This window comes from Orbicella franksi, chromosome 9 (assembly GCF_964199315.1).
Source record: "Orbicella franksi chromosome 9, jaOrbFran1.1, whole genome shotgun sequence".
Lineage (NCBI taxonomy): Eukaryota > Metazoa > Cnidaria > Anthozoa > Scleractinia > Merulinidae > Orbicella > Orbicella franksi.
Window position 1 is genome coordinate 10,193,607 of NC_138153.1, and position 287,397 is coordinate 10,481,003.

General features: G+C 40.1%; 20 protein-coding genes, 1 long non-coding RNA gene and 1 pseudogene across 25 annotated transcripts in view; 9 read left to right on the plus strand and 13 right to left on the minus strand.

Moving 5' to 3' along the window:
• Positions 1-6,517, plus strand: part of LOC145496814 (pre-rRNA-processing protein TSR2 homolog) — a 7,268-nt gene extending 751 nt beyond the window's left edge. The window contains exons 1-5 of the mRNA XM_081476564.1: positions 1-242; positions 1,363-1,454; positions 2,067-2,267; positions 4,124-4,235; positions 5,919-6,517. The exon at positions 1-242 is cut by the window's left edge and continues 751 nt beyond it. Coding sequence (XP_081332690.1) covers positions 53-242; positions 1,363-1,454; positions 2,067-2,267; positions 4,124-4,235; positions 5,919-5,998 — 675 coding nt within the window. The 5' untranslated portion in view covers positions 1-52 and the 3' untranslated portion in view covers positions 5,999-6,517. The remainder of the gene's footprint in view (positions 243-1,362; positions 1,455-2,066; positions 2,268-4,123; positions 4,236-5,918) is intronic.
• Positions 1-55,088, minus strand: part of LOC145498382 (uncharacterized) — a 397,197-nt gene extending 342,109 nt beyond the window's left edge. The window contains exons 1-2 of one of the 2 annotated variants that reach the window (XM_081478309.1): positions 53,315-55,088; positions 52,580-53,108 (exon numbers count right to left, since the gene is read on the minus strand). In XM_081478309.1, coding sequence (XP_081334435.1) covers positions 53,710-54,774 — 1,065 coding nt within the window. In that variant the 5' untranslated portion in view covers positions 54,775-55,088 and the 3' untranslated portion in view covers positions 52,580-53,108; positions 53,315-53,709. Of the gene's footprint in view, positions 1-52,579 lie in introns of those variants that run through there. The other variant, XM_081478308.1, reaches the window with a different exon arrangement.
• On the minus strand, positions 32,504-34,831 carry LOC145497565 (kelch-like protein 11). Its single transcript, XM_081477383.1, has one exon. It carries the CDS (start codon positions 34,810-34,812, stop codon positions 33,088-33,090), a length of 1,725 nt encoding a protein of 574 aa, XP_081333509.1. The 5' UTR covers positions 34,813-34,831; the 3' UTR covers positions 32,504-33,087.
• On the minus strand, positions 40,217-42,687 carry LOC145497300 (kelch-like protein 24). The gene has a single exon (XM_081477123.1). The coding sequence runs from the start codon at positions 42,272-42,274 to the stop codon at positions 40,556-40,558; it is 1,719 nt and encodes a 572-aa protein (XP_081333249.1). The 5' UTR covers positions 42,275-42,687; the 3' UTR covers positions 40,217-40,555.
• Positions 45,595-46,305, minus strand: LOC145498455 (kelch-like protein 41). Its single transcript, XM_081478387.1, has one exon. The coding sequence runs from the start codon at positions 46,303-46,305 to the stop codon at positions 45,595-45,597; it is 711 nt and encodes a 236-aa protein (XP_081334513.1).
• LOC145497556 (adenosine receptor A3-like) lies at positions 49,128-50,644 on the minus strand. The gene has a single exon (XM_081477373.1). It carries the CDS (start codon positions 50,642-50,644, stop codon positions 49,682-49,684), a length of 963 nt encoding a protein of 320 aa, XP_081333499.1. The 3' UTR covers positions 49,128-49,681.
• A 10,583-nt stretch (positions 55,089-65,671) lies between the features above and the next one.
• LOC145497166 (kelch-like protein 11) lies at positions 65,672-70,221 on the minus strand. The gene has a single exon (XM_081476969.1). The coding sequence runs from the start codon at positions 68,386-68,388 to the stop codon at positions 66,637-66,639; it is 1,752 nt and encodes a 583-aa protein (XP_081333095.1). The 5' UTR covers positions 68,389-70,221; the 3' UTR covers positions 65,672-66,636.
• A 3,261-nt stretch (positions 70,222-73,482) lies between these two features.
• On the minus strand, positions 73,483-78,282 carry LOC145496726 (uncharacterized). Its single transcript, XR_014050589.1, has 3 exons — positions 77,036-78,282; positions 75,353-75,430; positions 73,483-73,940 (listed from the first exon to the last, which is right to left on the minus strand). It is a non-coding gene; the product is annotated as an uncharacterized LOC145496726 (long non-coding RNA).
• Positions 78,283-78,434: 152 nt separating this feature from the next.
• Positions 78,435-83,279, minus strand: LOC145496722 (kelch-like protein 28). Its single transcript, XM_081476458.1, has one exon. It carries the CDS (start codon positions 82,272-82,274, stop codon positions 80,196-80,198), a length of 2,079 nt encoding a protein of 692 aa, XP_081332584.1. The 5' UTR covers positions 82,275-83,279; the 3' UTR covers positions 78,435-80,195.
• A 1,437-nt stretch (positions 83,280-84,716) lies between these two features.
• On the minus strand, positions 84,717-91,350 carry LOC145496725 (G2/mitotic-specific cyclin-A-like). 2 transcript variants are annotated; one of them, XM_081476460.1, is made up of 8 exons: positions 90,944-91,350; positions 90,557-90,821; positions 90,227-90,381; positions 89,008-89,307; positions 88,233-88,373; positions 87,062-87,175; positions 85,852-85,985; positions 84,717-85,314 (listed from the first exon to the last, which is right to left on the minus strand). In XM_081476460.1, exons 1-8 carry the CDS (start codon positions 91,127-91,129, stop codon positions 85,263-85,265), a joined length of 1,347 nt encoding a protein of 448 aa, XP_081332586.1. In that variant the 5' UTR covers positions 91,130-91,350; the 3' UTR covers positions 84,717-85,262. The 2 variants fall into 2 exon arrangements, with proteins under 2 accessions (XP_081332586.1, XP_081332585.1); XM_081476459.1 differs by having other exon boundaries at positions 90,542-90,821.
• Positions 91,351-93,317: 1,967 nt separating this feature from the next.
• Positions 93,318-110,088, minus strand: LOC145496812 (PDZ domain-containing protein 8-like). The gene is made up of 19 exons (XM_081476562.1): positions 109,715-110,088; positions 109,059-109,299; positions 108,259-108,485; positions 107,040-107,393; positions 105,032-105,252; positions 104,104-104,375; positions 102,904-102,970; positions 101,854-102,076; positions 101,514-101,630; positions 100,471-100,580; positions 99,938-100,085; positions 99,063-99,094; positions 98,469-98,544; positions 97,847-97,941; positions 97,185-97,428; positions 96,065-96,172; positions 95,705-95,767; positions 95,488-95,601; positions 93,318-95,091 (listed from the first exon to the last, which is right to left on the minus strand). The coding sequence occupies exons 1-19, from the start codon at positions 109,859-109,861 to the stop codon at positions 94,984-94,986; spliced, it is 2,967 nt and encodes a 988-aa protein (XP_081332688.1). The 5' UTR covers positions 109,862-110,088; the 3' UTR covers positions 93,318-94,983.
• Positions 110,089-110,690: 602 nt separating this feature from the next.
• Positions 110,691-171,242, minus strand: LOC145498338 (cytoplasmic dynein 2 heavy chain 1-like). Its single transcript, XM_081478253.1, has 76 exons — positions 170,476-171,242; positions 168,974-169,368; positions 166,813-167,064; positions 166,437-166,510; positions 165,698-165,869; positions 165,377-165,552; positions 163,014-163,209; positions 162,374-162,631; positions 161,479-161,577; positions 160,158-160,297; positions 159,481-159,831; positions 158,564-158,807; positions 157,975-158,124; positions 157,273-157,475; positions 156,444-156,599; positions 155,738-155,849; positions 155,051-155,221; positions 154,348-154,506; positions 153,839-154,062; positions 153,033-153,165; positions 152,221-152,451; positions 151,364-151,489; positions 150,331-150,628; positions 148,914-149,152; positions 148,093-148,275; positions 146,236-146,459; positions 145,269-145,378; positions 144,821-145,029; positions 144,306-144,482; positions 143,432-143,727; positions 142,052-142,337; positions 141,256-141,354; positions 140,863-141,026; positions 140,241-140,487; positions 139,445-139,596; positions 138,849-138,993; positions 137,588-137,799; positions 136,919-137,163; positions 136,335-136,567; positions 135,459-135,822; positions 134,999-135,225; positions 134,149-134,286; positions 133,458-133,732; positions 133,061-133,184; positions 131,879-132,000; positions 131,476-131,562; positions 130,777-130,903; positions 129,847-130,098; positions 127,501-127,599; positions 126,925-127,048; positions 126,663-126,720; positions 126,255-126,360; positions 126,026-126,145; positions 124,853-124,987; positions 123,681-123,824; positions 123,093-123,182; positions 122,926-122,991; positions 122,318-122,371; positions 121,730-121,807; positions 121,137-121,268; positions 120,397-120,469; positions 119,829-119,938; positions 119,064-119,114; positions 118,323-118,448; positions 117,942-118,052; positions 116,481-116,636; positions 116,284-116,365; positions 115,721-115,863; positions 115,160-115,231; positions 114,670-114,774; positions 114,198-114,314; positions 113,077-113,289; positions 112,639-112,838; positions 112,216-112,300; positions 111,941-112,057; positions 110,691-111,637 (listed from the first exon to the last, which is right to left on the minus strand). Exons 1-76 carry the CDS (start codon positions 171,098-171,100, stop codon positions 111,479-111,481), a joined length of 13,008 nt encoding a protein of 4,335 aa, XP_081334379.1. The 5' UTR covers positions 171,101-171,242; the 3' UTR covers positions 110,691-111,478.
• A 557-nt stretch (positions 171,243-171,799) lies between these two features.
• Positions 171,800-180,585, plus strand: LOC145498386 (tartrate-resistant acid phosphatase type 5-like). Of its 2 annotated transcripts, none has more exons than XM_081478314.1 (5): positions 171,800-172,461; positions 173,660-173,881; positions 174,214-174,303; positions 175,144-175,358; positions 178,800-180,585. In XM_081478314.1, exons 1-5 carry the CDS (start codon positions 172,206-172,208, stop codon positions 179,058-179,060), a joined length of 1,044 nt encoding a protein of 347 aa, XP_081334440.1. In that variant the 5' UTR covers positions 171,800-172,205; the 3' UTR covers positions 179,061-180,585. The 2 variants fall into 2 exon arrangements, with proteins under 2 accessions (XP_081334440.1, XP_081334441.1); XM_081478315.1 differs by lacking the exon at positions 178,800-180,585 and adding an exon at positions 176,145-177,224 and having other exon boundaries at positions 172,112-172,461.
• A 1,506-nt stretch (positions 180,586-182,091) lies between these two features.
• On the plus strand, positions 182,092-190,672 carry LOC145497546 (tartrate-resistant acid phosphatase type 5-like). The gene is made up of 5 exons (XM_081477359.1): positions 182,092-182,898; positions 186,463-186,684; positions 186,758-186,844; positions 187,370-187,584; positions 188,656-190,672. Exons 1-5 carry the CDS (start codon positions 182,700-182,702, stop codon positions 188,911-188,913), a joined length of 981 nt encoding a protein of 326 aa, XP_081333485.1. The 5' UTR covers positions 182,092-182,699; the 3' UTR covers positions 188,914-190,672.
• Positions 190,673-191,148: 476 nt separating this feature from the next.
• Positions 191,149-198,325, plus strand: LOC145497420 (microfibril-associated glycoprotein 4-like). The gene is made up of 4 exons (XM_081477226.1): positions 191,149-191,475; positions 193,447-193,561; positions 193,657-194,068; positions 197,798-198,325. The coding sequence occupies exons 1-4, from the start codon at positions 191,149-191,151 to the stop codon at positions 198,006-198,008; spliced, it is 1,065 nt and encodes a 354-aa protein (XP_081333352.1). The 3' UTR covers positions 198,009-198,325.
• A 14,488-nt stretch (positions 198,326-212,813) lies between these two features.
• LOC145497570 (microfibril-associated glycoprotein 4-like) lies at positions 212,814-216,965 on the plus strand (annotated as a pseudogene). Its single transcript, XR_014050701.1, has 4 exons — positions 212,814-213,937; positions 215,378-215,451; positions 215,541-215,952; positions 216,692-216,965. The product of XR_014050701.1 is annotated as a microfibril-associated glycoprotein 4-like (transcript).
• A 2,367-nt stretch (positions 216,966-219,332) lies between these two features.
• Positions 219,333-224,612, plus strand: LOC145498384 (microfibril-associated glycoprotein 4-like). The gene is made up of 4 exons (XM_081478312.1): positions 219,333-220,196; positions 220,632-220,746; positions 221,434-221,845; positions 223,710-224,612. Exons 1-4 carry the CDS (start codon positions 219,876-219,878, stop codon positions 223,918-223,920), a joined length of 1,059 nt encoding a protein of 352 aa, XP_081334438.1. The 5' UTR covers positions 219,333-219,875; the 3' UTR covers positions 223,921-224,612.
• A 5,837-nt stretch (positions 224,613-230,449) lies between these two features.
• On the plus strand, positions 230,450-231,846 carry LOC145496760 (ficolin-2-like). Its single transcript, XM_081476499.1, has 2 exons — positions 230,450-230,853; positions 231,540-231,846. Exons 1-2 carry the CDS (start codon positions 230,525-230,527, stop codon positions 231,748-231,750), a joined length of 540 nt encoding a protein of 179 aa, XP_081332625.1. The 5' UTR covers positions 230,450-230,524; the 3' UTR covers positions 231,751-231,846.
• Positions 231,847-234,841: 2,995 nt separating this feature from the next.
• On the plus strand, positions 234,842-238,936 carry LOC145498456 (uncharacterized). The gene is made up of 2 exons (XM_081478388.1): positions 234,842-238,780; positions 238,888-238,936. Exons 1-2 carry the CDS (start codon positions 235,206-235,208, stop codon positions 238,934-238,936), a joined length of 3,624 nt encoding a protein of 1,207 aa, XP_081334514.1. The 5' UTR covers positions 234,842-235,205.
• Positions 238,934-240,934, plus strand: LOC145498362 (uncharacterized). Its single transcript, XM_081478287.1, has one exon. The coding sequence runs from the start codon at positions 239,040-239,042 to the stop codon at positions 240,606-240,608; it is 1,569 nt and encodes a 522-aa protein (XP_081334413.1). The 5' UTR covers positions 238,934-239,039; the 3' UTR covers positions 240,609-240,934.
• A 5,306-nt stretch (positions 240,935-246,240) lies between these two features.
• LOC145498352 (uncharacterized) lies at positions 246,241-261,410 on the minus strand. The gene is made up of 11 exons (XM_081478274.1): positions 261,309-261,410; positions 258,555-258,652; positions 257,927-258,014; positions 257,065-257,153; positions 254,608-254,684; positions 253,457-253,534; positions 252,823-252,869; positions 251,784-251,867; positions 251,233-251,328; positions 250,632-250,715; positions 246,241-250,424 (listed from the first exon to the last, which is right to left on the minus strand). The coding sequence occupies exons 1-11, from the start codon at positions 261,408-261,410 to the stop codon at positions 247,959-247,961; spliced, it is 3,309 nt and encodes a 1,102-aa protein (XP_081334400.1). The 3' UTR covers positions 246,241-247,958.
• A 20,224-nt stretch (positions 261,411-281,634) lies between these two features.
• Positions 281,635-283,636, minus strand: LOC145498125 (uncharacterized). Its single transcript, XM_081478006.1, has 4 exons — positions 283,287-283,636; positions 282,984-283,064; positions 282,451-282,546; positions 281,635-281,923 (listed from the first exon to the last, which is right to left on the minus strand). Exons 1-4 carry the CDS (start codon positions 283,426-283,428, stop codon positions 281,730-281,732), a joined length of 513 nt encoding a protein of 170 aa, XP_081334132.1. The 5' UTR covers positions 283,429-283,636; the 3' UTR covers positions 281,635-281,729.
• Positions 283,637-287,397: the final 3,761 nt, after the last annotated feature.

Genomic DNA, 287,397 nt, shown 5'->3' on the forward strand with positions numbered 1-287,397 from the left:
AAGACCCCAAAGACAAGGTGAGAATGCGCCCGCGGTAACTTCAACCAGCGGTATGTCAAAAACTATTACAAATTCCAAAATGGCGGACGCGAGTTCGGATATTTTGTTCGATTCTGTTCGGTTTGTTTTAAGCAATTGGACAGTCATACAACTAGCCGTAGAACATGGATTCGGAGGAAGGGACACTGCCGAAAAAGCAGAATGGATGGTGAATGTTATAAACCAAGTGCTAAGAGAAAATGGTCAGTATTCATATTTTTGAAGCTTCTCAAACCGTTCACGTGTTCTGTACCTTTTTACAGCAGTGCCGGTCGAACCGTGAAATGCCTTACCCATTTAAATACTTATCCATACTTTTCCATTATTTAAAATGATTGTTAACAAGATCATAATCAGAGTTGTTGTTTTAATGATCGTGATGGTTAGACTGTAAACGTTTAGTACACATTTTTTACTTTCGGGCTTACATTTTTATCATTTTATTTCACAAATACATGTATGTCGATCATACAAGTAGAAGCTTTATAGTTATACGTGATGTTGACATAGCCTAGCAGTATCATTCTTCCAATGACTTTTGGTGTCTCGGAAATTTGGTTGCCACTAGATTCACAAAAGAGTAATATAGTTGATTTGATCGGTAGTGTAGCAGCCCTCGTAAGCTGTTATTGTTTTATTACTGCTGCAGCTGTTATTGTTAGGGGCATTGTTTCTGTTGTTTGTTCTATTGTCCTCTCAAAGGCTTTCAAGCCATTCATGTGAGACCTTACGAGAGCTGCAACATGGCCTGATTTGATTGCATGTGAAATACCCAGTGCCTAGTTGGTCACAGGTCTTTGATTAACCTTATTAATTAATATGTATCAATAATTAGTATGGGTTATCGCATGAGAATGAGTAAAAGTAAGGATAAATATCATGTGTGTTTTGGGAAGTTGCAGAAGAGTGGCTTGGAAGTTTCTGCAACTTCCGAAAACATAGTCAAATGATATTTATTAAAGTTAATTTTACAAGGAGTAACATAGTATCAGCTGTAACCACCAAACTCATCCACCGTTTAATACAACTTCTGTTACTTCTTGGGCTCCTGGCCCTATTGACACTGCAATATTCAGCTGAGAAAAGTCCACCAAGCTTCAGTGTCTACATCTTTACAGCTGATACTTAGTTTTGAAAGATTGTCCACAAGATTGTCCAAAAGAGTAATTATTGGAACTTTTCACAGGCTTTCTGTAGAAGCGTTGTTACCTCTTCATGTGTTGCTAATCCCTGTGTCACTAACATTACATTTTAATTGGCACATATATTATATACATATAGTACATGTGCATGCTTGTGCCGATTTATGTTACTCTTTTTCAGAAACCATAGAAAATTATGAATTAGAAGATTATATTGAGGAAATTTTATTCAATGAATTCCACACTGTGGCTGAAGATGGAAGCTTACCAAAGGTTAGCTAAATTCATAGTTACTGTAATTTATTTTCTAAATCTGCATTTTGTCTGAAATGAAAGGTTATCAGTTTAAGATTCCTTTGAAGACTGGTAAACTGCAAATCTCATTAGTCAAATGTCATTTTTGAACTCTTGATTAATAGTTTAAAAGTTATCTGACCGGCAATTTAAGAATGTAGGGTAGGTTAAGTACACAATGTAGTTTTTCAGTTAGGAAAGAAGAATTTTTGTCAGCAAAATTTCTCAAAGAAAAACTTGACTATTGTTGACCATATTACACAAAATACAGAGTGCTTGTATGTGACATATTCCCATGGCCATTTTGTCATTCAAAACAGAAAAGTTGCAGTAATAGACCATATGTGTATTCATGGCATTGGACTAGAACTAGCTTGCAACTGAGGTTAATGCAGGGAGTGTTTTCAAATCCAAATCACATTTATCTCTTTTTGATGATATTCCCTTGCGTAAGCCTCCATTGCAAGGTAGTTCCAGTCTAATACCGAGAATACAAATATGGCCTATAATTTGTTGTTAACTAATGTTTTTTAATTAGCTGCATACATGTCCCTGTGTTAAAAGAAAGTTAATTACTTTTGTGCTCTTTAGGTTGTTCAGAAACTGTGTGCATTTCAAAGACTATGGAAGGAAGGAAACACAAAGCAGATCCAACAAGAAATTAGTTCAGCTCCAAGACAAAAACTTACACCGTGTGTCAAAAGCAAAGCAGTGACAAGTGACAGTGATAGTGATGATGATGATGACAATAATGAGGCAGGTGCACGAGCTCTATGTAATGGACATCAGGAGGTAATAGAAAGCATTGTTCCTTTTTAGGTCTCTGTGGGACAGTGGTTCATTACATTGTGCACGCACCAAGATTGCTGCTCTCAAGTGCAGGGGTTTCATTAATGTTTTCAGCAGGAGGACAACTAGTTTTCACAGGCAGACAAAACTATTTGTACCCTGGTCCCAGAGAGTTTTCTTGATTTTTCTTCCTTTTGCGAAGCGGCGACCACAAGTCACGAAGCGGCGAGAAAGAAAAACCTCTGGTTACCTTGGACTTGAATCTCACTTTCATGCAGATGCCAGCTGTCAAACATGTCAAATTGATAATTACTTATCAGCTGCTAATGGTTTCCACACGGATGGTGGAGAGTGGTATCACTTGACCTACTTGGCCGGGGTCAACACGCGTGTTTGCAAGAATTAATGTTTTTATCTGCAACGATCGCGAAGGCTCTGTCTTGTTAAACATTACTACGGAGCATGTTTCTCCACATACTCATTTTGTAAGAGGGACTCAGGACTTCCAAATAGCAAGGCATAAACTTCTTGTCTCCGCTGCTCAAACTGGCCACTGAAATGGCACGGTTTCGCAGTTCGCGGATACGAGAGTCCACAAAAGATTTAGAGGATACACAACCAGAATTGTGGCATGATGAGGGTATGAATAACCTGACAGGTACAGGTATTTGCAGACATCAGGGAACAACTGAAATATAATTGATTTTCCATGTCTGGTTGGCAGTATGGTAAACAATACATCTTTGCAATTTATGACTGCGAGCAAGGCTTTCTTTTGATTTTTTGTGAGACTTTCAATCTCTGGAAAACGCTCCTCGAGTACCGAAGTCAAAATTCTTCAAAGACACTGTCAGAAACATAATTCATATCAAACACAGGCGAATCTTGAACGTATATAAACTGAGAACTGAAGTATTTTGCAAACAAATTCCTTCCCTGGTAGAGAAGCAAAATTTACCTCAAGAAGTGCAGTGACAGATATCCCCACCGTCCCCTCGGTATTACCAATCAAACGAACCAGTCATATTGATTTGCGTGTTTGTAGAAATATCAACCAATCTGAGCCCTAGGGTCAGATCCTGACCCTGGCGTCTGCATGAAAGTGAGATTCAAGTCCAAAGTAACCAGAGATTTTTCTTTCTCGCCGCTTCGCAACTCGTGTTTTCACCGCTTCACAACTCTCTTGTAGCTCTCTCGTAGAAAAATCAAGAAAAACCTCTTGGACCAGGGTAGACTATTTGTCAAGAACTGAACTTCTTTATTAGAAAAACTTTCCCCTAGATGGTCAAACCAGCTGAGCAAAATCGCCCTCACAGCTGGTCACATTGTGCGGTGCCTTGCCCTTAATGAAACCCCTGTAAATGTCTGAATGCTCTGAAATCCTCTTCCTTCAAGCCTAAAAATAAAGCAGTTACTGAAGAGATACATGTAAGCTTTGTATACTTCCTATGGGCAGAGTATTGAATAGGTTTCATCCACTCAGTGTATACATGTAGTCCAGTAATTTGGTTTGCCGAAGTGCTACTCTTCAAATAACGTTCTCGCGCAAAAGGTTTTTTACATTTGACCATTTTGAATTTTATCATGGTGCATAAGCCTCCAGAGGACACTGTTGGTACATGAAGTTGGCTTGGTCTTGTTAAATGTCACAAATACCGGTAGTTAATTTTTTTTTTTTTTTTTAAACTAAAACTTATTATTCCTTCACTCATATCTTCTATATTAATATATTATTTGGCCTGGAACTTCATTAACCCCCAATTCTTACCTCTCACTATTACTAACATAAACACAAAAAATGGGAAGATGACAAGGACACAGGTATGGTGTAGATTAACACTTCTTTATTCGTGTTTTAGGACGACAGGACAAACAATTCTTCAGTAAGTCAACAACTCGACGATCTTCACATCTCCGACAAAAACACTCAACCTGAGCCAGACTGCTCACAGACAGAAACAAGAGGAAATGGTGAGTACTGCAAAAACAAAGCATCCTTTGTTCCTGTCAATCAGTGGCTCATCAATCACAGCACATAGGCTAACTGTGCTTTTCTGTCCCTGAGATACGGGTGGCAAGACGAAAAATAATGCGGTCTAACGTTGAACCTAACGGGACTAGGTCACGCTCTTTTTGAGGATTGTGTTACATACAGCCCTGCTTTGCAGTGAAAGTAGCGTTGCAACGCCCCAAATAATGACTGCAAACGAGACTTGTTGCTAACTATTACAAAGATGGAATGAAGCGTCTTATCATTGAATAAAAGTCATTGTGTAGTTTGGCTTTTTGTGGACGTCTATTTTATTTATTCATGGCTGACTAGTCGGACTAAACACATCTTTCATACAGTAATTATTTATTTATTTATTTATTTATTTATTTATTTATTTATTTATTTATTTATTTATTTATTTACTTTTAATGCAACTTAGCCTTTTATGGAAATTTAAAATCGATCATTCCAAGTTATTAGGAATAGCAAGTGCCTTGGTTTGCCTGTCCCTAGCTACGGCCCTGCTGTTTCCTGATTTATTAGTTTCATAACAACATGAGGAAAATCTAACAAAATCAGTGGCAAAACGCCGTTTGTCGTAAAACATAACTATTATTTTTTTGGTATTGCGTGTAGCTTGGTTTAAATTAATCAAATAGAAATCGTCTTTGTTCCAGTTTGCATGAAAACATTTCATGATTTGAAAAAATCAGTTTGCACCAAGTCAAATCACCAAATCACTAAGTTAGCAGCTAAGAAAACAGAAAGACAAAACAAAACAAAACAAAAACCTTAAAGTTACCTCTGTTAAGAACAGTGGCCAGGGAATGGATGTCGTCTAGGTCACCATGCTTCTCAGTTTGATTGAAAAAAAAAGTGTGAGCTCTCACCGATTTTTGTTTTTCTCTATGGCTAACGGAGTGGGAAAGATGTGCTGTTTTTTGCATGAAATTCTACTTTTGTACTCAGCGCTGTTTTTAACACTGATGCTAACCGCTTTGACGGTAGTGCAGCAGAGCTTGCAAGGAGTCTGAATTTCTTGTAAAAGTATGGACATCTGCAAACTAGTTTACCACACCTGGAGAAAGACTATGGAAAATAAGAATAGGGTTTTTCCAAACTGCATCAAAGCTCAAGCAAGTCGGTTTAATTGACGAAATCTTTCAGCCAAGTAGTCGGATTTCATGTAAATTTCACCTAAGCCAAAATATTCAATTGCAGAATCTCCAGAACTTTATCTACCCTAGCTCCTGACGTTACTGTTGTGTGGCCGCTTGCGTCGCAAATACTGTGCGTTCACATTTATTTAGTACTTCGTGGTTACATTTTAGCTAGGAATGTGCTTGGTTTATGTGGGTATCCGGTCGCTTCGCTCCATGGTTGGATCGCTCCAAGCTTGTCGAAGTCAGTTCGCTCCAATGCGCATAAAGATTATTCCTCGTTCTTTTATCCACTGCCAAGCCAAGCTCGGTTACCTGTGTGGAGCGATCTAACCATGGAGCGAAATGACTGTAAATCTTTTTGTGTCTGGGTAAAGAAAATTATGGTTCGGGAAACGTATAGCAAAAGTCTTGAATTCAACATCTAAAAGTTTGTTCGAATCCTGTACAATACATGTATGTATTTGTAATTCTCCTTATCTTTGTATTGCTCTTTTGTAGAACGTTCATCCATTCAGTCGCAAACGCAAGATCAAGACGAGGAAGGATGGGAAGTCGTGCGGAGATCGAAAAAACGTTAAATGATTGCCTCGAGCAAATGAACTTACATTTGAATTTTAGAAAAATGTAGAGTGTTTTTACGGCGGCCATATTAGTCCCAAACAAGAGAACTTTTTTTCAAAAGAAAAGAAGTCATTTCCCAAAGGAGGGAAATGTTATTGTTTCGGAACAATAACATGGCCGCCTTGACGTCATGTGAATACTCTCCAAACCTTGCTGTAAAAATAAATGCTGAATAATAACAAACACGGTGAACCTTGTTTGATTTCGCGCCCATTTTCCAGAGCCTAACAGGTCAAAAGTAGCTGTACCATGGCCAGGATTTTCTACTGCCTCTTTCAAAATATATTGCGCTGGTAGTTGAAATATAAACCAGGTTGGCACTAATAATTTCTATGTGCCACATTCGAGTTATAACTTTTTGTGTCCTCCTCTCGATATGGCTTCAGGCTAGCTTTAAAACGTTAGCGGACAACAACCATTTCATTTCATGTTGCGAATCTTTAACTTTTAAGAAATAGAAAACATTTTTCGTGTTCTATCAAGCTCGAGATTTCTATCACGCATAGAAATCGAGGGCGAATAATCTAATTGTTTAGTATAGATCTACTAGTTGTTCAAAACTACGATCTAAGTCCTCTTCACAGACACTTCGAAAACGCAAAGAAGTGGCCGTCATTTTGTTAACAAGCGCACACTGCTAGGCTGCTCCCTATAATATTATAGTAAGTAGCGTAGCCAATCAGAGAACGGCATTCGTGATAGAACGCGGGTAGATTTACAATTAAACTCGATGGAAACACTGAAAACAATAGTTTCTAATGAAAACACCACGAGGAAAAGAAAGTAAAATGAAACGTAAATTTCGTTTATCAAAATGTAAATTCTCTTTGCCCTCTTCTCTTTGCATTATCACGTCAACAAATCGTGCTGCACAGCTTTTTAGTGCGTTGTTTCACTGCTCTCTAACAGGGTGTTTCTAAAACAACGCAAAGGCAAGTGACCCAGATGCAGAAAAAGGCTCACGTCCACTACGGTGAACAATCGTGACATCGTAAGAACGCAAAAACCCGCTAAGCATAGCGACAAGGGAAAAACATTGGTTCTTTTTGTAAGTTGAGTCGTTTTGTTCGAGTGTTTGTTTGCTTTTTAAAGTTCACCTACGTAAACTATAATTGAAAGGATTAAGAAAAAACACAAACCTGCTGGCGAGCGTCAAAGCACTTTTATAGTTTGAACAAAAGAAGATGATTGGAAGTCTTTATGTTGACGACCATCAAACATGGCAGCGATGACGTCACATGAAAACCGAAAATTCATGACGTATCAGTGAACGCTTGAAACTAGCTTATCGTTAAATTGCCTCAAATAATAGATTTCCACAACAGCAAACTGAAGTAAAAACTTTTTTGTACAAATTATTACAAACCTAGTACAGTAACTTCTTTTTCTCGTGAGTAATGTATGGACTAAATGTACTCTTGTGGTTGTCAGGAAACCTACTTGGTCCTATATGACTTGCGTAAATAAACCGCACAAATGAACTGAACACTTGATCAAAAACACGGAACACAAAGTCAAGTTTCTGACTCTTTACAAAATGTTACCGCTTTCTACCAGTGCATGTATGTTGCTTAGCCGCCAAGCCTTTGTCATTTCGGTCTCTCGGGATTGGTTGTAATTACCATCTAAAGCACTCTCCTTGTCTTAACTCACTCAGGAGGAAAATGATAACAATGAATAGACAAAATTTATTTAAGCGACACACGAAACAGTAATAACCCAGTGGAATGATAAACTATCCCTTCGAAATCTAAAGTAGAGAACTTTTCGCCCTGCTATCTTTGGATGTGACAAACGCAGAGACCATGGGCACGAGTTTGTTGCGGTGCGGCTGTGTCATGAATAAATTTAACAAATTGACGTTAGTTTTTCATACGTCTGTCCTGTTATTGATCATGGATTTCATCATAACATTGTCAAAGTAGCTGTGGATCCACGAGTCGATAGCCGAGTGGATCTGCAGACTACTTTGACATTGTTATGACGAAATGCATTGTCAATAACTGGACAGACTCATGAATAACCAACCTCAATTTGTTTTTTTGAGATAACAAATTGTCAAATTGGCCCCTCTCGCTGGTTGACGCGTTCCATAAATTATAAATTCATGTGTCTGTCCGCTTTTTGACAATGAAAATTGGCCAGTGAGCGAGTGAGAATTTCTGCAGTTATCATAAGAAAGACCTTCGCAGATTCAAAGCCGTTGTCGTGCACGAGAATGCGTAAGAGAATGGTGCGTGACGTAGTTCTTCGTTCTAGTGATTTTATTGTCAAGTTTAACCCCGCACGCAATCCAAGAAGAGATCTTATAAATAACCACAAAAAGTGCATGCAGTATAAAAGCGCATTTGAAACAGAATACGGCGAGAGATAGTTCAAGCTAAATCGCAGAATATCGAAGGTGGGTGACGAATTGTTCTGAATAAGCTCAGCTGTTTGATGTCGTAAATGGATTGGGGGCATATATTAGCAGAGTGAACAAAATTGGGCAAATCAAAGATTAATCAGGTGTTTAATTCACTTTACAGGTGTTAATTAAAGAAAGCTTGCAAACATCACAAAGGATTTACCGTGTTGAGAAAGTTGAAATGGATAAATTCAAAGATGCTTTACAAGGTATAATGGATAAGGCAGAATCAAAGACCGAACTTCCAGCCCAAGACATTTTGGAAGAAGCAGCCGAGATGAGTGGTACAGTGACGTTTGGCCTGATATCTCTGCTAGCGAAAGCTATAAGAACTTTTAAATGTGCTGTCAAAGAAGAAGAAATAAAAATGCAGTTACAAGATCAACTTAGAGACAGATGGGGAGCGAACGCACCGGACCTTGACGTTTATATTTAATGGCGGTGTGTGCCCTCATCCAGATATTAAAAATATCAGCCTGCCGGGCAGGTGGATACTGGCGATTATATATTATATCAATGATCGATAATGAAGATAATTCTAAATAGGGCAATCTGAAACGAACAACAGAACAAGATAAATGAAGGATATGTATATTATCAGGGATATTTGAACATTTTGCAAGCAATTTAATCTCTGCCTACTTTCATTGCGTGTTAGCCTATTCAATCATCTTCGCTTGATTAGTGATGGGCGTTTGTCACTGACAGAATGACAAGGCCAGCAGCTTAACAGCTAATACCACTGACAAAAAGATGTTGTTAGAACCTCTTGTAATATTGTTGTACATCCGTAATGTAAGTTCCGTAACGACATTAGAATTTTGAACCCCTCGCTTCCTTCAAGATGGAAATCACGATGTCGACATTTAGGTCAGGCTGTAGCAACCTCGTTCCCAAGCTCTCTCTCCTCTGCCTCCCTTGGTCGTTGAGGCTGTAGATCGCATTGAAATCGTTTCTCGTCCACACAAGCTCGGGACGCTCGTTACAAAAATCCGCTGTCGAGGCGAGTACAGGCGATAAGTCGAATTGATTCTGCGCCTGTATGCAAATAGCTCAGCGGATTCTTTACACCCAAAAAACTCCCTTTGAACTTCTGCGAAGAAAAGAGACTGAAACTTACTTTCGTAATTGCTAATATAGACAACTTTGCTGGAGTATCAGATTAAAATTTTAAGAACAAGGTTAGATTTTCAGATGTTGTTTGAATACCTGATAACTGGAAATAAATCTGAATTATTGGATCACTGAAGTATTGGAAACCACTTACTCAAGCTATGCGAAATTCGTATGACTGAAATTTGAGATTCTGGTTGGGCTGGAAATCTTAGCTATCAGTTGAACTTTTGGCGATTTCTCAGTTATCAGATAAAAGAAAATCAATTTCACTGGCCGATCTTCACGTTCTCTGACCATCTATTAAACGAAGAGCAATTTAAACACGTCGTGTTACAACGAAAACCCAGGGGAGGGATTCCATCCAAACCGTTTGAATGCTCTAGGTTTCAATGTTATCAATATTAATTTCTTTTTGGTCACAGGTTAAAAAGCTAACATAAAATGCTTTCATATTGGTAAGAGTCAAATCCAAATCTTGAAAGGACGGTCCACTCGAGGAAGAGAGAGGACCCTTAGAACGAAGTTGACCCACCTTGTTCCAATAGCGTTTTCACAGGCAGCCACGTTGGTGTCCCAAATCAATGAAACGGCGGCCATGTTGGTGTACCAAACCAATCGTGTTTCTCATTTAAAGACTTTTTATTCTAAATTATTTGCTTGGTCGCTGGCTGGACACAAAGTGGAAACGCTCAATAAGTTGCAAGTCGGATAATACAACAGGATGGCCAAACGTGTGCAACAGGTTTGCACAACAATCCGGTTGCAAGAAGTTGTGTTCAGTTGTAGCGTGCACCCTCCTTCCTTCCTCTGCCTTTTCCTTTTCAGTTTGCTAGTTCCCCACAGTTAGGGAGCCTAGAATAGGCTTTCATGATATAACAACCACACAAGACAAAAAGGTAGATTTTAATTCTTTAACAGTCGTAAAAATATACCTATTTATTACGCGACTGACAAGACAGCGAAGAGAGCCAATAACTAAAATCAACCAATCGGAACGCTATGTTAATGATAAGGACGTGTAACAAGTCTGATATTATCCATGTTTGCAACGGAACTCGCTAGAAAAAGATCTGTCTTGCCTTTTTTATTGTCTGTATGAGGACCTCGTTGTTATCAATCCGTTCTGTCAAAACCTAATAAAACCAATAAGCTCCCAGTATAGCCGCGAGCTTTGTTGATATTAATCAATAATAGGGGACTCAAAATTTGAGTGCGAGTACGAGATCGAGTACGAGAACGACTTTTCAATTCTAGTTTGCAGGCTTCACATCATCAAATCACATGCCCATCTTATCCCATGAGCTACCCTCTCTGCCTAAAACCAGCATGAAGAACTAAGGCTCTGGAAACGTCACTGATTTGAAAATCGAAAATCGTACTCGTACTCAATCTCCTACTCGTAGTTCAATCTAAAGCTCCCGAATTTGTTACCTCCGTACCTCAATAAGTTAAAGTTACATAGATAGTTTTGCCTCCAGACCTTTTGAAAGTTTTTAAGTTTTCTTTCATATCAAAATGTGGTCTTCTGCGTATTATGAGATTTTTATTTTCTATTGAAATCATCCTGTACCAGATTTAAATTACTATTTTAATGGCTTTTTTTTTTATAAACGTCAATTCTTTTTTTAATTATCAATTATAATTTTCACTTAATATATCATAGTCTTTTTATGTAATACATTAGAGCCCCCTTTTTTACATTTATCATTTTACAATATATAATTCAGGGTGTTACGGCCGTGTTCATTTGCGTGTTTCACTAATTCTTGTATTTATATCATTATTGCTATTTCATGGCTACATTTAATTTTCGTCGCTTTGTTAGTAACACGTCTTCCCACGATTACCACCAGCCACCCTCGCCAACAACGTAATAACACCACTACGATCATCTCCAACACCCAAAAGACCCCGCCACCACCATCACCGCCACCACTACCTCCAGCAAAACCAACACAACCCACACCACACCAAAAAGACACTGCGGCCGCCGCCACCACTACCTCCATCGCAACCAACACCAGCCACCACCACACCAAACAAACACTGCAGCAGCCGCCACCACTGCCTCCACCACCAACAACGCCACCCACCACGACCACACCAAGAAGACACAGACATTGCGACTGCCGCCACCACTACCTCCACCAGAACCAACACCATCCACCACCACCACACCAAAAAGACACTGCGGCCGCCGCCACCACTACCTCCTCCAAAACCACCACACCAAAAAGACACTGCAGCCGCCGCCACCACTACCTCCACCACAACCAACACCACCCACCACCACACCAAACACACTGTAGCCGCCGCCACTCACTTCCACCACAACTACAATCAGCACTACCCATCTCCACCACCAACAACAACATAACCCGCTACCCAACGTCAACGCAACAACCCTACATTAACACCACCACTACTACCACATCACCCACATAACATACATTTTTCATCAGTGTTATGATTAGATTTTACGGCTTTATTTAATCGAATCCTGGATGTTTTCAAATGAGTAAATTCTTCAAGCTTTCTCAAAAACGATTTATGTTCACTTACTACGCGACTTGATCTTGTTAAAACTCTTGGAATGCTAGCTCATCCTTATTTACACGGTGCAAATTGAATTATTTTGTAGTTATTAACTACTTATTAGCCGAGATTGAGGTCATTACGGGAAAATCTCAAAGCGAGACCTTGCAAAGACTGAACGTTCGAGGTTAATAAGTTGTTTATTAGATGGCTTTTTGCTTTGGTTCTGCAGACCCATAATCAGCCCTTGGTCATTACGAAAGAATAATCCCCGAGAATTGGCCAATCAGAGAGCGCGTTATACCGGTTAAGTAATAGTGATATCGCAAATGTTTATATCGTTTGAGCGAATTCTCCGAAACCGTTTAAGTAAGATTTTTCTTGACAGTCAAGTGCGACAAAATCTAACGGCTAGTGACTACGATTAGATCCGCACAGAAGGGGCTAAGTGCGACTTAGCGAGTCCTAGCCAAGAGAAACCACTCTCGACAGTTCATTCTCAATAAATAGGCCAATTTCGATGTGAACAAATTAAATAAATTAATTATTCATCCCTCATTCTCGATGTGATTTCTTTTGTTTTATTCCCCTAACGGGCTGGGGGCCAAATTAGAAGTTTAGTATATATCGAAGTTGGCCCGTTACCTTATTGCACCTAGAGGGGCAGCGAATGGTCTAGGCCAGAACGAAACCCTGTCCTCACTCTTGACTAGGTGATCAACAGATCATTTCTCCCTTCCACAACTCAATAAATCGTCACAAGATGAGTAAAAATCTTGAATATACGATATTACCTTGATGAACCTAACAGTTTTCAGAGCATGCCTTAATCCATTCACCATCCCTTGTTCTACATGTAATATTCATACACTGAGCTTTCTTATTCCTGCCGTACTAGTGTCCCCAAAGTATATAAGTGTTTCTGTTAGAATTTTATAAATGTTTCTGTTAGAATGCTATCAGATCTACATTGACCCTGCTAAAGAGACCTTTGTGCAGATATAGAAAAACTGGTCGAAGAAGCTGATATAATTGCATTTGTCTGAAGGACGTAATGACTATGTAAACTCCATGGGTCCATGGCAGATCTGAGTTTCTGTGGCTGCTGCTCTCTAGAGCCATTACGTCAACTGTCTGACTAGACGCAGGTTAAGTAACTGCACGCAGCGAGCATCGATGCCTTGGCGGTCCGCTCCATCGGCTGAAAATAAAAGTAAGAGGCATCGAAATAATTCAGAGACACTTAAGAAATACAGTCAGCTACAAACTCCCCTGTCTTTACTGTCTGGTGTCGGTTTTGAGAAGGTTTACCTGGCAGCAGAGTGAGCAGGAACATTCAGCAGGGCTATCTGGATGCAGGAAAAACGACCGTCAGAGTCTGCAGGGTGTACCACTAGAAAGTTTGACCTGTCTCATCACCAATCTGTATTATGCCAGTCTGGGTGGGGGACATCTGAAATGATGCGCATTTTGAGACTGCACATTGACGGGTGTTCAGATGAAGGTGCAAACAGCGATCGGCTTATCCAGTTGCAAAGTCATGTGGACTTTGGATTAGAGCAGTAGCTGGAATAATGCTGATTACATACCAAGCTGAAAAATATAAAGTGTACTACCCAACTACTAAAGACAGGACGCATCTTGATGGGGCATGCGACATATATAGCTAAGACGCTGGATAGAAATATAACTGGCTACAATCCTGGCCAAAAGTCCTTGGGACACTTGACAAAATGCCAACTGGTGACGCATTATTTTCAAGTGGGAAGTCATTATTTAATTTGCATGATGAAAACAATTATATAGCAAGCGCGTAGAACAGGCAGCCTGTTTATAGCACACTCATAGATGAAGATTGCGAAAATAGCTTAAATCTGTTTTTTTTATTTGAAATGTATTCATTGCTTGGAGAACTTCAATATCGTTAGCTTGATTTCTGTGAATGATTATGCATATTATGAAGATGCAATCAGGTTATAGAACAACAGTTTCCCATGCAAATCTTAATCTGTCCGTAATGATATCAAAGAGCGTTCTGAAAACTTTATTCAAAAGCTGCAAAGAGCCCACAAAATCCCCAGCCTCCAGTTACAACTGAATGGGTCTAATTAAAACCCAACAAAAACTCTGTATCAGCGTTACAGTTCGCGCCTCTATTAAAACAAGTTGCTCCGTGAAGCTGCCTGGATTCGCTTAACTAGATCGGCTTGAACTGGCTACACTGGATCAGGTACCTCTCCAGACACGCTGTACTTGATTGGTTTGGACTGGCGAGACTAACGCGGACTGCACGAGCTGGACTGGATTAGCCTGGACTGGATCAGCTAGGCTGGATTTAGTTAAATTGGCTGGACTGATGAGTTCTCTCTTTCAAATTTGTCAAAAAGAAAAGCAATGCGAAATCGAAGGTGGAAAAATTAAGAAAGGTGACAAAGCAGTGTTGCCTCATTCTTGTACTTTTCTTTTAATGCTACTTTTAAATATTTGGTTGACCATCAAGACAAAATGTATTCCCGAGTTTACTTCTTTTCAAATCTTTCTGATGCCCATACGAGAGAGTGCGTTCGTAGTTGTGATTTGATCTTTCTATTTCCTCTAATCAGCCTGTTCTGTGCAGAATTTGGCAACATATTAGTAGAATATCCTTTAGTTCCTTTTTAATCTCTTTAGTCTTGTTACCTGTTTAGTTAAGGTGTGCTATAAACCTTTATCCAACCTGTATAGTAAGCAACGAAAACTCCCGATAGTATATTCACAAATCGAGCATCACTGGAGGAAGATCCATCCTTCATACCTCAGACCTGTGACCTGGCAATCGTTTTCTGCGTTCTGGATCTAGGCAGCATCAAAAGAAGGAAAAACCTGTATAGACTTGATTTCGAGACGTCTGAGTGAACTATCAATAATCAAGACATGTCTTTCACCCAAGTCACTCACTTTCACATACCTCGAGGTTTTAAGCTCAATATGTTGGTCAGTCTTCCAGGCCAGTTTTCTAGCACTGTTTCGTTACTTTGTTTTTAATTTTAGCAACATTATAACCTTACAGGCGGTTATAGGGATACTTCGAAGAAAAAAGACGATGAGCTAATTAAAACTGCCAAAGATTTGAAGCTTAAAAAGCATCGAAGCGAGCTCAGCTTGCTAACACTACAAGGTTCTACAAAGCAATACCCACCAACTTACCTTAAGCGTAACGAGAACATCATCCAAAAACATGGCGATGGACTGACTGCTGGATAGCTTCCAGATGGTCGCACTTCGTGTTTCTACCTATATTTCTAACGAAAATATAAAACACAACTGCAAGATAAGCGAGTGTAAATACGACAACGGTATGAACGTACCTCAGATTTTAACGTCGCGGGCCTGTTTTGTTTCACTCTGGAACAGTTTAACAGCTTTTATTATTGCACACTGTTTAAAGAAAACATTTTAACATAAGATGGTCTACAATGATTTACAAAACTGCTTGTTATGGTAACCGTAAACATCTTCTCATTGTCTTCACCTGTTCTTGAGCAAAAGCAACACAAACGAAGAACTAGTTTGTTGAACTCGTTTATACCGACGCCAACTTATTTAACACCGATCGACAAAACCGCGAGTGGAGAAAATCGTTCAAGTCATCCCCGGACGACTTCTCACTTCTTGTTTGGACGTTGTTAGATACTTTAAAAAGGTTGCCGCCACATTCTGAGAGTTCGAAAACAAGTCTTCGGATGCAATTCAACTTAAGTACTACTCCCCGAAAATGGACGCTCGGTATAAATTTCTCAACCGTTAACTATTTTACGAATTGAGAGAATCTTAAGGCACAGAGAAGGATCGAGTTAACATGATCTCATCATTTGGTATAGTGAAAATCCCTGAAAATAAAATAATTTAAAATTGCATTAGGTTAATTACAGTATTTAAAATCAAATGACACAAAATATGACAAAGCTTTTCCTGATAGCATTTTCTTATTCTCAAATGGAAAGCAACACAAATATTACATACAGTTTCTTAGAGAACATTTCTCGATGAACGCATTAGCAGAGACATTTTTGTTTTGGCAAGCGTCTAAAACGAATGACAAAAACCACACATACGTTTGGCCTAGTTCTCTATTCAGGCAAAAGAGACACAAATAATAAAAACAAAACACCTCGTTTGTTCTAAAATTAATTTTATTCTCATAGTCTGTGTTCCACAATTAACTTTACCAATCGCTTCAGCTGCTCCCGCTATTGAGCTTCGAATGAGTTCCCGAGAGCCAAGGACATGATTTAAACGAGGACGTCCCCGAAAATGGAGTGACGAAAGTTAACCTCGTGCCGTAATCCAAAAATCGTTTCGAAGAACAAGTAAGCTAAGACAGGGAAAAAAAATTGTGATGCAATAAGAGTCCAACCCTGTAAGAAAATGCGTTTGAGTAAGTTAGTTATTAACTCAGACAAATAAAACACGAACTGAGGCAGAACATACAGTTTGATCAAAATGAATTTTATTCTCATAGTCTGTGATTTACAACTCAGTGTATCAGTCGCTTCTGCTCCCGAAAATGAGCTTCGAAAGAGTTCCAGAGAGCCAAGGACGTGATTTAAACGAAAGCGTCTCCGTAAATGAACAAACGCAAAGTTTTCAGCCTCAGCGTAATCCTTCGAAGGACAAGTGAGCTAGTGTTAGTTATTTAACTCAGACAAAACAAACACAAATAAAGACAAAACACCCCGTTTATTCAAAAGCGAATTTTATTCTATGTAGTCTGTGTTCTACATATAAAATCAGTGTACCAGTCGCTTCTGTTTCCGAAATGAGCTTCGAAAGAATTCCAGAGAGCCAAGGACTTGATTTAAACGAAGACGTCCGCGAAAATGGACAGGCGAAATTTTGCAGCCTCAACGTAATCCAAGATTTTTTGAAGAACAAGATAGGTGAGACAATAAAAATAAATTCCTAATTAATGCAGTAAGAGTCCAATCCTGTAAAAAAATGCGTTAGAGTAAGTTGGTTATTTATTCAGACAAAAAAAAAAACGAATGAAGGCATCAACACGCTGTTTGTTCAAAAGTGAATTTTATTCTCATAGTCTGCGTTCTACAACTCAGTGTATCAGTTGCTTGTGCTCCCGAAAATGAGCTTCGAAAGAGTTCCTAGAGAGCCAAGGACATGATTTAAACGAAGACGTCCCCGAAAATGGACAGACGAAAGCTAACCTCGGCGTAATCCAAAATTTTTTGAAGGACAATTAAGTCAACTTGAACAGGGAAAAAATAAATTTGTAATTTAAGCAGTAAGAGTCCAACGCTGTAAAATATGCATTTGAGTGTAAGTTAGTTATGATTATCAGACAAAAGAAACACAAATAGAGACATCAACACACTGTTTGTTCAAAAGTGAATTTTATTCTCATAGTCTGTTCTACAACTCTGTGTACCAGTCGCTTCTGCTCCCGAAAATGAGCTTCGAAAGAGTTCCCGAGAGCCAAGGACATGATTTAAAATGTCCCCGAAAATGGACAGACGAAAGTTTTTAACCTCCGTGTAGTCCAAAATGGTTAGCGAATTAAGAACAAGTTAGCTAAGACAGGGGAAAAAATCAATTTGCAATTAATGTAGCAAGAATCCAATCCTGTAAAAAATGCGTTTGAGTAAGTCAGTTATTTATTCACACGAAAGAAACACAGATAAAGACAGAACAAAGTAGTTCTACGTACAACCCAGTATAGCAGTCGCTTCTGCTCCCGAAAATGAGCTCCTAAAGGGTTCAAGAGAGCCAAGGACATTATATAAACGAAGAGGTCCCCGAAATTTGACAGGCGACATTTTGCAACTTCTGCGTAATCCAAAATTTTTCGAGGAACAAGTTAACTAAGAGAGGAAAAAGATCAATTTGTAATGCAGCAAGAGCCCAACCCTGTAAAAAATGCGTTTGAATAAGTTAGTTATTTATTATCAGACAAAAGAAACACAAATAAGGACAAAAAAACAGTTCGTCAAAAACTGAATTTTATTCTGAAAGTATGTGTTCTACAGCTCAATGTAGCAGTCGCTTCTGCTCCGACTAATGAGCTTCTAAAGGGTTCTCGAGAGCAAAGAACATAATTTTAACGAAGACGTCCCCAAAAGTCAACTAGCGAAATTTTTCAACCTCAGCATAATACAAACTTTTTCGAAAAACTAGTGAAACAGGGAAAAAAGATGTGTAATTAATGCGGTAAGAGTCCAACACTGTAAAACTGCGTTGAGTAAGTCAATTATTTATTTAGACAAAAGAAACGCACAGAAATAACGACATAAAACACTTCCGGTTTGCTCAAGAAAGATTTTATTCTTCGAGTGTGTGACAATAGTCGTTCCAACAGTGCTGACTAGCCATGCATTAGTAAGATTTAAAACGGAAAAGTCCCCGAAAATGGACAAGAAAAAATAAGCAGTCTTTACATGTTGCCTTCCAACCCTCTACGAACAAGTCAGAGGGCCTAAACAAATTTGTGATGTGATGAGCGTGGAACCCTGTAAGTGAAATAAGTTAAATAAAAAGCGCAAGATAATGACAAACACTGCACTCTTTGGTCAAAGGTGATTTTTATTTCCAAATTTTCGTGTTGTGCTAGTCCGCCTTTGCTCCCGAAAATGACTTTGACCAAAAAATATTATGTGTAAACCTCCTGAGTGGACAGTTATATTATATAATACTGTAAACCAAAACTGTTTATAAATTGTGCTCAGAAAATATCTTTATATTAATGTTAGAATATTCTATACTTACAATTCTCAAATGTTACAATACTTCTAGGTACATCAGCTTACATTATGCCACAGGACCTAAAGTAATCCATGAGGGGACGCGCTCCTATTTTTTTTTTCTTAAGTGGCCAAAATAACCAAGAATGTTCCTGTGTCAAAACATGGCACTGCTTGTGGAACACCCAGGGTTAGCTGGGCACACATTTGGGGTTTGAATTGGCCTGCTGTCGAGAAAAATCCGATACCAGGCCCTTGTCGTAGGTTATCGGTTGAATTCGAAAGCCGAAAACCGATCGTCGACCGAAGTAATCCGAAAAGCCGATCCAAACAAAAAAGTTCACCTGGCCGACGCCGAAGCGAGGCTATGCTGTATAACATTGGACTACAACCCGTACTATTGTCCACGCTGTCTATTTCTCTTCGATTATAAAACAAAACTGATCACTAATGTAAGGCCAAAGAATCTCGAAGGAAACAACACTGTGGCCAAGAGGGCGAGTTACATTCCAATGTCCTGAGACAGCATTCATCCACGCGCGTTTTCCACGTTTGACTCGCGTGGCAAAAACAACAACAACAACAACCTTCATGTTATTATTTTATAGATAGGATTAAATATCACCAAGAGAACGTTTCGAATAAGCGAACAATTATTCACCGACCTCAGAATGATTAATTGTTGTAACATGTACCACGTCAGTGAAGGAGGGGGAAATTTTACTTTTTTTCTGAAATCATTCCAGATTATAGAACTGATTGGGTTTTGCATGCTTATCCATTGATAAATCATGCAATTTATACCAGCATTCGAAATGCAATCAGTTCACCTGTGTGGTACATACCAGTTTAACGGTTATCCTCTATGCTATCTACTCTATTCAAATCACATGTGACGAGAAGCCGAAGCAGTTTTGCTATTTTTTCTATATTCCATTGTGTCCAATGATGTCTTGGTGATCCATTTGTCTTGGCTTGTTGACGTTGCATCTACCTAGCTTATTTACTCTATAACTGTCTTGCTATCCCGCGATGAATTGGCCCTTCTTTATCCATTCCTAAGTATATCACTTAAGAGGTCTTAACAACTGTTTTGGATTTAGTTTATGTCGATCCAGTCTCCATGTAGTGTTCCAGTTGCTCGGCCGAATGTGAAGTCTACCAACGCCTACAATTTTTCGGTCTAACCTTCCTGCGCCTGCGAAGTGCAATGCAAGCGGATTCCTTGGAGAGGCCCGTCCCACGAGGCAACGCTAGCAAAGAGACACGTGCATATCTGGTTGTTAACACCGCATGTAAGCGAGATAAGCCTCTAAGGAAATTTTAACTAACTTCCAGTCTATGCTTGCTGTCTGCTTACTCTCGAGATAGAACAAGGCCTTCTCGTACGATGAACCTTGCTGGTCAACTTTTCAGCAGATCGGTTTTGGAGGCTACCTCAGCTAAATTTGTAAGCGATTTTAACTAGGATGTGTGCTTTGTCCCAGATACCCATAACACTAAAGCCTACACTAATAAGCTACCTGTAACTGGAAAACTTGCAGCTTAACTTTACAGGCGAAAACAAAACAGTCTTCGTTCCTGTGTTAAGCTGTCTGTCTCCAGTGTCCTAAATTTGTAATTATTTAAATTAAATCTACGTCTGGATGAACCTTGACTGGAATTTTACCCTGTTAATAACAGTTTTAATTCTGTCATTAAAAGGAAAATTTCCTGTCAATAACAGTTATAGAGCTGTCATTGAAAGGAGCTCAGTAAGAAAAGAAAACTCTTTTTTAACAATTAGAAAACACTGAGCGGGAGATCTGCGCAGAAGCGGAAATGTTGCCGAAACGAAGCCGAACTGTGCCGAAGAAAAGCCGAACATTACGTCTTGTTCCGAATAATGAACGAATGAAATATGCGAAGGCCAAATTATGAAACCCAAGAAAGGAAAAGGGAGGCCCTAATCCAAACCACCCAGTACTAACTAAACTGTCTAAGATTAATTCATTAAGCCGAACCAGCCGAATATAAGCGAATGTTAGCCGAATGTTGACCGAACGTCAGTCGAATTTTAGGTTCATCCAGAGCTCTGACTATCTACCCACCCTACCCTGCCCACAAAGAAATGCACTAACCACTACCAAAAAGGTGCACGTGATCTTGTGTCTTCCTTTGCCAAGATGATTGGTTGCTGATATTTTGAAGTCTGCACTGGAGCGGACTGCTAACTCGGAACATTGAACTGACTGCTTGACGAGGCTCGGTGAAACTAAACTGAGAAAAGAGCATAAGAAAAACCAAGAGTAAATTTTTTACTCGGAGCTGAAATTTCTACGTAGTTCTGTACTTACACGTACCCATTTTCTTCGTAGTATCCAAATACGCAAGCAGAAATATCGATGAATTGTATGCATAATTTAAAACAAAGATACATGAAAATCTTGCCAGTTCACACGATTTTATTTAATCGTTTTACCCATAGATTAGAAATACGCTCGTGATAACATTTTTCTGAAATAAAAAGTGGAAAAAAAGTCAAGTTTTGTTTAGGCGCATTTGATTTCAGACTGGTCATTCTTTCCTTTCACTCGAAGTTTACGCTTAACAATTTGTGTTTATCAAGAACTGTCGGGCCAAAATACTATATAAAAACCCAGATAAAATACCTTAACATGCATTACAATTACGGGAAAAAATAAAATAAACAAATTCAGAGGCAAACATACCTGCATGAGTTGTATGTGAAATGAGTATCATGCGTTGATACCGCGATACGTAACGTTCGCCGCCATGATTAATTCGAGAGGCTTGTTTCAAAATGTTGCGTTTTGTCGTGGCTTTGAATTAGTCCTTCAGTCTTTATCTCTGAATTCGAAAGAGCAAAGAAAACTTGCTTAATTCACTTCTCCAAGAACATATAAAGTTATGACTGAAATTGTTCGGTTCAAAGTTAACTTCTTCTCTCTTAGAATATGACAGTGTGGTCTTTTTGAATTGGAGCTTAAACGCTATATTACTTATTGTATCTTTCTCAAGTCATAGGACTCCTATTGGTTCTAGACAGAGCTAGAGCTTTAGAGGTCTTTACCCGTGGAGTACTCGTTAAGTTTCGGGTGTTTGAGGCTTCAAAACAATTGTCAACGTCTTCGTTCCTTCTCATGTGCAATTTGAATAATTAATTTAAGTTGGGCGTGGATTGTCTCGACCAGAAAAAGAAATATGATTGGTTCACGCTACCGAGGCCGCACGGATTTTCACTGTGGCAGTGTGTTGGTTATATGCTAATCAAGTGATTGCCTTCAAGATAAAAGCATAAACATTGTTCGCGGAAAATTGATTTCTATAAGCATGTAGACACAGTCAGCTTATAAGAAATACCGCAAAGGTCAGTCAGACAACGTGAGAGGCAGTGAATACGATATTTCGGCTGGCCAACACCAGCGTTCTTCAGGTTTATTTGTAAGAAAGTGCGTGAAAAAGCCTGTTCTCTATTTAGCAATTAGTATATGTAATAGGACTACATGCTGTCCAATTTGGAAATAATTGGATGAAAAAAATTCCGAGGACAGCCAAAATTATTAATTATATAGCTCGTGAGGTAATACAGCTTTGCAAAAGAAAACTACAGTAACTGTCTTTGAAGAAAAACAGACTGGGCCCTCGATCTTCCGAAACTTGGGAAAGCTTCGAAAATATCCGGTGATCTTCGGAGATCGCCGGAGATTGTCACAAGTCTTCGGAAATCCTGAAAAGTGTTCGGGTGATCTTCGGAAATCTTCGGGTGATCTTCGGAAATCTTCGGAAGTGTTCGGGTGATCTTCAAAAGTACTCAAGTGATCTTTGGAAATCTTTGGAGATGTTCGGGTGATATTCGGAAATCTTCGGAAGTGTTCGGGTGATCTTTGGAAGTCTTTGGAATTGTTCGGGTGATCTTCGGAAATCTTCGGGTGTGTTCGGGTGATCTTCGGAAATCTTCGGAAGGCTTCGTGTGGCCTTCGATAGTCTTCGGAAGGTTAATAGCCTAATTTCATTGGCCGAGACAAACTGTCCTATTTTTTCCCAAATTGGACAGTTTCTGCGTTTTTACTGAAATTAAAATTAAATCCCAAATTGGACAGTTTTCAGAAATTAAAGGATAACAGCTGTGCTGACAATACTGGATTAACTGACTGCTATATAATTAGATTATTAACTCTCGATTTCTATGAGTTATTGTAAAATAAACGAGATACTACGCGCGCTCCCATTGGTCGATAGGTGTGTATAGATGAGAGTATGTAAACACGATTGTGACGAATTAGATTCGCTTATACCCTTGACAAATATTTTATAAATGCAGTAGAGTATTTTATTTCGTGTTTACATAGCCTCATCTAACACTTAGTGGGGGGGGGGGGGGCTGGGAGAATTTTTAAAACTTATGCTAACCCTGGACTGCGTCTCGAATAACTGTCTCGAATTTTCCGAAGATGAGGCTATGTAAGCACGGAAAAGTGCTCTTTTGCTTAAGGACGTTCGCGCGAAAATTTTCCAGTCCATACATTTTTTTAATTTTTACTGCAGTTACTTATGTCAGAAATGCAAAAAAATATGGGGGTCACCGACTTAAATAAAACGTGTGGAAAACTACCCTGATTTTGAAAAATTGCCGCACGTACGTAATTCAGCATGGTCTACAGGGTGAGCGAACGGAGGCAAACGATCTTAGTCATATTTAGCAGAAGTGGGTCTGTTACGTAAATAATTCCAAATGTTGCCAAAGTTTTAACAAAACTTAACCCTTCGAGAGGCATTTGAAACCGCCACTCAGATAAACAAAGAGCTAAAAAGAACGGAATTCGATGGTGCATTTTGCAAAAAATTCAAACTTCTAATCGATAGATTTTCTTCATTTTTTCACTAAACGTATAAAATACAAAAGTTTGTCCTGAGAGCCTCGGAGCCATACTAGAACATTGATATATCGATTGTGGCCTATTTAGGGCTAAAACCACAAAATAGCCCGAAATTGCTTCACATACATGCTAGATTATATTGCAATGCAAATGAGAAAAGTTAAGAGCTATTTTTCTATGTGACGCGCCTGCAGGGAATCATGGTAGTTGTATTTATCAAAACTAATATCCAGTCCAAGATAATGAATACAACTACCATGATTCCCTGCAGGCGCGTCTCATAGAGTGAATTGTCCATTCTGACTACATTTATTTCCAAAAACGATTTCCAATTATTTCTCTGCACTTTAAGAAATGAATCGACTCCAGTAAAAATGAACAATTCGTTGTCACTTTTGCTAGAAAATACTTCCTTTGAGAAACATGAATGTTACGTTACGTACAAGGAATAACTACAAGTTTTAAAATGTTAACAAATAGTACTTGGTTAGTACAGTTTGCTATTTCCCATTGTAACCTCTATGTGGTTTTAATTTTCAACAGCTGTCGAGCTTTCCAAAGAAACAATGGTAAGGTATCTCTAAAGAATATAACATTACTTTTGCATATCCTGGGTTTTAATGTCTTTAATCGGTGGTGAGATCTCACGGGACGCTCATTCATTTCCTTTTTCTTTTTTTTTTTTTTCTTTCTCTCTTTCGTAGGCCCAAAATCGCTTTAATTCCATGTTCATTTTTTATATTACTATTCACTTCCTGTAGGTAACTTGTATCATTTTCCAAAATTAAAAATTACCGAAACATCTGAAGTTTTAGTTTCATCAGATGTAAGACCCTCTAAGAACTTGACGTTTTACAACGTTTTAGTTCGACGGGGTTCTTCGTTTTGTAATAGAAGACGTTTGAAGTTTCAAGTTTATGGGTTGCGTGACATTAAAATGGCAGCCCAAGATCGAGAGGGCTCTCGCTTAAAAGCGTTCTTTCACTAGAAAAAGTATTAATTTCGATGTGTCGGAGCTCTAGAGTGATAACTTTTCGTTTCAATAGCAAAAGCTCAATAAAAATGTTTGTGCTACTTTACGGCCGCCATGTTGGTGCCCACCCATGTAGATGGAAAATTGAAAATGCCCCATTTTGGCGTTATTTAATGCTTATTATAAGAACGCATTCCCAGTAATTGTAAAATGTTTGTGAACCCAGACTCATAAGAACACGCATTAAACTACAGTCAATACATTGTGTCGGACACAAATAAACATTTTAAGTTTGATTCAGGCAGAAAGCTAAATCCTTGATTAAAAATTTGAACCAAACTTCTTGACGTGGTTACCGACTGCAGAATAGAAAAGACCACAGTGTATTTGCTATTTTTCTTATTTATTCATTTTTCAGCAACAGAAATTAGATCAGTCTTTTCTCACGCAAAGCTTATGATTAGTTGATTACAATGACTTGAAAAAAAATTGGGGTGCCCTTACTCGTTGGTGAGCTAGAGCCATTTTTCAACTGACAGAACTCAATATCAAGGCAAATCCGTAATGTTTTCAATATGCGCGTGCACAAGCGCGCTAATGACGCCATAAATTATGCGCAGTAAGGATGCGCAATGCAAATTTATGCCGGTAATAATGTATTCTCGTCCCCAGTGCTACTCGTCTTAAAATGTCGTTGACGAGTAGCTCTGGACGCACCAAAAAATTCGATGCGCAGCAGAAATGAAAATTACAAAGCTCTACGCATTCCATTTTACTTCCGGCCCGGATGGCGGCACCTTCGCTCAGTTGACACAGACGCCCTTTACGAAAAAAAAAAAAGCAAAACAAATGTTGACCTTTCCCGATCGACCCGAAGGAGAAGAAGTACGTCGCCTGCAGCGATGCTATTCACGATCGTAATCATCATCCTTTGTTGTAACAGCCGAGAAGGTGGGAAGAGACTTTTAAAACTGAGAATCAACCAGCTAATGCAACAATTACTTTGTCGCTGACCATACCCCAAGAAATCATGAAATTAAGTTCGAATCGGCAGTGGGTTTCAAGAAACGTTTGTCTTCCTCTATGAAAAGCTCAAAAGGAAACTTAGAGCGAGGTGAAAAGACGAAGAAATATCACTCTTGCTAAGCAAATGTGACACTGGAAATCCGAAGGTGAGTGTGTTTTTCTCTCTCTGAAAGATCAAGCAGATCAGATTCTAGCAGTCCAAAATGTATTGATATTAAATTGCCAAAATGAGTCAAAGGTCCGTGGAAATGATGTGTAAAGGAAAATAACCATAGATAACCATAGCTGAAATTTGAGGCCCTTTCCTCTCTCCCCACTTTAGTTAGGAAGCAACTGCAACTAGTCAAACTTTATTCCGTCACAATAACATTAATCAGTGAATGACAATAATTTATCATCCATGTAAATAACTGTGAACAAATATAAGAGACAATTACTTATAAATGTATAACTGATAACGAATCATCAGGACCAGTGGGTTTCCAAATGTAATGTGGGAATTATCTCTACTAAAAACAAATCAAACATTAAAGGTGTACAGAGTTACATTAACATCCCCATAAGAAAAATATCATAATCTTTTTGTTAACCTTTGAAAGATAATTTACTTCCTGCCATTATTTACTATTCTTTGTTAATTTTCAGACCATAATAGTGCTACATAAATTCCTCGAAGGATGACCGTATATGGATAATTCAAATAGGAATGTTGCTCTTGCAGTTCAATAAATAATACTGAAAAAAAAGGAGATGGAGATAGAACCATCGTTAATAGTAAAGATATGTGGCTGATGTTCTGATCAACCACAAGACGTAGAAAGTATGCGTTTGAGATTTGTTGTTGTACATGGTTGTATAACAGGCTGAAGAGCCTTATTACCATGAAGTAACACGGATTGTAAAAGAGCATTGACATTGCATTGTTTCCCATTCATTTTGTTCATGCAGTTTCCTAAAAAAAAGTCTTCCTTAATTTACATTGAGGCACACCAATATGAATCACTCTCTTCACATCAGGAACCTCTACATGTATACCAATGCCAAATACTAATGTTATAGTTACATCATTTTAGCTGTATTATATTTTTGGTAACACCATGTACTCATATGGGAATACTGAAATAAATTGGTGTTGTTGTTGTTGTTGTTGTTGAAAGCACCCAAAAGATTAAGCTTTATATAAGCTGGTTGAAAGGGATAAACTGAACAGAAACAATTACATCAACAAAAGCAGTGGGGGGTGGGAGACAAAATGGTGTGAATAGCCCTATATCTAGTTTTGTAATGTCTGCAGGCTTTTCTCAAGCCTCAGTGTACAAATATCGTCATTAGATGTTCCAGATAAGCTAATTAAAATTGCTGCAGAGCCATTATGGAAGCCCCCAGCACAAATTAGTTCTGTAAATAATGCACAATAAAAGTTAATTGATTGATTGATTTAATTTGACAGTTTAATGATCTGTTGATTGTGTAAGACCCTTTTCTGTAAAAAAAAAAAATAGAACAGAATGGGGTTGCTTGAAAAAATGAGGACATGAAAGATCATATGAAAGTGAGCACCTTCATTACATTCCTTGCAAGGAAACATGAGCAAAACTCCAATACGACAAAACTTTCCTGAGTTCAACAGATTTTTATTCTGCTGCAGCTTACAAACCTATGTAAATGACCAGGAAGTAAATAGTTCTTACCATTAAAAAATTTTCCCTTCATCTATCAGCACGGCTTATATTTAAATCCTCTGGTCAGTGATGCAATTTCCGCAGCTGATTTTCACAAACGCTTCCGTGTGTTCATAAACAAATTTTACCGTGTCATCGATAGACGTAATACATGTCGTATCCTGATTACTTTGCTTGAAAACTTTCACAACTGCACCTCGCTCTTTAAACTTCTCCTTTTTATCGAATATGAAGAGAAGAAACAACAAGAACACAGCTATCGATCCCTGAATTTTTCTAGACGGTCCACCACAAAATGCACCGCGAAACCCGTTGGTAAAATATTACACAAGCTGGCAATCGCGTTTGAAGCGGCGATGGCATTTCAGGCCGCTTTCTAGTCTCTTTTTAATTCTAAATCACCTAACTTCAGCGCAGTGAAAGCACATGTCAGCGTTCCGATCTGTTTACATCTGAAGAATACACTCTATTCCTCTCTCCCCTCGCTCAGGATTAGTTTCTGAGCATGAGCAGATATGCAGGCCAAATTTACGCATGCGTTACCGGATGCCCGTGATTTACGGACATCCGGTAATGGCTGCTACCAGAGCCCTCCGTTTCTCCGACCACGTGACCAAAAGAAACGGAGGCTCTGGGGACGAGAATGGTAATAATGACATACCATTTAATGTTACACATGACGCCTCCAACTCAACTGTCACACGTAAGCGCTCTCGCCGCAAAGCCAAACCTGCCAACATTCAGCTAGATCATTCTTCTGTCATTAATCTTTCCAGTTGCTCTTTATCTACCGACGAGATATCTGTCCTTTCCCGTGGACTCACATTCTGCCCTACACCACGACATATCAACTGGTCGGAAGTTTCAGCCGACATTTACGTCTCGGCGTCGACAAAATCTGGTTCGGACCGGATCGGATCACGGATCGGATCACGGACCGGATCACGGACCGGATCACGGATCGGATCACGGACCGGATCACGGATCGGATCACGGATCGGATCACAGAAAAAAAAAACAAAGTTTTAAAGAAAAAAAAAAACCAAAAACAAAAATCAAACCGTTTATAAGATAATAATAAATAAAAAATAAAAGTGGAAAACTAAAATATGTTAAATGAAAATAAGAATCCCGAATTTGACGCAATGACATGTTAATTACAGAGAATGACAAGAGGTCATTTAAAAAGCCGCATAAGCGCCTAATTTACGACGAATTTAAATCGTAATGAACAGGCAGATGTAGTTATATTTGAACGTTAGTTGGCTCGAAGCTTGCGTGAACCTCCCATTCTCGTTTTTGAAATTGTTATCAGTGGCTAATTCTCGGCTACATTTTCGTGTCAGATGTGAGCGTTACAGTTGGCGTTACAGCAACCCTCCAAGTTCCTTAGTGGCCATGTGGCCACTGACTGTTCAGGTTTGGTCGCCAGTGAAAAATTTTAGTCGCCAAAATATATGCATAAATTAATAATTAATTAATAATAAATAATAATCTTATTATTATCTAACTGTCTTATTAATAACATTCGAGTCCTTGAACCACCAAGTAAATTGAAGTCCCGTTCAGTGAAAGAACTACCTAATGTTGATTCAAATAAGCTTTTATTGGAATGATTGATGATCAAATGAAATAGTTTCTGATCACAATGAAAAAGTACTATATTATTGCAACAGTGTTGCGAGTTGATCACAATAAGATAGCCCCACTCGCAGCTGAATGGCGGAAAGTTTTCCAATGTTTATCAAGGCGGCATCAAATTCTTGCTGAGACCATAAAGTGAACACTATTTTTACCCTATCGCTTATGATCTTTTTTAAATGTTCAACCTCGTTTTCTGCTTGAATAAGCAAACGATATAAAACTTCATCTGAAAATTAAAGACTGTATTGAGAAATGGACAGAAAAGTTCACGCTCAAATTGTTTGTCGTTTTGAATTTAATATGCGAACCGCGGAACGCGAATACTTAACGCGAAAATACGTTCACAAGTTTTAGGGCAATCACTAAGACGGATATTTTTTATTGATGAAATCTTAGACAATTTAAAAATAAACCCAGGTTCGTTCACACAAGTGAAATTTATTTACAACTGCGAGCCGCTTTTCATCACCTTTTTTTTTTATTTATAGAATCCCCCGTGCTTGTGTTATCAAGTTTGCTGTAAAGTCAAGTATTTTCGTGTCCACTGAAACAAAATACGTTTCTCAAATACATCTGGATGTTTCTGAAATATATTGTGGATCCTGTCACCGTCGAGCTTTCCAAGCTTTTGCAATTCCTCATCTTTTCGATGGCAAATGACCGGATTGCATGCGTTGTCTCACGCTTCCAGGTAAAATTGTTACGTGCCAAAGTTCAGTCGAGTGGAACGAATTTCGTAGCGTCCCAAGCTCAACTGAATGCAATTCCTTGATCTTGGTTTACCGTGTAACATTTCATTTTTTTCAGTTTCCATTTCTATTGGTTAAAATCCCACAGCAACTAGCTTTGCAAAGTGAATTCTTAATGCTCAGAACGTTTTTCTTTTTGCTCCGAATGATAGTCCGCTCAAGCTCCTGACGCATAGGTCACGTTAATTTTAGTCGCCGAGCTGGCAACTTGCGTTCTAATTTAGTCGCCAGCTCCAAAATTCTAGTCGCCATGGCGACTAAAATGGTCGCAACTTGGAGGGTCGTTACAGTTAATGAGAAAACTTACGTACGAAAGCTTAAGGACATGACTTGCTTTGAAGGAGCTACGTCACGATTTGCACATCTTGAAAAAACTAGCCTAGTTTTTCAAGTTCGTCATTTGCAATCCCCGTTAATCTTTGCCATCCTTAACGATCCTCATTCCGTTTTGATTTGTTCTTGCCTCTTAAGTGTTTTCTATCCTAGGACACGATCATTTTAAGGTTTTATTCTATTTAAAGGCAACTCTTTGCAACCCTAAAATTAACTCTAAAAATCGTGACGTAACTCTTAAAATGTTGTTTATTCTCGGGTTGCGTTATCGTTCACACTATCGATGTTATTCCTAGAATTTTTTGTAAAACAGCTATATTTCCTTGAAATACAAATGGTTTGTTTCGTTTTATTCCAGTGCGAAATATCGTATTCCAAACTCACATCTTGTAAAAGTATAGACTTGTCTCAAAAACGGAAATTGTTTGAAATCATCAGGTGTTTAATTTTTTAGTGTTTTTAGTTTTTGTGTTTCTATTCATACGTCCGTCCTATTTTTACCACACTGACTCGTTTTATGACAGTGTACCTTTGATGCAAGTGATTACACGAAATATCATTTATCTGAACTGCGGAGAAAGATATGAAGACATGATTGACCATCGCAATCAAAACCCAACAGCCTGAAAAAAATTCATCTGTGACCAGCTTCCAGTTGGCTTGATATTATAAAAGAATAAAGGAATATCACACCTGAATTAAATAAAACGTTCTGCTCACAGTAGTCACTCTAGTGCAATTTGCTCAACAAAATTTTGAATTTTTTTCCTTGATCCGATCCGTGATCCGATCCGTGATCCGATCCGCGATCCGATCCGTGATCCGATCCGTGATCCGGTCCGTGATCCGATCCGTGATCCGGTCCGGTCCGATCCAGATTTTGTCGACGCCGTTTACGTCTTTTCACGACGCATGCGAAAGCCGAATATTTTTTGACGAAAACAGAAATACCCCCACAGCTAACGAACACGACACTCCTTTCCATAACAAAAGTACTTAGAATCCTCCCCTCCCCTCCCATCCCCTCAAAGACAGAGAGCGAGCCCTAAACACCTTTTCAGACGCTGTTCAACTTGACATAACCACAGGGAAACCCATCACTATTCATGATAACCTTACTGCTACAGGACAACAGGCCATACGCCAACTTAAACAACGACAAGATATAATTCTAAATCGGCCGCTGACAAAAGTTCCGGTACTGTTGTTATATATGGACAAAACTTGGTACATCGACGAATGCAACAGACAACTTACTGACACCAAATTCTACCAACGCTCAAACGAAGACATAACTGCCGACATACAAAAACGTGTCACCTTTCACGTTAACAGAATGCATAAGGACAAACTCATAAACGACAAAACGACACAATACCTTATACAGCCTGACGTTAAACCAGGACAATTTTACAATCTACCTAAAATACATAAGCCGGGCAATCCAGGACGCCCTATTGTTTCATCTAATAGCCATCCCACTGAACGCATATCCCACTTCGTTGACTACCACCTTCTTTTGATGATTTTGAATGTTAATACATATGTAAATATTATTCTTGAACGTTCCTTACGCCCAAATGAAGGTCATATTGGCGTTAATGAGAGGTTATTGACCATAATGAAAGAAATTTGGACACAAATGAATGTTTATTTTCTGTAAATGAACAGCAAAAGGTGTAAATAATCATTTACTCTACAGGTGATTATTAAAAATTCTCTCAAAATTACATTGAGCCTTTTAGCTAGAACCCCACCCACCAGGAAATTCCAATCCCTTCTGTGGAGGGAGTATGATATTTTCTGGAACTGTACAATTTAACAAAAATGCATTAAGAGTTGTGTAAATCCTATAGAACTGATACAAATTGCTTGAGCTCTTTGAGCTGTCATATGATCATTTATCACAATTCATAACTGAGAAAATTGCAAATGCATGAGTGTTATAAAATTTTTGCACTGCAATGAAGACAAGAATTAACAATTTGCTTGTTCTCGGCCAGTCAGAATAAAGTACCTTTTTCCAGTCATACAGTAACGAAAGAGGACAAGTTCTGATTCTCTACACACCACTTAAGTTTGATTACTGATTTGAGTGAATAATTTTTGGGAGAGTCATGAGTGGCACAAAGACTCCCCCCCACCACCACTCAAAGAAACAAAAAAATTCAAATAATACAACAACTTAATAATATGATATATATATAATGTAATATACATGTGCAACTAACAAAATACTACGTGATCCTCTACACACCACTTAAGTTTGATTACTGATTTGAGTGAATAATTCTTGGGAGAGTCATGAGTGGCACAAAGACCCCCCCCCCCCCCCCCCCACCACCACCACTCAAAGAAACAAAAAAATTAAAATAATACAACAACTTAATAATATGATATACATATATAATGTAATATACATGTGCAACTAACAAAATACTACATGATCTTCATTCATGAGGTTTAAAACCCCACAGGGAAAAGGATAGACTATTAAAATCTTGATGGAGGATAAGAAATTACCAATGAATGAAAATTCCTGTCCAGCAAAAAAAAAAAGACAAAATCATACAAAATACATCATACAATAGAAATTTGTCAGCAAAGTGCCCCAAAGATCAGACTTTTGGTTACAGACATTTTGGTAGCCTGCATTACAGACGATACTTACATGTACCGCAGGGTTACTATTTATTACAGGTAAATTTCTGTCTGCGACACAGGCTAAAAAAATGGTAAAATGCTTAATTATTGTTACAAGAAAAAACTCTACATCATCTACTAAAGATTTATATATAAAAATTATTTTTAGAGATACAGCTTTTGATGACAATCTGCTACATATGTACAACAAGGCAACATCCCTAAGATTACATTTTCTTAATTAATCCTTGCCACATTATATTACAGCAAATCATTCTTTGGAAGTTTGGCCTTGAAGAACAGTAAAATAATATAACACATGCATGTCTATGAAAGTAATGAACATTTATCCAAAACCTCCCTTGGAATTCTTAAACAAGAAATTCTAAATTGTTCATCACTCTGGGGAAACGTGGTGCAAAATTTCCACTCACTGGCAACAATGTCATAAATCTGCAGAGAGTTATCTTCTCCAAAGTCACCACACACATAAATGTCTCCTTTGAAACTCACTGCACTTGCGTACACTCTTGGGGTAACTGCATTTGCAATGCTACTCCACATATTAGTTACTGGGTCATATATTTCACAGAAGATTGAATGTGAGTACTCGACTTCACTACTGAAGCCACCAAACAAAAATACTTTTTCACTGACAGCTGCACCACAAGCACCTACTCGGCGTTCTAGAGTTGGGGCAACCAGGCACCATGCCTTTTCCTTTGAATCAAATCTTTCAACAATGTTGACAAGTTCAACATCTGATCTGCCTCCAATAGCATACAAGTGATTTCCAGTAGCTACTGCACAAACACTTGACCTGGGACTACTTAGAGAGGACACCTCTTGCCACAGGTTGGTATCAGGATTGTATCTCTGCACTGTGTTCAAGCGCTTGTTTTCTTTCTGCTCCACTCCACCCATGACATATAGCGAGCCCTGAAAAGTTACAACAGTACAAAACTTAATTTTTTGCTTGAAAGATTCCAGAGGAGACCAAGTGTTTACTAATGGATCATATCGTTCTGCAGGACAGCCATCTCTGTTACCTCCAATAAAAAACAACTTCCCTTGACATACACTAATGGCGTGACTAAAAAAGTTCCTTGTGGATAGCAAACGTGACAACTTGTACCACTTGTCTTCTGAAGGTATGTAACATAGTGTACTGCTTCTTCCACAGGCAACAATAGCATTTTCATGAGTTTTCAGACAGTTTCTTGGTGCCTGAGCAAAATAACATTCTTCTCCTCCACCAAACACCATTTTCATAGCATCTTGGGCACAATTTGAGCAATCAACATTATTCTTTACCAGTGGATCATGTAGAGCAACGTTTAAAAGGTAGACACGAGGCAAATAAATACAACGAATGTGACGAAACAACTCGTAAAAGTTGTGTTTCTGACTTTCATTTCGTTCCATCCACTTCACTACAACTTCAAAAACTTCCTCCTCTCCTTCTACGATGATTTCATCACTTGAGATCCACTCCTCGACTTGTTTGCTGCTCAAGTTCAGGAAGTCCTCAGTTTCAGCCACAGCAACAAAGTTGGCCAGAATGAAATCCTTAGCACCTTTCAGAAGTTCTTCACACCGATACTTCAAGGCAAAATAATAAATCGAGACACAGTTACAAAGGGCCAGTGTTTTTAGAATACCTTTACCGCACAAGGCTTTCAAGTTTGGAATAACAAAATAATCGGCTGCTGCCGTCAAATCAAAATTGGCACTGTTTTCATTGATGTCAATATGTCCCGTGTACAGATACTCCAACACTTCTTCCATCACAGCTTTGCTCGTGTCTTCTAATCGGATCACTCCTTCTTTCTTTTCTTTCATGTCACTGTTAAGAGCGTTGTAAAAGAACGGACTTGCTGCACATAACACGACTCTGTGAGCTTTCAAACGAGCTTGATCGTCACCGAAGCCAACTTCTAGAATCACATCACAGAACTGGTCGTTCCTTCGCTGAATATCGAGGCGTTTCATCATTTCCACGCAAAAGTTGCGCTCGTCAATCTCTATGATTGGTTCAAGAATGTAATCCATAAGAAAGCTGATCAGTTACTAGCGGGTGACTGGAGATAACTGAAGAGAGAACACTTCAAAATTCGATTGAACTTTTGAGAGAAGAGAAGGAGCGGAGCAGAATTAGTTCGTGTGAGTCTCCCACCGCTGACCAGATCAGCTAAAATATTGCGTGGATTGCGTGATTATTGCGTGACGTGGCACGTAGAGCCGCTGATCTGAGGGAAAGCGATTGCTCGATCGGAAAGAGATAGCCATCTGGAATGAATGAGAAAGAGGGGAGATTGGTTGAGCGGGAGGGAAGCTGGTATCCCGTCTCTATATAGTAAGTATCTTAATTCAATGAATTTGGCATTCGTCTATTCAAAAACCCATGCAACTAACCTAACTCGGATTTAAAAACGACCCAAGGTTTTTATTTCTGGTAAAAAAAAAAAGCGTAATCAATAACGTAAACAACGTTAAAGCTTGTATTTCTCTTCTGCAAGCTGAAAACCGACAAAAAGTATATCAGATATATACCTATTATTTTCATAGACAAATAATTTTTGTACGTAACCTAATGGACGGAATAATCAATTTACACGAAATTTAATTGGGTCGAGGTAAGCAGAAGAACGACAGTTCAGGGTAATTGCTCAGTAAAAGCTCCATGAAATGCTCATTATTTGTTAACAATTTCTATGCTGGAAAGAAAATCAAAGTGGCTACGAGCCACTCAACTTGGAAAATGGATTTTCTGTTAATAGTGGCAATTTTGATGCCACTGCACTGAGTTTTCAATCCGCAGGTCATATGTCATTTATATACCGACCATTGTTAAGGGGGCTCCTTCTTAGCTACCAATTGGTCATGAATTTTTTCCTAGGGAAGGTCTCTTACCGTCATCTTTTGAAAACCAGACCTCCTAAGGATAAGCGTTTTGCACGGGTTTGTTCCATTGAAGAGTCCTGCAAAAGTTTCAAATCATGGCCATATTTGACCAGTCACATGACTAGAATAGAAAAAAACCCCAAAAACTTAAAAGGCATCTGAATCCGGAAATTTAAATCAGTGTCCACGTGCTTTATTCTACGTATCGTTTTATGAAATTCGCATTATCATAAAAGTTATGAGGTAATAAACACCCGTTTTAACAGAAACAGTAATTCCATGTGTACGATTATAAAGATGGCTATAAGTTATTTCTGATTCATAAGAAAAATCGAAACTTTTCCTCTTTTCTTCCAAGTTCCAGGGATTTAAAATTCTCACGCGCGGTTTGGCACTAGTTACAAATGCGAATTCATAATTTTCTTCAAATTTTCCAACGTCTTCGTTCCTTCTCATGTTCAATTTTTAAATTTGAAAATAGATAATTCAAGTTGGGCGTAAATTGTTTAGACCAGAATAGGGAAGAAGAAATATGAATGGTTCACTCTAACAAAGCCGCACAGATTTTCACTGTTATAATGCGTTGGTTACACGCTAATCAAATGATTGTCTTTAAGGTAAAAGCATAAACCTTATTTGCGGAAAAACATGATTTCTACAAATATATATAGACGGTCAGCTCGCTAGGACAAAAAAGCGTTGACCCTGCTCTTCAGTGCATAAGTAAAAAAATATTTATTACAAAACATCTTGTAAGAGTGCGTGAAAAAACCTGTTTTTTTTTTTTTTTTAGCAAATGAATTGCATTATTCGCTTAGGGGCATAGCCAGGATTTTTCAAAGAGGGGGGGGGGGGGTCACACTCTGTCAAAGTGAGGGTACTAACCAGATTGTCATGTCGTTTTCGCCACCTGTTGTAGGTTGTTTGCTTGAAAGAGGCTTACAAAAGGGGGGGGGGGTTCAAGGGTACCCCAGGACCTCCCTTAGCTACGCCCCTGCCGCTCTCGATTTCTATTTAGACAATGCAGTATTTCTGTCGAGGAACTATCGGCTGATAGTTGCCCATCGGAAATTTGATGTTCTTAAAAACAAATATTTGACTGAGAAGCGAAAGTGTTTAGTAACACCTTAACATGTAAAGACCTATCCGACTCAGCATGTTGATAGAATTTGTAGCAACGAGTGAGGAGAAAAGAAGATTTCTTCTAGCTAGTTTAAGTTCTGAACGCCAGTGTATTCAAGCTACGGGAAGACCGACGAACACATGTATAATTTGCAATTTAAATTTAAACTTTGTCATCATGTACGCACTGACTGCTGGTTTTATTGCGACTATTTGATTGAATGACTTACTCATTGCAACTAAGGCGGGATATTTTTTTTTTCCTGACTGGGATAGAAAGGGACGGGTAGAAGGTTCCGGTATAGTTTGATTTGCATCCCAAAAAGTGTATATATAATCCTCACACGTAGAAAATAAGCTCAAAATATTCACCGTGGTACGGGCGGGGAGTGGTAGGGGGGAGAAGGAATCTCCTTTGTAGTACAAGGGGTAGAGTTGGAATCTTCCGCTCATTTGGTAGATAGGTCAGCTAGTTGTGACCTTTAGACTAATGTTCCCTGCAGAGAGTCGAGTCAGCAGGAAGTCAAACGGGCGAGAGATACGCGAACAGGGTTCACAGGACCAAACGAGAGATCAGACGAAAGAATTAGCCAGAGCAAACTTTCTCGCAAACCCGACTTGGGTCGTCATGCTACGCCTCTCTTTTGCGCGCCGACCGAAGTAACGGCTGCGAAGGAAACTGCGTCTCCAAGGGAAGTTGGTGGAATTTTGGATTTCTTTTATGGGTTGTGAAATCTCATAATCTACCAACTCGGATATGTCATATCGCTCTTTTATCTCTTTCGTAGGCCCATAATCGTTTTATTTATTTATTTATTTCATGTTCATTTACATTACTATTCTCTTCATGCAAGTAACTTGTAAGGTGATAATTAAGCTCTCTCGGCCGGCGACCAATACGATTAGTTTGGTTTTACTGGCTTGCCTAATAGTCCAGTTTCGAGTTCGCCATGACCGCTGATTAAAAGCACTAAGAACGCATTTAGACAGGGATAGCCTCGATCTAAAAAAAAAAACTATTCACAAATACCGCTGGGAAGGTACCACAAATTTGAAAATTAAACAATACACAGAGCTGTAAATAGATCATATTCTCACTGGAATTTGTGAATATTTTCCTTTAGGTCGAGGTTAACCCTTTGCAAATGCGTTCTCAGTGCTTTTAATCAGCGGTCATGGCAAACTCGAAACTGGACTGTTCCTTTAGGGCTTTCTCCTAGGCCTTCACGGTCAATTGATTTCAGTGACGTATCCGAGACGAACGACCGCCTCGGACCACGTGACTCGAAAACGATTGAGCGTGGCGAAATATCGAGGCCTCGGAGCTAGGCAAGTTTTAGTCGGCATAATGATTTCCTGGAGTCAGTTATACGTGATTAGGCCCGGGGGACCACCAGATTAAAAGGACGGGAATGCTCGATGGAAATTTTGGTAAGAACCCCTAAGAGAGGTGACCAATCTCGTTGCCAGGGGTTTTCCCTTGGAGATTGGGAGGGCCCCCCCCCCCCCCTACCCCAATCTTCAAGGGAAAAGCGCTGGCAACGAGGTTGAGAGGTACCAAGATCCTGTTTTGTGGGCGTGGTTTAATTTTTTTTTCACTCCTTAGAGGTACCAATTCTAAAACAAAACATGATCTCCTGTCATATTTTTTCGGCTCAATATCCTAAAAGGTTCCGCAAAAACTCCCGATGTAGTCCTTTTGAGGCTGAACACCCCAAGAGGTAGTAAAGCCGCTTTTTTAACCCCTAAAAGGTACGACGAACACCTCCGTCCTTTTTATATGGGAGTCCCCCAAGTGATTAAGAGCAAGTCTAGGCTCACGAAACAGCATGAAAACTGGTAACGCAACTTGCTCGCAAATCTAGACGCCTCAAATTGGAGCAATTATACCGGATTATTACGATACTATTCCTGCATTTCTTAGCATGCTCGCATATCCGTGAAAAAAAGCGTGCTGAACCATATGAGTGCAGGCCCAGGGTTACGTCAAAGGCAATACATTTGACTTTGCGCCTATAGCTACAAAGCGGAAAGCGGCTTTCAATTATAAAGAAAGTACGGCTTCTTGTCCGATCAGCAAAGCAACTCAGTAATCGGATTCTCATTTTCATTCCTTTTTTTTTTTTCGTTCTTTATTTTTCCAGGCGATATCAGTGATTTTTTTCTTTTTTTGTTACCTTCTGAGAGAAAATAAATTGTCCAAAGTAGGGTCATAATACCACAAGGACAGCACCGTGTCTCGTCCGCTCAACAAAGTGAAGACTTGTTCGGCGGTGTTCATGCTTGGAAGGGTTACCAAATACGAATACACCGAGTCGTAATAACTTCTTTTTTTTTTCCTTTTTTTCTCTTTTTTCGTCCCTTTCCAAGGCGATATTATCCGCATTTTAAATCAAAAGCTACACTAGGTGACCGCTCTTTTACCTGTACTCCACCGAAACTTTGGAATGCGCTACCATTTGACATAAGAAGCGCCAGCACTGTTAGTATTTTTAAAACCAAGCTAAAAACGCACCTGTTCCGTCATGCATTTTTATCATAGTTGTTTTTATAATTGTAAGTTTACTTTTAATTGTAATTTGAGCTTTTTAGCCTTTTTATTCTGTTTTTAATCTTGTCATGCGCATGTGAACATTTTATGAAATTTGCGCTTTATAAATGTTATTATTATTATTATATTAGTGACTGCTGAACTCCCAGTCTTGTGTTATGTCTTTTTTTTCTATTTATTAACTATTTTGTTCAAATCATTTCGCCATGTGAGTTCCCCCCCCCCCGGGGGGGGGATTCCAAATGTCTAACAGGAAGTAAAGGAGTGGAGGAATGATGGAGTGGAATTGTCCCACCACTACAACTTCTTTCCAAGTTAAAAAGGATGATTTCGCGTGGGTAACTAGTGCCAGTCCCAAACCGCGCGTCAGAATTTTAAGTCCCTAAAACTTGAAAGATAATGAATCAGAAATAACTTAGCCTTCTTTATAATCGTACATATAAAATAGACCTCTTTAGCTTGGGCGGTTTGTTTTCCCATTGCAGACCACGTGATAATACTCTTGAGAATTCTTGCTTTCAAATTTTTAAATAGTAGCATGTATATGAATGAATAACTTTAAGATCGATTAAAGAAAATTTGTCTAGAGATTATCACATGATCTACAATGGGAAAACAAACCACCCAAGCTAAAGAGGTCTGTTACTATTGACACGTTAAAGAGGAAAGCTATTGTAGAAAGTCTGTTAATATGGGTTTTTGCAGGACTCTTCAATAAAACAAACTTGTACAAAAAGGTTATCCTTAGAGGGTTAGAAGGTCTGGTTTTCACTTTTTAAATTAGATTAAGAGTTTTTTAAATCCTTTTAGCTCCTTTTAGATAATGTTACAACACCTTATTATCCAATTCGGCTCTATTACAAGTCAAGTGGTCGCTTACAGGAGGTTAAAAACAAAAGAAAATTTAAAACTTTCACTCCAAAAGTGGTCGAGGTCACTTACGAGAGGTCGTCACTTACAAGAGGTTCCAAATATAGTGATTTGACTGGGAAACTTTTGGTATTTTGGAAAACTGGTCGCTGAGAAGAGGTGGTCGCAAACTGAGTATAAACATTCTTATTAGAGTTACAATCATTGATGACAATCTGATGTAACACAAGACAACATCCCTAAGGTTATTATTTTCAATTTCTTAATTAATCCTTGCCACATTATCTTACAACACATCATTCTTGGGAAGTTTGGGCACGAAGAAGAGTAAAATAATATGACGCACGTCTATGAAAGTATTTCGCATTTATCCAAAATCTCCCTTGGCATTCTTAAACAAGAAATTCTAAATACTTCACCACTCCGGGGAAACTTGGTGCAAAATTTCCACTCCCTTGTAACAACATCATAAATCTGCAGAGACACATCTTCTCCAAAGTCACCACTCACAAAAATGTTTCCTTTGAAACTCACTGCACTTGCATACCCTCCTGGAGTAACTGTATTTGCAATGCTACTCCACATGTCAGTTACTGGGTCATACATTTCACAGAAGCTTGAGCGTGCACAATCTTCACCCCTGAGGCCACCAAACACAAATACTTTGTCATTGACAACTGCACCACAAGCAGCCACTCGTTTTTCTAGAGTTGGGGCAACCAGGCACCATGCCTTTTCCTTTGGATCAAATTTTTCAACAATGTTTGCAAGTTCAACATCTGATCTGCCTCCAATAGCATACAAGTAACTTTCAGTGGCTACTGCACAAACACTTGACCTGGGACTACTTAGAGAGGACACCTCTTGCCACAAGTTTGTATCAGGATTGTATCTCTGCACTGTGCTCAAGCGATTGTTTGCTTCCTGCTCCACTCCACCAATGACATAGAGCAAGCCCTGAAAAGTTACAACAGTACAAAACTTGATTTTTTGCTTGAAAGATTCCAGAGGAGACCAAGCGTTTACTAATGGATCATAACGTTCCGCGGGACTGGTACATGTACCTCCGATAAAGAACAATTTCCCTTGACACACACTCATGGACTGACTAAAAAAGTACCTTGCCGACAGCATATGTGATAATTTGTACCACTTGTCTTCTGAAGGTATGTAACATAGTGTACTGTTTGCTCCACAGGCAACAATAGCATTTTCATGAGTTCTCAGGCAGTTTCTTGGTGACTGAGCAAAATAACATTCTTCTCCACCATCACACACCTCTTTCATAGCATCTTGGGCACAATTTGAGCAATCTGTGTTACTCTTTACCAGTGGATCATGTAGAGCAACGTTTGAAAGGTACACACGGGGCAAATAGATACAGCGAATATGACGAAACAACTCGTAAAAGTTTTGTTTCTGACTTTCATTTCGTTCCATCCACTTCACTACAACTTCAAAAACTTCCTCCTCTCCTTCTACGATGATTTCATCACTTGAGATCCACTCCTCGACTTGTTTGCTGCTCAAGTTCAGGAAGTCCTCAGTTTCAGCCACAGCAACAAAGTTGGCCAGAATGAAATCCTTAGCACCTTTCAGAAGTTCTTCACACCGATACTTCGAAGCAAAATAATAAATCGAGACACAGTTACAAAGGGCCAGTGTTTTTAGAATACCTTTACCACAAAAGGCTTTCAAGCTTGGCATAATAAAATAATCGGCTGCTGCCGTCAAATCAAAATTGACACTGTTTTCACTGATGTCAACATGTCCCGTGTACAGATACTCCAACACTTCTTCCATCACAGCTTTGCTCGTGTCTTCTAATCGGATCACTCCTTCTTTTTTTTCTTTCATGTCACTGTTAAGAGCGTTGTAAAAGAACGGACTCGCTGCACATAACACGATTCTGTGTGCTTTCAAACGAGCTTGATCGTCACCGGAGCCAACTTCTAGAATCACATCACAGAACTGGTCGTTCCTTCGCTGAATATCGAGGCGTTTCATCATTTCCACGCAAAAGTTACGCTCGTCAGTCTCGGTGATTGGTTCAAGAATGGAATCCATGAGCAGACTGATCAGTTTCTAGCGGCTGACTGGAGATAACTGAAGAGAAACCACTCAAATATTCGGTTTAATATTCGGGAGAACGGACGAGAAGGAAGAAATTAGTTCGAGTTACCGCTGACCAGTCCAGATAAACGATTGCGTGACGATTTGCGTGACGCAACACCTACTAAAACCGCTGTACTATTTAGGGGGCGAAGGGTGGACTTTGTCTTTGGTTGGGCGGGTGGGAAACTGGTATCCCATCCATAGATAGCAAGTAGAGTCTTAATTTAATGAATTTGACATGCGTTTAATAAAAACTCAATCAACATAATTCAGGATTAAAAGCGATCTAAGGTTTTATTTCTGGTTATCTAGCAAAGCGTAGTTAACAACGTAAACAATGCCGGTAAACAACACAAAAAATGCCCCTAGCCCTTAAAGCAAAAGGGGTACAAATTAACAAGAACGAATCAAAATAGAAGTTTTAAAGAGGTGTAGATCAACTGAAAGATAAAGTTTTGCTACTGTTTTAAAATGAAATTTGACTTAGACTCCTTCATCTAGTCCTTTATAATTATTGTTTATTAATTTGCAGCAATGATTATCAACACTGACCACTGTCGTTTTGCGGGGAAAATTTGTGTGGTTACTTGCAGATGAGTTTCTAGTTGGTATTTTACCTGATCCACGCTCTTAGCTGTATAGTTTGTGTGGAATCGACAAAACATAGCATCACTTAAAATAATGCTCTACGGCAACAGTTTTCAAGAATATGGCCAGGCCAGCAATGTAAGCTTGATTGCGGAGGATGCTCTCAGGCCGTTGTTACAGTATAATAGCCTTCTGCGCCAGTTAATACTTGCAATTAGAAATATTTATTACATGGCTGAACTAAGTATAGATCTGTTTTCCTTTATGTTTGGAGGCCAATTTCATTTAATTACATGTCCACAAAAGCGTCATGAGAAACGCAAATGAATTTTTATTATTCGCACGCGCGTTTACCAACAATGGATCGCGGAGACGCATCAATTTATTATTTTACCGCAATTACTGCTAATCTCGCAATCTGATTGGCTAATCTGCCGTTGTCGATAAGAGTCCAGACAACGCTGCTCGCGTCAATGTGTCGCGCAATGCCTTTTTCAGCTCGTGCTCTGAAAAAAGAAACATTTTCTCTGACGTTGATACTGTGGTAAAAAACAAATCGAATGTGGTTTAGCGTGGTCTATTCTCTTATCGACAACGATACGCGTCATCACAGTGGTCAAATTTTGTTGCGCCTCGTGAGTCCACAAACATTTTGACCACTGTGATGACGCGTATCGTTGTCGATATGAGTACAGACCGCGCTAAACCACATTCGATTTGTTAAGCAGATTAAAAAGAGCCATTGTAATACATACTTAATTGAGATATCTTCGGTCCGTATTGGAGAATATTGATCTCATTCTTTTCTTTTTCTCCTGTTTTTCTTTTCGTAAAATTATTGACCAACCGCAACCTTGGTCCATATACCTGCCAAAAAAAAGAATTCGACCAGTATTTCTCCAATACGGACCTTAACCTAGTTTTAAATGTGTAAGTAAATATTATCATTACCCAGCCATGTACATTATGGAAAGGAAAGTGACTTATTTTCTCCGGTGGTAGGGTTTTCCATTCTTTAAACAACAGGGCACCTTCCTCTAGTTTCTGGTCACATATAGTTTTGTAACATAACATTTTGTTCACTTAATAATATTGCATATGGTTATTACATTAGACCAGCTGAAGCAATCTGGGTCAAACCCGGGCCAGGGTCTTTTTGTTATGTTCCTGGGCGGTGTGTCATATTCTTACAGTACGTCGCTCTTCACTGGAGTATCAGTGGGTGCCGGCAGCAAATTATTTAGGATATACACCTATGCCCGATAGTTTTCAACAGGAGAGACGTATATAACATGGACGTATTGCACATAAGCAGGTGGAGGGGTGGTGGGGCAGTTGGTACTTTTTTTTAGGTACACGAAAGAAGACAAACAGAAAAGTTGCAACCACGCATGGTTTGGAGAATGCTAGTTTAGTTTTTTGATAAAGTCATAGTCATTGCTTTATTTGAGTCACGGTCACTATTCTGGAATCAAGTTATAATAATATTGGCACACAAGGCAGTCACTCTGGGTAGTTGTCTTATGCCTAAACTAGACTTGATTTCTGTGAACCTGAAACACATAAGATATACTCAAACTTTAGCTAAGCTACCTTCTAGTCTAGGTTTCTAGTGAATTTTTTAAACAGTGGCTCGAGAGCAAATATCACACATCTAAGAAAGTACCTTACACATATCCAAAACTTTCCTTGGCATTCTCAACCTTGAAATTGTAATTTGATTTTCAGATCTTTGGCATATATTGGTACAGGTTTTCCACTCACTTGTAACAGTGTCATAAACCTGCAATGGCACATTTTGTTGCGGATCATCCTGATCAAAGACATGACACACAAATATTTTTCCTCTGAAACTCACCACACTTACAGTGTTTTTTTCCTGGAAAAATTGTACACAATGTAATTGCAACGCCACTCCACACATCAGTGATTGGGTCATATATTTCACAGAAGTTTGAGTCTGAGTAATCTTTACCGCGCAGGCCCCCAAAGACATGGAGTTTTTGACTCACAGCAGCATCACCAGCACCCATTCGTTTTTCCAGAGTTGATGCAACGGTATGCCAAGCTTTTTCCTTTGGATCATATCTTTCAACAATGTCCAGACATCCACTATCTGAATTGCCTCCAATAGCGTACAAGTGCTTTCCATCATGTACACGTACTTGACCTGGGGTAGCTTAGGGAGGGCACCTCTTGCCACATGTTTGTATCAGGATTGTATCTCTTCACAGTGCCCAACCAGTTGCTGTGTTCATCCACTCCACCAATGACATAGAGAAATCCCCGGAATGTCACAACACTACTGGAGCGGAATATTTGCTGGATGGACTTCTGTACAGACCAAGAGTTTTGCGATGGATCATAGCATTCTACTGGACAGTCAGTTTTGTCTCCTCCAATGCGAAACAACTTCCCATGATGTGCACAGATAGTTTTACCGACATACCTCAATTTGGATGGTGCATCTGCCAGCTTGTACCACTTGATCTCTAAAGGTATGTAACACCAGGTGCTTGATGTCCCACTTGCAACAATTGCATCTTCGTGGGTTTTCAGGCAATTTCTTGGTGACTGAGCAAAATAGCATTCTTGTTGTCCACTGGACACCATTTTAATTGCATCTAAAGCTAAATTTGAATAATCTAGATCGCTTTTTACAATGGGATCAGGGAGAATGACTTTCACCAAATAGTCACTTGGAATGTAAATAAAGCGAATGTGACAAAACAGGTTGTAAAGTTTTTTTTGTGACTCTCATTTCGTTCGATCCAGTTTATGAGAATTTCGAAAACTTCTTCCTCTCCCGTCACAACGATTTCATCAGTTGAGATCCACTCCTCGACTTGTTTGCTGCTCAAATTCAGAAAGTCCTCGGTTTCAGCAACAGCTACAAAGTTTGACTGAATAAAATCCCTCGCTTTTTTCATCAGTTCTTCACACCGATACTTCATGGTCACATAATAAGCCGCAATACTGCTGGGCAAAGACAGCGCTTGTAGGAGAACACTAACGCACAAAGTTTTCAGACTTGGAATTAGAAAATAGTCCGCTACTGCCAACAAATCAAGCACATTGCCTTCATTGACGTCAACATGTCCCGTGTATAGGTACTCCAACACTTCTTCCATCACAGCTTTGCTCGTCTCTTCTAATCGGATCACTCCTTCTTTCTTATCTTTCATGTCACTGTTAAGAGCTTTGTAAAAGAACGGACTTGCTGTACATAACAAGACTCTGTGAGCTTTCAAACGAGCTTGATCGTCACCGGAGCCAGCTTCTGGAATCACATCACAGAACTGTTCGTTCTTTCGCTGAATATCGAGGCGTTTCATCATTTCCGTGCAAAAATTACGCTCGTCAATCTCTCTGATTGGTTCAAGAATGTAATCCATGGGTAAGCTGATCAGTTACTAGCGGCTCACTGGAGGTAACTGAAGAGAAAGCACTTCAAAATTTGATTGAGAAGAGAGAATCAGTTCGAGTGAATGTCCACCGCTGACCAGTTCAGCGTTCAGCTAAAAGATTGCGTGACGGCCCTGCGTGACTCGATACGTAAAGCCGCTGTACTAGCCTGGCTGGCAGGCGTTCAAAGGCTGGGGAAGGAGAGGGAAAAAGTAAGTGAAGAAGAGGGGCAGTTGCACTCCTAGTTTCCGTCTCTCCTTCTCCTTTAACGTCTGCCAAGTAGGCTTAGCCCGGACGAAGGGTGAAAGTGATGAATTTGTATGAATGGTCATGAATGGTAAAGAATGCCTGGCCCGTAACGATGGTAACTGGGGGAAAGGGATTGCTCGATCGGAAAGAGATTGCCATCTGGAGGGGAATGAGAGACAGGGGAGAAATAGGCCCGCGACCAAACGTGAGCTTGGTTGAGCGGGAAGCAGGTATCCGATCTAAATATAACAATGAATTTGACACCGTTATTCAAAAACTCGAAAAGAAAAACGCGAAGAGCGAGCGGAGGGGGAGGGAGTTGAGCGCACGCGGATAGCAAATAATTAAGAGAATAGGAAAAAAATAAATAAAAGGTTTTCCTTTCATGACGTACGAATTCAAACCAGCTGAATTTCATGCATCTGTTATACGAGGACAAAATTTTGTCTCCGCAACAGAACTTTTTCGCCAAAACGGACATGTCACACGAGGACAACTGTCGCTGCAACATGTGTGTGTACCGACCTTTAAACTCCACTCTATTCTGCAACAGAAGGGGTTATTATCATTCGTCACCCCTTCAACGTTGGGGGTGTGCATGGTTTCTAAGCAGAAGTTAACCAGCAACACAACAAGAAACTGGCGAAGTTACCTGCACCATGGACGTAGTTAAGAGTAGGTAGCTCGGAATGACAGGATCTCAGTTTTATTGTAATCCGACAGCTATTTTAATATAAGACGAATTGGTAATATTTATCTTTGCAGAGTTTTATTCAAAAGCACTTTTTCTTCTCTTATAATTTGCTTTTTTTAAAATTTACTCTTGTGCTGAGCGCTTGATATATTTCCTTGCCATAAGTGTTTTGCAGCAATGATCGAGTTGATGAACGGCACGTTTATTGGCGTCAAAGATTGCTTCAGAGGGGACTACTGTAACAGCTGCAGGGTCTGTGCCAATATCTCGGGAGGTCCTGGTCTTTCTTTCAAACGCTCCGAAGCAAGCTGCTGTACTCAAGATTCGTGTAATCAACACCTTCCCTCTGCTCGGCCGCCATCTCCCACAGTCCCAGCGACGTCCAGCATCTCAGTCAATGCTACACAGACCTCGACAACCACCAACTACTAAAGCTAAAGACATAGGTCCAACTGCTGCCGGCATTAACGTGAAGGCTGTGTATTATCTGCCCGTCTGTTTGCTTGTTGTAATTCAGTTAATGAGTTACGTTCTCAGATGTAGACATAATTCTCTTATAACCTGGAATAGAGTAAGCATGCAAAAAAGGCAGGGGCGTAGCCAGGATTTTTCCAGAGGTACACACAATTTTCCAAATCCCCCCACCCCCGACCCTCAAGTCCCAAATCTTTTTCAGGTGACTCGATTAAAGGCGAAAAGGGCTATGGGGACGACAATGCATTTAAATATGTTAAAAAATACGATGTCCTCTTTTAGGCCTAGACACGCTTGAATTAACATAACTATTAGCATATAATTTGCATATTTGCCCGTGCGCAGGTTTGTTCAATTCTCATCTACCTCGTGGTTCAAGTTGTTAGCTCATGTTATTTTTGATCTCGATTCACGTACAACTTATGTGCAAACTATAAGTCTCTTTACTAGTCTGAGAATACATTGAAAACATGGACTTAAACTTCCTCGTACTTTATTGAACGAGCCAATCCAGGGTCTTGCTTGGTCATACAAAAATTGTGTGTTAGATGTTATACGTCGGAGTAAAAATAACTGTATTTTACTCCGTGTAAAGCCCTGCAGAAAAAAAAAACATCTGTCCGAATATACTATGTCATAGCTAAAAAAGTGAACAACAAATCTAACGCGTGCACGTTCCTCGCTTTCAATTCCAGTGTCTTTATCATTGAAAAGCCAATAACACTGCCAATAAAACTGGTTTTTATTTGTAACAGCGAACAAAACTTTGCTACATACTCCCTTTCATTTGAATATATGTAATTAATTTATTTTAAATTACTTTTTATTTTACGTTTTAAGCATGACAGGACGGAAAACGCGTGCACTGTAAGTACCTCCCGTTGTCCCATACAAAACCTAGGCTTTGTATGGGCTTTTATCTGGAGTATCTGGTAGCGCTCCAGGTTACTTCATTATGTTTACCGCAAGGCGTCATAATCTTGCCGCTTTGTGACAGAAATGTTGTTTAACTAAAAGTAAACCGGAACAGCAACAGACCTATGCATGTCTCAATTGTCAGAAGAAGGAACCAATCAATGACACGTCATCGCTGGTCAAACTTTGCCAATGAACACGACGTAATCGGTTCAAGGGATGTACTATTACTTATTGTACCTATCGGTATGTGCCAACGAGTGCATTGAGTTAGTAAACAAGAGTCGATTGAATTTTGTAATATTTATTTGGGATACTTCTAGTATAACAAGTGTTAAAATCAATTTCTTTTAGTTAATGTTTCAAATTATTGCTGTAACTGAATACAACATTGTTTATTTTTCAACTCAGTGAGAGAACAAAACGATAAACACTTAATTTTTTTTGTACTTTTAAAAATCATACTTATTACACCTCCAGTATAACAGGTGTTAAAATCAATTTCTTTTCCCTCGTTGGGCGATTATTTTGGTAAATACTTAAGTAATTTGCCTACCATTCTGCTTTTTGAGGCGTATACATCCTGAATTTGTTGTGATTGAATCGTACAATACAATTGTTAAAGCTGAACAAGACCCGAGTTGTTTTCTGGAATGAATCCGAGTGTTGTTTATTTGATTCAGGGTAACACTCAGGATTTGTTCGCCATCCGTTCGAAGAATAAAATTGATAAATTGATCTCTCAGTTTGACACATTTTCACACTTCCCCAACACCAGCGGAGAAAAGGTTAGCCTACGTGTAGCCGTACCCATCGCCCGTTTTTCCTCGGGGGTGGGTACGGCTACACGTAGGCTAAGAAAAGGTCTACGTGAAATGATACTTACAGTTAAAGCCCCTTCCGTCCTCTCATGATCACAAAACAAAAAATTCATTGTATCAGGCAAAAATAAATAGTCTTGCATTAATCCGTTTAAAGACGTTCTTGTTTACTCGAGTTCGCAGTCTTTGTTCATATATACAGGACATGATTATCTACAGCATGGCTGACTCTACGATTACTGCGCACGATGAAGGATTTCTGAGCCAATTGATTATGTTCCGCAGTATATCCATGATAGCGTGTCGAATATGTTTCATCTTCCAGCAGTAAATTACGGGGTTTAGAGATGAATTAAGATACACGAGTGTGCAGGAGAAAAAATATAATCTCCTCAACACGTCACTTGGGCCGAAGATTTTAAGAGCGGCGAAACTGATAAAGTATGGCAGATAACAAAACAAAAACACGAGATATAGATAGAATACACCGACTGCTGTTTTAACGATGCTAGCAAAATTTCCCATTTCGTCTGTCTGGTCTGCTTGTTGTACTTGAAGAGTCTGCATCTGATTCTTGTGGCGTCGTACGGCTGAATAAATCCTGATGTAAACGACTGTTGTAAGAAGGAAACCAACAATTATTATAATGTATAGGAATAGAGCGCGAATAACAGGCGAAACCCACAACGATGCCAGAGAAACGAAGGCACCAAGAACCCATATGGAGATGGTCACAGCAAGAACACGCTTGTGAGTTACAAGTTCCTGGTATCTGAGATGAAGATGAATCGCCAAGAACCTGTCTACACTTACAGCTACAACACCAAAGAACGAAACCACTGTAAACAAAAGCGAAATGAAGAAAAAAACCTTGTGGGTTATACAGCTGGGAATGCTTTGCTGTAACCACTTTACCAGAAGTGAAGTATAAAATGGTTGAACAAATAAACCAACACCAAGATCAGAAATAGCAAGACTTAGGAGCAATGTTCTTAACGTCTTTGGCAAGGACGACGTTTTTCGTATGGCGTGAATTGTGACAATGTTCAACATGATGGCGGTAAAGGATAGAAAGCTGTTGAAGACACCATTAGCGATGTAAGTCGAATGAAGGTCTTCGACGTTGGAGACTTCAGGATAGTAAGGAACTAGTAATTCACACGACGATTTCGTCATGACAGTGCCTTAAGTTTCCTTTAAGGCAGCAAGTTTTTGTCATATAAAATTGTTTTACGAAGCTAGAATATATAAAGAAGGTCTACAATAAGACCATCTGCACGTCAATGATTGGCAATGTCAAGAGTTAATGAATGTTTGTTATTTCATTAAACAAGCAAGAGGTTATTAACTTATTCATTTGTTAATCGATGAATAAACCTGCAGGCATCTGTCATGCAGAACTTCCCCGAGATAGATCCTCCTTCTTGTTTTTATATGATATTTGCAAGTGTTTTTATTTCTTCATGCAGTCTAGAGCATTTTGTTATTTAGAGAGGAGGCAAAAACAACGAGAAATATAAGCTGCTGGCTGCCCGCGGAAAACTTCAATGTAGCCAACTGTCTGACTGCTTTCTTCTTGCGTTTGATTGGTCGAGAAGATAGCACTTCTGCTATGATTGGCCATGGAGCATGTTGCACGACTTTTATTGACCAATCATAAAGCTCCACAAGCGTAAGAGAGTACTCTCAGGTGGACTGGGGAGGGCAAGGACTATGGATCCAGAACGACCGAGGGAAAATTACTAGAGCAATATGAATTGAAACATGTTAAAAAAAAATACAATACCCGATTTGCTTCTTAGCTGATTTATTTTGAAGTAAAAGTACTTTAGTCAGAAAATTTTTTTCTGATTTTACCGTTAAGAACCCTCCTGTAACGTAATCACAAACATAAGCAGAATCGAAAAGAAGGAAACGAGCTAGAAATGGAATAAGACTGCAATATGATTACCGCCGATCAGAGGCCGATCAAGAAGTGTCAAGACTTCATAAGACTTGCTCTTGCATGTCATTCTCACATTACTATTAGAGACCTTTAGATTCACGTTTACTGCAAACGTCTACCTGCCGTTTGGACGATGATTAGGGAGTTTAAGAAACCACGACGGCGACACCGAGGACAACGTCGATTAAAAAATGACTTTATATTTTACCTACGACTCTCGCGATACTCTAAAGTCATTTACTTTGTTTATCACTGACAAAACTTTGACAAAACTGAATCTGGGACGCAGCGTTAAACTTGAAATAAAATTTTAAAAAATCAGCCGTCGTGGTTCACGTTCTGCAGATAACGCAGAATTTGATCATTTCACTTTGTTGTTTTGCCGAGGACGGTAAAGAAATGTACCTAGAATTATAACGCACGTGCACAGCCATTGTTCTCCTAATTAAATCTTTTGTTTAGTGACGTTCCCGTTGCCGTTGCCGTCGTGGTTTTCTTAAACTCCCTAATAGATTTATGGCTCCTGGAATGGAGTAAACTGGAACGAATATAAATCATCCTGTCAAAGCATTGGAAATTGTCAAAATTACGCCGAGAAAAATAGGAGTAAAATTAGTTGTTTTCTAGTGTGTGCAGCTTTCCAAAGAAATAGAGCATCATTAAACGACACATCAAAGTTAACAAGTTGTTTTCCTTTTTTTCGTGGCTGTGTTTTCTAAAAGAAATAGAAAACATGTTCTCCGTGTTTCTATCGAGTTATAGAAACACTCGTGAAAGTTTGGGAGAACTCGAAAATAAAATCTGCTAGTTTCCCTGATTACGTACTTTAGCGAAAAAATTATCTCATATTGATAAAATCCCTGCGTATCTGCAGGCATTTAAATGTGTATGTTCACGACCGCGCAAAGTGGGATCTGGGTCGGGCTACTAGTGACGTCACTTCGGGAACCGGGCTAAAACACTCACCAGACTTTTGACTGAGCTTCGAGGGCAGTCAAAACATTTTTGGGTTATTTGTGATTCATATTTTATCAAAACTGGACAATATTTTTGAGTGAAAGAACTGTATCATCTATAGTCCATGGGCCAAGACCTCCAAAAGTGTTTTTTTTTTTGTACCATGTGGAGGGACCAGTGCTATCACGTATTTTCTCAATGTGCAATAACTGAAGTCTATTTTAAGGTATGATAGCAAGCTTCTATCAGTAGCTTTCTTGCTCTAAACATGTGATAAAATGACGTCATCTAAACTGCCTAATGACCACGCATCAGGTTAACAGCTTCAGATTCTGAGCGATGTCCATTGTACAATTCTCTTCAAACAACATTTTATACATTTTAGGCCTAGCAGAATATGACATTGATTCAATTGCAAAAGAAGGAAATTTTTTTAAGGTTGTCTCGTTGCCATGGAGACGGAAATGGTCAATGAGTCCACAACTGAAATAAAAGTCACTGAAAATAAGGCTTTTCACTTCCTAATTTTAAAAAATAACAACTGCAATATACGTTGTCAAAAAGTTCAATCATGTGTAGATCACTCTAGCACTGGCTTGGATTAACTATTCAGCTAATGAGTTTTAAATAGCTCCCTTAACGAGTCTCCTTTGTCCTGATATCATCCATTCTGAAGCCATACCAGTACCAAACACATTGGAGACTTGTCCTTTTCGCGTCAGTCAAGCATCATTTTCACTTAAATGTAAACAAAGACTCATGTTTAATGTCAGACAAAAATAACAGCTAAGTTATTTTAAAGCATTTAGCGGTTGCCATGACAACCACAAACAGTTACTCGATACATTAAAAAGAGTACATCATTCGAAACTAAATCTTACGGATGTAAGAGTATGTATAAGGAAAGTTATTTCATATTTTTCCTATGGTTATGAGATTCTTACCTTTCGCTTTCTTCATCGTCATTGTCGTCAACGGATAAAACATCGTCGTCATCATCTGGCCTGTTTGTGCAATCTTGAAGCCGGCACATATCAGTACATTTCAGCCCATTGACAATGCAGGAGCACGATGGAAGTTTGCAGGACCTACTGCACTGGCAAGATAGCAGTTCTAGAACAGCTTGCGGAGCTGGTTGACCACACATCCAGTCTACGACCAGCTTGTCGTCCTCACTACACCAGCCAAATCCCACTGGTGATGGGATGGCTGGGCATCTTTGTAAACTTCGTCTCCAGACAGCAGCCTGGTAGTTTGCTCGTAGCGAGTGTTTGTGCAGCGTATCATTGCAGGGTGGCAGCTGGTTGGAATCAACGTCTCCTCTCTTCAAACAGAACAGTCAATATCGCAGCTCATTGATGTCGCTTGTCCCAGGGTTGCTGCAGTACATGGCACATGTAAATTTCTGAAGACTATGGTACAGGTGATCAGACATATTCCAGAACATACCCAAATGCTGGAACATCTCTTGAAATTCAGCATTTTGCTTTGCAATTCGATAACCTGCAACCTTTCCCCGTCCGGCAAAAGCACTAACAGTGTCGCACCCTGTGAATGCATGAAAGCCCGGCAGTGAACTGCATACACTTGCTCCAACCCTCTCAACTACTCTTGAGATATCGATGTACTTGACTCTGGTCTGTGAACCACTTTTAATGAATACTGAAGAAGGAATAAAGCTCTTGAAGGCCAAAAGAAGTACCAACACATCAGTGTCTTCTGATACTATGACGACCCAAGCAAACCTCGATTTAGCTGCATGGGCTGCATGTAAGAGGATGCGGGTGTCAGCCTCCTCTTGGGTTAATTCGAGCTCACTGATAGGTTGCATTATTCCAAACAATAATTGGTAACATGTTTCGCCACACGTGACAACCAGAGTCTTTCCAGATAGCTTCTCTGTGTACTTTTCTTTCTTCCACTCGCTGGTTACAAACACTATGAAAGCTTGTTTGTTCTTTGAGCTACACAGGAATCTTCTCCACTGTTTAACCTTGTGTTCGGCTTGAATATTGCGGTATTCGCTTCCTAAACCGTCACCCCTGTTCTCTCTTTCGGCGTTCTTTATGGATTCTTCTCTGTAATCATCGAAGACGACATCAGTCCTGTCACTTGTTCCACCTTCGTTTAGAACTCTGCAAAGGAGAGTTTCAGCAACTGCCGCAAATGTCTTCTTATCACCTTTCAAGTACTGGACAAGAGCCATCCCATCTATTACACATGCTGAGGGTTGGGGAATGGCATCTGCTGCTGCGACATTTTTATGCAGTTCTTTAGCCAAGGACGCTTTGTTCGTCTTACGCATCAAGCCATTTGCGGTAGCTAATGACCAAGGGAGTGGTCCGAGAGGATAGGATAACACTTCTCTCATCTGTAAGTCTGTGCTCTCTGCGATGACAATCATTTGAGCAAACAGTCTTCTGTCGGCCTTGATGATCACTTCTTGGTTCTTACCAGCTTTAACTGATACCTCCTTGTTCAAGTGAGTAAAAGTCTTCAGCTTAGCTTTCGTGATTGAATCATGGAACTTGACTTTGGGTGGATTAGACTGAAGTCGTTGCTCTCAGAATGCTTTGTAGGCTTCCTCTCCTTTATCTTTAGCTTGTAGCAAGTCGTGCTCTACATCAGGAGTGGCAACTTATCCTGTGGAAATACAGACGAGGTCTTGAAGGTCAGGGCTGAATGGGTTGAGCCAAGTGTTTTGAAGAATTGACACTATGGATTGAACATCAGCTTCATCTCTTTGTATTCTTATTGGTTGTAGATCTTTGTGTTGGGAACAAGAACTACTGATGTGCAATATATCTTTGAGTTGCCTCAGGAAGGTGCTCCGGTATTCAGCGACCAGGTAGAATTTGTAGGATTTCAGGTGCGAATTTTTAGTTTTGCTTGCCATTTATGTATGCAAATTACTACTATTTAAACGCTACGGTTTCCTAGCGCGCCAATCTTTTCAACGTTTTCTCTAGCTTCAAGTTAATATCGTTGCGGAATCTATTCTACCTAGCTTCACCGTCTTCGCTACAGTCAGGAAACATTTGTAAGTCTTTATATTCTGTCTTGTATTTCTCATATCGCTCGGCTCTTCTTCACATGTATTTTTATTTATTTTTCTAGTCGAACCTCGCTCGATCTATCTTTCAATTCTCAACGGGCTCCTCGAGTCTCTTCAACAGAGCGTGAGTTCGAAATCTCTAGACGTAGCGTCAACAAGAACTGTAAGCTACAGAATTTGCTTACTGCATTAGGCCTTAGACTGAAACCTTTAGTTCCTCCTGACGTTTGAGTGTCTTTGTTGACAGTCTCCTCGCACGTCTGATCAACAGGTATTCTTCCAGAAGGGTTGTCTTCGCCAATCTGAACAGAAAATCCTCCGGATCGCAAGTATTCCAGAGTGTCCGGATGCTCTGCTGGTAGATGTGACATTTCATGCAGATATGCTGAAAGGTACCTGGCGTAGTTAAGGTTACCATATGCGAAAAACCACGGGACAATTTCACTGATATATGAAAGGTGAAGATCCCAATCTCCCTCCCGAGATCCTCTTAACAGACCAAGTAATATTTCCACCAGGTCAACATAAGACATCCAGAACTTCGATAGCTTCCCATTATCATGTCGGAGATAGCTCGTATACAAGCAGAACAGTTGCGATACTTCTTCAAATGAGGGACTCTCCACTGTGTCTTTGAATTCTTGTTCACATGTGTTATCACAGAGCGCTTTCAGTCCTTTCAAAAACGCATCAACAGTAGGCTTCTTCTCTTTATGATGTTCCTCAATCCAAGAGTTAAATCCCATCCATGCTAGCCTGTTAAGAGCTTCATACATGAGCTTGTGAAATCGTTCGGCACGATTATATGTATGGCCTTCTAGAACACCAGCCACAGATCCTTCAGCAATTACTCCAGACTCGACTATTACGTCTCGTAAACCAGCATCTTGGAAACGCTTTCCGATCACTGACAAGAAAGTGCAAATGGTATGGAACACACCCATTCTCAACACAAGGTCATTAAACTGTGCCCTGTGTTTCCACTTTATCTCAGTAGCTTTAGCATACAGTGCCTGATCAAACACAACAACTATGCTTTGGAGGTTTAAAGTTTCCTTAATCTGTAGGGACTTGATGAGGACTTGGTACACAGCTGACATGTTCGTCGCTGGGGCATTGATTGTTGGAAGATAGCCCACGTTATCCTTGACAACTTCTTGGTTATTACGCACCAAAATATTGAAACCAGTCCAACCAGGAACAGATTGCTTCTGACTTGCATGAATGCGTACTAACACCCATAGCAATGTCACAATTTCACAAGACAACCATCAAAATGCTGATTGTTCAGTTATGTAGCTACTTGTTATAGCTTTTATTGAGTTTTAAACACATACCGGCTTACAAACGATGAGAATTAATGATTAAGGCAACACAGTGCTGGGCTGTCGAGTCCATGTAGATCTCGAAGGACTGTAAGGTTTTATATAATTTGAGGTTCAAAATATCACTATATCGTCATAAAAATGGTTATTGTTTGGTTATACAGCTAATATTTTGTACATATTGTTGATTTCTAATCAGATCTCTACTTAAAGATTATCGAAATCAGTGAATAAGTCAAACGTACTCACCTGCCGTGAAGGTCGCCATCTTGAATTTCCCCACAATGCATTGCAACATTTGAAGTAATCCATAACTTACTATATCATCGCTTTTAAACACGTAAATTGAAATTTAGGCCTCACGGAACGGTATCCTACCCCTTGGACCCCTGATGCCCAATTTTTTGTGACATGCGCAGAGTACTTTTTTTGGGGAAACTGCTGTTCGTAGGGATACGCGGGCTCAACTCGCTAATGTTTACATTCAAGCTCACTGAAGCAAATTATTTTAAAATTGCAACAAAATGTCGAGCAGATGGGACGAAAAAGAGTTCACGGCAGTCATTTTTCCCGGTTAAATCAACCGTCAGTAAAGAAGAAGAAAGAAATTACCGATGAAAACGTGAAAAAAATAGCTGCAAGCAGTGTCCGAGTAGAATTGAAAAACCTGTCGAGCGAGGAAAAAATCGACAAACTCGAGCGAGACTGCAAACGCCTACAGTGTGAAAGTGCCGGCCTGAAGAGGACAATACAAACTCTACGACGAAGTATAGGTAGGTGTCTGCTCAAGTAGTCATCAAGCCGTCTATAAATCTCCTAAAAAGTGTTTCTTAAAGCTTCTGAATTACCAGTAAAAGCCGCTTTCCCACAAATACATTAAAAATTCGTGGCGATGTCAATTAATGCGAGTTTCGATGTTGTCACTAAATTTTTTAAACTCAAACTTATTTAACGTAAAAATATATTACCACTACAAGGGGTCAAGGAATACTTAAAACGAAAATAGTTTTAAAAAGTTTGTAAAATGAAGCAAACTAAATGGTATGGTCACATAGGACACGGCTGTGTCAAAATACCAAACTTGAAGCGGCGATTTTAGCGATCGAGTTGGACACCGAGTTCCGAAGCAGACAAAAATTTAATAACATACTCTGGACTGGATATCACCGCTTCGCAAAAAAAGGGCTCCTTCATAGCTGGGTACGCAGTAAACAAGATTTGAATCGCAGCTAAATGCTCTTTTAAAAAAGTCTGCTTGCTCGAACCATTGCAAAATGTTCAAAATTAGATAGATATTTAGGTTATTTTTAATTTTCTGTGGCCGGCCGGCTTTCGTGTATTACGCCAGTACTTCAGGTACTTTCGTAGGTTCATGTTAACAGCCTTTTAACCAAAAGCGACCGACAAATTTTAGTCTAGTCGTAAATTTTGTGAGAATGCAATTTTTCCCCAAAGGGTTTGTCTGCCTTTCGTTTTGTAAATTAGCAAGTCAACATCTCGACTCGATATAAGCGGACCGCTGAGGAAACAGTAACTTTCAGAAATCCACACAAGTACACTGTATACTTTAGTTTTTCTATCCTTAAATTTATTATTTAAAAAAAACAAAATACAAGTAAAACTTGGAAGGGCCTATTTATCATAGTAAGGAACAGTTTTTAATTATGACATTTTCATATTTACAGTATTTTTGAGAAGAATTAACAATGACCTAAGGAAAGATGTCTTGAAGTTACAAAGTGAAGCAAAGAAGCGTGAAAGAACTTTGAAGTCTACTGAATTGAAAACGAAACAAGTCGGTAACAAACTACGAGGGACAAAATCTGCTTCCACAAAGCTGAAAAGACAATTAAAGGAAAATGATGAAAATGTAAAGAAACCTAGGTATTCCCTTGTGGACACATTTTCTCATGGCAAAAATGGAACAAATCGTAGAACAGTCATGTTTATGGCCTGCATGAGATATTTACAGCATGCATGTTTGCTTTCTAGCCAAAAGACACCCATTGCATTACATCTAATTTTCAGTATTTTATTCAACTGTAGTCCCCCAACAAATGTTGTTGTCTCGCCATCCACACTGGCAGACTGGAATATCCTATTAGGGGAGGCCGATAAACTGATATTATGCAAAAGATTTGCAAGTAGCCAATATGATTTCCATGTATGGAGTGATGACTCCAACAAAGGTGGCAAAGAGCGGCACATTGTAGGTGTCCACACCTGGTGCCCAGAGATCAATGAACCCAGGGCATATGTCGGGCATATGTCCTTGGTAACAGTTTGACAGCGAGTGGGTCAAGAAAACACCAGTCTGATGTAGAATATCATGTTGTTCATGATGAATATGGCATAACTAATGTTTCAGGTTTGGTTGGGGATAATGCCTCAACCCAGAAGGGGAAGGCTAATGGTTTAATAGCAAATAATTCAAGGGTTTTTGAAAAGGACATGTTCTTTGTTGGATGTTACCCCCACGTCCTGAACATTATGTTAAGAAGGATGTGCCAAGCTGGGTTTGGGGCCAAGGGTGACATGAATAACAACCATGTATTGCAACTACTTTATAAGGTATCTTGGCTTCATCATGAACGCCCAAGTCAGTACAAATCAATGTATGTATCACTACGAATCTTAAGTAAAGAGCCACCCCTTCCCCAGTCCTTTATTGACACGAGGTGGACATACTACTATGAGACACTTCAATGGCACTTGAAGTATGGTAAAGCCTGTCTACAACTTGGAGAGAGTGTCCTGGAAAGAATGCCAAAGTCAGACAGCCACTTCACAGTGTGGCAGAATGTTATCAAGTTGAGCTCCTGTCCAATGATTCAAGTGGAAATTAAGTTTCTGTACGAGTTTCTTGACAAGTTTCTTATTCCATCTCTCAGTGCATCGCAAGCAACAGATCAAGAACTTGGCTTCTCCAGTGGATACCTGGCACGATTATGGCCAGCAACTGTCCTTAAACATCATGAAACATTAAGTAAAATGTTGATGTCTCCATCAGCATATTTTCCTTTAACTGAGCAGCAGATGAAGATGTCACTGAAGGATCCTGAAGCCATCAACCACTTTCGTCAGGAAGTGCAGAGGCCAATGTTGCAAGAAGCACTTAAAGTTGTTAAAGACCATGGATCAGAGTGGTTGTCCTTCCCCAAGTTATTTGGAATTGGAGCTGATCCAAGATACCAAAGTTCTTTCTGGTATTCTGTTTTGAAGGCTCTTGAAATTCCTGTCATGCTGCCAACTGAAAGAGAAAAAGAAAGCAGGTCAGTGCAAAATTTCTATGTCCACGGACAAAATCTTCACACATTGGTTTGTAAGGACAGAACTGGTTTAGTTAAATGGGCAGAAATCTGGAACTTGAAGGAACCAAAACTACTGAATGATATCAAAAGAGTTGCAACATCACCACAGAGTAGTCTCATCAGTAAAGAAGCTAACCCCCACCTTTTTGAGTTCTATGCCAAACACATTTTCAGTATTCCTGTGAACAATGTAATTGCTGAAAGGCAGTTCAACCTTTCACAACTTTATCTTCAAAACAACATGTCAGAGCTGTCAAAACAAGCCTCGATAACATTTGTTGAGAACATACTTCACAATGGAAAAAACAACAACCGCACCACTGAAGCAGCAAGAGAAGTACATGAAGAGAGAATGAAGGCATATGCAAACATGCTGACCTCAGACCTTTTGCAAGAGGCAAGAAAGAAGTTAAATATGATCCGAAAATGTGAAAACCATGGGCCACTGACTGCAAAAGATGTATATCCCAAAGCTTGGGAAGCAAGGAAACTAAATAGCAACACATCAAGCATGATCCAGTCCCTCAAAGCTGAAGGCCGCAAACTTGAACTGCAGTGGAAAGCTTCCACCAAAGGCACATCACAATTGGAAAACCAGAGGTCATTCCGGCCAACTGTCATTACAGAATTCAGAACAGCTGGAAAGGTTCCATCTCTAATGCAACTTGCAGCTACTGAGGTATGGGGTTATGGGCAGGAACTTTCAACACATGACTTACCAAGAGAATGCCAGTTCTTCGTACAAAACCTGCCAAACATTGTACAGTCTTTGAACATTGATCTTCCATCCACTTTGGACATGTATACCACCCAGTTACCTATGCAAGAAGAATGAAAGTCAAATATGGGGTGGCTCTTTCTAAAAAGGTACTTTCACAAAAAGATTATTTTCAATTGTAACAATTTCATACTAAACAAATGCGCTTCAACTATGTTCTATCTGAAATTCAGATAAAGTACTTAGTTTGCGGGGAGTCTTACCCATTTGTAAAATACAAATTGTTGCAGTGTAAATAATAGTGATCATAAATATCAAAATACTTCTGAGTGATTATAATGTAATGCATGATTACTGTAGAGTTGTACAGTCAGCAGTTTACAGTGAATGTGAATATAAAAATACTTCTGAGTGATTATAATGCACGATTGCTGTAAAGTTGTACAGTCGGCAGTTTACAATGGATTTGAACATACATAATTGTTTTTCATTATCATTCATATGGGGCAGTTGTTTAAAACTAGCATGATAAGTAAGCCGCATAATTTTCACAGTAAAAATGTAAGTATTGGTAATTTTTAACGTAAAGTTTGCTTAAAATTACACAAGAGTGTAGCTTGTATAAGATAAAATAACATAAAGCAGTGTACTAATGTACATGAGGTACCATGTTGCATGAGAGAAAAAACAAGGTTGAAAGGAATCGAAAGTAGCCTAATATAGTGGAATGTAAAGCAGAGCAGTGTTTATTAAAACCTGATGTAACTGATAAAACGCACAACAGACTGAATAATTTTATTCCCTCCCAAAATATGAAAATGTTATCAACAGCGGGATGTCTAAACAAGACCACCTTTATTCAGATCATTAAAAATGAAAGTGCCTATCATGCTGGAAAAAAATCATTACTGGAATACCAAACAGTTGTTGTGGCTTACTAATCAATACTAGCAGGGGGTAACTATTTGCATTTACCTGAAAGAATGGAGCGTGAACTCACCTCTCGTAGCCTCGAATTTAACATCTCCCAAGCTGTCTCCGTGCGCTTAGTGCATTCAATATTTATTTCACTACAATATCTTGGGCGCGCGGGGAAAAAGTTGAAATAACTTCAAGAGCAATCAGTTTAGGCCTCCAGACCTTCATTATCCAGGAAACTAGAAGGCAAATCTCCAATTTCACCGTTTCGGTTTTTCGATATCACCGCCTCTGCCCGCTGAGGACGGCAAAAAAGTAAAAAAATACGTATTTCTGCCACTTACGCGACGAAAGAGAAAAAATTAAAACGGTAGAATTTTCAGCCGTGTCCCATTCTTCCTTCTTTGCACGTCTATGGGCCAAAAACTTCGCGTCGGAAGACGATATTCAGCCAAAAAGTTTACAATAATTTGACTGGAGCAAGTGTTTCCGAGAAACGGTTCAACTGCGCATGTCATAAATTTTTTCCTGCTGATGTACTGCATACCATTCCGTGAGGCCTAAAATTTGGTTCTTAAAAAATGATTTGTGTTCTTTCTTGTTGTATTTATATGTGTGAAGACTATTTTTGATCCAGCTTAATATTTTTAATATGACTTTTGAAAACAAGCCTCGTTTTCATGCAAAAGCGAATTTTGGTGATATTTCAGCCAATAAAATATACAAGAAAGCTACTCTTTAGGGGTTGCCATCATAACATCTTGTAATCACCCCCAACTTAGCTTCAAATTTGTCACACTCTCAGCTGGTCTCTCTGAGTGGAACATCTGAGAGCGTCTGGCCCATGGACTACTAGCATTAATTACAATTTGGAGCCTAGCTACGATTTGAACGGCTGCGATGTATATATATTTTTTTCCATTTCGAAGTGCGGGTCGCTAGTCGAGATCGCCGCGATGTATAATTACATTTAGGCCGGGATCGACAATTTGCCGGTCCATTTGAGTTATGAAGGTACAAATAATGACTGAAGAGTGAGCTTACAACTTTTAAAGAGTTATAAAGGTGTCAATGAACTCGAAGAGTTGGCAATTTGACTTTACGGAACGTGCAGATTTCGGAGAGTCAAAACATTTTTTGATTCAAACATTAATTTCCCCCGAAATACTTTCAACTTTCAACTTTATTGCTTGCATCACCTATTACAATATATACTATAAATCGCCTAATATTACTATTTTGTTGATACAAAACAAGTGATGAGGGAGTCTATAGAAAAGCAAAAAAAAAAAAAAAAAAGATTGAAATTATAGATCCCTAATTTGACATTTATCAACTAACTGATAATAATTATCAAACTTGAAACAACTCGAAATACAAGTTAAAACAAGTGTTAAAATGCGATTCAGTCGTAGTCCACTCCTGCCTACTCCCCCAGATCAATGACTGTAAATAGTTTTAACATAAGAGATAAGCAGAGATGTCGGCAAACAATATTCGAAGTTGAGGTAACTTTTCGCTTCGTTATTGTCCACCGACCGTAGTATATGCATAGTCAATTACTGTGTGCGAACACAAGCTACACAAATTTGCATATTTCGTACTAGTAAATCATGGAAAATCCTTCGACAAGATCTTGAAAAGAGGTTCAGTATAGCATCAGTTAAATGAATATATTTCTACTTCACTGATATTTTGTTTTCATTGAAATTTTAGGACTTTTAACCTCACAAAAATAGGACTGGTATGTGCATTAAAAGTACTTCTCGAAATTATCCTAATAACTCGTTTCTGAAGTGTAATCAAACGTTTGAGATTTGATTGATAACTCGAACCCCAGATACTCGCACAGTAGTGTAAATAGGAGTAAACTAATCAAGAAGTAGAAAACATGTACCGTGTTTCCATCGAGTTATAGCAATACAAGTGAACGTTTGGCAGAATTCGGAAAAGCTGTGGAAACACTCGCCTGCGGCTCGTGTTCCCACAGCTTTTGCGAGTTCTCCCAAACGTTCACGAGTGCTTCTATAACTCAATAGAAACACGGAGCACATGCATGTTTTCTATTTCTTTTAGAAAACACAGCGACGAAGAAAAGGAAAACAACTTGTTAACTTTGATTATCAAAATGTAAATTCTCTTTGCTCTCGCCATCATTACGTCAACAGCTCGCGCTGTGTTTCTATCAAGTTTTAGTAGAATTCTTCCAGCATACTAATGCAAATGCTACAATCTGATTGGCTGAACTACTCGTACACTATCAGCCATTATAGTGCAGTAGCTGTCGGTCGTCCACGAAATGCGACGTTTTTATCGTTTTTCCGAAGTTTTGGAAGAAAGTTTAGATGTAAATGGATAATTAAATTCCTGAGAAGACTAAAAAAAAAAGGACATAAACGGATTCTATCGAGGCGATAGCTGATTCGGCCTTCGGCCTCATCAACTATCACCGCATAGAAATCTCGAGCTCATAATCTAATTGTTAAATAGAAACCCGATTTTAAACCAATCAGGGCGCGTATTTTCTTGGGGCTGTTTTCTAAACTACAATAGAGTACATAAGGAGGTCTTATCAAGGCGAAAACTTGATTTATGGATAATGCCTACTGATTATAACTCCTTGAAACAAAACTTCGTTAACACGATCAATTTCAGTGTCATTGATAGAAAAATGTAAGTCAAACTTGTAAAAAGATACGGAAGAAACTACATGCTGGACAGTGAATACAACCTCGTTGCCAGGGTCTCTCTTGTTCCCGCCCTCTCTCACTCCGGGTAGGCGGGAAGATGAAAGATCCTGGGAACGAGGTTGGAATGAACATTAAAGTTCTAACTTTCGTTGCGCGTGTGTGTTACAAGAAAGTCTGCGTATTAAGTCAGAGCGATGTCCTTGCATTATTTTCGACTTCTTCCTGTTTCACCACGAGTTGAGATTCAAATTATTAGTTTTTAAGTGAAGTCACTTTACACCTCTTCATTTTTCAAGCGGGCCTCGTTTTGAAATAAAGGCTTAAAACTGCTGGGGTGAAAGCCGGCAGGCTTCCTCAGTACCACACAACACTAAAATTTCGGCCATCCAATTTTTATTCCACAACCCTCTCCGCCTTCCCCACCGCGCCCTCCCCACCCTTCTCTTCCCTCCAAAGAAAGCTTTCAATCAAGTTCTTAAATTTTGATGTTGTTTTCCATGAGAAAAAAACGTCTGTTAGCCTTATTAGGAAGAAGTCATGTGAGGCATTCAAACGGTTACGTAATTAAAGAAAACTAGCAGGTTAACATAATATCTTGAACTGAACATTTTTGTTTCAAGCATTTCATTTTGGTTTTCAGTGAAATTCTTCGAACAGAAACAAACAAATAAACAACCTAATGTTTAAGAGGTTATTTTGCTTGAACAAAGCAGGCGGCTATTTCCCAAGTAGTCACAAAAGTTCTCTGCCATCAAAACAACAACAACCTTTATTCCCCCTTGGTCTCACACAAATATTTTTACAAAGCTATATATCAATAGAGTTAGGGGCCTGGCTACCTGAAATATCTAGAGAGTTAAAAAGGGCAGGCAGCCTGGAGTCAGTACACAAACATACAACACAAAACAAATAGTGAGCACTAAATCCCACTATAAGGATTCCCCCAAAATAATTTAAATGTGGTCAATTTCGATTTGGAATGCACAAACACTTTGGTACAACGTTGGGCAATATTTGTTAAATTTCAACGACGAAAGTATACGACAAAACAAAGTATTCACTATAACAACTGGGCTCTCCCTAGGCCAAATTAATCAAGGAACCTGCTATTCCAAAAGTAAAAAATTATGCTAATAAATTTAATATTATAATAAATTTATTCAGAGGTCAACTGAAATAACAGGTCACTCAGTAAGTAAGCACCCTATAAAAATAGAAACATCTAAAACTATAAATCATGAATTTGTTTTCCCCCACCCCCTGCCCCCCCCCCCCCACCCCCTCTCCTTCTCCCACTTATTAGGACTAAAGATGACTATAAATCTAACTGTGGGTTTAATGAAGTGATTGCTGTTCTGTGGAAGGAAAAACTGCCGATTTCAAGGTATTCCTTTTCTGGACTGTCAAGAAAACTGTTAACTTAAAACCAAATGCAGAAATAGCCAAATAGCTTCAAAATATAACCCAATGTTTTTCCCAGATTAAAACCTTAAAAGATGTTGGATCTGACCTAAAAATGATGTAAAAGTATAAAAACTAAATATTCAGCAATGTTCTGTTTGCCTTTGTCATTATTAGGTCAGATCCAACATTTTTTAAGGTTTTCATTATGAACACTGACTGCCCAAATGGTATGTTTTTCCCAGAGTCAGCAAGTTTCAGCCACTGGTGGCCGAACACTCGATACTCTAAATGAGATAAAAACCAAGGACCAGAATATCCCCTGGTTCTGGCCTGATTGTGCACATACATTCAAGTTCAGTGATGGTTTCTGAATATGCGTAGTCCGAAGAGAGTTACTGCTGTGATTAACGATGGCTCACCCTTCTGATTTCCCCCAGAGGTTCGATTTCTAGGTGCTGACCAAAAGAATCATGACCTCTGGGAATAAGATGGCCTCAAAGTACAAATTTAATAATTGATCTTGTAATTAATTATGCTGCTCAAGTCTCCCAAGGTATCATTTCAATGATGGTTTAAATGAAAAAGGTTATTTTCCTGCAAGTAGCTGGTCTTCCAGCCCCCAATGTACACCTCAATGTGCAGCTCCAGAAAATATCCATACCCCCTCCTCAGAAGGTATTGGAATCTCCTAGGAGGTGGGGGTATCCATAAGACCAAAAAATTTAATGAAATGTATGAAGCTTAATCGGAATCTCCAAGGGGGGGGGGGGGTCCCTTCTGTGAGGGAGGTATGGACATTTTCTGGAACTACACAATGTGACAAGGTGAACATTTTGATGCATTTTCTACAAGCTATTGCCCCAATATAGCCAGCCAATTGGTACTCTTAAAGGAGACAAAAGACCAAGTTTGCCCAAGACAAAGGGGAGCTTACGGCAAGGTTTCCACTCATTCCCATCAACATCATACATCCACAAGGATGCCACCCCTTCAGGTGGGTCACCTTGGTCAAAACAACCAAGCACAAAGATCTGTCCCTTAACACTAACTGCTCTTGAAAACCCTCTTGGTGCAACGGCAGAGTTGATACTGATCCAATTATTGGCACTTGGATCATACATCTCCATAAAGTTCACTGACGGTGCTGCACTGGCTAAGCCCCCAAAGACAAACACTTTCTCTCGAACGATTGCACCACAGGCACCTGCCCTTTTCCAAATGGTTGAAGGAATTTTACTCCAGGAGTCTGTATCAGGATCATACTTTTCAGCAATGTCCAGGTATCCAGTTGAGCAGTTGCCACCGATCGCATACAGGGATTTGCTATCCGCAACAGCACAAACAGAGGACCTGGGGCTGCTAAGAGGGGATACTCTGTGCCACCGGTCTGTATCAGGACTGTATTTAAGCACAGAGTTCAGTCTCGTTTTAGTATTGGCCTCTCCACCAATCACATACAAATGCCCTTGGAAACAAACAACTCCAGCATAACTGATTGTTTTCAGATTAAAAGACTTAACTTGATTACCAGAATTCATGAAAGGATCATAACATTCTGCTGCAGGGCCTTTATCATTTCCGCCAACAACGTACAATTTCCCTTGACACGTGGTCATGGCTGCTGCCAAGGTATTTCGATCGTGCAAAGAATGCCGTATCGAATCAAACTTATACCACTTGTCTTCTGACGCAATGTAACACAACGATCGCTTTCCTTCAACTACAACAATAGTGTTGTCGTGAGTTTGGAGGCAGTCTCTTGACGGCTGGGCAAAATAGCACTCCTCTGTACCATTTGAAACCTCTTGCATGACATCAAAGACAAACTCTGAACACAATTTACTGCTTTTCACCAACGGATGCGGCAGAATGACGTCAAAAACGTAGTTGCGTGACACGTAAACGAGACGAACGTGACGAAACAACTGGAAAAAACTCTGATGCTTGCTGTTCTCGCTTTTCTCCATCCACTTCACAATCACCTGGAAAACTTGTTCCTCTTCTTCTACAACGATTTGATCACTTGAAACCCACTCTTCCACCTGTTTCAAGCTCAAATTCAGAAAATCATCGGACTCCGCGGCGTCCTCGAACTCATCGAACGTGAAGTCCTGCGCTATTTCCTCCAATTCAGGATCTAAATACCTCGCTGCGTAATAATATACCATAAAACAGCTTGAAGGAGATAAAGTCCTTAAAATGAAATCTCTTGACTGTTCTTTTAGACTTGGAACAATCAAATAATCAGCTATTTTAAACAAATCGAACACATTGTGGTCATTGATGTCAACATGTCCTGTGTACAGATACTCCAACACTTCTTCCATCTCAGCTTTGCTCGTCTCTTCTAATCGGATCACTCCTTCTTTCTTTTCTTTCATGTCACTGTTAAGAGCGTTGTTAAAGAAGGGACTTGCTGCACATAACACGATTCTGTGTGCTTCCAAACGAGCTTGATCGTCACCGGAGCCAACTTCTAGAATTACATCACAGAACTGTTCGTTCCTTCGCTGAATATCGAGGCGTTTCATCATTTCCACGCAAAACTGTTGCTTATCAGACCCTGTAATAGGTTCCGACAATAAATCCATAAACATGATGTACAATTTCAAAGTGAAAGAGTCCGTAGGTCAGGGCAAAAAATAGTAAGGAAAAATTGTATCTACTTTTCAGAGCCCGCGTTTCCACATGTCAGCGGTGGTGTTTGTCTGGCAAAACGTTCACCCAATACTTACCCCACCCCCACCCCCCGACCCTGCCCTGTCAACCCGGCTCTTCATACTGTAAGATGTGCCTTGTCTAGGTTTCCTGTTCCAGGGACAAACTAAAACGTTTTGGTTGGGTTTCGCTGCCCTGTTCTCCAAATCCTGACCCTGTTTGAGAATGTCTGGTTTTGTGTGCTGGTATATCGGTGATTTTCGGCAGGAGCTCATATCAGCTGGCTCATGTGCTCCTGGTTCTAAAGTCTTCATTAGCTTAGCTTTTACCAGGATGTCTTTTAGGGATTTTCCCTTGTGATATGAGATGAGAGATGTGGGGGGCGGGGGTTCTCGCGAAAGAATTCCTTTCAGCATTGTTCAGGTTGTGGTTGATTCTGTGTAAGGTGCCATTTCCCCATGAGTGTGTCCTTTAGGTTTGTCAACGCCGGTAAGGGCAGTATCTTCTTTCGTGTGGTTTGGTTTTTCTGTGCAGAGAAACATTTTTTTCCAAACGATATGTGTAATGTAGCTTTGTCAGAGTATTTTCTTTTCTATTTTGGCCATGAATATGAGTAGCAAAGGCTACAGCCATTTTCGTACCCACGGCTGTTCCATTGGTTTGGAGATAATCTTTTCCACTGAATTAGAACGAGTTTTCTTAAAATTTCTGTAAGATTCTCCGCATGCTTCTCATGCGCCTCCGTGGTAATGCTCTTCTCTCGTGGTATGTTCGTGCGTGTATAGACTAGTGATGTCCATCGAGACAAGAATGGTGCTTTTAGACAATTTAATCTTCTCGAACGCGTGTAAAAAGCTTGTTTTTAACTTGGTCTCAGTCTATTGACTGAATGAGGTGAGTAGGCTGAGGCCGTCACACCGTGACATAATAGGTCTACCGACAGGTGTCGGTTTTATGAATCTTCGGTAAGTGTGTAAAACACGGGAGTTCGTATCTTACATCCCATTTCCCACAATAATTTCCCCATCCCGTCTTGGTTATGAAAATAACCAACTTCCCGCCTCCCTCCGACCCCTTGCGATCCCGCATCCCGCCGTCAAATTTCCTTCCATACCGCATCCCGGCAACGAGAAAAGGCTCATCCCGCCTCCCGCATCCCGCATCCCGCCAACCCTATGTTAGACTCTCACTCTCCAGTATGTAGCTTCTTCTGCATCTTTATGAGTGCTAGCTTTATTTCCACCTGTATTGCATGCTTACTATATTCCAGGTTATAAGGGAATTCGTATGTATTATGGCTACATTTCACAGTGCTTGATATAAAAGCGAGGTGGCGTTCGCAAAACCCGAACTACCACCGCATGAAGCAATCCTATACAAAATAGTGCTGGCAAAGTAGTGCAAGATACTTGTTTTCTTTCTGAATTGAGAACTTAACTCATTATCTGAATTACAGCAAGCAAACAGATGGGCAGATAATACACAGCATTTACGTTAATGCCGGCAGCAGTTGGATCTGTGTCTTTAGCTTTAGTGGCTGGGGTCTGTGTAGCATTGACTGACACGCTGGACGTTGCTGAGACTCTGGGAGATGGCGGCCAAGACGCGGGAAGGTATTTGTTACACGAACTCTGAGAACAGCAGCTTGCTTCACAGCGTTTGAAAGAAATACCAGGCAGACCTCCCGTGACATTGGTACAGACACTGCTGCTGTTACAGTAGTCCCCTCTGAAGCAATCTTTGACCCCAATAAACGTGCCGTTCATCAACTCGATCGTCAGTCCGGGATCGTTATCAGATTTGATAACCTCGACCAAAACAAACCATTAACCAATCGCTGCGCAAATTTTCGTTCACGTGACATTATTTGGTAGCAACAGTGTATAATTCAATATGGCGGTCGACGGGGCGCTGCGATGAAAGGAGTTACTTTTTTCACAACATCACAATGCAATTTCATTTAATTGTAATTGTATGTTTGCTTCGCAATAGGTCACTGGATTATGGAATAGAAACAGAGATGTATGGAAGAAAACTGTCTTTGTCCAAAAGCTACAGCGAAAAGTTTCATTTTCAGATAGACACCGTATAATATTTGTTCCGAGTAAAAACACACGAAGGTAGACAACAGTTATTCTGTTCACAAAAGCGTTGTTTATTGATACTAATATGATAGCTTCTATTTTCACTCAGGCTTCATGTTCTTGGTAGTTGGCGAAGCTGGCTGTTCAACAGTCTGTATAAAATATAAACGAAACACTAACAGTAAATACATCTTGAGTTCACAAATTGACACTGAACAAGTTGCTTCTATATTCCAAGCGGAGAGCTGTAACTGAATTTCGTTCAATTTGCATGAGCGAAGCGTGGTTAGGACCGAAACATCTCCTACTATGATTCATTACTATGAAATGGAAATAACAGTATCGAAACAGTTCGCGACCCTCCCTCTGTCGACTCTCTGTCCAGATATACTGAAGATAGAATAGCTTACCTCGATGGCCATATCCCATCCCACGCCTAATTCCATTTCTGCGATTTCTAATTCAATCCCCTCTGCCGTATTGTACATTTCGTTTCCATCTTTGATGCACTGGAGTTCTCTTTGTCGTTGTGGGCTCGCCTGATATGGTTCTGGCACAACAACAAAAATATAGCAGGTATATTTACTTTAATTCGTGATACACCTCCGTTCAGTGGAATGGGTACATGCAACACTTTATGTCGTGAGATGTGACAGTAAACTTGGAAGTCTTGGCATTTCCGGAAAAAAATTGTTTTAGTTGTAGATCAGTAGTCTATTGTTGTGCATTCGGTGATATGGAAAAACGCTTTTAACGACCGATTCATATAAAAGAAACTATAATTCAAGTAATATGTTTTCGTACCATAGTTCACTCGCTAAATCCAACAATAAGCTTCATTATATAACGACTGGTGTGCCAGAAAACTGACCTAGTTTGGCCGACATTTCCGGAAAATATTTCAGGACCGCGAGTTGTTGAAATTGACTCTAAAATATAGGCAACTTACCCTTTAACGTGATTGTCGATTTTCCCGCAGTCCGAAAGGTGTTTTAGTTCCCTGTTTATGAAGTATTGCACCCGGCCTATCTGTCTTCCAGCAACTTCTCTCAAAGTGTAATTTTTCTTAGCGCTCTTGGATATCAGACTGGCACGTCTAGAAGTGTCTCGGGTATTTCTCTAATTTCCGGCAAAACACAACGAAGTGCGAACGAGTCTTTGTTTCCAATTTTCAGGAAGGACATGAAAAGGAGTTCCTTCTGGCCCCTTGATTTTGACCTCATGGTAACCCTTCAAAAGAAAATAAACAACTAATGTTAGATTCGCAAGTGGTTTCCCAACCACCTGGACTGCCGTACCATGAATCGAGCGACTCACTAAGAGCTATATTTTTTTCTGAAGGGGCTTAGATGATTTATGTAAGTTACTTTTACGTACCCCTTGATTTTGCCACCACTAATTCTTAAAGTTGAATGGTGCGTGTCTGTCAGGCCTAAAAGGAACGAAAATTTTATGCTGCAAAACTCGACAACAATAAACCTACCCTATGTAATGACCAAGCTATATCCACAAAATCGACATAAATTTGCTATTTTGATTCTATGGGTACCAGCATCCGCCATCTCAATACCTAGGAACATATCGATTACAGCTGTAAATATGGCCGCCGTTACGAACAACACATCGCAAATCAAAATACCCCCGTGCACTTTTTTCACAGATCGTGCACAACACTAAAAACACGTTAAATCCCAGGAATATGGCGTGAAGATTAACGACATATTTTTTGTGATTTTCGCAAAAATCTCCAGGTAACTTAAATCTAATGACAAAATGAAAACATACCTGGTTTGGATGCAAAATTGCAAGCGCTGTTTCACTTTACGAGTAGCATTTTACATCGTTTACGCTGGTCTTCAACCGCCATCTTCAAAACACGTGAGGCTCCTTCTTTTCTGGTAATTATCGAATAGAATTATGGGTAAATTACCCGAGTATAATCGAACAAATAACGAGCAAAGCGAAGTGAATACGAAAATTCCCGGTTTTTGAAATGGCCGCCATGTTGTGACGTCACATGGTTATCAAATCTGATAACGATCCCGGACTGATCGTTGCTGCAAAACAACTATGGCAAACAAAAATATCAAACCTCAACAAAAGGAGTTCTCAACATGAAAAAGCAAAGACGAGTATCTTGAAACCGCGGCAAATTTGGCAAATCAAAATTTTCGCTATCTTTGAGTTGGGTGGTATAGCGGAGCCCCACCTTAAGATCACCTGTTTAATATGGTCACCTCGTTATTACGGCCACTTTTTCTTGTCCCGGAGAAAAGCCCATACATTTTTTAACACGAAAACTCCGTTAACGCGGCCACCCCGTTTTACAGCCAATTCTGAAATCCCAACCTGCATAATCCTTTACAAGTTACCCCATCATACGACCACACGAACCAGTTGTGTTCATCTTTACATTGTTCATATTTCTTACACTGACTCAAGTTTTAATTTGTAAATTATATCCACATTCCGGATGCCTATTAAAGAACAGTTGTTTAGAAGTTGTTTGGACCAGTCGTGAGGTTTAACCCTACCCTGTCAGTACGACCGCCCCGTTGATACCACCAAATTTTCATGGCGCGTTGGTTGGTGACCGTATTAACAGGGTTCTACTGAGTAACAAAACTCTTAACGACTGGCGCCAATCGACCTTATCCCTATAGTGACCTATTTGCTTTGTTTTTGGAATGGCAGTTTTTGTCGTCTAAGGTAACTGATGTCAGTTTTGTAGCATTATCAGGTCTTGAAAAAGTCTAAAGACAAACAAATGTTACACGAAGTAACTTCACAACCTATGAAAGTGTTTTTAACCTTCCTCGAAATGAGGCCTACTATAAAGGCAAGACAACGAAATAAATAGCATTATTCTAACAGAATAGAGCGGAGTTTAAAGGTCGGCACACACACAGGAAAACACCATGTTGTAGCGACAGTTTTCCTCGTGTGACATATTCGTTTTGATGAAAGTTCTGTTGCGGGGACAAACTCTTGTCCTCGTAACAGTTGCATATAAAAATTCAACTGGTTTGAATTCGTGCGCCATGAAGCAGGGACAAAGTGACCTCAAATTTCCATGTCGCACCGTGTGAATTGCTTTTTCAAACTGTCCCCGCTACCACATAGAAATGAATCAATATCCGCTTCGTGGGCATGTGGACCAAATTGTGTACTGTCCCTACAACGTGCCCCCTATGCGTACACTCGCAGGGGTTCGTCCCTGCTTGACTTCCTCTCAACATGTCCCCTATTGTGTACCGAAATTAAGGATTATGCTTGAATAAAACGAGTATCTTACGTTCCCGATGAATCCCCGCACCAGCTTTCGTCAGTGGTCATATTACATTCTGCCAAAGGTTGGAGTTGACTTGCAGGGCACTTGTAACAGTAGAAACTACTACCTGCGAATGCTGTTAACACAAAATTAGCATCGGGTTAAAAAGACGTCCATAAGGGACAAGTTAAACTGAGTTAGATTTCCATAAAGCGGCTGTTTTGTTGTCACTGATTTATGTAACAGTTTTTAACCTGGCTGGTAGTGGTAAGTTAGTTTACACTGAATGAATTGGTCCAGTGAGGTGTCCTTCTCAAAGCAAGACAGTGTTCTTATTAAAGGAGTTCTTGCAGGAGTTACACGTCACGTTGAAAGCCACAGATTCGGCAAGAACGAACGCATTCAACCGAACAGCACGAAACATCGAAAAAGCACGGACCCGTGGAGAGGTGGACTCCCATGTGAAAAGGTCGTGGATGCTTGCCGGTATACTTGAATTACACACCTGAAGGAGCAATCTGGGCGTGTCTCGAGCTTTATTTGGCCTCTAAAATATACGAGAAACCAGAAACTGCAAGGGACCGCATACGATAAACGCTGCCAACGTAGGATCTACAAGAGATCTGATCAGCCAAAAAAAATGTATGAAGACAAACAATAGACTGCAAGGCTGATACTACGTGAAAAACGTTTCGAGACACCAACATGACAAGAACCGATAAAGTAGGATCGCAACAGTGGACAGCAGTTTCGCCCTTCTTGGGGCTCGTCAGCACTGCGTAGCGAAGATATGTAATGCCAGCCCAACAGCCAACGCACATAAATTGCAAAATGACCCGTGCACTATATCAAGTTCCGTACTTTGAACTCACTTGCACCCCGAAACACGCGTTGCGACATCACGTGTTTCGGGGCGCAAGGAGACAAAGTGTCACGATTGGTGACTCGAAAAGCAAAAAAATAAATGTAGCTGGACAAGGCCAACCTAAATGTTTAGACACCCATCCCCGACCCTTTCAAATGGGAGTCGTTCCCCCGGTGTATGACTAGGAAAACAGCTGTGGACAGACTAAAGATTGATAAAAAGACATTATCAAAATGTGGAGCCCTGTAGAGCTCATTCCTTAAGTGATCAAGGTTATGCACGATCGTTTATCAGTTGTTTGCGGTTGATCAAGCATAAAGTGTGTAAAAGTGTGTGAATTAATGATTGATATAGTTATTAAGCTGCTGGATTTCTCTAAGTCACGTGAGTTGTCTGTCTTAGGACTCAGGGAGCCTGGGCCAGAATGAAAGGCTTGGAATCAATTTGGCAGAATAAATTATTGCTCCTGGAGTGGGGACTCCCAAGAAAAGGTCGGGGATGTTCGTCGTAAAATTTAACCCCCGAAGGAGACTTATATAATCTCCGGGATTTGCAACCCTAGGGGAGGCGAAGAGCATCCTCGACCTTTTCACTTGGAAGTGACCACCCACTACGGGGTAAATGGTGATAGTATTGATCTGTTATAAAGGTAAAATTATTGTAAAAGAAGGTAAAATGCTTACCTGTTGGTAGAAGAACTGCAACGCAACCAATAATGCAAGTTGCTAGTGACAGCCTTACGAGTTCGTTCATGTCTAAAACTTAGGAATGAAAATTGAAGAGGAAGAAAACTATTACAATCAAATGTAATTCGTGATATCCTGGGGGAGCGAGGGTGGGGATCGGAGGGAGACAGGGGCGGAAGAGCAGCCCAAGTAACTATCACACCAAAAACGGTGGTCTGATAAATGAGGTCTAGAGTGTAATCGAGAAAGTCTACTGAAATTGATATGACAACCATTTTAACGAACCTCAAAGACCAAGTACGTTTGCTTTGAAAAAAATGTTAGATTCTGTCTTGAAAAAGTCAAATTGAACTTAATGATGTTGTTGAAAGAAAAGTCATACATTCCTGTAGCCCTGACGATATCGATATTCTTCCATGCATAATATATAGATTTAGCCAAGCGTAAAAGAGGAGCTTCTGATTACAAGTTAATCTGGCTTGAGCTTACGATCCAATCGAAAACCAATACCTGGGGCAACGGTCATTTTCAAGAAAACACGTGACTTTGATAATTTTTAAACGTGAGCCTGCGATGTTGTCACGTGATACTGGTCAGCGGATACCTTGTTTTGACAGGTGTCAATTGACCAGAGCGTGTACGTCCAATATCAAAGCTGTACGCTGTAAACCAAGGCTGAATGTCTCGGTCAATCTATTAGCTGGAGTATAGCCGCCATGTTGCACGATTTCGTGGTCGTGCATACGCGCCCAAGAGCGATACCGCTAGTCATGATAACCATGAGAAAATCAATTCATGGGTTTCCTTTTCTTCTCTACATGAGTATGGTGCTCCGCTTGGTGGCCCTTCCGTCCGCCGGTGCTCCGCTCTTAAAACGGATAAAACAAAAAAGTATTTTCACTGGGCGAGGCGAAGAACTCAGATTTTACGAATAAGAACAATCCGGTGTTTTTTAAATTATCTATTCAATAGAATGGAATATCCCAAGAGCAATATTCTAACTGAAGCGTAATCCGCAAACGCAGCCGGTTAAACGATTGCAATAGTTAACAGAAGACGATGGTTAGGAAGGCCGGTAAACATCAGAGAAGGAAACAAACAGACTGATATTTATGTTGGAAGGTTCTTCACCCTGCATATGTTTTGTTTTATGCTCATTGACTATACATGAATTACAAAATCGCAATGCAATGCTTCTACTCGTTAGTTGTATGAGCACATATAACCACCATTTGTATTTTGCCAGGTTTTGTGACGTGCAAAGTCAACCCCCAAAATAGCAAGCAAAAACATACTACAAAGAACTCTGCTAGGTTTCATGACCATTTCCCTCGATTAACTACGTATGAACACTACGTATGAGTAGCCGGTTGGCAAGCGTCAAGGGTTGGCGCCAAACTCGATTTTAGTCTCAGAACGAAGAAATAACTTGAATGCTATATTCTCTCGGGCTAACTGAAAATATGGTCATATATATGATACGAAATTACTGAACAATCAGCCTGGACAAGTAGCCGCTAACTCGGGTTAAAGGGTGTTCCTTCCGATAAACGTGCTTTAAAAGCCACTGGTGGTAATTAGTGCTTTCAAGTTTGGTATTGACGAGTTGCGCGAAAACATATAAAACGGAGACCACTAGCTAAAAAATCGAAAATACAACCATGGACACTAATTTCTTACCTTAGTTTAAATCAAAAAGGCTTGCTGGATAGGATATCAGTCTGTCCGTTTGCCAAAACCACGGTTGTTAATCTGAGATTAACGAGACTGTATTTATACGTGATCCGTCTTTTGTATTTATCGTTCTTATTGAGCTAATTTGATCAGGGCCACTATGTAAATCTTTTGCATTGCAAATAATACCCTGGGGATTACCGTAAATCCTCGAATAAGCGCCCGGGGCGCTTATTTCAAATTTGGGAGAAGATGGGGGGCGCTTATTCGAGGAGGGCGCTTAATCGAGGGCGGGCGCTTATTTAATTTTTCCCAAATCGTGCACTGACATGATCATTTTTTAAAATACATTATCTGCACGCAAACAACAACATAAGCTCTTTATCGACGTAAAAATCTGATCCTAAAGTTTAGATCGCGGCACCATTAGAAATTCACGTGGTCACAAATTGAAACAATATGCAAATCTAATACTACAAAACGAAAACTATACATCCTTTGCTGCCTCATTACTCGTCCACAAAATAGGGAGAGGGGAGGGGGCCCTCATTTTAAATTTTGGCCGATAGGAGGGGCGCTTATTTGAAGGGGGCGCTTATCCGAGGGAGGGGGGTGGGGGGCGCTAATTCGAAGATTTACGGTATGCAAATGGAAGTATAAAAGAATTTACCCGCCTTCCACCCAATCACTTTACTCGAAGCCACGAAAGCGAAGAGGCTGACGTTCCACCTTCCCACCCATCGAGTGAGTCGGGTTTGATCTATGGCTGTCCGCTTATATTTTCGCCTGGACAACTCGATCCAGAGTTTAGCGCACTAACCATCTCACCTCACCATGGCTGGAAATTTAAGTTGATTACAAAATAGGTCCAGAAATGTATTTTTCAGATAAACTATTTGTTCCATTTGCTCTCAAACCAAAGTTTTAAGGGTTTTTGGTTACAATCACACCATGAACATTTAAGTTTATTGAAATCCAAACGTACAGCCTGTGTTCTGGTACTCTAAAATAACCATCTATCAATGGTAATAACAATCATTACTTTTAAATGGTTTATATACAACAACTGAATAGTGGCGGATCCAGACCTTGAGCTAAGGGGGTGGGGGTGGTTTTGTTTTGCTTGCTCTGCCAGCTTTTCTTCCTTCTGTGATTTCTTTTTTTTTTTTTTCCCAAAATAAGAGGGGGGGGGGGGGAACTGGCCCCTTCCCTAGATCCGCCACTGCTGAGACATAACAATAATTAACCCTGAAAAGACAACAGCTAAACATAGAGGTAAGTCAAACTTATCCGGTTGGAACAAAATAATCAATCTGTGGGCATCTAGGTGAGATCAGCAAAATTCTATTTTACTTTTGCCCCTTTGAAGAATTTGAAGCCAAAACCTTTTTTGACTTTTCCCTGATAAACAAATAATAAATAAATAAACAACTTTAATTTAGAGAGAGTGACACATGACAGTATGAACTAATGAACTAATGGCCCTCTGAGCTAAACTCTTACAAGTAATGGACCTTTCCTGCATTCCAACAAACAATGGCGCTGAGTCAAGGTCTGGGCGGACAAAAATACAGCAAATGTATGAAAACGTCCACCCCAACCTCGCTTTGGAGCTATTGTTCAAACAGACTGAAGTGGAATGCAGGAAAGGTCTATAATAATAACTAAGAATAGTACAAAGTATGAATATTAATTGCAAAACAACTATACATATATAGTTATAATATATATAAAAATCAATTATTGAAAATTAAAAATTAATTCAGATCACATGAATAACTCTATTCACAACATTATGCTAAGGAATGTGTTTTCATGGCCAAACTAAAGGAACGGATGGTGTCCTTTTTATGTATTTCTAGAAGAATTCCATTCCAGAGCTTTGCCCCATGAACTTGATAGGTCCCTCCTCCTTCTGTTTCTCTATGATGCGGAGGACACATTAAATTAAGTTAAGTTGAATCTGAATTACACTTGACAAAAATAATGAGGCTTGGAGGATTTTAGGAATTCTTTTTAAGGGAATGAGCAAAAAACCCTGCATATCAAACTATCAACTTTTTCAAACATAAATAAGCCAGCTGGGAGCAAAAGTTGCATCTGCTTTGTAACCCTAGTTGGTAATCTCCAACAGCTGGGCCATTCCTAAGAAAAGTTGGCATTTACCTCACCCCCCAAATCATTGATTAAGTCTCTGAATGCAAGTCAGTAATTCAAAAACAGAGTAAAATGTAACTAAGATTGGCAAGAATATGTTATTAAAGAGCGGCACTGCATCCAAAATTGCTTACTAATAGCAGTAGCATACTGAACTACAGAAATGTGGGCCCCTGGCAGTAAGACATTAAGTTAAAATGTTATTTATTAAATCCATTTTTTGAGGGGTTGGGGGAGTGGAGAGTTGAATGCATTAACATCCCCCTCCCAAGAGGGTCATACCTCCAGACCACAACTGTTTCGCAGTTGCTTACTCCAGTGATATAATAGTTGTTTACTTTAAAACTTTGTGACAATCCTGAGCGTTCTACGAGACATTCTGGAATTTTAAGGACATTCGCACCGATTGTTTCTGTGCATTCTTACTGTGCATGCAAATTCACATGCCAGGTTATGCATCAAGCATGGCTAAGTAATAGAATGAGCAGTGATAGTGCAGATGGCCATTGCTATAGCTTTGCCTGGATTTAACTATCTTGGACGTTTGGTGACCCCTATTTTTCATTTGATGGATCATTTTCTCTAGCGATTTTCTATGTTTAGTGAAAAAATGAAGAAAATCTATCAATTAGAAGTTTAATTTTTTTTGCAGAATGCACCACTGGATTATGTTCTTTTTAGCTCTTGGTTTATCTGTCTGGTGGTTTCAAATGCCTCTTGAAGGGTTAAGTTTTGTGAAAACTTTGGCAACACTTGGAATTATCAAACGTAACAGATTCACTAAATGCAGAATATTACTAGGATAGTTTGTCTCCGTTGATTCATCTTTGATATTTTAAGCTAAAAACCCTGGAGACCATGCTGATTAACGTTTGCCTATTTTTCAAAATCAGACTAGTTTTCCACATGCTTTATCTCTGAAAGAAAGTCCATGACCCCAACATTTTTGTGCGAATGTCCTCAAATACTCCAGAACAGTAGAACAAATTTTGTTGTCCTGTTTAATAACCTACTGGTGTGATGCCTCCAAAAATTTGCATGGTATTCTTAGGGGAGCAATTGTGAACACCTGAATACCATTTGGAACACTTGAACACGATCCCCAGTCATTTCTATCGACATCATACACCTTTAAAGAAGATGTCTGGGATATGCCTTGTTTCATGCCCAGCACAAAGATCTTTCCTTTAAAGCTCACACAGTTATAAATGTATTTTGGTGCACTCATCCAGGGAATGCTACTCCATGTGTTTGTGGCAGGGTCATACACCTCTACGAGTTTGGAATCTGATGCTTCACTGCCGAAGCCTCCAAATACGAACACTCTACTCTTGACAACTGCACCACAAGCAAACATTCTTTTGGAAGGAGTTGAGGCAATTCTGCTCCAAGAGTTTCTTGCCGGGTCAAATACTTCTACGACATCAGAGATTGCATCTTTTGCATAACCTCCTATTGTGTACAAAGAGTTTTGGTCAGCCACAGCACACATACCACTTCTTGCAATGTTCAAGGATGGTACATCATGCCACAAGTTTGTGTCAGGATTGAATTTGCGGACAAGCCATCCTCCAAATGTATACAAAAATCCTTGAAAATTAACAACAACTGGAAAATTAGAAGGAATTTCATCAGTGAAAGGCGCAAGAGGTGTCCAGGAATTTACCAAAGGGTCATATCTCTGGGTTACAAGATTATCATAGTCATCTTCAAAACCAGTTATGTAAAGTTTACCATGACAAGCACTCATGGAGGACTGAACAAATTGATTTCTGTGTGGTGGGGGCAGCAGTTTCATCATATCTGCCAGCTTGTACCACTTGTTCTCTGATGGAAGGTAACACAGTGTTTCCTTTTGTCCACAGGCAACAATGACATCTTCGTGTTCGCTCAGGCACCTTCTTGGCGGCTGTGCAAAAAAGCATTCTTCTGTGCCATACGAGAGTTCTTTCAAGACATCTAGTGCAAGTCCTGTACAAGCAGTATTGTCTTTCACAAAAGGATGCGGAAGAATGAGGTTAAAAATATCATTGCGTGACATGTAAAGAAGACGAACGTGACGAAACAACAGGAAAAAGCTCTCCTGTTTTCTGCTCTCATCACCCTCCAGCCACTTCACAATCACTTGGAAAACGTCGTGTTCCCCATTTACCGTGATGTAATCACTTGATATCCACTCCTCGACTTCTGCCACACTCAAATTCTGAAAATCGGCAGATTCTGTGACATCCATGAAATTTTCGAAAATAAAATTCTTTGCTTCTTCTTCCAGCTCAGGACTTTGATACTTCACGGCAGTGTAATAGGCATCGATGCAGTTTGAAAGGGACAAGTTTCGTGAGACAAAGTCACACGTTAGCTTTTTAAGACTTGGAACAACCAAAAAGTCAGCTATTTCAAGCAAATCAAAGGCATTGTCCTCGTGGATTTCAACATGTCCTGTGTACAGATATTCTAACACTTCTTCCATCACATCTTTGCTCGTCTCTTCCAGTCGGATCACTCCTTCTTTCCTTTCTTTCATGTCACTGTTAAGAGCGTTGTTAAAGAACGGACTTACTGCACATAACACGACTCTGTGAGCTTTCAAACGAGCTTGATCGTCGCCTGAGCCAACTTCCAGAATCACATCACAGAACCGTTCGTTCTTTCTCTGAAAATCGAGGCGCTTCATCGTTTCCGCGCAAAATTGATCCTTGCTGGTCTCCATGATCGCTACTGATGATAAATCTAACGACATCATGTAGGAATTTCCACTCAACTCGGAGAGATTTCCACGAACATGGCCAACCGTACCATTCTCGTCTCCAGAGCCCACGGTCCTTCTGGCCTGCGGCAGGGATCGAGAGCTCTTGTCCAACACCGGAAGTCCGCGATTCACGGACTTCCCGTCAAATATGACAAATCTGATTGGCTGAGAATACGAAACGAATACTCTGCTCATGCTTAGAAAATCGGGTCCCGCCAATAGGTCTAGCCAGAGCTCTCGATCCCTGCCGCAGGCCAGAAGGATCGTGGGCTCTGGGGACGAGAATGCAACTGTACAAGCAATTTTACCTCCAAATTTATTGTAAGCTGATCTGCGCATACTCGTCCTCAGGAGCTGCGCAATTTTGGTGCTGATCAAAAAGATCACGGCTTCTCATGCAACCTCCTGGATCTTCCTCCCAAGAGAGTGATCGATGTTGAAGAGTATTTTAAAATTGGATGCAGATATCATACCCTAATCAGAATTTCTTTGGTAAGAACATGCATGTTTTAGATTAGAGTTAGCGCGATATGATGCAGAAATTCTTAGCTGATTTGAAAACAACTGTGCGGTGGGTGGGCCTAGTTACTCTCTGGGCTAGTCAAGATTGAGGCCCCATTAGGTGGGGTCTGAGTCTGAGTATCTCACAATTCTGATAATTTTTGGCCTGAATTTCCCGTTAACATTGGCGGATTCAGACCTTGCTAAGGGGGGGATACTGTTTTTTCTTTGCTTGCCCTGCTGGCTTTTCTTCCTTCTGCGATTTTTTTTTGTTTTACCCAAAATAGGCGGGGGAGGGGGTCGGGGGAGGACCAGGGTCCCTCCCCTAGATCTGCCACTGGTTAATTCCATATATCTCCTTTTATACCATGCCACAGAAAATACAGCCAATGAGAATACAGGAAAGCCATTGTACTTTCCACAGTATCACATATTTATCCCTTCAATAGACCAATTTCGATATATTAAAATTCAGCCTAAAACAATAAACCTCAGCACAAGGCTCTGGGGAATAAACCCCACAAACTCTGTAGTTATTCCCCGGAGCCTTGTGTCTATTGTTTTAGGCTGAATTTTAATATATCGAAATTGGTCTATTCTCCCCCCTACCCCCTTAAAAATATCCTGCATCCCGTTACTTTAATTTTAACTGGATATCCTCTGTCCTACAAACTCCCAATAAATAGGACCTCAAGATTCCTGTTGATAAGCCATATGCCACCATTTTCAATGCAGCAGAGTTATCACTCCATGTGAGGTAGAGATTTACTTCTCAGTTTTCTTAAAGGTAATCTCCCCACTCAATTTCAGAGTTATAGATGTTAAAGGCCTGGGGCTTTGGAGGTGAAGCAGTCAGAGCAGTTTATAGATGTCAGCAAACTGTGCTTTATAGGATCAAATGCTCCAACTTCTGGAACATACATACAAGATGAAATAAGTTGAAGCACACAAACAAAATCAACTGTGCAAAATTCAAGAACCATTACCCATGCCTATCACCCTTTGAACATATTCTGTAAACAACTCTGACTTCAAAAGTCTTTTAGTGTAATATACAACAATCACATGTCTATATGAGGTGTGGTGAGCTAATGGCAAGGTACAGGGTGCTAGCCATAGCCAGGGCCATGTAACATATGAAACACAGAAGACTATGTTTGACCACATTTCCAAACACTGAGAAGAGAGTTGAAAATGCAATGTTCAGCAGAGTATTTTTGACCAAGTTAGAGTTGTTTGGAAATGTGGTCAAACACTGTCTAGAGCATTTGATATACACATCTTCTCAATTGAAGCTAAGGGGAAAACAGAATATTATATTCTAATTTAAGATCAGAAATCTAAACACGGTCATGGTCTTGATTTTCTGTTTGAACTTGAAAAATTATTGAGAAGTTTGAGAATTGTCATTTTCCTAGTCTAGCTCATCCAGTAATGACTCAATCAAACTAAGCACCAGCAGAGATTAATTTGGGTTGTGGCATGCCTATAAAAATCACATCCCAGCTAGAGAAGCAAAATAGCTCTTACTAAGGTCCAATTTCCCTTTGGAACAAAGAGCATTATGTTTTGATTGTGCCCATGAACTCCTCAAGCTCACCCAAAGGTGGCTTACCCTTATACATGTGACACTGCAAGTGCTTGCTATCAGTTCCAGTGTTTGGCCAGTTTGGATCATGTGTATAAGGCATCCATGGTAGAGTGTCAATTGATACTCTTAATAGATACCCTCAATTGACATCTTGATCAACATCCCAATTGATACTTGGCCGACACTCTATCGACACTTGATCAACAGTCGGCCGAGCGTTGACCAACTCCGATGAATCGATTGAAAAATTGGTGGACTGTTGAATGAGGTGTTGATGGAGGGTCAATCGAGTGTATTGATCAACAATTGGCTGTGGCTGCCTTTAGTACACATGATCCATCAGTTCTTTATTAGTTTTATTTTCTATGTGCCTTTTCTCTGCCTAAAGTTCAGAGATGCTATTAAAGAATAAATAGACTCTTAGAAGTTGAGCAAGTTTCATTGACTTAATTTTGAAATTGTTTTAAGTTTTTCTTGGAACTGGAATTGGCACATCCAAACAGAGAGGCTCTTTGTTCAATTTGGAGTTGTTAAAAAACCCTGCGAACAAGGCAAGAAATGACAATAAAATATCTCGGATGTGGGAAATTATTGTGCACACGACAAACAATGGTGCCCAAATGCATCATTGATAGCAAGCCTTAAAAACTGTTTGGGACATGTCACTTTTAAAACACAGACCAAACAGCAAGAAATGTTTTACAGGTTATTTATTTTACATATTTTACAGTTAAACCAGAAACACACTTAAGAAAATCATGTCAATACTTAATCATCATATTTCTAACTACGTATATGTTGTGTATACCTAAAAGAGATTATTAGAATACAATGATCATAGTTTTTAAAATTTGGTTAGGTAAGAATAATTTCTTAAAATTACATGTAACTCCTACAAAATCATATTGACAGCTAGCTTAACAATTCAATGCTGTGACTGAGAAGGTAAAAATATAAAGTTCAGCAAGTCTATACATTTTTCCAACAGTTACAAAGTACTAGAAAGATACAAGAATAATAATAAAAATAATAATTTTGGTAAACCAAGATAGAAATATAATCTGTAAGAAATTGAATTGAGCAAGTCGCAAGTAAAAATGTCTTTGACATCAGAAATATTTCAATTTTCCTCTGATAACTCACAGAATGATGGAAGATTTTTTCTAATAAAATCTCTGTTTAGTAAGGCAGTAAAATATTTACATTGTTACTCTTTTCAACATTATTGGAAGAATTTAAACTAGGGGCAACATCTCTGGAGGTTGAAGATTTGCCACTGCGTGGAAGCTGAAATGGAAAGAACAGTGTTGGAAAAAAGAAGCTTTGTTTATTAGGGACTCGGGCAATAAACAGTAACCCAAGACACTGCCCGCACTCTTGCAGAGCAGTATGTTCTCATTAACTTAGTATCCAAATCCACAAATATAAAAAAAAATCTGAATTTTTGATTCACTAATTTACACTAATATAACAGTCAACCGTACATATAGAATGTATGTACATGTATATTGTAACTGCAATGAGTTTCAGTGTTTGGCCACTTAAAGACTCTTGTTATACAATGTATATAATGTCACCCAAGGCACTCCTGTTGTTTGGAGTTTGTACATGTACCTTAAAATTCTGGTCATAAGTGGTCATAAATGGTCATAAGTGTAACTATTTCTTTGCGACCTTGAAAACGAAAGTTATTTTCAGTTTTTCCTTTAGTGTGGCAACGCTTTTCCTTTCAAGGCCGACTTAATTAAGTTATTCTATTTCAGGCTTGGCAAAAAGATTAGAGAACACCCCCGCCCCCTTGTCTACACACTTGACTGTTCTTACCTAGACTGCTTGTATTTATCCCTAATAGCTTGCTGAGGATGTTTCGGTGCATGGCTGAATGCACGATGAAGATCATGGATACATGCTTGCAGATCAAGATGTTGGAATCCGGTGTAGTGAGACAATGTTGGATTCTGTTATAGACAGGAATATATTCAAGGTTCTAACAGTAAAGATTGTACTCGATTCATTCAAGATACTGTAACTTAGAAATGAGGGTGTCTGAATTAGCCCAGGGTTAGTGGATTCTATTCACTTGCCCAAAGAAATTTTGTTTGAGGAAAATCAAATTAAAGAAGTACTGTAAATGTTGAAATTTTTTCTAGCGGAGGGGGAAGGGGGGGGGGGGGGGAAGGGGGGAGGGCTTGTGAAAATGACTTTCAAACTTGTACATCAGTTATGCAGCTTGCCAAAAGGACATGTCTGAAAATTGGTTTTCTCTGCACCCTGGAAACCCTTGAGGACTGGAACACTTGGTTATCACAGATAGACAGTTTGATAAATGATGGTGGGTTGGGAAATTACCACTTGCTAAATAACCCTGGACCAAGAAAAAAATTGTGCAATCCAAGCACCATACAAAGTCTTGCGTGACATGACATATGAAAGAAAGGAAGATAAAACAATAAAATTGCCCACCCCTACCCACCATCAAGGATATAATGACCCATCCCTAACAATCCCAGATTAGGTCAGCAAGGAATAGATTTGGTGCAAAGCTAGCCAGTGTAACTGATTGCTCACTTATTTTCATCTCCAAGGAGAGAAAACTGTGATGATATATTTTGTACGGCATAATCACTGAAGATGAAATTAAGTGTTTTGTGCAAAACTAGGCAGTGAAACCGAAATGTCTTGCAATGCACACTTATTATCATCTCCAAGGAGAGAAATCTGTGATGATATATGATATACGCCATAATACATCTTCAGCGGAAGATGAAGTTAAGTGTTAGGGGTATAAGAGTTTTTCCTCTGTATCATAGTGACCTTGGAGGGTTGTCGAGTTTTTTTTTAGATTGCTGTTCTTTTAGTTTTATTTTTTCTTGCGGTTTGAGGAGGGGGAGCAGGAAGGGGAAAATAGGCAATTAGGCCTTTTGAAAATTGAATAACCCACCCCAACTTGGACCAGATGTTACTATTTATTTTAATAGGCCATGACATTTTATTCCTGATGGTACAAACTGAAGATTAAACTTGTTAGTTTTACCCATGATTGAAGTCCAAGAGTATGAAGAGACAAAACAACAGCACTGGCAGCAATTGTTGATGGAAGATAATTGAGAAAAGGGTCCGCTTCAAGCATTGAAAGCTCACAGAGATACTGAAATAAAAATAAATCATTCAAACTTTACACCACATAATCAGACTAAATATGTCAATGATATGCATCAAGGTCCTGAACTGCCAAAATTTATGCAGTAAAATTGAGACAAGCTTGTCATAATTCCCTTTTCTTCATTTTATAACAACTTCTGTTATTATTTGTCCTATTGGCAAGTAATTGGCCAGAGTTACACAATTGGCACATGTAACCAAACAGGTCTCAAACTAGTAACTATCTGAAGTTTTTAAGCAATTGCTTGAACTTGAAGCAAAGAAAAAAAAAGCACAGGTATCTGGCTGATCGAGTGAATCAGACTCACAGAGGGTTGACAATAGATGAATTCATTGCTAGATGATTATACAGTCCTTGTGTAGACTAAATTAAATCTGCGGAACAAAGTAAGCTTAGGATTGAATTTGCTACACATGTTTGTAGTGACATGTTGAACAGATTCCTTCAATACGTGCAAAATGTCCTCCTACACAGTTGAACTTCACTATCTTAAACTATGAAGGGAGATGAAAAATAGTTTGAAATTGTATATGTGTACAGTGTATGAATCTACAGGAAAATGATAAGAATTAAAGATAGTGAAGTTCAGTGGGATTTGCTTTAGTTTGTTTCACAATTTCTAGTCACTGAAATAGAAGTAAAGCCTAGTCATAGATTATGGATAAGGCCCAAGGATTCCATCAATATTAAAGTACTTGTTAGGGTTTGGTTGACACTGATAGCATAACACAATGGGATTTTCCTGCAGATGTATTTTTCCCCTGCATGTATTTGCTGTTTTGTTTTTGCATGTAGGTTTTCCTTGCATTATTTCTTAATGCTTGTGTTATTTTATGTTCTTTCTACATGTTTGTTTTCTTTATATCAATTGATGATTGAAATTCTGTGTTGTTCATACAATTAACAAACCACAATGCAAGGTACATATATGTATTTTTTGCATTTGTAAGGGCTTGTGCTTATGTCATCACATTTGCTAGTGTGAACCAGGTCACAATGTTGTTAATGATGTGTGGTTTTATCTTGGCACAACTTGACTCACCTTTGCTAGTGCTTCAACTTTGGGACTCTCTGACTCAGAACATTCTGTAGCCTTTAAAAATCTTTCAAGGAAATCTACTATTGTTGGTACACAAATATAAAATCCTAAAGTCTTAAGAATGAGAGATTCCATTTTCAGAACCTGCAAAGAAATCACATTAAAATAACAAACTGTGTCAGTGTGTTACCAGTATACATGTAGGAGCTGCATTGAAGATTTTGCAAACTTTGGTATGGCATGAAAAATTTGCTTAGCACTCACACTTGTGGCAGAAATATTGCATGCATTACAGGTTTGGATGCATTAAAAATGAAGAGAAGTATGTTCAAGAGAACACCAAGCCAACCCATTAACTAGCTCAGCTGTCTTTTCTGGCCTTGGAAGCTCCAAAGTCTACCCAAATCTTTTGTTTCCATGTGAAATTATTTCAGCCAGAGATTAAATTCTCTTTCAGCTGGTTAAATTACTGTAACTGGTAGCCTGCCCTTAGCGACATCCTTTCAAATGTATATTTATAGCCTGATAAGCCATACCAACCTACTACGATGCCACATTTGTGGATTATTGAGTTTAAAATGTAGGTCACAATTCCTAACTTGGAGGAGGAAGTCACTCCTTCAGCAACTTAGCTTCATTGCTCCTTATTCAAGCAAGCCCATCAGGAACCCCTTTTAAAGTTGTATTAGGCCCAGGATTTATTCCTTTTACCCTGTCCCACCCCTCCCTCAGAAGCATGAAAGTTGAGTAATGTCAACAGATGCCAAGTGTTTGTTACCTGCTTAGTAGTGTAAGTGTCATCAGTGATGAAGACAAAATCTGACACATCAGGTGGATAAATTTCCTCAAACTTGGCTGCTACTAACATACATGCAGTTCCCACCAGTTGAAGCTTTCCCCGTAACACTGACATGACAGACAGGAAACGGTCAATATAGTTTATTGTTAAGTAAAGCGTCTGAGGTAAAAGTTTGTATTCTTCTGCAACTTCAACCAGCCAATCAACCAGGATTGCACGCATACTGTGGTTGATGTCGGACTGTTTTTTCATGTAACCAGCTTTGGGCCTGTTCTTGAGCTAAATAAAGACAAGTTTAAATTAAATCAGCTCCATGAAGAAGTTGTTTACGGTAGCCTGTCCACTTTTGAAAGTCAATCAAAGGCTCGAGATAAGGCTATGTTCTCAATGTGGCTTTTTTAGCTCAAAAAAATTCTTTATTAACTGATGGGGACATTTTGGAGAGCTCCCATAAGTATCCCCTCTTGGTTCTGGCTTAGTCATTTTTTAGCCAGTGCGAAACATATAAAGATACCACTGGATCTCGATACAGATACGCCATTTATTAATATGAAATTTTTCAGGGTGAACCACACAGAACTTGACAGGGGAAGAAAAGAGCTCAAATAGAAATTTCTGTTCGTCTCAGAATAAGGGTGCCATGGCTACCAATGATTTTGCATTTTTCCAGGCCATCCCCTGCCTCAAATAATCTCAGAATTCCTGCATGGTTTACTGCAATGACCAAACCATCTGAGACTATAATTTTGGCATTTTCTATTTCTATTTTTTAAACTGCAAACATTATAGAAGGCAACAGTTGCAAGGTCTTACTGGAAGCACTGAATCTGACATTTGGTGACTTCCTCTTTTTTAGTGGTGAAACGGTATCATAATTTGATGAAACAGTGAGTTCAAAAGTAATTGAAATCTACCAAGCTTACTTTAGAGTGGAAAAAAATTGAGATAAGGCAAAATGTAAGAGTGTGGAGAGGGGAATGGGGAGGTTGAAAAAAAAAAAAAATGAATTTACCTCAAAACACTTTAGTTGTTAAAAGTTCCAAACGTCTTTAACTCTAAAAATTTCCTTCAAGAGTTATACCATCACATGCATTCTATTTTTTCAGATATCAACGCGCGCTGTTTCACATTCAAAAAAGCTCGAACGGCAGTACGAAACTTCAACCTCGACAAAGGAATAAAAGATAAAGATATCTACCTCTGATTGCTTCAAGTTTTGGAATATCTCTGAAGCATATGCCGAGCAGGAAAAGATGTCGTTGCCGCTATCGATGTCGTGTATTTCTGGCGCTGTTTCCTTCGCGCAGTCCAAGTCCTCGTCATCGCTAGAGTCTATGACCATAGGCGAGTCCCCTACATAAATGCAAAATAACAATAAAGAACTCTTTCATTTTAACAGTGATGAGCGCTTACGTAGAAATAAGAAAGGCAGCTCGAACTATATTGTTAAATTTCAGCAAGTCGCACGTTCAAAACGGCAGATTAAAAAATCAACTCGGAAAAATATTTTTACCTGTTGCGAGCTCACCTTCTTCCCCGGCTCCGTTTCCGACGAACACATTTGTTAAAGCAGGTCGTGAAAGGGATGTTAAGGCCGGGTTCAGTTCTTGTACTGTGGAGCTCGTGATAAATGCTGAACTTTGGGCGAGAACTGGCTCGGGGTCTACGTGAATGGTGAAACTTTGCTGTGCAGTTGTCGGTACAGCGAAGGCGGTCTTTTGTTGTGCACGACTGAATGCATTTTCGTCGTTCTTGGCAGCTCCGACGGAAAACGAAGAACCGGCCAAGCCAGCCTAAATTTAAACGAGGAGAGAAATTGAATAAGGAAAAAACGTTTCTCCAAAACGGAGACGAAACGTACATGGAATTTAAAGTTCTGAAAATTCTGCGGTGAAATTGACAGGGGTTCACTGACCTGTTGTTTGGCTGCGCGAAATGGCTGAATTCTCAACCCAGCGTTGTTCGTTATTGTGCCCAAAGCCGCTCGTTTCTGTCCTTGCTGCGTTGCTCTGGCTTGTCCATCTTCCATCTTAGCTTTCTTTAAAGCGTTGCTATCTGCATTATCCTGGAAGTTGTTTGTGATGCGAAACGCCAACGACATTTTCACACGGAAAGCGGTTGAGGTTTGAACTAACGACTGCAAATTCAAAGGCGTAATACAAAACTGCCAGGCAGAAAACTAAGAAAATACAACGATAAACTACTCTTAAACGTGGCTACCAGCGCCAAGTGGACAGTACTTCAGCTGTGTAAATGTAGAGTTGTTTTAGTTCTTCCTTTAGCCAACCTTTCAGCTTTGTGGTGATAGACTCGCGAATGCGAACGTTTTCGGTTCTCTCATTTCAAGAATCCCGCTTGTCGAGTATCAGCCAATCACAGCACAGGAAAATGCATGCTGTTATTTGTAACATTGCAAAACGCCGCTGTCCCCAAGGAGGCTCATTTTTGTGCGGTCTCCTGGATCTCGTGACTTTTTACAACTTCAGTCAAATTTTCATCGTTTTGGTGGAGAAAAATTCTATTGTTTTTTTTTTTTTTTTTTCAAACTACAATTTCTGTCGGCTTTTAAGACTAAAAAAAAGCAGGAAGGAATTTTAACTAATTCTTGAGTTGATCTGATGCTCCCAATATTCCTCTCTTTTTTATTGTTATTCAAGACAAAACGAAATTAATCTCGGACTCTGTAATAGCCCTCATCACGGTTAACTTTTCACACTTGCGTACAATGTAATCCAACGTCAGGACGCAAGGCAATTTCGGGAAATTTTGTCGTTTCTGCCCGAAATTGCCTCGCATCCACGTTGAATCTCGTTGCAATGTAAATGACAAAAGCTTACCGTAGTTGTATAGTAATAGACGAAAGCCCTGTGCCTTTCATATCGCTTCAATTTTCTTTCTGATATATATGATATATGAATTGTGTTGTATCTTGCAAGATATTATCTCTCGTATTAAACTCGGCGGTACGCGTTCGGCTGCTTTCTTCAAACAGTCAGAATTCCAGTTTGGTTGTTTGGGTTTGGAAAACAATACTGACAAAAAGCAGCTAGACTAATCAATGTAATTACTGCCATTCTTATTTTATTCCCCAGAGGCAAAGAGCGTCAAGTTAGAATTTTTAACATATTCTTTAACCGTGTTGATTGTTCTGCACCACAACACATTCAATTCCCCCGACAGTTACTTATCACGGCATTACTTCACGTATCTGGCATGATTTTCAGGTGCTAAGGGTAGATCAAGCTACTGATTGTTTTATTTTTGACTGGAAAATAGTAGATTGAAATGAAAAACACTGGACACGCAGTTGTATTCCACACCGGGAGTTGGAACTTCGAACATGCAGAAAACATCCGACCTTTCCCCTGAGTATTAAATAATGAAGGTCATGGTCTTTTGCAAGCAGACCTGTAAAAACAGAAAATTATAACCCGTTCCTTCTGCCCTCCAAAAAAGGCTGCCAATACTACGCAAAGATGGAAGAAAACCATGAACAAGTTAACTTTTCGATCCACGAATACATGTTTCGGACCAAGGTTCAAGTCTGAAGAGTGCCATTGTCTACCACAGAGTAGCTGCAGAGCTACTTTTGTGACAATACAACGCTTATTTCAGACGTCGAAATATACACGTGCCATATTAAATTCCATTGTTTGCGCATGCAAATGCGCAACGTTCGTTTCCAGTAGTGGTCCAGTCTCAGAACTCTCCCTTCCCAGTGCCGTCTATATAGGAGTTGAACCCAGGCAGGAGAAGATCAGAGTCTCTTTTCTCTTCGGGGTCAAATCGTAAGAAAAAGCTTATAAACTGTCAAGAGACGATGCCATCATAAGAAGAAAAGTGGAATTAAAGTTGCTAATATTAATTTTGTTGCCCACTCGGAAATCGCGCACCATTACAATGTGAAAAATAAAACACGGTGTTTACCGTCAGTAAGGTTTATTGACCAATTCAACGTCACACATATTTCCTAACCTTATAGGGCTCAATACCTTTAACTACCACAGCAACTCGAACGATGGTATCTAAGGGGTATGAAGTGACCAGTTGTAACCCTGAAACGGTATGCTGAGCTTCCATGTCATTTCCACCTCCCCCTCCCCCCCCCCCCCCCCCGCCGAGCACTCACCATGTTTGGGAAACAAAGGAGCCTCTTAGTATATTTCTTTGAGAACTTCACGATTCTCACGGCTAATCTTGAAAGAAATGCATGGAAATAAGGGGAGTTGGCTATGTAACGTGTATTAAAATACCGAATGACACACGAGATCCACGCATAAAACGAGATATTTGTAATGTTTCAATGATTTTATTTCACTACATTCTAAGATAAATATCTCGATGGATTAGAAGGACAGTTTGACGTCTGAAATGAACGGAAATTGGCAAAAATAACAGAATTTAAAAACTCACGATTAAAAAAAAATAATACTTGTTGCATAAAATAATGCTGTAATCTCACATCTACCAATGAAATTTATCCCATCTTTTTTACACCTCTTGACCGAGAAAAAAAAATAAACCAGGGCGCTTCCTCTTCTAGTTAAGGTATTCAGTTACAAATTCCCTTAAAGCAAATAAAACAAATCATCAAATGATTACATTTCATTAGAAAGTAAACCTGTCAGAAATAAAGTATATACAACTTCTTATTAATATTATTATTAACTAATATTACTATAATTAATCTCTCACAGTTGCTTTTCACATCTCCTTGGACTTATCGACCGTTTTCCCTCTAGTGTACAGTCACCTAAATTTACATTAAAAATCTCCAACAACATAGAAGACAACATCATTAAATTCTCGTTGGCTTAGACAGAAGACACTGTTTTGCCGACTATACCGAACGCTCCCTAAGGTTCTCAAATGATCTGCAAGGTTCCAAGTTCAAACGAGCAAGATTGCGGCCGAACAACGAAAATCTGGAGTTGTGAAGATTTTCTAGCTTGCAATGCTGGCGTAGTTTAACGAGCGACGCTGCACTTTGATCGGACCAGCGCCATCTTGGATTTGAAAACAGTGGAAGCTTGGGAAGAGAGGGAAAAAGGCCCCGGGAGATACGCGAGGCTTAAAAACGAATGAAGGGGGAGAGGTAGTAGAAGGAAGTTGTTTTCTCTCTCTCCTCCCTTCTCCCTTCCTGACTCAATTCTCTCGTCCCAACCCTCTACGTTTTGCGACTCCAAGATGGCCGCCAGGATACCGATCGAAAATATCAAGCGCTCGCTAAACACGAACGTTTTAACTTAAGGTGAGAAGATTATCAAAAATTAGAAAGTCAAAAAACTATAATCGATACTCTACAAAGATCGCTTTTATAATGAAACAACTTTTAAATATACTTTAACGATAAATTATCTCATAGAAATATTTGTATGTCCTTGTAATATTTAAAGTCAATTCTGATGCTTGAAATCAGTTTTCCTATAACTGATGAACGAACAATTAATAAATAGCTCCGAATGCGATACACGTTCAGATTTAGTAATTGTAGCAATCGAAATAGACCGGTAGTTGAGAAGAAAGATCCAAACAAACACAATTAAGAAGCAAATTCTCCCTAGTAGAACTACAGAAAATGTATGTAAGACAGAGCGGAGAGTTATGCTGCTGATCAAGCTACGAATTTAGACGCCTTCAGGGTTAACATGATTTTTATAACCTTATGCACGCTGTACAAATATTTATCTACGCTAAAAGTAAAACCCAAAATTTATCGTTGAGGAGGAAATATGTATTTAAAATCTCTAAAAATATAAATTAAAACAAGAATCATTTCCTGCAAGAGAACCCATTCTTGCATAAACCAATTGTTACATAAACCCGAATGGCCGAAGTCATTTCGGGCATTCCTCGGTAACCTTCGACAGTTGTTCGGAATTTTCCGGAGGCGCAAAGTCACCCAAGCGACCGCCAAATCATTTTTTCGTCACTATGGCAACACAGAGTAACTGCTCACAGCTGATACGAATCCAGTTCTTCAGCCTCCACACAGCTTTGATAGCCAGCACAGTACTGTAACATTAACATGGCAAGCGCCTGACTTCTCTCTTCTGATTTGCTCTGGGAAAAAAAAAAAAAAATAAAATAAACGAACACCGTATAAGGCTAGCGTGATCTTGCGATACAACGAACCCGTTTACAAAAAAGTCCCCGGTATATAGCGGTTTTCATTGAGTGTCAACTTAACTTAAAGTATCACTCTGGCCAATCATAAAGGACAAAGACGATCCAGAGAACCAATCAAAACTCGAGGCAAATTCAAGTGGCCGACGCAAAGCACGAGAAAACGTGTGCCAGCGAGTCACGATTGGTTTGTTTTGATTTTACTTCTGATTGGATGACAAGTGGCGGGAGTGCTTGGCGTAGTAATGCAAAACCAAAGCAAATATGAATCAATCATAATTGAGGAAATTGTAATTTTTATGATTAGGCGAATTATTTTTAGAAATAACTTACTAGTAATGACTCGACCACAGCCTTTTTCTTCCGGTCCTTTGCTTTACTCCTCTCCTCGTACAATTCTGTGCGTGTTTCGTTTTCTTCGTCAATTTCCACTTGTAATCTGTCCATCTGAAAAGCATTAACCGTGACCTCGTCAGTTCACACGAGGGCTTCGCGGAAAGCATATTTCTGAATACAGAAATAGCCCAGGTAGAATTTAACATTGTCTTACCATGTCTTGCAACTTGTTTTTGCGAACCTCCAGTGGGAGGTTGGAGAACAGCTCCCTGCCAGCCTACAAGAGAATCGCAATATCACAAGGATGATATAACTCAAGGTGCTTGTGCAGATATCGGTATGTCTCACCAGTTTATCAGAATGACACTTAAAGTAAGCCCTAGCTTATGTTTATTCAAGCTCAACAACTCAAGCTTGGCAGTTTACGGTATTTAACAGTTTGTTGAGAGTTTTAAGCTGACTTCGTATAAGTATTTGCAGTTAGATTTCCATTTTCATTACCTTTCCAGTCTACTCAGTATGAACTGAACTATACTTTCGTTTCCCATCATCCCAAAAGCAAACACTTCCTTACCTCTCGCACTCTTTCTGAAGCTTTTACAAAGTCATTTGCTTGAATTTCTGATTTTCTCTCAGCTGACTGATCCTCACTCGAATCAGGTGTCCGCTCGGTACTTGGTGACTGCAATATAGGAATCTGAACTCAAAAACTACACGAAAAGAGCAACGGGAAAGACCTAAAGATGATTTCCTGTCCGCACTGCGCATTCTCGAGAAATTGTTTGCGTTTTCTATTTTGTTTCATGTAAAACATAACAAATTGTGAACATTTCGCAACTTCTTACATGAAGCAAATTCAAAGTTTCAAAACAACCGCCATTATGGATGCGAAGCGGTAGGAGTTTTTTCTTATCAGTATCACTTGATGAAACAACTTCGCAGCTGTAAAAATCAATGAAGCTGTTAGAAAAAGAAGTTGAAAGGCCTCAAAGATAAGGTATGTGGTTCGTAACGAAAACATCGATTCGCATTCCATCGAGTGAGCCGTTATAATGTTTATAAACATTAGGGTGCTGAGACTGCGCAGTACGGACTGGAAATCATCTTTCAAAACCCAGCCACTCCTAACGTACTTTGAATGCACATGCGCAATATGAAACAAGCAGGTTGGATCTTTTTCTACAGTCAAGAAGGATATATCAATACATATCATTTTAATAAACTTGGACGGGTAGTTAGCTTCATTACTATTACAATAAAGAAGAAGAAAAGTGGACAACCACTGCTTAACATACTCGTTTTTACATTAAATAAAATGACCCAAATATTGGATCATGACTGGCTCACAAAATCAGTGAAACCACGATTTAGGTAAATCTGGCATTGTCTATGTTCGTCATCCCAGTATTACCTTACTTCTCTAACAACATGACAATTAAACTTTCTTTCTGTGGGTTCAAATTCCACAAAGTCAGAAATGTGTTATTAATCTTGTCTTTGTGTACTTCAAGTTTAGCTCCCCATAATATCTCTCTCAATCCCCAATCCCCCCCAATCCCCAACCCCCCTCATTTACCAACCCCCCTTAATTCCCAATCTCCCCCACCAATCCCCAACCCCATCTCCGGCCCACTAATTCAATTTTAAACAAGTACTAAAGATCACCAGTTTGGCGTTTATTTCAGCATTCTCACCTCATCACTTGTCTCTGTTTGATCACCTTCCCCATTTTGTTTCTTTTCATCTTCATCTGATACTTTCTCGCTCGTGGTAGCCAGCCGTTCGGGTTCTGACTCACTCGAAGCTTCTGTCACATTAGTTAATGCCTCATTGCTTCCGTCCTTAGCATTTATATCTGCTTGTTGTTTTGCTTCCTTCTCTCTGTTTCCTGACTTGGACTGTTGTCTTCGAAACCACCCTGACGTCGATTTGGACGCACTGTTCAAGAGGTGCAAGAACTTTTTAGTCCAGAGTAATTACAGAGTAAATAAACCAATCAAAACTCGTGGCATGTACGCGTACCTATCGTTAATCGCAGGAAAATGAAACCGCTGACTAGAGCGGGACACATGAAACTGGTGCCAAGTGCGTCAAGGAAATGGTGACTGGTGAAAAGCGCGGGGAAACGTAATTGGTGCCAAGCGCGGGAAAACATAGAATCAGTTCCAAACCTGGAAATATATAAGCAGTTGCAAACGTAGGAAACAACAAGAAGGAAAACTCGTAAGCACGGGGAAACGAAGCTACCATAAAGCACGGAAAAACATGTAAGTAGTGCCAAGCGTGGTAATTGGCAGGGATTTCCATGAATTATTTTCTTTGCGCGAAAATGAGAAAAAAAATCTTCAGTACTCACTGTATGCAGTGCGTGTGGCTCATGCAATTCTGTAAGCATTTCTTGTGGCAAATCATACCACACGTTCTGCACTGGAACGCAACTTTGGTCCACACCTGAAAAGACAACATGCATATGTAGTGTAAACCAGCGAGGAGAGGAAAACATCAGATGAAGACAAGAATTAAGACGCAGATCACAAGATTATTTAAGAAGGCCTGAAGTACAGTGAGGGCAACGAACAGAACCGCCTTTCGAACCTAAGATACGATACTGCCAATCAGCAGTTTAATAAACATTGACCAATAAAAATGGATAAAAGGGCAAGGACACGTCCGTGAAAATAGATTTTTGTACCTGATTGGCTTAGAGGGAATATGATCGATTGTGATCGGTTAGAGTAATTGGCGTTGCTTTCCTGAACAAAATAAGAAAACGTAAAAAGTGAAAATCCTATTGACCTGTGTGAAATTCGAAACTCCTCTTGACTCCAATGTGACAATAACTGGCTAACACATGCAGGGTAAATATGATCTAAATGGTTACGAGGGAGTTAAGTTTTTTTGCCAGCCGCAACTGTTACAGAAAAGAGATCACATGAGGTCGCATAAAATTTGCCAGAGTAAAAAGTAAAAGCACAAACCTTTTTGCTGCAATAGCTACATCTTGTGGGGAAATAAAACTGAGTTAAGATGAACTGATGTCTGGGGGGCTCCAAACTGCAATAATAATAAGAACGGAATGGTAACCGTAATAAGCAATTGATAGTACATAATTGACCTGTCAGAATCAAATCAAAGTGTCCACGGTTTTCTGAGTTTCACAGTAAGGCCTGGTTCATAACGACATAATCGCTTCTGTCAATAACGTGGACCAGACCATAAGGAAAAGGTCAATTTTTTTTCCTTATGTCGTTATTTTCATGCTGTTATGTTGCTATTATGTCTGGATGTTCACACTGCAAACATAACGACATAACGTCCTGCTTATGTCCTTATTTCGTTATGATGTCGTTTTGCGGAAGTGTGAACGTGGCCTCTCCATCTATTATCCATAATCGCCGGTACCGCAACATTTTGGCAGGACAAACTTTTTATTATGATTAACAGAGAAGTGACGTCATGGACTACACCATATCAATTCAAACTTCTGACCAGGAGGGAACAGTTAAAAAGTTGCTATTAGTGAATAAAGGACCTACTAGCTTCAATGCAAGTAAGGAAACAAGACTCCTCACCTTTCCAGAGTGTCCTTTTCTTTGTTTTCATCCTGCAATGGAAAAAAGGAATTGTAAAGAAATGAGGAAGACCGTGTGGCAAAACGGTGCATGACTGACGATTTTATGGACAGTTGTCGGGCGCTTTCCATTTGTATAGGAAGACCGTTTTTTTCCTCTGGTGGCAAACCAAATAGAACGGGTCTTTCCAACGGGAATTTGTCAGAAAATCTGGAATACCTTAAGAAGTATTCCTATTATTATTATTATTATTGTTATTATTATTATTATTATTATTATTATTAGTTATTATTATTTAGAGGTATTAGAGGTTTTAGAGGTATTCCTCTTTGCTCCTTTTTACCGGAATGATCGCAAAATCACTGTACCATTTACTTTTTCACTCTCTTTCCATGCTCCTTGATGAAGAACTCAGTCGGTTCGGTGGGAAATGAAATGGAAAAGTTTCTTCCACTGGAAGGTTTAAAATGCTGTCAAATGGTACACACATCTCGTCTCATTTTGTTTGCTGAAAATGTGCACTGTTTCAGTAGGCGGACCGGATTCTTGTTTCACCCCACTCTCGTTTCCAGAGCTACCCGTACCTCTAAGCCGGTGGGGCCTAGAAACGAGTATCCTTGGAACCAGGGACTGCTGTAGTCGGGACGATGCAATATTTTCGGGCGAGCGATATTTTTGGGCGAAAGTTAACTTCAAGAGTAGACAAGTCCCTGGGCACTTATCCTTACTGAACCAGTTCCGGAGGTGTTCGAATTCCGTCCCGCTGATTGGCCAGAAAAGTTTGAGACACGAGCAAAAGATAGTAACCTTTTCCTCGTGCCAGGGCCCCGCCGGCTAAGAGGGACAGGCGGATCTGGGAATGAGAATGGTCTCACCTCGGGTTCCGAGTCTTTGAGGGCCTCTACTTTCTCCAGAATAGAATCATCACAGTCTGCAAGTGATGGAGTGTGACGGAAGATTAGGGTGATATCACCACAGCACAGCCTCTCTTTCAGACCGGGATGGTTGCGAAGATATGGCTGACTAAAGAGAAACAACAACCAAACAAGTTTACTTCTAACACATCTGCCGTAAACTACAGGACTAAAGAATAAATTGAATTTTGAGGAAAGAAGGGCGTTCCGAAAGTATATTGTTTACTAACACTGGTTTATAGAAGAAAGAGGAATAACTGACAAGCGGCTGGAATTCATATCTGTGTTTTGAACTTCGCGAAAACACAAAACCAAATGTGGCTGCGTGGGCGAAGCACTTGCGAGAGGAACACGCGAGTGCCGCTAGATAAACATTCTTAGCAGATAGGTATTTTCAGTCGAAATTTTTTTTTGTAACATGTAATTGAGTTTTACAAAGTTCTTTGCGGCAATAAGGAACTTATTGAGTGAAAAATAAGTAGTTTCATGATTACTTTGATATGATCCTGTCGGAATGCGGGGAAACCAACACGAAGCACTCTTCATGCGTCTTTGACGATAATAGCAAACATCGCAGTGCAATGTCCATTAAAGGAATTGTAACCTGCAATATAATGAAACACACTTCAGTAAACCTCTGCTGAAAGTTTACAGATCTCTATCTTCGAATCCTAACAATCGAAAGGACGATACCTCATCAACAGACAATGACATCCCACTTTAAAAAAACCGGGAAGATTAAGAGCCTAAAGCCTGAAATTTGCTATGTAGACACCTAGTTTTAGAAGAACTAATTTGGTCAAAAATTTTGAGAAAGGTTCTTATATGGGAGGCAAGTAAGAATTACTTCATGGTGTTAGAATTGTTGTTTCCACTGTGATCATCAAGCCCATATTTTTGAGGACATTACTCATACATCTGAAGTAGTACTTGTTATAAAGTGCAGACATCAGACTCATGAAAACAACTTAATATTTCTAAAAAGGTGATATTTACTGCTGTCCTTATTGTTTTTTCTGCTAAGTAGTAGTATTTCATGAATCTAATGTCTAACATCTTGTAACTTTTACACCTCACCTATGCTATACTTGTGTATTTAAAACAGGACCTGCACCACTCAAATAAATAAGAACTTATTTAAGAATCTAAACCAGCTCATTTTGTCTCATGCATCATCTTGGGATTTGCCAATATCACCGACGAACTATGCCTTCAGCAGGAAGTAATATATACATCAAACACGAAAGACCATGTTTGACCACATTTCCAAACAACGAGGAAAGAGTTGAAAATACGACGCGTAGCAGAGTATTTTTGATGAGCTTCGAGGTGTTTGGAAGTGTGGTCAAACACTGTCTTGAGTGTCGATATAATTTCTCAATCGAAATTAAAACTAAAGAGAAAACGGAGAAATAAAATCGTAAAATCTATGTTAATTAAGATCAGATATCCAAACACCGTCAGGTCAAGATTTCCCTTGTTTAAACTTGATGAATTATTAATGGCTCTGAGAAAGATACTATTAATAATTACTCACATAGCCCAGTAGAATGTCCTTCTCATTCTTCTCTTGTGATCTGCTCCAGATGCAGACATTAAGGTACTGATCTTTCTTGATGATATCGAACTTCATGGTCTCATTCCAGGTTGGATCCTAATACAAACAGGAAAAAAGGTCACTGGCTCGCCTGAATCTTACTCGTATGACGAAATTGAGTTTAGCGTCATTGCCAAGTCTCATTGCTGCCGCGGGAATAAACGCGCTACTTTGTTAAGGATGTTGTGCTCCATAAACTACACACCGCGAATTTTGGGTTGTCACGTAGTGTCTGTCAGAGGAGCTTGCGTGACAACATGCAAAAGAGAGCTTAGCGTACCGTTGTTGCCGGCACCAGACTGGTTTTCGTGGTGTCTAGTCCATCTACAGCTGTGATGGAAGACACTGACACGCTCCTCTGCTTGTTTCCTGGTGGGACGGTACTGCTGCCAGCAGCCTTTTTGTCGGTTCCCTGAGTGGAGTGATCTGTGTCAGTCCCATGTGTAGCTGATGACGAATCCAGTCTTGTGTCTTTAGTTTGTAAGCCTGTTAACTTCTGATCTCTGCGGAAAACGAAAACGAAGTGGGAATGAGGATGCCATTATTAATTAATGTCATAACTCAAGGTACATGCAAGCCTTTGAAGTCCTACGCTAACGCCGGGCATACCAAACTAAACAGTCCACAGGTACACTTAGGACTCAATGCACTTGACTCAAAACTAATTTACAAGCTCAACTTGTACTTTTTTGATTTACACTGAAACAGACGAAACACATCCATGCAAATTTAAGTGAAATAAATAATTAAAGAAATAATGTGAAATTTCCATTTCACTGTACTCCAGCTTCCGGTAAGCGACCACTTTACAAGATGGACGCCAACTGGCTAACAAGATGCCTCACAGCCCCTGTATGGCGATAAAATTTGTTTTCACTTTTTAGGTGTAAATACAACGTAAATTGAAACCCTTGAGCTCCACGATGCTGCACCAAGTGACCCACGAAGCCTTGTTACGTTAGGAACAGGTGGATTACACGGCACTATATCATGCACAAGGTATTGCCAATATCACGGAGGTTACAGGTCCGAATCCCGTGTTAGCCTCGAATGTTTTTTAGGGCTAAATAAGCAATGCTTTCAAACTACTTACGTACAGCAAGGATCATCTTATTTATGTCTATTTCAAACGCGATTCACGTGTATGTTTTTCCTTTTATGCATTGAACAAATACATTACTACGCAAATTGTCGCGATGTGCCTTGTCATCTCCCGACCTCGGGCCAATCCCTGAGCGATTAGACCTGGGGCGTGAGATGATTGACATTGCAGGCTACCTTGTCCAAATCAACCTGTATATGTAAAAACCGAAATAACCTGATTACCTACCGTTCAGTTAAAGACTTTGCTGAAGTGTTATTCTCTGTGGTCGAGCTGTTAGAGCCCGCCTTCTTGCCTGCCAACAAAAGGCAAAATTTACGAGCATGATAAACACACAGAACGAAAAATCCAGTAGAGAGATGAAAATGGCTTAGTTTGTTAAAACATTCCAAGCAAGACTCAGGAGGAATACTTAAATTGTAAGGTGAAAATGCAACCCCAATAACCATATGATAACTACACTATACATGTGTACGAAATATTCGCAATTTTTCAAAAACCTCCCAAATAATTCATTCAAAATATTCTATCAGATGCTAAATAACTATCAGTTGACAGTGAAGGGATAGTTTTCCGGTGTGGCACATGTGTAAGCTATAGTGTGAGGACAAAGTACCGCTTTTGCTCTGTCACTGCACCACAAGTGGTTCAGCAATCGCAGAATGACTAATGGTCAAAATTCACCAAGCGTTTCAACGGATTTACACAAAATTTCGAATTTATTACCTGGACTGAAGGATTTATATTGGGTATGAGCTTGAGTTATATACTCGCATCCAGATTGGAAATTCTAATTAGAGAGATCACTTCTACTGTCGCATTTTCGAGGCTTAACGCAAAAATTTCAGAGGAAACTATCACAAAAGAGTCATGAGCTCCCTTCCAATTGTTGTTTTATAAACAATAGGACTAAATGACCTTATATTATAATTTACACATGCACCAAGCTATGAAAACATCTGTTTAACCCCCAAGACATCTCCTCGAACACATCCCATCCCCAAAATGCCAGTACACTTCATAGGTAATGATAAAAAACAATATAAAAAAAATAAAATTAATTCTCTGCTGATGCAAATTGGACCTTGCATGGGCAGATTTAGGAAGGGGGCAATTGGGTGGCTAGTCAATCAGGGTAAACACTGTAGACACCCAGGTAATTTTTTCCCAGCTAAAATAGTTGTGGCATTGCTACTATTTCTGGTACTACAGTTTTCAATTAGGTTCCAATTCTCATTTTGTGACATTTTGGGGGCATGCCTATTAATTCTGCAACCCCAAGGCACCAGCCATCCCCCCTGAAAAATTCTCGATCCACCTGTCTTGATGCTATATTTGAGGTGAGGTGCCTCCACAGACTTATCTCTGAGATCTCTCAGATCAGAAAAAACAAGAGTCTTAAAAATGAGTATAAAACACTAACCATACCTCGTTTCCCTTTCATTTTCTTTTCTGCTTTCTGTCTCAGCTCAGTGCTTCTGGAGAGCATTTCCTTCACAGCAGACTTTGTGATTTCGCTGTCAGCTTGTTCAAACAGTGGCACAACAATATTCACGAATTCATCTTCAGAATCGCTGTCATTGTTCAGTGCTACATTCTTAAAGTCCACCACAGTTTTGCCATCTGTCTCTGTGGTTTCTTGATCACTTACTGTTGGCTGGGTGATTCTAGTTGGTGGTCTTTGAACAGTGGCAATGAACCTATGAGGAGATTAACAGTCATTAAAATAAAGCATAGATTGTAGATGCCTTCCAAAAGCAAACAGCTAACCATTATCCTTACCACAAACAAACACTTCGTAACATTTTTAAAACTTTCAGGAGTGAACATCTCTTTTATGAGAACAATTTTTTTGAGATCCCAAAATGCCTGTTTCAGCATATTTGAGAATAAACATATCAAATCATAAAATAAATAAAATCTTACAATTATAGTTTTCAAGTTTAGTAGTATCTAAAACAAAATTCTCAATAAATGTTGTGATTGGTTCTATCACGCCTTTTTGCCATGTCATTGCATGGTCGTCCAATTACAGGCATCCAATGACAATGTTTTGTCACTGGATATCTGTAACTGTACATCTTGGCCATTTGCACATCAATTACATCCACTAATTAATGGTTTCTGAAAATACTACTGACTTTTTCATTCCAAAGTTGTTCTGAAATTCTTAACTTCGAAATTTGCAATTGATACATTAAATATGTAACTGAAAATTGTGGTACAATTCAGGGAGTAAAATAATTGTGCTTGTAATTTCAAATTGGCCTTGCACTTTGCTCATCCGATTTTGGAATTACAATGACTGATTACATCCTGAATTGGATCATGCACCTCAAGAAATTCACCTTGTTACCTGGTTTTGTTCTTAATCATCTTGGCAGCTTGTTTGAGAGATTCTATCTTGTGCCCATCAATTGCTACAAGAACATCTTTAGCCATAACCCCAACAGAGTGTGCCAGAGAATCCATGACTATGGTCTCTATCACAATGATTTTTCCCAGTTCATCCTCACTGATCTCTTTACTCAAGGTCAGACCAAATGAGATTTCATTACTCTCACGACTGATCTCAATCTGTAAAGTACCGGTACATGCAAATAAAAGTTTACATGTCATTAACATTTTCAATCGTGGCTTCAAGTGTTTCGACCATGTTCTGTGTTGTTGTTCAGAGATGTGGCACCTATTTGAAAGTGCCCTTATTTTCAGTAAATACAGTGTATGGCAGTGTTTTTCACCCCGTTACCCATGATTACTTCATCATCCTGACTAAGGGATGTACTGCTTCCCATCGAAAACACAAGCAGAACAAGAAGATCTGTTAGATCTTATAACCGCGCTTTTAAAATTTAACTGTTTTCTTAGCACTACAGTCGCAACGCAGTGTACTTTCCAAAGCAATCCTTGATGATTCATTGATTACTGTAGACACCACATTACTTGATCAACACAAACTGTATTATTGCACCATCAGTCGTAACCGGTGTGAAATCTCCGATGACGTAATAGTCTTAATCTGGAACTTTCTTCGGGATACGTATGGGCATGAAGATACGAACACTATTAACAACAGCTTTCTTTCTTAAAAATCGCGATTAAATTAAATTGTTTTTTCCCTTGAGTAAAGGGCTAGCAAAGAAGTCACACAAGTCACATAATTCAAGAATTGCGTTATCCACGGCTATCTTTAGTACGGTGGTTATTTCCCTACCAATGACGTAATCCTTGCACGTTCTGACAAGTTCGTTGCTTGGCTTGCAAATATTTAATTTTCCTTCCGATCTATGAACTCGCTGCGATGAAACAGCCAAAGAATTTACTTCATTTTCCTAAATCCACAAGAAATACTCGCAAAATTACAAATAAACAAGAAGATCTGTTAGATCTTAAAACCGCGCTTTTAAAATTGAACTGTTTTCTTAGCACTACAGTCGCAACGCAGTGCACATTCGAAAGTAATCCTTGATGATTCATTGATTACTGTAGACATCAAATCACTTGATCAACACAGACTGTACTATTGCACCATCAGTCGTAGCCGTTGCGAAATCTCTGATGACGTACGTAATAGTGTTAATCTGGAACTTTCTTTGGGATATGTATGGGCATGAAGATACGAACACTATTAACAACAGCTTTCTTTCTTAAAAGTCCAGTTTAAATTTAATTTTTTCCTTGAGTAAAGGGCTAGCAAAGAAGTCACACGAGTCACATAATTCAAGAACTGCGTTATCGACGGCTATCTTTAGTACGGTGGTTATTTCCCTACCAATGACGTAATCATTGCATGTCCTGACATGTTCTTTGCTTGGCTTGCAAATATTTCATTTTCCTTCCGATCTATGAACTCGCTGCGATGAAAGAGCCAAAGAATTTACTTCATTTGCCTAAAACCACAAGAAATACTCGCAAACATGCAAATAAATTGATGACCATCGCTTCTGGCGAAATAAACTTCCAAAGTAAACACGATCTTATTAGTCACGTAGCGAAAGTGAAAGCTGCAACGTCAACGCATTCCATAGCTGACGTAATACCTTTTTTTAGCGTATTTATTATTCCCTTTGAATCCAACGCTTCGATAAAACCAAAAGAAAATATATTTTACCCACAACAAAGGAAACAATATCCGTAAAATTATCCGTGTGTTAATGTTTTAACAGCTTCTGGCGGAAAAAACATCACACGTTGCGTGACTCGGAATTTGGCCGAGCGGAGGTCTGCGTCTGGTCACCGACAAAAAAAAAAAAATAAACCACGGGTAAACCTAGAACCGCGCTCGGCCCATGGCCGCGTGGTTAATTAGCTAGGGATCCTTAAAGCACAGATAGTGAAAAAGAAATGATGGAGGATGAATTCACCTCAAATGTTGGCCACATTGCTCTTTTATTCTCAGCAAGCCGACTCCATGGAAGTGGGTCCACAGACAAGCTGCAATACTGCCACACCCTGTTCTCCAATTCAGGTAGACGAGTACATCCTATCACTGTGACTTCAAGACTACCAACAGTAGCCAGACTGTTGTGAACGTAGACCTCCTGGGTCTCGTCTTGAGGGGAGAGCTCTAAGAAGAATGGACTATACCTGATCTTGTAGCTGGGAAGGGTGTGTTTCTTTTGAATTGACTTGCGCAGATGACTTATTATCAGAGAGGACAACTGAGGCAGGTTTTTACCCTCAAACTGAGATTCAGCTTCAAATTCAACTTCTGGTTCCTGGATTAAGGGAATTAATTCAATACAAATAAATTAGTATTTCAAACACCACAGTGTAATGCTCTGTGACCAATGTTTGAAATACTAATTGACTGTTATGCTTATCTAGATAGTGTGTTCTGAGTGGGACAGTATAATACAGCTACACTGAAGCAATTTAAAATCAGAGTAATGATGTGCATAAAGTTTAATTGTGCATCACGTATTTAATTGTACATGACCAGTTTTCTTGCCAATTTCATGTTGATACATTTTTGCAAGTGGTCAAGTTTTACAGTATTTGTTAATCGGTCATCAAAATATGAAATGCAGTCAGTGTCAAACCAGTAGCATACATGTCATACCCTGCCTACATGTACAAAAGTTACACAATACTGTATTTCAAATGAATCTTTCTCAGTTATAAAAACTATTTTTGTTAATTGTTTATTGCCAATAACCTACAGTGTAATATATTTGGATTTATATGTACTGGTCCCAGCCAGTTTGACACTGTCTTGCAACTGCTAAACACACCAGGAACAATAAGAAGTTGCTATATTTGTAAGTTATTCAGACATTGAATTGACTGTGGTTGTTTACCACTTTCAAAAATTTCAGGAAATTTGGGTTGGGATGTAAATGGCCATGAATTTTAATCATTTGGTCCAGGTATAAATTTTTTGAAGAAACAGAACTTCTGCAAAGGTAGGCTGTTTTCCCGCTGGGCCAATCTGCATGGAAATCTGTATCTGCAATTCCATTTACTATAATATGGTGTTGTCTGCACCAGTTTCAAATCTTTCAGCTTTCATGACCTCCATGCCTTGAACAATATTATAGTAGTTGCAATGGGCATTAATGACCCGTATTCCTAATCACATACCTCATAGAATGCAAAGGACCAGTGCGTAAGTGGATGCCTACTAAGTTGCACTCTTGCCCGGCCTCGCAGAGAAACCATCTTAATAGACAAGTACACAGACTTGTTAAATACAAGATCCACCTGTATGGCCATATGGCACCCCCCTGAGTACTCAAGGTCAAGGGCAATATCCAACTCTTGGGAGACCTCCAGGGGTTCTTTTGTTCCTATCTTCATCACAGTGGCACCTATAAGAGACAAAAAATGTCACACTACACATCCAGATACAAGCCTGAAATCATGAGGCAAGTGCTGTTCATTGAAATTTTCGGAAACAACAATGGACATCTGCTTCATCTAGATGTTGGGCTACAAGCCAAGTCGTCTGCCATTATTGGCTTATAATGCAAAAGCAATACTAGGTTTTTGTATCACAAAGGAAATAATATAACAGTGCATCACTGTGGTGGTATTTCTATTCCAGTCAAAAGCAGTTATATGAATCTACATATTCAAAAAAGAAAAAATTCATTCTCCTCCCATTAAACGTTTTTTGGGTTCTTCTCCCACCCATCCCTAACCCTTCCCCCACCCATTCCATACCCTTCCCCTACCCTTCCCCTACCCTTCCCCTACCCTTCCCCTACCCTTCCCCTACCCTTCCCCTACCCTTCCCCTACCCTTCCCCTACCTTTGGAAAAGTACAGCATCATTACTTTCCTCTGAAAACTATACCCCTTGACACTGTAATTTACAAAGACTTTCCTTAGAGCTGGTATGAATATTTCCTGTGAGGCCACATTAATATAATGCATGCACACCTGTAATTACAGGTAGAGACGTCCCCAGTGAGAGTTCTTCAATAGTTATCTGTTCTATCAATTTCCTGGCTGCTTTGCCTTGCATCAGTTCTGAGAATTCGGAATTCATCTTGTTTAGAAAGTATGATTTCATCTGCTGAGAATCTCTCCATTCTCTCCACAAAAAGGCAAGTAGAAGATTCAGGCTCATGCATGATTCTTTTTCAGTGGCGCTATCTTTCTTGAAGTATTCTGCAATAAACTGCAAACAGAAATATAAACTTCATAACTTTTTAGTTTATAATTTGTTGTGCTTCTACCGTGATCAGTGCGATTGGAAGATCATACTTGAATATGATTAGTGAGTGTTCTTTCTAAATGATATCTAAAGAGTGTAAGCTGCAACCTTGGAAATATATCAGTCATCTGGCGATCAGTGATCAAAGCAAAAGTTTTGAAAACTAAAATCAAGGCGTTTACAGTTTAGATTCAGATCAGTTTCTCCAAATTTTAATTTAAGCTTATAGCCTGAATAATACTGTTGACATTTCGCAGTTTGGGAAATAACTTATGCGATCTACGCTTCCTTTTTTGTCATTAAAGATCACCGGATTAAGTGCACGGCATGTAAATAAAATGAAAGCGCTGGTGTTTTGACGAAATCGAAGACTTCCTACCTCGGGGTTCGTGACTCTTGTGCGCTGTGGGTAAAGTTTCCGAGCATCCTTTCCTGTCAAAGTCCACCATTTGTACAGTAAAAAAGCTTCTAAAAGTAAAACAGAAAAGACTCCGATACAGAAGGCGAGAATCAAAGCTATAAACATGAGAAGGAGTAACAGCAAACCGAGGAAAAAGTCATGTTTTCAGTTCTTCCTGAAAGAGCAGGTGGGAGACTGGAGACGAACAACCCGCTGGCCCGAGTAACAGGGGCCCGGGATTGGGGGATTCCTCCCTCTACCCTTCCCTCAAGAAGGCCTGACACTCAGGCTATCCCTTGGCGCTATCGAGGAAAGTTGGCCTGGCAGTAGAAGCACAGTTTTGGAAAGAAAAACTACATGTGTTGGGAACTAGTCCCGAGACCCCTCTCGGTCCCGGAATCCGGGACATAGATTGTGTATGTGAGGAGATCGCCCATGGCAGAAATACAGTTTCTCTTGCTGTTAATACCTCGTCTGTTCCTTGCTTCTCGTGGCACGCAACGCTAGACTCATGCACTACACCGTAGTATGTACAGGTAATCAAATGATTTCGAGTGCAATTTGGAATGAATTAGCACAAGTAAATTTTTCAAAGACTACAAAAATTGCACAAGTCCGTAAGGTTCATGCAATTTGTAGTCTTTACGAGTGCATGTTTATTACAACTTGCTCGAGAAAAAATCGCTTGATTACTGACCACTTATTAACCAGGAGTGAGGTCTTTACGGGAAGTCTCAAACCGAGACCTGGTCGTATTGACCTCACTCACAGTTATTAAATTTCAGTAAATATACATGTAATTTATTTTCAACTTTCTGTACGTAATTTCACCTTTTTGTAGTTAATTTCAACGTTCTGCATTGTTTAGGATTAATTGACGCGCTCTCAGTCAAAAAGCGGGCTGAAATTTTTACATGTTTATTATCATCGTCATTACAGTGTACAATGTAGTGTTCAACTGGAGCTCAATAGTGAAAAAATAACCAACTTTCGATAATTTAACAGATATTACTGATGGGTGCTATACTCACTTGCCTTTTCTTAAAACTAGTGAAGCATAATCCGTCCAAACGTTAACGATTTTTACGTCTGGTCTTTTAGGTGTCTTCTGTGAAAATGGGACACACTATCCAAAGATTCCTCTCACGTTTTCTCTGATCCTCCACCATCATCGTCCACATGAATGCATTATCTCGGCCGGCCAAGAAAAGAACAGAAGACCTACTGGTTGATTGTGGGTGCCTGGGCGGTTTGTACTACTGACCGCTCAGAGAACCTATCAGAACCTATCCCCGGTGTTGTGGTCTGGCCTTGTATCACGGGTTGGTGCTTCACATAGGGTTAACCTCATTGCCCCTCTCCCCCTTTGACAGAATTGTGCAAGAAAAATTCCTATGCCTATGTGTAATGTCTATAATACCGAAAGACAAACTGAATGGATCTTAAAAATCTTCACCATCTTCTGCAACCGTTATTTGGAACATCACGCAACGCTTCTCCCATTGCGTGACAGCACAAATAACGACACGGTGGGCGAGATCGAGAATAATTTCTCTCTCTTTCCACAGATGGTCAAAAAAAAGTAGAGAATAAGCAGACAACACACAAAAAGTATGAGGCACGTTGAGACAAATGCATTTGTTTAATTGTTCATGCCAAGTTGTCATTTCCTAATAGAGTACACTGACGAATAAATACATCACATTGCTGAAATATCTACACCCTTCTGATGCTAAGGTCACGTCACTGGCTCTTAAGAAAGAGCGCCGCTCCACACTGGGTCCACCTGCTCTGATTGCCGCCACACGGCATATTGAAACACGTGACAGTCTTGTCCCGGTCAGCATTGTAGTAGATTGGTACCGAGATGCACTCGCTCTCCGGATACGGGTCAGCGGTATCCTGTCAATATAATTTATTCTTCATTAATTTTCTTACATTAATTACACTAATTTACTGCTAGAACTTACAACAACCTCCTAACTAGTATGGGCAAAACAGAAAGACGGAGTTGTAACATACATATAGCTTTCTTCTTCCATACTAAACATCAAAAAGAATATTATGCTATTTTCTACTACGTAATTTTCCAAATCTTTATGATGTGACCAGCAGCTAGGCCTGTGTTATGCACAACCCCTGTCAAATAAAACAATCGCGCGAGGCTTGGCACTAGAACGGAACTTCGTTTGAAAATTGAATTACCTTTGATACCCAGGCCACCTCAGCAGTCGGGATGGCGGAGACACTGGACGAGTCTCGCTGATTCTCTGTCAGTGTGTTGCCGTCAAAGCTACATCCTTCCAGCTGTAAGCCGCCGAGCTAATGGGGATAAGAGAGATAAGTAAACATTTGAAAAGCACGTTGTCCAGTCCCTTTGCAAAGCTCAAATTACTTTTTGGTACGCAGGTTATGTAGAAGACAAAAATAACACAAAAAATAATTCCCCTTCCCAACGACGCACACCAGTGGACACCAACCTTGACACTGAACTTGGCTCCTGGGATCTGAGACCCTTTCCAAGACACCGCTAGTTTCAAGCTGTCAATTGAGGTCTTCATCGCTCTGAGAAAAAATGACACCAGATAAATTGATAAATTGATCGACATCTAGAAACGTGAAGGAATGGCTAAAAAAAAAAAAACACCCGAGTAGACGTAAGGCCATAACTACTCGCCATAGATAAGATGCTACATATACTCTTAGATGGAACAAAAGGCACCGTGGAGGCAGAAAGTCTTGCAACAATGGGGCTCCAATAAGGCTCGAATCCGGAGCGATAAATGCATTTAACAGTGGGTCACTGATTGAACATTCGAATTTTGTACCCTTGAAGAGATGACCTAAGTTAGCATAACACCGTCTCTTTACTGGTAAATAAACCACGACATTAATTCTCTTACCGGGCTGTTTGTTGTCGCAGAGCATTAAGGAACGTGTCCGGGTGAAACAGATCAGAAAGGTCCAGCACGTCCCTTAACAAGGAGTCTGAGTTGCACTTCTCTACCCAGGATCCTAGGGCTAGGGTCTTCGCAACTAAGGCCCTTAACCATTGAATAGGGTCCTCAGGGCCTTCCAAGCGACTGCTCCAGGATAGAGGGACCTGGACATAAAAACGGCAATGATTAGTCTTGATAGTTGTGGAAGTGATCACTTCTTTAGCTTTCCGTTTTTCTAGCTAAGTAAACAGTATTTTTAAGTTCCTTCGAACAAACGTAATTTCAAGACAAAGCTCTTTATAAGACCTTGAAAGTTCTAAATTTCTATCAAGTGGAATTCTAGTCTAAGCTAGCTACAAATTCAACAGCTTTTCACGTGACCTCCTTGCTTCTTTCACTCACCTCTTGTTTAAGTAACGCGCCTGCGAGAGCCTGGACCTCAGCATCCAACAATGCAGTTCCCCGGATGACCTTACTGAGGGAGGAGAGGGAGGCGTGCACGATTTGCACTAAACGTATAGCGTTGTACCTCTCAAGCTGCACGAATGACGTGACTGGAGATTCATCGCCAGTTTCCGCCGGGGCTGAGACTTTCATCTGAATAAGCTGGGATCCCTGGGCAATAATTAAACAAAAAGAAGTGCTACAAACACTTACGATACCTTAATGTTCGAATACAAACACTATTTAATGGCACTATCTAATCTGACGGCAGCCGTTAGGGGTGTTTGAGTTTCTTCTTCCCAACTTCGGAAATCCTCATAATCATTTCTTTATTTGAATAAGTAATCATACGGTTTCGAGTTCAATTTGGAATTAATTTGCACGAGTGAGTTTTTCCAAAAGCTGAAATGGCACGAGCAGCTTATTAATAACATAAACATGAAAAAATTTGCGTGGAGGAAGTGCCGGAAGATCTTTCTTGAAGCCATTTTTTCTCATTCGTGTAAATTATTTTCAAAGTTTGCGCACAAATTTTTCGTCATCATTTTACGTGATATCATTGGGTTATAAAATTTGCTATTGTCTTTCAACCAATCATAATTCAGACTTGCGATGTGTAATTTGCACTGGCGCTACACTTTTTGGACTGATGTTACACTTGAACTGCACTGCTCTCAGCCAAACAGAATCGAGTAATTTTTTCACGTATATTATCAGCTCTCGTACTACAAATGTGCACTTCGGCTAACTTTTTGCACTAATATTTCAGGAAAAATGCGCCAGTCAGAACTCAGTAATTTTTTCAAGTGTATTTTGAAATTCTACCTCGGCTCCAACATCATAATTGGACCCGGATCGCGCGTTCGTTCGAAAAAGACACAAGAACGCCAGACCGAAAGTTGGCGATGAATAATTTGACTACTCTATTTCATTCCCCAGTCTTGGGTTTAAGTTAGAATTTCAATGTCTTGTAAGGTCTTGTAACTGACTTATTACTGCCGACAAGTCAATATATTCTCATTCACAAGATATTTTAACGTTTACCAAAACCCATGCTAGCGAATGCAAGCTAAATGTACCTGGTTGAGTTTCTTCCACAAGTTCAAGATCGGAGACAACTCGGTGGACCACTTTTCCTTGTCAAACTTGTTCGCCTCAAGATCGGATCGCATCAGAACTTTGAGCTGGCTAATCACCTGACAACAGACAAGATAACAGTACATTAACGTTCTCAAACTCGAACGGAAACGTAACCATGACCGTGACAGTGTTTGGATATCTGATCTTAAATAGCATAGATTTTTACGATTTGATTTTCTGTTTTCTCCTTAGTTTAAGTTTCGATTGAGAAGATATATCAAACACTGAAGACAGTGTTTGATCACATTTCCAAACACCTCGAAGTTTGTCAAAAATACGCCGCTACGCGTCGTATTTTCAACTCTCTTCTCGGTGTCTGGAATGTGGTCAAACACGGTCTTTCGTGTTTGATATATTACATACAGCACCAAAGCACAATACGGGACAACGTTAATAGTGCGTGAAACTCACTTGTGAGCTGATGATTCTCTGCGAGGAACGCTCGATGTTTGCCGGTAAACCGAAGAAGGACGGCTTATCGTCATCGGGAAGGGAGTTGATGATCTCCACGTAATCCTGGAAAGATACACAACACCTTTATTACACGCAGCCAAGGTTTTAACAAAGTCAACGAATGCCGCTTGACAAGCGTTAGCAGGGTTGGAAAGAGACACTGGACGAGTTATTCTTAAAAAAAAAAAAACAAAAAAAACTGCAACACAACGAAAATCGCCAAGCTAGAACTGCTGGTCCTGAACACGATGTAAATGCCATTAACTTTATAGAATTATTTTTGAACAGGGAGTTACATTAGAATACCAAAAAAATCTTGAGTGTAGACTAGTCCAGAGAGTGTTCTATCAGATTCCTCGGCTGATTTCAACTGAAAAACTGCAAGCAGCCTATTTTACGTCTCACAATTACTTACAAGATTTTTATTTCAGAAATTAGCAAGTCTTACCCTGTGGTGACACGATGTTGGTAACGTCACGTTAGGAATCACTTTCTTAGGCCTTGCCGAGCGGCTTCCTCCCTGAAAGAACAACATCCAAACAGAAGTAACAAGGTTCAGTAATATTTGTGTACTCCAAAATGAATAATGCTTGTGATGGTTTCAAGAAAGAGCCTGGGCCCTTACTTATCGCAGAATGTTATTTATATTCTTTTTGTTTTTTTCAATCTAGAATCACAACTTTTTACTCCGGGCACCCAACTTGTAAACTAGTGCTATCTCTTTTCTTCCCTCAAGCTATAATTTCTCCCTAATTAAAGAGCATTTTTTCAAAGTTATTCTGAAAATATGATCGTCACACACACAAAAAGTAATAATACAATATACTCCTAGGCCTAGATACCCGCGTTGAGGAACTTTTCAATCTGCTATGATTCGCCAATAGCCTTTCGTTTTATCGGAAATTTATCCGCCGGTAGAAATCACCTTAGACAAAATAACATGATTTGGACGATGCTTCACGTGAATAAGTAAATGATAAGGAAACATTTCTTTCTGTCTTCAGCTCACCTGTCCTGGGAAAACAGCTTGTTCGAAATACTGCAGCAGATAAGACTGAAGGACTTTAGCGTCAAAAGTGTTGTCAATCCGACCACCGTATATAGCGTTCTCGAACAATCCGTGCACAAACTTCCACCGAACTGTTCCTGAACCTGTGTACGCAATAAATATTACTTTTACACAACTAGTAATTAATTTCGTTTGTGGTGTTATTTTTAAACGATTCTTGAAGAATTTTCGGTTGGTCTTGTCAAAAATATAACTCAAAGCAGAAGTACCCGCAACCCCCATCCCCCATACTCCTATCGGCTGAAAATTGGAAGCTAGATCTACTTCCCATCACACTTCGCGCGCGGGGCAATACCAGAGCACAAACTTTTCACAACCTTAAATCATCCAAATATGTCCTGGGAAAGAATTCGCTCGAGTGGAACCCTCAGGGGGCTAGGAGAAAAAGGCAGAGCGAAGAAGTCCGGCAATGGAGGAGGACTATACAGCAGGAGCACGAGGACTTGGGGATGTCATGGAATCAAGTGAAACGGACCGCACAAAACTTCAAACAGTTCACTTACCAGCTGCTGTACAAAGTCTGTCGATGATATCAGCTCCTGCACGCAAATCACCAAAAGCAAACTCATAGAACTTTGTCCAGCCCTGAAGAACAAATCAAATATTAATTTTAATTTCTATCAGTGTTCCCTTCCCGCAATTAATACAAGATTTATATGCCAGACATTCCAGATCTGTTGTACTGAAGCATGTTGTTAACCTGTGGAATGTAGTTTCTCCGTTCCTGTACTATAGCATGGAACCACGCCAACACAAACAGCGCCTGCGCTCTGATGGAGGAGTTACCGCGGCTGATGAACTGCGGGCTCCACGAGTCGTAGGTTCGCTGAAGATTTTTCTTTATTCCAGGTGGAGCCTGAAAAAAAGGTAAAAAACATAAACGTTTAAACGATACCAGGTTACTTGACCAGGTTGTTAATGTTGAGTGCTAAAAAAGAGGTTTAATCACGCCTGAAGATGAGATGCTTCGGTAATAACAATGTTCCAATTTGGAGTGGGACTGGGGCGAATTTGCATTGTGGCATAGGAGACTGTCTTTTACGAAACAGTGCTCTGATTTTGTGAAATTTGGGTTTGTGACAGTTAGGTCAAGTGGCGAAAGGTACCAAGCGTTCTCAGCGCCATATGATATTTGAATTTGGAATTACGTTAACTAAAGTTTTGGGAGTATCAGTGATAATGTGAAGTTTATATGAAATAATTCATATATGAACTGCGGTTGTAGATGATAGTGAAGAATGATCGTCGCAGTAAATTTTCCAATTTAAGCAATTGGAAAGAAGAAGCCTTAAAAAAAAAAAATCAGGGCTTCAACGGGATTGGAACCCGTGACCTCCGCGATACCGGTGCGATGCTCTACCAACTGAGCTATGAAGCCACACATTGGGAGCGAGGTCAATTTATTGAGTTCATATCTTCCCGTGAGGAGTGAGATGATGTGAAGTTTATATGAAATAATTCATATATGAACTGCGGTTGTAGATGATAGTGAAGAATGATCGTCGCAGTAAATTTTCCAATTTAAGCAATTGGAAAGAAGAAGCCTTAAAAAAAAAAATCAGGGCTTCAACGGGATTGGAACCCGTGACCTCCGCGATACCGGTGCGATGCTCTACCAACTGAGCTATGAAGCCACACATTGGGAGCGAGGTCAATTTATTGAGTTCATATCTTCCCGTGAGGAAGATTGGAAAATTTACTGCGACGATCATTCTTCACTATCATCTACAACCGCAGTTCATATATGAATTATTTCATATAAACTTCACATCATCTCACTCCTCACGGGAAGATATGAACTCAATAAATTGACCTCGCTCCCAATGTGTGGCTTCATAGCTCAGTTGGTAGAGCATCGCACCGGTATCGCGGAGGTCACGGGTTCCAATCCCGTTGAAGCCCTGATTTTTTTTTTTAAGGCTTCTTCTTTCCAATTGCTTAAATTGGAAAATTTACTGCGACGATCATTCTTCACTATCATCAGTGATAATAATAACAACAAAACTAATCGTTTGGTACGCACTTTATATCTTGTTTAAAAGCACAAGTACTAACAAAAGGCTACCGCCTGAAAGATCTGGACCGTTCACTTGTATTTGGCAGTTCCTAACCAGCGCTTCAGTGGACTTTCATGTTCATATTTTTGCATCACTGAACTAACCTCGTAAGTGACTTTCAGACTGGACTGCAGCAGTATTGTCGGAAACTTGGGATGACTCTCAGCTGTCAGCCACAGACGGAAGTTCTCGTGAGGCTCCAGAGAATTGAGTTCCTGTGAAAATAAATTCATTGAATTTTAAACCGGATAAAACGTCAACACAAACATATACTTGTAGCCGAGTCTCGTAGACACAGCCAGTGAGTTAAAAAAGCATTATCTTTAGCGATCAAAGATTGCCTGTTGGGTAAACCTCGATGACTAATGCAGGGAATCAGATATCACGAAATTTCACACATTTTTTCTTTAGTAACAGACAAATTAGAATCAGGAAAGATGGATAGCGGTGTCTCTTTCTTTGTTTCAAACAAGTTAACTACTCACTTTCTCGAGGACGGGAAGCCAGGCGGTGACGAGGTGAAGATTCTTCAAGCAGAGCCACTCGCCATTCCTGCCACAGTCATGAAGAAGCTGAAGAGCTATGTCTGCTTGGCCTTGACCCATGGCAACCTAAACACATTCAAACATGAGTTGAGGACGAGTAAAGACCGTATCCATAAAAGATCTTTCCTACAATGAGACGCAACGAAATGATACACCATGATCCCAACCGAGTTCCAGGCGCCCTGATCCGAAATCCAACTTGCTAATCGTTAGGGAACCGCGCCTCCCATAAGAACAGTGATCAGGTGATAATGCTACTTGTACACATTCCAGCGAAAAAAAAAAGGGAAAAAAAAACTGACTACAGCCTTGGTCACAAGGGTCGGAAAACGTCATTCAATACACATTTTGCCCCTCCCCACCCCTGTGCAATGTTGACAAAACACTTCGGTCTAAAACTAGTTTGCATGTTACCATTTTCCAACATTGAAAGGGGAAATGGGGGTGCTAACACTTATTCTGCGAGCATTACGGTTATGATTTCATGTTTTTGCACACTTTCCAACACAATTTGTCCATAGTTGACAACTATGTGTAGCTAGCTTCTCTTTTTCCACTCACAATTAACAAAAATCAGCTAATTTTAACTGGCATCTTGATATAGTCTGCAATTTTTTCGACAGATCTACGCAAGGGTACTCTACAAGTTATCATCTCTTGCTAAGAACTGAAGTCACGCACCTGATGGTATTTATCCACGCCGATGACGTCAGCAGCCGTGTCCTGCAATTCCTGCGAAGTAACGCAACGAAAATATTATGCGTGACTGGTATAATATTCTTAGTTTTCCTTTTTCGTTTTCGTTTACTTGCTTGAATTGGAATTTATGGAATAGATCGATGAAAATAGTAATAATAGTGGCAATGATAACGAAGACGATAACGACAAACAAGATATATATCTTGGCCCGTTGGGTCAAGGCACGAACTAAAATCAATCAAGAATCGCAAGTTTCTGTCATTAAAGAAGCCATGCAAGGCTTTTTTTTTTAGAAAAAGGAAAACAAATAACCACACCACCCGCCTTAAAGGGCCCTAGTCAGCCACACCTTTGTTTTTATTTACATGCGACAGTTTGGTTCTTATATTTTATTCAGAGCATGTCAAAATGAAGGAAATCACTGTGAAACAACTGAAGATAATTAAACATACTTTCAGGAACACAACTTACAGTGAAGCAATAAGATTTCGCTTCACCATGCAATATCAATAATTTCGATGGCATCGAATATGGCGGAGGCTGACTAGGGTCTTTTAAACTAAAAGCAGCGTTATAATTCGACGCGTGTTTCAGTATACAGTGTTAGTTTCGGAAGATGTCGAATGTTTGATCCTAGTCATCTAGAAATACTCGTCTGACTTGGCATGAAGAAGCTATCGGAAATTTTCATCGCGAGGCCCGTTGTTACGTTTTTAAACAACAAAACAGACGAGTGAGCAAACTTACATGAGAAGGATCTGCACCAGGTGAAATTACAATCAAGATTGGTTCCCCCGGAACTGTTTCCTTTACCAGTCTCTTAAGGTTTAAAGCAGGAGGGGACAGTTCCTTCATTTCTGAGGATGACAACAGTAACAATTTAAAGGCGGTATAAGGGTTAACAAAAACCTCTAAGCTAAAATTAAACCTTTGTGACTAGCTATTAGTCAAACAGATTCACGTTCCAAAAATTAACTATGGCTACACTTCTTAGAAACACTTCAATGGGTCATTTCCGAATTACCTTTAGCCTATTTCGCAAAGCGAGTCTTGGTGCCCATCCTTTCATGTGAAAATAAGATTTCATTCACATGCAAATTAAACTCATTTTCATGTGAATGGTTGTGCATTAGGCATCGATTTGATAGAGGCTTAGGTCAACTTGGAAATGGGCTATTGAAAAGATCACAGAAGAATCAGAACTATTTAATTAATACAAAAAGATTGTAAACCGCCTGTCCTGGAGTCTAAAACAAGATTAACCGTGAGGTAAGTAGAAACCTTGTCCCATTCTTTCCTAAAAACATAGTCTTACCAAGCGCCTTTGAAGCAAACAAACTCATCGCACTCTGCAAGCGGTCCGGCCTGAGAGCTTGGACGATCAACACCTATATACAATAAGACATGTGTAAATTAGAATAACCAATTTCGATATATTAAAATTCAGCCTAACCACAATAGACGGCACGAGGTTCTGGGGAACAAACCCCACAAACTCAGTAGTTATTCCCCAGAGCCTCGTACTGAGGTCAATTGCTTTAGGCTGAATTTTAATATATCGAAACTGGTCTATTGAAAGGTCCCTTTTTTTTTTACCATAGAGCCTCGCTTATGCAGGATAAACTCTAACTCTTGCAACGTATAGCAATTGGGAGTTATGCTACTCGCTGTTAACAACGGATCATATTTGCCCTGCCACGCGGGGTACACCTAAGAGCGTTATTCAATTGAGTGTCGTAAGCCAAAACCAAACCAGCTACTTACCAGTTAGACTCCTCAACTTATTTCAGATTGTAACAAAACCAAAACCAAAAACCAAAGTAATTGCCTCATTACTTTCGACTCTCAATTGAAAACCGCTCTATATCACCCTTGGTTTACCAAACACCGCAAACAACAACAAGAACAAAAAACGGTATCCATTGAAAGATGTCCCGTCCACACCCATTTTGCAAGACAGCGCAGGGTTTAATTGACAAGTGAGAGTTTACAGGGTGTGTGTTAATCTCTGTTTTCTGGTTGGTGTTGCACCAAATGGAATCCAAGTGTTCTCACCTGTTGGAAGAGACTGATCTTTTTAGCTACAGATGACGGGATATCCTGTTCACACTGGGAACTGCGCTGGAATGGCATCCACAGGTCAGACGTTTCCAGCTGAAGAGTCTTGTACATGTTTGGAAAAGTGTTCTGTGAAGACAAACAGTAAGAACGTTCCAGCTTTTTGATTTACATATATGAATTCGAGAGCCTACTAGTACTTCAGTTCACGACTGTTGTAGATTTGAGCGGTTGACGTTTCGTATCTGCTGAGTTATAGAGGATGTTTTCACAGCAAAGATAACGATGTTGCTAGTGTGAGTTTGGCCTTATCAAACCTAAAATTCCAAATCTTTGCGCAAATGAATGTTTCTGAACCTAATATTCATCAGTAAGTTTTTTAAAGCATGCTGACATAATGACATAGTAGCAAAATGACAGCAAGAACAGAACGAGATATTGAAGAAAAAAACCTGATCTTTTCCTTACGTCTTTATGTCTATGTTCACATTACCGACATAAGCGATTATGTCCAGTCGCTAGTGTGAATTAGGTCTAAGCGTAGGTTGAAGGTATTTGACCAATTAATCAATAGTATGGTTACAACAAACCTTCAGTGAACCAACAGCAGCAGCTCGATCAGAGTCAATCCAGGATGGAAGGCTGTCACGAAGATTCTTCATGGATTCCTGTTGAAAAAAAATAACGGTACACGAATTTTCAATTCAAGGAAGGAAGTGACTCATTAAGTGACTCAAGGAAGTGACTCATTAATTGAGTTAAACAAAGGAAAAGGAGACGCTGAAATCAAGTAATTATGTAGCTCGGATTATGGCGATTTAATTCTTTATACAGTGGAACCGCGCCTTACGACCACCCCGTTAATACGACCACCTCGTTATTACGGCCACCTCGTTATTACGGCCACTTTATTCTGGTCCGAACAAAAACTCAGTCAGTCATTTTCTTATTTAAAGAACCCCTTTAATACGACCAACCCGTTAATACGGCCAGATTTTTGTGGCCCGATGGTGACCGGATTAATGAGGTTCCACTGTATTTGTTTTGGTTAGCACGTTGAGTTTTATCAGGTAATCCGACAATTCGAAAATATTAATTTCTGTTCTTCTTGGAATTGAATGAAATATTCTATTTGAAACTCATACATTACTCCGAATTGTAGAGTATTATAAACATACCTGTCTCTTAAAAACGCTCTCCGAAACCAGCAGACCGGTAAAATATTCCCATTCCTGAGTGCAGAATATAAGTCCAGTTATAACATTTTGCTCACAATAAATAGCAGGTCACGGGTAGCAAGTATGTCTGGCTGTTCCTCACGACTGGTTATACTTAACTCCAGTTACCGTAGGATTAAGGACTTGAGCAATGGAACACTTTTTCTGTGTTTACATGGCCTCATCTAAACTCGAGGAGGGTTGGGAGAATTCGAGACAGTTACGTCAAGGGTTTGCACAACTTTCGAGAATTCTCCAAACCCCGCGAGTGTTTGGATGAGGCTATGTAAAAACGGAAAAGTGCTCTATTGCTTTAAAACGTCACAACCGTGTTTACAGACTCTCATCTAAACACACCTATCGACTAATGAGAGCGCGCGTAGTAGCTCAATTATTTCGTAATAGGAAATATCGCTTCTTCTCGTGGATGGATGTTAAAGTCTATATTGCAGTCACGTAAACAATGAATAGGATGGAACGGACAACAAAGGAAGTCATAGAAAGTGAATTGAAATACATGTAAAGTTCGACAAAGCGCCCACAAACGTAGTGTTCTATAGAAATATTACCTTTGTTTCAAACATTTCTGGATGCATACCATGTACCAAATGTATCGCAAACATCAATCTGTCGGCCTACACAGAAAAAAAACAAACAAGCCCTCAGTTCCAACGGGGGACAGGTGTACTTCAATTACTTTAAACGTGGTGACGAACAAAGTGTGTTCTCGATTTACCTTGAATAGCGACCTGCAGACATATTCGTAGACCAATGATTGCAGCGCGCTCCTCAGTGTCTTGATTCTTTGTTCTGTACTGCTAGATTCCTGCAAAGAGGTAACATATTTTCAGAGAGAGAACAGAAAAAAACAAACAACATAGATACCAAGTGAATAAGAGCCGAATATAAGATATAATTTTTTAAAAAAGAAAACAAATGGGTTATTATAGTGTCGTTTTAATAGCTTTAGTTCTATGAATGCATCAGTAGAACAGAATGAAATCACGGGAACTACAGAAAAAGAAACTTTGACGTTGGTACCCGTGGCGAAGGTCAATGAAAAAACAGAAAGAGGAAAGAAAATGAAATACATGAAAACACGCACGTTAGAAAAAATGACCTCAGTCCGCATTATTCCGCGGAAATGTTGCCTAGCAACACGAGGTTTCCTGATAACTGTTTGTGTGATAACTCCCTAATTGGTACCTGGACAAAGCATATGTAGAAAGAAAAATTCTTCAAGTACTTTTACTTCTGCTAGGACTTGCCAATACTCTGCCCTTAATCTGCTCAGACAATAAAGTCAAAAATGTTGACATATTACCTGCTTTGCTTCCAAGGAACGCTGGAAAAGTCTAAGGAAGGCGCTCAGACTAAAACGATACATGTTGTTCAGCTTGGCCAGGTCACTGATCACAAAGAACAAGGTACTGCCACTCTCAGCTAATGGAAGATACGCGTCGCGTTCCTATCACGTGAAAACAACACACCAGACACGTGAATAAAAGTTCCTATATTGGATGAAAAAGTTACTGCACTAGAAAATCGTTTGGGCGACTGTTTTGCACCATAAAGTAAACTAGTTGTACTACGTGGAATCTTTCTTAGTACTAAAGGAATTTTTAAAAAATGCAAGACACATTGTCCGAAGTAAACATTACATACGCGCGGTAGGAGATCATTCGTCATTTTACTTAAGGATGCAGCCTCTTTATACCCGCTGATGGAGCTAAGTGTGGAAATTATAGGGCACGTATGTCCTGGATGCTTTGTTGACAGTACAACACCGCCCCTTCTTAGAAGTAAATATTTTCGCTTTTTCATCCTCTGTGTTTTGAACCAAATAGAAGGTGGTGTTTCTTTATTTAGTTTCTACACTTGAGGTCCCCTTCTCCGATGTAAATATTTCGCTTTCTCATGCTGTATTCTACAGGAAAATTCATTAGCTGACTCGTCAATTCCACGTTAAATTTCTCGCGAAAAACCGATATCGCGCGAATCGCGAATATCGGTTTTTCAAGTGAAATTTACAGTGGAATTCACGAGTCAGGTTTTGAGTTTTCCTTGAATCGCAGAGCGTTCTTTTTAAATGAAGAAAACCCCGTTTCATTAACGGCTATGTGAATGTTACAATATTCAAGCGATGCGATTCTAAACCAAATACAAGATGGTGCTCCAATGTTTTCTGAGATAATAATGGACTTTTGAGGGCTAGAAAAACTGCTGAACGTACTCGTTTTTCTAGACCATAAGCGTGTATAATTTTGTTAGAAAACACGAAACACCATCTAGTATTTGGTAACTAGACGGTAAGCCGTGAAGCTGTGACTGACATCAGAAGTGAATAGCGAAAAAGCGAGATGATAAAGCCATGAGAAGTCTCAAAATAAATGCAGTCCAGCGACGCGACCTTAATTTTGTGCTAAAAAGTTCTTCCAAAGGTAGAAAAATCAATCTATTTTGAACATAGATTACTTGATATAGATTGATTCTCACCTGATCTAAAGTGGTCTGTATTCTATGTGCATCCTGTAGTGACTCAGCAATGGTCATGCTACTCGCTTTCGTCTTGTTCAATGACTCTAACAACACTTTGTTTTCCAAGATGTTACCTTCTGCACTGGCTAATGTCTAGCAAAAATCAAGGGAAGATACATTAATACGAGGACAAAATGATCGCTCTCTACCTCGCATCTAACGCCAACAACTACCATAGTAATTTCACTCGATTCACCTGTTATGGGGAAAGGTCTCTGGGAAGGGACTTTTCACAGGGAAATGTAATGTATGTAAAGGGATACGAACAGGGGCGGATAACGGTGAGATTTATGAGTGGAAACACGGCAACCAGCGTTCAGGTTGTACATTAAGACAAAGCCGCTTTCAATTTGAAGAAACCCTCTAAATATTAATTTTGTAAGGCAGAAAGGAACCGAAGAAGTAATTTGAAACCGAAAATAGGTAAGGGAGATTCCTGTATAATGATTCGATTTAGCGCCCTCATTCTAATAAGCGCCCCGTCGTAATACGCGCTACGCTCCCCACAGAGTGCCGTTTTTCCAATAAGCGCCTCCGTAGCGAAAGTACCATTCAAACATTGACATAGAATGGACTGATTGGACGATTGAACTATGAAATCTGCTTTCTTATCTCAACGTAATAGTGAATATTATGGTTATCACAGCCCTTATCGTTACAGTTTCTGTAGTTTTTCTTTGCAGTATTATATCACACTCAGACGCTTATGTTCAAAAGGGAATCAGAGCATCCTTCTCCACTAGGCTCCCACCCTTGAGTTACAAAAGTAGGTATGACTGAGAAAGATCAAGATGGATACTGCAATTGGCCAATTTTTTCAAGGAAGCGCCGTCCGTGAGATAGCTTACTGTCATAATCTCACTGTCTGTCTGCCTTCGTGAAAGCAGTAGTCTGCGAGCAGGCTCTCAAACGTTGTGGCAGGAGCAAAGTCGATGAGCAAAGTCGTGAGAGATGAGTCAGCGAGCGAAGCACGCCGGTGAGCTCTCATTCTCACCAGCTCGCTTCACTCGCAGACTGTCGCTTCGTTTGCCGACGGCTTTGCTTGTGCCACCAACGATCAGAGCCTGCTCGCAGGCTATGAAAGTAAGGAGACACAAACAGAGTACAGAATTACTTAAGTTTAGTCCTTACCTCTAACAGTGATTCTTCCAGCTCGGCTAACTGTACTTTCAGCTCCTCCTCTTTTCGCAGCAGTTCAGTCTTCTGTACCTCTAGCTGTGGCTTTTCGTGTTGGATTGTCACTCCCAACAGCTTAGATGATGAAAAATGGAATTAATAATTCACAACAAAATTAACAAATGGTAAACGCCGTAGCGTACAGTTTTGAGTTATGGATGCAATCAAGATATTATTCTTGTACCTGTCCTGTCAGTCCAGCCCGTGTGGTAGTGAAGTTCACTTCAGAGATAATAGCAGACCCGTCTGGGGGTAGCTCAGGGTTGGGATTACGTGTAGTCATGAACAATCTAAAATTCAAAGAAACAGGGAAGATTCTTAATAACGTGAAGCTTGAAAATAACAAAAGTGCATCCTCGAGAATTCAAATCGAGTTTAAACGATTAGTTCAGATTTTAGAAGTTCGACTTTGCAACTGACCGGTGACTGATGTCTGACAAGTTGTTAGGCAACTATCTCAGGAACATAGTTCTCTCAGGAACGTTCTCTCAGATTTAAAGATGTTTCAGTGTCACTTTTCTCAGCTATAGTTTGCATGAAATCAAAAAAACAGTTCCTTCTCCGAGGTTCTTGTATAGACAGTCTTACTTACTTGAAGTCCTCGTTGTAATCGATGACCTTTTCGCCAATTTGCACCACATATCGAGGGCCTAAAAAGGTGAATCAATCTAGGTTTATGTATAAAGCGGTAAATTAGGACAAGTGGAAACTAAAAAGCGACAAACACTTCCAAGAAAGCACCCTTACTTCTTTTACTGATCCGGTCACTACACAAAAAGTAGAAAAGGCAAAGTGTTGAACGCCCCACTTCACCCCACCCTCCCTAGAGGAGATGACCAAAGGAACGTGCTTACCTTGGCTGATGAAGTCTCCGCGGAGGATTGGGTACAAGACAGGCTCTACACCGTCCATCTCCTGAATAACAAGGGTCTTGCCAAACCGAACAGCCAGCTCCAGAGCGGTGGAGAAATTAGAGTCCTGACAAGAAAAAATTACGTTAAATACAAGACATAACTAAAAATACAGTAGAAGGAACGTACGTGTCTCAACTGAGGAATAATCTTTAAAAAAAAAAAAAAGAAAGAAAGAAAGAAAACGAAACAAACAAACAACAAAAAAACAAATAAACCAAACGAAACCAGGTCTTCTATATATTAAAAACTAAAGTTGTGAAGGAACGTTAAGGATTGACTCGAAATCACGCATTTCATAAGTGTTGGGAACACAATCCTCCTATCGTATAGCCCGTGAAAAAAGTCAGACTTTCTTTGACGACGCAAAACAACAAGCATTGAAGGGTATTAACACTTAATCTAAAAAGATCAGACAAGGTGGTCATTGACTTTAAAGAGAAAGGACACAATCAACTCTCTTGCATTGCAATGTTCTCTGCAAAGTTTGTGTCTCGATTACAGAGTCCCTGGCAGTACCTGTTGATTGATCACCTCCAGTCTCTGCTCTTTCAGATGGATCTTCAGCCACTCTGTAGCTCGAGATGATGGGTCCACCAAGAACGGCCTCATGGTGCTCTGGTAAAATTAAAAAGTATATATATTAAGCTAATTTGTATATTTTAATAAGTAATACGAGTAATTTGGTAGTAATTCGGACAAAAAAGCTACTGCTACTCGGTCTTGAGAAGATCTGATGGTGAGACGAGAAAATGATGTCCTTTGTCGGCCGGAAGGACCATGATTGAGTTGTCCTCTTTTAAGCTTTTAAGAGCCTCCTGCTGTTCCTTCGTGATGTTGGGCGTGGGTGGTTGTGCCTGTTGAAGGATGGTGTTGACGGATCTCCTGACTGTGTCTGCTCGCTCCGTATCTAGTGGCCTGACTGCTGACTCAATTTTGGCGATGATCTCGGTGGCTGGGACGCTCGTAGGAGTCACGGCGAAATTTAGACCTTTCTTCAGTAGGGACACCTCAGCTTCGTTAAGGGTCCTGGATGACAAGTTGATAACCCACTTTGTTTTGTCAACAAAAGTTGTAGGAGAAACAGAAGACTGTTTCTCTCGCAAAAGTTTCTCAAACTTGCGCTGTTGACGGTCTTTGGTGGTATTAAAGACTCGCTGGGTAGTGGATTTAACCTTGTCGAGTACCTCTGCAGCGTCATCCGCAGAAAGAGCAGATGTTATGCTCTGTGCTGTTGATTCGGCTTCTTTCTTCGTATCTGCCTTGGCTCTCTGCGTCAGTCTGATTCTTTCCCTCAGGAATCTCATGGATGCTAGTTCAGCGACTCTGCGTGCGCCTCTGGTGGGAGCTGGAGGCCGAACTTGCACATCTCTTGGAACAACGTACCGATCGAGGGCGCCGTACAAGCCGCACTACAAAAAATGGAGAACGACGCAGGCCTGGCTGACCGCACGACACTTACACCAGTTCAAATCGCGGACCTCTTGAATTTCGTATTAAGATCTACGTACTTCCAGTACAACGGATCGATTTACGAACAACGAGACGGCACAGCCATGGGGAGCCCTGTATCCGCGGTTATTGCTAATCTCTACATGGAGATATTTGAAGAACAAGCAATAGAGTCCGCACCTTGCAAGCCTAAGATCTGGAAACGCTACGTAGATTATACTTTCACCATCCTGGATCGGGATAGAGTTGACGTCTTCCTGCAACACCTGAACAGTCAACAACCATCAATCCGTTTCACCATGGAGATCGAGAACAACAACAAGATCGCCTTTCTCGACACGTCAGTTTACAGAGAACCTGATGGCCGCCTTACCACCAGTGTCTACAGGAAACCAACACATACTGATCAGTACCTAGCGTATGATTCACACCACCCTCGTTCAGTAAAGCGCGGTATTGTGAAGTGTCTGTACGACCGGGCTAAACGTCTCGTCACCAAACCATCAGTAATCGCTGGAGAGAAGAAACATCTGTCATCTGTACTTGTTTCTAACGGATATCCCTCCTCTTTTGTACAGAAGATCACAAAGGCACGAACAACCCCAAGAAGAGAGCCTGTCGCGGAATTTAAATCCACCGCCGTTTTACCTTATGTCCAAGGAGTTTCGGAGTCTCTCCGCTGCTGCCTAGAACAACAAGGCATTCGCAGCGTCTTTAAGTCCGACACGACACTTCGGTCACACTTAGTGCGACCAAAGGACACCGTCAACCCGGCTAAACAAGATGGTGTTGTCTACAGGATTCCCTGTGAGTGCGGCAAAGTCTACATCGGGGAAACAGGGAGATCTATGCAGGACAGGATCAAAGAACACGACAGGGATATACGACTCGCCCGAACCCAGACCTCCGCCGTTTCTGAACACAACCACGAGACCGGCCCCTATCCTATCTGGAATGAGGTCAAGTTTATTGATCGAGATCCTCACTGGTACACACGTAGGGTCAAGGAAGCTATTCACATAAGACTTCACCCTAACAACATCAACAGGGATAGTGGAATTGAAATTCCTGAAGCATGGATACCCACGATCAAGAAACACAACAACAGGAGAACAGTACAACAGCGGACCACTGAGGGAACAGCTACTCGCCGGAATAATGGAACAATAGGAGGATCGAAATGCACCAATCACAGCCGACCTTTGTGATATAAATGATACCGTGCAATCAGTCGACCTTATCGCCTGAAGAAGACTAGCAGTAAGCAGTCGAAACGTCGCGATCTACATCTCAAGTGACTACATCGTGAGACAAACGATAATACACTTTATTAATGCTGTATTACTATCAAACTTGTGTTTTCCTCGTAACAAAAGTTTCATACTATGAGCATGAAGCAGTAGATGAACTAACCTTCAATATCACAAGCGCGTTCTCCATGGAGAGGTCATCAGAGGGTAGACCCTCCGCCTTCCATCCCAGCTGTTCACTCTCTGTGCTCATGAACCTTCTGAAGTCAAATCCTTGGAGTCCAGCCGCCTCGCACCATCTCGCCATGGTGGCCTTTCTCACGTCCTCAGGGGCACTACTCAGGTAAGTGATGAAACCAGCTGCCAGCTGAGCCCGCCTTGGAAGCTGTTCCAGTTCAGCGGTCAGCTCGTGAACCTGGAAAGCAAAGGGTGGTAAACAAGGTCAACGTGGTATTACTTGGTTTCGTGGCGACCATTGCCGGACAGAAATATTATAGTATAACTTAACAAATCTCTAAGATCTTTTGCTTTTCGCCGAAGGTGTCATGACTGCAGGAAGGTAACAATTCGCTTGCAATGCAATTGGTTGATACACTGTATAAGTTGCTTTCAGAATTTTAAATACTTACTTTCATATAAGACTTGGGAAGATTTTTCAATAAATTTATTTTGGACTTTCAATATTTTTAAAGCTAACTCACGATTAGTACAGTTTAATTGAAAATTATGGCCAAACGTTTAAGACTCCGTTCCAACCTCCTAGAATGCTTGACACCTCTGACTTCAACTATGTTTACCGTTACCTTTTTAGTTTCTTCTATTTTTCCCAACCCTTTGTTTATTGTTGCTTTCAGAGTTTCACGATTACCTTCCAGATCTGTGTCTACTGTGCCGTGTTTCTGGTCTTTCACCAAGTCGTTTCGATCTTAAAGTGTTCTAACCACTCCCCGAGGTTTTCTCCCTGAGTAAATTATTACTGTCAGGCTCCACTTGTTTAAAGAAGAATCGTGCAAACACAGTATGACATATAACTGCACGTCTAAGGCTAAGTTCAGAAATGTGCTTGAATCTGTCTTCAGCATTCATATCGTACCTGCCCTGACCAGCGCTTGAATTCTCCATCAAGTTTAGACACAAGTGTCTCTGCCGCTTGAATCGTTTCTTGTGCTTTGTCGAGTTCCATCTTCAGCTGTGTGGCTTCCTGAGTCCTCAGCTCAAATCTAATCAACAACAATAACAAGACTTTAGCGCTGTAGTACTTCTGCATTGCAGACGCCTTTAGTTTCTGCTATGATGTCGGAGATAGAACTTCTGAACTGCAGCGCAGAATGGGAGCAATGCATGCATTAAGGAAAGCAAGGGCATAGATAAGAAAAGATGGTCAAGTACAGCAGGGCAATGGGAAAATATTGGTTGAGCCAAAAATCACAAAGTTGAAACGAATTGTACTTATTCTCAGAAAACTAGAACGAAATGGTCCAGTAGTCAGAGATTGACGGACATGAGAGATCTGATGGAGGGATGGTTCATGGTCGAAGTCCTGGTCTGATCCTTCACATTAAGACATAGGTACACAGTGCTTCTCTCTATTGCTACAGTGGAAGCTTCCCATTAATGCTAGAGATAACCTGTTTTGGTCTAGTATCATGATTCAAAGGTAGTATTAGTACGCCTAGTCGCCAAACCGGCCGAGGGTAAACGCTGGTACATGTATGTCGAGCTACTAGAAAAACTACATCACTTGATACTGAAGTTAGGATTGTTTGTGGACATAACAGAAGCAATTTCGTACCTCTTTCTCATTTCAGCCACTTCTCTATCCACCTTGTCCAAGGCATTTCCCAGCTTCACGAGTCTTTGTTGAGATTTCGCGAGGTTTCTAAAGAAAAGAAAAAACAAAATAAAAACCATGAATAAAATCGTCCTATAGGTGCCTTTGTTTGAGGAGACTTTGACTCACCAAACTGGGTGAGCTGTAAAAGTACGTAATTTTGAAGCTATTCATTAAAATTCAAGGCTCGCTTTACTACAACCTCTTGGAATTGAAACACTGAGACATTGCATTGCTTTCATTGTTTTCTGATCCTGCTCAAACATTCAAAAACTGTTAGTGAACTTATTTAATAGTTACAAAATTGAAAGATTACATTGAAATTTAGAATGGACATTCCTCCTTTAGCTAGGATCGAACTTACTTCTCCAGTTGTGCCTGCTCGTTTTCCAGCGGTTCAATCTTTTCCAGGACGACAGAGAACTTGACGTTAGCCACAACCCAGGCTGCCAATGGCGCGGCCGCCACACTTGCTCGTTTGGCCAGCTAATGATCAAGAATTACAGACTATTAACCAAACTAGCGATTGATTGTTACCTAACTGGTTACCTGTTTGGCTATACAGGCATCTGTCCATCAAAGAGAACCTTGGAAGTCAGCGCGCGTTTATTTGTTTTAAAATTCATTTCCCTAATGTCTTGTAAAAGGGCATCGGCGATGTGAAATCGTGAAATTTGACCAATATCTTTTTCCGCCTTCGTTAGAAACTTCTACTTGGATTTGAACACTACTGACAGACCACTTTTTAAAGAAAAACCACGCAGAAAAAAAGTTGTCAGACCAGACTGACTTCTAGAATGCATGTGGTAGGTTTTTCTCCGTAAGAGAGCTAAATTTGTGATGTACAGTTTTCTATGATTCACTGTAATAATTTTAAGGTTTAGGACTGTTTATTGATTATTTATTGATATAGTTAGGATGTTAGTCATTAATTAATTGATCATGTATGTTTTGTTTTTTGATATTTGTATATTTTTTCTCGGCATATTAGCATGACTGTATTACTAGGGGCCTAATCAGCCTCATCAACTCGAGCTGAAATAAAGTTACTTACTTACTTTACTTAATTAGTGTCCAACGAGCGTAACTTGCCCTGCAAACGCGAACGTCAAAAAAGGCGCAATGGGCGCGATAAGGGTCGGGGCAAGAGGAGGATATCCCTCTCGGGTCCTTTTCAGAGGCATACACACTCGATTAAGGATCCTGTGAAAGTCTTATGTGCCTTATGGCATAGAGAGGTAAAGGTATAGGTAGTCGTATACTGAAAAATCACTCGTCACTCGTGGAATATTTCACGATGTGCCGCTCACATTGCAAAACGCTGCCCACTAAAAGTACAGGATTCGGCTTTCCTTTCAAACGTCTATGACTAAGGGTCAGATATGGTTGTAACATATTTACTACATTGTAAAGAAAGTAGCAATCCTGAATAGGAATTTTCTCGATGAACAATGATGTACCACGAATTCTCAGATCAAACGTTACATGTAAAGCCAGCTTATGTCAATAAGTAAAAGAACAAACCTTTCAAGTTCTAGGGACATACCTTGGGATCAAAGGAGTTGGCGTTTTTTTGCAGCAATTCATCCACGCTCGCTCTTATGTCGGGAGTGATTTTGCGCGCATCAAATGAACAGATTTCATCCTTGACACCTCGCTTAGCCAGGAAACTGCCAAAAGATTCCAGAGCAAAGATCACGTTTTTTTTTACTCATTTAAATTAAACAGACGCAAGAAAAAGAGAGAAAGAAATTACAGAAAATAAACAATATCGGCCAAGAGATGAATTCACTATTATTTTACTTTATCTTTTTTTCCTTATCCGTCCGGCTAGCACAGGCACACGATGACACAGTCATATTTCTAACAGACACATGATTATCCGACCTCATGTCATAACAGTTCTTGTAAGAGACGTCTTCCCCAGTTAAACCTGACCTCACCTTTTCATGCTAACCCAGGATGTATCGAAAACTCCCATCAGCCTCAGCACGGCCTCTAAGATGTCCCGGATGACATCCGGGGGCATGCGCAGAGCGCGGATTTCCGAGAGGGACTCGGGTTTAATGTCACCAACAGCGTCCTTTGCCTCCTGGACAAGCGGCTCGATTTCAGACAATTCAATCTCAATTGCCTTCTTTCTCTTCTCCAGCTTTAGCGACTCCTCTCCTTGTTTTTGTTTCAGAGTTTCCATTTCGCTTTTGGACTCGCTGGCACGCTTGGTGAAGAAGGGAAAACAGCACACGGATAAGGTTTATGAACAAACAGGAGAAAATAGAGCAGAAACTCGCTCTGATGCCCTGACAACCACTTCATTAAAAGCGCCACTTTCATATGCCCTGAAGAAAAAAATCCTTTAATGCAGGCAGCCAATTAACACGACCACATTGGTATGATGGTGTGCTGGTCGTCGGATTAACGGGCTTTAGAAAACTTATTCATTGCCCGTGCTTCATGCCTCAGTCATCAAAGAAACCATCTAACTCGCTCGATCTAAAAATGAAGCATACTTTGATCACACTCTTCAACTTTGTTAGTCATCTAGTGGTAATCATGTAGTTCTCCACTTACATTACAACTGAAATCTTCGAGTGCAAAGGAGTGTCAATCTAGTTAAACTAAGCCACAATTTACCTGCATGCTGGCGGTGATTTCTCTGAGAGCTGCATCAGCCTCTTCTTGTTTCTCAGCCAACTGTCGACTCTGTTCTCCTGCCTTCTGTTTCAAATCGTCCACCAGCGCCTTGGCGTCAGTCAGCTTTGATACACCAGCCTATCAAGAACGCGTAAGCAACAAGTTAAAGCGCTTGATACTAACCTCTCTCAAACCGAGCGCGAGGGTCTTAGTGGAGAATATTGGCTCGAGGTCGTGGCAGTACGGAGCGAGCGCAGCGAGGTCCTTTAAAAAATGACCAACGGAAAATATTCCCCAGTACGGCTCGAGCAAGATAGGTTAGTAAAGATCAGTACAACGTCAAATTTAGCAGCGGCCAATGAGGGAACTGTAGTCCCGGTTCTTTGTGTTCAAAGGGTGGATAAAGACATCCACAGCAAAGACAAGTGTTTAAAAAACCACCCGGAAGTGTGATTTATCCAGTGGATCACATTACCAACCTTTGAACGACCGGGCACTGTTATCCTTAGATATCAAATCACTGACATGATGGCCTGCCATGACAAAGACATTTTACAGATAAAGGACAAAGTTTGTAGATTGTGGCTTGTCTAACCTAAAACTGTTTAAATTTACAGCTAGGTTTACAACAAGTAACTAAGATTGTAAGTGCTGGCTATTCGTGTGACGTTAACTGCGCAGTAGTGAAGCAACTTTTGTGTCAAAAACACTGTTGGTGTACAATGTAGTTCATGTTTCGTACTTTTTTTCTACTCCAGTTTTCATGAACGGTAACATTTTGATAAGGAATGTCGCTCAAAAGCACCGAGGAGGGCGAAAATGATAAAGAATTAAGGCTGAATTGACTTACTTGTAAATGCTGTTGTCTTTTAACCACTCCATCCTTCTTCTCGTTATACACTCGTTTGTAAGTCTTCAGGAAAGTCATGTAGCGTCTTGGTGCAGCATCCTTATCACTGCACGACTCGTGAATTTGAAGGAAGTTCTTGACCAGTTCTTCAACACTAGATTTACTATCTTTGCCTTTAGTTCCTTCTCCGCTGTGCAGACCTTCATCAGCAAGAAGCATTCCTGGTACTAAGGCAAATATATTTTGTTAGCGAAGATTACAACGTGAGTCGAAGGTTACCTAAAGTTAGATGGCGGTTAGTGAAGATTAAATGGTATATTCGCCCGGAGAGGGGAGGAGAGGGGAGGTAGCTCCCATGTGAAAAGGTCGGGGATGCTCGTCGTTCAATTCAAACTTTCCGACGAGAATTCCCGACCTTTTCACATGGGAGTCTCCCCCTCCCCCCTCCGGGGGTACTCACTCTGCGCCATGCTCTCTTTACTCCATCCCTGCATCCACTGGAACGAGCAGTTCTTGTAAAACGCCGGATTTGACTCACAGTTTGCAGTGAAATTCTTGGACGACGAGTCCATGATCAGCACAATGTGCAAGTTCCTTAGCACGCGGGACGCAAAATAGGAGACAAGCGTGCCACGGAAGCCATCTTGCGAGGCGAGGTCCCTGAGGGGACCCAACAGGGGTTCCAGTTCCTCAGGGGTGTATAGACCGGGCACCTCTCCAGCGCTCAGCAGGCTGTTGATCAGCTCCAGGAATGACGGGTCCACTTGATGGTCTTCAAGTAAAAGAACGATTTGTTCTCCATCAATACCAGACAACTGCATGACCTGCGGGTAAACCAGAGGCGGAGAAAAGTTTACAAGTTTAGAAATGCGTGCCTTGTAGGACCTTGCGGGCCAAATAACGGTAATAATGTTAACAGTTAAGTATACATTACCTGCAAATACGTCCACATGCACATTACAAAGTTGCACATTTATAACGTAGCTTAGACATTTTCATTATCTTACAACAATACGTAGAGATGTGCTCTATACAGTAACATTTATTTATACGATAAATAAATTTTTCTCAGCTGAAGAACGGTTAAATCTGGGCAAAAGTACAGTCCAGAATCGTTTCAAAAGTCTGATACATCGAAAAATTTCTTCTACGCGCAGTATTTCTATGCGCAAAACGGCGGAACACCTTGCGTGAAACCTCCGGTCTTATAACACATTACGCATCGCACAAAATTTTTGAGAGTCAAGAGTGTTTATTTCGAGCTGTCGTTTAGCTGAATGTGCCGCTTTGCACGCAAAGACAAAAGTGATTGATGCATCACATCTTTCTCGCTTACCGACTTAAGATCAGTCCTAAACTGCTTTAGTCCATAGCCTCGAGACACCTTGGGCGTAAACAACTGTATGTTGTGCATGTGCGCAACCAGAGCAACCGCTGTCCGTCGTCCAACACCACTACGACCAGCCATAAGAAGTGAGCCGCCGGGTTTGGTCAGCGTGCGATCAACACGTGCGATGTTGTCCAGGACTTCTTTGAAGATAAGGATGTCCAGTTCGCGGTTTTCACGAGCTGCAAAAGACAGGATTACCAAAATAAAAACTTATTGGGTAATACTTTGTGACATTGTTTGTTGCACAAGGCCAGGCGGGTCTGTGAATGAAAGCACAGTGTGTGACCATTCAAATGAAAGCTATAGAGCGGTATTTTTGTGTGGAACTTTTATTAAACCGGCCAGGGTGGTTGTAAATAAGTTTAGAATCTGTGGATGAAATGAAAGTGTGTGACCATTCAAATGGGAGCTATTGGCCAGAACTTTAATGCCGTACTTCTACTTTTTCTCTTAGTTCAAAAAAAAAAAAAAAAAAAAAAATCGGGATAATTTTTCAACATGGCGTTTCTGGGAAAACTCCCAGAACATACCATAAGTTTTCATTCCTTTACTGATGACTTGTCTGAAGTCCTTCTGATCCAGCTTGCCCAGCATCTTCCCCTGAGGCGGCAGTGACCCTCCAGACACTACGACTGCCGCTCCTTCTCCATCCTTCCCAGCATCACTCGCGGGGGTCACGGATGCAGTAAGACTGCTGCCCCACGTGACGTAATACTTGTTGTCAAGGCGATCGAGAGTGACTGACCAATCAGCACGCAGTTGGGAGGCTAGGATACTGAACAAATTTCAAACACATTAGAGAGTTTTAAAGAACAAAATTCCTCATTTCTAGACGTGAAATACAGTGTCCAAGTTGCACACAGGAGTGAACGTATTTTACTTCATCATCAGCAGGGTTTGTAAAATTTGGTTTCAATAAGAAAAGCAAAAACAAAAACAAAAAGAAATTAATGATGATTCTTCACACGTAATACAAATTATTTAATAGTTTCCTTATACTATTGACAATAAACACCAAAATTAACTGTTTTCTCTTTACATATTCAAACCAGTGCTTTTCTAGAGAATCATTATAATGGTAATAACAGGAAATTTGGCGCCTTGAAAAGGGTTCCATAAAACAAGAAAGAACTTATTGGAGCCTATAGAAAAAAACAAATAACTAAAAATAAAAATAAGAGACTTTCCTGGAAGTATACCTGTCAAACTTGTCCAGACCCTGTTTTCCAACAAGTCTATCCCTGAACAAACGACGCGCCTCGTACGCCCAAATTTCCAGCAGGTGCTGAGTTGAACTATCCCCAGACCCTGAGTCCAGATTATACCGCAAGAGGCCTTGGATCCAGTTCGTCAAGTCACGCGGGGTGAACAGGTAATGGGAGTAATCGTCAACAGTAAACTTAGAGCGAACCTATAAAATTTAATGAGTCATTACTCTTTAAGATATCATGACAATAAAAATAGTAAGAAATATAAGGAGTAACGTAATTCGACCTTTCGATGTATCTAATATCATTACCAAGAATAAAAATCAATGAACGTCAAAGTTGTTAAAAAAGTTGAGTTATGAATATCATTAGGTGGCATTCCTGTGTGCGTGATAACTAATGGAAGAGCTTCGCGCGAATCGAGGCCGATTGAACGTTCAATGATGGTTTGAGACCTTGTATAAACAACATTTCGTAAATAAGGCATTCCAGTTTATTCCTGCACTTTTTGAGGACCGAAAATTGTCCGTAATAGTTGAACAATTAGACTAAACTGCCTTATTTACGAATTGTTGCTCATACAAGATCTCAAATCATCATTGAACGTGCAATCGGACTCGATATTCATAACTCGACTCTTTTAACAACTTTGACATTCAACGATGTTTACTCTTGATAATGATGTTAGATACATCGAAACGTCGAATTACGTTACTCCTTATATTTTTTATTAAATGCTTTAATAAGAAACTGACCATTCGATCCCATTAAAAATAGTGACTCAGCCTTTTTTACACGACACAGGTTTATTAGGATTTTACGCTTCAGTGATGAGTCTCTTTTAAGCTGTTATAACTTTGGCCCTCGTTTAATAGCACATTATTCACTCCACGAGAAACTCAAGATGCTACTTTAGGGTTATGGTTTGAAAGATAACTGGCACGAAATTAAGATTATAGCGTTTTATATACGTTTTCAGCATTCTCCGCCCCAATAAAAAATAATACAAAAACGATAACGTCAATGTAAGGTAAATTCTCCTTTACAGTCTGCATACATCTTGTAATATACAATTTGCAAGAATTTGACGATATCAAGTCAATTTTACTCTTTGATTGGCGTAATTACGTTATTCTACACACCAAGCTCGTAATAATGGTAAACTTCGGAAATTAAATCATAGTCAACAGTAAGACTGCAACGATAACATGTCTACTTTCCTTTACGTGTACCAAGTAGACTGGACACTAACCTGCTCGTACACAGAGACCATTGAGCCGGCGAGTGTGTGGACATTTTTCACCGCACCCCACACTGGATGGGACTTTAGAGAGGAGCTGAGCACGGGCTGTAGATAGGCACTGTAGATTGCCTGTAGTTGGTCCCGATCAGCATAGCTAAAATAAACAACACTGATTACAAGAGCAACAAGACAAAAGCACCTTATGAATAGCTTTTGTTTTCAAATCGACCAAAGAAGGATTGGAGTTTGATAGGTTACGAGCAGGGTCTTCCTTTGTGTAAAAACTTGAGGCAGAAAAGTAACATTTCATTCTCTCCCCTCAAAATTACCCCTTTAGCTTGACCCCTAGTTGTAGCAAATCCCCGCGCAGAAAGAAACCCTTGAGTTTTCACAGAATGGTATACTTGACCGCCTGTTTTCCCTTTTCAAATGACTGTATGTTCTTTTCGGGTTTTGGCATCGCTCCAGTCAAAGTAAAACAATCGACGCTTTAAAAAGTACTTAGAATTCCCCGAAACTATTACTTCTGTTTTCATCAGGCCATACAAACATGAGCGTGTGTTTCATGTTAAACAGAGCTACTTAACAGTATCAATAATGCTTACCCAATGGAGCAAACGCCAACAATAGATGTGAATCGTGTAGTTAGCTGATGTCTTCCCATGCCGGTCCCAGCGGTCATGGAAGCCACTATCTGTACACCTTCAAGACCAACCCACTCCAGGTTCGAGTCGTAGAATCCCTTGTACGTCAGCACCTGTGGAACAAACCATTAGGGTTGAGTAGTTCAGTACTAGTACTAAGAACTGTGGGAATTGGTAAAAATATTAGTCATTTGTTTCTTAATCGTGAAGAATACATCTGTTTCAACAATTTGGATTGTCGGCGGTCATCTTCATCTTTGACCTACTCTCCTCGCAACAAGCGGCTTAGTTTCATATTCAAGATGGCGGATAAACCCGCCAACAGAGGAACTGTTGAGAGTCCATTTACTCCCTTTGAAATACTCTTTTAAGGGTAAGAGATTTTTACGTTAGATACAATTTAAGAATATAGTTGCCGTATAGCCGTTCAAACAGAAGACGGTGTTCCTGTTTTCTAAACTTAATGCACTTTTGATGTCACAATCGTGCGCCCCCTAGCAGTTTTTCTAGAACTCGAGCATGCATTATTTCTTCAGAGAACATTGAACACCACGTTTGATTTGGTTAATATAACGCAGGAACGAAGGACACTCGTAAACAAGCCCATTTTCATATAATGGGATTCAGACTTTAAGATAACAAACTCGTCCTGAGGCAGAAAAAGTTCAAGGGGTTCGCTCTCATTTCTAGTTGCTTAGCTCCAGCTTTATTGTAGCTACTATAAAGAAAACGAAAGTCAACGAAACCAGTTCTCTACCTGTTGCAGAAAGGCTATGAGCTGACTAGTTCCCCACTTGTCCGGTTTTGGCAGGTTAAGGTCCTTTAGATACAGTACCAGTCTCTCGCAGTCCTTTGGTCTGTACACTCTGCCAGTATTAGAACTGATTACCATACAGGACTGCTGGAGCTTCTGAAGAACGTGCATGGGAGAGGTCTGGGCACTACAGTGTACCACAGCTACCTGGGTCGAGCGAAGCTGCTCAAAACAGTGCCTCAACAGGAGCCTGAATTAGACATGTACCGAGATAAAAAAAAAAATTGAGCTCCTTCACGCTTTGTACGAATATGATCTGTTCAACGTATTTCGTTAGCGGCTAAGTTGCTGGAGACGTTTCTTGTTTCTTCACACTGATCCATCATAATTATAAGAGACAAGGTTGAGTAGCTATTCCTAATATAGTTATTAGTAGGCATGGCTGTGCAACATAGCAACCTCATGACTATGAAAATACCTGTAAATGTCACGTTTTGAAACATTTTTCACTGAGGTATATCGCGTCATAACAATTGAATAGAAAGGCATCGCATGATCAATCTTGACCAATGATACGGCTTCAAACAGTTCTTTAACTAACAACTAAAATATGTGCAAGACTTACTCTTTGCCGCACCCCTCTGGACCGACCAACAGGAAAGGCTTTTTATGGTCTGGATGAAGCCAAGGAGAAAACATGTCCAGGCCTCTCTTGATGTCAGCGGTCTGAATCACGGGCAAGAGGCCTGTGGACAAGTTCAGGTCATGTACGCCGAGCGAGTCTGGAACCTGGCGTAACAAAACAATGGTCAAAAGATGTAAAATCCTTAAAAACAACAACAACAGCAACAACTTGTTGTCTTATACACGACATTCAAGAAGGTCTATATTACTATTCTCGGTCATTAACAAAAATCGTTACGTGCATAAAAGACAATAATTATGGAGAATGCGGTATTTCTTCAACCCCTTCCTTGTTTATGGCTGAGGATAACAGCTCCTTAATTGACTGACTCACCTCCAGTTGGTATGAAGCCAGCCGTCCTCTGTCGCTGTCATAGTAGGTATCCAATGGCCTCTTCTGATCTGGTGGCATCTCGTGAGTCCAGTGAAACACCTTAGAGAATAACATGACAACATGGTAGCTTTTATCAGTCAGTGTAAAGTTTCAGGCAAAATCTCATTTTTAAAGCAGTGTTTCGAAACACTACGCGTAATGGATCAAGGAAGCTATGAATCTTTCACTGGGGAAAATGTAGCCTGTTCCAGGCTCTCGGCCAGTGGGGACGATCGAAAACGCGAGCGGGCGACGAGCGTGACCAGCAACGAGCGGGATCCGGCCGGGAGAGAAAAGGACCCCGCTCGTCGCCCGCCGCTTTTTCGATCGTTCCCACTGACCGAGAGCCTGGAACAGGCTCGGGAAAATGCATCCTAAATTGGAACACAGAAAAAGGACGTGCACATTTGACGGGAGCTTGTTGTTGAGGATTGAAGGCAGTCATTTGGTGCTTAATCTCAGTAAAAGGGACGAGTGTTTTGTGCGTTGGATAAGCTGGTTTTCACTGAACAAACAACACACATCAGTCACGGACAAAAGAAATCCAACTCATCTATATCAATCCGTGCTTCAGTGCTTGCGACAATTTGCCTCTTTCCCAATCTTTAATCTTTTCTAATCTCTTGAAAAAAAGTCAGGTGTTTATGCCCGGAAACGGGAGGGGATTCTCTAATATATTTACGTGAATTATGCCTTAGGAGTTGTGCCAAGGAATGCCCCACCCCATCAACGGACTTTAACCGAAGCACAAAGTTACCTCCTTTGCAAACGCAGTCTTGGCTGTGGGAGACAAGTTACCTCCCAGTCCTCGGATCAAACAGCAGGCGAACTCGGCTTTGACCTTGACCCTGTGCATGTGTGACAGACCATTCATGACCACGCCCACTAGACTCGTCTCCACGACAAACTCGTTCTGTTTTAGTACCCAGTCCAGCGCCTTGTAGAAGTGATCCTCTAAAAACGTCTCCAACATGCGTCGATCCTCCTCGGGTTGGCTCTGAAGCCAGGATTTGACAAGAGCTTTCACGTCCGTGTCTTCGTCACTGAAAGGAAAAATTTTGTCCTTTATTTCAAAATCAAATAGTTGCTGTTTGAGATGTCATGTCATTAAAGTTTGTTTTTGAGCTTTGAAGATCATTCCATGCAAAGTTCGTGCGTAGAAATCTAGCAACCAAAGAAAATGGAAAAGGGAGGTAGTTTCTCCCTATAATAAGAGAAAACCAGCAAAAGAATACGGGGTTGCTCAAGATGTGTCAGCTGAGTTATGGCCCTCAGTGGATGATTTGTCGGATTTGTAATATGATGTTCTCGCTATAGTTACAGTTATAGAGCGTTGCCAGCAAGCCAAGCAAATTTATCGGAAGAAATAAGAAGGAAGTTCGGCATGAGAAAAGAGTTCAACTCCCACAAGATTGGTTTGGGACACCAACGTGGCCGGCGTTTCATTGTTTTGGGACCCCAATATGGCTGCCGTGAGGACATGTACAAAACAAAATCTACTGAGGCTCATTTACGTTTCTCAATGCAATCGTTACGTTATGTCTTCGAGCGAGTGTGTTCATAATTTATTACCACGAGAGAATGAACCTCGTACATGGAGCTTCCACTATGTTTATGTATTGTTTGAGAAAAATATATCGACATGTTACTGAAAAGCTCCCCGTTTTGTGCCGAGTAATTCACCAAGCCATATTTGTCATTCTCTCAATCGGGTAAACAATGGTTTTCACTTATGAAGATTAATCGCTCTTTTAAGTTTTAACGGCAGGTCGTAATAATTTAAAGTCATATCCCTCAGTCATATATAGGTTAAGTCTGCACACGAGCCAAGTGGCCCATCAGGCCGGTGCTTATCTCCGGTTTCAATTCTGTTGCATGAAGCGACTACGAGTATTTCTACTCCCCCACCCCCTAGATTGGATGTTAGTCCATCGCAAGGTTACCCCCAGCATTAAAATCACCGTACCCATTTATACACCTGGGTGGAGAGAGGCACTGTGAGAGTTAAGAGTCTTGCTCAAGAACGCAAACACAATGTCCCCGCCAGGGCTCGAACCCGAACCGCTCGATCCGGAGTCCAGGCCACCGCGCCTCCCCGTTAGTCATATATATAGCAAACAAATTACTTTTGCCTTACCTCAGAAATATCATACCCATGCGTGAAATAGTGGCAGGCGAGGCACAGCTCAGGTCATGTGACTCAAACAGGAAGTTAACATTAGGACCAAACTGTATCCTTTCACCGGAGGGCATGGTCAGCAGTCTGTTGTCATCAAGGACAGAGTTGAGAGATTCGATCCACTCGGGATCAATGTCGCCATCGCACACGATCCACGATTGGACATCGATTGGTTCACGAACAACTTGGCGAGCTGCGTTCGTTAAAACTCCGTCCGACCACTCACGAGTGTCCATGTCAATTTGCCCCAGTAGCTATTGAATAAATCAGTACTAATGTAAGTGAAGCGGTGGAATAAGCAAAATAACGATGGGACTAAATAGGCCTGGGAGTGGTACAGGAGGGTGTCCTAAGTACGCACCAAAATATATATTGCACTCATCATTGCTCATGTGCATACCAAACTCTAGTGTTTAGAATGACAAATTCGACCGCCACAAAGAAAGGAAGTTGAACGGCTACATTTTTGTCTGGCTGTTAAGAGAACAATTCAAACAAAAATAGACGCTACTGATGATTTAATCACTTAACAACATTAATCTCGTCCTTTGCTGAAAGGCTTACGTTCATGAGAAATGTGAACTACATCCAGCAGACCAAAGGTTTATAACTGTTACGCGTTATGTTGCAGATACTGGATTCACATACGAATTAGTGCGCAATGTTTTAGATGTAGAAGACGATTCCACTTCTGCAAAATCGTGCGCAACATTTCTGAGGTGGAAACATGGTGCACATTAGTCCAAAGCACGAATTGCTGCGAACGTTTGTTTAGAGCTTAAAGAAGATTCACGCCATTTGAAGAAAACTAACACCGTAATAAAACACTAACCTGAGTTCGTGGCATAGCCTTTGGATTCATTGTGTAGTGTTTCACTGTCTGGCCCACTTTACCAAGGGCCAGCCGCAGCAGCTTCCAGATGGTGCTTTTACCTGAGCCGGAGGGACCAATCACCACAACGCCCATCCGCTGACGAAGCTGTTCATAGAGCTCAAGGGCCTTCTTTACCTGATTAAAATAAGACAAAATTTAGAAGCCACACCCTCGATAATGGTACAAAGGAGCTTTGTACATGACAGACTGTCTTGGGGTCTTCACCTAAGTTAACTGACAAACATCGAACCATTTTATTGAAACACTGACCCATAAACCATTCATCACAGGCTGTTCTTTTAAGCAATCTGGGAGTGTCTCGGTGTGCCATAGATTTCTTACAAAATCAAATTAGAGAGTAAACTAGGAAAACTTGTGTCAGACTATTGATAAAGAATTTACTTTGTGCCCATTAATCATAAACAAATTTTCATCAACTAATTGTATGAAGTGGCTCTATGAGTAATACTTACCTGGGTCTCCATGACCATAAGGTTAGATTCCTGAGCAGAACTTCTCAAAGCGTCCGCCAATTCAGCATACTCAACACCTTTGAAGTCCACACCTGGGAATATGTCGCGGACGAGCGCATCGAACCTCTTAGAGTCTGCAAAGGTCAGTTTGGACAGCGTGTTCACACGCAGAGCTTGAACGACTAGTCGAGCTTCCACTTTAGCGTTTACTGAAACAAAACAAATTGAATTAAAAGAAGAATCAATGCCGCTACTGAAGAAGACAACGTTTATCTACGAAATAAGTTTTTGAACATGTTTTACTATTGGTATGTAAGGAGATTTGGTTCATTTTTGCAAACCTTTGAGATTCAAACTGAACCTCTATCAGACTATTCAGTCGGTTTCACCATTTTGATATTTAGAAGGGAATCAAAAACTTGATCTTTCGCATTAGAGTTTCATTTACCTTGTCCGTTGGTTTGTTTGTGAGCTTGTAACAAGTTTCCACAGCCTCTCAATACTGTCTTGAGTGCACGCAGACCCCAATCATAATGCTGCTGCTGAGACAAAAGTTCCCTGAAAAGACGAAAGTCATGAGACTTTCATTAGCTAACACGCCACTGTCAAAACATGAAACACACTGTATCAAATCAGATCGAATTCGTTCCATGACGCCAATCACACGAGAAGAGTTACATTCTCATGCAAAAACTCTGTTTTAATATTCCACGTCCCAAGACCAAGACACTAAAGAAGTCCATCACCTGTGTTGGGGCCAAACTTTGGAACAACTTTGACAATGAAGTCAGAATGTTGACTCACTTGACACTTTTAGAAGAACAATTAGGAACATGCCACGTGAATTTTACAGTTTTTAAAGACCGACTCACTAGCTTTTAAATCTTTTTTATTGTTTCATAAATTTGTACTTTATCGCATTATTTCTGTAATCAATAGTTCTCTTCTTTGTAAACACCTTTTAAATAGTCTTTTAGCTAGTTTTAATTTTTAGACACGAGCAGATCAGCGCTGCTGTTATATCTTTATCGAGTATAAATCAATGCTTTACGTTAACTTACCGTACTTAAGCATCCACTCTTAATTTTATGATAACTGCACAAATTCTCGCGCGCTTCTTCTACAGTAAGACCGGAACGAGATCAGACAATTTGACAATTTGTTATCGTAAAAACACAAATTGACGTCAGTTTTTCATGCGACTGTCCTGTTATTAACAACGAATTTCGTCATAACGACAAAATCCATGATCAATAACAGGACAGACGCATGAAAAACTGACGTCAATTTGTTAATTGGTTGATAAACGAAGCGATTGGCGCTGTGATTTGTTCCATTTTAACTTTATTATCCTGGTTATCAAATGATCATACTGAATATAGAGAATACTGAAAGCTACCGTGTAATAGTCTTACTTTGATAAGTTAAAGATGGCTACCAGCTTTCTGCCCAAGCTCTTGGCTTCTTTTAACCCTTCAGAGAACATGATGACCTCAGCAATCAGTTCGTTGTCAGGACGGGACATGGCCACTGGACGGAACAGTTGCTTCAGGTTATCTGGGAGCTTTTGACGTCCCCCATAACCTTTACCCGCAGGGTTCAGAGTAATGAAGATCCCCGAGTTAGGATCTAAATCAACCTAAGATAACGAAACCACAAGTTACAATCAGACTTAATATGGCACAATTTATTTGCATTATCGGCTTGGAAATGCATGGTTAGGGATTTTAACTGCTCAAAATAGTTTTAGCCGCTGTCTAATACATGTTTAAGCGCGATACTACGCTTCGACAACAAACTTTACTGTAGAAGTAAGCTATATCTAAATGTACTTTGAGTACCAAGTGCAAAAGTTCAGTAAAACTGCCAGCTTAATCCCCAGTTACTAAAAGGGACTTTTCCCCTCAACTGCAAAATAATAAAAAATTCATTACTCTATAACTGATAGTCTTAGTCCAATATCCAAAAAAGTCTGTCAAGTAGCCAGGGTTTGTGGGATTGATCTATCACTTGTGCAAGTTACACTTCTGGACATGTCAGTTCACTTTGTAGGTAGAAGATGGAAAGCCAATAGAAATGGCCTTATAGGTTAGCTACAACCCTAGGCAAAACTAGTTGAGACAAATTGAAAACTGAAAAATCTTTATTTTCCTGTTGCCATGTGATAACAGCTTTTTGGGCCGCTTAAGTTGTTATCCTTGTTACAACCATCCAGAGGGAAACACGCTTGCAGCGACGGAGTTTGTCAGACTCCTAGAGGACTCAAGATCTATTACAGCAAAACAATCCAACGGGAAACAGAGAATACGCAGTTACTTGGGTCCAACAGTAGAGTTTAATCCAGTAACGTACACAGAACGTAATCAATACGGGATAGTGGTATCCGGCGTCCCACCACCGGGGGCGTAACCGAAGAACAATTTATAAAACACCTGTATATATGCTAGGCTCTAAACAAATGATCTAATATTTCGTTTAGTAATCCTAAAACCCTATTGGCTGTCAATGAGCTCATTGTTGTTCTAGACTATTCCATCATAAGCAGTCAGTTACTCTGCTCGTTGATACTGACTACTTACAACTTCAGGTAGTTCTCACTACAAGGCGTTTCACGATAATACATGATAGACAGGTGGTTACCATGGTTATTGGACTTTCACTCAACTGCTAACTGTTGGCTTTTTTATGGTTATGAATATCGGCAAATTCTCCCCTCACAGCAAGACTAAGTTCCAAAACGTCTTAAAATGAATGGGAGTTAACCCCTTATCCTTTTTCATTTTCATTTTTTTTTTTTTTTTGAATAACAAAGAATAGACCAATTTCGATATATTAAAATTCAGCCTAACACAATAGACCTCAGCACGAGGCTCTGGGGAATAAACCCCACAAACTCTGTAGTTATTCCCCAGAGCCTCGTACAGAAGTCTATTGTTTTAGCCTGAATTTTAATATATCGAAATTGGTCTATTGCATCTGCTGATTTTCAGACCAAAACAACATTGGATGCGGTAGGGTAGGGGGTGACTTTGCTGTGGTATGATTACATCGTAGTGTAGCCTTATGCTCCACTCACAGGAGCGAAGAGGATGAGTGAGAGAGTGATTACAACGTAATATCGCGGGCAGATAAAACATTGATAAAACTGTCCCAACCGTTTTGTCCAGGGTTGTAGCAGATATTAGCTCCAAACAGAGCCAATGTACGTTTTTTCTGCCGTGTTAAACCTGTTAGTTTCACGCAAATCCAATCTGTATAAAATGAATGTGTACCTGTCTTCCAAGCAGCTCAGTTGAAGGCAGCTTGCTCTTGAGTGCGGCCTGTATGGTCTGTATCTGCATGGACACGGCAGACAGTACAGCTTCCTCCAAACGATTGAACTCATCAAAACAACCCCACGCCCCACACTTCACCAGACCAATGAAGATGCGACCCATGGACTTGACATCAATACCCTGAAAATACCAGCTCATGATTAACAACAACAAAAACAACAACATCAACAACAGCAGCAACAACAACAAAAACAACAAGAAAGATCATCGACTAGAAGAGTTGCCATCTACAGACTTTCTGGAGTAGTATTTTTGCAAGAAAAAGATCTGAGCATTGTTTAGCCAAATAGTTGCCCAGTTAAGTGTATAGTGATGGTAACTGTGAACCTCATCTCTGAATAGAGCAACTAGCGATCAAGCAAAGCTTTCAGTTTGTGCCTACTTTTTCCGTTAGTTGTTTTCAAATGTTACTCATTAATCAAGACATCATAATCCTTCTGTTCAAAAAAGGCAAACAAACGGACAGACTAAGACAGTTATCATGGAGGGATTAACATGTTACATATCAACTCTTCAATTCAAATGACGGCTATTACATTAATTTATACCTCTGGTTTCAGTGTCTAATCAGAAGCTTTTTAAAAAGCTTTGTCTCCAAAATGTCTCTAAGATGTTCGAGATGTTTGTTCATAAATTAAACTCGAAAACGAGGTGATTGTTGTAAGAAATGAGAGAGCAAAGTCACGAATGTGACTCTTGACACTTTTGTACTCCAAATCGACTTTAACATCACTTGTGACATATGTTTTCATCCTCACCTCATCACAGTTGAACACAAGAACTTGTCTGCCAAACAAGCCGCCGAGTGCTTTGACTGATTCTGTCTTTCCTGTGCCAGCAGGCCCGTACGGGTTTCCTCCAAGACCCATGTGCATGCCCTGGGTCAAAGTTAGGTAGCATTTGTCCGTGAGAGGAGTGTGCACCAGTTTAGCAGCATTGCCTTGGTATTCGTACGTGTAGTGGAATTCCGCATCACACATTCGGATCAAACAAATTTCTGTAAAAGAAAACAAGTGTTTGTAGTTCTCCTTTGAAATACATGACAGTGTAACTCGCCATACGAAATCTAAACGGAAATGAACGAAATATATAGAAATGTACACTTAAACAATACCAGATGTCTCCAAACACAAAACAGACATCATTAACAAATGCACCATGGCAAAGAATCTACATGGCACGGTAAGAACAGAACAAACCTCAAACTCTGACTCACTTTAAAGACCACTAGAACAAAGGAAATGCATCGCCCATCTATTTTACTCTATGCTTATCTTAGTGTACCATGTGAGCGTATTTTGTAACCGTTTGTTGCTATTTTCTTGTGTGTTTATTCACTTGAGTTTACAAACAGCAATTAGAATATTGAAATTTGCATGGTGTAAGGAAGTGGAATAATTGTTTTGAAAAAAAAATCCATCAAATATTTTCGCTCGCGCGCGATTGGTCTAAACGCGTCACGTGACTGAATATTCCCCAGCTCGAATTGGGGAATATGCGAGTGCTACAACCCATCAAATATTTTCGCTCGTGCGATATTGGTCTAAACACGTCACGTGACCGAATATTCGCCAGCTAAAACTGGGGAATATCAGAGAATATTCCCCACTTTTCAAAATTGTGCGTGTTGCGAAAAAGATTTGAAGGGTAAACGCAATAGCCTCCATTTGGCGCGAAAATAGGCTCGGATATTTGTCCTTGGACATAATCTGTTCCTCAAAGCTCACAGTTTTACTTGACCTACGTTCTAGGAAAACTGTTCGCTTCTCGGAACAGATAATGTCCACGGACAAATCTCCGAGCTTATTTTCGCGCCAAATGGAGGCTATTGTTTACAAATTCCCCAATTTTCAAAACCGCGCGTGTTGCGAAAAACATTTGAAGGCTAATAAACACAATAGCCTCCATTTTGCGCGAAAATATGCTCGGATATTTGTCCTTGGACATAATCTGTTCCTCAAAGCTCACAGTTTTTCCTTGAGCTAGGCTCTCGGAAAACTTCGCTTCTCGGAACAGATAATGTCCAAGGACAATTATCCGAGCCTATTTCCGCGCCAAATGGAGGCCATTGTTTATATAACATAGCCACTGCAGTATGCCGTTGTAGTTTTGTCTAGCGTGTAAGTCTACGCAGTATAGTGTACGAGAAGTAACAGAATAAATCACACGAATTACGTTTCTGCATGTAATATCGGAGTTGTTTCTGCCACATCCACTCATCAAGAGACTTGATGCCGTGTTTGATCAACTGCTGTACCACATCAATGGAATGAATTGTGTCCAGGATCAGTGCTTTCAGCTTGAGCTCTAGGACATGCGATTCAGAGTCAGATGAACCTCCTCCACTGATCTCTGTGTTCGTGTACGATTCAAGCTGGGATTCCATCTCGATCTGGAATTCTTGGAGAGTGTTGCTTTTGATGGCAGCCTCGCAGCGGTCTGTAAATTGGATTTGTTCGGCAAGGCAAAGGATCTATACAGAGAACAGTAAATAATGATAATTCGTTATAAAATGCCTAAAAATCCCGCATTAGCAATTTAGCACATTACGCCTTAGACGATGCAGTAGAAACTTATAAATAGAGAAAGTGCAAGTCCGGTATAAGCTTACTAAGAGGTAAAATCGTAACTTCTGACGAAACGGTTGTGCTGCGTCGACGTGCAAGTAAACGTAGCGAACTTAACTTACCTCAATACAATCACCTTTTCTTGATAGTGATAAACAAAAGACTATGATCATAGTCTCCTGAGGTAAATTAATCACATTGGCAGATTTCTAAAGCTGACATGTCGAGCTGGTTTAGCCCTTTTGGTGCAGGTCCAGAGCTGGAAACGTCAGTTTTCAGAATTTGTTACGACGGGTAATCTACTTTTTCAGTCAAAAACTCACTTTATTTAACGTTACTAGTACGCAAGTCTAAGTAGCTCAAAACATGACGATTTCATTTTCTAGTCGGTATTGAACAAGTCATAGGAAACCATCTGGTAATGAAAAATTCTACTAACACAATAGAGAGGATCGCGGAATTGGATTTCTATAAGCACGTAGACAAACAGGTCTTCAACACGGTTCTTATATTAATTTAGAGTGCAACTTTCAGGCCAAGCAAACTGGTGAAAAAAGACAACTTCGTGCAACATTTCTGTTAGTAACAGGCGTGGAAGGCTTACCAACTACAATAAAAGTGAATCAAATTGAAATGACTACCTGTGAAGGAAACTTGGAGGGATCCACTCCGCCTCCAGATCCTCCTTTCTTACTCGCATTCAGACAATCAACCAGCAGTTGTTTCAGGGTGTCTTTCATTTCATTGGCAAGATCACCGAGCCAGACCTGTCAAATGTACAGTGAAAAGTGCAATGAGCTGTCACGTGCAAACTAAAGAGCATGTTCATTTCTTGAAGGAGTCTAATAGGCCATATTCGTATTCTCGGTATTGGACTGGAACTAGCTTGCAACTGAAGCTGATGCGGGAAGTCTTTTCAAATGTAAATGTCATTAATCTCTCCCGCATGAGCCTCCATTGCAAGCTAGTTCCAGTCTAATACCGAGAATACGAATATGGCCTATAAGAGGGTCAGGGAGGTTCAACTGTATTTACAACTCCGTTTTTGGGGGAAAAAAAGTTGAAAAAAATTGATTAAATGGAAGAAAGAGCACGAGATTTGAGCACAAATCTCTAGAAAGGTCAGCAGCTGTTTAGTGAGAAAGACTGAACGACAAAACCATCCACTTGAATGAAGTGTATGTAAAAAAAAACAGTTTTTGTCCGCCTTCTGATCGCATGTAAGGACTGTCACATGGTTGTTTATGTCTTGGAACCCTCTTTGGCTCAAAATTTCGCTCGAGACCGCGAAAATGCCACGAAATTTCGTGACTTAATTTTCGCTCCTGCGAAACTCCGCGAAAGTTTGAAGAAGCGATTACCTCGAATTTCCGAATCGAATTTCGTCGAACTCTCATTTTGTACTTATTCACAGCCTTCCGTAAGTTCGAGGACAAAGCACGAAAGTCATCGAGCTTCGTTTGCATTACTGTCACACAACTACAGCAGTAACACTAACCTCCACCTCAGGTGTAATAGTCACTGGCCTCTTAAGAGGAACCACTTCTCCGTCCAGAGACTTCATAGCCACGATGGTCTTACATCCTTCATCAAAAGCAACGTTATGAATTCCAGCAAAGAGTTTCTTCAAGTGTGACTGGATCACCAGTGGATTGGTGGCTTGGCCAAGGATTTCCAGCAAGTCATCGTCACCGATAAAGTAGAACCGCGGGAAAAGGGCGCGCTTTTCCTGTTAAGTTGATAATTTTCAGTAGTATGTTTTGAACGCTCTTTAAATCTATGTCACTCCTTGATAATAATTCCAGTTCAATTGAATCCTTTGTTTTAAACTAGAACGAGTTTATGAATTAATTAATTTTTGAAAAATGAAGAACTACACTGAAAACGTTTTAGCAAGGGCCACACCATCGTTGGCAGAAACATTAAACAAGGGAGATAAATAGTGTCTCGACCTTTTCTGTTTTTCTTTCAGGGTATCTCTTAGATTTTGAAGGTGACTTCTGCTCAGGTTGTTGAAATGCCAGACAAAAACAACAGTTTCTTTTTAATTTTCCTCACGTTTGGTAGAAACACTTTCTTCCTTTGATGATTAATGAGCCAAAATGTGGAGAGGCGTTCCATATTATTTGTTTCTACACAACATAAAACAACCAAGTTAACGCAATAAGAAGTTTCAGAATTGCATACCATCTGAAACTTTTGACTACCTATAAGAGGATTTGACAAGGCTGGTACCTTTTCCACTGATTATCTTTATTGCAGGCTAATCAACAAGCAAAGAGGAGCATGTAGCACGGTCAGAACACCTACCTCCAAGAACTCGTTAAGAGATTTCTGACATCTCTGCAGCTGATCCAGAAGAGTCACTAGAGTATTCCTGATGCCTGACTGAGCAACAAGTGACAATAATCTGTTGTCATTGGTAACGTCCTGCATGATGGCCCTGTAAAGCAAACAATACACTTTGGATCTCACTTAGATTCTATCCCATTTGGAGGTAGTTTTGTATTACGAAATAATAAATAATAAATGAAAAATAGATAACTTTATTTGAGTGTCAAATGTATTTATCACAGTTGTGCTAAATAATTTAGGACACTGTAAATAAATAAACAAATATTTCAACAATTACACCATGTTAATCTAAAATTATCTCTTTAATTCTCACACTTTCACGCTTTGCTTCATTCTGTTGTTACTACTTATCACAATTAGCATTTTCTGCTCATTATAAATTCAGCTTCCATCGCTTTGCACTTGGATTAACCGAGGATGACAGAAGTTTCTGTCGAAACAAGTTTTACAAACTCAAACGTTTTGTCGCTTTCTTAAAATTCTTGACTTGTCTACTACTATCAAGACCCTTTAGAACATAAATTATTTAGAATCCCAACTGGTGGGAGGCTGACCAGTTGGCTATTTACAGAACGCGGTCGAGGAGTTGAACTCGGGACTACCGAGAACAAATCCAGATAGCGGTAGGGTGGAGAATTTGAACCAGGGACTTCAAGATTCCACCTCCAGCGCCCTACACCACTCGGCCACGCCGCCTCCCCGCACCTTAAATGAATCTATATACACGAACCACTTCAACGTTCCACAAAACAGAAACAAACCTGAAATCATCATCCACTCTTTTGAACCTTCCTTGCTCCCTGGGCAGAGCCCCTCGACCAAAGATGGGCTCCAGATAGACCCACTTTCTCTGGATTTGGTTCAGGTTGTGAAGGTACTCATCTAGATCAGCCAAACGAGTCTCCCATAGGGATGCCTTGTCTTCAAACCCTTTATAGTACGGGGAATCCTTCAATGACTGCAACAGGCATTGGTTATCGCCCACCTGGAGAAGGAACAAGACAAAATGTCATCTACCGTACCTATTGTAAGAAAAACTCTTCCTTATGATCAAAATTAACTAAGGACAAAACAAGTGCTTCCTTCGATGAGCACTACTAAAACGACAAATCAACAGTTATGCATGTATGTGAAACAGTGATTATTCAGAAATTTCAGTGAGCAAAGGTACACGTATGTCGTTTCACTAAAACATGAATAAAAAGGCAATTAGTTAAAGTAAAACTATGCATAGTGACAGTGCAAAATATGTAGGTTTGTTTTTCTGTACCTGATTGACAAGATCTTTCCAGTCCTTGATGATGGATAACTCTTTGCTATGTGAATCCACGTATGACGTCAGAGAGAACACAGCACCTGCGCCCCACAGCTCTAACTCTCTGAGAGCCTCCCTGATTGACACTTCGCCTTGAGCTCGACTGTTTAGCTCCTGTGAAAAGATTTCGGAAACAGTTAGCATGTACATGACGATTCTCAGTGATTCTGATATTGGTTTTCCATTTTTATGATCTAACACCTTTGGTGGACTTAGAATTCTGTATTTGCCGATTACAATCTGCCACATGTGTTCATTTGTTACACTGGAGTAAATTTGAACTTTTACTCAGTTTAAAACATCGTCTAAATTATTACGTGAACTGATCAAACGGCCCCTCCAATTCCAAAGAAAGACTAAGTCTTGTAAAAAAACCTTGCTTTCTTGTTACTAATTTGAAAACTGAAGAAAACAAATGGACATGAATTTGGTTCAGTTTTCAAAGATGAGCTCACGGAAATGAAAGAAAACTAGACGGTGTTATTTCTTTCAGGTTGTGGTGTAAGATATATGAAACTAGAAAAGTTTTTAGATGTTACTCTGGATTTTGCTGCTTTTTATTTGCATAAAAAATCTCCTAGTTGGTACAGTATTACAGATTCTGAGGCTTATTAGGGGATCAAGTTATTCCTTAGATTTTGGACTGGGTTAGCCTAACCTTCAGCGCATCCGCATGTGCAATGATCTGATCAGCACTCTCCATCACATCTCCGAACGTCAGTTTCTCCAGGATGGTGCCTCGGGGCATCTTCAGAAGCCTGAAGAGTTCCAGCCAGTGGTCTGGAGACAACGCTTCCCCACGAACATACTTCAAAAGCGGAACAATGTTCTAAAACAGCAGGGAAGAAAAACAGCAACTTAATTCTACGAATACGAAGTATATGACACAAGTCTTATACTATAACAGGCCTTGACGAGTACACCCATTGAAAACGCTGGTAAGTTGTACATAGCATATTAGGCAGAATTTCACGGGTCGTACTTCATTTTGATTTTTTGCCTGCATTTTTCCAAACGAGTTGGCAAAAAGAATCAGAGGTTTGACGTTCAAACACAATGCATTTAGGATGTGGTCGAGGCAATCTCGGATCGTCTTAGAAGTCTTCAGCATGGTTTGTGAATAATTGTTAATCTTCGGAAATATTCACCGAGAAGCGATCAAATCACCTTTGGATAATATTGGAAAATCTTCGCAAAGAAGAAGGAAATCTTCGGAAATAGTTGGGAAATCTTCGGATAATGTTCTCTTGCCGTCGCAAATCATCTGAAACAGGCACGTATCAGACGAAAGTCCTGTAACTGACGTTATGAGGTGAAGCATCGTATAAATGGAGACTGATTTTACCTTGTACTTATCCACGTCTTTCTGTAGTCTCACGGTCATGCTGGTTGGCTCCTTTGCTCTGAGTTTCTCTGACCAGGCTGTCAAGAAGTCATCAAAGCGATAGAGCTGGCCTCTGCGATGAAGTAAAGCAACAATGATTAGAAATGCTATTAATACAGTAGCCTGAACTCTGATCCGACGTGATTGATTTAAAAAATTGTTCATGGGGCAAAGAAAATCGTTCAATACGTAAAATCTGCGACATTTCAAGTTCAGTGGCATGGCATACATACCACATTTCTTTCTAATTCTTTGGTGAAGTTTTAACTCTGAGCAAATTTATAGTTCAAGTGATAGAGAACCGGCAGAAAGTAGCAACCTCGTCCTGTAGGTTGAAGCTTTTGCACAAGGAAACACACTGTACAAAATTGATTTACACAATTAACCATATTCTTATTCTCATTATTGTACTTGAGCTAGTTTGTCACTGAGACTAATGCGCGGATTCTTTTCAAATGCAAATGACTTTGATCTCTTTTTAATGATATTTCCCCGCAAGAGCCTCCATTCCAAGCTAGTTCCAGTCCAATTACGAGAATACGAATATGGCCTATCACCCATTCCTGCATGAAGGAGGAAAAAACAAAAAAACAGAGAGGCTTGGCGACACGGCTGGCCTTGATTTCCTTGAGGAACATAACTTAAGATTCCTAGCGACACAATATACCTGAATGATATCCAGTCCTCCTTCGCCAGCTCATCCAGTCCATTGCTGAACTCTTCGTACAGTCCCCACATTATTTCATGATTAGAGATGTCCGCTTTAAGTTCTTCAGCTGATGTGAACTGTGGTTCGGCAACACCAAAATGTTGGCATTCAAAGCTGATGGGAAAAAGGACACTTGTTTGGTGAACTTCTCAGGCTACATGGTTATAACGTTTTAGGAAAAATACCGCTTGAGACTAACACATGGATAATTAATATAGCATTATTAAGGATGGGTGTTCCAGTGGCTTCAGGATTCATTTATATTAGGAGCTACATCACAGTTAGCGCAATCTTGAAAAGTGAAGGCTAAATTTTTCAAGTTCGTCATTTGCAATCCGTGTTGATCTGCTCCATCTTAAACCATCCTTGTTCCTTTATGTTTTATTATTATCTCTTTGGTTTTTTTCTATTTTAATAAGCTACTATTTTCAAGTTTCCTTCAATTTAAAGTAATTTTGTACGTGGCCAAAATAACTCAAAGTATCGTGACTGAGCTCCGTTAAAGTTGAAATTTAAATTTTAACTACGTGAAATCTGATGTAGAACTTGGCTCTAATGCTCGGCTGCCTGCAGTGATGATAGGCTAAGGCGTATATCAACTACGCAAACTTAAGGAGTGATTGTAATCAACAGCGGTGACTTTTTTAGTCAATGAGGATGGCAACTCCAGGCTCTCAACCGATGTGGGAGAGTTAAAAAATAAAATACTTAATAACAGCCAATGCAACTACGAAGAGTCGGCTGTCGGTCTAAGGTCTTGGTAGAGACTGCCAGCCAGCTTTCTTACATAAGCTTCTTCATATTTTCCTCCAGCTCAGCAAACTCTGCTCTCCTTTCATTGATGGAATTGACTGCTGCGAGGCACGACTGTTTATCGTTGTACTCATCTATGTCACGAGGCTTCAGCTGGTGCCATCGAGCACTAAATTTATCAAGTTCCTGTTGGAAGGCCTGTACTCTTGATTCTACATTGCTCTTCATCACTTCAACCTGTCAAAAGCATTGACGCACGTTTATTAGCAACAATATCGAATGGCCCCTAAAAATACTACTGCAGATCTACACAATCAACCCTGTGAATAACACAGTCATGACTTTCTTTGCTGTAAAACATTATTTCCTGGATTTATAACTTACAGACCGCCAACCTCTTTCCTGGAACAGACCAACGACTATTCTACTGGCCTTGTAACCACAAATTGTATGCATCGACCAATGCACTGAAATTCTACCACATCTATGGCATAGATCATAATCTATTCTTACTCAAACATTTTGCACATGGACTGTAAGATTGCAGACCTAGTGATTCACTCAAACTGGGGTAGAACAATGTGCTCTTGTGACGCAGAAACAAACTTGTTAGGCTTTTACCGACGACAAATTGTCCGTTAAGAATAGAGGTACCCAAACCAAGAACTACAGCGTGTGAACACCTCATGCCATTCAGATTAAGATTCAATCTTGTTTGGCCCGGGGCTTTACCCACCTGTTCTTTAACCATCAGTTCATGACTCTCCATCATCATTTCAAACTTGTCCCATCTGGCCTGCAGCTGACCGATCTGTTCAACGCCTCCACCAGCAACTGAACGCAACAGCTTGTTCTTAGACTCAGCTTTGTCAAACAGTGGGTGAACCTGTAAATAGCAACATGGGTTATAAAGAGTGTTTTTTTTCCCTCAGGCAAAAGGCACAGCATACCTTGAAACAGTTGGAAAGGAAAGCTTCTTATAAACGGAATCGATGCTCTTCACTTCGAGGAAAGCTTAATATAAGATACGACTACAGCAAATGAGCTCAGATGGTGAATAACTAGTTTTGTCATATTAGAGCTGACAATAACTCTTACCCAATCATATTAACTATATATGTTTAGTTGCATTACATACACAAGTAAAACAAGTGTAGAAAAGAGACATTTATGGTTTCACATGGGAATGATCAGTTTACTTTTACAATTTTACGCTATGTCTGACTCAGGATTGTCTGACTGCAAGCCAGCTGTGTCATGCTTAACAGGTAACTGTTATGAGGTTAAGTAAGGAGTTTTTCACATAGCTAGACACAATCACATGCCTGTAATTTCTCTGTTGCAAGCTCGGCATGCTTAGCATTTGCCTCTCCTATCTCTTCCACGCTCTGTGGCCTGGTGGAGAGAGCGTCGGAGGCAGACGTCAGGAAGGTGTCAATAGTCTGCACTTCATTTGTAATGGAGCGTCGCAAGGAGGTCAACAGAGCATCAAACAACTGCTGAATATGATCATCAATTGTTGACTTCACAGGGGAAGTTGAAACACTGATGCAGTCAACCTTGATGTTACTGTCAGAAAAAATAATAAAATCAGCAAAAATTACTGCGCATATTTTGTAATTAATTATTTTTGTGACCAAAGAAATAGGCCATTTTCGCATTCTCGGTATTGGACTGGAACATATCATTGAGCAGAGATCAATACCATTTGCATTTGAAGAGACTCTCTGTATTAGCCTCAGTTGCAAGCTAGTTCCAGTCCACGCCGGCTTTGCGTTTATATTTAATATAACGAAGCTTTTGGAAAACGATGTCGTTAAGATAGCCATGTGATTTCCCTGACCGAGTCTTCCTCAAATACAAATTCAAAATGACTTGTGACTGTTCCGTTTTCAAATTTCCCCGGCGTAGTGCGTAGTGTGGACGGGGCTTACGTTTTGTTGTCTATTAAGTTGATTGAGTGGGTAAAATCCAACAATAGTGAAAGAAAAAAATAGCCCTCTTACAGACAGGTTTCAAAGTTTCTTTTTAAACAGAAGAACCATGAAGGAAAGAATTCTACCTGACATTCTTGAGGCTTAAAAAAGTACCAATCAGCAATCAATAATCTACGACTAAACAGCCCTTGCTGTAAACACAAACTCTGTTACTTATAGAACAATAAGCCAAGTAACCCAACGAAACAATGATATTGCAATTTGTAAGTAGTTGAGCAATCATAATCAAAAGAAATTCGACCTACAGAGGTAATTTTTCAGCTTCCCTTCCTTTAGCCTTCAATGCTTTGAAGTTTCTCTCCCAGTCTGGGACAGCTTGCAAGTGAGTCTCGATAAGTTTCTCCAGATCCACCGTCCCCAACACCACCCAGTCCTTAAACTGATCCTGTACTTCCACAAGGCGTTTGAAGAGATCCTCCGCTTTCTTGTACACTGTTGTAAATCCTGCGGAATTTTGATCGATCATGATTGGGTAGATGCTGTTGTCTTCACCAACTCCACGAAAATGATTTGGAATGGAAATAAACTTTCTCATTTCTCTGTAGTACTTGGCGCGGATCTCTTCCAATGGAGGACGGAACTGCAGCTTCTGCTGCCTATAGAAACATAAGAAGACAATTTCCTTTAGCTCAAATCATTCCATTCTCTTCACGCACTGCTACGTCTTTCTTAGAACTGTGCAAGTTCTTTTCGGCCTTGTTTTATTCGAAACATAACCGAATGAAACAATGTGACCTAACCATGTTGGGTTACATTGTAGTTGGGTTGGCTGAGATTTTTCCTAGTACACTAGGAAACGCTCAAGCTGACTACATTTTGTCATCGATAAAAATAAAAAAAGACCGATTTCCGATAGAGTATGCACGAACTTCAAACTTCGTTGTTTCTAGACGGCAGGTAATTAAATCTTATTTTACTGTACCTGAAGACCAGTTCAACTTTAATCTCTGGCAGATTCTCATTGAGGGCTTCCAGTCCCATCTGATACTGATGTTCCAACGCCTTGTAAAGCTGACGGTCCCAGTGCATCTTCCAGGTCTTCATGTTGTCGGCTTTAAACCCCTTTTAACAGAGATGTAGAGTGGAGTTAATGCACATTAGATAAAAAGAACATTCATGTATGATCAAATAACAGCAGTCTTGGGAACATGCTCAGTACAAGTGCAAAAACACCGTAATTGTACAAGAGGCGCAAACGTGTCTGCTGAGGTCTGTTACATGGCATGTCTCTAGGGTCTGTGTACGGCCGTGACCCCCCAAGTAAATAGCCACTGGTATCCCCTCGTGGGTGGTGTCTGTTAGTACATGTAAATGATTGACACATTGTATAGTTTCTGGTACTCCACAGTCACACTTGCCCATTGAAAACTGCCATGGTGAGTTGGGTTCCCTCGTTAAACATTAATAATATTAGTCCCTGACGGTCAATCGAGACTGTTGATTTGAACTTCCAGTCTACATGGGGATGTTTTGGCACATGACTTGGTCCATCCAAGCTCACTTGGCAAAGAGATTTCTGCTATATTCACTTGAGAAAGACCCTGTGACGGCTTCAAAAGCTTTTGATAACTAAAATCATTGACTGTGCTTCAGTATCTCATTTCTTGTTGTGTCTACTACAAAGTTGGGAAACAATATCTTTACTTGATTATTATCATTAGCACAGGTCCTGCACAGGCTTAGCACATGACGGCATCCTGACTGCCTTACCTTGCCAAACAGTCAGACCAAGCATGGACTTATAATTATATGAGCCAATATTCAGCCACCAAGGGTTGCATGGATCAAATGTTTGATGCCCATTAATGAGGCCCCATTAGGGGACGGGGGACGGAGGGGGGGGGGGGGGTCTGAGTATCCCACATCTTGTTAATTTTTGGCCTAAATATCCTGTATTCCGTTCATTCCAATTGCGAAAATTAACGATTTTCCTACTTTACATCCCATTTTGTCTGATCTAAATATCCCATATCTCATTTCTTACCTGAATATCACATATCCCGAAAACCCCTAATAGGGCCTCATTAATGGCAGTGCTCGACAGTGCATGCCACATTCTACACTGGCAAACAAACTGCTACCAGCAACCTGACAAAATGTAGCTGAGAAACAAACCCAAGTTGTAAAGTTACATTTACTTTGAATTGCATAGCAATGGCATTATGGAAACCAACTATTGCAGCTTCGGTCTTCAGAGCCCTTGTGGCGGATCACCCAGTAAAACCACTTACAAAAGAATGTACCTGCTGAGTAAGAGAAGTCATCATCTCCCTCAGAGACACAAGAGCTTCTTTCCAACGAGGTTGCTGTCTTAGCAGATCAACACTCATTAGGTTCACAACCTGTGACGAGGAAAAGAACACATACATGTAATTATGCACTGTGAATTCACCACCATCAACAACATCAACATCCCAAACATACACGTAAATGTATAATGTACATCAAGTGTTGCATGTACACTTAAGGTAGCATATGTGTCGACTTCTTTCCATGTTCACCAGTCCTTCCAAAATGTTTTGTTTTAGTATGAATTTACTATGGCATTCTATCACAAATGCCGTTCTCTGATTGGCTATGCCACTCACAATCCATTTTGTTGTATATAGTGAGTAGCGTAGCAGTGTGTGCTTGTTAACAAACTGGCAGCAGCTTCTTTGCATTTTCAAAGTGTCAGTGAAGATAAAGTTTTGAATGAGTAGTAGATTTATACAATGTACTACGTATAAGATAATTAGATTATTCCTCTTGGTTTCTATCTGTGTAGTCAAAAAGGGTGCAGCCCAAGTCACACATAACTATCATGCATGCGTAGTAGCAGCAGCAGCAGCAGCAGCAGTAGCAGTAGCAGTAGCAGCAGCAGCAGTAGCAGTAGCAGTAGCAGTAGCAGTAGCAGTAGCAGTAGCAGTAGCAGTAGCAGTAGCAGTAGCAGTAGCAGTAGCAGTAGCAGTAGCAGTAGCAGTAGCAGTAGCAGTAGCAGTAGCAGTAGTAGTAGTAGTAGTAGGCAGTAAGGGCCAGGATCCCTTGCCTGTAAGAGATCTACATGTATATGTACAGTGTAAGCACCAGGTAATCAAATGTAGGTGGCAAAATCACCGGCTACCTGTACTAGCCTCTATTATCTAACAAGTATCATACTTTGTCACTGATGTTATAGTGGCACTTGCGTAACCTCCTGTTCTCTGACGTAAGCTTGTCAGCAGCAGCCTGCAGTTTGTCAATGTAGGCTTCCAGTTCGAGTGGGTTGTCCCATGTCACCTGAGTCTTTCCCCCGCTCTCTTTGGATCCAGTCTTGGGGTTCTTCACTAGACGTTCAAAGCCAAGTGCAGAGTCTAACATCATGGACTGCTGACTTGGAATCATCTGCTGGTCAATTGTGTTGTAGAAATGTGCAACCTGCAAAAGCAAGCAAGACATTGAGAACTTGAAAATCATAGTTATGTACAGTACTTCCCAAAGATTGACAATTTTAAGGAAACCAATGGATTTTCATGCCCAATTTCCAAAGGCAAAAGGTTCTAAAGGGGTCCAGGGGCATACTCTCCCAGGAAATGTTTATTTGGTTTTTAACTCCCAGGAGTCGTCTTTTGGGAGTTTTTGAATCATTCTAAAAAACCTGACCAATTTATGTTAAACAGTGGAAACCAGTATGGATCAATTCCTTTATTTAAGTGCCAGTCAAGAATGCATACATTGTAGCTGAGGCCCTCTTCTAACTGGGGACACTTACAACTGGGGACCCATTGAAATCATAAATTAAAACAATATTGTACTTCACCTGTTTCAAGATCATTCCATGTCTGTAGAATTTGCTTGCTGTGCTTGCTGTCTGTTGTATCTTGGCAGGAACAGCAAATCCCAGAGCTGAAAGCTGTCTGACTTCCCTCATGAGTGTTACAAGCCTGTCTCCATAGTGGACTCTTAACTTGCCATCCCTTTGGTCCAGATCCATCAAGCGGCCACTGGTCTGCAAGCTTCGAGGAAACATGAGAAATTAATTTCTGAAATCAGTGGTCTTTGGATGCATTTGAGGCATTCAACAGAAGTTGACCCAGAGGCAGAGAGGCTGGGCAACTTGTATTGGCTTCAGGAAAAAATTATAAAATGCAGAACTAATAAATTGTACAATCTATGTAGTTAGATGTAGTTAAGTACATTACTGACCTGTATAATTAACCGCGCGGCCATGGGCCGAGCGCGGTTCATGTTCTACCCTTGGTTTATTATTTTTTTTAATTTTTTTTTTGTCGGAGACCAGACACAGATCTCCACTCGGCCAACTTTGAATTACGCAGTCTGTAATGTTTACTCGCCAAACCTTGTTTCTTCAGGGTCAACAACAATCTCAGATTACAAAATCACGCCGAACCTACACGTTGCAAAAAAAATCTCTTCAAAACCCTGACATCAAAGCGATATATAACTTTCGCATTAATAGTTTCCACACATCGGCAGAAGGTAAATCTATTCCTTAACAATCCAGCTTTATCGTGCTAAAATTTCAGCGAAATCGAACAAAACCAGAATTAATTAGAATTTTTTGTGACCTCACTCCCCAGACTTGACCTAACTAAGGGAGCCACGGTCGCCCATAGCAACCGAAAAACACGAACATAACAAAGCCGACGTTTCGGCCAAAAAACTCCAGAATTATCGCCTGAGAGCTTAAACTTGAATGGGAACATCTTTTTCAAACTTTGTTAAACTCATTTAGACGAAAGAATGGCCTCGGCGGGCTACAAAAATGACTAAGAGAAAAAACAGAACAAGACAGCAGAACAAACCGATAATATTTCACCGCGTGGCTTTCGGCACGAAAACGAAAATACAGCTTACTTCTGGATAAATTCAGCCTTAGAAGCCACCAACTGGTCCCATATTACTTTCTGTATCCTTACAAATGTCCTGACTTCCATCTCCAAAAGATTTTGCCCCAATTTTGAGCAAATAAACATTTCGTCGACAGCGACCGCCATTACGGTTGCTTGCATACTAAATTAGCTAACTTGACAAAATTCTCCCGAGGGGGGAGGATGTGAGGAAAAGAGCTGAAAAATGGCCTGTAATTGGCTAATAATGAGATCTTCCCACTGTCCAAATTTGGTGAGAATCGAAAGTAACGCCAATTTTCTGTCACGTTTTCAATCTGTAGCCACTAGAGTGACCAAAGTCGATACATCGGTCGGGATAGTTTCATTATTAAATTACATGACTTGTGTGACTACTTTGCTAGCCCTTTACTCGTGGAAAACACCAATCAAATTTAATCATGTCTTTAAAGAAAGAAAGCTGTTGTTAATAGTGTTATTACCGTGTGGTTCATATCGTTCATGCCCATACATATCCCGAAAAAAGTTCTAGATTAGGACCATTACGTCATCGGAGATTTGTCAACGGCTACCACTGATGGTGCAATAATACAGTTTGTGTTGATCAAGTGATGTGATGTCTACAGTAAGAAAAGAATCATCAATGACTGCTTTGAAATGTGCACTACGTTCCGACGGTAGTGCTAAGCAAACAGTTAAATTTTAAAAGCACGGTTATAAGATCTAAAAGATCTTCTTGTTACATGTACATTCGTCTGATCATACTGTAGGTACACACCGTACATGTACATGTATAGATGTTAGGGGTGTAACGATTCATATTCCTTGCAATTCGACTCAATTTCGATTTTTGCCTTTTGATTTTGATTACCGGTATTTCAATTTGATTATGCTTACAATATTAGATACACAATGTAAACAATATACAACCCTAAACCCTCAATTTGAGGATGTAATACTGACAATGAAAATGAGCATGTCGCACATGGTTTGCCTTATTTGGAAATTCTCATTTTTACCGAGCAACACAAAATGGCACACGAACTGCAAACGTCTTTGCTCGTCAATCAAAAACACACATTTCAAAGAGTTCTGGATTCTGATTTCACAATACACGGTACATGTAATAACTCACTGAGGGCACCCTGCGAAAGGTATGCAAAAAAATTGAACCAAAATCGAAACATGGAATCAAAGATTCAATAGAGAATTTGATTAATCATTACACTACTAATGGATGTAGATCTTGAATTATGTGTAACACTGTTTGAAGAACATTTACAATAAGTCTGTTTGAAGAGTAATGATTTACCTGAGAGGCTGTTTAGGATCATCAATAGCCGTCATCATTTCACTGACCCAGCTCTCAAACTGGTCTTTACAGTAAGATCGTAACTCTTCAATCAGCTCTGAAGCTTCCCTCTTGAACCCTTTGAAACCTGCCAGGTCTCCCAAGAGGCTCTCTGCAGTGCTAAGAGTTTCTTTTACCTATGATTTCAAGTTGCATGTCCATGATTGAAATGTGTAACACTGTTAAATGTTAATTCATTACAAAGAGCATATACTGTATACATGTACCTGAAACCAGTAATATATCAGAAAAAAGGCAGTAAAAGGTTATAACTACACATACCTTAGAATCCAGTTGTCTGACCCAAACGATGTTGTTCACAATCTCAGGCATGTTCTGTCCCTGAGGAGGGCCACTTCCATCTTTATTACCTGAGTAGGAATTCTGAGTCCTGGAAATGAAGTCATCTCGGATACTCTTTACATAAACTGTCAACTGACCAAGCAAGGTCTCCCTAAAAAGAAAACGGAAATTAAGGAATTGGTGCCTGCTAAGCACAAAGGTATTTTGCATGAATTAGGACTTCATGTAATTAGAAAAAAGAAGATCCCAACAAGGGTTATTAGCTGGTATAATTGTAATCCGCAAATACTGTAAACCTGGTACCTCCTTTCATCCAGGGTATATTGGGGACCAGTGAATTAAATGCTGGGGGACAACCTGGCAAGGAACCAGTTTGTATTCCATCCAGAGATGAGAAGAAATACTCCAAGTTGCCTTGTGCCAAGAAAATACCAGAGATACAGGTGTTAAGTGCCACCCAGAAGTTATGTAACACTTGTCAAAACTTGTTCCATTGCCGTGTCGTACGCATTCTGGTACCCAGGCTCTATCTGTTCAATATTTGTTCTATAACCGTTCTGTATCTGTTACGTACATGTACCCTTTTGCCAACGTGTTCCCTGTCAGATTACATTAGTTGTGAGTGGTACTGTAAGTACAGCTGTAGTGGTCTGATGGGCCCCTAGACCTTATGTAGGCTCACACTTACCCGTACAACAACAAACGAAAACTTATTCACCTTTCAGGAGCCAGCTCTTTGCGTATGCTTGGCCTTTTGACAAGTTCTTTATATCTTTGAAATTCCCTCAAAAGCTAAAAAGAAAACAGACACAACTCGTTTTGGCAAAAAATTGAATTTTCAATATAGTTTGAGAGCTTGCTGGAGGGCACAGTGACCTACAATGTACTGGAAGCAGAGTGGATTTCCAAGGAGTTTCAAATTCTCAAGGCAGGTAGGGGAAGCTGCATGTAATTTTATTTTCTATTGCTCAATATAATCATCTTCAGTGTTACAATTTACTTGTGGAACACCCAGGATTGCCTATTGGGAATAGGGTACTACATGTACTAATATAATTTACATTCATATGTAGATACAAGCTTTAATTTATTACCTGATGTGATTTCATTGCTGACAAGTCACTGAGCTGCTGTCGAAGTTTTCCAGCTATTTTCTGTTCAGCTGGAGCCATTCCTCTCTCATACTGCGTCACAGCTGCTCTCCACTGAGGTTCAGTGTAGGGGTTTTGATGTAGTGGATTTAGTCCAGAGAAAGGAACAAAGGCTTCTGAAGTTCGTAGTTGCTGTCTCTCTGAAGTGGACAGCAAGCGAACCAGTTGTTCATGGACTGTTCTCAAAGTCAGCACCTAAAAGAAACAATATAATGAAATTTGTTAGGACAGTGGCAACTTTTTAGAATTGTGCATGTTTATGCACTGTACGCTATACAGTACCGCTCAAAAAAGTTACCACCCTGTTGCAAGACGACACTTTCCTATTGCAAGACAGCATTCTCATCTTGAAATGAGGTACGAGGTGGTAACTTGCTTTTGAACAGTACGGCACAGTTGTGAAATGTTTAGAATAAAAATGATAATTATTTAAATAATAAAAAGAATACTCTAGACTTCCCACTAACTATTTTCCACAACTATTTAAAATAAAGCATCTATAATTACTAACTACTTAATAACCAAGAGTGAGGTCGTTACGGGAAAATCTCAAACTGAGGCCTTGCCGTATTGACCAAGCGATAGCGAGGTCAATACGGTAGGCCGAGGTTTGAGATTTTCCCGTAACGACCGAACGGTCAAGGTTATTAAGCTGTTTATTATATGGCTCATTAATAAAGAGAAAAATCATTCGAGCGGAAGTCGCCAATTTACATCCGGCGATGCGCGCGTTTACCGATTCATTCATCGTCTCAAACCTAGGGCAAAACTACACAGTCAGTGAATTTCACCACTTTATTACGTATTCCGTTAAAAACACTCATTTCTTTACGGAAAAGTCACTGTCACAGCCTCAAAAACGTATTTTAGTATCATGGTACCACAAGTTGATGCGGAAGTTTTTCCGACTTTTGGGGCGAAACGTCAACGCATATAGAAAAGACAGCAAGTGCTTCAAAATTGTCCAAACCAACCGTCTTTCGGTGAAAGAAAATACTAATGCTTCAGAATGCACTGCTCAAAATAAGCTTAACTCGATCTTCGCATTCGCTTTCGACAACATATCTTCGCCTTCTTCATTCTGGGATTTATGGATGAACATTTCAAGCCTTGTGAACGTCTGCAGTTATCAGAAACACTGCTACCGACAGAAACCACCCGATTGTTTACATCTGATGATCCTGGAAGCTGATTTACACTTGCTAGTGTCAAAGCGAGGGAATCTATTTGACGAGAACTTTGACGGAGTTCAATACTTCGGTAATTGCTGTAACTAAGATGATAACTTATAAGTTTCTTTGTGGTGTTCTGCTCAGGATGCATGGCAGATCTGCTGATGGTGTTTTTTACTTAGCGATTTTAGCTTTACTCAAGACTAGGCAAACTTTGATTGTTTTTCACTAGTGCCCGCCAAGGTTACCGACTGGTAAGTCATCTATATAAATTTTATTAAAGAAATATCTCTAAACTTTTAGCTACTGATATTCTCGTACTGATTTTAATCGGCTTTCATCGCTTCAATGCGCTTGAATTTTCAGAACCGGGCTCTTCCTAATTTGCATAATCCGTAATCGGCCCGTGGGCATTACGGGAGAATAATGCCCTACAATTCAGTGACAATTAACCAATCAGAGCATGCGTTATATCGGCCACAAGCCAAAGCCATATAATAAAATGTATTAATAAATCATTGTTTGACAAGTGAACCTTTTTTCATGTAATTTTTTTCCATTTTTTTCAGTTGCTCCACATGAGCAACGTTTAGCATGTAACAACAGTATTGTCCACGGTTTTTTACACCTTACAAACAAAAAAGTGGTTGCATTAATATAATTTTAAAATAATTAGTTGTCAAGTAAGATGAACTAACAACCAATCAGATTTAAGCATTCTACAAGTACTAATGATGTTTAATCAATGTTTTCTCTTTCAAATACAGTTTAATAGGTTTGTATTTTAGAACTGCATAAGAAGTTTTCAAGAAGTCCTAAGATTCTACTTAAAACCAATCATTTTAATTTAAATACAATGTAGGATGCCATTTGCATTTAAATTATGATAAGAATACAGTAGATCTATTGCATGTAGAGGTACAGTAGCTAACCTCCTCAAGCCTTGCAGCAAGTTGTGACAAGTTTTCAGGAACAAATTTCTCTCCCCTCCAGGGATGCTGGAGGAACCTCTTCCAGTACTGCGAGGTAAGTGTCTCACCACAGGTCGACACCCATCTCTCACACACAGTTATGCCCTTGCGCATCGCATCCTTGACTTGCTGGAATGAGTCAAGCCAGATGTCAAGCATACCAAGCTTCCGTTGGACATAACGACCCAAAGCGCCAGCCATAACATCTAAAAGGTGTTTCATGCGTGCCTCAGGATATGGCTTATGATCCTCTTGTTTCCAGATCTCGTCAAGAGAATCTTGAGTAGACTCCAGAAGTTCCAGGACATCGTCAAGATCCAGTGCATCAAGATTAGAAAAATCTTGAGATACATTTCCTGCAAATAAAGTCTCTTCAGTAAAAAAGTAAAGTGCACTTAGTATTCATGACAGTTATACAAACCCTCAACTCCATCTTGGGTTTGATTAACCTTCAAGAATTCCCTCACCGTCCTGAGTGAGTGGAAATGTGTGAAAGGGGCACCTTTTTTCAATTAAAGGTATCTATTCAAAAGGGGTACCTTTTCTATCAAAATGGTATACAAAAGGGTAATGAGTTGGACCTTGGGGCAGAGCCTCCCCGTATAGAATTTTTCAGAGTACCTCCCCCCCTCCCACACCAAGTACGGCGGGGGGGGGGGGGGGGCTGTAGAGTAACCAGCCAAGATCATGACGAAAATGATGATGATGTTCACCGACAGACAGCTACTTTTGACAACCCTTTTATGGGTATAATCGCCTACACCTTGAAATCACCTGATTGCATTCAATGCTCATTGTATGACCCCAAATGTATTTTCACTGAATCCAATTGCCATTACAAACAGAACTTATTACATGTACATGGATGGCTCGTTCTGTGAGCACGCAGGATGAACCAAATCCTATGCTGTGATCGGCTATATGAGTGGACAAGATGGCACCATCTTGCCTGCTCAGGATTACCCACTGTATCCTGCGAGAAAACAGTGTTCTTTTTCCAATATAAATCCTTTATTGACCAAGCTTGTTCGGTCAAGATGGCTGGATATTGGCCTCTGTCTCTTTTTTCGCTTGTACAAGATGTGTATGAGAACTTGGCCAATACCCAGCCATCTTGTCCTCACACTTGGTCAATAACCCATATAAATTTATCACTAAATATGTCCTTGGAGCTTCCAATATAAAAACCATTCAAAAATGGCGCCCATGCTGAGTCATACTGTACATGTACATTGCACGTAATTTATCACATTTGTATCAGACTTGTGGCTTCTAACAATCGCTACCAATCTCGAGAAAAATTATTTCCATAGCCAGAATGAAGAAAACAATTAAAATAGCAGTTTGGAAATAGTGTTTTTTTGTTTGTATTGCGAAGCGGAAATTTATTTTCTCCATTTGTTGCTATGGACGACGACATCAGCAAACTTACATGTCAATATAATTTGCGTCAAGTCGCTTACCTTTCTGAAAACTTTCTTGAAAAAAAGATGCCCTTTCCCTCTCCGATAAATCATAACCCGACACAGATGCGTCCGACCAATATTGAAACTCGTCTTGCGGAGTCAAAATCCCGCCAACATTATCTTCATCGCCCACATTAGCTGCTCGCGAAGAAGAGCTGTCTTGTTTTCGCACAACACTTCCCAAACCGGCTTCGAGCTCGCTCAACAGACTCTGTAGTTTCGGGTCGAAATTTCGGCTCCACTTTTCATCCTTTAGCAATAATGGAGCAAACACTTTCTGTACAGAGTGGTACAGGGTGTTTACCGGCGAAGAAAGCATCGACGAAACGAAAACGTTTTGGTGAAGATTGTCCGGAGTGATGGCCTCCGGTTGAAGCTTGAAGAAGACCAACACTTTCTCTGCCGTGTCACTTGGCTCGACATGACTCGACAAATTTATAGATTTCTTTCCTTGGTGGACGTCATATTTTGCAGCTAACACTGGCGAATTTCCATCATCTAAGAAAATATTGAGTTCCTTCGAAGAATAAACTTCGTTCAAAACACTGTCGGAGCTTTGAATTCCAAAGTAATTGCCGGTGGTTGCAACGACAAAGTCTTTCCTGGCATCTCCAGAAGGCATGTTTGAATGACTAGCTGTTACGTTCCATATTAGATGGACTTTGAATCACAGAAAAATCTTCTATTCGAAATAATCAGTTCATTTTTACAGTAACTTTAGATCGAAAATGCGAATAACCAAGACGATTTTCCTCGGTTGTGGAGGGAAAATTCTCTCTGCGCGGAAGACTGAGTCGAGGGTTTTGAGGTAGGAAATTTACATTGGAGTGAAGTAGTGAAATGCGGATTTCGGAATGCGATTTAAATTGACGTAGAAAACCTCGAGTAATAAAAGCTGAGAATGGAACAAAAAATTAAAACTGAAGAAGTTCAAGAAAATAAACAAATATAACTGCTCAGAAGCCGCAACATAAGAGCAGAAAGTAAAGAAAAACAGCGGGGAACTGTTTCATGCGTCGTCACGCAACGCTTTGTAACGCATTCATTTGTTTGGGGAATATACATGTACTAAGCCAATCGAAGGTCATTGAAACTTTTCCTTTTCTTTGATATCGTTTCCGGCAAGGAGTAACCTCTGTTGCCACCCGCAGCTTGTTTGGTTTAGGAATTTGAGATTCAAGTGATGAAGTGACCGTAACACAACACCGACATTGGAGACTTCTTTGGTTGGGAACTTTTCTCTTCTTTTCATGGCAGTCGCCACACTTAGAATTCTTCTTGGTCCGTAATCTAAAGTAGATGGAAATGAAAATTAATTTATGGAAAAAGTGAAGGTGTAGTCTGCGTAGCTGGCAGCATTTCGCTAGGTAGCGTCTGCGGCGCAGGCTACATTTCGCATGCGAGTACTTTGTTTGAACTGTGGAGGTTTTGGCTCTCGTACGAGTTTCGAGTCACCGAGATATCAACCGAGTTGGGTTCGAAACCTCCTGCTACCCTTTTTTTTAGCGGTGAAGACTCTAGCAAAGCGGCGAAGCCGTGAGGATTAGATGAAATTGCCTGTCAATAAGGTTTGGAAACAAATACAAGAGTGCGTCCTCCCCGAGACGCCTTCTATGTCTTCTATTTGATCGTTGAGCTTTCGAGAGTTTTTGTGCGTGTAATCACGCTTTCTCGTATGATACATCACATGATCCTTGAGTTTCCGGTGTCAGTTTCAGCCTCACGTGATGGTTTTGGCTTCAACTTCTTTGCTGCTTACCGAGAATAATCAGTTACTTGTAATCATGGCCGGTACACGGATTCAGCTGGTTATTTTCCTTCTAAGTCTTACCTTAGTTCGCGGTGACGAGCTGCGGTTTCTTGTAATAGGTGACTGGGGAGGAATACCTATCTGGCCATATACAACCCCGTACGAGACAGCCGTCAGCAAAGGCATGGGGAAAATCGCACAACAACTGGGAACACAATTTACCGTCGCTCTCGGTAGGAAATATGGATTTCATTGCCTCGAAGATATTGTAGATTAATTCAGTACAACTGTACCATGGGCAAATGATGTTGGTAATTTTGCACACGGATTCAAAGTTTGTTGGGACGCTATTTCAGACAAAAATATGCGACGTTTAGCACGTTTAGAGAACCTGTTTTGGAACTCCGGCGTTTCTATTATGTAACCAAAGTTAACTAGAAATGGCTTCCTTTTGCGAAAACGTTAGAGGAGAACATTGAATGAGTTGCTTGCAGACTTCTGTCATTTACTTTGTTTCAACATGAGTGCACGATTTCAAATTCCCCGATTTTTTGTTAGGAAAAATAGCGATGTACACAACATCATTAGGCCCAAACTGCTCACAATTAATAAGGGACCCCCCACCGGGTCTTTCATCGTTTCTGTTTGAAGTCCTTTGATACCGACACGAAGTGGATCTCCTTTAGAACGTAGTGCCAACTGAGTTGGAGAGTGTGTTCGATACAAACGGGGATTCGTTGTAAACGAAAAATTCCCGTTATGACGAATTTGCTTGACGAACTTACTGGAAAATCCGATTAAAATCAGCCCAGATTGGGTTTGGGTAATACTGAGCTTTACCGTGGTCGAACCACTCACAAAGGGATAGAATAAGATCAAACGATATCTGCTTAATTTCGCATTCTACATGTACATCCGCGTGATGACATCTTATTATGCTAGAAGTCTACAACTCGCTCACGCGCGTTCATACTCGCGGTGTCGCGCGCGGGGTCACTACATTGAGGTATTGTTTCATACATTTGACTTTATATAATAATTAAATGAATGCGCACGTTCTGATTGGTCATTTAGCTATGGTTTATTGTGCCAGTAAACTCATGGAAATTTCGCGTGTCTTCTGAATTATTGTATAAAAGCAATAGACCACAAGTTTTTATGGTTTATAGGCTGATAAACCACTTGGGATGTTGAGAGAACACGAGAAGAATTCGTAAATCATTCGCCTGCGGCTCGTGATTTACGAATTCTTCCCGTGTTCTTTCAACATCCCGCGTGGTTTATCAGCCTATAAACCATAAAGTGGTCTATTGCTTAAGTAACTTCAAGCTAACAAATAATGGTCATCTGCCCAAATAGTGGCAATAGGTTACAGTTAGAAATATGGTCTTGCTACAAGTAATGAGACCGTTTCCGATTGACTTAATTCAGGTGACAACTTTTATTTGAGTGGAGTAAAAAACGTAGATGACAAGAGGTTTGAGGAAACATTTGAAAGCGTGTTCACCGCCAAATCCCTGATGACCCCGTGGTACTTTTGCGCCGGAAATCATGATCACCGTGGCAACGTATCAGCCCAGATCGCGTACAGTTCCAAATCAAAGCGCTGGAATTTCCCAGACTTTTACTACACCAAGTCTTGGACGATTCCTGGTAAGTGCTGTTTGTTAACCGTCTCCTCACCCGCAAGAATATTAATTAATTAATTTGTTTATGTATTTATTTATTAGTTAATTAATAATATTACCTTAATCAAGCTTTGAAATCTGATTGCTTGTTTTGTTTTAGAGTTCCACTCTCATTGGTTGGTAAAAAGATGTAATTTAGAGCAAAAAAACAGCGATTGGTGAATGGAAGCCATGGTCACAGGAGCCATGAATAAATCGCACTGCTGAGAGCCAATCAGATTGCAAGGATAACCACTGATTTAAAACTGGATGTAATAAATCGATTAATCAGTCACTGTGATTGTCTTTCCCTTTAAGGTTCTGATGAGACACTGCAGTTGGTTCTTTTAGACACGGTGCTGCTTTGTGGTAACTCAGGACATGATCAATCACATGCACAGCCTGAAGGTATGTAAACGACTTTCTAGATGCTTCTTTGGTGAGTGATCTTCCACGTTGCTTAGTAAATTATGATCCTTTTCATCGTCCTCGTTGTACGCATGCTCGGACGATAAAAATCGGAAACACCTCGGTTACTGCGAGGATTTGCCGAACATAACTCGACTGAGCATTTGAATGGCGTGAGCAATTCTGTGGCCTGCAAATCATACAGGAGACGAAATGGAATAAAATTAAGTGCACTTGTCCGGAAACTGGTAAATAACGGCTTACACGTCGTTATTATAAGCACTTTCTTTATAAGAACGATCAGGTTGAGCTTATTCTGTGCATTGTATAGAAAAAGTTTGTCAATCTGCAGAAGGACTAAATCTGTCCACACACCCTCTATTTTTTATTTGAGTTCGTCGAGATCGTAAGCTTAGCGAAATATTAACCCGGTGATTGGGTTATATCGCGAAAACATAACGGGGTGGGGCCGGGGAAAGATTCTAGCCAAACAATTTTTGTCTGTGGGCAGACTACAGAAGCTAGGACAAGACCAAATACCTGCTAGAACTCCCACCACGGTGCAAGACTGCATAAGCCTACAACTAGACAAAATCTAACCGAGTTTGCTTTTACAAGAGGTCGACTTCTCGCCTGTTTGTGTTAAAATCTATTGTACACGGTCCGGAAATAATATTGAATTTGATTTTGAGAAGTTTTTTTTTGTTTTGGTAAACCAAATTAGATACTTATGCCATGCTTTTCCCCACTGGTGCTAAATTAAAAGTGTTTATAGGTGACGCCCGTGACGTCGCGAGGAAGAACTTTTATTCATTGAATTGTGTAAACAACAAATTTTAGGGCCCGAGTCAATTGAAGATGCCGAAGCGCAGTGGGATTGGCTGGAGTCGACTCTTCGTTCATCAACAGCTCATTATCTGATTGTGGGAGGCCATTACCCAGTGTGGTCCATTGCTGAGCATGGTCCCACTAAATGTTTAGTTGACCGACTGAGACCCTTATTACAGAAATATCACGTGACAGCCTATATTAATGGACACGATCACAATCTTCAGGTGAGTGAGTTCTTTTGTTGTGACAATGAAGCGTTAAATATTGTATTTTCAAGATTTTTAGATTGTGTTGTAACAGTTGCACACTTCTGCGTTCTCATTGCTTGGCCTTGACTGGATTTCATTCAATAAAATCACGTTAGTGAATGCGCACAGTCGAACTGTTAGGAAGCCCGTAGCCTAGCTGCCAGAGGACATTAAATTGGGGGTCACAACGAGCAAGACACGCGCGAGAGTCGAAGCAGCATGAGCGTGTTGCGATTAGGAAAAGTTTTCCACACTTTACCAACACGTCTCGCTCGACTCGTCTCGCGTGCGTGTATGACTGCTCGCAAACTAAGATAACCTGCATTGGACTAGCATCCCATCCAGGGTGGAGAAAAACTCCTAGTCGTTTCATACTAAACATACCAGAGTCGAGAGTGACAGCGCGTCTCAGTTTTTTTATCTGTTCTTGTCATTCTTTTTCCTGGCTAACGAGCTTCTTCTTCGTACTCCTGCTCCTCCACCTCCCTCCTCCTCCTTCTCTTCCCCCTCCCCTATTCCCTCTTCCTACTCCTCTTCCTCCTCTTCCTCTCCTCCTCTTCTTCCTCTTCCTCACGCCAAAAACTCTATCACCATCATCACACCACACCGCTCTTACCAGCCCCACCATCGCGGTCACCATAACCATGCACTTGTACTTCTTCACCTCACTCTCATCGATATCTTTTGCCAGCTGGTCTGATACCTCTATGTTTGTGTCTTTTTACACGCTTGACATTTCCCTGAACGACTGACCACCTATAGCACTTGAAGGAGAAGAACTCCTCTGTTGAATATTTCGTTATTGGAGCTAGTGGCAAGATAGACACAAGTACAAACCACAAGAATGCAGTACCTGAAGGCAGCTCCCTGTTTTTCTGGGCTGACTCCAGTAAAGGTGGAGGATTTGCAGTAGTACACGTCGAGGCGAGTAACATGACGTTAGAGCTGGTGAATTGTGATGGAACTTCTCTTTACAAAAGAATGCTCTATCCTCGTCAGTCAGTGACACTTCGTTAGCGCCACGTAAAGCTGTAATTTTACAATAACTGTCTAATTTCTCGCTCGCTGATTGCTTCATTTTTATCATCAATAAGAGTACAAACGGATAAAATTTTAATTTATGCAAGCTTTCAAGTTCAACTTTCAGCTGTCAAACCGTCAACGTTTTACTAATGAGATTCTATGGACTTTTTTAAGTTGCCAATCAAAAAGCGAGAAAAGTTATTGACAATGTTCGCGTCATTTTAAATAAAATTCACTTATCTTTGTTTACGGCAAGTTTACGGCGTCTTTTCCCCTCATTTATTCCCGGCATTTGACCATTTTGGGGGACTTGTCATTGTAAAAAAGAAATCGACGTCAGTTTTTAATGCGTCTGTCCTCTTAGTGATGATAAATTTCGTCATAACATTGTCAAAGTTTCCACAGCCCCTTTGACAATGTTATGACGCAAATGATCATCAATAAGAGGACAGACGCATAAAAAGAACTGACGTCGATTTGTTAATTTGAAGGAGGTTGAAGCGTAACGACTTAATAAACAGGTTCAAGAAGCTACGAACATTTTTACAAGAAATTGTCTATCCTTGTTCAAAACAATACAATACAATACATTACAAAACAACACAACACAATATAATGAAATACAATACAATACAACACAATAGAAGTTCACTGTGCAATACAGCGAGAGACGTGGTCTGTTGACAGCCACATGTGAGGTGTTACATCACATGAAAAATATAGGCATCTTATCCATTGTTTGTTCACAGAGAAAATGCCTACGTAATCTAATAACTGATTATAGTCTCGATTTGTTGGTAATGCTTGAAACCCTGAGGATATAGGCCCTTTGCAGGATCCGGTCACATGGCACAGAATTAATTACGCTGGGACGCAAATTACGCAGTGGGACTTCCAAAACAAAGGAACTCGTACCAGTCCAGCCCGACTTTCCTTTGTTTTGGAAGTCCCACTGTGTAACTTGCGTCCCAGCGTAATTAATTCAGTACCATGTGACCGGATCCTGCAAAGGGCCTATTGGAGTAGAAAGTTTTCGGAAAACTGTCGGGTATATGTTCCGTAAACCGTTTTATTGTTACACACACGATATAAAAGAATTATTTTCCTTTGTATATGATACGTGTGAACATTTCATCGGCAATTGATGTTTTTTTGTACGTAAGATGAAATATGAAGATCGCTTGGCCACACTGACAGACCTATAACTCCAGTTTTCAACACAACAGCAACATAACACAACAATACAATACAACGCAAAGCAACACAACACAACACAACACAACACAACACAACACAACACAACAATTCAACACAACGCAAAACAACGCAATGCAACAAGCGCAATGTAACACAATGCCACGCAACACAGCACAACAAGTTTATGACGTTGTTTTCGAAACATGACGCGAGAGTATTACTGCTTACCCTGGGTTAGTAGCTAGTCTAAAGCAGGTTTTTCCCCAGCATTCTGTTGGGTTGCCATAACAGTTCGCCAGCACCCAGTTACATCCAGAGTAACCTGGGATCAGACTTAGGCCTCATCCACACTACGCCAGAGATATTTAAAACGAAGCTTTATTTCTAAAGTTCGGCCTTCTGTCCCCACTAATCCGGAGAAATTGTCCTCCGAAAACGGAACTTTTCGAAACGCTCTTCATGCAGACCGAATTTGAAAACCCCTGCTTTGTGTTTTAGTGTGGACGACAAGCATTTTAAAAACGGAGCTTTTCGAAAACGATGACGTCACGATAATCATGTGGTCTCTCTGCTGGAGTCTTCCTTAAACGTAAATCCAAACTGACGGCCGTGGGTAGCCAGCGTGGGTTGAGGGGAGGGGGGGAGGGCGGTAAATTAGACCTATAGATCGTTTTCACTGTCACGCAATAAAAAAATCGAAAACCATCTAGTGGAAAAAGCTATGAAATTATGATGTTATAGAAGATAACTAAATAAGCCACTTCTCCAAGTTTCAGGCCTGTGCGTTTCCCCAAACTTCAGATATTCGTCGGAATGTTTCGCCGATATTTACAGAGCCCAGTATGAAAACGCCATGTTGGTGTACCTCCGTGGTACACCAATATGGCGGCCGGAAAATAGTGTAAACATCTGGAACTTACTTTGGCTATCTAGGCGACTGATTATCAGCACTGTGAAAACGATCTATATTATGCGCATGCTCAAAAGGTGCACTCAAGCGTTTCTGTCGTCAGCATTTTCAAATTCCTCCGGCGTAGTGTGGACGCAAAACATTTGAATCATTTTCAAAACACCGTTTTCAAATTTCTCCGTCATAGTGTGGACGGAATCTTAGGTCTTTTGTAGTATGTCGTCACATGACGTCACTGAGTGCACCCTCTTACTTTTGTTTGTTTTCCTCGATCGTAACCTGTACAGCACTTGAAAGAGCCGAACTCTCCTGTTGAATATTTCGTCATTGGAGCAGGTGACATAGTAAGTAAAGACACAAGCAACAAAGATAAAGTACCTGAAGGCAGTTCGCTGTTTTTCTGGGCTGAATACTTTAAATTTGGAGGATTTGCAGTGGTACACGTCGCGGTGAATAACATGACGGTGGAAATGATGGACTCCTATGGAACTTCTCTTTACAAAACACAGCTTTCTCCTCGTCCATCAGTGGCCTCGAGCTCCAACTGAATTTTGTCTCCTTTCCAGCTATCATTTGCACGTTAGCATCACACAGCAACGCCTTGAAGACTAGACACGACTGAGTTACGCTATAAAGATGTTTACTTCTTAGAAATATGGTGTATTGTTATGCGACCTAATAAATAACTTGATAATTAAGAAATACACAAAATTTTCTGCGTTTCCTAACGGTTTATAGAATGTTTTGGGAACACAAGTGCAGACCAGTGGTTCCATAGCGAGTTCTCCCAAACTTCCTCGGTTCAATAGGCCATTTTCGATATATAAAAATTCTACTATGACTCCGATGCTTGGGGGAATAAAAAAAAAAAAAAAAAAAGAAAAAAGAAAAAACAATTATTCATCCCTCGACCTCGATATGATTTCTTTTGTTTTATTCCCCCAAGCCTCGGAGCCGAATTAGAATTTTATATCGAAATGGCCTATTTGAAGTTCCTCTTTGTCACTCCGTGTTACGTTAAGAACAAATATATAAACAATAGCCTCCATTAGGTGCGAAATTGTCCGCGGACATTTTCTATTCCGAGAAGCGAGGTACGTAATTTATCTACATTGCATGCCCATAACCACATCGCGGTAAATTAAGTTATGGGAGGTGTTGTAACTACTGTGGCAGCTAAGGTATGCAGCGAGAAACAGGGTAGCACCGTCAACCGGTACCAAGGGAGAAGTGTTGGGCGAAAAGAACTTCCTCCACCGGATTAAATCAAATTCCGCGAGCGCTAATTATGTATGCAGTGAGAATAGTTAACAGTTTACCAAGAGCATCGCTTGAGAATAACTGTGAGCCTTGAGGAACAGATAATGCCCAAGCACAAATATTCGAGCATATTTTCGTGCCAAATGGAGGTTATTGTGTTTATTATCCTTTAAATATTTTTCACAACACGCGCAGTTCTGAAACAGTGGGGAATATCGTCGGATATTTACCCAGTTTTAGCTAAGGAATATTCGGTCACGTGACACGTTTAGACCAATCGCTCGCGAGCAAAAATATTTGATGCATTATAACAATCGGATATTCCCCAGTTTTAGCTGGGCATATTCAGTCAAGCGCACGTGACGGGTTTAGACCAATCACGCAACATCTGCTCCCATAGACGGCGTAAAGAGTCCAGAAAGTGTCTGCCCTGGGGGAGGTATTCGCGGAAATTTTGACCTGGGTGCGAGGCGCGATTCTTAAAAGCTGGAGACTAAATTATTCCAGCTTCATTCCTGGATCTGGCCTGGAGACCGGCCTGTCACACATAACATTTTAGAAGGGTTTCAAATTCTCAATCTTAATTAACTTACACTTATTTCAAGAGATGGATAAGAACATTGAAAGAAAGATACATTTTTAAAAAGAATTATGCCATGTCATCTCCACGGTACAACCAAAGATACCCATCATTCAGACAACTAAATCACTTAAAAACACCCGAAGACAGATGTAGAGTATAGTAAACTTAGATAAAATATCTCTCCGTAAATATTATTTGCCTGCATGTATTGAATTTCTTTTATAAAACATCTTAATTTTCGTTTTTACCCTGGCTTGACAAATTTGCAAGTAGCCCTTTTCCTAAATTGCTGCCAATTATAAATTCTCTTGCACAGATGTAAGTATCCTGAAAATGAACCTGACTTTAAACGTCGTTTTCAAATTAAGTTGATAATTCAAAAAGAATTTTTTTCCCTCAAACGAGGTTAGAGAGGCTAATTTAGGCAAGCAAAAAGAATTTTAACTCGGCAGCCATTCATAAAAAGGGTCTATACAAACTCTATAATCATAGCTGGCCATAAACGGTCAGAATAAAAAGTAACTATACTGACGTTAGTAATATGAAGGAGTACCCTAGCCAACGGGATCGACGAGAGAGCAAAAGCAAAACTTAATCGAAGAGAGTTTTCAAACAATGTCGCCCCGGATTTGAACGAAAAAATTGGCGCATTGACAGATTTGGCGCAAACATTACACGGATCGCGTATCGGCAGCCATTCATAAAAAGGGTCTATACAAACTCTATAATTATAGGTGGCCATAAACGGTCAAAATAAAAAGTAACTATACTGACGTTAGTAATATGAAGGAGTACCCTAGCCAACGGGATCGAAGAGAGAGCAAAAGCAAAACTTAATCGATAAAAAGTTTTCAAACAATGTGGTCCCGGATTTGAACGAAAAAATTGGCGGATTGACAGATTTGGCGCCGGCAAACATTACACGGATCGCGTATCGGCGGATTTGCAACCCTTATTCACCCCGCTCTTCTAACAATGCCTTCGTATACCGTTTTCGGTCCCAACAATTTCTGAGATCAGTAAAAGAGTATCAGCTGGTTCCCCAATATCAAATGAATGAGTTGCCAGTAATCGGATACCCGTGTTTGCGGAAAGAACTCTGGGATCGTTAGGGGGCAAACATTGCAAGTCCCTAGAAGGAAATGTATGGCGAAAAGTTGTTTCGACGCCCAAAAACATGGTTTTGGGGAGAGATCAACGCTTTTTCGCCGTTGTTTTATCGCAAATGGATTTTGGCAATGTTGATACATGGAAAATGAAAGTTTTTGTTTGAATAACCGTGAAATAAGGGATAAAATTTACCGATAAACTCCCTTTTGCTTGCGTGAGGTTTATTGTGAAATACATTGAAGAGAATATTTAAAATTTCAATACACGCCTGATCTCGAGAGGCTACCCGGAGCAAATGGTAGAAAAGACCCTCCGAGAAGTTAAATATTAAGACAGAAAAGAAGCTCTAAAACAGAAATCGAAAATTGCAGAAGGAACTACTACCCTTTGTGTCGGGCAATTTCACTCAACCGTCAATACCAAACTTTGGAAAGCATAATCGCGCACAAATGGCACTTTCAAATACAAATACTCAGAGATATATTCAAGGAGCTACCCTTGATCTGTTATAGAAAAGGAAAATTACTGAAATACGTGCTTGTAAAAGCAAAACAAAGGCTTTGAGCAACACAGTAGCCACACAGCATGAGTCGCGCGGACTCATTCAGTTGTCATTAAATCAACCCCAGACAGTACAATGATCGCCACCGGGCTTATTTCCAGTATTATTTGTACGACTGAGCTTTCAAATAGCCAAAAGTAGCCTGTACACAACTTAAAAGGCTTTACTGGGTTATTTCCTTTCGATTTATACCTAAATAATTTTGTAATATTTTCAGACCATTGCGCGATGTAAATTTCACAATAAACCTCACGCAAGCAACGGTGTTTATCGGTAGATTTTGTCACATATTTCACGGTTATTCAAAGAAAAACTTACATATTCCACATATCAACATTGCCCAAATCCATTTGCGATAAAAACGATGGCGAAAAAGCGTTGATCTCTCTCAAAAATCGTTTTCCTGTACCTCGAACCAACTTTTCGCCATACATTTCCTTCTAGCGACTAGCAATGTTTGCCCCCTGACGATCCCAGAGTTCTTCGCGCAAACACGGGTATCCGATTACTGGCAACTCATTCATTCGAACAGTTTTTGCGGAGAGTTTCACGTGACGAAAGGAAAGTTGATTGCATGACGTTAGACCTTTGTACCGGAAGTTCGAGTCTATTATAAAACAGAACTGTTTTGATAGCATTTATCCGTTGTCCACTGGAGGTATTCATTTCATCATGGCCAGCTCACAGATTCTTGTCTCATTGCTTGTGTGTGTGACACTTGTCCGTTGCGAGGAACTGAGATTTCTTGTGGTCGGTGATTGGGGAGGAGAGAGTGACTGGTGGCCCTACACAACCCCGTACGAGACAGCGGTCAGTAAAGGCATGGGCAAATTAGCAGAACAGCTTGGAACGCAATTCACCGTCGCGCTCGGTAGGCATGAATTTTGTTTGTGCTAGCTAAGAGGAAAGGACGCATAAATCTTAAATTGTACCCAGTTTTACAAAATATTGCCTTACATTACACTGCGTTCCCATGGAATTTTAGAAGAATTTGAGTTAAGTTAAATGTTATTCGCGTTTGCAATCTTTTTCTAGCCTGCGTCGCAGACGCTACCTACGTATACCAAGGGTAATTATCTTCAAATATTATTTTCTCTGAAAGGCACTTTATGCTATCATGTCATTAGGGGGAGTTTGAATAAAGTACAGTGGAGCCGTTTGACTAGCTGTAATGTCCACAAAACGTTTGTCGTGACAATTGTTCCGAACAAAGCCGCTGGCGCTTTGTACAGGCACTCGGATAGCACACACACAGGACACACACTTTGGCCTGCACACTGGCCTTTGGTGTCTGTATTACTCGGGTTTCCCTGTAGTTAGAAATCATTTTCAGTTTAATTACCGATACAATAAAGAGGGGCTTAATGGGGTTTAACTGTTAGCCGTAAAAGGGCCAAAAAGTTAATCGTTAGGGGTAAAAAAATTTAAAATTTAACTGGTAGCCGTAAAACAAATCAAAAACCGTTAACCGTAAAAAAAGTATGAGTGCAAATTAAAGGTCTGAATTGTCTTGTAAAGAACTCCATTTGCGTATTCACAACGCCGGAAATGGCGGATATGTCTTTGAAATGGATCGTGCCACGAACTTTGACAGTCACCTTGAGGTTCTGGCACCTCTCGCTATTTTCCGACCTTGTTGTTCGGTTTCTCTTTATGACTGGCGGCTTTGCTATCCATGCATGGTTATAGTGAAAGCAGTTGTTAGTACCAATTCCACAGGAGAGGAGAAGCCCATAAGAAAGAAACAAAACAAGGATTGAAATCGGGAAGATCACATATATATTGCTTTTTTGACTTTCTTGGCGTGAATCACCAGGCCAAAAAATTTGGTTTGGGATCGTTTGATCTGAAACTTTATCGGCTGGCAAAGGTTAATGGCAAAGCGGAAAATTATGCCATATCAACTCTATAACAACTGGGAGATAAAACAGATTCAGAGGACAGTGACGATGAGTTAGCTGTTGAATGGAAGAACTGGTCACTAGTAGAGCGATGATAACGAGGCTAGGAGGGGGGGGGGGGGTGCAGGCCAAGGCGTGGACGCATTTTGATGTTTAAGACGGCGTAAAACGGTAAGCCTCATGAAAAATGTAAAAAGAACCATGATAATCATTATTTCAAAAGAACAACAAGAACAACATGTTTTAAACGCCTAACCATATACAGGCAAATAGAATTCCTTGTCTTATTTCTTAGAAATTAAAAGTTCCAAATTTCCACATCCCGCAGTACTGGACATATGTGTATTTGTGGACCAGACGAATTTATTTCTGGTCAACCGAGAATATATATTCCCTATACTTTTCATGATTTTGCCATGCTCCACACCAATGGAAATTAACTATTATATTTCCAGTTAATTATTATATTATAATAATTAATTCTAGTTAACCGTGACGAGAAAAAATTACCCGTTAGTCGTAGAAGGGCCAAAAATTTAGCCATTAGCCGTAAAAGCCACTACCCCATTGAGACCCTCAATAAATTGAAATTGAAATTGAAATAGCCTCAAACATCAGTCATACGCAGTCGCTTTCTTATGACTCCGACGTCACGCACCTGGGGAGGCTAAATATATACTGCCAAATTAAAGGATTTCAGTACGTCACGTTATTTTGATTTATTTTGGTGATATCTTTAGCCTGAAGGAAATCTAAGAATAACTGTTTGCTAAAATTAAGATGGAAAACACCAAAGAGATAATAATAAACCTTAAAGGAACAAGGATGGTTAAGGATGGAGAAGATATTTGACACGACCGGATTACAAGCAACGAGTTTGAAAATTCTAGACTAAATTTCTCAAGATGCGCAAACCGTGACGTCGCTCCTTTAAGGACGGTGCCTACTAATTGCAAAGGTTTTTGCGCCAGGTTAATAACAAAATCGTTGCAAAAGCGCTTTTAGCGTATCTGACAGCCTTCCTCTGGTTCAGCTAAAATACAGTCTTAATACCTTTCGCTCACAACCAGAAACTAATCACGTGTTGAATAGACTTGCCACTTCGATTTCATAACATAAAATGTAGGGGTAACCACGCGTTTGTTTTAAGTTATTGATCTTTTTTGAAAACTTTTACGGTGCCCGTTACCTTTTTTCCTGTCACCTCCCCAGTAAGTAAGACATTTGCGTATCTCGCACTTGTTTTGCACGCGCACTACGCCATCTGCAGGTACATGTTTACAGTTGGATTTCAGAATAATTTTCGACAGATAACAGCTACGTTTTCAGCTGGAAGACGTAAACAAGTAGTGGTTAGCGATATGCTGCTATTCTGTTGTTCCTGGTGTAAGCACAGGTTCCTTAAACTTGATTTGGTCACAGTAGGAAAATTTTGCTTTCATTTTAGTCGTGTACGTGATAGCGTAGTTGATTGCGTCAAATGTCAGCCCCAGCGCGCGTGTGGAGCTAAACCATGGCTTGCGTGATGCGCAGAACGTGTGCGCACTAACAAAAGTAGGCACCGTCCTTAAGGAATGTTTTGACCACATCCTGCGGAACTCGCTCGAATCTCAATAGAAGAACCTTAGGATATAACAGCAAGGAGAATCAACCTGATTTTCGCGGCCACTCTACAGTTTTTTCAGTGTTGTATTCCTCGTTCTTTCCGTGCGCATGCGACACTACAAAGTGAAAAGATAACATCAGTCAAGAATAAAGAAGGCAATAAGGCAAGCGCTCGTCATATGTGGAAGCCCAAAGTTAGATGTCCAATTTCTTTCCTGCAGGTTAGTGAGGGACCCGCACTTAAAAAAAAATGTCAAGATGCACTGCTAAAAATATGTGCCCTGTGAGACAGAGATTGTCTTCTCTCTCTGCTCGGCGAGAGACGAGAGGGAACCTCAAAGCTAGAGAGTCAAATATTCAACAAAAAGCTTCTTTTGAACCAAGCAAATTGACGGACAAAAATGCTATCAAATGCGAGATTTTTGATCAAGCAGATTGGCTTGTTATAGGCCACTGTGGTGTGAAAAAAATTCCAAAACTTACAAATGCCCTCAAGATATGCTATGTAAAGGGAATGTGGATTACCTTATTATTTGTTCTTATACGCGACCCAAACTATCTGTAAGTTGTCACAGAACGCTAGACTGCGAGCAGTCTCTCTTTTGTTCGGAAATCCACGGAGAAGAACGTAAAACAAGTGAACGCGCGCGCGGGAATGCGAGCCGCGAGTAGCGCTACTTGCGGCTCGTAGCTTCGCGTGTCACCCTCGCACGCTTACGATCACTCACTTCTAATGTTCTTCTTTGCGTTTTTCTCCACGGATTTTTGAGCTAAAGAGAGACTGCTCGCAGTCTAACAGAGCGCCAACGTGTCTCTTGCTTAGAAGAGGTTCTTGGTCAAACACTCAATCGATAAGTGTTAGGGAGTATGGTTGGAAACACAACAGCTTTAAGGGAAAATAAATATATTTATCCATTGACTTCTCTCAGGTGATAACTTCTATGACCAAGGAGTAAAAAACGTCGATGACAAGAGGTTTCAAGAAACATTTGAAGATGTGTTCACCGCCAAGTCGCTGATGACTCCATGGTATTTTTGCGCGGGAAATCATGATCACCTTGGCAACGCGTCAGCCCAGATTGCATACAGTTCCCGATCTGAGCGCTGGAATTTTCCAGCCCTGTATTACACCAAGTCTTGGACAATCCCTGGTAAGAAAATGTTATGCTCTCGATAATTGACCCTCTTTGTGGTTGATTAATTCCAATTGCCTTTCTTTTTAAGGTTCTGAGAAGGAATTGCAGTTGGTTCTTGTGGACACAGTGCTACTTTGTGGTATCACTGATGACAGCTCAATTACACAACCTGAAGGTATCATTTAATGTATCATTTAATGTCATTAAAAGAGTAATGGGTTTGGACCTAAGATAGATAGAGCTAGCTAGTACGTGCGCACTCTTGCACCTTGAACCCTTGCACAGGATATACAGGTAATGCATTGACCAAGCTTGTTCAGTCAAGATGGCTGGATATTGGCCAAGTTCTTTTTTTGCGTGTTTATGGACCGAGACGGAGTTGCGGTCCATAAACACGCAAAAAAGAACGAACGAGGCCAATATCCAGACATCTTGACCGCACAAGCTTGGTCAATAAAGGATTTATTATATGGAAAAAGAAACACTTTTTTTTTTGCGAGACACAGCGGACAATCCCGAGCGGACAAGATAGCGCCATCTTGCTCGCTTGGGTAGCCAATCACAGCACAACACGGATCTAGCCATATAATAATTTTGTAATATCATAACACACATGCAGCGCTTTAATCTGTAAAGGAATCTACAGAACTAGAGCTAACAATGCTCAGAAATCTTTTTTTTTTTTCGCATCAAATTTTAGGGCCTCTGTCAATCGAGGATGCCGAAGCGCAGTGGGATTGGCTGGAGTCGACTCTTCGTTCATCAACAGCTCATTATCTGATTGTGGGAGGCCATTACCCAGTGTGGTCCATTGCTGAGCATGGTCCCACTAAATGTTTAGTTGACCGACTGAGACCCTTGTTACAAACCTATCACGTGACTGCCTATATCAATGGACACGATCACAATCTTCAGGTGAGTGTGTTCTTTCATGAGATTTAACGTTGAAAGGTCTCGTGTTGCATTTTTGCTGCTTTCTTTAGCCTGTGCAGCTGGTGCGCTATTAAAAAATGGCGTGAGTTGGAGTGGCGCGTAAGAATGAGAAGACGTGCGCGGGCGCAAATGAAATAAAGGAGAGCACTCTTTCTTTTTCGCAGCGATTGTCTTTTTGCTCTCTCGCGTAGCTTGCGAGCTGGCTCACGTTGGAGCACAAGCACGCGCGACGTAACCGCGAGCGCGAAATCGAGCGGCGAAGCCGCGAGACGAGAAAGTTGGCGCTCCTTCACCAGGCTCCTAATTCCCGCCGGATCGCTCTGCTCTTCGCCGCTCGAGCGCGTGACTCAAAGGAATTTTTGTTTTGCTTTACATATAACATTGACATTTGTCAATGTTATATATAAAGCAAAAAAAAAAAAAATTTCTGCGGAACGCGAAAAGGCCTATGTACGAGTTTAGCGCTACAGTGTTACGCAGGACTTGAAAGTAGCGGTTTTCTCTGTAAGGTCGCGTAAGAAATAACAACAGGGGACAAAGGTAAACTACTCGTTCTTTTCATTCCTTTATTTACTCTCTTCCTATTCAACAAGATTGTGTGCTCCCTGTGGTCATCCTAGAGTTCCAAGAGTGCTTCCTATTATCAAAACAAGAGATAAGGCCAGGGAAAATAATATTTAAACTATCATGAGTTGACCTAATCGTGATGCCTACTAGCTCGTCTTTTGATAAACATTTTTCCTTTCCGCCGGTCAAGACGTTCTGGTGAGGTTTCGTCTTCCAGCCTATTTCAGCACAAATGGCGCAGGTCGTTCTTCAGGTTTTCATTGAGAAAAATGTTCTGTCACGTTGCGAAACTCAGATACAAGTGTTATACGTAGTGAAATAATTGCGAAATAATTAACCTAACTTCATCCTCATCAGCTATAATCTCATAGAAAGCTCGAGGTAATAATTTAATTATTAAGTAGTATCGGCAAAAGCCACTTTACTAACTCTATTCAACTTATGTCTTTCCTTATACTTGGCATTTTCCTGAATGACGACTTGTAGCACCTGAAAGAGCCGACCTCCACTGTTGCGTATTTTGTTATTGGAGCAGGCGCCATAGTAGATTACGACACTAGCAACAAAGATAAAGTACCTGAAGGTAGCTCGCTGTTTTTCTGGGCTGACTACTTCAGAGGTGGAGGATTTGCAGTGGTACACGTCGCGGTCAATAACATGACGGTAGAGATGATGGACTGTTATGGAACTTCCCTTTACAAAACACAGCTCTATCCTCGTCAATTAACGAACTTTAATTCTTAATTTTTCCATCCACCGGCCAAAACATATGAAACATTTTAACTTACATTTTTACAAAGAGGCTTTTTTAATCTGTCAAATTTTTTCAACTGTTTTTACTCCTTTTTGTTGTAAAGCGCCTTGAATGATTAGTCGATTGGCGCTGTAGAAATGTCACGGTTATTATTAATAATCCGCGGGAATTAGAACCAGTAAGATGGCCTTGCTGTTAGCTGAAACAGTACTATCCCATGGGGTCCAAATATAGGAAACATCTCCCTCTGCCCTTGCGAACTTGTAGCCTGCAAACAGGCTCCCGGTTGGTTTCAGAGCGAGCTAGCCGAGTGTAGAACAGGGCGAGCGGGACGAGCCGAGAGCGGTCTGGTGACGAGGGAGTGCACGGGGGAGCCTGTAGACATTCCATTGATGGCGCCGTTCCATGATACCAGCTCCTGGTATCAAGATCTGATTGGTTGAATCGATGACTGTTGACAGCTTTGAGAAGCTTTGAGATAAATATTTGACAGATCTTGACAACTGCATGTAAATTTGCATAATTCTTGCCGCGACCGACAAAGATGGCTTCTGCGTGCAATGTACAGTTCACTGACGTGGAATTCGAGGCAGCTTTGAGCAATTCTTTGCAACATTTTCATCACATCTCTGTGTAAAATGGGGTTGACTAGCATACACGACTTCTACGGTTCGTGACATTTGTACATTTGCCGTTCTCTGTTCGGTCACTCGACCTTTCTTGTCGCTTCACTCGTGTTCATGAAGGGCACTTCATGTTGTGTAATAAGGAGGAATTTTAAGTGGAGTTGAGCCGTTAGATCGTGCTATGGCAAATTTTTATAGGTCATAGGTCTGCATGGTTTCCGCTGTTATGTGCATGTCGGCTTGTTGTTACTGTGCAAGAATAAACCACGCGAACGACATGCCCGGCACAAGGAAGGCAAGACAATTCAGGGAAATTCATTCCACGGTCTAAACAATGTCCTAGCTTTTCAACTTCGGCAGCCAAAACCACACTCTCTTGACCAGAAACCCCAGTCAGTTCTTTGTTTTTTACCCTGTTACAAACTGACACCACCGGCACTCTTTTCCCTTCAAGCGGATTTAATAACTTTTTGCAGAAACGGCAAATACGTTCCCGTTCGCCTTGCATTTCCCCTTACCGCAAAACCCGCGTGCGGTAGAATGCTATAAAAAGCCGATATATCAGCGTGGGAAAAACCATCAATTTTGACAGGTTTAATTACCTACTTGACTGATTTGTAACAGGCTAATCACCAAGGGGCGGAACGGCGTATCAAAAACAATGTCTACAGGCTCCCCCGCGTCCGACTCGCTTCGCTCGCGGATTCACGCTCCGACTCCCACTTGCTTCGCTCACGGAATTACGCTTTCGCTCGCCGAAGTTTTTTTCCGCCCTCACTGGGAGCCTGTTCGCAGGCTAGCGAACTTGATAATACCTTAACTGACTAGCTGTATCCTTCATAAGCTCGTATAGTTCTTTTTTTCAGTTCTTTGATCACTGATTACTTTGACAACATGCTTGGGCGTGCGTACATCGAGTTATGCGTGCGCGCGGGAAGTTTGGAGAGCACGAAAGAGAAGAGTTGCTCGAGGCGTAGCCGAGAGCAACTCTAGCTTCTTGAAACCAGCCCTTTGTAATGCTTTTGTAAATATAGTTTTCAGGATTTGCGTGCGTGTTGCAAATGAGAATACACTTTGTACCACCAACCTCATAAACTGTCATGAATAAACAAGACAACTTCTGCATCTGGTGCTGATATCAGTTGTAACTGTGTTATTAGTTTCAACTATTTGAGCCCTATCCGAAACAAACTTACATTTTTTGCAAGCGACAAATCAAACGTTTTAAATGTGTTTAAACTGGGCAACGTAAATTCATTATTTTCTCAGAGCCACCTGCCAAGTGTTCCCGTTTTAATGTCCTTAATTACCAAACAAGCGTTTTGTGCGTCGCAAAATCTCGTCAATTTTGAACTGAAGTAAGGGAGACAAGTAATAAAAAATAACAATTTTTCTCTTTTTTCTCCGTTGTGGCAGTTAATAAAAACAAACAACAAAGTAACCATAAAATAAAATTAAAAAATACGCTAACATCAGCTGGATCATAACGGCATTGTCCAGTAATTATCTACACGCATACCTCGATTCAATTTAACTGAGCTGGCTAAGCCTTAATCCCCTATTTAAGTCAAAACGTTGACATCCCTTTGTCGACAGGAAATGCATGCCTTGATGATATTTCTCCTTGGCACAGCCACAGCCGTGTTTGGAATCAGCCGTATTTCACAGCCCAGTTTTAAAGCTGGTAACTTTGCTAAGGCGATGGAAGGATGGAAGTTAAATGGAAGCGTGATAAGCGAAACAAAAGTGGACTCGGAAAGTTCTTGTCGGTTGGAGTGCGTGGAGGAAAAACAATGTCAGTCTTACAACTTTGGAACGGTGGAGGACAGCTCTGGGAGATTCTTATGTCAACTGAGCGACTCTGATCGATTTGTTGGTCGCGTTAACTTCTCAGAAGTTGAAGATTTTCGTTACAGAGGAATAAAGGTAATTATTGAACCATGCTGACCTCTCTCGACAAGCGCTTAGAAGAATTTTTAAAATATCTATAGATTTGTCGTTATCATTCGTGTGAAGGTAGCCCCTCTCCTTCTAATTAGAAGTACTTTTGAGCCTGTAATAATTCGAATTTAGCCTTACCCAAATAAGCAAGCTGTCTCTTAAAGTTTACGACGAATCACGATGTAATGACCTTTCTGAAGACAACATTGAGTATTTGACAAAACTATAAATCAAGTCATGTTGTATATTTATCAAACGATAGCTGGCAATCAAACTATACCCAGAATTTTCAAATAAAATGAATTGTCGAGTTTTTTTACGACCTCTAAATAGGAGCGTCCGAATCACCTTTTGAAAGCTACAAGTCAAAGCGAATTTTGTTTTTCGCCGGCTTGTTTAATAAATTTGTCCCTCAGTTTCGGGACCCAGATAAAAAAATGTCTGCGATTTACCATATTCAATTTCAGTGAAAATTAGCAAAGCATTTCCGAAATAGAATTTAAAAAAATATGGAGTGATCACAGCAAAATGACTCTTGGAGATATAATATTCGGAAATAAAAAATTCGCCCACACGTTTTTTGTGTTTTGTATGTCAAACTAGCTACCGTCCGAACAAATTCCTTTTGACTTGATAGCCTTCAAAAGGGACCCAAAAGCCGGATGATTCGAACGTTCGCGTTTAGAGGTCGTGAAAAATTCGACAATTAACCGCATTCTAAAATTTTGGTATAGATTGATAGCCAGCTCTATAAGCTTTAATCATTTGATATAGAGGCTTAGATATCTACAGAAGGTATACGGTAACCCTAATTAAATCAAGCGCCGGTAGTTATGGACTACAAGTTATCTTAGACTGAGTTACTCGGCCAGAGTAGATAGTATATAATTATTTACTAGTATTTGTACATAATGTTCCCTCTATAAGTTAAACTGAGAAAGCAAAGAAAACAAAAACAACAACAGCAACGCCTAAATGTTTTCGACTCACTTAAGCAATCTTCAGGATTTAAATTAATTACCCTCTCAACTTGCGCTGCGTGAGTTATTTGTCCTTCTAAGTGAATTCAGACGGAAGAGAGCTCGCAATAAAGGATTTCTTAAGTGTTTTTAGCGTTAGAATCAGCAGGCCTTCAATTATCTTGCGGCGTTGGACAGAGCATTGTACCGTACATAGAATTTGCCACTCGTACTCTTGAAATAGATCTCAATCTGTTTACCACCCACGGAACAAACCACCTCATTCTTTAAAGTAAGAATTTATTTAATGCACAGCGTTATTCTTGAACCAACGAAGACTAATAATGAAAAACGTTTTTCATCGGCAATCACGTAAGCACAGATGACCTTTGCCGACAACGTTTAAAAGGTCGCAACCTTAATCATTTTTTTTGAAAAAACAAAAAACAAAAAAGCAAACAAAAGCTAGCTCCAGGAGTTGTCAGAGATGTTTTACAAAGTCGAAAAAAAAAATTTAAAATTATAAATGTAATTACAAGTTTAAAAACTCTGATTACCCCAAGCCAAATGCTGTAAACCACAATGTATTTGTACTCCGTTCTGGAGGCTGCAGTAGAAATGAATCAAATGACCTTCGTTTTTGTATTGAGCTCTAACATAGTTATCGATCCAAGTTCAGTTTCAAATTCCTTTCAAGAAAAATAATAGAACGTGTTATCTGTCACTTGTGCGTAAAATTGACAAGATTCATCCGGCGACTTTCAAAGGGCGTTTCGTACTGAACCGCATTCTGTATGTAGCTGTAAAAAATGGATACTGTTAACGTAGCAGTTTGTTACGTTGTTTAAGAAACAACACCTTGACGACATAATGAAAACGGTCCATTGTTAAACAGCAGGATACAAGCGCACCAACCCTCTAACTCAAATTTGACTGTTGACACTTGCTTTGTGCTGGTGTATGGTTTTTGAGCTAATTTTGTTTTGGTTTCAAACAGAGCATCTGTGAGACGGACAGGTCTCCCTGCGGGGAGAACACACTGTGTATTCCCGACTATCAAGAAAAAAGGGTGCGATGCAAATGCAGGGAAGGCTATACGGGAAAACCATGCAGTAAGTGAAATGTCTCATGATATTCTTGCCGCTGGGTTAAGGCTTATTAAAAATAGATACTTAAATTGAATTTATTATTATTTTTTTATCAACAGAACCCAAAAGCTGCGCTCTACTCCTTCAAGATGGTTTCACATCCAGTGGCGTGTACACCATCAATCCAGATGGCGGCAAACCAATGCAAGTGTTGTGTGACATGGTCACGGACGGTGGAGGCTGGACCGTTTTTCAGAGGCGTTTGGACGGCTCTGTTGACTTCTTTCTTGGATGGGACTCCTACAAAAACGGCTTTGGATATCCGTGCGGTGAGTTCTGGCTCGGAAACGATAACATCCACCGTTTGACGGCTGCTGATGACGTCACACTGAGAGTTGACTTGGAGGATTTTGAAGACGACATCAGATACGCTGAGTACACGACTTTTAAGATTGCTGACGAGGGAGATAAGTACCGGCTTTTGATTGGAGGATACAATGGTACAGCTGGTGATTCGCTTTTATATCATCAGTAAGATGTTACGAATTGAAATTCGTTATTTGGTACACGTTTTGTAATTGTAGTCAACTTTAAAGTCAGCTTTTAGTCAGCTTGTTTATTGTATCTTTAGTCAGGTTGTGAAAATAGCAATCTTGAACGTGTTTGCCTAAGACTGGTACATTTAAGAACAATGCTAGTAGTATTTGGGATATTGAGATAACTCCCTTTGTTAAACCAAAATGTCGAGACCATGACCAAGATTTCAGAGCGTTCTCTATTTCATTAGTGTAAAATAAAACTGAAGACATTGACTACTGTGAATTTAAGGTTACAGTATACCTTCAGATCGGCAATTTTCTTCAAATTTGGATTTTTGGTTCAAAGTAATGGTCGAAGAGTAATCTCTAATTTCTGCAAACAAAATTGAAAAAAACTCAATATTGGCGGAGAAATGGAGGTTTTACGTTACGGCCGGAAGTAAAAGTTCCCTCTTGATTGACAGCCCTATAACGTGTACGCAATCAACCGAGACTACTTTCGCGGGAATATATGGATACCACGAATTGGCTGGCTACTCAGATCCAAGCATTTTTCGTATTAGATGTAATTCTATTAAGTTACAAGTAAACATGGACCACGGAAAACTCTGTTTACCAGTTCGAAAAAGCGAAGAACGAATGAAAACACATCAATGAGTGAAGAAGCGAAAGTTGGCCTCGCGGATGAAGCTATAGCTATCGTATCAAGTGGGCAAAAAGATCGAGTCAAGAGTAGAGAAAGATTCTGTAAAAATTTGGGAACTCGACAGCTATAACAGCGACGTGTACATTGACTCTTTTGTTGAGTCCGATACCGATAAATCGCCCAACTCATTGAGATCCATTGGAATATTATCCATGCACATTTGCTCCGCCGCGCTTCCTTTTGTTCAGTTTCTTCTCGTCGCCCAGCCACTCTAGCGTTCGTATCCTTTTTCGTCTTCCCCATTTTGCCAGACCAGCTTAAAGAAAAACCGAGCTACAGAAAAATTATCTCTCCGCCTTGAGCGCATTACGAAACACAAGGGTTTTTTCGAGATTCACGCGTAAATTTCACCGCGAGTTAATGGTAGTAAATTTTCCAAGCGCTGATTGGCTCTGTGATCTGAGAACCCAGTTGAAGGCGTTTGTGGGCGGAGTTTGTTTGCGAAGCAAGAGATTTTTCTTAGCGCTGTTTTCTCGAATAAATTTTTTTGCTTGAAGCAGACACTTTAAAGAGTTACAACTCAAAGGGGATTTGTTTGATTGCCCTCAAATTTGGACAGTAGCTAGATTAACATATAAAAAACAAAAACGTATCTGCGAATTGTTTATTTCGAAATATTTTTTCTCCGAGAGCAATTTTTGTACGATCACTTCACTTTTTTAAATCCTATTTTGAAAATGTTCTGTAACTTTTTACTGCAATTGAATGTGGCAAAACGCAGACACGCTTTTTTAGCGCTTTTTGTCCTGAAACCGAGGAAAAAAATAAATTGGCGAAAAACAAAATTCGCTTTGACTTGTAGCTTCCAAAAGGTGATTAGGGCGCTCGCATTTAGTGGCCGTGAAAAAATCGGCACTTCATTTTATTTCAAAAGTTTTGGTATGGTTTGTTAGCCAGCTCTATAAGCTTTAATTTGATATGGGGGTTTAGGTATCTACAGCTTAAACCGGACGCGCTACATCGCTTGGACGTGAGACATCCCTGAAGGTATACGGTAACCTTAACAAATTGACGTCAGATTTTTATGCGTCTGTCCTCTTATTAATGCTAAATTACGTTATAACATTGTCAAAGTGGCTGTGGAACAACGAGCCGTAGGCGAGTGGTTCCGCAGTCAAATTTTGACAATGTTATAACGCAATTTATCATCAATAAGAGGACAGACGCATAAAAAACTGGCGTCAATTTGTTTTTTACAATAGCAAGACCCTAAAATGGTTAAATGTCGGGAATAAATGAAGGAAAATACGCCGTTAACTTGCCGTAAACAAAGATAAGTGAATTTTATTCACAAGGACGCGAACATTGTCAATAGCTTTTCTCGCTTTTTGATTTGCTACTTAAAAAAGTCAATAAAATCCCACTGGTTAAAAATTGACAGTTCGACAGCTGAAAGTTGAACTGTTGAAAGCTTGCATGAATTAAAATTTTATCCGTCTGTACTCTTATTGATGATAAATATAAGGCAATCAGCGCGCGAGAAATTAGGCAGTTATTGTAAAAAATTTCTTTTAATCTTGAAATCAGTTGCGAATCAAGGTAATTGTATCCAGGAATACTTGTCTCCCTCAAAATGGGAACTCTATTTCTATAAGAATTTCAGATGATCTAAACTACGTTAGTGGCTAGCCAGATTTGATTCAACATGCCCAAGTCTCACCAAGTGTACCTAATTCGATGAAGAAAATGTCACTTCGTTCATATTGGACAACTGCAAGGACGGCCTCTATACAAAAAAATTAAATAACTGCACGCTATTCTCAAAATATTACCTTAAGGTCATTCCTCACATTTGCATTACGCATCCTTACTGCGCATAATTTATGGCGTCATTAGCGCGCGCTCGTGCACGCGCATATTGAAAACATGCCGGATTTCCCTTGATATTGAGCTCTTTCAGTTGAAAAATGGCTCTAGCTCACCAACGAGCACGGGCACCCCAATTTTTTTTCCAGTCATTGTAATCAACTAATCATAAGCTTCGCATGAGGGAAGACTAATCTAATTTCTATTGCTGAAAATTGAATAAATAAGAAAAATAGCAGCTACACTGTGGTCTTTTCTATTTTGCAGTCGGTAACCACGTCAAGAAATTTGGTTCAAATTTTTAATCAAGGATTTAGCTTTCTGTCTGAATCAAACTTAAAATGTTTATTTGTGTCCGACACAATGTATTGACTGTAGTTTAATGCGTTTTCTCATGAGTCGGGGCTCACAAAGATTTTACAATTACTGGGAATGCGTTTCTATAATAAGCATTAAATAATGCCCAAATGGGGCATTTTCAATGCCTTACTGCTCCTTAATGAACATGGGCACCCCCCTTTTTTATTTCAAAATTGAAGTTATCAAATGACAAATATTCAGTGGACAAAGTTTGAACAAAAATCCATTGTCACTTTTATTTCAGAGGAATTACCTTAACTAGCAGAATCGTAATGAAATGGACATAGATCTAGACCTGAATGAATTAATAAGAAGGCTTCAACCATAAATAAATAAATTGTAAAACCATAGTTATTAACTCTTTTTATTGCTTGCCTAATTCGGTAAATTTGAAAGCAAATTGCACTTTAATGTTGCTAGCCTATATTTTGTGTGAGTTTTTGTGTACGCGTTTTCGTAACATTTTTTCCCTTAAATTTCTTAAACATTCTAGACAAGAAGAGCAATTAACTTCAAACATCAAGTTACGGCCTAGGTGTCCTGCGGGGTACGATGAGGGATGAGATTAAGTTATGGGTGTACCAAAACGTTTTACAAACAGGCTAAAGACTAAGAAGAAGGTTTCGCCAAATTGCAGTTCTGTAACCCAGTAACAGTACAAATCAACTGTGTGAAAATTATATATTTAGCATGCATCTACCAAGTTGGTGACAAACTTTTACTTTTCTCCTCTACTCGTATCGGTCCTCAGCCATAAAAGTCAGTTTTAAGGTACCCGCTTAGATCAGGCAATATACTTTATGCTCAGTGAAAGCAATCAATAGCACTGAACGGTTTCTTATTTCATAGTAACCAGCCGTACTCCACGAAGGATTCAGACAGTTCTGGTGGCTGTCCTCAGACGCATAAGGGAGCCTGGTGGTACAAGACTTGTCACGGATCGAATCTCAACGGATTATACCTTGAAGGATCCCATTCTTCTTTTGCTGACGGAGTTAACTGGAATAGCTTTAGAGGGGTTGAGTACTCACTGAAACGTACTGAGATGAAAGTGAAGTAACGCCCGAGCGTTAAAAAAACGTTGTACGAGGGCAGAGCTACCTTAAATTTTCAAATCTTTGAATTGTCTATGAGCTACCCCTGCAAGCATTCCACATTTACTCCACTCTCTTCACATTTTGCACAAATTAGGCTTTGTGGTGCTTGAGGAGCTCTTGAGGCCCTCAACATGTAACTTTCAGAGTGTTACAATTATGCAATTAAACTTGGACGATTTATAGTGCGTCCAAAAATATTTCCTCGTTTTTCGCAGCATGGAATGATGACGTCCTAAGTCGTAGAAAAGTGCTATTTTGTCTGAACAGCCGCAATCTTGGATATCCGCCATCTTGAATTTCATGACTTTTACATAACGTTACAAAAACTATCAAAAACTGGCCAAAAGTGGTCAAAATCGATAGCAAGAGCGAAATCTATCTAAAAAGTAAAGGTTAAACTTTGTTTCATTAAAAACAAGAAAGACCAAAACTTAATGAACATACCTGTCCAAATATGATTGCTCTTGAGTTCCTTCAATTTCTGAAAACAGGTACACCACAATGAACAGACCTTACATTAAAGAGCGATATAAAATTATTGATTTCCAGCGATTGAGGGTGGTTCCATAGAGTAACCTTTTGTAGTATTGTGCGTGCTAGTGTTATATTTTGAAAGCTGTTCTTTTTACGTTTCCTTTTACACCTAGTTCATACTAGTTTATCAAATGTTAAAAGCCATGAAGAAATAGGTGAAAACTAAGAAAAAAAAAAGGTATAAAAACATGTACATAGCTAATAGCTGTCATCTTTCAACAAACAAAACAAACTATGCCAAAATCTAAATTTACATGTTTAGCAAGTGACGAACAAAACATATATTCAATATTTAAACGCACTTCTCTCGGGGCCACCTGCTTAAGTGTTCCCTTTTTAAATACCAAACATGCGTTTTTTGCTTTGTTTAATCTCGTCAGTTATATGTAAGAGAAGTAAGGAAAAACTTAAAATGGTATAAAAACATGTACATCACTAACTGCTGTCATCTTTCAACAAACTGTACCAAAATCTAACAAAACATACATGTTGAAATCAACTGGATCAGGAAGGCATTGTCTTGCAAATTATCTAGCCTCACAACTCCAATTTAAATGAGATGCCTGTAGCCTTAATCCCCTATTTAGATCAAAATGTTTATGTCCCTTGCCGGAGAAGACATGGATATCTTGATGATATTGCTCCTTTGCACAAACGTGTGGTTTCAAATGAAATGTATTTCTTTTCAGCGATTGAGGGTGGTTCCATAGGGTAATCTCTTCTAGTATTGGGGGCGTTAGTGCAGCATTTTGAAAGGTGTTTTTTGCGTTCCGTTTTACACTTAGTCCACTCTAGTTTATCAAATGTTAAAAGCTATGATGAAATAGTGTTTAAGAGAGCCTGCCTGTAAAAATCAGACAAATTCTTAATTTCGCGGCAAGGGTCGAAAATTCGATTTCGCTCATATTTTCATGGTAGATAGGCTAAGGCATGACAAAAACTACTGGATAGTTTTTTTGGCAAAATATCCTTTTATTTCAAAGAAATATGCAAATTACCAAATTCCGTTAAAGTCGTCATTTGATTTATTTATTAAGCAAGTTTGAGAGCCTCGCAAGCAAAACCACATCATTCTTCCGTCTTAAAAACATTCAAATATTTTTGTGTAGTGTTTAAATGTGTACTGGCTTGATTTTAGGGAATGTTGCGTTGTCTTTTTGGGTGCAAAGTAATTAAATCTCGAAGACATGTATTTCATTTACTTAAAAGTACTTCGTGAAAATAGTTAATTTTCACCGTGTGCGAAACCTTCAAATGGATTAAGCTTCTGGTGGTTGATTTGCAGAAGGATGGTTTACAGATTCCTGTAAAAATTTCTTTGGGCAAATGATTGTGAGCGACGCGAGAGCTTTTCACAGTACGTCAAAAATGCAAATACTTGACCATTCGTCGTCAAATTTCAGTTTACGGGTTAGACATATATTAATTTTAGCATGCGCCACATGACGTGACCTATAATAAGTTGAAATAGACACAGAGCTGATAATTTCGATAATGTTCTAACCTTATTTGTTGTAAAAGGCAGGTCCAAAGCCGATTTGACGTGTTTCTAGTCGATCTCTCACCATTCGTCGTTCATAAAGCAGAAGTTTGCTTTTGTTTACACAAGGTTAATGTCCGACGTACATCGCCTACGGTCAACCTATTATTGGTCGAATACCATGAACCTGTGACCATCTTTCTGCGCATATGAACATCACTGCATCTAAGTCAAAAACGGTTGAGTCATTTGTAGATAGCTGCTTGCTTTGCACTGCGCCAAAATATTACGTTTGATCGATCGCTGACCATTGCTGATAAGTGTGTCGGCGCAGCACTATCTTACAGCCGTTATTTGTTCATCACGCAATGCTGTCACGGCATATGCTGCACATTTTGATCTATTTTGTATAGAGCACTCTCAGGATAAGTGAAACAATTTAATCATTGTTCATCTGTTTGTTCATATATGTAATAATATGTGTATATTTAAATAATCGTATTCTATAGTGTACGTGGTCTCGGTCCAAATCACGTTTGTTGTACGTTCTGATGTTTCAAACAACAGCTGATAAAGCTAGTGGCTGTACTCACTAGAATTTTAAAAAAATCGTCATAAACAAATTATAGATCAGTGAAGCAAGAACTAGCTGAAATAAAAATAGGAAATCACAACGTGTCTAATTCGTGAGAAAAACAGACTAAATTTAATTAGTAATTACGTGAGTAAATAGCCCTGGCAATGCTATTTTGTTTGGCGTATTTTGTTTGCTTAGTGGAGGCATTGGTATGTTTGTAACAGAAAATAGAGGACTGTTGTCAATACAGTCCAAACCTATTGTCAGTAAAATACTGTAAATAAAACAACTATTGACCGGTTACCTCCGCGGCCACCATTTGGTCGTTCCGATAAGGGTTTCATTATTGTCTTTACCCCTATTAAGCGGCCACCAAAAATTCAAAAACTTTATTTTGGAAAGGGCGATGGCAGATAAGAGTCTGAAATTGAAGGTGCATGACGAGTGATAATTCAAACACACGTCGATCATGATTGTCTTGAATTGACTCTATGTTCACCAAGAAATTTATAACCCGATAGTGAAAAATTAAATATTTAAGGTACACCAACCTCTATTTAAGCGGCTAGCCCCATTAAGCGGTCACCACCTATTTCCCCGAGGGTAGTCCACTGTATTACATGTAAACCAAAAATAATTGCACAGCGCGAAAAGACCTAGGTATGAGTTTAGCGTTACAGTATTTCACAGGTCATGTAGGTAGCTGTGGTCGAGTAAAAGATAACAACAGGGGCAATGGTAAACTATTCATTCTTTTCATTTCTTAATTTAATCTCTTCCTACTCAACACGATTGTGTGCTCCCAGTGGTTCCAAGCCTTACGGAGCCTTAGGATTAGTATTAGGATAGAAATTGTCCTACCCTTACCCCCTAAAATGGGATGACAGCATTGCGTGACGAACAAGGAACCGCTGCAAACGAGGATTCAAACTATGATGATTAAACGTAATATTTTGGTGTAGTGCAAAGCAAGCAACTATCTACAAATGACTTAGCCGTTTTTGACTTAGATGCAGTGGTGATCATATGTGTCGAAAGAGGGTCACAGATTCATGGTATTCGACCATTAGATAAGTTGACAGTTGGCGATGTACATGGGACGTTATGTAAACAAAAGCAAACTTCTGCTTTATGTGCGACGAATGGTGAGAGAAACACGTCAAATCGGCTTTGGACCTGCCTTTTACAGCAAATGAGGTTAGAACATTATCGAAATTATCAGCTCTGTGTCTATTTCAACTTAACATAGGTCAAGTCATGTGGCGCATGCTAAAATATACGTCTAACCCGGAAATTGAAATTTGACGAAGGAATGGTCAAATATTTGCATTTTTAGCGTACTTTAAAAAGCTCTCGCGTCGTTCGCAATCATTTGCCCAAAGAAATTTTTACAGGAATCTGTGCACCATCCTTCGGCGATTCAACCACCAGAAGCTTAATCCATTTGAAGGTTTCGCACATAGTGAAAATTAATTATTTTCACGAAGTACTTTTAAGTGAATGAAATACATGTCTTCGAAATTTAATTATTTTGCACCCAAAAAGACAACGCAACATTCCCTAAAATCAACCCAGTACGCATTTAAACATTGCACAAAAATATCTGAGTGTTTTTAAGACGGAAGAATGATGTGGTTTTGCATGCGAGCCTCTCAAACTTGTTTAATAAAATGGTGCGTCAAATGACGATTTTAACGGAATTTGGTAATTTGCATATTTCTTTGAAATAAAAGGATGTTTTGTCAAAAAAACTATCCAGTAGTTTTTGTCATGCCTTAGCCTATCTACCATGAAAATATGAGCGAAATCGAATTTTCGACCCTTGCCGAGTTATTTTCCAATTTTATGGACAGGGACTCTTAACAATTATCTTTGCTAAAGTCATGGCTTTTAGTCTCAAGCAGTTACAGGCTAATTTTACTCATATTAATCATGTCTTCATATCTTTCTCCGAAGTTCAAATATATGATCTTTCATACATTCACTTGTATCTTCACCATCTACGGGTTTATTACAAACTCACAATGTGACCAGGGGCCCGTTTCTCGAAAGCCCCGGAAACTTCTCGGGCCCGTAAAGCGATGGCAAAATCTCGAACCTTACGATTACAGAGCTGTTTTATTCAAATATTCTTAATACGAGGAGAAGTTCCCTTCATACAAGAAGTTTCAGGCGTATACACTTCTCCGTTTTTAACTCGTGAATTGCGCATGCGCAACACGAGTTATCGTGAGTTTTGGGAAAATGTGTCGCTCGCTTGATGGGCTGTAAACATTATGCAAATGAGGTACGCTCGCGGCTTACTTTTAAGAGCCAGTGCCCATAACTATGGACCAAACAACGGCACAAGTCGAAAAATCGATTTTGCTCAGTTTTTGCCCATTCGCCTTTATCGCATAGCAGCCATCTGGGATTGACGTCATGTACTTTTGACACCAATGCGAGGCCACGCGTGTAAAGTCAACTTCCGGCGTCGAGGAGACTAGGCGATCATCTGCAATTATGCCCAACGGAGATCACTGTTGCGTGCCGCAATGTAAAAATAATCGCGCTAAAAATATTCCAAATCATACCTTTCACCAATTTCCAAGTGATGAAGCCATTCGAAAGCAGTGGGTTGTCAAAATACGGGAGACGTGGGCAAAAGTGTCCAGGTAAGTTGGTTAGGTTATCGATGCCATTGTTGCGCACATGTATTTACATTAATTATTATGATCTGGTCCATCTACAGATAACAAACAGCACAAGAGTATGTTCTGTACACTTTAAGGAAGCGGATTTTCAGACAACTTTAACAGGGAAGCGTGTTCTGGAGAAGCATGCAGTTCCGAGTATTTTTTGTTGGTCAAGATCACCCAGGAAAAGCGAGAACCACCGCGTGCACGAGTGCGATTGTTTGATGTAAGCATGCCATTGTCCCCTGTCACTGTGACAGGTAAATATTGTTGTCGGTATTTCTTTAAACATTCCTTGGTTAAAATCGCAAAATGATCAGAAGTATTTTTATGTTTTTCATTTTAATCCATAGCATCAACTTTCGGCCAAGCTTCTGGTGAGGAAAGTTCTATGGAGGTCCAACCGGAACTGTCATCCTCTCCTGTTGTTGTAGACTTCCCCGTGCCAATATACACTGTCACTGTCACAGGTAAATATTGTTGTCGGTATGTCCACCAGATTGCAGTACCAAAACTCTGAAGAAATCAAAGTACTCGCTGACTCAGCCATGATGTTTCAACACGCGTGGCCTCGCTTTCATGCGAAAAATGGTGACGTTGCATCCAACATGGCTGACTGTGATTAAGGCGAATAGATTGGCCCTAGCTAGTAAACAAACGGACCATAGTTAGTTTCTGCTAATGCAGCTTTTTTGGGGAGAAATTTGCGAAAAACGATTTTGTCCCGATTGAGCTCAAAATCTTCTTCCTGTTATGCTAAATTTTCTGAAAATTTGATTGCTTTGCGCGTCGCACAGCAGCTACTTAAGAATCTTTCAATGGTCTTTACATTCAGCTCAGGTCTTCATGGTATGACTGAGCGAAAAATAAAATAAATCGAGGTGTCTTTTGAGCCCGAAACGAGATCGAACAGAAACGCAAAATATTACGATGTGTTGCAAACGAATTATAGCACTAAAATATCGCCATATTTTTCTATGGGCTATAACTTTAAATGCCATAAAAACACTTTCTACGGGTTAACTGTACACCCACCTGTTTGAAAATCAAAAAATATCTCTGGGCAAATGGTTTTAAGTCGCCCGCCTTGGCCTGTGCTTCTCATAGATTTTTCCCTGAACCGCCGTGAGAATGTAAACAATTGCGTGACGCGGGCGGTCACCGTGAATACATAATTCGTTTCCAACAAACCGCAGATGGCTATCTTAGAACGTTTGGGTGAAAAAAGAAAAACATAATGGACCACTTTTAACTTTAATATTTTGAAAGTCATCGCTTTGGAAATTTCGTTAATTAAAAACGTCAATTAAAAGCAATTTACTTGGAGTTCGGGTGTTACTGCTATGTCGTTTTAAGCTGTCGTTCTTTCTTTGATCATTTTAATTACAAGAGCGAGTTCTAGAAAGAAAATCGTTCTAAGTTCATTTGTTAAGCGTAATGACAAGTTGATATTGTTGGTTTGTAGCCTTACGTGATCTGAAGGAACGCTACAGTGATTAAATTTGTATTTGTTGATTAATTTCGACGGATCGATTTTCGGTTAAACCTTATTCAACAACACATTTAGTGCCTTTTCTCCTGCTAAAAAGTCGGAAAAAGTAAAGTAAAGAAATCCTAAAAGTTTAAATCATAAATAAGAGGCATCGACAGTGCGAGTGTCTCGGTAAACTGTTAATTTGAACAATTACTGTGCTGGACGGATTGCTTTCCAGGTTACGCACGTACTATACATATAGTTCATTGTGCGCGAATGTTTCTGTTTCAAACAACTGAAATGCTCAATGCTTTTTTTTCTTTTTTTCTTTAGTCTTAAAACTTAACGTTAGAGTTAGGCTAAACCTTAAACTGTTTTGGCGGCCAACCTATTTTTGGCTAATTGCTTAATCAAATTATATATATATTTCATTGAAATTCGCTCTTCCGTGACCGACTTCCGCGAACAAAACAAGATGGATGTTCGCTGTTCATTTAAGACTACAATCCTGGTCAAAAGTGTTGGGACAGTTACGGCAGATGACTTCACAGGCAGCCTCTCTTAAGACCAAAACCGCGCAAGCCCGCCTACCCCCCTCCCCCTGTCAATGTTGATAAAAATCTTGAAGAAAAAAAATCCTTGACAACAGCTTCAGAATAGCCACGTTTCAAGAATTGTTCGCCTCCTAGAACAGTATTCTCGAACTAAAGAGACGAGAAGATAGATATTCACGTCTTATTCCAATAATAGCGACTTTTCAGCAATCGCGTTTGGTTCCAACACAACTGTCTAACCACTTTCTATTGTCCCTTTTTCCTTTTTTCCCACATCCGATCTAGTCTTTAGAATAGCTTCGTTTTCATGCAACTTTGCTAGGGTGGAGGGGGTTCAATTGTACTTGCTTCTATTCATCTTTTGTTCTAAAACGTTAAGGACGTAGTTGAAATCGAGGGTTTTAGCGCGCAAAAGGGGGAGGTGTCCCAACAACTTATGGCCAGGATTGTAGGTTTACACTAGAGGAAATTGTTCCGGATTCGTGATGAATTCGGAACGTTTCAGTGCCGGATTGATTTTGCCGTTTACACAAAAGTGGACGAATCCGAAAAAAGTGGGAACTTTGAATCCGAAAACTTTTGAATCTGGAGAGTTTTGTCGTGTAAACGATTTTCTCTCGAATCCGCATATTTTTCCGCCTGTGATCTTTTGAGTTTGCGGTGGAACGAAAATGGCGGATTACATGATCCAGTCGTAGTCGAGTCGTAGGCACATTGATGGCCATTTGATGGCGGTCGCTGGGTGATTACCTCGTGCTGTTTCAGGTGTAGGTAATCACTTTTATAATGGGTAATGCCATACTCCTCAGAAACCCAATTTATACTTTACTGCGCAGATGACGACGATGGCACGATCGAAAACCTCGACGGTTCTAGATATTAAGTAAAGACCAGAATAACTTCCTGGAGGGACCTGGCATGATGGACAACAGTACCGTGGTCAGCGAGTTGAAAGAAAAACTTCAGACTGTCTCAACCTACCCCTAGCCTTATTTTCGGAGGCATTTTGTTTCTCGTTGTCGAGGCAACAAACTGCTTGTTAACCATTCCATCATGAATGTGCCCGGAGTTATCGTCGTGTGTAAACGGTTAAGAATCCGAATATCCTTTCACTGTAAACCCCTACTAATCCGAATACTCTAAAATTGATGAATCCGGGCACTTTTACGAATCCAAAAAAACTCTTTTAGTGTAAACCTAGTCCTAGATCGACCACTGTAATGTTTATTTGTCTACCAGTGTTATGATCTGCAAATTTCAGTTAATTGATCAAACAACCAAAGTAGAAAAGATGGAGTTTTCCCAGTATTATCGAAACTTAAACGCAATTTCTTTCTGGGCTAATTCAATTCAAGAAATTCCAGGTTTTCTAGCTGAGTTTGAGCATATTGTGTAGGTACAAATTTTCTACACAGCTAGAAGAGCTGAGATGCCATCACGCAGTTAGTAGTTTATAGAAATTATGGTATTTCCACTTGACTTTATTTGTCAGTCAATGATTCAATTGCCATAAACCATAGAGGATTGGTTAAGTGTATCTCTAAAACTGCCACTATATTGTAAGTTATCAGTGAAATCAATAAAATAAACAAGTGTTAAAATCATTTCCCGGAGTACTGTAGAAACGTTCTTTATCAGGGATGTCGTGGGTGTTGCAATGCAAATGAAAAAACATATATATATTTATACTAACTTAAACAAAAAAAAACATTTTCCATTATTTTATCCACACAACGTTTCAAAAATTGCTTTCATCGGATTGCTGGAAACGAATATTTTACTCGAGAGTGGCTATCCGCGTCAGCGGACGGCTACCGGAAGTAAATTGACTCAACCGGGCATGTGCACGAGAACTCTCGCCTAATCTCTCTCCGTCCTCATCTCGTCGAGGACGCCATTTCGCCCGACTAGCCGTCGTATCGAAGACGTGAGTATTTTGCACTTGTTTTGCCCCGATAACTGTTCCAATCGACTTTATTTTCAGTTATATTGATAGAAATGTTTATAGCGTTCACAGTTTTCGTGATTGTAGTGTAGAATACTACGCTGAGATACGAGAATGTGAGTAAAAATATTCCTCGTCTGTTCGTTTGTGTTTCTGCAGCCACTGTGCAGACGCTATCACGAGTGTGCAAGCTCAATACAAACTCTATGCATTGAGAATACAACAGTGTAAGTATAGTTGATAAATTGTTGTAAGAATGAATGCCATGGAGCATCTATCGAGCAAATAAAATACACATTTTCAAACTGATGTTTAGTTGTTGTTTTTATACTACCCAGAATTTGATGCAACGTTTGTTTGATTTTTATAATGCTTGTTACAATTACAGATGGAAATTGAAACGTTCAACAAAAGTCAGGATTCTTCGGCGACAGAATTCCCAAACGCTTTAGTGGTAAAAAGCCATCTGAAGTAGGTCGATCAGATTGTTCGTTTAATTTTTTCATACGGAAATTATGGTTTCTCGATCAAAATATTGACAGATGTTTGCTTCGCTTATAAAGAAAAAGAAATTCAGCATCGCTGTTCACTATCGTTTAAGCCTAATAGGATAAGATTTCTATCATCTCTTTTATAGTCTAATGGATGTCATTGCTTCTGTGAATAGCTTTTACGAGGTTCCAATTATTGACGTCGCCGTACTTTGCGAAAATGCACATCTTAAGCATTTTGTTTTTGGCGACACGACGGGACCCGCGAAAGTTTCCCGCGTCCACTGCCGTTGCCGTCCTGGCCTTCCCGTCCTCGTATCTTAAGGTCCCTATTGTTTACATTCCAACGGCGGATTTTGGGCAAAATCTATGAGAAACACAGGCCAAGGCGGGCGACTTGAAACCATTTGCCCAGAGATGTTTTTTGATAGCCTAACAGGTGGGTGTATATTTAACCCGTAGAAAGTGTTTTTACGGTATTTAAAGTTATAGCCCATAGAAAAATATGGCGATGTTTTTAAGTAATAATTCTCTTGCGACACACTGTAAAATTTTGCGTGTCAGTTTGATCTCTTTTCGGGCTCAAAACTAACTTTGATTTATTTTATTTTTCGCTCAGTCATACCACGAAGACCTGAACTTAATATAAAATCCATTGAAAGATTCTCAAGTAACTGTTCTGCGGAGCGCGAAGCAATCAAATATTCGGAAAATTCAGCAAAACCGGAAGTAGATTTTGAGCCCAATCGGGTCGAAATCGTTTTTGGCGTATTTCTACCAAAGAAAGCTGTATTAGCAGAAACTAACTATGGTACATTTCTATTCTTACTAGGACCTATCTATGGACAAAATACAAGCGAAATCAATTTTTCGAGTTGTGCCATTGATAGGCGATTTAGGTCCATTTTCGTAGGCATTCACTCTTAAATTGCTGTTCATCTTTAATTGAAATAAGCTGTTTTAAAGGCCGAAATTAAAAGATATAAGTTTAAGAAGACTCGGCCACCGAAAATGAGAACATCGAGGATCGTAAAATTGATGAGCAGCACAAGTTCTCACTGGATGCGGACTTCGTATGGATTTTACAGAAACGGAAGTCGTTGAAGTACGGTTACGGTATAGTAAATGCGCATATAGCGAGCGAAATGATATAAACACAGAGCATTTATTTATTGTATCGCTAAAAACAACGAAAAAAGAAAGCGAAAAAAAAAAAATAATAAAATAAAATAAAAAATAAGGGTTGACCATCCACCCGGAGTCGATCATGGAACCTATCGCTCCCGCAACCTTGACCACTATCCTCTGTACTATGTGAACATCACGTGAGTAAGGATGAGAAAACAAACGGTATAACAATTAATTAAACCGCTGATAACTCGGCGGGCTCGAGTCTGTACCAGGATTGTCTGGAGGTTAATTTGTCCTTCACCGAGCAACTCTCAGTGAGTATATTTGGCATTCGTGGGTTTTTCTGACGCTCGACAGTGCCTTTTTTAAAGCTTAGAGGTCACATGTGTTCATTCGTCGGTAAATAGAGTCGCAACGTTTGTTTTGAGGGAAGGTCTTCGTGACACGTTTTGCACCGGGGCTCTTCGCAAGCTACACACAACACAGGTAAGCTGAAACAAGATGTTTTGCTCGAGAAGCTTGGTTTCGAAGAAATCGGAGTGAATCAAGGTAGTAGTTGAAGGATACATTAGTCGTCGTGATCACCGACTGGATCTGAAGAGAGTTTAACATTCCACATTAGGCCGTTCGTGTTGGAATTTTTTGAACATGGTGAAAGAGAAGTTGTTGAGACAGTTTGTCTTGTTATTTTTCCTTCGATTTCCTTTATGGAAGACCAGGTGTCCAGCCTGAACGAGAAAGGAGTCAAAGCTATAGTTTTGGGGTCAGAAAGTTCTGACACGGGTGTCTGGAAAACCCGAATAGCGAATAGTACGAATAGTGCGAATAGTGGCGAACAGTCTTGAATAGTGGCGAATAGTGGCAAATAGTGGCAAACAGGGTAACCAGTATCTCGCAGTCAACCTCGTAGCAACTTAGGATGGGATTTTTCCGCTGAAAAGCACAGACGCTTATCAGGACAAAAGGTCACAGTTTCTATAACGTAATTTCTTCTGTTTTAACCGGTGCAAAAGCGTAAATACGTCTCTATTAGGTCATCCTTGTGTTTTCTGTTTTCTTAATGTCGGCGATGGACAGCCTACTAGCCTGAGTCCGGAGAAGAAAAGGTAATAAATTCACTGAAATTCTGTTGCTTATTGGGATAATTAATTAACGCTGGATATTAAATCTAAAGCGGTGGCTATTGACGACTATTCGTCACTATTCGCCACTTTTCGCGACTGTGCGCTACTATTCGCACTTTTCGAGACTATTCGCACTATTCGGTACTATTCGCTATTCGCCATTCGCGACTATTCGCTATTCGCTATTCGGGTTTTCCAGACACCCATGCTTTTGAGGGTAAATACAACCTTGTGTTTATAAAGTCGTTGCGCTTTCAAATGGGTTTTGAATACAGATCCCGGATTTAAAGCAGCTTCCTGGACTTTAGAAAACAAAAGTGGTAATGCACAGTATTTCTTCGAAGTTTAATTCTAATTCTTGAACGACTACTAAAGCCACGGCCGATAAAAACTCAAGCTCTCGCTTTAGCCTAAAGAATTAGTTTGAGTATGGTGTCACGCAGCGAAGCACGTCTGCGAAATTTTGAACATTTTTTTGCTCTTAGTTAGGGTTTTTTTTTTTGTCTCATCTTGAATGAACCTTTATTGTTATTGAACTTCCTGTCATGTTTCTTTCACTTGATTACCTTTCTTTAGGAATTTTAGGTTTTTAAAATTAACAATATTTTTGCACCGTGGATTTCTGCATATTTAATGACGGCGACCTCCGCAGCCGTGTTTGTTTAGTTTATTCGCTTCGTTCAAATACATTTTTTTTAGTTTTATTCAGCTACTACAAAACTCCTGAGAAAAAAAACTAAGTGGGCACTAATTTAGCACAGTTGAAGTGCGATTTGTCTCAAAATAATTGGCTTGTTTTCGTCGTCTTCTTTATTTATAACTTTCATCTTTCTTTCACTGCGCTGCATTATTTGTCGCACGCGAAGAAATTATCTGATTTCTTGTTTTTAAATTGTACTTTAGATATGTCTTTTCGCTGTCATTTTCCGGTGTTTTCTCAAAGGTTATCCGCTATAGTAAAAGAATCGAAATTTTGTTGTTTTCGGTTTCGTTTTGTCCTCCAAAGTCAATAATTAACACGTTTTTGCGTGTTCAATTTTCTCGGCTTTTGTCGCGCGGCAAAGAAAAAATATAATTTCTTGTTTTCTGATCAATTATAATACACGTCAAGTTGAGTTCTTTTTGTTTTTTTTTAAATTTTGACCCGTCATTTGTTCAACTTTAAATAAACGATGTCTTAAAATCTGATCTTATCTGGCTCCTGATCTTATACATGGCTGTGGTTACTAGGCATATGGTTTATTTTTCTGCTTACGCTCACTCTGAAATATTTCAAAAAAACTCCAGGGAATTAGGGGTAGGCTGGGAATCATTACGTCACACCCATGTTTCGTGCCAAAAATTATACAAATTTTAAATTTGAATCCGAGCAAGCGGAACAAGTCGACTTCATTTATAGAAGTAGAAGTCTACTTGTGGCAAGCCTATCTGGAGGCGTTCATGCGGGATGTTTTGGTCTATGTAAGCATTAACTTTGAATGGTTACCCTGGAGCTGCAAACACTCATACCCCGTCCACACTACGCCGGAGAAATTTGAAAAGAGTGTTAATCACTCTGAAAACACATCAAATGTTTTCCGCCCACACTTCGTTGGAGAAATCTGAAAACGCAACAATCACCGGTCATTTTGGATTTGTGTTTGAGGAAATCGTGACGTCATCGTTTTGGAAAAGCTCCATTTTGAAATTTTTTTCCGTCCACATTAAAACATGAAGCCAGCAGAAATAACCGTAGAAATAAAGCTGCGTTTTCAAATTTCTCTGGCGTAGTGTGGACGAGGCCTCAGTGTAATTGTTTATCAAGTATTACAAGTCAAACCTGAAGGTCAAAATTGCTAAAATTACGCACTGGCCGTTAAACACGCGCTGAGTATCAGATAAGATCGAAATCTCCGGTGATATCACAAATTGTTCTTGCGGACAGACTAGCTGGTGGTTTCCACTGGAATGCTAACAGGCTTGTACCAAGAGTCTTCGTTCCCCTTAACCAGCGGTCGGGAAACGAGCGACCGTGGAGAGATCCGATTTGAAGTCCGAAAATATCGGACTTCCGGTTGAATTGCGCCTAGCTCATAAACGCGTGGCTCAATCGAGTCGCTTGTCTTTTTCTTTAGCGTGCAAGGGCGTGTTTTTTTCTGCTCTTGTTTCATGTAAAAAAAAAAAAAAAAAAAAGAAAAACCAAGAGCCCAAAAAACCCGGATGCTCTCTCAGGCTAGTTTCTCTTCCAATCATTTTCATAGTATTTAAAGCCAGTGAAACTTAAGGCTGCAATAGAACTAGATATTCTTCGCTGTGGATACTTCACCATCGGCATACCTATATTGGTTACATGAGCTGGAAGTCTGTTCCTCTCTTTTTGCTTAATTTTCTCCAATTTCCCTCGACAAAGGAAAGTAACCCATGTTTCCTCGTTACCTTGTTGCAACTTGAAATGAAAATACCGCCTAGACTTTTCATTTCTCGTCTCTGTTTATCTCATTTCATAAAGGGAGAATGATTAATGTTTTCATTAAGACAGTATTGCCTTGATTTTTAAATATTTCCAATGTTCACTTTTCAACCACATTTACTGCCAACTATTTCTTGGTTAACCAGAAACAAGAATGATAAATGTTTAAAACACATGACCTCGTCCACCCTTGTCAAATGTAATTGTATGATCGTTTCAGTTGTAATGCCTTCTTATCCAAATGTTACTTTGTTTCCTTGGTACCTTATTAGCGAATACTGAACTACTGCTCGTACTCTAAATATGAAAATCAACCACATTATTCCCTAAACCAGATAATACTAAACATAATCCAAAAAATATCTTAATTCTTTTGTTCAATTCACGAGTTTGCTCTCAGAGCACTTTGATTAGATACAGATGGACTACAAAATGGCTTTACGGGCCCGAAAAGTTTCTGGGGCTTTCGAGAAACGGGCCCCAGCTCCCAGTTGGCTTGATAGCTGAGTTTGTAGAGTACTGCACCGGTATCGCAGAGGTCATGGGTTCGAATTCCGTTCAGGCCTGAATTTTTTCAGGCTGTATTTAAGTTATGTATATAATTGTGATGATCAGTCATGTATTCGGAAGCCTTTTAACTTTGGATATCAGTTGTGCTATTACGATGAGGTCAGTTTCAACTTTTTTAGTGCTGTCCGAAACATATTGACACGTTTAGCAAGTGACGAACAAAACATTACCTATTCAATATTTAAACGCACTTCTTCTCTCGGGGCCACCTGCTTAAGTGTTCCCGTTTTAAATACCAAACAAGCGTTTTTTGTTTTGTTTAATCTCGTCAATTATATGTAAGAGAAGTAAGGGGAAAACTAAAAAAAGGTATACAAACATGTACATAACTAACCGCTGTCGTCTTTCAACAAACTGTACCAAAATCTAACAAAATATACATGCTAAAATCAGCTGGATCAGGAAGGCATTGTCTTGTAAATTATCTAACCTCACAACTCCAATTTAAATGAGATGCCTGCAGCCTTAATCCCCTATTTAGGTCAAAATGTTTATCTCCCTTGCCGGACAAGACATGGATATCTTGGTGATATTGCTCCTTTGCACAACCGTACGGTCTGGAATCAGTCATATTTCACAGCCTAATTTTACAGCTGGTGACTTCGCTAAGGCGATAGAAGGATGGAAGCTAAATGGAAGCGTGATAAGCGAAACAAAAGTCGATTCGGAAAGTTCTTGTCGGTTGAATTGCTTGGAGGATAAGCGATGCCAGTCTTACAACTTTGGAACTGTGAAGGACAGCTCTGGGAGATTAGTTTGTCAACTGAGCGACTCTGATCGATTTGTTGGTCGTGTTAACTTCACAGAAGACGAAGATTTCCTTTACAGAGGAATAAAGGTAGGTTATGGACGAGATAACTTCTCTTAGGAAGAATTATTGATAGAGTTGTAGCAAACTTAACTTTCGCGGCCTACAGGTAAATGAGGAGGCCCTCTCTAATAAACTATTAAGAAGTACTTTGCAAACTTTTCCTTGCAGCAATTCGCAGGTTACCCCATAGAAACAACCAAGCTGAGGACTGATGCGTTGACAGTCAGTCAGCGCTTTTTACTGAAAACGAGTAACGTTTAAAAAAAAGCTTTTAAGAATTAAAATACTTTAAAATTCAGCTTGGCATTGAGGCCTAGAGGACACAAAGAAAGGAAATCGAAAGACACGTTTATTCATTTCTTTTGTTTGTGTGCTCTAGGCCTGGCTATCTAGTTGATTTTTAATATCATGATCGAAAGTGGCCTATTACTATTATTCACAGAAAGCATAAGCCAGCACCAGGAGTTGACAGACGTGTCTTGTAACGTCACCAAAGGAATTTTAATTATTTATAGAATTACAAGTATAATAGCTCAGAATTTCTCAGCTGTCCAGTCTGCAAAGCGAGAACGTGAAATGACCAATTACTTAATTTTACGGAGACTGGCCTCTGCCATGTTTACCTGCGCCTTTAAACTATAATAATAAAAATATTCTAAGAGGGTAAATGACCAAAAAAGGTGACATTAAGTTCATTAGGGTGGCGCTCGATAACTACCCTTTTTTTAATCACCAGGTACATTGGAATGCAAATTGCCCAGCATCTGGGCAGAACCACACTTCTTTTTGTCTTGATAAGAAGCTATTGTTTTCATGCTTGACATGGTCGCCACCACGTTGGAATACGATGCCCAGATTGGCCGCAAGGCATTAATAAGAAGCTTAAAGGATGTAATTAACCAAACGTTTAAGTACACGCAAAGAGCAAACGTACGTTCAGGCTGTTTTCTCCAGTGGCTTTTGCATCGTGCAAAACAATGTTGCAAGTTTTTTCTCGTGTTCAAATGTTATATTTCACACAATCTTGATTACGCCTTCAAAAGCCTTTTTGCAAAGTTGTTACTACAGTTTATAGAAATCATTGCCCATGTGACGACATAAGGCAAACGATATGCTACTGAACAGGATTCCAAGCCAACCCACCTGGTCAAACACACCCAAACTCCAAAGTATTTTCTTTTCTCGCGAGCTTTCGTCAGTGTTGGTTTTTGGAGGTTTCCTCTTCCTAGTTAAAATGCTGTCACTAAAATTTTGAAGAACCTAACACGTTAAGAACGTCGAACGTCAGGAGCCAAGGGCTCCTGCGAAAGTTCAGATTGCTAAAATAGTAAACACATTCAGTCTCGGTTCAGCTTTGACTGGTTTATAGGTAGACGTTTTCAAAAAGAAAAAGAGTGCAAGACGACTTAAAGTGTTCAGCATTTTTTTTTTACAAATACTTTAGCCGTCAGCATTTGTTTTGTGTTGACGTATAGTTAAGTTTTTGTGCCATTTATTTATTTTTTTTTGAAACAGAGAGTTTGTATTCCTGAGTATCAAGGCAAAAGCGTACGATGCAATTGCAGTGAAGGCTACACGGGAAAACCATGCAGTAAGTTAAAGATGTCATGATATTCCTGCTGCTGGATTGAGCCTAATTAACAGTGGACACTTCAATTGAAATTATTTTTGCATCAACAGAACCCAAAAGCTGCGCTCTACTCCTTCAAGATGGTTTCAAATCTAGTGGCGTGTACACCATCAATCCAGATGGCGGCAAACCAATGCAAGTGTTGTGTGACATGGTCACGGACGGTGGAGGCTGGACAGTCTTTCAGAGGCGCTTGGACGGCTCTGTTGACTTCTTTCTTGGATGGGACTCCTATAAAAACGGCTTTGGATATCCGTGCGGTGAGTTCTGGCTTGGAAACGACAATCTTCACCGTTTGACATCTGCTGATGACGTCACACTGAGAGTTGACGTAGAGGATTTTGAAGGTGACATCAGATACGCTGAGTACACGACTTTTAAGGTTGCAGACGAGGGAGATAAGTACCGGCTTTTGATTGGAGGATACATTGGTACAGCTGGTGACTCGTTTTCATATCATAAGTAAGATGTTACGAAGTGAAACGGATGTTTATCTACATTGTATCTTTAGTTCACGTTCTGAATTTAGTAACCTTGACCGCACTCCGGAGCGAACGGTCGTGGTTCGAACCCTGGCCAGAGACATTGTGTTGTGTTCTTGGGCGAGACACGTTACTCTCATAGTGCCTCTCTCCACCTAGGTGTGCAAATGGGTACCTGTGAATTTAATGTTGGGGGTAGCCCTGCGATGGACTAGCATCGCATCCAGGGGGGAGTAGAAATATTCCTAGTCGCTTCATGCTACAGAAACCGGGATAAGCTCCGGCCTGACGGGTCACTTGGCTCGTATGCAGAATTTATCTGTTTTTATCTACCGCGCTTACCTTAGAACAGATACAGTTGGGTATAATTAAAAACCAACGCTAGTAGCATCTGAGTCTTTGGGAAGACTTCCTTGTTTAACTAAGAGTTCAGCTATATTTTATACTCAGTTGCAAAGCAAGCCTGGCGTCAAAAGGTACATTAAGAACTTTAACAACGGTACTTCGTCAAGGGGAAAGGGATCTTCGATCAAATGACCTCCACTGGAAATATTATATCAACCAGCTTTTTTACACAAAGAAAACAAGTTTAACGAATTTTACTACAGACTAATTGCATACAATTGTCTCCAAATGAGAACTCAGTCTATTTATACCATATGTCTTAGGCTCAATGAAGACCATTATTATTACCTGAACTTCTTTTCATTCTTTCATAGTAACCAGCTGTTTTCCACGAAGGATTCAGACAATGCTGATAGCTGTGCTCAGACGTACAAAGGAGCCTGGTGGTTCAAGAATTGTCACGGAACGAATCTCAACGGGTTGTACCATGGAGGACCACATGCTTCCTACGGTGATGGAGTTTGCTGGAAGGACTTCAAAGGGTTTCAATACTCACTGAAACGTGCCGAGATGAAAGTGAAGTTTATAAATGTTGGTTCAAGTTAATATTGACATCACAGAAACGCCCTGATCACTGTTAACCCTTTACCCCCTAAGGTGAACGACAGTTTTTCCCAAATCGGCAAATAAAGACACTCCCTGTGTACAATGTGCCATTTGCAAGCCACTAATCAGCTCATTTAAGAATTGACATTAGCAGCTATGAGGGAGGTAGACATTTTGAGAGAAATTGCTTTAAAATAGGAAAATGAACGACTTCAAAAATGCATCAATCTTCTACTATATTAAGTATATCCCTAAACTATAGCTTATTCAGCAGCTCGTTGTGCATAGCTTGATATAAAACAAGTCTTGCCTTCCATTTGCATCCCAAAAAAGGAACTAAAAAATTGTGGGGATGGTCAACCATGTCTTGGATAGGAGGGAGTCAAAATTTTTTGACTTCAATGAGCAGATCTTCACAAGACAATTTTCGTGGCAAAAATTCATAGAAATCTATCAAATATCCACAAAGTTATGATGTTGTGTGCCAATTTGCACTCTTGGGGAGTAAAGGGTTAGACAAGTTGTGGCTATCTTCATGACATAAAAGGCCAAGTACTGTAACAATGATACAAACTTTTAGAAACGCAACGAATTCGTAGCTGTAATATAAGTGCTTATAATTCATAAAGGGCTCGGTGAAACATGTGTTTTTCATTATCAAATTGTGATGAGTATGTTATCGTAAGGTAAACGTTTTTGCGAAGTTCGAAAAATGATGAACGGGAGGCAGAGTCACCTGAAATAATTTCGATCGATAAGTTGAGATGGCTCTGAAACACCCCAGCAACATGCATGATTAAAGACGGGGCTTTACCTGTAAAAAGCAGAACGTTTTGTTTTGTAACCCGTAACACTGGCAGTTTTCATCCAAACCACAGCAAACTACATACCACGGGAAGGTTAAGAGCCAAAAATGCGAAAAGCGAATGTTTTTGTGTGCAGTATTGGCACTGGACACCAGGCTGTCAAAGGTACTATCTACGGTGTAAAACTTATGCGCTTTTGAAAAAAGATTTTTCTTTGTAAACTTAAATGAAGAATGGACTTTATGTGTTATTTCAAAGAAGATCAACTAATCGTTGATATGGATGAATGATTTTGCAAAATTAAATAATCACATTTCAAAGAAACCATAGTAAGTTACAGCCTGAAATACAAGGTGAATATTAAGGGTCACTTTTTCTCTAGCAAGCCTTTGGTAATTCCCCTCATTCATATCAATTCATTAAATCGAATGGGCACGAACTGTGCTGAAATTTTCAACTGCTTAAAATTTTCAGGTCAGTACCCTAAATCCTCCTTAAAACTGCTTTTCACTAAGGTGAAAATTACTCATTCCGAGAAAACAGATTCGAACTTCACGGCAGATTATTGTGCAAGAATTTATCTTGTAACAAGTGTATTTTAAGTACGTTTGTAGCGGTTTTTTCTTCTGTAGCTGATTTTTGTTTAATAGAGTTCATTATTACTATTATAAAAAAAAAAAAAAAAAACTGTTCAGTAGCATCAGTATTATGTAGGCCATCTTTCGGTATAGTAAGCAATGCGCAGTATTTTAAACTTGTACAAGTAATGTTGGTACTGTAAGTATCATTAGTATTGTAAGAATTGTTGCTGTTGTTAGTATTGTTAGTAATGCAAGTAAGATTAGTATCATAAATAAATGGACAAAAACTCATGCAGTGGGTAGAAAGCTATATCCAGATTTTGTTTCCAGAAGCTTAAGGCAACAAAAAATTATCCCAAACTAAGCGAAGACTAAAGAACCAGTGTTTTCGTGCTTCGAGGAGACTTAAATCGCTGCATTTGTTTATCGTCTCTCATTTAATTAAACGTAAACATACCAATTCGGAATTGTCTCTAAAACTGAGCGACTAATCGTTTTTTCTTAATTAAAACAACCAGATTATTTGCTCTCGATTTCTTGGCGTGATAGCTGTCTCGGGGTTTTGCCTTCATAACTTTTGAAATTACAGACGTTTCGAGCGAATAATCTAATTGGAAAATGGATCGGTTACCGGCATAAATGTAGATCCCCCATAACATCCTTAACAGTGGCGGATCCAGACTTTGAACTAGGAGGGAGGGGGGGGGGGGCAGTTTTGTTTTACTTGCCCTGCTGGCTTTTCTTCCTTCAGTCACTTCTTCTTTTTTCACCAAAATAAGAGGGATCCCTCCCCTTGATCCGCCACTGCTTAAAGCATAGAATTGTAGCGGTTTTCATTTATATCAAAAAAAAAATCTTGTTTGGTACGATTCCTGTTGCAACGTAAGTTGCAAATTGCCAGTTCAACGCTTCTTGTGCTTTCGCTCGCGTTACGCACAGCAATAAAATGTTTGCTAATAAAATCATTTTCAGCAAGTGACAAACCAAACGTGCTAATGTCGGTCAAATTCTGACAACGCTAGCTCAATATTTGAACTATTGGGAATAACACCACAGAGAGCTGTGGTCTACTTTGTGATGACGTTCATCGCAACGGGGTAGTACAAAATTTATTAGGGAGCCAGAGGTGTATTCATGTTTCATTGTAGAGTCGGCATGCAGAGATGACCTGAATCGTCGAATTGTACGCGCGAAACTATTAAAAGCATAATTTATTTGAGGAACTTTAATTTCTGACTGACAAGGGCTTCGCTTTTTGCCAGAAGGGGAATATTACCTCAGTTTCAACAATAGAACTTTTCAATGACAACAATTTAAAAGATTGGGAGATAGAGATAAAGGCAGTAAAAGCAACTAATTTTTCTTACTATACATTCAAGAAAATAGCTAACAGACAAACAATTTGTGCGACGAAGAAACTCCAGTAGCTGAATCAGTTTGAGAAATTTAGCGTTGCCTCATATGATCTTCAGTCAACAGATCTCCTACACCTGCTATCTTAGCAAACTGATTAGGTAATACTTAACTCGGCGCTTTGCTTGTATTCCGCCTTCGCACGACAAGACATGCATGCCTGGATAATATCTCTCTTTTGTACGGCTGTCTATGGAATAAGTCGTATTTCACAACCTGGTTTGAAAGCGGTCAACTTTGCCCGACCAATAGAAGGCTGGAAGCTGAATGGAAGCGTGATAAGCGAAAAAGAAGTAGATTCGGAAAGTTCTTGTCGTTTTGAGTGCGTACAGGATGAGCGATGTAAGTCTTTAAACTTTGGATCGAAAAAGAACAACGCTGGAAGGCATATGTGTCAATTGAGCGACTCTGATCGATTTGTTGGTCGTGTAAACTTCACAGAGGCTGGAGATTTCCGTTATAGAGGAATAAAGGTAATTATGAACAAGTTAACATGACTTACTAATGACGAGTTTCATATTTTTTTCGATCCTCACATTTGTGGACTGCATTGAAATGAGAACCTTCACCAGAGATTAAAGACCGAGCCTCTGTTGCTCTTATTCAGAACGGTATTCAGATCTAGATTTGCAGGACCATCGCACATTCGATAGGAAGATTTAATCAAATGCTATTTGTTAGAGAGCTAGTGTTGTTATTTGTTAAAAGAAAGGAAGAGGATCGCATGTGGTCTAGAAATTGCAATGTACTGTTCACATCGGTAAGACAACTAGAAACCCCCGAAACGCTCCGCGACACAAATTGTCCGGACGTGCGAAGGAGAGACATAGATAATGCTACATGTTAGATACTGATTTTTGCCTCGTAAAAAATTGTTTTTATGCTAGTTAATGTTTATTTTGGAACAGAGCATCTGTGAGTCGGAGAACTCGCCATGTGGAGAAAATGGAGTCTGCATTCCTGACTCTCGAGATAAAAGCTTGCGATGCAATTGCCTTGAAGGCCACACAGGAAAACCATGTAGTAAGTCATGCCGGCCGTTTAATGGGTCAAAGTTAACATAATGTAATATTTAATGGCAATGCTATTTTCGCGGTAAAAATCAGTTTTGATCTCTACAATATGGTTGAATTCTAAGTTTTACCATGTGTATGAAGCGCAGTGACCCAATGGGTCAGGAGTTCGGGCTTGAGCCCAAAATGCAAGGCGAGAATTTACTTCCAGGTCCTGTGGCATAAATTGAGTCAATGCATCATTCCAATCAAAAGCGAGAAGGAGGGAAGGTTTCCATTTTACCTCGGAAGATGGGTGCGTAACTCTGCACCCAGCGTTGGTCGCACCGCAGCTAATTTCAGCATATAAGGCTCTACAAACATAGCTACACCTTCCCTTTTTTGACGATGTGGGTTTGGGTTTTCGTATTTGGCGGTATTGTACTTGGCAATTTTTGTTTGAAGATGTGATGTTAAGCACGAAATAAACTTAAGTGTACGCTTATATGCGGGTGGCATTTTTTGCATTAAGATAAGAATGAGGTCCCTGCCGATCTAAAAGTCCCTGGGCTATATCGTTGTGTCTGTGTCTTTCTCGTTAGTGTATATAGACAAAATGAGTTATTCACATCAACAACATGAAGAATGAATTTTTGAAACACGAATCCATCCACGAATCCAAGGAAGTTGTCACTTCCTTGATTAATTCAATCAACAGAACCGAAAAACTGCGCCCAAATTCTTCAAGATGGTTTCACATCCAGTGGCGTGTACACCATCAATCCAGATGGCGGCAAACCAATGCAAGTGTTGTGTGACATGCTCACGGACGGCGGAGGCTGGACAGTTTTTCAGAGGCGCTTGGACGGCTCTGTTGACTTCTTTCTTGGATGGGAATCCTACAAAAATGGTTTTGGAAATCTGAAGGGAGAGTTCTGGCTCGGAAACAACAACATTCACCGTTTGACGGCTGCTGGTAACGTCTCACTGAGAGTCGATTTGGAGGATTTTGAAGACGACGTCAGATATGCTGAGTACACGACTTTTAAGGTTGCAGACGAGGAAGACAACTTCCGGCTTGTGATTGGAGGATACAATGGTACTGCTGGTGACTCGATGGCAGTCCATAAGTAAGAGAACTGTTGTGGTTTATAAACCTGTTACTCGTTACCTATCCCTTTTGTGACTAGGTGCCACAGAAGACCTCAAAGGTTACATAGACCTAAGATTATTATAAAACATTTACAGTCCTTTAATAAAAGAGCAAATTGTCTAGTTTTATCTTCGTTTAAGGTTACAGTATACCTTCGGGTCGGCAATTTTCTTCAAATTTGGATTTTTGGGTCAAAGTAGTGGTCGAAGAATAATCTCTAATTTCTGAAAAAAAAAAATTGAAAAAGGCTAAATATAAGCGGAGAAATGGCCGTTTTACGTTTTCACCGGAAGTAAAAGAGTACCTCTTGATTGACAGTTCTATGGTGCGTATGCAATCAACCGAGACGTATTCGCGGGAATTGCCTGTATGGATGTCACGAATTGACTACTCAGTTGATCAGCATTGTTGTACTGACTACCCAGCATTTTTGGTATTAGGTGTAACTCTATTAAGTCATAAGTAGACATAGACCACGTTGAAGCCATGGACCAGTTCGAAAAAGCGAAAACAGCGAAGAACGAATGAAAATACATCAAGGAGTGAAGAAGTGAAAGTTCGCCTCGAGGATGAAGCTATAGCTATCGTATAAGGCGGGCAAAATATTCATGGAAAGAGAAAAGAAAGGTTCTGTAAAAATTTCGGAACTTGACAGCAATAACAGGGATGTTGACAGAGACTCTTCTGATGAGTACGATATTGACGAATCGCCGGACTCATTGAGACCATTTGAAATATTATCCATGCACAGTTGACCACACACAGTTGCTCCCCGCGCTTTCTTTTGTTTGTTTTCCTCGCTCAGCCACTCTAGCGTTCGTATCCTTTTTAGTCTTCCCCATTTTGCCAGACCACTGAGCTTCAAGAAAAACCGAGCTACAGAAAAATTACCTCTCCGCCTTCGGTTCCTTGAGCGCATTGCGAAACACAAGAGTTTTTTAGAGATTCGCGCGTAAATTTCACCAGGAGGTTAACGGTAGTAAAGTTTCCCTGCACTGATTGGCTCAGTTATCTGAGAACCCAGTTGAAGGCGTTTGTGGGCGGAGTTTGTTTGCGAAGCAGAAAATTTTTCTTAGCGCTGTTTTCTCGAATAAATTTTTTCACCTGAAGCAGACACTTTAAAGAGTTCTAACTCAAAGGGAATTTGTTCAATTGCCCTCAAATTTGAACAGTAGCTAGCTTAACATATAAACTAAAAAAGTGTGTCTGGGAATTGTTAATTTCGAAATACCTTTTCTTCGAGAGCGATTTTTGTACGATTACTCCACATTTTTTAAATCCTATTTCGAAACTGTTCTGTAACTTTTTACTGCAATTGAATATGCCAAAACGCAGACACGTTTTTAAAGCGCTTTGGGCCCTGAAGCCGAGGAAAAAATTACATTGGCGAAAAACGAAATTCGCTTTGACTTGTAGCTTTCGAAAGGTGATTCGGTCGCTCTCATTTAGTGGTCGTGAAAAATTCGACAATTCATTTTATTTCACAATTCTTGGTATAGTTTGATAGCCAGCTCTATAAGCTTTAATTTGATATAGGGGTTTAGGTATCTAAAGCTTAAACTGCACGCGCTACATCGCTCGCACGCGAGACACCCCTGAAGGTATACTGTAACCTTAAGTCGTTAAATTTCAATTTTTTTGCTACTTTGTTCTTTTAGAATTTAATCGAAGAACCCTGAGATTTCATTCCTGGTGTATCGAAACATTCTATTCAATACAATGTACGTTGAAACAAGGTCCCCATTGTTGATTTGAGCATGCAAAATTTGAGTAAAAAATCGTTCATGTTTGAACGAAAATCATCAACCATTTTGACTAGAATACTTGAAATTCTCTTTTAGTGGTTCACCGTTTTCAACGAAAGATAATGACACAACAGATATCTGTGCCCAGTTGTACAAAGGAGCCTGGTGGTACAAGGATTGTCATGAATCCAACCTCAACGGATTATATCTTAAAGGAGCTCATTCGTCTGATGCTGATGGTGTTAACTGGAAGGCCTTCAGGGGATGGCAATATTCACTGAAACGTACTGAGATGAAAGTGAAGTAGCTAGGCCGAATTCTAAGCGAAGTTTTTGCCTAATTTTCTACAAGTGCATTTGGTACAATGGTAATTTTATTGTTCCAGCTTTTAATCTACTGATAGTCAAATTGAGACAAGTACTTTGTGTCGACCTATTTCTTGTTTGTGAGCAAATACGAAGACAAAGTGCCACTGAGCTAGAACAGGGAGAAAAACGAAGGTCGAGTGTTTCGTTTTCAAAGCACAGAACTATGATCTGAGGAAAATGTTCGCTTCTATCTCGGATAGCAATCGTAATAGTTGAAGTAATAGTTTTGTATTAAAATCCGAATTTTTCTTTTTTTGTGACTATTTTTGTTTTCCCTATTTCAGGAAACAGTTTCTTTATGTCAACTCTAAACATTCTACCAATAAATAACAAAATTGCAAGTAATCCTATGATTTCCTTCTTTGTTCACTTGTTTGTTATTTTTGCTTGTCTTTGTTCTGATTGGCTGAAACGACTTTAGTTTCGCAAGTCTCCGGGTTTGTTGTCCACCTGGCCAACACGAAAGGGCTCCGTTTTGAAATGTATCCACCCTGGACAGCGTTTTCAAATGCAAACGTTTTCCAACGCCTCAGTGTAGACGGTAGGCGAAAACCCAACGTAAGCGAGTTTCAAACGAAAATGCACCACTGCTGACGGGACCTTAGTCCCCGACGGGATTAGAACTCATGTGCTCCCGTTAACACTTGTGTTAACGTTCTATTCTAAGACAGTAATCGCATTTGCCACGCTACTCACAATCTACTCTGCAATAAATCTTGAGTGGCATACGTTTGAACAGTTGTGAAACAAAATGACGGCTGCTTTCTCTCGTTTTGCTAATGTTTTCGTTTATGCTTCTGGACAATATTTGGAGAATTAATTGAAAGCACAACTTCAAATATTAACAAAACCATAAACAAAAAAACAAAAACCGAGACCAAAATCAAGTGAAATTTTGCAATAGCAGGAGTTAAAGCATAAGTTTAATTAAACTTCTCTTTACTTCAAGAAATAAGGAATTATTTTATTAAACTTCTGTTTTGATGCTTCTAAAAGCGTGCCAGGTTGCTGTGTTAGACGAACTTTGCAGAAGCTCAGTATGCAAGCTGACAAACATAATTTAATCCTAGGCGTTAATCAATATTTGAAGCAGCCGTCATGCGCTGCATGTGTTCATCTCTCATTTAATTGAACGTAAACATGCCAATATGTAATGTTTCTAGCACTAAGCGACTAGTCGCTTTTTCTTAATTAAAACAGTGGATTATTCTTGACTCGATAGCTGAATCGGGCTGCACCTTCATCACTGAGTTATGACTTTTTAGAAGTTTCTAGCGAATAATCTAATTGGCAAATGAACCCATAAATTATTTTACGCCCTGAAGAATTCTGGATCATCCTTAAAGCAGCCCATATTTTATTCTTTTCTTTACGGAATTAAGATTGCAGCATTTTTTTTTTTTTTGAAAAAGGAAAAAAATCCTTGTTTGATAAGATTCCAGTTGCAAAGAAGGTTGTCAACTGCCATGCAGTCCAACGCTGGTTGTGTTTTCATTCGCGCCAGGTAAACGAACACAGTCTGTAAGCAATAGAGCACTTTTTCCGTGTTTACGTAGCCTTATCTAAACACATGGAGAATTGGGAGAATTCGAGACAATAATAATAATTCTCAAAAATACGCTCGGATCTGTTGGAAATTGCGCCCCCCCCCCCCCCCCCAAGAAAGCTCTGTTTTTAGGGACGATCATGCTCGTCACAGTAGAGGAGTACAGCATTCATTAAGTGATCAGAGGTGAGCAACTCTTTCTTACTTTTAAGAATATATTTTACAATCAAGAATATCAAGGCTGAAATTTGCGAAATTTTAAGAATGTTATTTTAAGAATAAAACCGAGGTTGAGATTTTGAAAAGAATATAATTTTGTGTGTTGAAAATTTGTAAATACAATACGGTTGTGTATTTGTAACTGAACCGTGCAAAATGTTTCCTTTCCGTCTAAACTGCAAAATTACCCAAAAGGCAACAAAAACGGCACTAGCCGTATGTTCGATGCTAATTACTTTTGTGCAAGAAGTTATGTGTGTCATATGAGGCTTAAATGCCTGCAGGCTGGCTCCAAAGTTACTTTAACATCATCCAGACACCAAATACACTCGAAAACAGAAATGTCATATGCTATAACCTAAGAATATTCACAAGAATGTTTTCAGCCTAAAATCGGTAGGAAAATAAGAATGTTCAGCCTCGACCGGAAAAACAATATTCTTATATAAAAAAGGATGTTTCATTGTAGTGCCGGATGGCTAAAAGATCTGTGACTTGAAACGTCGAATTGTAGGAATTAAAAGCATAATTTGAGAAACTTTAATTATGGAAAACAAATTCTTACCAGTAGGGGGGCATTTATTACCGCAGTTTCAACAACAAAAGTTAGGTTTAAAATGTCGACAATTTTAAAACTTGAGAGGTGCAGTCCAAAAAAAAAAAAAAATTAAAAAGAGAAAAGCGATCATTTTTTAAAATTATCTTTTCAAGAAAATAAGAAACAAACAAACAAACAAGCAAATAAACAAACAAACAGGAGTATTGATTTGAGTGCTGAAGAAGGTCCAGTAGCTGAAATCAGCTGCAGAAAATTAGCGTTGTCAGTTAATTATAAATGGCTTTTAGTCAACATACCTCTACACCTGCCATCTTACAAAACTGAACTATGACTGAATCAGTATAACTCGACATAGCCCTTTGCTTGTATTCTTCGCCTGACAAGACATGAATGCCTGGGGGATATGCCTCCTTTTTACGGCAGTATGTGGAATAGGCCGTATTTTAGAGCCCGGTTTCAAAGCGGTCAACTTTGCTCGACCAATAGAAGGTTGGAAGCTGAATGGAAGCGTGATAAGCGAAAAAGAAGTGGATTCGGAAAGTTCTTGTCGTTTTGAGTGCGTACAGGATGAGCGATGTAAGTCTTTAAACTTTGGATCGAAAAAGAACAACGCTGGAAGGCACATGTGTCAATTGAGCGACTCTGATCGATTTGTTGGTCGTGTAAACTTCACAGAGGCTGAAGATTTCCGTTATAGAGGAGTGCAGGTAATTATGAATAATTTAATATGTCTTCCTAATGAAAAACTTAAGATTATTTCTCTCCTAGCTAGCTCGTGGACTGTATCAGAATAAGAAGGTCTTAGTCTCTCTGCTGCTCTTATTCAGAATCATATTGAGTTTTGCAGGAACATCGAACATTCGGAAGGAGGATTTAGCCAGATAATATTTATTAGAGCACCAGCTTTTTTGTTGGTTTAGGAACGAAAAGGACGGTCACTCCAAAACGCAGACTGCAGACTGCAGACCGTGCTAACCATGCACACCGTGCAGACTGAGTACTTTTTTTCTAACACTTTACTTACATTTTTTGGTTCTAGTTACAAAAAAAATGTTCAATATATCCGAATGTTTGTTATTTATCCACAGGCCGGACAAACTCAGCATCTGACCGTTGATTCAACAGACGAACTCGTTTAATAGACTTCGGTATGGGAAATAAACTTCACTTACCCAAACATAGGGTTTTCTTTGTGTCTGCCATACATTTTTGGGCGCAAATTGCGTCTATGTTTGACAAGTTTGTGGCTTGCAGCTTTATTTCTTTTGTTCAATTTGATGTTGTTGTTGACCGTAAATAAACCTCGAGGAAAAACATACCCGAGCGAAATAATTTTTCCTCGTGGTTTTCTTTCACGTCACGCGCGACGGACTAAGCGAAAGAGGAACTACCGTGCTCGTAGTCTAAATCGCCATTAAAACACCACTACCATAAGGCCAGATAAATTTACCATCGCATCAACTCATCACGGCAGCCCTATTGCCGCGCTGAGAATTTCAAATGATAATCGATTTTCTGAGATCTTTCCATGCGCTCGGCTGTTTTTGCGTGATCACGGTGACCGTCATGTTCCAACGCCCCATTTGGAATTACATTTTGTACACCAGGAGTAGAAAATGTAGATGTTTCGTGTGACATTACAAGTGAAGTTTATTTCAACATGTTAGTAGTTCAACTTAAGCCAAGAGATTATTAAGGTACTTACCTCGATGATCTCTTGCTTAAGCACATTTAGGACTAAAGGGAGTTTCCCTTACAAAGTCTATAACACTTTCGTCTGTTGAATCGACAGTCACATACTGCGGCCTGTGCGTAAATAACACTCCGATATATTATTGAACAATAACTTGAACCAAAAAAAATTCGAGTCAAAAGTAAATGCGAAAACAAGAATAAGAGTTTTAAAAGTACTCAGTCTGCACAGTCTGCCTGGTCTGCAGTCTGCGGCCTGCATGATCTACGTTTTGGGGTGACTGCAAAAAGGATCGCATCTAGAAAATGTAACGCTCATGTGGTGCTAATCACAACGGGAGACAATTAGAAAACCCAGAAAACCTATTTCTGAACCATTAGTTATAAACCCTGTCCGCAGATGTGACTTAGGCCACATCTACACTACGCTGGAGGAATTTGAAAACGCAGCCCTATTTCTGCGGTTAGGCCTACCGTCCACATTAATCCGTCACGAAAACGCCATTTTCGAAAACCTTGGCGTTTCGATGATCATGTGATTTCCCTGACCGAGTTCTCCTCAAACATTAATTCAAAATGACCAGTCTGTGAGACGCACCGTTACCATATCTAAGTGTGCGACCAAGTAAAACAAATTGTGCCTACGGTGTGTCCATTATTGCGTTTTTAAATTCCTCCGGCATAGTGTGGAAGGAGAAAATTGGATGCCTCTTCGAAACCTCCGTATTTAAATTCCTCCGGCTTAGCGTGGCCGCGGCCCCAGACACATAGATAATGCCACATGTTGAATACAGAAACTTTTCCTTGAATAAAGTATTTTTATATTAACAAAAGTTTGTTTTGGACAGGAGCCCAGCACCCGGAGCCTCCATACGTACTATAACGTAGGGTCAACCCTTTCCCGTATCATTCTAATTTCAGAACTGTAATTAGCGCAAGAGTCTCTTGGTTTCTCACGAAATATCTGGTGTCTGCAGATAAAAAATGCACAATTGAGAGGAAAAGGGTATTTCAGCTTTTGTAGTGGCAAATAATGATCTTAGTTCAGGTATCATTGGGTATTGAAAAGGAGTCGCAAAAGTGAAAAGAAGTCCCACAAGTGCTGTTTCTAAAAATAGAAAGATACGGGACAGGATTGACTCACAGGTTTGGTATAAGAGATGGAGGCTCCGGGTAATGGGCTCTTGTTTTGGAACAGAGCATCTGTGAGTCGGAGAGCTCGCCATGTGGGAAAAAAGAAGTCTGCATCCCTGACTATCAAGATGTGAGCGTGCGATGCAATTGCATTGAAGGCCACACGGGAAAACCGTGCAGTAAGTGATCCCTCTCATTTTTCCTGGGAGGTTGGGTACAGCTACCGGTAGGTCTAAATGTACAGTATAAAGGTCGGTGCTTGAATGAAATACCCAAAATTTTGATTGTAATTTTAAGACATTCTCGAACTAAAATGGAAACGAGGTCCTTACTGATATTATGGCCTCTGGGCTATGCCGTTGTGTCTAATTGAATTATTCACATCAATAATGTAAATGGAGGATAATACACAGGCGAGTGTTCAACTTGATATCTCACGAGTGAGCGCAGCGACCTCGTGAGATATCAAGTTGAGCACGAGAAGACATATTCCATATCGATCTACAAGCAATCATGTATTATTTTGTTTATTATATAAACGTACTGATAACGACGTCTTTAACGATTCCCGACGATTTCCGAAAACTTTGCGAAGATTTTCGAAGATTTTCGAAGATTCTCCAAAAATTGTGAAGATTTCGGAAGATAACCCAAGATTGCCGAAAACTTTCGAGAAAGATGCGAAGACATTTCGATCATACACCAACAAATTTAAGTACAGTTTAAGGGTCAAACATGTCAATCATCTCATATCCAACAAGTGCGAGTGGAATAAATGTGTTATTAAAAACGCCCCCCAAATATAAACCAAACTGAAATAAAACTAAAAACGCCTTAAAAAAACATCACACGTACGCACGCATGCGTACCATATTTGTAGAGCGTGGCTCATAACCCATGATGCATGGCTAAGCCAATGAAAACTCTCGAATTGCATTATCCAATGATCCAGATTTTATAAATAATAATAGAGTGGTGTTCACCTGAGCAGCAAAAAGTGATAGGCTATGCATTACTTTGCTGGATTGGCCTAAAAAAACACGCGACACTTTTTCGTCCAATCAAAAATAAAACAAAAACCAATCCCAATCCTAGCTCATTGGCACACATTTTCGCGCGCTTTGCGTCCGCTACTGGCATTTTGTTCAAGTTTTGACTGGTTTTCTGGAATTTCTGTTTCCTTTGCGATTGATTAGATTGATTACCTTGCTTTTTTGTATTATAAATAAGTAAATTAGTTGATTACTAGGTGAAACGCACAATGTTCAATTGCTTACCTTTAATTTTTGTTTAATTAATTCAATCAACAGAAGCCAAAAGCTGCGCCCAACTCCTTCAAGATGGTTTGACATCCAGTGGCGTGTACACCATCAATCCAGATGGCGGCAAACCAATGCAAGTGTTGTGTGACATGGTCACGGACGGTGGCGGCTGGACCGTCTTTCAGAGGCGTTTGGACGGCTCTGTTGACTTCTTTCTTGGATGGGAATCCTACAAAAACGGTTTTGGAAATCTGAACGGAGAGTTCTGGCTCGGAAACGACAATCTTCACCGTTTGACGGCCGCTGGTAGCGTCAAGCTAAGAGTTGACTTGGAGGATTTTGAAGACGACATCAGATACGCTGAGTACACGACTTTTAAGGTTGCAGACGAGGGAGATAAGTACAGGCTTTTGATTGGAGGATACAATGGTACAGCTGGTGACTCGATGGCAATTCATAAGTAGGAGAACTGCTCAAGTTTATATAGTGCTGAGATTATTACAGAGTCGAACCTTTGTTAACTGGCCACCTATTAGCCGGCCCGAAAGTATTGTCAGTACAATACTGCAAATAAAACCCCTGTTAACCGACTGCCTCCTTGAAGTGACTGCGAACACTTTTTGGTCGCCCTGATGAGGATTTCCCACTGTGCCTAAACGGCCACCCAAAATTTAATACACGTTGTTTAGCTTTGTTTTGGAAAAGGAGATGATATATCATCATTGTCTTGACGTGATTTCATGTTCACTAAGAAGTTAACCCGATGGTAAAAAAGTATGTAAAGTACACTAACCACCATTCAGCGACCAACTCCGATTTAGCGGCCAGCCCCCATTTCCCCGAGGGTGGCTTTAGGAAATTTAAAGTCCTGAATAAAAGGGCAAATGAGCTAATTTTATCTTCAAGTTTAAGTAGTTCAAATTACTCTCGGGGTTTTGTTCTTCGAGAATTCTGATGTTTTAGGTTTAGTCGAAGAACCTACTGGTTCCAGTCCTGTGATGTCAAAACATTTTTTTTTCAGTGGGGCGTACACTATTTTCTATTGTACATGCATTGGAACTTTCGAAATTCGAGTCAAGAAATTGTTCTTTTTTAAACAGAGATCTTTAAACCATTTTGACTAAAATACTTCTAACTCTCTTTCAGTGGTTCAGCGTTTTCCACGAAAGACAACGACAGTACGAATGTCTGTGCGCAGTTGTACAAAGGAGCCTGGTGGTACAGTGGTTGTCATGAATCCAATCTCAACGGATTATACCTTAGAGGAGCTCATTTATCTGATGCTGATGGGGTTAACTGGGCGGCTTTCAGAGGGTGGTTTTATTCACTAAAACGCACTGAAATGAAAGTGAAGTAGTAATTTTTAAATGAAGGATTTGCCCAGATTTTTATAAGTGCAGTTGGTAATTGTAATTTTAACGTCTCCGCTTTTAATCTTTTAGGTCGGGTTGTTCAAAAGACGGTTGACGCTAACTCAAGATTAAAGCATAGTTGATAGAGGGGGATGGTTATGAAACTCAACCAAGTTCTTTGTTGAATATTTTTGTTCTCCTTTTTGGCCTTGACCGTGCACAAAGCGCAACAGTTGTTTACTACTGACTACTGGTTACGTAATTCATACATAGTGCATAAGCGCAAAACAAAAAGATTGTGCACGATCGCGGACCTTCCAGCGTAAATCTTGAGGTATGCTCCTTTGATGTTTGCAGGGCTTCATAACCATTTCCTCTAATGCTCATTAAAGGTTAATCGAAATAGTATAAAAGTGTTTTTGCACCGCTTATGTCATTTGTGTAGTTTGAGATTCTTCACAGAAAATATATTCAGTAAACCTTTTTAGCGACGAAAGAAATTTTACTTTCAGTATCCCAAAATGAGATTATTTGTAATTTTCTTTAATACAGTTGCATTTTGAACAAAATAAAAACGGTTCACGTCGCTCATTGTCCCTTTTGCTCCAAGGTAGACCAACCAGCCAGCCATTTATTCGTATCGTGTCCCATGGCTAGTTCTTTCTGGTCCGATTTTATTAAATGGTATTAGACTTTTTCTAAAAAGACCCTCAGCCTCTCCAAGAATGAAATTATTTACGGCGTACTTAATAATTGGTCTTCTTGTTCAGCCCTAAACCACCTAATTCTCATTGGTAAGTACTTTCTTCCTTGTAAAGCATTAAATAGCGTCAAATTTCTTTTCGCAGACTTCATAACTGAATTGTACATGACAAAATATGAATTGAATGTTAGTACGTAGCTCTTTATATGTCAAACAAACCCAATACCTTTTTCCAGGAGTGGTTCAATTCTGTTTTCATTAATTCAGTCGCACTTTCCAGTTGTAAGGCTTTTAAACCTTAAAAATAGTGTATAATAGTTTATTCTAATTTTGTGCAGAGTGCTGTAAGTAAACGATACAATGTATTGTAAGTGATCTCTAGGTAAGTGAAATAACATATCGTAAGTATATAAATAATGTATTGTAACGTATAGGCAATGTCATGTATTGTTAGTGATGTATGTAAGTAAGTGATATCATGTATTGTAAGTATTATAAATGTAACATACTGTAAGTAATGTGAATATAGTAATATGGCGTATTGTAAGTAGGTAATGTAATATAACGTATTGTAAATGGCGTATACACCTTATTCCAAAATGGCCGCAATTTTAGTAGTCTTTTGTTTACTTGCAAATTAGCCCTTGATGCCTAGTTTAAGGGAAAATATTCTATTTAATTTCGAGTTTAAGAACGAGGCAACAAGAGCTAATTTGCAAGTAAACAAAAGAATACTAAAATGGCGGCCATTTTGGAATAAGGTGTATTGTGAATAGATTTACGTACAGTGTTGTTAGAAGCAAGCATTGCATTGTAAATAGTGTATTTTAGATGTAATATAACATATGCAATGTAACTAAAAAAAGAACAAAATCAGTTCATTTTATTGGTGGTAGGTTGTCATTTATGAATGAGGGAATATGTCATTGCGCTAAGACCTTCAGTTGAAAATTAATAGTACTGAGATATCGTACACTTTGTCCAACTTATAATACCAGCTCGTGCTCCTACAAGCAAAACCAATCTTGGAAATGAGAAATCCAATAAGACGATGTTTTGTCCACTTCAGAGCTGTTTTTGCCCCCAAAGCCTGTGATGCGCGTAAAATAATCGGTGAATTTTCTCCTTCTCTCAAGCCCTGAAGTTATACAACTGAAGTTATCGTAGTTTATTATGAACTTTTACATTACCTTAAATTCGAAGAGCGCAGTTTAAGGTAGTTACAAAGCTTTTGTCTTAGATTATTTTTACAGCTCAAAATGATAATTTTCAGAGTGTACATTCGTTGTAAAATTCACTGAGTAATTCGACAGCTTGACTAGTTAAACACGCTTCATTTTAATTAAGCTAGGGTCACGTTCCTCGCTTTCTGTCGTTCTTTTCAAGTTTACAGTTCTTGTTGGAGTCCTGGCCATTGGCCCTCTGTTGGCACAATGGGACACTGCAAGAGTCGCACCAAACACACCGATCATCATGAAGGTAGCAACTGCTATTGATTCCACTATGAGCATAGTGCTGTGCTACTCCCAGCCGGCCGGAGGTCAGAAAACTGCTAGGAAAAAAGGAGATTTTCAAACGTCTGCCTTCCTAATAAATCACTATAGCATTGCATAAGGTCACAGTTAGAGAGACAATCAGCTTGATCAGGTAACTGCATTGCAATGAAGCTGATTACTAAGCAACCAGAAAGCAGGTAATCAAATGACACATTCCTATTGGTTGATAATGTATTACGTGACACATTGAAATCACTATTTTTCCCTGGAGCAACAAAACCTTACAATCACCGTACAACTCCCTACGCAGGTGTCGATAACTTGAGCTCAAGCTCGTCACAAGGAAATTAATAGGGACTCTTAAACCACAACGACAACGGCAACGTTGCCAAACAAAAGATTTATTGAGCAAGGAAAACGCCCAGTAAAAAAGGAAATTATATCTACCTTCGAATTTTGCAGTTGCCTAGATCTGTTCAGTGCTCCTATTGGTCCCAATTTAAATATTTAACAATTAGACCCGTAGCCCGCAAGGGCTACGGGTCGATAGCCCATGAGGCGAAGCCGAATGGGCTATTGACCGGTGGCCCTTGAGGGCGAAGGGTCTAATAGTTTTAGTATCACCCTACTAGTCGGACAGAAAAGGCAATAACAAAGTTAGCAAACGCAAGTTGAAGAAATATTTATTTGGGAATAAAACGAAAGAAAGCGTCACGCTCGATTGCGCCAATTTCGCTACTCGAAGACTATTACTAATAAACCTCTAGTAGCGTAGCCAATCAAAATGCAGGATTTGCATTAGTCCACTAGTTGGGTGATACTAATTCTCATTATATCAGTATTAGGTATTTTTATAGGTATTTTTAGAGCTGACGAATTTTGTACGGTGGATAAATAAAGATTAGCTATCTATCTGTCCGAAATCCGTAGTTGGCGTTACGCATTGCGTTACGCGTAGAGTTACGTATCTGGTCACGTGCTTAGCTTCAAGTTAATTGACAGATGAGTCATGTGCTGGAGAGTGAGAATGTTGGAGATGTTGATTGTGAATGAGAGAGAAAAGCACGAGTGTTTCAAAAAGATTGTTTACCTTGATAGTTCAAGATTGTACCGAGATTGTGAAGATATACAGTCCTCAGATTGAAGGAAATAAAGATTGTGAAGTCCTCATATGTGTGGATTTCTATCACAGTGGTCCTTCGAGCCGGATTATCGAGCTTGAAGACGTCGACAAGATTGACCACGTGCGCGGACTGAAAATATGTCGGTCGCCGACGCCATAACGAAGAAAGTTAAAATCAGAGCTGCTCATAGAGGATCTGCGACGAAACTTCTTAATCGTTTGAAAGACAGGCTGAGTGATGAAGAAAATCCAGTGGATAAATTCTGGTTGAAAGAATCAATTCAGTCGATGCGACTGAAGATAGAGTCACTCAAAACATTAGATGACCAAATAATTGACCTTATTGCAAGTGGAACGGCCGAGGATGTTGAAGAGCGTATCGAGAAAGAAATTGAGAACAGTGATGGAGTGAGAGCAGAATTGAACGAAATCGTGATGAGAATGGAAGAAATGATGAGTAAATTTGATCCGCCACCGCCGATAGTTCAGCCGAGTGCTTTGTCACCGCCCGCTCAAGTTCATTCAAACATGGCGTCAGGAATCCCTCAGCAAAGCAAGGCGAAAGCAAGACTCCCCAAACTTGAAGTAAGGAAATTTCACGGGAGGATCCAAGAATGGCAAGAATTTTGGGACGCTTTCGAAAGCGCCATCGACCAAAACGAAGGCCTCACGGCCGTTGACAAATTCTCCTACTTGCGAAGTTTAGTCACTGAACCGGCCAGATCAACCATCGCGGGATTCTCCTTGACAGCAGCGAACTATGCGGCCGCTGTTGATGTTTTGAAGAAGAAGTACGGAAAGGAAACTGCCATACAGCGTGCTCATGTGAATGACTTGCTAAATTTAGCGCCGGTGTTCAGCGATAAAGATACAACTCGTTTGAGGAAACTATACGACAGTTGCGGCGCTCATTTTAGAGGTCTCAAGGCGCTCGGAGTGGATGAAACTACCTTCGCAGCAGTGGTAGTCCCCGCCGTTTTGCAAAAGTTGCCCGAAGCGTTTCGCCTGACCATCACGAGGGGAGCCGACTTTCTGAACTGGTCGATGGAGGAATTGTTGAGCGCGTTTTTAAAGGAGTTGGAACTGAGGGAAGACCATTACTATGCAGTGTCCTCGGGTGGAAATACGCAGAACAGGAAGGACAGCAACACATTTCACACAAAGCAGGAAGTTGAGAACTGTGCGTTTTGCCTTGGGAGACACGCACCAGCGAACTGTAAGAAAGTGAGCGATGTGAATGCACGTAAGACCATTTTAGTTAAGTACGGTAGATGTTTCAAATGTTTGCACAGGGGGCATCGAGCCCGAGATTGTAAGTCGATTGAATTATGTAACAAGTGTGGGCGGTCCCACCACATTTCAATTTGTGATAAGCAGGATAAGCCAGCAGTCAGTGAATTTGAAGTTAGACCAGAGGCTAACCCTACCACTACTAGCCCCAGTAGTTTTCATGTTGGTGCGGGAGATCGTGTAGCCCTACAGACTGCCCGTGCAGTCATCACCGGGGAGGGTCAGCCACTGAGGGTTAGAGTTTTGTTTGATGCCGGTAGTCATCGTTCCTTTGTCGCAGCTGGAGTTGCTCGGCTTGCGCGGCTTCCTGTAACCAGGCAAGATTGGCTTGCAATAAGTACATTTGGGCAACGCTCAAGGGATATGAAGCTAAGGGACGTCGTCCAAGTAAAGGTGAGTCCTATAGGGGGGGAGAGTTTCATTAACATGGAGGCATACGTAGTTCCAGAAATTTCTAGTATACCAAATACCCATGTAGAATTAGTAAAATCTGATTACCCCCACTTGAAAGGGATTTGGTTCTCTGATGTAAGTAAGGGAAGGGATGAGATGGTTATAGATGTATTGATTGGGGCAGACTACTTGTGGCATTTTCAGAAAGGGTGCACAATTAGGGGTAAGTTTGACGAGCCCGTTGCTGTAGAAACGGAGTTGGGGTGGGTCTTGTCAGGGCCCATGAAGGGTCAAGACACATGTAGTGATGTACACTTCACCCAGATAAATTTCATTGCAAGCTCTGTTGAAGAGCAAGAAAGTCTAGAAGATGTTGGAAGATTGTGGGATCTGGAGACACTGGGTATTAGAGAAATTACTGACCAGTTTCATGAGTCATTTGAAAATAGCATCTCATTCAATGGGACCAGATACTCTGTTCGCTTACCTTGGAAGGAGGGGCACCCGGAACTTCCCAGTAATTATGGAACCAGTCTGTATCGTCTTAAAACTCAGATGCGAAGACTAGAGAAGGATCCTGAGATTCTCAAGGAGTATGGGAACATCATAGAAGACCAACTACGAGTGGGGGTGATAGAAAAGGTAGCAGAGTTGGAAAAGGCCCCCAGGATTCATTACTTGCCTCACCAAGCAGTTGTTCGCCAAGAGTCAGCTACTACCAAGGTAAGAGTGGTATATGATGCTTCCTCGAAAGAAAGTAAGAGTGTCGCATGTTTGAATGATTGTTTGCATGTTGGACCCCATCTGACCCCCTTGCTTTACAACATTTTGCTTCGATTCAGGGAAAATAGAGTGGTCCTGTTAGGTGATATTGAAAAGGCTTTTTTAAATGTGGAAGTTGACCCAGAGGATAGAGATTGTCTGCGTTTCTTGTGGGTGGAGAAACCCCCTGATTTGTCGCAAGTTGTTGTCTACAGGTTTTGTAGGGTTGTATTTGGACTGAATGCATCACCCTTTTTATTGAATGCTACACTCCGAAATCATGTCAAAAGGTATGAAATTTCGGACCCAAGGTTTGTAGCTAAGTTGTTGGATTCATTTTATGTTGATGATTTTGTTGGTGGTGGAGCAACATCACAGGAAGGTATGGAGTTATACCAGAAGACTCAGAGTCGAATGGCCGAAGGAGGTTTCAAACTCAGGAAATGGCTGACAAATGATTCACAGGTAAGGGCCAAAATGGCAACAAAAACCCAGATTGGTGATAAACAAGATGTGGTGACAGAGGAAGACATCAGTTATGCTAAGTCTTCTGTGGGCATGAAGTTGGGAAGCAAGGGCCAGAAGGTGTTAGGATGCGAGTGGGATTACGAAGCTGATGTCATCACTCTTGATCTGACGTTGATTGCGCAGCGTGCCGAAGGCTTACCTGCCACTAAGCGGAATACATTTAGGCTACTAGCAGGAGTCTATGACCCCTTGGGACTTATTAGTCCGGTTACAGTGAGTGTCAAGGTTATATTCCAAGAGATCTGTGGTCAGAAGTGTGGATGGGACGAACAGCTGGAGGGAGGGGTCAAGAAGGGCGTGGAAGATTGGATTAAGGGCCTCATTGACTGTCATAGGATTGATGTAAAACGCTGTGTTTATGACCACCCTCATAAGGAGGTGGAGGAGTGCTCACTGCATGGGTTCGCAGATGCAAGTAAGAAGGCCTACTGTGGTGTGGTGTACCTTGTTTATAGAACCCAGGTAGGTAGATATGTACGAATGTTGATTTCAAAGACAAGAGTGGCACCCTTGAAGGAGCTGTCAATTCCAAGGCTAGAGCTTATGGCAGCACTTATACTAGTGAAACTTATGGTCAATGTTGAAGGTGCTCTTGCCTCGCAGCAGAGTCTTAAGCGTTCGAAACTGTGGCTGGACAGTCAGACTGCCTTGTTCTGGATTATGAACAGAGGGGAATGGAAACAATTTGTCAAGCACCGTGTGAACGAAATTTTGAAGCTGAGTGACAATGGAGATTGGAGGTACTGTCCAAGTCGAGAGAACCCTGCGGACATTGGGTCGAGAGGAATGTCTGCATCCGGTTTAAAGCAGAATGTATTGTGGTGGCAAGGTCCTGCTTGGTTAACAGAGTCAGAAGAGAGTTGGCCTTCAGAGGGATCAGTGTCATCTACCACTGAAAGTCAAGAACAAGAGAGGACGACCAGCATCCTTGTGACCCGAACTGACCTGGTTGTGGGGATAGACAAAGTCATTGAAATTGACAAGTACAGTTGCATAAGGATGGTTTTGAGAGTGACAGCGTGGCTTAAACGGTTTTGCTTCAATGTGGCCAAGAAGACAAAGTCAGAGAGGAAGCATGGACCGCTATCCTTGCAAGAGCTGACGGAGGCAGAGATTGACTGGATAAAAGCAGCACAAAGAGAGTTAAAGTGTCAAGAGAACTACAAGCAGCTTTCTAACAAGTTTGGTCTTACTGAAGACAGTAAGGGTGTGATAAGATGCAAGGGACGGCTAGAGTATGCTGATTTGCCTGCGGAAGCGAAGGAGCCAATAATTTTACCCAAAGACCACCACCTGACATTCCTAGAAATTCAAAGATGTCACAAGAAGGTCCTTCACTGTGGAGTGAAGAGTACTCTTGCAGAACTGCGCACCAAATTCTGGGTTCCCAAGGGGAGACAAGTTGTGAAGAAGATATTGTCCCGGTGCGTGACATGCAAGAAGTGGGAGGGTACAGCATTTACCCAACCAGCGACTGCGAGTTTACCAGAATTTAGGGTCAATCCGGCCCCGCCCTTCTCAAAGGTTGGGGTAGATTTTGCTGGGCCAATGTATGTCAAAGGACGAGGTAAGCAGTTAAAGAAGGTTTATGTCTGCTTATTCTCATGCTGTGTTACTCGGGCACTGCACTTGGACTTAGTGGAAGATCTCTCGACTCCTACATTTCTGAGGTGTCTGAGGAAGTTCACCGCGCGGAAAGGAACTCCCACCTTGATCGTGTCTGATAATGCAAAGACGTTCAAAGGAGCAGAGAGAGAGATACGCACACTTTTTCGACATCCTGAGGTAAGAGCAGAACTAGAAAACAAAGGTATCGAGTCGCGTTTCAACGTAGCAAAGGCCCCATGGTGGGGAGGGTTCTTCGAAAGGATGGTGAAAAGCGTTAAACGATGCTTGAGAAAGGTCATTGGAAATGCAAGACTTTCCTTTGACGAGATGTTGACAGTCCTTGTGGAGGTTGAAGGTACCCTTAATTCAAGGCCCCTGACTTACGATGACAACAACCCATCAGAGGAGGTTCTTACCCCATCCCATTTGATACATGGAAGAAGGATTCAGTCATTGCCAGAGGTACTAGAGTCAGAAGAAGAGTTTGGAGAAAGTAGTGCAACATATACCAGGAGGCACAAGTACCTGACTAAGAAGCTGCAACATTTTTGGAAGAGGTGGCAACGGGAATATTTAACTGCCTTACGGGAGAGTCATGAAAACAAAACTGCTGGGAAAGGAAGATCACCTAAGGAAGGAGATGTCGTGGTAGTACATGAAGATGGAGTGAAGAGAGGCCTCTGGAAGATGGGAGTGGTAGAAGGGTTGATTTGTGGACGCGACAAAGGGGTAAGAGGGGCACATGTGAGGGTAATCACCAAAGGGAGGGATGTTCATATAACTAGGCCTGTTCAGAAATTGTATCCGATTGAAGTTCATGCTGGGCCGAATGCAGGTAAGAGACAAGACAGAAATCGAGCGCAACCAGCAAATTTGCAATGGAGCAGTCGGCCTCGCAGAGTGGCAGCTTTGGATGCGGCTAGAAGGATAAGCAGCCTGGCAAATCAGGAAAACGACTGACCTTGTGGCTGTATTCTTGACTCATACAAGTCAAGAGGGGGGAGAGTGTCCGAAATCCGTAGTTGGCGTTACGCATTGCGTTACGCGTAGAGTTACGTATCTGGTCACGTGCTTAGCTTCAAGTTAATTGACAGATGAGTCATGTGTTGGAGAGTGAGAATGTTGGAGATGTTGATTGTGAATGAGAGAGAAAAGCACGAGTGTTTCAAAAAGATTGTTTACCTTGATAGTTCAAGATTGTACCGAGATTGTGAAGATATACAGTCCTCAGATTGAAGGAAATAAAGATTGTTAAGTCCTCATATGTGTGGATTTCTATCACTATCTATCAAAACTTGCTCAAACTAAATATGTAACGCCAGCGTTCAATTCCACATAAAAATACGAAAAATTAGCCGCCGTCGTTCGCGTTCTTCAAAATACGCAGAACGTAGTCATTTCACGTTGTTGTGCAGAGGACGACAAAGAAATGTACGAAGATTTATAACGCACGTGCACAGCTATTTTTCTGCTCATTAAACCTTCTGTTTGGTGACGTCCTCGTTGCCGTTGCAGGTTTGCTTAAGCTCTCTATTATCTTTGTATGTTTCTTTGCCGTTCTCTGCAAAACAATAACGTGGAATTTTCTTTTGGAGTTGATTGCTGGCGTTACATATTTACTTTGAGCAAGTTTTTAGACTGATCGGCGGGGCTGAACGAATCTAGATAATTGCAAAATTCAAAGAAAATTTGTAAATTCATAAAGATTTCGCGCGAGTTCAAAGGGCGTCGATCTGCATGGGTAGGAAGATAGCGAGAGCCTCCGTCCTAAGTAACGCGATATAATCCTCGTGCCAACCGAAATAACTTTGGAAAAACTCGCACTCTTTCTTGAGTAGCCAATAAATGAGCTTCGTTTTTGCCGAGTCTCCTTCGGGCAGCCCTTTTCTTGTCACAAACATTGCGTGATGACCTAAATGACAGCTGCGAAGGAGGTTGGTCATTTATCTATTATTAGCCCGCATGATCCAGTGGTCATCCGTCTTCCAGGTGGGCAATATAAGGGCGCCCGTTTTACCTCAAGGGGTATGGTGGTTGGGGGTGGGTACGGAAAAAAGTAGGCTACGCGCACAGCGCCTGAAAATCGACCAAGCGTGATGTGCAGTATGGTCAGTATGCGATTAAATAATCTAAATTTTCATGTGTCTATTTACACTGTCTTCGACTTTGTATTCAGCAGTATATTTTTACGTATTCAGCTGTCATAAGATTCCTCAATTCTGACGAGTCGAGGATGAAATTGTATTGCTACAAACTTAAAGGGGAACTACCACGGGGATTTTAATACCGCATTTTTCCTCAAAACGGAATGAAATGTACACAAAATGTGCCTAGAATACCGAGCTGAGGGCAGCAGACTGTTTTTGTCGATGCCAAGGCATAAGGACAGATTAATCTAGATCTGCACGCTCAATTATTCAAGGCAGCCGCTTCATTTCTAATTGATGCCGTCTATTCTTCTGACGTGTAATTATATAAGCGGACATTGATAAATTAGAACAGCGATATTTTTGCTCTAGATTATCGAATATACTACCTGGGTGCCTGAAATTTTACTTTTCTTTCTCGCCGGGAGCAGTGAACCCGCTGAAGCGTTAGATGCGGCGAGCGGAGACGTCGAAACGAGGGATCACTGCCCCCCAAAAACCCTCTGGGATCCAGGGCACGAATATGCCCGTATGGTTCAAGATTAAAGATGGCGCTTTTTGAACATTTTGCCGTGGATGTCCACATACGTGGCGCATACATGTAAGCATCTCAACTACTTACTCCGTTTTTCAGCCTACGCAGCAAGTGGTCTTGAATAATTTCTCGTTGAACGCAAGAGTGTCTCGTTCTCAGAAGAAACTTGTGTTGCAGTTATACGCTTGCTTTTTGTTATGATTATACAGGGCGTTTATTTTGTTTTAGAGCTTCAATCACTTGAATAATTTGAATACATTGGAAAAAATATATCAATACAATTTTTGGTGAACAAATCCGTTTCCTGGGTGACTAATGTACAAGAGTTGTATTAATTAAAGACGTGCTAAAGACATGTTAAATGCGAACAAATAAAGAAATTCCTCATTCGTCTTTATGCCGTAAGCTTTTCTTGTTTTTTTTCATTGTAGACAAAAATATACCTAAGTTAAACGTTACAATATTAGAGCTCAAAATATGTACATTCGCACATCGATATGCAAAACGTAATTTTGACCCGACGGACAATTGAATTAATTATTATTAATTATAATTGTAGAGTGTAGATACCGCAATTTTTAAGTGTTTAAAATCCAGCCACTTCAAGAATACTACAATACTCCCTGATAGAAACCAAATATAAATGCTCATTGTTTATGAAATTTTCCTTCAACCAATGTTCAAGGCACTGAGAGTTTTTGTTTTTGCCCTTTCCGGTATAGAATCCCTTCTGCACAATGTTATGCCACGGCTTCTTTATCCGTCGATGTCCTTTCGTCTTTGCTAGTATTTTTTCCTCCGTGTTCGCCTTTGCAATGCGTAAAAAGAGTTATTAGCGTTGTGGTACTTGCAGCTAAAAGTACGGCCATAATCACTATTTCAACAATCGTCATGGTACAGCCTAAAATCTGCCTGGTCGTCAGATCTACAATAAGGTAGCAAAGAGCCAAGGTTAGTGACACATATCATTCATTGGTACTCTATTTCGCTCGGAATGACGGGGGCTTGTCCCCGCACCGACTGCAACTGTTCATAACTGACTAATCATTGTTCTCTGAACTTGATGTTTCCATGGCAACCATACTTAGACAACCAAGTTTTTCCAATTTGGAGTTTAGTTTTTCTGTCGCTTTGAAACAAAAAACACTAACCAATAACAATCACAACAAATCGAAGATAGCGGAACCAAGATGGCGTCGTTTGGATAACATAAAGTTAGGGAGGGGGTGGGGGTGGGTTGGGGGTGGCGGAACCACCCCTTTCCCCAACCAAATGAAAATTAAAAAGGCGGACGGATTTCATTTTCGCGTTATTCTGAGTACGTTGACGGGCGAGCTTACGTGCCTAAACAAAAATAGAGCAGAGGTAAGGACGCCAAACCTATGAGGGAGAAAAATCGCTCTTTGGTCATGTTGGTTGGTTTTCCACTGTTTTGCGCACGTCATCGAGTATGAATTTCAATAAATATTCGTGCATAAATTGTTCACCTTTTACCAATCCATACATCTGCTCAATTTTGTTTTTAACATGCCAGCGAACCCACGAAACCCACATCTGTTGACGCGCGTAAATAACGCAGAATCCGGCTTAACTGCTTTTACCAGGTCTATCGCGCTAACTACAAACTGTTAGATCTCTACTGAGCGTCACAGAGGCGCCATTACATCTATATTTAACTGATGATTCTTGTGGCTAAGGGAATGAATTTATGTTTTTTTAATTTTCTTCAATATTCTTATTGCGTTTGTCTCGGTTCCCGAGGATGACAGCCCTCTGTGACAGCAAATATGAAAAACATTTTTACTTACCGTATTTTCTGACCAAGTTACTGCTTTCGAGGTTCTTAGTATTAATTACACTTGCCAGGTGCTGGAACGAAAACAACACGCGCCGTCAATTTGATAAGTTACTAAAAGCTGTCGTGTTGTTCGCATGAAAAACAGCTAAGAATCTGGGATCGAGTCTCAAGACTCCACGCAATATTTAAGTCCTATATATTAAATCAGGCTATAATTTATTGAATTCTGAAGGCGAACCAATAGTTTAAAAGTGTTTTATTCACCCTGAGACTATTGTTTCCTATTCAAACATAGCGGATTCTGTGTACAAGATTCTGTTTGATCGCAAGAGTTATTTACTATCAAACATATCTTAGCTGTAAAAATAATGAGGACTGCATCCCAGCGGGATGATTCTCAAAAGATTCAAACTACGATGGTTAATTTTCGTGTGAAAAGCCAAGATATGAATAAACAGAAATAAAGAACAAGTGCCGATTGTTTTGAGGCTGTCAGTGGTTTCCATAGTAAGGTCATTTCTTACGAACACCTTCAGAAATATGTGGTCCATGTTAGTCACACGCTTTAAACAACTTTCAAAAATTTTCTTGTCTTCCTATCATTTCTTGGGAGAAAAAAAAACTGAAATAATTTCATCTAAATGTCAAAGCCTGCAAGCTTTTTGAAAATTACACACATCTTGATCGTTGTATCTGGTGGTATGTGTAACTGTACTTTGAAGACAGCGAACTCCGCTACGTCTCAAGGCTGTTGATTTTTCATTTTGTCACATACCTTGTACTCACACCTGTAGGATATGCTCTTTATAAGAGCAGAATATGGGGCACTCTTTGTAAACTTATGCTCATTGGTATCTGTTCATAAAAACTTCCATGTGGCAAGCGCTGAACGTTGGACGAGAAATATTTCGATACTTGCATATTTAATGTTATGTGCGAGGTGCAAACATCACAGCTTTTGAACGCTAGCATCCTCTGTACCTGGCGTCAATCCCTTTCGTTCATGCTCGACACGACAATAAAATGTTTGCACGCTATTTTCAGGCGAAGATAAATCGATCGCATTATGTAACTCGTTTGTTCCTAGTTGCGCACTTAAAAGTCCCTGGGGGTATTGATTCAAGTGATATTACTACTCACACGCTCAACGATCACGATCGAAACTTCACCTTCTTGCTATTAGGACAGAGGTGAAAACCTGTTCTCTTAAAGGGTATCGAGCCATTCTTGTGAGACCTTGTCAGAGCTGCTACCCAACTCAAGGACAGTCTTTTGTTGGTACTAATTATTCCATTTTCCCGCGGTCGTCCACATTTTTTCTAGCGCCCCCACCCCCACATTAAATCTTGGCATTGTGCTCTAAACATAGATGGGGAAGAAAAAAAATATTAACACTGTATATTGGATACGGGAAGGTGGAGGTTAAGGAGAAGATCATTTGAAGGCAAAAGTGTGAAGTGTACTAGGATACGTGGTTTGTCATATTGCCACATACCTGGTGCTCACGCCTGAAGGAAATGCTCTTCATAAGAGCAGAATATGAGCAGAGTATTTAAGACCGTAACTACACTCAAATAAGTGCTAGTGACTGAATTATCGCAAACGACGCGCGCGAGCCTGGTGAGCATTCAGGGCTCTCCCCAGTCTTACTAAAAACTTTGACGCTCATTCCAAATCGACATTAAGGAACGGGGCGTTTACGGGGGAACGAACAACGAACAAACGCTATATTAAGGTGGCTCGGTAGTTTTTTTTTTTTCCAACCATATCAACCATTTTCAATCAGCTTTTTAACCGTCTTCACTTTATCGGATCAATATGACAATTACACCAGTAATTGGAAATGGATTGAAGTTTGGGGCACAATGTGTTTTTTTAAGGCAATCGATTTCCGTGGAAACGATAAACCAAGAAATTAAAAATCGGTAAAACACGAATTTTGCGCGAACTAAATGTGATATGGAAAAGCTAACACCAGTGCCTTAAACTCTGGTATATGGCAAGTAGAATATACAAGAATAAAAAAGTTTCTTAAAGTTTTGAATCCATGAAAAATTAACTGCAGGTTTATTTATTATGAATGTAAAAAGGATAATTTGAAAATTTTTTGCTATTTATTCGAGATCAAACATAGATATTTTTATTCTTGAATATTCTACTTGCCATTGACAATAGTTTAAGGCAGTGGTAGTAGCTTTAAACGTATAACATCTGGTTCGCGCAAAATTCGTTTTACCGATTTTCAATTTTCTTATCGTTTCCATAGAAACATCGATTGCCTCCAGAAATATATTGCACCAAACTTCAATCCATTTCTAACTACTGGTGTAATTTTCATATCGATCTGATTAAGGGAAGACTGTTAAAAGCTGATTGAAAATACTTGGAGTAGTCCAAAAAAAAAAGTGTATCGAGACATTTCAACTGATGTATTTTGAGGTCAAAGATCCAACGAGAACTCAAACAAGGTGACAGCCTCTTCCAAGCTCCTCTTAGACCTAAATAGATTGATAATACTGATTTATTCACGAAGCAATAACGAAGCGCGCGAAGTTTAAAAATAGAATGCAAATTATTGGAACCCCACGAGAGTCAGACATTGGCGTTTTCCGAGAGAAACAGGAGGAAAATGAACGCCAAATTTTCATTTTAAAAATCGTTTTAGGAACACTTGCTTAAGGGCTTGAAAAAGCGTCAAATCTTCCACCATTCCGTTTTGTTTGTCTGAGTTATGACGTCAGTCGCGCGCTTCGCTATTCTCTTTGCTCAGTGATGATCGTTAACAACGAACTAAGTTCCAACGCTAGGCTCATATGGGTTACGACAACAACTTCCTAGTTTCGGTGAAATCTAGCATAATCTAGATTTCCAGTCCGTACTGCGCAGCTCTCGCGTTGGTTTACGTTTTCTGTTTTGATTCATGTAAGACGTCACAAAATGTAACATTTCGCAACTACTTACAAGAAATGAATTGCGAGTTTGTCACCTCCATCACGGATGCCAAGCTTTATACAGCTTCGCTCTTTCCGGCATCACAAGATGAAACAACTTCGTAGCCGTAAAAATCAAAGAAGCTGTTGGAAAAATTTTAAAATGCCTCAAAGATAAGGCAAGCGGTTCGTAACGAATAACATCGATTTGCATGCCATCGAGTGAGACTCGCAAACACTGAGGTGATGAGACAGCCTGGAAATCATCTTTAACAAGCAGACTTTTCCAACCTTCGTGTTGTTATGAAGTGGGTATTTTTCCATCATTGCAGCTTTGAAAATTTGTTTATGATAAGATTTAGCTTGCATTTTTAAAGTAAAGATTGGTAGTGAAATTAGCTAGTGCATAAGGGCTATAGCATGTTTTCACTCACGTGGCCAGCAGCAACGCAAACTTATTGGAACTAAAGATAGTGTAACTTAAGTAAAGAGTTCAACCCCCACACGATTGGCTTGGGGCACCAACGAGGTCGCCGTTTGATATTTTTTTGGGAAATAAATATGGCTGCCGTGACGTCATGTAAAACACTTTACTACTTCTATAGCGATGATTTTGGTAGTCAACTAAATTCGAGGAGTAAATAATTCGTTATCTGGTTCTCCCTTCCATACAAAGTTAATTTCACTACAATTCTTAACTTTACAATGACACTGACTCACTGTGGATAGAGGAATCATACGCACAACAGCCACAGTGAAGTATAAATTGGTGATAGTACCAGCTTTGCACCTGATTGGCTGACACGATGAAGCGACATTCTGATTGGTTACACGAGACAATCACGTGAAAATTAATGACCCGCACAAGGTTACTGTTTGCACCTGTGAAAGCTACAGAAGCTACCTTCCTTTAAAATTCCACAGCAACTCTAACGTTTGCAAATCGCAAGCAAAAATGTTGCCCCTGCTTCGAAACTTGGCCTTGGAAACATCTTCGCGAGGTTCTTCTTTGGGCTTTTTGATGGTTTTAGAATTCCCTTCTGTTTCTGTATGTACATCGTTCCCTTCCGAAGTGTTACCATTTAATTGACTGGCGCGGTGGGCACTTTTACCCATACACTTCCCTGCGCTGCGGACAGCTGGTTTCGCCGAGGCGCTGGAGCTGCGCTCGTTCACTGAACCTTTGGCACTGGCGTTTTTCTTATTTTTCTGCCTCGGGCTCTTACTATTTGATTGTGGAAGAGTTCTAGGAACCCTGCGGTCATTGGTGATTTTCACTGAGGAACGCAAATCGTCCGCATTATTGATTTCTACAGCCTGCTCAGGCGCGATTCGTCTCGCCGAGTGACTACTCTCTTCACGTGTCACCTGACTCTCCTCAACACCTTGATCACGTGCGACAGAACGTGATTTTTCTAGTTTGCGCGTGTCTTGTGTCGAGCCACTGAAGCAGTCTTGCTTGTTAATTCCCTTGTCGTGTGCACCGCGCGCATTTAGGCTGCTGCATGTAGATTTTTGCTGTTCTAAAACACTGATGCTTTCTTCTTCGCTACTAATATTCCCATAGTCATTTGATACTTCGCAAAAACTGTCCATTTCTATAGCGTCTTGCTCGTCGGACAATGCCCCATCGTTACTGTTAGTTTTCTCATCACTCCCGCAAGCGAGGAGTAAATTACCACCGCTTTCGCCTCTCTCATTGGAATTTAAATCTTCCCTTGGAAAGCTTACCCCTTGTTCTTTGGAGCTTATCGACTCGGATTTTCTTTCTTCACTTAAATCGTCCGGATTGTTGATCTCGACACATTCGTCTTCCATATTAACATCTGCAGTTTGAAGACCTGTCTCAAGATCAGAGCCATCAAGTGCGTTTCCTTCTTCCTCAATGATAACTTGAAGTACATCGTCCATACCTGGGAAGCCTGTGCTTCCCAGGGCATCCACGCCCTCATGGATGTCACCATTGTTACTAAAACCTATCAAACCTGTAGCCGGTGGATCAGGTTGTAAAACTGAAACTATTTCCTCTGACTCGGAGTTACGTTCCTCAACAATAAGCCCATCATCTGCCGCAGTATCAATGTTTTTCTTCATTCCTTTCCCCTTCTTTTTCTTGGTTCCTTGACTTCTCGTTACACTCACTTTTGCTTTTTTGATCGAGCTTGAGACTTCAGCCAGCAAAGAGAGAGGCATATCGTCCTCAAACGAATCACTACCAGAGACAGCAGTCAGTGCAGTAGAAACCATCTCCGCGTTAATTCGTTGAGGTGAGCTTGTAGAACTGTTTTCTGGTGGTTCAATGGAGGACCGTTTGTCTTTTGGGCCGTCCTCAGTCATTAAAGAATCGTCGGTTCCAATGAAATTGTATCTGCGGTTTTCACAACTTTTTTCAGGTTCAAGATCACGTTCCGTATGAGACTCAACTCCAGAATGTTCCAAAACGGCCGGCTCCCAGTCCATACCATCTCTATCTTCATCGGAAGACGAAAACATCTTGTCATCTGTTAATGCTTCTTCGTGCTTTTCTTGAAAGTTGGTTGACGCTAGAGTCGAGGTAATTTCGTCATGGATACCTTCCGCTCTGCCTATGCATGAAACGACTGCTGTGGAGTTGTTACGTGAGGTCACCAGGGTTGACGAGCCAGCTAAAGCAACACTCGCTTGTGTTCCTTCTTTGTTTGCAATGGTCGAAACTGGGTCGTCACTTAAAGTCACCAAGGTTGACGAGGCACCTGAAGAAACGTCGGCTTGTGTTTCGTCAGACATGTCTTTGTTTGGAATTGTCGCTACAGAATCGTTACTTGAAGACATCACGGTTGACGAGGAAGCTGAAATAACGCCAGCTTGCATGCTTTCATAAGTGTCTTTGGTTGCAATCGTCGATACAGAATCGTTACTTGAAGCCATCAAGATTGACGAAGGAGCTGCAGGAGCAGTAGCATCACCTTCCATATCCTCAGACCTCCCCTGACTTCCAAAGGTTGTTGCAGAGTTGTTACATGACGACACTAAGGATGACGAGCATGTACCAGCAATAACGTCAATCTGCATTCCAGAACCGTCCTGATTTGCACTGGTCGTTCCTGAGTCTTTACTAGAAGACATTAAGTTCGTCGATTCAGTAACGCTTTGCGGAGTACAGCTTGTACAACAGTCACCTGCCAGAGGTGTGCCATCGTGGGTGTCAACTGAATTCATCTCAGAAGCGTCTTTAACAGTGTCTGTTTCATTCCTTTGAGGCTGGTTTGGTGTCTTTCGTCTTCTAGACGCTGTTTCTGTGCAGTGGCTGTCTGAGCTTTCGGAGGGGGAAGAGCGATATCCACTGAGCTTTTTAGCTATACACAGAGGCTTCCTCTTCTTCTTTTTCTGGCGGAGAAAAAACAAATTAAAGAAAATAAAAGAGAGAACAGATATGCTGCGCAGAATCGAACAGAGGAACACGCGGTGACTTAATGGCTCGTGTGCTAGACTCGAATCACCTTCATAAAACTTTCAGAGATAATAGGAAACCTCCCGGAATCTTGGAGTAATCACCATGCATAATGGTAGCCAGTCAACGTTCTCACCACCTACCTTTTGCAGTGAATTTTCTTCGGGAGACGGTGTTGGCTTTATTCTCCTTTGCGAATGAAGCACCAGGTGCTGTCTGAGAGAAACCTGAAGGTAAATATAAATATAGTAAGTAATGCACTTGTAATTCAACTGAAGACAAATCAGACACAACATGGGGGAAGGAAGACATGACTGATCATCGCAGTTATACTCCCAACTGAAGCAGCTGTGAAATTAAAGCCCGAAAAAAAATTCAGGCCTGAACGGGATTCCAACCTATGACCTCGATACCGGTGCAGTGCTCTACCAACTGAGCTAACAAGCCAACTGGGAGCTGGTCATATTGTGAGTTCGTGTTATACTCGTACATGGTGAAGAATATATTAAGCACTTCATTTTCTGATCCGGTTACTGTGCAAAAATATCAGTTCTGAAAATTTTGAAAGGGCACAGCACGGTAACTGTCCCAAGGAATTTAAGAACGACTTACTACTGACTTTTTGCTTTTTGTTCTCCTGGGACCATTAATTAAGTGAATATTGTTTTTAACTACATGTACATAGCAATCAAAATTACATCAAATTCTGCAAGGTCACTGTACATAGTGGTTGAAGCAGCTTACCTTATGGGCGAATCCTTTTCCACACCCCTCCCAAGTGCATACATACGGCCTGTTACCTTCATGGAAGGCTTTGATGTGCACTCTCAGATTAAACGCCTGAAAGAGAGTAACAGTAATGGATGACTTGACAATTGCTCATCATATCGCTCATGGAAAACAATTATTATCTAATACGTCGAATTATAATCCGTCAAATATTTTTACTCTCGCGTGATTTGGCTAAGTACGTCATGTGACTAAATATAAACTAGCTAAAACTGGGGAATATCCAAGTGATATTCCCAATTTTCAAAACTGCACGTGTTGCGAAAAATATTTGAAGGATAATAAACACGATAGCCTCCATTTAGCCCGAAAATATGCTCGGATATTTGTCCTTGAACATAATCTGTTCCTCAAAGCTCACAGTTTTCCTCGCGCTACGCTCTCGGAAAGCTGTTCGCTTCTCAGAACAGATAAAGTCCGCGGACAAATATCCAAGCATATTCTCGCGCCAAATAGAGGCTATTGTTTAATTATTCTTGAATTTTGATCGTTATTTCATAACTTACTTTAGTGTAAACTCGGGAGCATCCTTCTCTGGGACATTCATACATTTTCCGATTGCTATTGTGGACAGCGGCATGCCTCCTTAACTATGAAAAAAAGATCAAACAATCAGTTATAAACCATATGTACAACACACGGCTAATCTATTCTACATTTTCATGGCTTTGCTATATTTACCTGGACAAGATGAACATGAAATCTCCGACAACCTAATGGGAATACTGACTAAAATGGCATATTTTCAACAGACAGGCACTGCATTACACTGTTTGTAACTTTTGCTTTTTTCTAAACACTGAAGAAGCAAATCTCTGCATTAAAACAGTCCATAATAAGCCAACCAACCAACTAACCAAAAACAAACAAGCAAACAAATAAACACTCTCAACACCTAAATTATCAACTTGAGATACGTGTTTTAATTATTTTTATTTATTTTTTGATTTGTCACACAACAAAAATAGAATTACAGTACAATGATTACTAAATTACAAAAATTAATATACAAGATTACGATGAAGATACAAAAATACAATTTATATCTTAAAGGATAGAAAACAAAATGGCGTGGGAACCTAATAAAAACCGCTGCACTTGTACGCTTAGGTTCCCTCCCAAGAAACACCAGGGCCGGGTTGTTCAAAGCACGATTAAGCTAATCCAGGATTAGCGTAAACTTTTATTTCAATTTTGCAACTTTTCAGTGAAGTTTTCTGTTCAAATTTTTTGTCCCTCAATTTTGGCTTTGACTAATGTCAAACTCCAGGAAACATGGACAGTGAAAACACTTTCATTCAAGAGAAATTAGAACTCTGATTAACTTTTAATCCTGGATTAGAGTTAATCAGCTTTCGAACAACCGGGCCCAGATGACTAATTTGGATAAAGTAATTAATGACAAGTCTTATTTAATGACAGAGTTAATAGTTACCGATTAACTCTGTCACTGATTACCTATTGTAAATTTCTTAATTTAATTGCACACTTTAAATCTATCTGCGTCACCTACTGTCAGAACGTACAGTACAATACATATCTTACCTCCCACACTTGTGAAAACTTCCTGTTACAATGCTGACACACATAACCTGTAAAACAAATAACAAAACTTTGTTGTACATGCCTGGAATATATCGGATCTAAGACAACATCCCCACAGCTTCACCCTCGCAACTCCTTCTAATTTGTCAGCTTCCTTTTTTGGTACGAAAGTTCACCACAAGGTCCCAAACAAATCAAACAACTTTACAGCAGATACTGTAAGTTACTTATGATATTTTACACACTTTGAAATATATATCCTTCAAAATATTATGTATTACCAAACACTACTACAATAGGGCTAATACTTGAAACTACAATAATATTTTTTAATTATTATTTTGAAAGGTTGTAGGTTCAACTAACAATATACGTAGTTTATGTCGTAAATGACATACTTTGAGTTCATGTTGTTCATGGTTTGCAAATAGATTTACACTTTGGTTACACCAATCAGGCTGCTTTCAAATTTCTTCAGTTTTTGAAAGTAAATGTACATCTTTACAGCATCACTTCTTCTCAAAACAAATTTTCTTTCGCTGAGATCTGAATGCTTCATTAGCACAACCAGTATGACTAACTTAGCCTGATATGCTGAAGGGAATTTACTCTATTGGGAAGAAAAATACCTTACCATGACTTCTGACATGTACAGCAAGCTTAGAAAATTTGTCAAAGGCCGCAGAACATCCAGGTGTACTGCAGACATAACCTGACAAAATTGACAATAACTTGAACAGAAATGTACATATTAAACATCAGGGGTTTCATTAAGGCTTTCAGCAGGAGGGTAACTGGTTTTCACAGGCGGGCAAAACTATTAGAACTGAACGTCTTTGTAAGAAAAACTTTCCCTTAGATGGTCAAACCAGGTAAAGTCTGCATACATGTGCGAGCCAAGTGGCCCACCAGGCCAGAGCTCATCCTGGTTTCTGTAGCATGAAGCAACTAGGAGTATTTCTACTCCCCCCTGGATGGGATGCTAGTCCATTGCAGGGTTACCCCCAGCATTAAGTTTGCTGGTACCCATTTATACACCTGGGTAAAGAGAGGCACTGTGAGAGTAAAGTGTCTTGCCCAAGAGCACAACACAATGTCCCCGGCCAGGGCTCGAACCCGGACTGCTCGATCCGGAGACGAGCGCACTAACCATGAGGCCACCATGCCTCCCACAGATGGTCAAACCAGCTGGGCAAAATTGCCCTCACAGCTGGTCAATAAATTTGCCTGGTGCCCAGCCTTTAATGAAACCCCTGAAACATTATCTGAATATACGAACATTTTTTGACAACTTCAGTCAGTTAGATTCATAGGACACAGTGAATGACTCCCCCCCCCCCCCCCCCACCCCAACCTCACACTCCTTGCTGCCCATTTGATAAGTGTAAATGATGCAGAATGCTATATGTATAGCATCTACACTATACATGTACAACTTATTGCATGATAGTAACTTAAAGGGACACAGTCAGCTAGTGCATATGTGCATTAGATACCATTTCATAGCTAATTTGCATAGCACAGAGACGTGATCCCTACTGTTTTTAACCAAATATGATACAATAATATCATATGTAGGATGAGCAAAAGCACACTCAAAAACAGGTTTTTCAGTAAACGATTGAAAATCAAGCAAAACGCTGCGACTTTCTAGATGTACTCAATGTGCATATTTGATTTTAGGTTGACGTGAACTCTTTTCAAAGTGAGAAACAGCATGGTCCCAAAGCTGACTGTGTCTCTTTTGAAATGACCTAGTACATACATGGACACATGTTTACACACCTTTGTTATGTCTCCTCATGTGTCTTAGTAATTTTGACGAGCTATTAAAGTTAGCATCACAACCTTCTGCCTGGCACCTTAAAAAATCAACATAAAGTAGTTTGCACTAAAACTTCAAAGGATCAAATAATGTTATTCACAAATTACTATCCAATGGATAAGTGTTGGAAAACAAACACGTATCAACCAGTATCACCAAGTGGATAGTTAGTTTTACACCCTCTGAACAACTGGGGCCAGATTGGTCTTACTGAACACTTCCAAAGTACATGTAGCCAATTCCACTCCTGGGCAGAGGGAGAAGAAAGAGTCTTACCTGATTGGGTGTACATGCATGACAAAGATTCTTATTCCTTGCTTTGGAGGGGAACACACTAACCCTAAGCTACCATTGTAACTCCCTTGGGGACTCAGTGAATGAATGTCAAGTTTTTCTTTTGAAGCTCATCAATTGACTCAGAAGGTACAGAAAAACTTGTACAAGGTAAAATTTAGACTGGAACTTTCTTTCTAAACAAATTAAAATGTTACTTTAAAATTGTTTACTCTGATTACTTAAGGTTAAGCTGCAGAGCGAGTGTAAATAGCTGGATGCTGAATGCTTATGCAAGGCTCAAAAGAAACTTGAATTCCAGCTTGCCCTTTCAACAAGGAGCTCTCAGAGTTTGCTTTCCTTGGGCAAGAATTATTGCATTATTTACTTGACAGATAACTTGTGTGGGGGCAAGAGAGAAAAAAGGTTACTTTCCCAGCAGGAAGATCTACTCACAGGCTCGACACTAACGGTAGCCAACTAGCCACAGACTAGTAGAAATTTAGTTTTGGCTAGTAGGTTGTTGATTTCCACTACCCACTTTGGCTAGTCAACAAAATGAAATTGGCTGAACTAGTTCCTGTCTCCTTCAAGGACGACAAACACAAAATTTACACTTTTCTTGGAAACAAGGTCAGAATTTCATTGTGGACATATCATGGTACCAGTCATGTGCTGTTCAGCACATACATGTATGCAAATTTAAGTTTCAATCTACTTTTTGCTGGGTGGTACATAAACGGGGAACTGAACATATTACTTTTGTTGAAAGAAACATTTGACAAACAAGACAGCATTTTCTGAAAGCACACATCAATGCTCTTTTTTGTTATGAATTTTTTCATTCACAAAATAGTGCGGAACTGTAAAGGGATAACATTTCATTTAGCGTAACAATACATGGGTGATTTGCCATTGTATGCATACTTACACACTTACCACTACAGAAATAATTAGATGAGAAAGATTTATTTCCTTCGACATTTAAACCAGCCATTTTTAGCAGAAAAATTTGCCAATGACAGTTTACAGTATTGTTCAGATAGTTGTTTTGCTTTTGAAACATTTCTACGGTGCCTAAGTCTCGACAGTTTTTACAGTGATGTCTTGGAGTCTCAATATTTTTCCAAGGAAGTCTCAGAGAAAAACAGAGTCCTGAAAGTCCTTTCGGTAACTGGAACTTTTTTGAAACTAGTTTAAGTACAGTATAATTACTAACATTATATATTAAAGAGAGTTGCTTGTGTTGTGCTTTCAAGTCTTGCTAGTAATTTTGTTGTTATTGGACCTACCTGAAATTTTTGCGACACTTTAATTTTGCGAATTTCGCGATTTAAAAAAAAAATCGCAAAATTAAAGTGACGTGAATAAGTAAGTATTGGCAAAATAACACATTATGTTACTGTCGACATATAATACCGCCATTGTGTTTTTGTTACTTTTGATGTTATTGTACCTTTGATAGAGTCAGTTTACTAAATTCAAAGACATGTTTAAGTAACATTGCCAAGGAAATAAATCTTGTATTACTCAAACATGCAAAGTTAAAGTGATTCAAAATACAATTTTTTTTTGAAAATCACCGAATTTAAGTGTTGCAAACCACAATGCTCGGCTAGTAAAAAAGGTTTTGGCTAGTAACATCTAAGTTATCACTAGCCACTAGGCTACTAAGTTGAAAAGTTAGTGTCGCACCCTATACTCATCCGGGACGACCGGATGGGAAATATATATCTTATTAGATGTTTTGGCGTGTAGTACAGTATTGCTGTATATTTTGTACGAGTTGTTTTTTACGAGTTGTCAATGAGTAAAAATATTAAGCGATTACTACACAACAAAACATCTAATAAGAGATTTATTATCCAAATGCTGTAGTCAATAAATTTATCAATGAAAGAGGGAGAATGTGAAAGTTCTGCATGCCCACGCCAACCTGTACAGCAAACAGGTTTAACTGTACAATATCGCTGTATAATTATTTGTACTGTTATTTGGACAGTATTCGCTGTAGTTGGATGATAAAAATATATCCTAAATAGTGATAAAGTCATGAATACATCAGTAACACGCTGTAGATACATGAACATGTACAGTGTAGCTACATTCAGATTCCATAACATTGTTCATCCATCCTAACATACTTGAATCGCTTTTCATTTGTATGAACACAGATGTGTCTGGTCAGCTGACTGCTTTTCTTGAAAGACTGATGACAACCATCATAATGACACTGCCAAAAGAAAAATAGCAAAAATAAAACAATTAAAATAAAATAAATATATTAAATAATTGAGAAAAAATGATGAATGCAAAGCAGTATCATTTACTAGTATTTAGTTTAGAACCTTTGAGAATCAATATAAGATACAATGTAACTGTAACTAACTACATGATTGTATACTTAAAAATAACTACATGTAGTACAGAGTTTACTGTAGGTGATGTCGGCCAACATTACTGATTGACACTTGGTTGGTTGATCGACACTTGATTGACACTTGATCGACACTTGGTCATTAAGCTGGCCAAGTATTGGTCGACACTCGGTTGATATGCAGCTGATATATCGGCTGACAGTTGGTTGAGGGTTGGTTGAATATCAGTCAAATGTCAAAATTTTGAGTATTGGCCGATATGTCAGCTGTTACTCAACTGACACTTGACTGACACACACACATTGCCTAATGTATTGCCCAATACTCGACCAATACTTAACTGACACTTGACCGCCTGTTGGCTGTGCATTGGCTGAGATTCGACCGATGTATTGACCAAGTGTAGGTCAATATATCGGTTGACATTGTCAGCCAACACTACATTCTGCTGGCTAGAAAAATGCAAATGAAAATAATGATAATGATAATGATAATAATGATAATGATAATGATAATGATAATGATAATAATAATAAGCAAGCGAATATTAAAGTTAATAGTCGACGTTTCAGAGTCATCATATCTACAATGACTTGAACTTCATTACTCTAACTTTGACTATCTTTACCTTGAAGGGGTTGTTGTGAGATCTTTTTGCATGCCTATCCATGCTGTGCTTCAAAGAAAATGTTTGTGTACAGCCTGGATAAGAACACCTATTACAAATAAAATGGAATATACCATACTTCAAAATGTGCAGGTAAAAGCAAAACAAACACAAAACTACCATTACAACAAAATAAGCTGTTCAAAACAGTTAATTTAAAGCATTTTTTGTAAATATACTCCCTTTTGGTGTGAACATGTGGGTGTACATGTGTTTAAATACATTAAGTATAAACATTGCCTTTAATATATAAAAAAGTAAAGTCTGCATGCGAGCCAAGTGGCCCATCAGGCCAGAGCTTATCCCGGTTTCTGTAACATGAAGCGACTAGGAATATTTCTACTCCCCCCTGGATGGGATGCTACAGTGTAGTCCATCGCAGGGTTACCCCCAGCATTAAGTTCACCGGTACCCATTTATACACCTGGGTGGAGAGAGGCACTGTGAGAGTAAAGTGTCTTGCCCAAGAACACAACACAATGTCCCTGGCCAGGGCTCGAACCCGGACCGCTTGATCCGGAGATGAGCACACTAACCATGAGGCCACAGGGTAAAATGTCAAAGAAGATCAATGGAATTTAAAGTATACTTGAAGGATTGTCCTGTGTGGATGCCCATGTGTCGCTTCAGATGGTAGGGTCTAATAAAAGATTTACCACAGCCATCAAATGCACAGCGGTATGGTCTCTGAAAAATAAAACAATATAGCAGGAATACAGGTATTTATGTACGTCTACTTTGTACTTTCTATTAAATCAACTTATTATTATTACATAACAATTTTACTACTACTCCTACGATTATAATAAATTATTATTAATTACCATTTTGTTACTGTTTTAAATATCTTTTGTTGGGGCTGAATATCAATTGGGACATCGTTCTGTTTTCTGCTGCAGTTGCTGACACCTATGACTTATTTACTAGTAGTAATCAGAGATTATGAGAGTGCGTTCGACACTCTCACTTTAATAGATATATATATACCGTATATAAATGATTTCACTAGCTGACTTTTTAACCTTTGTCTATTGCTAAAAACAATATTTTTCAGCAGCAACCGAGGTTTTACAGTGAGATATGCATAGTGTCAAAGTCAATGCTAGTGAAAAGGTCACGATTTGTTGATATGTTGTGTGAAGCCGCCAGTTTCATAGAATATTTAAATTACGTACATTTTTCTAAGTTAGCATTTGCAATTGCGTGCATGTTTCGCGTGGTTGTTTATCGTAAACAAACTCTGTGTGACTAATTTGACTATTTCCCCTGATGAATAAAGTAGTCTTATGGATCTTGCCTTCAGAGTACTTTTCTACCAATTCCAAACAATAAAATTTCGACCAGATAAAGACTGAGCTATCTGTCGCAACTGGAACTAATCAACAAATGCAATGAAAATGTAGCTGTTCCCACGGTCATCATCCCAAAGCTAAGTCATGTTAATAAACAAGGACAATTCCCTCAGATTTCAATAAATGCTACCATCAAAGCGCTAAAAATTCGCCAAAATCTAACCCTGAGAGCACATAATAGCAAAGCGTAAGGCGACTGAATGGAAAGAAGTCAAAGAAAGATCCATCGGAAAGACAAGCTCACATGGCCTGCTCACATGGCCTGCTCACATACTCACATGTTCGCCACATGTCTTATCACATGTCTTAGAATTAAACAGTACCAGATTACTGGCTGTGACATGCCCCTGCAAAAAATCAAGCAGGGTGGCCATTTTGGTGTCCTTACAGGAATGTGGTGTTTTTGGCCTAGAACCGTGCACAGGGAAACCAACTCTGGAAAGCCAAAGTAACTGAGTCACCTTTTTCTGTATCATGACCCAGATGTTCAGATTTTTTAACTCTCTCACAACAGTCAAAGTCAAAATTGTTCCTGTATGTTTGAGAATATATTTTGCCATCTCTACACATCTTTCTCTTTGAAATTATTTCTTAAATATAGAATTTGCCCAGTTTCACTGTAGGATAAAATGACAATTTTATTGTGCACTCTGGACAACAAGAGCCATAATGAAGATGAGACTCTAGACCTGTCACCCACTGATTTCTTCCCCAAATTGTTGAGAAGTAGGACACACAGTCATTTACATACACTAAACATGTACAGTCTGTGTACCAAAGCCATTCCACTTTGATAACTCAAGAAAAAAAAAATCCATTTGACTGTATTGGCATTTTTCCCCCTCAGAAATAACCCAATTTCAGTTGGCATATATGTATACCCTGAGGAACAAGCTCTCTCTCTCCCCCCCTCTCCCCTCCCGCCACAAGATCAAACAGTGTCAGTGGGGCAAGTCATCCAGAAATGACCTTTATAGTCTGTTCAGAAGAACTCGCTTACAAGGGGAGGGAAAGGCATGGGTGGATAAAAAATGGATATATGTGTATGTGCCAGGGTACACTCCGCAAGACTCCCATGCTGAAGATATGCCAAGGCTTTTAAAATTTTATGCCACGTGGCCAATGGCCAGCCATACTCCTAGTCTCTTTCTCTTATTGGTCTGCTCAAATAATCCCCATTTTCTTTGTATTACGCTCACTAGGAAAATTTGGACTCAAAGGGATCATAAAAGATGCCTGTTAACAGCCAGGATACAGCATTCAATATGGGGGATAAAGAGAGGTTAAGAAGCCATAGTTATCACGTTTATATACCAGCACCAGCAAATATAAATGTGAACACCGATATATGCCAAAACCTCCAATCACATGCTGGTATGCCACAAAATGTTTCAGGCTGTGCCAAAGATCTTTGGTTTATTAAACCCACTCTGCATGCACTCTAGTATATACGGTATGGATATAAACTGGCCTGATATACCGCTAAACAGTACCTGAAAGCTAGGATTAGGTATGAGATCAGTGGTGTCTATGTCCCCAAAAGCAAAACATTTGGAAAATCCCTGTCATTTAACAAGGCCAGAGAACGATCACTGATCAAGAACTTGACCAAAACCATGCCGTAATTTGTACGTAATTCTGGTTTACAATGAGTGCAACGTCCTACATTTAGCTGGCAACAACATTGTAAACTGCGCCGTACATGTAAGTCTTATCTTATGAAACCGCCTCTACCAAAATAATTTGCCGTGAAAAAAGAATTAGTCGCTGTGTATGAAATGAGGTTCTTTTTTCTGAGAATTCGTACTTATTTGCTTCAAACTTTATCCTTTAATCCGCGGAAATTTCACAAACAGACCTTCCTTGACACCCACGTACCGGTGACGAACCAAAACGTACCCGCCACGTGAGAAGAGATTTTCCCTAGAAATTTACACTTTCACGAATCAAAAATCGACAGAACTTGTACAGTAGATAGAATATATACCTACCTCACCGGTGTGAGACCTCTTGTGTTCCTCAAGCCTCCATTTCTTATTAAAACTCTTCCCACATTCCTTACAAGTTTTACCCTCATCGTCGACATCCGCCATGTTTTTTCTGTTCAGGAGACAGGAGTCTGGGATCTATAGGATTCATATCCAGGGATTTTCATCGGAAGTTGGCGTGGAATCCGTTGGAATCGTGAAGGACTATGTTCTAGCGTTGTTGCTCCTGTTGGTCGATGGTCACTCATAAAGAAAAGACAGGGAAAACATACAAAAAAAGAAATGAATTAAAACTGTTATGAGTTCGGCCACCTTTGCAGAAAGACATGAAAAAAGTTCTTTCAAACACGTTCATTCAGACGGCCAGCAATAAGAAACGATACCGTTATATAACGTGATTACGTCATGATTTTCGAGCGGTCGCCATCTTGGAACTACAGTGTTCAGTCGTGACACCAGAAAACTCACAGAACTGTCTCAAAATGAATCAAAACTAGCAATAAGGACATGAAAATTATCTAGAAGCGTACGCGTCGAATGTTATGGTATCGCAATAGGGAAAATCATTAAAAGGGAAATAAATAAATTGGGGAGGAAATGGAAACTGCATTCTCCTTACGTCATGGCATGACTGAACATTGAGGTACTGTCAGACAATAACATCAGACATATCCAATCGAACAGTAGTCTGCCGGAGTAGTGATGCTTCGTCTTGAGTGAGCCTGAGAGAGTGACTATGATTGTTTGATAAGGCCAATTCGTTCGAAACGTTTTAGAAAATTATATAGAGGATATTACATGCCCGCGTGTGGATACGAATTTTATTGTTGCTTGTTATCGCAAGCTCGCTCCGTTTACTGAGATAATAAAGAAACGGCTGTGGAGCGGCAGCATGCAACATTCCAATATTGGTGAGAGATCAACAGCCGGTACAGTCCGATAAGAGGGTTGATACCTCCACCCAAGTCCGAAGTGCCATTGCATTCTGAATTCACTGTACTGAACAAGATAAATAAATAATCTTAAAAACTAACAGGAAAGGTAAGACAAGATGCCGTCAAATGACCCCGGCTGTGCTAAGAAGAATGCGCACTTCCGTGATCATTTTAGCCCGCAAGTACTAGTGTAAATACTTTCGAACAGGCTTGGCAAATGTGCAGAGAACTGAAAACATTTTCTTAGACTTGATACTTGTTTTTGGCTTTGACTTTTCTCAGAAAGGCAATTTCACTAGGAGGAAATTGGCCCCTTACACTCACCGAAAAAAAAAATTGGGGGGATTTCATGGAAATTGAATCAAAAGGTAAGGTGAACTGCTGGAAGGAAGTTGATCGGGACAATCAGTGAACATGCTCCCTGCACGTGCTGGGCTCATGTCAAGACTCATGCATGCCCTGGGGCTAATGCTTTTTCAAGTTGGTTGCGCTTTGCTTTATAAAGTTACCTGTCTTGATCTCAGTTCACACGGAAACGCCACGGAAATTACGAGTAAAACCAGATGTAACAACTCTTCAAGTTAAGAGAGTTTCCAGAGGTAAGTTGCATGCAATTGATTTCGATTCAGATTACAGTAATGCATGATGTATTCCGCTTTGTTTGAAGATACCTATGACATTGATACTCATGATATCTTGTTCCAATTTGTACGAGACAATCGCTCTTCAGTTTCGAACCGTAATTGCTCGCAAATTGGACTGGAAATCTAAAGAAACGGAAGGCATGCAGTTGTATGGTCTGAATAAAGTATCCAACAGTATAATATCGAAAGCATCCGGTTTTCAATGTGCCTTCGAGTGGAGTAAATCCCGGGGGGAGATATTTGGGTCAATGTTTGCTGAGGATGTGCGTCTGGCCCTTAAGGACCCCTACCCCATTATAGTCTATTCTGTGGCCAATTACAGATCCCATCTCAAGGGGTGTACTCGCAGTATACATGACGGGGGTGGGGGGGAAGGGTCCGACCTATTTTTTTGGGTTGGAAATTTACACCCGCGGTATTTTTTTGGGTCAAGAGATCTGCCACGTATTTGCTTAGGTCGTAAAAAAAATATGTGTATTTTTTGGGATTACACATCTCCGAGGGAAATTTCCGTTGCGGTCAGTGGATCAGACAATCATTCATTCGAACTTTTTTCCAGCAGCGTGCGAGTTACGGAAAAAATACACATAAAGAAGATAATACAATGTAATAATTTGTAATCGTGTTTACTTTTCCCGTTTTAAATTTTGTATTTTTCTGGGAGTAAGAAATTTTGATGCCAGATTTTTTTTTTTTTGGGGGGGGGGGGTGTAAAAATGTCAGGCTCATGCATTGTTTTGGGTTCGCAATATGAAGCTCTGCCGGTGTTACAAGTAGAACGTGAGGGACTGGGCCCAGCCCCAGGTTACTTGTTATTATGGGATCGAAAATCCCACGCGTTGGCGAGAATGAAAAACGAAACGAGGATCGATGAGAAAACGTGTTGTCATTGTAGTTTTGTAGTAGTTCCTGTGCGAGATTGAGTAGAGTGTAACACCGGACCCCTCGTCATGTATACTGCGTATGCGAGTACACCGTCTGTGGATCCCATCATAGCCACTTTTGGGCAAATGTTATTTTCGTGATCCCAATTTAGTCACTTTCTTTTTGCCCATCTACCTTTTAATTAGTTCATCCTAAACTGAAGTGACACATTTGTTAAACTGACTGTGGAACGGTAACAACTTTTGACCATGAATCCTCCCACCCATCATGTTTAAATCCCTACAGGCCGGAATTTTCTTAACCCAAAAATCCCGAAAATGTACGATCCCATTCCGAGTAACTCTATGGAAAATGTACTGACCCCATTATCGTCAATCCACTCGTGAAAATGCGACCCCATCCAGTGGTACATCCCCATCAGTCCATTACTAGGAAGTACCCTCGCCCCCGTATTAAATCCAATAAGTATGCCTGGCGTAGTCAATCGATGAAGTCGAACTCGATTGCTATAGAAAAAAATCGACCACCATATATCAATTTTTCCGGACTATTCAAAGATGGCTTTGTTATGAATGTGTAAAATAATACGTGGATCAAAACGAGACAGGCGTTCATCTTGTAAGCGGCTAGGTGGAGTGGTCTCTTCTTCAGACCTTCCAGGGTTCTGCATCCTGGATATCTTTACTGGCAATATCCCGTAAGTCAGAATCCAGCTCAATTTTGATTTTACACTGCCGTATTCTGGCTTGAGCTTCTTCCGGTGTCGTAAACGAGCAAAAATTTATGTAAAGCCCAAAATGTTCCTGTTTAGTTGTTTCTGTTCTTGTTATTTTGCTGATGATTGTAAAAGATACGCAGGCTATGATAAAATAGACTGTTCACAGCCCTCTATTTTCTCGTATTTTTATTTGATCGTGCACGCGGATAAAATCGCGAGAGAACTGGACGCCAGCGCAAACGGAAGACTTGCCTGGGTTTGCGCTCTTCTTTCGCGTGCGTAAATAGAGAGGCTGTGAACAGTCTAACGATAAAATGACCCAATAAAACCATTACAGACAATGTTGTCAACCATTTTGTTAGAGTAACTTATAAAAGGACAACTGAAAGGACAAAAATAATTTCCGATAACAATCGATGTTTTATAATATCTCTACTGTGTGTATGTCAAAAGCAAAACCATTCAATTAACTAACTAAAACTCATCCCAAATGTCAAAATAGCCTCTCGGCCAGTTAATCAACACTGACGAACGATGTTTCCAAAAGCCCATTTTTTTTATTGTAAAAGGTCACCAACTTGGATCTGTGCCGCGCGCCGTTGGTCTCTGTTTCTGTCGATTTCTGTTTTATTGATACACATTGATTTATATACATGCTAAAAAAGCATTTTTTTGAAAAGAAAAAAAAAATGTTGCACACCCGAAAAAAAACGGTTGTGTTATTAAACCCCTACCTTCCCATAGCATAGCGGGCCCCTCTCCGCAACAGCCACTTATACCTCCCTCTCCAAGTTGCCGTTGCCGATAGGTTCTACTCTGTGTTACTCTGATTAGAAACGTCGTTATAAACGCGTGTTGGAATGTTTTTTATCACTTGTCACCTATTTCGAACTGTGATCGCCTTTTCCAAAACAAAGCTGCACCACATGTACTAAATTGTGTGCGACCAATAAAAGATCTTTATTGGGACGACCAAAAGGTGGCCGCGGCCGCCTCTCTATTTTTTAAAGCACGCGAAAGAAAAAGCAAGCGAAGCGCGAATCACGAAGGAGTGGGGACGAAGAGGGGAGCGAAGCGAGCCAAAGAACCTCAATTTTTTTCGGTCCTCATCCCGACCCGTCAAGTCTCCCGTTTTGCCCTAGCGTCCAGTCCTCTCGCGATTCTATCCGCGCGTTCAACGATGGAATAAAAATATGAGAAAATAGAAAATAGGAAACTGTGAACAATCTAAATTGGTGGCCGCTTATTTATAGGGGTTCTACAGTACATTTGTTTTCCAATTACAGCATTTCCTCATAATGTCCTCTGGCTTCCCGCATAAGAGATAAAAGGTTTCGCTCTATGATCGCGGTCATTTATCAAGTCTTCCTTGCAATTACTACTACCTCGGCTCATCTACATGTGTGAGTTTCTTCCTAAACTACATTTTCATTCAGTGATAACTTTGTAGCTACGTTACCGCGCTGTACACATGACCTAAAACACAACGTCAATATATGGTCAGAACCCCCTAATTGTTGTCGATGTCCTGCGAAATTTGAAGCGTGCCAAGATAGATAGCTACAGTTTATGTGGCTGGAAAAATTGAATTTGGTCACAATATGCTGAATAAAACAAAACAAGTATTCTGCTCAAGTTTGCGGAATATCGTCTCTGTTTTAGCTTAATCACATTGATTACGAGGCAACGACCTCGTCGGCTGGGTTTCAGACGGTATTCTGTACAGATTCAATTCGGAGGAACTTCTCTGTTTTAAGGCTAATCTCAAGTGTACAATCAGAATACGTGACGTACTGCTGTGTGAAGATGTCCAAATTATTTTGAATCTTTCTCACACGGGTTTTTTTTAAAGTGATTTGTTTCCTTTATCTTTTTCGACCAGGAGCTTAAAGCAGTGATGTCAAAATTACTTTGGTTTTTCGTGGTTCTTTCCGCTCTTGTAATGGTGGACCAAACAAAAGGATGGAGAAGGCGACGGTGCTACGCAAGAAGCTGCAGGGTGGGTACTTGGGGCTGGTGGAGTTCTTGTAGCAAAAGCTGTGGTTGGGGACAGCGGACCCGTTCACGCACAATGCTGAGATATGCCACATGTGGTCGGAGTTGTCCATATGCCTTGCGCGAAACCGAGTCGTGCAACAAGTTCAGTTGTCCAAGTAAGGAAGGAGCCTTATCACCCCACTGTTTACTTCTTTTAACCTTGAAAACATAGTAAATATATATTTTCCTGAGTGTGGAAGGTTAGAGAAAATGTCAAAAACGATGCAAGTGCCACGCAAGGGTTGCAATGGGCTCATAAGCATAAGCAAATTCGCGTAACATAAACGGGTAAATCATGACTAAAAAGGCGGTACGTTTGCTCGAACACATCCTTGAACACATCCTAGAACAACAAAACGGCGAATTGTTGAAGGAAGAGCAAATTGTAATTAGTTTTTGGCGAGGTTTCCAAAAAGATAACGACAAAATTTGAAATCGTCTGCCAGATTTTTTCAATTTGACTTAACAATTCAACCTTGTGTATATGTAATCTATTATAGTACTTTTTCATATAGCTTCAGTGCATTTATACACTAGATAATTTGTAACAAATCTAGACATAATCATGCAGTTTAATTAAGGTTTCTGTCAATAAGAATATGAAAAGTATCCTGAAACAAATGTAAGACAGGACTCATTCCAGAATGAAAAAAAAAATAATGATAAATAAATAAATAAATAAATAAATAAATAATCAAAAATAAAAATAGCAGATATAATGATTGTAATATCATGCAGGTATAGCATAGTAGTCTTTGTAGGCGTTGTAGCCGCATTGGTTAGCAGACAAGACATAAGAAAGTCCTGGAAATTGAGAACTTTATTTGCTTCCTCAAAATTACGATAATTTTTTTTACTATCAAAGGTTACATTCTGTTTTTCGATTTTAATTTACAGGTGAAGAGTAAATATTTCGCCTCACTGAAACTCCAAATTGACTAAATTTTAAGCAGTTTATATGGTGATTAAGGCTGCAATAACGCTATCCTACTTCGCTTTTTTTTGAGTACTGGCACCTTTTTAGCAACAGATTGTCAAGCACAGATTAGTAATCGTCCAGGAGCCCTTTTTTTTTATCCCCATATTCTATTTCGATCACGTTTCTTTCTTCTTTATAAAGCCCACTTCACTTTCATGGCAGTTTGGGTTTTATTACAATGCGGTTTGGGAGTTTTGTTTGTTTGTTTGTTTGGCTATAAGAAGTGCTTAGTTGTTTGTTATCACCCTGCAGTTCAAGAAAACAGAACAATGTAAACATTTGCCGTTTTCTGGCTAAATTATTTTTTAATTTTTTTTTTTCCCGCAACCATGGCTCGCCTCTTTTTCTTCTTTGCACCGGTCTCTTTGCGTTCTTCGTAGTTGATCTCTATTTTCTTTTAAACAGTCCTAAGAAAATAGCACGCTGATTGGTTTAAAATCGTGTTTCCATAACTCCATATATAGAAACACAGAACTAGCGCGAGCTGTTGACGTAATGATGGCGCGAGCAAAGAGGATTTACATTTTGATAATCAAAGTTAACAAGTTGTTTTCCTTTTCTTTTCATCACGGTGTTTTCTAAAAGAAATAGAAAACATGTTCTCCATGTTTCTATCGAGTTATAGAAACACTCGTGAAAGTTTGGGAGAACTCGAAAAAGCTGTGGAAACATTCGCCTGCGGCTCGTGTTCCCACAGTATTTCTATTTCTCCCAAACTTCCACTCGTGTTTCTATTAAACAATTACATTATGAGCTTGAGATTTCTATTGCGTGTGCGCCCTCGTCAACTATAGCGGATAGAAATCGAGAGCGAATAATCTAATTGTTTTAGTATAAATCTACTAGTCGTTCAAAACTTTATCTAAATACTCTTCAAAGACACTTCGAAAACGCCAAGAAGCGGCCGTCATTTTGTTAACAAGCGTACACAGAATAGGTGGTGAGTAGCGTAGCCAATCAGAGAACGGCATTTGTGATAGAACGCTAATAGGTTTATACTAAAACTCGATAGAAACACGGTATATGTTTTCTATTTCTTAATCACTGCATTGCAGTCCACGGTGGTTGGTCAAGTTGGAGTGGATGGACCTCGTGCAGCCAATCCTGCGGAACCGGCTCTCAACAACGTTCTCGAACCTGCAGTAGCCCGCGGCCATATTATGGAGGACGATATTGTTATGGGTCAAGCAGTGGAAAGCATATGTGCAACACACAACCGTGCCCTGGTAAGAAATTAAGCGCACTGATGGTCAAATCTCTCTATGCTAAGACGAAATCATTTATAAACGGCAGCGAGCTCGTGTTATTTTGTAAAACCAAGCGAACCATTAAAGGACTTTTAGTTACATGTTATTACTTACAGTTCGCGGAGTCATTGTGGATTAATTTTTTCGCCCCGCGTCCGCGCATTGTATTGAGCATGAAAAGCAACAAAAACAACGGCGTTGGTTTCTTGCTTTGTATTAAGCAAGTTAAGACGTTCACAAAACAAATGTCAATTCAACCTCCGTTTATCTGTATTATTATACATGACTGAGAAAATTACTTCACTGTGATTGGCTGAGAGCAGGCCAATTTATCGTTAATTTCATTTTGCACTGTAGCCCAAATTAAAGCGCGCACGCTCGTAATTTGCTCTGTGATATAATATTGAATGAGTGATCAAATAAACAGTCGCCTTTTCGTGATATTTGAAAATTCGTTCAAATAACACTTGCGTAAAGGCTCTTACAATTTTGAGGGAGTTTTCAAATATCACTCGTTGTACAAATCATTGAACTCACTCGCAGTAATGCGATTTCCTATACTAAGCTTTTTATGATTTACCCAGTTCATGGCGGGTGGTCTAGCTGGGGTGTATCGGCACCTTGCAACGTGACTTGTGGCAATGGCACCGAAATGCTTTTACGCAATTGCACCAACCCCGCCCCTAACTACGGTGGAACACCTTGCCAAGGAGCCGCGAGAAAGGAACAGACGTGTGCATTGAAGCCTTGCCCAGGTAACTACGGCATGGTTTATTTTGTATTGTTTTGAACTGCTTACTGTAGTTACTGTAGAGGCTAAAATAAAAACAAAAAAAGAAGACGAAACACGAAGATAAGAACTGGCGTATATATCTTACCCCTCGTCCTCTCTTAAATTTATCTTTTGATAGCACACCAGCTCTAACCTTCTTGTGGATAAACTAAATTCGGGTTACAAGAATCGAGCAAAAAGGCAGAAAGTGACATAAATTTGCACGGGGCTTCTTCAATAACTATTCACTTCCGGCCGCTTACATTCAGGCTTTTAAAGAAACCTCGATAAAAAGTATTTTTTGTCTAAGCTACACACATACTACAGTCTACAGTGGAATGTCTGCAATACGGACAGAGACGAGACAAAGTTCCCGTATTAGGGGGATCACAGATATGACCCAGGTATGGCTCATTGTCAATGATCTCTTAGGTCAATGCAAATTCTTTATACACCTGTGGATGTTGACTTTTCGCAGGCGCCATTGTATGTCGTTCATATGATAAAGTGATGACATTCATCGTGCAATTATGTTTCAGAAATCAGTAATCTAACTTTCAGCTAGCAAAAAGGCTAAACTTCATGAGTTATAATTAGTAGTGCGTCAATTTTCAGCAGGCACAAATAAAACGTATCGTAATTACCTAGCTGTAATCAGTAAGGGATACTCAAAAGTAACGTGATAATTTCACTTTTTGTAAATAGTTGACGGAGGTTGGTCAAGTTGGAGTGAATGGAATCACTGCAGTAAATCATGTGGATCTGGTTTTCAGCAACGTTTAAGAAACTGCACGCAACCCACGCCCCGTCATGGTGGTAAAGCCTGCAATGGGGCGGGGAGGAAACGCCGTTGGTGTTACCTGCATCCGTGTCCTGGTGAGTGTACGCCCTGCGAAGTCACGATGTAGTGCGGGTATATTTTTCATCCATGACCAAACTATGCTCAATATCACTTATGTGGTTGACGCGGTAATGCACTGGAATTGTACGTCCGTTAACCATATAGCGTTAATTTATAATTGAAATCAGGTATATTTTTGTTTTCCGTCAGATTGTTAAAAAGCTTCCCGCTGATGATGTAATCAAATCAGCTAAATCTTGGCGCAGGGAACCGTCTTATATAAAACACCTTTTCTTTTCCTGTCCATAAGGGTATTACTCAAATTGAACGCCGGATGGGAAACTCATGCAATTCGAGAGTTTTGTCTCCTCTTAGGAATTCCGTATGAGTTATACGACTGGCACACTGGGTTCAACACTCCACAATTTAATTCTTATTACTTCGTTTCAGTGCATGGCAGATGGAGCTCTTGGAGCTTATGGTCTCCCTGTGATAAAGTCTGTGGTAAAGGCGTCAGTGTTCGAACTCGTTCTTGTACAAACCCGCCTCTCTTTTATGGGAACGGTTGTGGTACCCATCATTATGAGTCAAGGGAGTGTGCTGTTAACAGATGCCCGGGTTAGTACCATGTCTACCTGTACGCATGTCTGCCAGTCAATCGGTCGTTCAGTCAGTGTTTCTGTCACTCAGTCAGTTTGTCAGTCTGTCTGTTTAACCGTCCGTCCGTCCGTCCGTTATTAGTCATTCATTCATTCGTTCGTTCGTTCGTTCATTCATTCATTGAGTCAGTCACTCAGTCAGTCAGTCAGTCCGTCAGTCAGTCAGCCAGCCAGCCAGCTAGCCAGTCAGTCAGTCAGCCAGCCAGTCAGTCCGTCAGTCCATCAGCCGGTCAGTCAGTTTTTCAGTCAGCCATCTCATATAAACTACCTAAGAAATTAAAATAACAATTTATGAATTAATAAAAAGAGAAGATACTACTTAACAAATATATAGATGTATAATACCGGTACCATATACGTACGCGAGAAAATGTATATAGCGAAATGTCGCATACAGAGCATATCTTTAGCCTTTACTAGCACTGACTTACAGTCACAGGAGGAATTATAAATTTCACTTTACAGTGCACGGTGGCTGGAATGCCTGGGGTCCTTGGTCTACCTGTGGCAAAACCTGTGGGGGAGCCGTAAGAGAGCGTACTCGTTTCTGTACAAACCCACCTCCCTTTCATGGTGGACGGGGTTGTGGCACACACTATTACGAGTCCAAGGAGTGTGCTATAAATAAATGTCCAGGTGAGGGATAGCAATTAGATTGATTTTCTATAGTTATTGTAATTACCTGGTGCTTATCTAAAAAAAGTTGTATTCTAAACAGTCATGTACAATTCGCATCAATTGATGCCCGGGTGACAGGACATTTCTTCACTGGAGGCTAAAACTGTCTGAGCTTTTCCAGGACCACATATCCGTATCTGCGTAATGATATGGGACTGTGCCCTCCACAATCGTTCGCCCTTTGCTTCCTCCCCTATGGTTAATTTTTCAAGCATCCCACTTGACACTCTAGCCATACAGATTCCTTTTTGGGGGCAGCCTTTGCATTTAGTTCCAATATATGTTTTTATATGAAAACAACGTAGTCCATGGTAATTGGTCAAATTGGAGCAACTGGACAGAATGCAGCGTCACTTGTGGAGTTGGTGTAAGGTCACGCGAACGGCAGTGCGACAATCCCAGACCAGCCTATGGTGGAAGAACTTGTAAAGGAATTCACAAGGACAAGAAGTCATGCAGTACTGGTGAAGTTTGTGTAGGTAGGTGTATAATTAAACCATGTCCACATGACGTTTAATCCTCATAATCGCCATCTACATGTATGTCAGTATATACCTGTATATAGAATGGAGGGAGTACAGAGAAGAAGGAACTGTTCGAACGAGACTACGCAAGACGAAACAACAAAAATAATAACAAAAGAAAACAAAACAAAAAGAAAGAAAAGGAAATTAATATTCAACCCCCTTTAGATTTGAATAAGCGATGACTTATTCCCTGAAATATTCATCTGTTGATTCATTATTAAATATTACATTCGGTGATCTTTACGGCCAACCATCATTATTGGCAAAGTAGGTATAGAGATCGCATGACAAACGTTGGCCCAAAACACAATGGGACCGCAGAGGTCTCCAAGCACTTAAGTACGAAACTAAGTGCCTGATTTATTTTAGTTTGCTTGGCTTATGAAACTGAGATAGAACTCTAACTTAACACCACGCAAGGATTAACTACAATCACGATGGGCTCCTGCTATAACCCAGGTTTTAACAAGCCCGATAAATAAAGTTGTTTAAAATCAACAGGCAGTAGCTAACTTTCGAATACTTAACGATCTTTATTTTAAAATTGATATAAAACAATAATAGTAAAATAGGTATTACGTGTCCCATTCGAAAATGACATGGCTAGTCGAGTCGGGAGGAAACAAAATGATGAGCTCAGTGAATCGATATCTGGGTTCTTTTTAATTATTTTTGTTCCTTTTACAGCTGGAGTTGGTTGCTATAACAGCTTTCCTTCAGATAGACTAGGAAACTTCACTGATGAGATCCAGTGGTCCGGTCTCTTTTCGTCACAGATGCAAAAGATTGTAAAGAAATGCGCTCAATTGGCGGCAAAGAAGCGAAAGAGATTCTTTGCGGTGGAAGATTTTGGCAACTGTCACGGAGCTCGGGTGTTCTCCTCTGGCAGTGAATCAAAAGGAACCCGGTGTATATTTGGTGTAGGTGTTAAGAGTCATTTCTTTGTATACGAAATTTCCTTGTAATTGATACCGAACTCAATTGTGGATAAAAGTAGTATTAGCGAAACAAAATGCGATAAAAAATGGAAACTGAATTTTAGCCATTTGTAAACTTGAAAAAACACTGATGATTAATCGATGAAATTTTCTGTACTCGTAACTAGATTTGTTTTCCTTTGTGTGTGTTTGATTCGATTTCATTTTTAAACCATTTTACAAATTTATTGTGAGAATAAATAAAACATAAATACTTCGTAATATAAATTGTGCACATGTTCAGTTGCTTTAACTGACGTAATGGTCCGAGGTTAGAAGTGAATGACGGGAAGATAAAAGCGAACTTTGGGATTAAGAACGAGAAGACTAGTACAGCGACACAAAAATTTGTATAAAAAATAAATACACAGATAAATAAAAACTACCCTGAACAAACCTTTAATATTAACGTAACACTCAACACCCTAGCAACTCAGTAACTCTTCTGCTCGATAAACGAGGGACTCAGCAAAATTTTAAGCTCGACTTACTCACAGCTCTGCAAGCATTGGCTCGAGAAATGAGACATGCACTAACTCTTTGTCGCGGCGCACGAGCCAGCTGTTGTATTATAAATCAGAGTGTGAATGTACTTCGATGATCTCGTCTAGCACTTCGAATTCTGGAGATCCTTTTTCCTCTGTTGCGTGTCCTGTTAGAGATTGACTTGGTTATTTTGTGACATGCTCCGAGACTGCGCTCTGCCTGCGGTCTTAGTTTGGAAGAACATGGCAGTTTTAAATAGCTGAACTGATATTGGCATTGGTAAATGTCAGGGTCGTAGGGGGAAACCCACATAACTTGCCTCAGTCATGTTTTTCGTTTCTGTTGTTTATAGTCGAGAGTAATGATAACACCCCGAATACCTTTGAAAATAATTTAACCAAGTACATTGCCTCAGTCAATATTTTTCTGGCCACGGCCCTGAATGTTGGAAGCAAAAACAAAGCTTAGACAGTACGACTCTAACATAGTGCAAAAAGTGAAATAACACTCTGAGAAATTTGATGTGAGCATGCCATATGCGTTTGCCGTGCAATTGATGAAGTGTTCAAACGGCCTTAACGCTAACATTTTCGAGAACAATGTTGAACCGATGTTGAATGTTGAAAGTTTTAAACCAATTTAGCTTTAATTTAATCATTTAAAGGAAGCTTCCAACATATTTCACACTCTCGGTGAATAAGTTGAAAACCCAACCTCGTTCCCAGGGTCTCTCTTCTTCCCGTCCCCTGGGAACGAGGTTGTTGAAAGCCCTGTTCGAATGCTCCTGAAATAGGCTATATTCGTATTCTCGGTATTGGACTGGAACTAGCTTGCAACGGAGGCTCATGCGGGGGAATATCATTAAACAGAGATCAATACCATTTGCATTTGAAAAGACTCCCTGCATCGGCCTCAGTTGCAAGCTTGTTCCAGCCCAATACCGAGAATACGAATATGGCCTATTTGGTTCAACCATAGTTAATAGAGGGGACTTGTTATGAAGCCCGGCAAGCATCAAAGGAGCAAACAAAGATGCCAAGATTTCTGTTGGAAGGTCCACGATCGTGCACAATCTTTTGTTTTGCGCTCATACACTATGCATGAATTACGTAACCAAAACGCTTCTATTTGGTTAGTTCCTCAGTACGGAGTAAACAACTATTGTGTTCTGTGCACGATCAAGGCCAAAAAAGCGAACAAAAACGTACAACAAAGAACTTTGTTGGGTTTCATAACCATTCCCCTCTATTGTTCAACAAAGGGTTGAACGCATGTTGAAGCACCTTAAACGGGCCTTTAGTGTTCAGTGCACTTGTTCGGCTATAAATGGTCATAAATCAAAGTCTTGAAAATCGTTCATACTGACTCCCACAGGAGATCAGGGGAATACTAATTCTCCAAAACAGTGAACAAATCATCAAGCTCGTTCCCAGGGCCTTTTCCCTGCCTAGCCAGAAAACGATCACTGATCAAGAACTTGACCAAAATCACGCCGTAATTTCTACGTAATTCTGGTTTACAATGACTACAACTTCCTACATTTTGCAAGCAACAACATTGAAAAATGTGCCGTAAGTCTTATCTTATAAAACTACCTCTACCAAAATAATTTGCCGTGAAAAAAGAATTAATTAATCACTGTGTATGAAATGAGGTTCTTTTTTTTTCTGAAAATCCGTGCTTATTTGCTTCTGACATTATCCCTTAATCCGCGGAATTTTCACAAACAGACCTCTCTTGATACCCACGTACCGGTGACGAACCAAAACGTACCCGCCACGTGAGAAGAGATCGAGATTTTCACTAGAAATTTACACTTTCGCACATAAAAAATCGACAGAACTTGCACAGTGGATACAATATATACCTACCTCACCGGTGTGGGACCTCTTATGTTCTTCTAGCCTCCATTTCTTATTAAAACTCTTCCCACATTCCTTACAAGTTCTACATGCCATTAGGGACAGCGCGTCTCCCAACCCCAAAATGCTTTGGAAACGAAAGAATATCGAGGTCGAAATGTATTATGGACCAAAATATAACAAGACAGCGGGAACCTGGTCTCTAACATTAGTAGGCCTGGTTAATTTTATCATTTTTAGCGGGTAAGGTAAATACTGAATAAAATTTTTCACTTGAATTGCTCCAAGCATTGTTCAATATTTATGTATAGAATGATCCTTGCAAAGTTGAGCCGTCGACAGGGCAAATCCAGCGCTTACAATACTGAGATGAGGTGGTTTTCGAAAGCTTTTCGCCAGCCCAAAACTCGGCGAGAAATCGATCGAACGGGGTTGGTAACGTTACCTGACAAATAGGGGCGTCTGACATATAGGGGCGTCTGACATATAGGGGCGCTATATCAAAATACCAAAAGTTTATCATTACCTCTGCATGGTTAATGTGTCACACTACCAATAAATGGTTTAAAATGACAGCTTTGGACTTATAAAAAAGTGTTAAAACGACAGCTTTTGACTTCTACGGGAAGGAAAAGACTAATAATGAATTGGTTCGCTGAGTTGAGGTTCGAAGAATGGAGGTGTCGAGAAAGATCCACTTAGATCCACTGAAGAAAGATCCATCTAGATCCACTACAACGAATGCTTTCTTTGTCAGTATTTGTTAAGTCCTAAACTTTCTAAATTCGGAATATTTTTCAGGATTTCATAATTCTTAAGAGAGTCATAAATGGCCGAAGTCTCCTCCTACATGTATTGCGACTCAAGTTCAGTAAACTTTAATTTGAATGGGGCGATCTGTTCCTGAAATTGTCACAGAATTGTTACAAACAACTTAAGCCACGCGTTTTGGCAAATTCATGAATGCTTCATGTTTTCAAAACTGATCAATCTATCGCGTAGTCTCTTTCGCAGCCGTTGTTGCGAAGGAATCTACATCGTATCTCTCACGGGAAAAATACAATACATCGTTTTCAATGTCACGCAATAAGAAAATAAATACAACACCATACAGTACTAGTGGATAAAGTCAAGAAATAGGTAAAGAAGATCATTATTTTTCGTACGGTTAGGTCTTTGCGTTTTCCTAAACTTAAGACATTCGTATAAATTTTTCACGGCTATCTTTAAAACGGGGAACGGGGAATCGGGGAATGGGAATGGGAATGGGGAATGGGGAATGGGGAATGGGAAATGGGGAATGGGGAATGGGGAATGGGGAATGGGGAATGGGGAATGGGGAATGGGGAATGGGGAATGGGGAATGGGGAATGGGGAATGGGGAATGGGGAATGGGGAATGGGGAATGGGGAATGGGGAATGGGGAATGGGGAATGGGGAATGGGGAATGGGGAACGGGGAATCTTTAAAATGGGGAATCTTTAAAAGCGGGAATCTTTAAAATTGGGAATCTTTAAAAGCGGGAATCTTTAAAACGGGGAATCTTTAAAAGCGGGAATCTTTAAAACGGGGAATCTTTAAAAGCGGGAATCTTTAAAACGGGGAATCTTTAAAAGCGGGAATCTTTAAAACGGGGAATCTTTAAAAGCGGGAATCTTTAAAATGGGGAATCTTTAAAAGCGGGAATCTTTAAAATGGGGAATCTTTAAAAGCGGGAATCTTTAAAATGGGGAATCTTTAAAAGCGGGAATCTTTAAAATGGGGAATCTTTAACGTGGGGAATCTTTAAAGTGGGGAATATTTAATAGCGTTAATCTTTACTGAAAAGTGAACAAGAATCTCTCAGTTTCCCACCGGAAGCTATTTATTCTCTCACATGTATCAACTCAACAGGTACAGAGACAGTTGTGGAATTTATTCATTGTAATTTTATTGCACGCTATTAAAGCACATCGATTTCGCGTGATAGTGGAGCGGTTCAAATCTCGATTCTCACTCTGAGATCCGCTAGACCGACCAAAGAATCTAACCGCCTGGATTTATCTTAACTCCGGACTGTGACATTTAGTTTCGCAGCGATGGATATTTGTCGTAGCCTTATCATGTGCTAATGGAAGGACTTCCGACTTAACGACAAATATATGGCAGGGAAAACACGTTTTTGATTGTCTAATCGATAAATCAACAGTCCCCTCAGATGACGTCGCTGAAATTCAAACTACAAAACTATTAATCATCCTGAAATTTTACTTTCATGATGTGTAAGAGCAGCTGAAAACTAATAGTCATACAAATTTTTGCTCCAAGTGGGTTCTTGGTTTTGTAATAGACTGCGCTTGAATTTCTAATCTTTTACGTGACGCGGCATTTACATGACGGGCAAGAAAGCTGTCATGTTGGTTAAAAGAGTAACTTATTTCGGGGAATTTGGCTATCTGAACAGTTCATGTATTAGAAAAAGTATTATTTTTAAAATGTTTTTGAGTTCTTGAAGAGATAAATTCACGCTTTTGTAGCAAAACTCAGTGACAGATGTTTCTGTTGGTTTCCGGCCGCCATCCGGATGGGCGCCAGCATGGCGTCTCCATCAAAATCTGTATAAATTTGGGTAAAAAAATTCTCCGCATGTCTTGCGTAAGAAACATTGCTGTGACCTGAATCTTAGCGAAAATCATTGCATATTTACCTTCTTTCTCTTCAAGATTCTGGACTTTATCGTTTGAACTGTTTTGATTTTGATTTTGTTTATTTTGAATTGCATGACACTGAAAACCGGCAATAAAGCAATTCGATGCTCGATGCCCGAACGATGTGACGGCGAATTTCGCGTATAATCCGTCATTGCGTGCTTAATGATACCTCTTTCTACGCCATTCAGTCATGCGAAGACAATTTCAAAGTGCCCATTGCATTCACTTTAAAGAAGAAAGAATCGGTCGCTTTGAAGGTCTTCCACAGTTTAAGTGGAATGATCTCGGCGAACAAGATGTGATAGTCGTTTGAAGCCGTTTTTATCACAAAAACCAGGAACAAGGACGGAAAGTCAAAATAGTGGTTGACAAGAAATCACCCCCTTTTAATAAAGATTCCCCTTTTAATAAAGATTCCCATTTTAAAGATTCCCGCTTTTAAAGATTCCCCATTTTAAAGATTCCCGCTTTTAAAGATTCCCCATTTTAAAGATTCCCGCTTTTAAAGATTCCCCATTTTAAAGATTCCCGCTTTTAAAGATTCCCCATTTTAAAGATTCCCGCTTTTAAAGATTCCCCATTTTAAAGATTCCCGCTTTTAAAGATTCCCCGTTTTAAAGATTCCCGCTTTTAAAGATTCCCCGTTTTAAAGATTCCCGCTTTTAAAGATTCCCCATTTTAAAGATTCCCGCTTTTAAAGATTCCCCATTTTTAAAGATTCCCCGTTCCCCATTCCCCATTCCCCATTCCCATTCTCCGATTCCCCGTTCCCCGTTTTAAAGATAGCCAATTTTTCACAGAACTTTATGGAGCCCACAGTACGGAAACGCCGTGTTGGATTACCTTCGTGGTCAACTAAATATGACGGCCGGAAATACTTTAAACATCTGGAACTTACTTTGGCTATCTAGGCGATCGATTATCTGTATTGAGCAAACGAGCATTTGGATTTAAGCACATTTCCTAATGCTCCAACTTCTAAAAAGGCTAAAAAACTTGAGATAGTTATATATTTTTCTACAAACGCGATCGTAGCTCCATGTCACGCTCCACTGCCATCAAAATACTCTGTTTGAATTGTAAACAGATATAAATTTACCATCTCTTATGCCTGGCTCTCAAGTTTTGTCTACGTACACGTATTTAGAGAGGTAAGATTCGAGGCGTTAATAATTCCCATTTACGGCAAACAGCATATATTAATGTTTTGGCATTTCTCTTGTATACTCCGACATATAAGGGCATATGACAAATAGGGGCATCTGACATATAGGGGCATCTGACATATAGGGGCATCTGACATATAGGGGCATCTGACAAATAGGGGCGTCTGACATATAGGGGCAGCTGACATATAGGGGCGTCTGACATATAGGGGCAGCTGACCAATAGGGGCGTCTTACAAATAGGTGCATCCGACATATAGGGGCATCTGACATATAGGGGCATCCGACAAATAGGGGCGTCTGACATATAGGGGCAGCTGACATATAGGGGCGTCTGACATATAGGGGCATCTGACAAATAGGGGCATCTGACAAATAGGGGCGTCTGACATATAGGAGCGTCTGACATATAGGGGCATCTGACAAAAAGGGGCATCTGACATATAAGGGCGTCTGACAAATAAGGGCATCTGACAAATAGGGGCATCGGACAAATAGGGGCATCTGACATATATAGGGGCATCTGACAAATAGGTGCATCTGACAAATAGGGGCGTCTGACAAATAGGGGCGTCTGACATATAGGGGCGTCTGACAAATAGGGGCGTCTGACAAATAGGGGCGTCTGACATATAGGGGCATCTGACAAATAGGGGCATCTGACAAATAGGGGCATCTGACAAATAGGGGCATCTGACAAATAGGGGCATCTGACATATAGGGGCATCTGACAAATAGGGGCATGTGACAAATAGGGGCATCTGACAAATAGGGGTATCTGGCGAATAGGGACATCTGACAAATAGGGGCATCTCACATATAGGGGCATCTGACAAATAGGGGAATCCGACATATTGGGGAGTCCGACATATATGGGCGTCTGACATATAGGGGCACATGACAAATAAAGGGAATCCGACAAATAGGGGCGTCTGACATATAGGAGTTTCTGACAAATAGGGGCATGTAACATGTAGGGGCTTCGGACATATAGGGGCGTCTGACATATAGGGCCATCTGACAGATGGGGGCATCTGACATATAGGGGCGTTTGACATATAGGGGCATCGGATTTAAGGGTCAATAGCACATCCGAAATTCTCTGTATAAATGTGAGCTGTTGCCATGCCAAGGCAGGCCTTTTTACACCTTTTTGCTTCTATTACAGCTGTTTTAAATATAGCTCTGATCACTATTAAACTATACAGCAATAAAAGCAGGGAATTCCATTGATAGTTGACTTATGTTCCATAGAAGGGATCATCGTAATCGGCGTGGATCATATATGTTACAAACTTCAAATGGTTCTTCTCACCATGCAATATAGTATATGTATTCGTATAAATCAGTATTAAGTATTTACACCACCAGTGTAAGTCAACAGTGGATTAAATCCTTGATCCCAGCCGCTTTCGTACGATTACTCATTTATTATGTAAATTTCAAAATCAGGAAACCGCCTGAAGAATGGACGCCAAATTGGCCTCCTCTCCGCCAAACTTAGTAAAGTAGTAATTTCTTAGTTATATCATAAGTCCAAGAATGAATGAACACAACAACGAACGAACGAATTACAGAAGATGAAATGCTGTGGGGATTTCAGGGGTGACAACTTGCCTTATTTTTGTCAGCTGCAAAAAGACATCAACTACTTGTGAAGTCAGTCACCACATGATTGACTTATGATGTTCACAACAAATGAACATTGGATCTGTTTACACTTATGTCCAGCAGCAAGTATTGTGTATCAAGTAAATACATATACATCGTATTTCTAAAACAATAAAGAAGTTTGGGCGTTCGCAGCAATGGGTCACATGCCAGCAGTATTTCAATTTTTGCGTCATCGGATTTGGTTCTAAGCACCTTTTACGATGTTGTAATTAAGATCAATGAAAACTATCTTATCGCTTCTAAAATTCCTTTGAAAATGTTACCTATTGTGCTCGAAAAAGACAATCAGCCACTATTTTTCTTTTTAACTTGATTTCATTACAAATATTGTTTTCTAAAACCCCCATTTACTTCAGTAAGTGTTAATTCAGTTTAACTTGTCTCTACATAAATTATATGGCTTCTTTAATCAATTTCTTTAATTACTTTGAAGCCAACACGAAATATTCATTTCTAACTGCCTAACTAAGTTAATGAAATATTATATAATTAATAGGTACGGTAAATATTAAAAATCAAATGTCATTCTAACGTGCAAAGTGTAAACTTCAAACAATAGACAGGACAAACACGAAAATGGCCGTTTTTTTTGTTTCGCAGAATTTGAAAAAAAAATGCTTTTTATTGTTATGATCGTTACCATTATCTTATTGTTTGAAGTTTACAGTCTGGACATTAAACGTAATGGTGATTCCAGGTTGTGGCTGTGGTTGTGGCTTTGGTTGTGGCTGTGGTTTGGCCTTTATGTGCTTCAACTTTTTTTGCCGAGTTCTGTTGGCTCGGCACTGATAAAAGCGGTGGCCCTTTCGGCCACAATTCCAGCATTTCCCTTTGTTTGCCTCTGGAAAATTGAAAAGATTTATTTGCTATTTAGTACTATTTCAGAGGCAGCACAAACTGAAGCCCTCACTGGGGTGATTTTATGGTTTTCCCGACGTTTTCGCTATAGGTCTCTATAAGCAATAATCCTTCTCGCTTTGTGCTTCACAACCGAATGTGCGGTGATCAATTGGACTATTCCTATCTTGCACATCAGTTTGCGATCTCAACAGAAGGTTCGTGGTTTTCGAGTCCGTATCGTAGACTTGCTATTATTTGTAAGTTACTTTTGCCAGGACTATGGTGCTTGTTTCCCGCCAAATTGTCTGTCAATATCTAAGGTAGTCAGTTCCCCATTCTAAAAAAAAAAAAAAAATCTTCGGTTGTTTTTCTGTTTTTCTGTTTAATAAAATTAAACCTATAGGTCATCTGACAGGATATCTAAGGAGGCGTTCAGGCGTAGGTTCTGGAAAAAAAGGTCTCTTATATGCCTAACAGTAGCATCGCTGCACAAACGATGCTTCTGCAATATGAGCTAAAGTGGTTTACCTCTATCTCTTTTCCGCCTTTCTTCAATTAACGTTTTCCTACCCTCCTTTCTTCGTCGCTCAACTTCGTCCTGCTGACGGTTTCTTCGCGCCTCATCTAATGATCACAGGGAAACTTATCAATGTGGTCAACTAAGCATATATAGTCACCGAATAAACACTTAGGGAAAATACGAAATTGTCATACAAACTACCTGGCAATGCACACTCGTAGCCTGGACCTTCACTTTTTTTTTTCAGGGCCTTGAAGCTCTTGCCTGGCTTACCCTTTATGAGGCCCGGACTGCTGAGTAGCTATGTACTGTCCTCGTCGATTTTCATTTTGGGTTTTCACGAAATTTCAACTTCCACTATTACAACGCAAGGAGCATGGGTAATTTTAATCTCGCAAGAGCGTAATTAAATGAAGTGTGCTGAACAGCTTCCGTCTACTTAGTTAAGTATTTCAGAAGTCACTGCTATTCCTCTCATCTTGAATTAAGTAATAATACGTATTCTACTTGATACAAGTAAAATATGACAACCATTGTTTACCTCTGTCAAGACCAAAACGCTTGGCCCTCTCTTGTAGTCTCCTCTTTTCGCGGTCTTCACGACGGGATCTACGCTCATCACCTAACGATCCCCGAAAAAAAAAATCTATCAATAGACTAAAACAGATGTGATGAGAAAAATATGACCTTGGCGACGAGTTCAGCTGAGAAGAGTATGAATTGGCAACAACTAGAGTCACTGTATTCTACTTCAGTGCCAGAAAGTTGAATCAACATTGCTATAATTTAAACTACTGCATTGATTAGTGCTGCATTGCCTAAAATAAGTTTAACATATTCTTACTTTCACGCGCTTGGACTCCCGACATTTCCGAGGTCTTGCTTACCTGAAATAAAGACAATTTGAAATTGAACTTTTCGATTTGTTTTTCCTTGCCCGTTAAACATGTCTTTCCTCTTACATGCAAGGCATGGCAGGCGTGCATAATCCATCATGCGGAATGGTTGCACGGTCTTGGTCATTCACCATTGCAATGCTTTTAAAGTGTGATCAAGTCTGCTGTTCTTCTCAACTGAAGGTTAATTAAGGCACTTCAGGAGTCAACATTATTCTGCTGTTCTTCTCAACTGAATGCTAATGAAAAAACTTCAGGAGTCAGCACTATTCTGCTGTTCGTCTCAACTGAAGGCTAATTAAGCAATTCAGGAGTCAGCTATGTACACTTTTCCGCGTTTTCGGCATTCTGCTGTTCTTCTCAACAGTAGGCGTGCCCTTACTACATACATCAAAATAATGCTAAAAAGGAGGGAAACCCTTAACACTTTGCCGTAAGAACAGTGACCTCGTTTATTTCTACATTACAGTAAGGTTTTGGTAATTCGGCCTGTTTACTTTTTACACACTGGATAAGACGTTTTCCAATCTTTTTGAATAACTTACCGTGGGGTTGTTGAGATGTAGAAATTGCACCTTGTTCACCGTGTGCCATTTCATGTATGACAACACTCAAAAATGATGCATCTGTCTCTAACTCTTCGTGAAAGATGACAATGTAGAAGTCGTACTTAGGGTTGTGGAGATAATGCGTACAACCAAGCTTCCTAGTCGTGTCTTTGGTTACGCTCGCGTGGTCTTCAGCAGACATACATCCGATGTGAGTTTTGCCATCCGGGAAAGGAAAGTCTTGGTAAATTCCAGCAATTGCCGTGTACAGCTCTTGAACGCGCTTACTTTCCACTGGGTAATTTGCTGCCACACGCCGTAGTTGCTGCACTTTGCCTTCGTTTTGTTTCCTTTCAGTTTCCTTCTTTTGCTCCCTTTCGAAGACATCTTGGCACGGTTTGCACCGCCACTGTGCATTGTTAAAATTACCCATTTCGCACTTACCGTGAAACCAACGTTTGCAGGCAATACATAGCACCATCTCATTGCCATCGTCAGGCATTCTACAGTGACAGTGAACAGGACAGCGCCACTCATAAAGAATATCCGTGTCTGTTTTTTGGAAAGTGCTGCAGGCTTTCTCGACGAACAAAGCCACGTCTTCTTTTTCGAAGCTATTGAGTAACTCTTGACGCATTATTTTTTGATCAAAACGCTCTCTCGCTGGATCTCTTCCCACGCACAGCAATGTCGCAAAGGCTATTGCAAATAAACCACAGTCATTCCCTCCTTCCTGTTGTTGCACGTCGTCAACCAAAAAGGTTACATCATTGGGAGGCTGCATTATTTGGCAAACGCTCTGTTCAACGCGTATGGGGTACCTAATCTTTGTATCTTTATTTTTGTCCACCCCGTGAAGGCTATCGTATATGGAGACTTCTAACCTTAGATTTTGCGCATTAGACAAAGTTATCCAGTGGTTGCCCCGCACATTTACAATTTGTACAAATCCGTCTATAGAGAGCGAATGGGGAAAACCATCTTTCTTTGCCAGACCAGACCGGCGAAATTCGGTGCTATCTTCCTCATCAGTTTCATTGCCGCATTGATGACTCTATCATTTATCCAGTAGTCATTCATGATGAGGTATTTGTCCCGATTCTTAAGCCCCAAATCTTGGATCCAGTAACAATCTGCCAAAGATAGCGGGCGCTGTAAAGTTGTATCAACGTCAATGGGGCCATTCTGACTGCCTAAGACTGATGACTGGGGTGATTTAGGTTTCATCTTTTCCGTAGTGGCTTGTTGGTTATCATTGGGTTGATCTTTTGTACCCGCGACTGATGCCTTGGAAGATTCAGGTCTCGTTATCTTCGGAGTGGCTTGTTGGGCGGCTGTTGGTCGATTCCCTGAACTTGAACCTCATGGGTCGGACGATTCAGGCTCCATCTTCTTTGGAGTGGCTTGTTGGTCAGCTGTCGGTTGATTTCTTGAACCTGAACATGGTGGGTCGCACGATTCAGACTTCATCTTCTTCGGAGTGCCTTGTTGAGCATCGTTTGCCATGTCACCTGCAATATTCCGCTTCTGATGCCCCTTCCTCTTCACAACTATTTTGCTCATTTTATCTAGGACAGCGCGACCGTTTTCATCTACTTTGATCTGGTGTTTAAAAGCAGCTCTAAGTCCGTCTTCTTGACGTCGGTTGATCCTTTCATTATGAAAGTCAATGTTTGAACGAAATAGAAAAATGTGGTTTACTGGTTTCATCTGGTTTAAATATCTAGTGTCGTGATTGTATAGGAGATGGAGCTGCTCATCTTTCTGCGTGTTAAGGTTTCCTTTCAATTCCTTAATATTCCTTACTCGTCTCAATGCCTCTTCATCTCTCTTTGCGTTTCTTTCGTGCAATCGATCAAAGAGACATAAATGCTTATCGCTTCCAGTCACGGGGTGCACCTTTGTAGTACTGCCTTTGTCATTGCCAGCTACGTAGTTGTCGTTTAACCATGGCAGCGATACTTCCAGTTTTCCTTCAAGTGCCTCTTGCACATTTTCTTTAGTCGGTTCCGCAACCATACCGTTGTGCGGGTTAAACATTTCTCTGTTTCTCTTTTGTCCATGTGCAACTAGCATGTTGGCCATATCACTTACCACGATATCTGGCTGGTGTGCCATGGACAAAATAAGATCAATGTAATCCCTTGGACTTTCTGCGCGCAGAACAAACTTCAAAGCATAGATAACGCCGTGCGGACGAGTCCCAGATACCCATCCACCAGAGCGACCCCAAATCTTGTTAAATGCCTTCTTAAACTTTTCGTCGTCCTTGGAAATGGCCTGCTTAATCTGCATGATGACATCCAGTTTTGATCCCTTCGGATGAGTACCAATTGACTGTGAGAATTTTTGTACTTCTTTGTAGGTGGAGAAGAAGAAGTCTTTCCTCTGAAATTTCTCTACACTCACTTTCCAGTTCGCCAGTGCTCCTGCTGACCTTTCTGTGCTCGGTGTTTAGCAGCAATGGTCCTTTCCTTGTATGGCGTCCGATGAAGGGAGACCAGAACAGGAGGTTAGGATTCACCTCAAATTCGGGAATTGTGCGATTTGAGAATCCTCGCAGAATCATTGAGAGCTCCACTTTGCCCCAGAAATCATCACAGTCTACGTAGTCGGCATCATCCACCTGGTAATTTTCCGGCAATTCCAAATTCGAAACATTACAATTAAATGCAACCTTTTTGTTCAAATCCATTATCAAAATTTTTGGATGGTATCCACATAGCGAACAGCTGTATTCATAGGAATGCTGACTTAAGCTATCAAAATGCAAGTTAGCATTAATGACATTTTGAGAATTTAATTGCTGACCTAGTTGGCTTTCCAAAACCTTCACGATACTACCAATGGGCAAATGCTCTTGTAAACATTGTCTAAGAAAGCGACAAACATCGAATCCTATTAGAAATGTATCATTGAAATATAGCTAAGTACAGTTTATAGGGGGTAAATGATTGAAATGAGAGACTCTTTCACACTAAGTAAAAAATACTCGGTTTTGCAGTCTGGGGACTTATGTCATTTTCCGTAATTGTCTTGCAAATGTAAATGGGCCCCGTTTTCATGGAGGAGCGCTGGCTAATTACAGTATACAGTGGGAAATGATTGAAATGACAGACCTTTTCACACAAAGTAAAATATCCGTACTTGTCTTTCAATTGAAAATGGGCCCCGTTTTCATGGAGGAACCCTAACTAAGTACAGTGTATAGAGGTCGAAGGATTCAAATGAGAGCCTTTCTCCCACAACTAAGGATCAGTACTTGTCTTTCCAATAAAATGGGCCCCGATTTGATGTGGGAGCGCTAGCTAAGTACATTATGTAGAGTTGAAATGAGGGACTTTTCAACCCAAAGTAAAAAGTCCGCAGTTGTCTTGCAAATGGAAATAGACCCCGATTTGATTTGGGAGCGCGAAGTAAGTACATTATGTAGAGGGCAAATGATTAAAATGAGAGATTTTTTGCACACAAAGTCAAAGATCAGTCCTTGTCTTCCAAATGAAAATGGGCC

Bases quoted from the DNA above. Each gene is read 5' to 3' on its own strand.
- LOC145497565 (XM_081477383.1), bottom strand. From the start codon at position 34,812: ATGGATTACATTCTTGAACCAATCATAGAGATTGACGAGCGCAACTTT.
- LOC145497300 (XM_081477123.1), bottom strand. From the start codon at position 42,274: ATGGATTCCATTCTTGAACCAATCACCGAGACTGACGAGCGTAACTTT.
- LOC145498455 (XM_081478387.1), bottom strand. From the start codon at position 46,305: ATGGATTACATTCTTGAACCAATCAGAGAGATTGACGAGCGTAATTTT.
- LOC145497556 (XM_081477373.1), bottom strand. From the start codon at position 50,644: ATGACGAAATCGTCGTGTGAATTACTAGTTCCTTACTATCCTGAAGTC.
- LOC145497166 (XM_081476969.1), bottom strand. From the start codon at position 68,388: ATGTTTATGGATTTATTGTCGGAACCTATTACAGGGTCTGATAAGCAA.
- LOC145496722 (XM_081476458.1), bottom strand. From the start codon at position 82,274: ATGCGCAGATCAGCTTACAATAAATTTGGAGGTAAAATTGCTTGTACA.
- LOC145496725 (XM_081476459.1), bottom strand. From the start codon at position 91,129: ATGTCGTTGGCGTTTCGCATCACAAACAACTTCCAGGATAATGCAGAT. The intron at 90,822-90,943 runs GTCAGTGAACCC...GTTTAAATTTAG, and splicing joins TTCGCGCAGCCAAACAACAG to GCTGGCTTGGCCGGTTCTTC. The intron at 88,374-89,007 runs GTAACAAACACT...ATTTCTTTGCAG, and splicing joins ACACTTACACTACTAAGCAG to GTTCTGAAAATGGAATCTCT.
- LOC145496812 (XM_081476562.1), bottom strand. From the start codon at position 109,861: ATGTTTATAGCTTTGATTCTCGCCTTCTGTATCGGAGTCTTTTCTGTT. The intron at 101,631-101,853 runs GTACGCTAAGCT...TGTTTGTATTAG, and splicing joins GTCTGGTGCCGGCAACAACG to GATCCAACCTGGAATGAGAC. The intron at 95,768-96,064 runs GTAAGGAAGTGT...ATTCTCTTGTAG, and splicing joins CTTCAGAAAGAGTGCGAGAG to GCTGGCAGGGAGCTGTTCTC.
- LOC145498338 (XM_081478253.1), bottom strand. From the start codon at position 171,100: ATGCCTTCTGGAGATGCCAGGAAAGACTTTGTCGTTGCAACCACCGGC. The intron at 121,269-121,729 runs GTTTGTTGTAAC...TTGTCTTCACAG, and splicing joins CTGCTGTTGGTTCACTGAAG to AACACTTTTCCAAACATGTA. The intron at 119,939-120,396 runs GTAAGACTATGT...TGTCATCCTCAG, and splicing joins GTTTGCTTCAAAGGCGCTTG to AAATGAAGGAACTGTCCCCT.
- LOC145498386 (XM_081478314.1), top strand. From the start codon at position 172,206: ATGGTTTTGGCTTCAACTTCTTTGCTGCTTACCGAGAATAATCAGTTA. The intron at 172,462-173,659 runs GTAGGAAATATG...GACTTAATTCAG, and splicing joins ACAATTTACCGTCGCTCTCG to GTGACAACTTTTATTTGAGT. The intron at 173,882-174,213 runs GTAAGTGCTGTT...TTTCCCTTTAAG, and splicing joins CAAGTCTTGGACGATTCCTG to GTTCTGATGAGACACTGCAG.
- LOC145497546 (XM_081477359.1), top strand. From the start codon at position 182,700: ATGGCCAGCTCACAGATTCTTGTCTCATTGCTTGTGTGTGTGACACTT. The intron at 182,899-186,462 runs GTAGGCATGAAT...GACTTCTCTCAG, and splicing joins GCAATTCACCGTCGCGCTCG to GTGATAACTTCTATGACCAA. The intron at 186,845-187,369 runs GTATCATTTAAT...ATCAAATTTTAG, and splicing joins CTCAATTACACAACCTGAAG to GGCCTCTGTCAATCGAGGAT.
- LOC145497420 (XM_081477226.1), top strand. From the start codon at position 191,149: ATGCATGCCTTGATGATATTTCTCCTTGGCACAGCCACAGCCGTGTTT. The intron at 191,476-193,446 runs GTAATTATTGAA...GGTTTCAAACAG, and splicing joins TTCGTTACAGAGGAATAAAG to AGCATCTGTGAGACGGACAG. The intron at 194,069-197,797 runs GTAAGATGTTAC...CTTATTTCATAG, and splicing joins GATTCGCTTTTATATCATCA to TAACCAGCCGTACTCCACGA.
- LOC145498384 (XM_081478312.1), top strand. From the start codon at position 219,876: ATGCATGCCTGGATAATATCTCTCTTTTGTACGGCTGTCTATGGAATA. The intron at 220,197-220,631 runs GTAATTATGAAC...ATTTTGGAACAG, and splicing joins TCCGTTATAGAGGAATAAAG to AGCATCTGTGAGTCGGAGAA. The intron at 221,846-223,709 runs GTAAGAGAACTG...ATTCTCTTTTAG, and splicing joins GACTCGATGGCAGTCCATAA to TGGTTCACCGTTTTCAACGA.
- LOC145496760 (XM_081476499.1), top strand. From the start codon at position 230,525: ATGCAAGTGTTGTGTGACATGGTCACGGACGGTGGCGGCTGGACCGTC. The intron at 230,854-231,539 runs GTAGGAGAACTG...ACTCTCTTTCAG, and splicing joins GACTCGATGGCAATTCATAA to TGGTTCAGCGTTTTCCACGA.
- LOC145498456 (XM_081478388.1), top strand. From the start codon at position 235,206: ATGTCGGTCGCCGACGCCATAACGAAGAAAGTTAAAATCAGAGCTGCT. The intron at 238,781-238,887 runs GTACTGTCCAAG...CTTGGTTAACAG, and splicing joins AGTGACAATGGAGATTGGAG to AGTCAGAAGAGAGTTGGCCT.
- LOC145498362 (XM_081478287.1), top strand. From the start codon at position 239,040: ATGGTTTTGAGAGTGACAGCGTGGCTTAAACGGTTTTGCTTCAATGTG.
- LOC145498352 (XM_081478274.1), bottom strand. From the start codon at position 261,410: ATGGCGGATGTCGACGATGAGGGTAAAACTTGTAAGGAATGTGGGAAG. The intron at 258,653-261,308 runs GTAGGTATATAT...TTTATTTTTCAG, and splicing joins AGAGGTCTCACACCGGTGAG to AGACCATACCGCTGTGCATT. The intron at 253,535-254,607 runs GTGTGTAAACAT...CAATTTTGTCAG, and splicing joins CATGAGGAGACATAACAAAG to GTTATGTCTGCAGTACACCT.
- LOC145498125 (XM_081478006.1), bottom strand. From the start codon at position 283,428: ATGCACGCCTGCCATGCCTTGCATGTAAGAGGAAAGACATGTTTAACG. The intron at 283,065-283,286 runs GTAAGAATATGT...GGGGATCGTTAG, and splicing joins GGGAGTCCAAGCGCGTGAAA to GTGATGAGCGTAGATCCCGT. The intron at 281,924-282,450 runs GTAAACCACTTT...TCAATTTTCCAG, and splicing joins AAGGCGGAAAAGAGATAGAG to AGGCAAACAAAGGGAAATGC.